General features: G+C 41.4%; 2 protein-coding genes and 2 long non-coding RNA genes across 8 annotated transcripts; 2 read left to right on the top strand and 2 right to left on the bottom strand.

Annotated features, from left to right (window-relative positions):
• Positions 1–11,671: 11,671 nt before the first annotated feature.
• On the top strand, positions 11,672–58,641 carry mpl (MPL proto-oncogene, thrombopoietin receptor). Of its 2 annotated transcripts, XM_034179519.1 has the most exons (13): positions 11,673–11,924; positions 12,722–12,842; positions 13,018–13,199; positions 29,287–29,444; positions 29,785–29,935; positions 30,761–30,872; positions 32,648–32,802; positions 33,729–33,871; positions 36,392–36,551; positions 44,510–44,591; positions 44,775–44,862; positions 47,442–48,357; positions 58,630–58,641. In XM_034179519.1, the coding sequence occupies exons 1-12, from the start codon at positions 11,831–11,833 to the stop codon at positions 47,895–47,897; spliced, it is 1,902 nt and encodes a 633-aa protein (XP_034035410.1). In that variant the 5' UTR covers positions 11,673–11,830; the 3' UTR covers positions 47,898–48,357; positions 58,630–58,641. The 2 variants fall into 2 exon arrangements, with proteins under 2 accessions (XP_034035409.1, XP_034035410.1); XM_034179518.1 differs by lacking the exon at positions 58,630–58,641 and having other exon boundaries at positions 11,672–11,924; positions 12,719–12,842; positions 47,442–48,509.
• A 7,542-nt stretch (positions 58,642–66,183) lies between these two features.
• Positions 66,184–251,424, bottom strand: ddah1 (dimethylarginine dimethylaminohydrolase 1). Of its 4 annotated transcripts, none has more exons than XM_034179520.1 (6): positions 251,008–251,424; positions 129,332–129,431; positions 121,160–121,233; positions 93,985–94,104; positions 74,809–74,952; positions 66,184–67,766 (listed from the first exon to the last, which is right to left on the bottom strand). In XM_034179520.1, exons 1-6 carry the CDS (start codon positions 251,299–251,301, stop codon positions 67,650–67,652), a joined length of 849 nt encoding a protein of 282 aa, XP_034035411.1. In that variant the 5' UTR covers positions 251,302–251,424; the 3' UTR covers positions 66,184–67,649. The 4 variants fall into 4 exon arrangements, with proteins under 4 accessions (XP_034035411.1, XP_034035413.1, XP_034035415.1 ...); XM_034179522.1 differs by lacking the exon at positions 251,008–251,424 and adding an exon at positions 209,385–209,496; XM_034179524.1 differs by lacking the exon at positions 251,008–251,424 and adding an exon at positions 133,003–133,008.
• Positions 174,697–183,786, bottom strand: LOC117518408. The gene is made up of 3 exons (XR_004562976.1): positions 183,601–183,786; positions 178,423–178,428; positions 174,697–174,707 (listed from the first exon to the last, which is right to left on the bottom strand). It is a non-coding gene; the product is annotated as an uncharacterized LOC117518408 (long non-coding RNA).
• On the top strand, positions 237,380–254,440 carry LOC117518407. The gene is made up of 3 exons (XR_004562975.1): positions 237,380–237,552; positions 239,907–239,910; positions 254,428–254,440. It is a non-coding gene; the product is annotated as an uncharacterized LOC117518407 (long non-coding RNA).
• Positions 254,441–255,420: the final 980 nt, after the last annotated feature.

Here is a 255,420-nt window from a genome sequence, read left to right as displayed (position 1 = left end):
ACATACCACTGTCCCAGCTTTTTTGAAACGTGTTGCAGGCATCCATTTCAAAATGAGCAAATATTTGAACAAAAACAATAAAGTCTATCCGTTTGAACATTAACCATCTTGTCTTTGTGGTGTATTTAATTGAATAAAAGTTGAAGAGGATTTGCAAATCATTGTATTCTGTTCTTATTTACATTTTACACAATGTCCCAACTTCATTGGAAATGGGGTTGTAGCTCGTAGCAATATCTCATGTTTCTCATTTTGGTTGTTGTTCCTTGAACTGGTTTAGAGCCTTGATTGTACGTAATCATAAAACAACTACAGCCCCCACAATGCAACTTCACAGTTGGGAATAACTTTTGTTGTTTTAGAGCTCTCGTTCGGGTGCTCTATCGATATCATGTGGTTTCTCTTTATTTCTCGCAGTAGTAATATAACTCTGATTGTTAAGCTGATGGTTTCTTTTCATTGTGAACATGGCAGGAAAGACAGCAGTAAGAAAACAGACCAAGAACATTGAACTCTCAGCTGCACCGAGCTGATCTGTCACTGGGTTTCCTCCACAAATCAACAGCAGGCACAGAACTGTCCGTCAAACCCGACCTCATCTGGCTTCCTGATGAACAACACACAAGAACACAACGTTCTTGTGCATGTACACACAACTGCACGTGTGTGTACACACACACGTGCAGTCATAACCATAACCAGAGCTGCAATGACACGCCACCGGATAATGAAGCTAAAGGAGTCATGTCAGACTAAATTATTTTTGTATCTATTGTGGGGGTAAGACGTTAAACACTTATAAATTCCCAAAATTTTATGATGGTGCACGTACAAAGTCTGCTGCCATAAGTATACCTTTGGCCTTAAGTGGCTTGTTTTAGAATTCTGTGAAACAGTGTGGGAGTCAGGACCTGAATTGAATAGAATAGAGCCTTTATTGTCATTTTGCAGGTACCTACATACAACAAAATTTATCCTCTTCATGTCTTCTTTGTCTTTCTGCTGTTCCCGTTAGGGGTTACCACAGCAGATCAATCGTTTCCATCTCACCCTGTCCTCTGTATCTTCCTCTGTCACACCAACCACCTGCATGTCCTCCTTCAACACATCCATAAACCTCCTCTTTGGTCTCCCTCTTCTCCTCCTGCCTGGTGGCTCCATCCTCAGCATCCTTCTCCCTATATACCCTGGGTCCCTCCTCTGCACATGTCCAAACCATCTCAATCTCGCCTCTCTGACTTTGTCTCCAAACCGTCCCACCTGAGCTGTCCCTCTGATATGTTCATTCCTAATCTTGTCCATTCTTGTTACTCCCAAAGAGAATCTCAACATCTTCAGCTCTGCCTTCTGTCTTTTTGTTAGTGCCACCATCTCTAAGCCGTACAACATACAGTGAGGAAAATAAGTATTTGAACACCCTGCGATTTTGCAAGTTCTCCCATTAGAAATCATGGAGGGGTCTGAAATTTTCAACTTAGGTGCATGTCCACTGTGAGAGACAATCTAAAAAAAAAAAAAAAAAAATCCGGAAATCACAATGTATGATTTTTTTAATAATTTATTTGTATGTTACTGCTGCAAATAAGTATTTGAACACCTGTGAAACTCAATGTTAATAGTTGGTACAGTAGCCTTTGTTTGCAATTACAGAGGTCCAACGTTTCCTGTAGTTTTTCACCAGGTTTGCACACACTGCAGCAGGGATTTTGCTCCACTCTTCCATACAGATCTACTCTAGATCTTTCAGGTTTGGAGTTTCAGCTCCCTCCAAAGATTTTCTATTGAGTTCAGGTCTGGAGACTGGCCAGGCCACTCCAGGACCTTGAAATGCTTCTTGCGGAGCCCCTCTTTAGTTGCCCTGGCTGTGTGTTTGGTGTCATTGTCATGCTGGAAGACCCAGCCATGACCCATCTTCAATGCTCTTCTTGAGGGAAGGAGGTTGTTTGCCAAAATCTCACAATACATGACCCCATCCATCCTCCCTTCAATACGGTGCAGTCGTCCTGTCCCCTTTGCAGAAGAGCACCCCCAGAGTATGATGTTTCCACTCCCATACTTCACGGTTGGGATGGTTTTCTTGGGGTTGTTCTCATCCTCTAAACATGGTAATTGGAGTTGATTCCAAAAAGCTCTCTATTCTGGTCTCATCTGACCACATGACCTTCTCCCATGCATTCTCTGGATCATCCAGATGGTCACTAGATAACTTCAAACGGGCCTGGATATGTGCTGGCTTGAGCAGGGGACCTTGCTGCCCTGCAGGATTTTAAACCATGACAGCATCATGTGTTACTAATGTAATCTTTGTGACTGTGGTCCCAGCTCTCTTCAGGTCATTGACCAGGTCCTCCTGTGTAGTTCTGAGCTTTGTCAGAATCATCCTTACCCCACAAAGTGAGATCTTGCATGGAATCCCAGACCGAGGGAGCTTGACAGTCATCTTGTGTTTCTTCCACTTTCTAATAAATAATCATAACAGTTGTTGTCTTCTACCAAGCTACTTGCCTGTTGTCCTGTAGTCCATCCCAGCCTTGTGCAGGTCTACAGTTTTGTCCCTGGTGTCCTTAGACAGCTCTTTGGTCTTGGCTATGGTGGACAGGTTGGAGTGTGATTGATTGGGTGTGTGAACAGGTGTCTTTTATACAGGTAACAAGTTCAAACAGGTGCAATTAATACAGGTAAAAAGTGCAGAATAAGAGGGCTTCTTAAAGAAAAATTAACAGGTCTGTGTGAGCCAGAATTCTTGCTGGTTGGTAGGGGTTCAAATACTTAATTTGCAGCAGTAACATACAAATAAATTATTAAAAAAATCATACATTGTGATTTCCAGATTTTTTTTTTTAGATTATGTCTCTCACAATGGACATGCACCTAAGATGAAAATTTCAGACCCCTCCATGATTTCTAAGTGGGAGAACTTGCAAAATCGCAGCGTGTTCAAATACTTATTTTCCTCACTGTAGCTGGTTTCATTACTGTCTTGTAAACTTTCCCCTTCACTCTTGCTGATATTCTTCGGTCGCAAATCACTCCTGCCACCTTTCTCCACCCACTCCACCCCGCCTGCACTCTCTTCTTCAACTCTTTACCACACTCTCCATTACTTTGAACAGTTGACCCCAAATATTTAAACTCATCTACTTTCACCACTTCTACTACTTGTAACCGCACTATTCCACTGGGCTCACTCTCATTCACACACATGTACTCTGTCTTGCTTCTACTGACTTTCATTCCCCTTCTCTCCAAAGCATATCTCCACCTCTCCAGACTAGACTCAGCTTGCTCTCTACTCTCACTACAGATCACAATGTCATCTGCAAACATCATAGTCCATGGGGACTCCTGTCTGATCTCATCCGTCAACCTGTCCATCACCACTGCAAACAAGAAAGGACTCAGAGCTGATCCTTGGTGTAATCCCACCTCCACCTTGAATGAGTCTGTCATTCCGACTGCGCATCTCACCGCTGTCACACTATTCTTGTACATGTCCTGCACTACCCTAACATACTTCTCTGCCACTCCAGACTTCCTCATACAATGCCACAACTCTTCTCTTGGCACCCTATCATAAGCTTTTTCTAAGTCCACAAACACACAATGTAACTCTTTCTGGCTTTCTCTGTACTTCCCCAACAGTATTCTCAGAGCAAACATTGCATCTATAGTGCTCTTTCTCGGCATGAAACCATATTGCTGCTCACAAATCTTCACCCGTTTTCTAAGCCTAGCTTCTACTACTCTTTCCCATAACTTCATGCTGTGGCTGATCAACTTTATGCCTCTGTAGTTACTGCAGCTCTGCACATCACCCTTGTTCTTGAAAATAGGAACCAGCACACACTTTCTTTATTCATCAGCTCTTCAAAATATTCCCTCCACCTTCTCAGCACACACTCCTTACTTGCCAACAATGGAGAAACACCTCTGTTGGAAGCCTTAAGGACAAGTTGGAACATGCCCAGCTGTTAAACAATTTCTCAGATACTCACTCCACTGAAAGCCATCAAAAGCCGCCTGGATTTTACAAATGGTTATCAACACGGAGGTGTTTTTCCTGTGGCGGAGCTGCAATCCGTCCGCACATCTTTCATTAAAAAAATCTCCTTTAACAGTGGAATATCCGGATAAAATACTGAAACCAACTTCTTCTGAAACTTCTCTGTTCTCTCACGACGTCCTGGATCAATAGAGCCTGAAATGTGGAGGTTTTCAGCTTGAAACAGGCTGACGATGGTGCCTGGGAGCGCTGCGCGACATCCCGCTCCGTGGGAAGTCCTTAAAGCGACAGTATCACCGAAAACCAGCTGAATTTTTCGAACCGTGTCCACTTTGATGTGCCTCACAGGTTTTGAAAAAATTTTGATCAAACAAAGCGCCAGTCTCTCAGCAACTTCTCAGACAAAGGAATTCCGACGAGGGGCTGGATGACTCCTCCCACAAGGAGTGCTCACAGGCGAATGACGTCACCGACAGGCGTGGAAAAACTCACGCATGCGCACGAGGGTTCAAGCATGTCTGATGTAAAAACATATGAATGAAATCCATATAGTTTTTGAAAAAAATAAAAAGGACCTATACTTTATTGACAGACCTCGTAGTTCGTTAAGATTTTATATGTTCTAGACTTTCTGCATATGAACTGAAGAAAAAAAAGAAAACAACATATCTCAAAATATTAGAACTGTTGTGGGCTGCCTGCTCTGTTCCTGCTGCTGCTCTTTTTTCCCCCTCTGCACAGTTGGCATGCTGCAAGCTGATCGACACACCTGATCTTCATCCAATCAGCACCTGCATAAGAACCCCGGCTCTTCATTCCATCTTCGCCAGAATCTTCGCTAACCATCCACGGTAAGCTTGGCCTCTCTATTTTTCCAGAAATAGAATTTCTCTGACTTTTTGGGTGTTTCCACACACCACCTGTCTGAGCCTCAGCTTAGAGCTGACTTCGTCCTCGTTGCTGCCACACCGAGACCAGCTTGACCTACAGCCTGTGCGCGGAGCACATCCACTCTGCATCTACCAGCTAAGTGTTTGTTCACCTCTGCTCACACGAACCGCTTCACACTGAACTCTACTTGGAATATCATACAAACTGAACTGTGATCCATTCCTGATAACAAACACTAAGAAGCAACTGAACTGATTCCTGGCCGTCTGCTTATTTGGACCAGCTGCAAACAGTTATCTCTAATTCAAACTGAACTGTGAAGTTTTATGATAAAACATAACTTGAAGAATCTGAACTGTATCACTCTGTCTAACAACTGCACTCCTGGACCAGCTGTGATAGTTTGTCACTGATTGACTGTGAGAATCACTTCTGGAAGTGACTGGTTCAGCATTCACGCCTCTATCTCTCCTCCCCAGTCACGTCGACAGCTTGCAGGCAGCCACCTGGCTCCGGGTCCCTTCCACCTGAACCGAAGACATCTGGGCTGCGGTTCCCCTGGTTCCACCGCTGAGCGGGCCGGTCTCCACGCGGCTAGATTGCCGCACACTGTATTCATTAACCTCAGTATCTGAACTCATTGTAAATAAATCTCTTTTCTAATGTACCTTATCTGCTCCCTGCTTTTGGGTTCGTCCTTCATCCACGCCGAACCGTAACAGAAGATTCTGGCCACGTCATGGACCCAGCGGGGGAAGATAGTTTTCAGCAAGCACTTAGCATCTAGGGAGAGTACCTCGGAAAGCTCCAGCAAGCCATAGATTCCATTGTGGATCACGTGAGCACACTCACAGACCATGTCAAACACTCCAACACCCGCCTCTCAGATCTCTCATCACAGCTGTCTCAGCTTTCAGTCAGTCACACTCCGACGCCGTCTCCTGCTGTCCCAGCTCAGTTAATCACCTCTTCGTTCTCCGGCGCTGACTCCGCGGTTCCGCCCGAACCATACATATGCCACCCAGAACCGTTCACGGGTTGTGTAGATACATGTGCCAGTTTTCTGATGCAATGCTCTCTTGTTTTTGATCACGTCCTTCTCATTATAGCTCCGATAAAAGTAAAGTTGCTTTCATCATTAATCTGCTCAGAGGAGACGTGAGCTCCTGGGTGACCGCGCTCTGGAGCAACGACTCTCCGCTCCTCCATTCTTTCACTAAAGAATTCTGTTTAGTTTTTGACCATCCAACCCGGAGAGATTCCGTTTCTCAACGGCTGCTCACTCTGAAGCAGGGTTCATGCAGTGCTGCAGAATTCGAAGTGGACTTCCGCATATTAGCAGCGGAGGCCAACTGGAATAATGCGGCACTGCGGAGCGTGTTTATAAACGGCCTCAGCAACACATTAAAAGATGAGTTGGTGGTCCGGGATGAACCTAGTAATCTGGACTCACTTATTTCATTGATAATTAGGCTGGATAACCGCATGAACGAGCGTCGCCGGGATAAGGGCTGTCGGGCTGACTGGGACTCATCCACTCACCCCTCCCCTCGGCATACACCAGGACCGCCTCTATCATGCTCCATCAAGTCCTCCCCTGACACGACAGCTCCCCCTGCTGGCAAGCCGATGCAACTTGGCAGGGCTAAATTGCCCCCTGAAGAACGACAACGGCGACTGGCTGCTGGGGAGTGTCTCTATTGCAGTGCTAAGGGACACAGCCTTAGCACATGCCCTGTTCGGCCAAAAGCCAAAGCTCACCTGTAGGATCCGGGCTGCAAGTGAGCCAAGCTAAATTCATGGGTGTGGGTTCTGGCCGCACTCAAATCCCAGCCACTCTTTGTTTTGGAGGTGCAACACTTTCAGTTCCTGCGCCCATTGACACGGGAGCCGAAGGTGGTTTCATTGACACTAGTTTTGTTTCCAAGGCTAGGTTGCCACTTGAAGCACTTCCTTCCTCACTGTCTGTGCATGCTTTAGATGGCACGCCCCTTCCTACCATCACTCACCGCACCGTTCCAGTCACTTTGTCACTTTAGTGGTGTCAAGTAATCACAGAGAGATTATACAGTTTTATGTTATCCCATCTTCATCCCCCTTGGTTCTAGGCCACCCTTGGATCATCAAACACAATCCTGGAATTGATTGGCAGTCCGGGGTTATCACTCGATGGAGCAAAGCCTGCCATAGGGGGTGTCTTAGTTCCTCGGTTTCCCCCAGCGTTGTGGTCAAGGACCAGGTCCATCCACCTCACGATTTGTTGTTAGTTCCTCCTGAGTACCACGACCTTGGTGAAGTGTTCAGTAAGGATCATGCTCTCTCACTTCCTCCTCACCATCCATATGACTGCGCCATTGACTTGCCTCCTGGCGCCCTGCTTCCTTCGGGTAGGCTGTATAACCTCTCCCGCTCAGAACGCGAGTCAGTGGAGACCTACATCCGGGACTCCTTGGCCGCTGGGCTGATCCGACCCTCTTCGTCCCCCCTAGGGGCAGGCTTCTTCTTTGTTGGTAAGAAGGACGGCTCCCTTTGCCCCTGCATTGACTTCCGGGGGCTAAACGCCATCATGGTCCGCAATCGGTACCCACTTCCACTTCTTGATTCAGCGTTTAGCTCCTTATATGGGGTGACCATATTCACCAAATTGGACTTCCGCAATGCTTACCACCTGGTGCGTGTCAAGGAGGAGGACGAGTGGAAAACTGCCTTTAATACACCTTTGGGACATTTTGAGTACCTGGTCATGCCCTTCGGTCTCACCAACGCACCTGCCACCTTCCAAGCACTTGTTAACGATGTGCTGCGTGATTTTCTAAATCATTTTGTTTTCGTTTACCTGGACGGCATCCTGATCTTTTCACCGAACCTTCAAGCCCACACTAAACATGTGCGCTTGGTACTCCAGCGACTGTTAGAGAACAGGTTATTTGTCAAGGCAGAAAAGTGCGAGTTTAACCTCGGCACTGTCTTTTTTGGGCTTCATCATTTCTCACAACCAGGTCAAACCTGACCCGGCCAAGGTCAAAGCAGTCGTGGACTGGCCAGTTCCATCCAGTGTTAAACAAGTACAGCAATTCCTGGGCTTCGTGAATTTCTGCCGACGCTTTATTCGTGGTTTTAGTCAGATCACAGCCCCCCTCTCTGCACTCATGCCCTCAAAAACCGTTTTTCAGTGGACACCTCAGGCTGACACTGGCTTCTCTTTGATAAAAGAGCGATTCGCTACCGCATCATTCCTCACACAGCCAGACCCGGATCGCCAGCTCATCGTTGAAGTTGATGCCTCGGACACAGGATTAGGAGCCGTGTTATCTCAGAGGTCGGAGATAGACAATCAGGTACATCCGTGCGCATATTTCTCGCGACGTCTGACCCCCACTGAGAGAAATTATGACGTGGGTAATCGGGAACTCTTGGCCGTTAAGGAGGCGCTAGCTGAGTGGAGACATTGGCTGGAGGGGGCCGCAGTTCCGTTCATCGTTTGGACAGACCACTGCAATCTTGAGTACATCCAGTCTGCCAAACATTTGAACTCCTGGCGAGCCAGGTGGTTATTGTTCTTTGGACGATTTAACTTTTCCATTTCCTACCTTCCTGGCAGCAAGAACACCAAGATGCACTCTCTCAGCAATTCTCTCCCACCAAGGAACCACTTCAGACTCCAGAGACCATTCTTCCTTGATCCATGATTGTGGGGGCACTGACCTGGGATGTCGAGTGAGCTGTCCAGGAAGCCCTCACCCACCATCCAGACCCAGGGGGAGGGCCGCCTAGTCGTCTTTTTGTTCCACCTGAGGTCCGGTCTCAAGTCATCCAATTCTGTCATTCCTCGAAGCTGTCTTGTCATCCCGGGGTCCACTGTACCCTGGACCTCCTCCACCACCGCTTCTGGTGGCCCTCTGTACAGGCTGATGTGAGAGAATTTGTCCAAGCCCGCTCGGTCTGTGATCGTGGAAAGACTTCACACCAACCTCCCGCTGGTCTCCTGTAACCTCTCCCGATTCCTGGACGTACCTTGGTCACACCTCGGGATGGACTTTGTCACCGGACTACCTTCATCCCAGGGTAACACAGTCGTCCTCAGAATCGTGGATTGGTTCTCCGTTTCTGTGCCGCTCTCGGGGCCTCGGTCAGCCTGTTGTCCGGGTTCCATCCTCAGACCAACGGGCAGGCAGAGTGGGCGAACCAAGACCTGGAGTCCACCCTACGGTGCGTCTCCGCCGCCCACCCAACTGACTGGAGTCAACACCTGCCCTGGGTGGAGTATGCACACAACTCCCAGGTATCCTCAGCCACTGGACTCTCACCTTTTGAGGCCTCTTTGGGTTATCAGCCCCCACTGATTCCTTCCCAGGAATCTAAGGTCTCCATTCCCTCGGTGCAGCTCCACCTCAGGAGATGCCGCCGGGTGTGGGAGACGGCCCGCTCTGCCCTGCTGAAGACCCGGACCTGGACACAGGGCCATGCGGACCGGCATCGGGCTCCCGGCCCCGCTTATCAACCCAGGCAGGAGGTGTGGCTCTCATCGCGGGACATTCCCCTGGCTACGGACTCTCCAAAGTTGGCTCCTCGCTTCACCGGACCTTTAGTTGTGGACCGGGTGGTCAATCCAGTGGCCGTCCGGCTCCGTCTTCCTAGGTCCATGCGGATTCACCCGGTCTTCCATGTTTCCAGGTTGAAGCCTGTCCACCCCATCCTCTGTGTCCTCCTGCTCCTTTGCCACCCCCTGCCCGGATGGTGGACGGTCATCCAGCATGGACCGTCTGAAAGATCTTGGATGTACGCCATCGGGGGCGGGGCTTACAGTACTTGGTGGACTGTATGGCTCTGAAGAACGCTCCTGGGTCCGGCGGGGGCTCGTCTTGGACCCCTAACTCATCAATGATTTCTACCGGGACCATCTCGATCGCCCTGGTCATCCTGGTAGGTCGCCTGGGGGCTCCCATGGGGGGGGGGGGGGGTACTGTTGTGGGCTGCCTGCTCTGTTCCTGCTGCTGCTGCTCTTTTTTCCCCCTCTGCACAGTTGGCATGCTGCAAGCTGATCGACACACCTGATCTTCATCCACTCAGCACCTGCATAAGAACCCCGGCTCCTCATTCCATCTTCGCCAGAATCTCCACTAACCATCCAAGGTAAGCTTGGCCTCTCTATTTTTCCAGAAATAGAATTTCTCTGACTTTTTGGGTGTTTTCACACACCACCTGTCTGAGCTTCAGCTTAGAGCTGACTTCGTCCTCGTTGCTGCCACACCGAGACCAGCTTGACCTGCAGCCTGTGCGCGGAGCACATCCACTCCGCATCTACCAGCTAAGTGTTTGTTCACCTCTGCTCACACGAGCCACTTCACACTGAACTCTACTTGGAATATCATACAAACTGAACTGTGAACTTTTCCTGATAACAAACACTAAGAAGCAACTGAACTGATTCCTGGCCGTCTGCTTATTTGGACCAGCTGCAAACAGTTATCGCTGATTCAAACTGAACTGTGAACTTTTATGATAAAACATAACTTGAAGAATCTGAACTGTATCACTCTGTCTAACAACTGCACTCCTGGACCAGCTGTGATAGTTTGTCACTGATTGACTGTGAGAATCACTTCTGGAAGTGACCGGCTCAGCATTCACTCTATCTCTCCTCCCCAGTCACGTCGACAGCTTGCAGGCAGCCACCTGGCTCCGGGTCCCTTCCACCTGAACCGAAGACATCTGGGCTGCGGTTCCCCTGGTTCCACCGCTGAGCGGGCCGGTCTCCACGCAGCTAGATTGCCGCACACTTTACTCATTAACCTCAGTATTTGAACTCATTGTACATAAATCTCTTTTCTAATGTACCTGATCTGCTCCCTGCTTTTGGGTTCGTCCTTCATCCACGCTGAACCATAACAAGAACATTTCATAAGATGTTTGCCAGCAAGAATGCAGGACTGGATGTGATGATGCCTGATACTTCTGCATTATGACTGCAGAAGTAGTAATAATAATATTGTATTAGTATTACTTTTGTAGAAGCAATAGTATTACTGCAGTAGTAGTTTTAATAGTATTGCAGAAGAAGTAGTATCACTGCAGTAGTAGTTGTATTGCAGTTGTAGTGTTGCAGTAATAATACGAACACTATCGTATAGTATCACTTTCTTAATAGTACAAATAGTAGTAGCATTGCAGTAGTACAACTATCATAGTAGTTGTTGGAAAATTGCACTAGTAGTATTATAATTTTCATAGTAGTATTACAGTAGTAGTATTGTACTAGTATTACTGCAGTCATAGTAGGATTGCAACAGTAGTAGCAGTAGTAATAATATTACAGTCGTAGCAGTAGTCGTATCATGAGCATAGAAGCAGTAGTAGTAATTTTGTAGTAGATGTAGTATCACTATCATAGCAGCAGTATTAGTAGTAGCAATATGGAAGTGGTAGTATCGTTGTCATACTAACAGTATTGCAGTAGCAGTAGTACTGCACAAGGAGTACTAGTATTACTGTAGAAGTATTGTAATAGTAGTGGTATTGCAGGAGTAGTATCACAATCATAGTAGTAGTAATATTGCAGATTCACCCCTGACATCAGGGTGAATGTGAGGCATTACTGTAAAGCGCTTTGAGCATGTGATGCAGATGGAAAAGCACTATATAAATGCAGTCCTTTTACCATTTAGTAGTAGTATTACTATAGTAGTAGGAGTAGTATCTGTTCTTAGTCACAGTACTAGTGATTATTTGTTTATTGTACGATGTTTCAAACATTAATATCAGTCTTGATGTTCTCTCTCACTGCCTGTTTTTTTTTTTTTTTGTAGTAGTAGTAGTAGTACTTTTTCCTGATTCAGTGGTCCGGCCTCCTCAGCGGGTTCAAACCACACGTGACCTTAATACTACACAGAGCAGACACACGCTGCACAGGCACAGAACCTGTCTCCTCCTGCTGAGATGGATCAACCGTGCAGCTGGCAGATGTTATCTGTGTTCGTATGGCTGCTCGCGGGTTCGGTGTCTCTAACAGACTGTTGTCCATCACCTGAAGGTATGACTTCAACATTTAGACACTTTATTTTGTACGGCACAGAAAAAGTGGACCTGACTTTCATTTTAGGCCAGTAAACAGCTGGACTTTTACCAACTGTTGGTTTATTCTTTATTTACACGGGAACAAAAATACCACATACACTTGGCTGTAAATTGTTATTTGTGAATATGCACATTTATGTGCAAAAGTCTTAGGCACAATTAGAATTTAGTTTAAAACAATTTTTTTTTTCCTTCATCGGTGGATCAACAAAAGAAATTTGAAATAACAAAACTTTCCTGTTCAAATAAAAAAAGAAACTGTTTTTCTATAGAAACACCTTTGGTTACAAGCCTCTTTTTCAAATAAAAAAATGGATTTTATTTTAAGTATTTGGCTTTTTTTTTTTTTTTTTTTTGGCATTTTTGGCATTTTCAAGAAAACATCTCAAATGTGCCTAAAACATTTGCACAGTACAGATTAGCGTTACTACACATTCTGCAAACAACCGCATGAAATAAACAATTTTTTGCTGCGTTTTTTCCCCACAGCAAATTAAATACTATATTAACGCAAATCTACTTGAGTCAACTAGTTCTGCAAAACGTAACTGTTTAAATGGCAAAAATAATATTGTAACAACAATTTCATCTTCCCATTTAAATAATTGTTTTGTGGCACCAGTTAACATAATTACATGATACAGCATTTATTTTTTTAAATGTGGATAATAATAATAATAATAATGATGATATCTTCTTACAATAATTTCTTCCAACAAATTAACGCCATCTTATGTGTCATTTCTGGAGCAGATGTTTTACTTTTAAAGGACGAAGACAACCCAAAATGTTTCACACGGACAGAAAAAGATTTTACCTGTTTTTTTGAAACGGTGGACAACAGGATGTATGATTTCTTCTACAGCATCACTGAGTACGTTGTTGAAATATACTCTTTGAACTGATTTTGGCTCCTTTAACATGCTGCAGTTTAGAGACATATTCTATCATCTGTTGGGATTAAAACAGTTTACGTATTCTATGAGAATATCATTCAAGGGGAAGCTGTTAAAAAATCGATCAAACTCTGTTTGTCTTATGCTGATAAGAACAAACACCAGAGAGAAATGGTGCAACATGTCCATCCAGAGAACAGAAGAACGAGCGTTCCTCCATGTCTGCTCTTTTCCTGAAGAAGACATCTACTTATACACAGATACACACCTCAAAGTGGTGCAACGTGACAACAGCACCATCCTCTACACTCGCACCGTGTCTGTGGAGGATCAGAGTGAGATTTTTGCAATGTGCACACTAAGAAAATGAAATGTTATATTAATTTACGCTACGTTCAGAAAGTATTCACAGCGCTTCACTTTTTCCACATTTTATGCTACATTATTCCAAAATGGATGAAATGCATTTTTCCTCAAAATTCTACCCCATAATGACAATGTGACAAAGGTTTTTTTTTGAGAATTATGCAAATTTATTAAAAATAATAATAATAATAATAAAAAACCCTAAGGAAACACACACACACATAAGTAGCAGCCAGACGGAAGCCACTCCTTAGTAAAAGGCACATGGCAGCTCACCTGGAGTTTGCCAAAAGGCACCTGAAGGACTCTCAGACCATGAGAAACAAATTTCTCTGGTATGATGAGACAAAGATTGAACTCTTTGGTGTGAATGGGCCTCATGTATCAAAGTTGCGCACTTGTGGTGTAAATTTACGGTGTAAATTTGAAGTACACCAAAATTGCCGTGACATGTATCAAGCAGTGCGCACCTGCCCATTTCCAGCGTACGCCTGACGTGACCTTGATAAATGCGGCGGGTGACAACAATCGTAATTAGAATAAACACGCCCATAAATATTCAGACTCCGCTTCAGACACACCCTCATTTTACGACATGGAAGCCAGGAAGACGGCAAAGAAAAATAACTCCACCAATCACGATGCATGCCAATAGAGCGTCAAAAGCAGCCGTCGTATCAATTGTTTTGTAGTATAATCAAAAAAGTGTTACAGTGGTCCCTCGTTTATCGCAGGAGTTACATTCTAAAAAATAGCCTGTAATACGTGAAACTGCGACATAGTCAGCATTATTTTTTACAATTATTATAGACGTTTCAAAGCTGTAAAACCACTTTATACACTTTCTCAATCAGGCATGAACATTTTCTCACTTTTCTCTCGTATGTAAACACTCTCAAAGTTCAAACCTTATTAGAAAAATAAGACCAACCTGTTTTCAGGCCCAAACATTTGTTTGAGAAATAAAAATAGAACGTTTTCCTATAAATGATTATGATGGCTTTTAGAACTAACAAATTTAATTTTAACGATCAACCTACGAGGTTGGACACATAAGAAATTATTAATAGTGACTGACCAGTATTTCACAGATCGCGCCTCTTCATCCTGACGCCGCACCTTTTTCCACTCACACCTGGCTGCAGGTGTCTGTTTCCGAGTGACAAACACAGTTATGAGTAGTTGTTGGCGCTCTGATTATAAACAGACACGCAGACCACAATGCACTGTAAAAAAAGCATGCAAAATTGGACAAAACAAATCCGCGAAACGACGAGGCCGCGAAAGGTGAACCGCGTTATAGCGAGGGACCACTGTATTATCTTTTCACAGGTCAATAATTCTTGATGTGGATATTTGCTCACTCAATTAATAAGACACGCCTAATTTTTCAGATTTCTTTATTCTTAAAATGTATTTCTTTATTTATTTTATTGTGACAAACAAATGGAGACGACACAACCTGATTGCAGCACAGGCGAAGGGAATGACAACACTACAGTTGTAATTATCAATTTCATTGTCTAAAACGATCACACCACATAAAGTTAAGCTCAGCGTTGCTCTGGTTCCAGGCTGTGGAGAAAAAGGCGAGCAGCGCTTTCTTTGCGGTCAGCGCTGTGGCCATGGATCGTGCTCGATAGACCAGCAATCCTGCAAAAGCGGGATTTGTATTGATTATTATGTAATATAATCAGGAAAGTGTTATTTATGTAACATATGCATTGATTTGTATAATGGCACTGTTTATCATGTTGATCAGTTTCATTTTTATGTGGATTCCAGCACTGGTTCATTTTGGTGTATAATTAACACCACCTCTCGACCTGGTGTATATTTTCAGCGCAGCGTACGCCAATGACCACACTGATAAATGCCAAGTAGCGCAACCATTTTGGCGTACACCCCATATATGCTCAAATATCGCCGTACGCACGTTAATACATGAGACCCAATGGGCCTCATGTATCAATGTTGCACACTTGTGGCGTAAATTTATGGCGTAACTTGAAATACACCAAAGTTGCCATGACATGTATCAAGCAGTGCACACCTGCCCATTTCTGGCGTACGCCTGACGTGATCTTGATAAATGCGGCGGGTGGAAACGATCATAATTATAATAAACACGCCCATAAATATTCAGACTCCGCTTCAGGCACACCCTCATTTTACGACATGGAAGCCGGGAAGACGGCAATGAAAAAGAACTCCACCAATCACGACGCGTGCCAATAGAGCATCAAAAGCGGCCGTCGTATCAATTGTTTTGTAGTATATAATCAATAAAGTGTTACAGTGGTCCCTCATTAATCGCTGGAGTTACGTTCTAAAAAATAGCCCGTAATACGCGAAAACGCAACGTAGTCAGCGTTATTTTTTACAATTATTATAGACGTTTCAAAGCTGTAAAACCCCTCACTACACACTTTATAGACTTTCTCAATCAGGCATGAACATTTTCTCACTTTTCTCTCGTGTGTAAACACTCTCAAAGTTCAAACCTTAGTAGGAAAATAAGACCAAACTGTTTTCAGGCCCAAACATTTGTTTGAGAAATAAAAACAGAACGTTTTCCTATAAATAATTATGATGGCATTTAGAACTAACAAATTAATTTTAACGATCAACGAACGAGGTTGGACACATAAGAAATTATTAATAGTGACTCACCAGTATTTCACAGATCGGGCCTCTGCGTCCTGGCGCTGCACCTTTTCCCACTCACATCTGGCTGCAGCAGGTGTTTGTTTCCGTGTGACAAACACAGTTATGAGTAATTGTTGGCGTTCTTTTCTCTTCTGGGCAACAAGATTCTTATAAATAGATACACAGAACACAGAACACTGTAAAAAAAAAGGCATGCAAAATTGGACTAAATACTCCGCGAGACTCCGAGGCCACGACAGGTGAACGGCGTTATAACGAGGGACCACTGTATTCTCTTTTCACATGTCAATAATTCTTGATGTGGATATTTGCTCGCTCAATTAATAAGACACACCTAATCTGTCAGATTTCTTTATTTTTTAAATGTATTTCTGTATTTATTTTATTGTGACAACCGAATGGAGACGACAAAACCTGGTTGCAGCACGGGCGAATTAAGGGAATGACAAAACTACAGTTGTTATTATCAATTTCATAGTCTAAAACGATCATACCACATGAAGTTAAGCTCAGTGCTGCTCTGGCTCCAGGCTCGAAGTCTGGAGAAAAAGGCGAGCAGCACTTTCTTTGCGGTCAGCGCCACGGATCGTGCTCCATAACAATCCCGCAACAGCGGGATTTGTATTGATTATTATGTAGTATAATCAGGAAAGTGTTATTTATGTAACATATGCATTGATTTGTATAATGGCACTGCTTATCATGTTGATCATCTTCATTTTTATGTGGATTCCAGTGCTGGTTCATTTTGGTGTATAATTTACGCCACCTCTCGACCTGGTGTATATTTTCAGCGCAGTGTACGCCAATGACCACATTGATAAATGCCAAGTAGTGCAGCCGTTTTGGCGTACACCCCATATACGCTCAAATATTGCCGTACGCACCGTTGATACATGAGGCCCAATGTGAGGTGTAATGTTTGGAGGAAACGAGGCACCATCCCCAGCATCATGCTGTGGGGATGTTTTTTGAGCAGCAGGAACTGGGAAAGTAGTCAGGATTGAGGGAAAGATGAATGCAGCAATGTACAGAGACATCCTGGATGAAAACCTGCTCCAGAGTGCTCTTGACCTCAGACTGGAGCGACAGTTCATCTTTCAGCAGGACATTGGGCCTCATGTATCAACGTTGCGCACTTGTGGCGTAAATTTACGGTGTAAATTTGAAGTACACCAAAGTTGTCGTGACATGTATCAAGCAGTGCGCACCTGCCCATTTCCAGCGTACGCCTGACGTGACCTTGATAAATGCGGCGGGTGACAACAATCATAATTATAATAAACACGCCCATAAATATTCAGACTCCGCTTCAGACACACCCTCATTTTACGACATGGAAGCTGGGAAGACGGCAAAGAAAAAGAACTCCACCAATCACGACGTGTGCCAATAGAGCGTCAAAAGCGGCTGTCGTATAAGTTGTTTTGTAGTATATAATCAATAAAGTGTTACAGTGGTCCCTCGTTTATCGCAGGAGTTACGCGAAATTGCGACGTAGTCAGCATCATTTTTTTACAATTATTATAGACGTTTCAAAGCTGTAAAAACCCTGTAAAAACACTTTATACACTTTCTCAATCAGGCATTAACATTTTCTCACTTTTCTCTCGTGTGTAAACACTCTCAAAGTTCAAACCTTATTAGAAAAATAAGACCAAACTGTTTTCAAGCCCAAACATTTGTTTGAGAAATAAAAATAGAACGTTTTCCTATAAATAATTATGATGGCTTTTAGAACTAACGAATGTAATTTGAACGATCAACGAACGAGGTCGGACATAAGAAATTATTAATAGTGACTGACCAGTATGTCACAGATCGGGCCTCTGCGTCCTGACGCTGCGCCTTTTCTCGCTCACACCTCGCTGCAGGTGTCTGTTTCCGAGTGACAAACACAGTTATGAGTAGTTGTTGGCCTCTTTTTTTCTTCTGGGCGAGAAGATTCTTATAAACAGACAGGCAGAACACAGAACACTGTAAAAAAAAAAAAAAGAAAAAAAAAAGCATGCAAAATTGACTTAGGTAGTTAGAAAGATATTCACAGCTTCAAAGTTCATGGCTCAATAGATTTTAAGAGAAACGTTGTAGAAAGACAAACACCACTAGTTTCTAACCTCAGGAAGGTAGACAACGAGCTACAACCTTATTTTTATCCATATGAGCCGTCCTCTGAGCTGAAAAAAATAACACTGATTTGAACGGGCAGGCAGCAGAGAAACGGAAGCTTAGGGACCGTCTGCAAACTGCATACATGGAAAAAAAAGACACCAGAAAATTATTGAATAAATCATTGTAATAAGGAGTGATATAACCAGATTCACTGCACACATCAGGGGTGTCCCGCTGATTATACTACTCAGTTTGGAAAAATGCCATTATGAAAAACCTTGCAGAATTTTTTATTTTTTAAATTTTTAATAGCATCAAAGTCACAAGATGTGGTGTCACCAAATTCACTGCACACAACAGCTGTGTCCTGTTGGGAAAATGTCATTTTAAAAAGTTTTGGAGAATTTTTGATTGTTTAAATTTTCAATAGCATCAAAGTCATAAGGTGCGGTGTCGCCAAATTCACTGCACACAACAGTGGTGTCCTGCCGATTATACTACAACACTCACTTTGGGAAAAAGTCATTTTAAAAAAATTTTGGAGAATTTTTGATTGTTTAAATTTTCAATAGCATCAAAGTCATTTGGTGTAGTGTCACAAAATTCATTGCACACAACAGTGGTGTCCTGCTGATTATACTACACTCAGTTTGGGAAAAAGCCATTTTAAAAAATTTAGGAGATTTTTTGATTGTTTTAATTTTTAATAGCATCAAATTCATTTGGTGTAGTGTCACAAAATTCACTGCACACAACAGTGGTGACCTGCTGATTATAGTACAACACTCACTTTTGGAAAAAAGTCATTTTAAAAAAAATTATGGAGAATTTTTTATTGTTTAAATTTTCAATAGCATCAAAGTCATAAGGTGCAATGACACAAACTTTACTGCACACAACAGTGGTGTCCTGCTGATTATACTACAACTCTCACTTTGGGAAAAAGTCATTTAAAAAAAAAATTATGGAGAATTTTTTATTGTTTAAATTTTCAATAGCATCAGTCATAAGGTGTAGTGACACAAAATTTACTGCACACAACAGTGGTGTCCTGCTGATTATACTACAAGACTCACTTTTGGAAAAAGTCATTTTTAAAAAATTTTGGAGAATTTTTCATTGTTTAAATTTTCAATAGCAACAATGTCATAAGGTGTAGTGACACAAAATTTACTGCACACAACAGTGGTGTCCTGCTGATTATACTACAACACTCACTTTTGGAAAAGTCATTTTTAAAAAAATTGGGAATTTTTCATTGTTTAAATTTTCAATAGCATCAATGTCATGAGGTGTCATTTTTGAAAATGACTTTTGCAAAAGTGAGTGTTGTAGTATAATCAGCAGGACACCACTGTTGTGTGCAGTAAATTTTGTGTCACTACACCTTATGACTTTGATGCTATTGAAAATAAAAACAATCAAAAATTCTCCAAAATTTTTAAAAATTACTTTTTCCCAAACTGAGTGCTGTAGTATAATCAACAGGACACAGCTGTTGTGTGCAGTGAATTTGGCGACACCACATCTTGTGACTTTGATGCTATTGAAAATTTAAACAATAAAAAATTCTCCCAAATTTTTTTTAAATGACTTTTTCCAAAAGTGAGTGTTGTAGTATAATCAGCAGGACACCACTGTTGTGTGCAGTAACTTTTGTGTCACTACACCTTATGACTTTGATGCTATTGAAAATAAAAACAATCAAAAATTCTCCAAAATTTTTAAAATTACTTTTTCCCAAAGTGAGTGTTGTAGTATAATCAGCAGGACACCACTGTTGTGTGCAGTAACTTTTGTGTCACTACACCTTATGACTTTGATGCTATTGAAAATAAAAACAATCAAAAATTCTCCAAAATTTTAAAAAATGACTTTTTCCCAAAGTGAGTGCTGTAGTATAACCAACAGGACATGGCTGTTGTGTGCAGTGAATTTGGTGACACCACATCTTGTGACTTTGATGCTATTGAAAATAAAAACAATCAGAAATTTTCCAAAGTTTTTAAAAATTACTTTTTCCCAAACTGAGTGCTGTAGTATAATCAACAGGACATGGCTGTTGTGTGCAGTGAATTTGGCAACACCACATCTTGTGACTTTGATGCTATTGAAAATTTAAACAATAAAAAATTCTCCAAAATTTTTTTAAATGACTTTTTCCAAAAGTGAGTGCTGTCGTATAATCATCAGGACACCACGGTTGTGTGCAGTACATTTTGTGTCACTACACCTTATGACTTTGATGCTATTGAAAATTAAACAATAAAAAATTCTCCAAAATTTTTTAAATTACTTTTTCCAAAAGTGAGTGCTGTCGTATAATCAGCAGGACACTACTGTTGTGTGCAGTAAATTTTGTATCACTACACCTTATGACTTTGATGCTATTGAAAATAAAAACAATCAAAAATTCTCCAAAACTTTTAAAATTACTTTTTCCCAAACTGAGTGCTGTAGTATATCAGCAGGACATGGCCTGTTGTGTGCAGTGAATTTGGCAACACCACATCTTGTGACTTTGATGCTATTGAAAATTTAAACAATAAAAAATTCTCCAAAATTTTTTTAAATGACTTTTTCCAAAAGTGAGTGCTGTCGTATAATCAGCAGGACACCACTGTTGTGTGCAGTAAATTTTGTGTCACTACACCTTATGACTTTGATGCTATTGAAAATTTAAACAATAAAAAATTCTCCAAAACTTTTTAAAATGACTTTTTCCCAAAGTGAGTGTTGTAGTATAATCAGCAGGACACCACTGTTGTGTGCAGTGAATTTGGCGACACTACATCTTGTGACTTTGATGCTATTGAAAATTTAAACAATAAAAAATTCTCCAAAATTTTTTAAATGACCTTTTCCCAAAGTGAGTTTTGTAGTATAATCAGCAGGACACCACTGTTGTGTGCAGTAAATATTGTGTCACTACACCTTATGACTTTGATGCTATTGAAAATAAAAACAATTAAAATTCTCCAAAACTTTTTAAAATGACTTTTTCTCAAAGTGAGTGTTGTAGTATAATCAGCAGGACACCACTGTTGTGTGCAGTGAATTTGGCGACACTACATCTTGTGACTTTGATGCTATTGAAAATTTAAACAATAAAAAATTCTCCAAAACTTTTAAAATTACTTTTTCCCAAAGTGAGTGTTGTAGTATAATCAGCAGGACATCACTGTTGTGTGCAGTGAATTTGGCGACACTACATCTTGTGACTTTGATGCTATTGAAAATTTAAACAATAAAAAATTCTCCAAAACTTTTAAAATTACTTTTTCCCAAAGTGAGTGTTGTAGTATAATCAGCAGGACATCACTGTTGTGTGCAGTAAATATTGTGTCACTACACCTTATGACTTTGATGCTATTGAAAATAAAAACAATTAAAATTCTCCAAAATTTTTAAAAATTACTTTTTCTCAAAGTGAGTGCTGTAGTATAACCAACAGGACATGGCTGTTGTGTGCAGTGAATTTGGTGACACCACATCTTGTGACTTTGATGGTATTGAAAATTTAAACAATAAAAAATTCTCCAAAATTTTTAAAATTACTTTTTCCCAAAGTGAGTGTTGTAGTATAATAAGCAGGACACCACTGATGTGTGCAGTAACTTTTCTGTCACTACACCTTATGACTTTGATGCTATTGAAAATTTAAACAATAAAAAATTCTCCAAAATTTTTTTAAATGACTTTTTCCAAAAGTGAGTGCTGTCGTATAATCAGCAGGACACCACTGTTGTGTGCAGTAAATTTTGTGTCACTACACCTTATGACTTTGATGCTATTGAAAATTTAAACAATTAAAATTCTCCAAAACTTTTTAAAATGACTTTTTCCCAAAGTGAGTGTTGTAGTATAATCAGCAGGACACCACTGTTGTGTGCAGTGAATTTGGCGACACTACATCTTGTGACTTTGATGCTATTGAAAATTTAAACAATAAAAAATTCTCCCAAAATTTTTTTAAATGACCTTTTCCCAAAGTGAGTTTTGTAGTATAATCAGCAGGACACCACTGTTGTGTGCAGTAAATATTGTGTCACTACACCTTATGACTTTGATGCTATTGAAAATAAAAACAATTAAAATTCTCCAAAACTTTTTAAAATGACTTTTTCTCAAAGTGAGTGTTGTAGTATAATCAGCAGGACACCACTGTTGTGTGCAGTGAATTTGGCGACACTACATCTTGTGACTTTGATGCTATTGAAAATTTAAACAATAAAAAATTCTCCAAAACTTTTAAAATTACTTTTTCCCAAAGTGAGTGTTGTAGTATAATCAGCAGGACATCACTGTTGTGTGCAGTAAATATTGTGTCATTACACCTTATGACTTTGATGCTATTGAAAATAAAAACAATTAAAATTCTCCAAAATTTTTAAAAATTACTTTTTCCCAAACTGAGTGCTGTAGTATAATCAACAGGACATGGCTGTTGTGTGCAGTGAATTTGGCAACACCACATCTTGTGACTTTGATGCTATTGAAAATTTAAACAATAAAAATTCTCCAAATTTTTTTTAAATGACTTTTTCCAAAAGTGAGTGCTGTCGTATAATCAGCAGGACACTACTGTTGTGTGCAGTAAACTTTGTGTCACTACACCTTATGAGTTTGATGCTATTGAAAATTTAAACAATAAAAAATTCTCCAAAACTTTTTAAAATGACTTTTTCCCAAAGTGAGTGTTGTAGTATAATCAGCAGGACACCACTGTTGTGTGCAGTGAATTTGGCGACACTACACCTTATGACATTGATGCTATTGAAAATTAAACAATAAAAACATTCTCCAAAATTTTTGAAAATGACTTTTTACAAAAGTGAGTGTTGTAGTATAATCAGCAGAACACTACTGTTGTGTGCAGTAAATTTTGTATCACTACACCTTATGACTTTGATGCAATTGAAAATAAAAACAATCAAAAATTCTCCAAAATTTTTAAATTACTTTTTCCCAAACTGAGTGCTGTAGTATAATCAACAGGACATGGCTGTTGTGTGCAGTGAATTTGGCAACACCACATCTTGTGACTTTGATGCTATTGAAAATTTAAACAATAAAAAATTCTCCAAAATTTTTTTTAAATGACTTTTTCCAAAAGTGAGTGCTGTCGTATAATCAGCAGGACACTACTGTTGTGTGCAGTAAAATTTGTGTCACTACACCTTATGACTTTGATGCTATTGAAAATTTAAACAATAAAAATTCTCCAAAACTTTTTAAAATGACTTTTTCCCAAAGTGAGTGTTGTAGTATAATCAGCAGGACACCGCTGTTGTGTGCAGTGAATTTGGCGACACTACATCTTGTGACTTTGATGCTATTGAAAATTTAAACAATAAAAAATTCTCCAAAATTTTTTCAAATGACTTTTTCCAAAGTGAGTGTTGTAGTATAATCAGCAGGACACCACTGTTGTGTGCAGTAACTTTTCTGTCACTACACCTTATGACATTGATGCTATTGAAAATTAAACAATAAAACATTCTCCAAAATTTTTTTTAAATGACTTTTTCCAAAAGTGAGTGCTGTCGTATAATCAGCAGGACACTACTGTTGTGTGCAGTAAAATTTGTGTCACTACACCTTATGACTTTGATGCTATTGAAAATTTAAACAATAAAAAATTCTCCAAAACTTTTTAAAATGACTTTTTCCCAAAGTGAGTGTTGTAGTATAATCAGCAGGACACCACTGTTGTGTGCAGTGAATTTGGCGACACTACATCTTGTGACTTTGATGCTATTGAAAATTTAAACAATAAAAAATTCTCCCAAAATTTTTTTAAATGACCTTTTCCCAAAGTGAGTTTTGTAGTATAATCAGCAGGACACCACTGTTGTGTGCAGTAAATATTGTGTCACTACACCTTATGACTTTGATGCTATTGAAAATAAAAACAATTAAAATTCTCCAAAACTTTTTAAAATGACTTTTTCTCAAAGTGAGTGTTGTAGTATAATCAGCAGGACACCACTGTTGTGTGCAGTGAATTTGGCGACACTACATCTTGTGACTTTGATGCTATTGAAAATTTAAACAATAAAAAATTCTCCAAAACTTTTAAAATTACTTTTTCCCAAAGTGAGTGTTGTAGTATAATCAGCAGGACATCACTGTTGTGTGCAGTAAATATTGTGTCATTACACCTTATGACTTTGATGCTATTGAAAATAAAAACAATTAAAATTCTCCAAAATTTTTAAAAATTACTTTTTCCCAAACTGAGTGCTGTAGTATAATCAACAGGACATGGCTGTTGTGTGCAGTGAATTTGGCAACACCACATCTTGTGACTTTGATGCTATTGAAAATTTAAACAATAAAAAATTCTCCCAAATTTTTTTTAAATGACTTTTTCCAAAAGTGAGTGCTGTCATATAATCAGCAGGACACTACTGTTGTGTGCAGTAAAATTTGTGTCACTACACCTTATGAGTTTGATGCTATTGAAAATTTAAACAATAAAAAATTCTCCAAAACTTTTTAAAATGACTTTTTCCCAAAGTGAGTGTTGTAGTATAATCAGCAGGACACCACTGTTGTGTGCAGTGAATTTGGCGACACTACACCTTATGACATTGATGCTATTGAAAATTAAACAATAAAAACATTCTCCAAAATTTTTGAAAATGACTTTTTACAAAAGTGAGTGTTGTAGTATAATCAGCAGAACACTACTGTTGTGTGCAGTAAATTTTGTATCACTACACCTTATGACTTTGATGCAATTGAAAATAAAAACAATCAAAAATTCTCCAAAATTTTTAAAAATTACTTTTTCCCAAACTGAGTGCTGTAGTATAATCAACAGGACATGGCTGTTGTGTGCAGTGAATTTGGCAACACCACATCTTGTGACTTTGATGCTATTGAAAATTTAAACAATAAAAAATTCTCCAAAATTTTTTTTAAATGACTTTTTCCAAAAGTGAGTGCTGTCGTATAATAAGCAGGACACTACTGTTGTGTGCAGTAAAATTTGTGTCACTACACCTTATGACTTTGATGCTATTGAAAATTTAAACAATAAAAAATTCTCCAAAACTTTTTAAAATGACTTTTTCCCAAAGTGAGTGTTGTAGTATAATCAGCAGGACACCGCTGTTATGTGCAGTGAATTTGGCGACACTACATCTTGTGACTTTGATGCTATTGAAAATTTAAACAATAAAAAATTCTCCCAAATTTTTTTTAAATGACTTTTTCCAAAAGTGAGTGTTGTAGTATAATCAGCAGGACACCACTGTTGTGTGCAGTAACTTTTGTGTCACTACACCTTATGACATTGATGCTATTGAAAATTAAACAATAAAACATTCTCCAAAATTTTTTTTAAATGACTTTTTCCAAAAGTGAGTGCTGTCGTATAATCAGCAGGACACTACTGTTGTGTGCAGTAAAATTTGTGTCACTACACCTTATGACTTTGATGCTATTGAAAATTTAAACAATAAAAAATTCTCCAAAACTTTTTAAAATGACTTTTTCCCAAAGTGAGTGTTGTAGTATAATCAGCAGGACACCACTGTTGTGTGCAGTGAATTTGGCGACACTACATCTTGTGACTTTGATGCTATTGAAAATTTAAACAATAAAAAATTCTCCCAAATTTTTTTTAAATGACTTTTTCCAAAAGTGAGTGTTGTAGTATAATCAGCAGGACACCACTGTTGTGTGCAGTAACTTTTGTGTCACTACACCTTATGACTTTGATGCTATTGAAAATAAAAACAATCAAAAATTCTCCAAAATTTTTAAAATTACTTTTTCCCAAAGTGAGTGTTGTAGTATAATCAGCAGGACACCACTGTTGTGTGCAGTAACTTTTGTGTCACTACACCTTATGACTTTGATGCTATTGAAAATAAAAACAATCAAAAATTCTCCAAAATTTTAAAAAATGACTTTTTCCCAAAGTGAGTGCTGTAGTATAACCAACAGGACATGGCTGTTGTGTGCAGTGAATTTGGTGACACCACATCTTGTGACTTTGATGCTATTGAAAATAAAAACAATCAGAAATTTTCCAAAGTTTTTAAAATGACTTTTTCCCAAAGTGAGTGTTGTAGTATAATCAGCAGGACATGGCTGTTGTGTGCAGTGAATTTGGTGACACCACATCTTGTGACTTTGATGCTATTGAAAATTTAAACAATAAAAAATTCTCCAAAATTTTTTAAAATGACTTTTTCCCAAAGTGAGTGTTGTAGTATAATCAGCAGGACACCACTGTTGTGTGCAGTGAATTTGGTGACACCACATCTTGTGACTTTGATGCTATTGAAAATTTAAACAATAAAAAATTCTCCAAAATTTTTTCAAATTACTTTTTCCCAATGTGAGTGTTGTAGTATAATCAGCAGGACACCACTGATGTGTGCAGTAACTTTTCTGTCACTACACCTTATGACATTGATGCTATTGAAAATTAAACAATAAAACATTCTCCAAAATTTTTGAAAATGACTTTTTACAAAAGTGAGTGTTGTAGTATAATCAGCAGGACACTACTGTTGTGTGCAGTAAATTTTGTATCACTACACCTTATGACTTTGATGCAATTGAAAATAAATCAATCAAAAATTCTCCAAAATGTTTAAAAATTACTTTTTCCCAAACTGAGTGCTGTAGTATAATCAACAGGACATGGCTGTTGTGTGCAGTAAATTTGGCAACACCACATCTTGTGACTTTGATGCTATTGAAAATTTAAACAATAAAAAATTCTCCAAAATTTTTTTTAAATGACTTTTTCCAAAAGTGAGTGCTGTTGTATAATCAGCAGGACACTACTGTTGTGTGCAGTGAATTTGGTGACACCACATCTTGTGACTTTGATGCTATTGAAAATTTAAATAATAAAAAATTCTCCAAAATTTTTTCAAATTACCTTTTCCCAAAGTGAGTGTTGTAGTATAATCAGCAGGACACCACTGATGTGTGCAGTAACTTTTCTGTCACTACACCTTATGACATTGATGCTATTCGAAAATTAAACAATAAATCATTCTCCAAAATTTTTGAAAATGACTTTTTACAAAAGTGAGTGTTGTAGTATAATCAGCAGGACACTACTGTTGTGTGCAGTAAATTTTGTATCACTACCCCTTATGACGTTGATGCAATTGAAAATAAAAACAATCAAAAATTCTCCAAAATTTTTTTTAAATTACTTTTTCCAAAAGTGAGTGCTGTCGTATAATCAGCAGGACACTACTGTTGTGTGCAGTAAAATTTGTGTCACTACACCTTATGAGTTTGAAGCTATTGAAAATTTAAACAATAAAAAATTCTCCAAAACTTTTTAAAATGACTTTTTCCCAAAGTGAGTGTTGTAGTATAATCAGCAGGACACCACTGTTGTGTGCAGTGAATTTGGCGACACTACATCTTGTGACTTTGATGCTATTGAAAATTTAAACAATAAAAAATTCTCCCAAATTTTTTTTAAATGACCTTTTCCCAAAGTGAGTTTTGTATTATAATCAGCAGGACACCACTGTTGTGTGCAGTAAATTTTGTGTCACTACACCTTATGAGTTTGATGCTATTGAATTTAAACAATAAAAAATTCTCCAAAACTTTTTAAAATGACTTTTTCCCAAAGTGAGTGTTGTAGTATAATCAGCAGGACACCACTGTTGTGTGCAGTGAATTTGGCGACACTACATCTTGTGACTTTGATGCTATTGAAAATTTAAACAATAAAAAATTCTCCCAAAATTTTTTTAAATGACCTTTTCCCAAAGTGAGTTTTGTAGTATAATCAGCAGGACACCACTGTTGTGTGCAGTAAATATTGTGTCACTACACCTTATGACTTTGATGCTATTGAAAATAAAAACAATTAAAATTCTCCAAAATTTTTAAAAATGACTTTTTCCCAAAGTGAGTGCTGTAATATAACCAAAAGGACATGGCTGTTGTGTGCAGTGAATTTGGTGACACCACATCTTGTGACTTTGATGCTATTGAAAATTTAAACAATAAAAAATTCTCCCAAATTGTTTAAAATTACTTTTTCCCAAAGTGAGTTTTGTAGTATAATCAGCAGGACACCCCGATCTGTGAATATCTTTCTAACTTTACCGAAGTCTAAAAACTCCATGAAACGACGAGGCCACGACAGGTGAACGGCGTTATAGCGAGGGACCACTGTATTCTCTTTTCACATGTCAATAATTCTTGACATGTGGATATTTGCTCGCTCAATTAATAAGACGCCTTCTTTATTCTTAATATGTATTTCTTTATTTATTTTATTGTGACAAACGAATGGAGAAGACAAAACCTGATTGCAGCACGGGTGAAGGGAATGACAACACTACAGTTGTAATTATCAATTTCATTGTCTAAAACGATCACACCACATAAAGTTAAGCTCAGCGCTGCTCTGGCTCCAGGCTGTAGAGAAAAAGGCCACGGATTGTGCTCGATAGACCAGCAATCCGATTTGTATTGACTATTATGTAGTATAATCAGGAAATTGTTATTTATGTAACATATGCATTGATTTGTATAATGGCACTGTTTATCATGTTACATTTTTATGTGGATTCCAGCACTGGTTCATTTTGGTGTATAATTTACACCACCTCTCGACCTGGTGTATATTTTCAGCGCAGCGTACGCCAACGACCACATTGATAAATGCCAAGTAGCGTAGCCGTTTTGGCGTACACCCCATATACGCTCAAATATCACCGTACACACGTTGATCCATGAGGCCCAATGACCCTAAGCACACAGCCAATATGTCAAAGGAGTGGTTTCAGGACAACTCTGTGAATGTCCTTGAGTGACCCAGCCAGAGCCCAGACCTGGAACCGATTGAACATCTCTGGAGAGATCTGAAAATGGCTGTGCACCGACGCTCCCCATCCAGCCTGATGGAGCTTGAGAAGTGCTGCAAAGAGGAATGGACAAAACTGCGCAAAGATAGGTGCACCAAGCTTGTAGCATCATATTCAATAAGACTTGAGGCAGTAATTGCTGCCAAATGTGCATCAACAAATTACTGAGCAAAGGGTGTGAATACTTGGGTACACGTGATTTCTTAGTTGTTTATTTTTAATAAAGTTGCAAAAAAAAAATTCATGTTGTCATTATGGGGTGTTGTGAGTAGAATTTTGAGGGGGAAAAATTAATTTAGTCCATTTTGGAATAAGGCTGTAACATAAAATGTGGAAAAAGTGAAGCACTGTGAATACTTTCTGGATGCACTGTACGTACTAATTTGGCTTCATCTTCTTGTAGTTCTCCTGGATGCACCTGTCAATGTGTCCTTATGCAACACTGGCCAAGTTGGGCAGCTGCAGGTATCGTGGCACACACAAGTGCCCAAATACTGGGAACCCTTGCTGCATCATAGAATACGCTACTCATCCAAACAGCTGGTGGAGAAGATCATAAAGGTGAAGTGAAAGCACACTTTTAAAAAAAGATAAATTAATCAAATGTTTGCAGAACTGAAGTAGCTCAGGTAAGAATTTCTGTTCATTGAAACTCATCACAGAAAGCCAGTTCTGTAGCACATAGATAAAAGATGTTTCTTGCCATAACAGCAAAATATATGAACAACAAACTCTTTCGAAGACATTTTTCTTAATCACATACCAGAGTTGTGTTGTTGGATGAATTTTGCAAATACTTCAACAGATTAATTAAAATAGATTGTTTCGTACTCACCAACATGTATTGTTTACTGAAAATCTTCGACTGATAATGTTACAAAGACAGTCATAATTTGTACAGGTACAGGAGGAGCAGGTCCACAGATTTACATCTTTAGTACCAGGAGAGGAGGTACAGGTCCAGATCGCAGTCAAACGAGCTCTAACTGAAAGCACAGGACACTGGAGTCACTGGTCACAATCTGTGGTTGCCATAGTTCCCCAAAGTGCAGGTATGGAGAAATGAGAATGACATCAAGTCTTGGGTTGCCACCTTTCAGAAATGAAAATGAAGGATGCCCACCACAGCTCTTCAGGGCCACTACCACCACCCAAGGAGTGGTATACTTAATTTTGGAGAAAAAAAAAAAAAAAAAAGCATTTAGTCATACTTAAAGAAATAGTTTGTTAACACAAAACTGTTTGATAAACTGTGCAGTCACTGAAGTGTGCAATAATAAACAGAAATAATAAGGAAAACAGACCAATAATTTTAATCTTTAAAATGAGGACATTTTTACTTTAAGAGGAAATAAAAATATTTTTTTGCCTACAGTTTGCCTTGTACTCATTGACACTAACACTGTCGAGCCAGGGGTTCGACTCTTCCCACTCACGTCTGTACATTTGCAAACATTTTTGCTTCTTTGGATGTGGTGGAGTTTTGGGTGTGTACATGCCAGGCAACCAGGTAACCCGTGACAGGACCAGAAAGGTGGGCACACGGAGATGCAGACGTGAAAGTCTGAGGTCTATCCGCTGTACCGCGCATCGGGTCCTCGGTACAGGACCTGAGGTACAGAGATGACATTGGCAGCCCTTAATATTTCCTGTGTTTTATTTGGTTCATTATTCAGTTTTCATGAGTGTGTGTGGGACATTTATGAAAATACAGAACAATTTACATCCCATTCTGATTCAGTACGGGATGCAACAATTAATTGTCAAATAAAAGACAATTCTGTATTTTAAGGGATGGTGGCAACCCTGATCAAGTCACAATAACTCACCTTAAGATTTCTACATATACATTAAATTCATAGTACTTTTCTTTGCAGATGATATTTCACTATTGTGCTTCACCTCCGACCTGCAAAATGTCACCTGTCAGTGGAACAGGACCAAATACGGTGAACATTTCTACAAACTTTTCTACAAGATGACTCTGAGGTATTGTATGTAATGCACACTCCACACCATGATATACACTCAACAAAAATATAAACACAACACTTTTGGTTTTGCTCCCATTTTGTATGAGATGAACTCAAAGATCTAAAACTTTTTCCACATACACAATATCACCATTTCCCTCAAATATTGTTCACAAACCAGTCTAAATCTGTGATAGTGAGCACTTCTCCTTTGCTGAGATAATCCATCCCACCTCACAGGTGTGCCATATCAAGATGCTGATTAGACACCATGATTAGTGCACAGGTGTGCCTTAGACTGCCCACAATAAAAGGCCACTCTGAAAGGTGCAGTTTTATCACACAGCACAATGCCACAGATGTTGCAAGATTTGAGGGAGCGTGCAATTGGCATGCTGACAGCAGGAATGTCAACCAGAGCTCTTGCTCGTGTATTGAATGTTCATTTCTCTACCATAAGCCGTCTCCAAAGGCGTTTCAGAGAATTTGGCAGTACATCCAACCAGCCTCACAACTGCAGACCACGTGTAACCACACCAGCCCAGGACCTCCACATCCAGTATGTTCACCTCCAAGATCGTCTGAGACCAGCCACTCGGACAGCTGCTGAAACAATCGGTTTGCATAACCAAAGAATTTCTGCACAAACTGTCAGAAACCGTCTCAGGGAAGCTCATCTGCATGCTCGTCGTCCTCATCGGGGTCTCGACCTGACTCCAGTTCGTCGTCGTAACCGGCTTGAGTGGGCAAATGCTCACATTCGCTGGCGTTTGGCACGTTGGAGAGGTGTTCTCTTCACAGATGAATCCCGGTTCACACTGTCCAGGGCAGATGGCAGACAGCGTGTGTGGCATCGTGTGGGTGAGCGGTTTTCTGATGTCAATGTTGTGGATCGAGTGGCCCATGGTGGCGGTGGGGTTATGGTATGGGCAGGCGTCTGTTATGGATGAAGAACACAGGTGCATTTTATTGATGGCATTTTGAATGCACAGAGATACCATGACGAGATCCTGAGGCCCATTGTTGTGCCATACATCCAAGAACATCACCTCATGTTGCAGCAGGATAATGCACGGCCCCATGTTGCAAGGATCTGTGCACAATTCTTGGAGGCTGAAAATGTCCCAGTTCTTGCATGGCCGGCATACTCACCGGACATGTCACCCATTGAGCATGTTTGGGATGCTCTGGACCGGCGTATACGACAGCGTGTACCAGTTCCTGCCAATATCCAGCAACTTCGCACAGCCATTGAAGAGGAGTGGACCAACATTCCACAGGCCACAATTGACAACCTGATCAACTCTATGCGAAGGAGATGTGTTGCACTGCATGAGGCAAATGGTGGTCACACCAGATACTGACTGGTATCCCCCCCCCAATAAAACAAAACTGCACCTTTCAGAGTGGCCTTTTATTGTGGACAGTCTAAGGCACACCTGTGCACTAAAATGGTGTCTAATCAGCATCTTGATATGGCACACCTGTGAGGTGGGATGGATTATCTCAAAAAGGAGAAGTGCTCACTATCACAGATTTCGACTGGTTTGTGAACAATATTTGAGGGAAATGGTGATATTGTGTATGTGGAAAAAGTTTTAGATCTTTGAGTTCATCTCATACAAAATGGGAGCAAAACCAAAAGTGTTGCATTTATATTTTTGTTGAGTGTATAAAGTCTGACAGTATGTTGGACAATACATTGTACTGAACCTTTTCTTTCCTGCTGATGGTTTCACTTACTGTTTGTGATGTAAGTGAGTTGACATGGTGTCGTGATGACCCTCACAGTGATGCTTTGGACTGGACAGAGTGCTCAGCTGACGCGACTGACGTGTGTTTTTTCCACGGGGAGAAATCCACCATAATCAGGGTGAAACTCAGCAGTGATGCTCTCGGGCTTGGCAGAACCTTCTACACCGAGCCATTCACACTCAACGGCAGCAGTGAGTCATCTTTAATTCTTATTTGATGCATTATGTTTAGTTCACAAGACAAAGAGACGTCTAAGTTCATTAGTAAGTAAACTCCTGCACACTAACAGGATAATCAAGAACTTCTGTGATCTGATGAAAGCATAGATCCTGGTACCCATTTTACAGCGAAGTGGACAGAAACGATGCAGTCCAAGGACACAAAAAGGAAGTACAAAGGGGATTCAAACCCACATGTGCTTATTGGCAGGCCAGCTCCTTATTCACTGAGCTTCCTGCTCTGTCCACCGGGACTACTAGCAATGCAACTAATGACAGTTCGAAAACAAGTTCTTGGTTCAGACATACTTCCATGGACATGTGCAGCGGGGTCAAATCTGATCGGTCTTTCTAGTGGACATGGTGCTGTGGAGTGTTCTGGTTCATGTTTGCTTCAGAGAAGTGTGTCTGCTGCTCTGCTGGTGCAGACCATCACACATCATCCCAGAGTTGGCAAAGCCCTAATCAAGTGGAGAAAAGCTACACCACAAATTTTGCAGAGTTAAACTAACTCTGCAGTTAGTGCAAATGGGACCATTCAAAACCATGTTCAATTAACTCCATCACTGCATAAATTAACGCTGTCAACTCTGTTACAGAATTGATTTAACACTAATTGGAATGTGACCATATGCACTGCAGAGTCTATTTAACTTTTCAAAAACATACTGTGTATAGACAACCAGTTTGGCTTTTTAACCCAATTAGATTGCATTATTCACAGGTTTCTGATCACCTCTGTCCCAAATAAATGACAGTTTCACTTTTTTTTAAAACAACTATTGAAAAAAAAACAAACAAACAAACAAACAAACAAACCATGAAATCAGAAACACATTTGCAACTATTACCATGCAGCTGCAGCAAAACATGATCAAAAATTGTGTGCTCGTTTCCAGTTAAAACATCCCCACCAGCTCAGCTGAGAGGGAAGCTTCAAACAGGGAAACTGTGTGTGACGTGGGACAATCCGCTTCCGTCTCTGTCACCTCAGCTGGAGTATGAAGTCGGCTACCAGGTCACAGGAGACGCAGCGTGGAAGGTATTGATTAATGGACCAAGGAACATGTTTAGTCTCTCCATTAAGGCCTTTATGAAACTTAGTAGAAATATAACTGTATTTTCCTGAGTATGATCCCCCACCTCTTTTTTTTACTACTTTGATTGGTTGTGCGACTTATAGTCCATCCACAAAGTTTTCACAGTGCTTCAGTTATTCCAGTTATTTGGAATGTTACAGCCTTATTCCAAAATGGGGTGAATTTGTTTTCTTCCCTCAAAATTGTACTTACAACACCCCATAATGGCAACATGAAAAGGTTTTTGCTAATTTATTAAAAATAAAAAATCATGTGTACATAAGTATTCACACCCTTTGCTCAATACTTGATGCACCTTTGGCAACAATTACAGCCTCACGTCTTCTTGAATATGGTGCCACAAGCTTGGTGCACCTATCTTTGGGCAGTTTTGTCCATTCCTCTTTACAGCACCTCTCATACTCCATCAGGTTGGATGGGGAGCGTTAGTGCACAGCCATTTTCGGATCTCTCCAAAGATGTTCAACCGGTTCCAGGTCTGGGCTCTGGCTGGGCCACTCAAGGACATTCACAGAGTTGACCTGAAGCTACTCCTTTAATATCTTGGCTGTGTGCTCATGGACACTGTCCTGCTGAAAGATGAACCGTCACCCCAGTATGAGGCCAAGAGCGCTCTGGAGCAGGTTGTCCAGGATGGCTCTGTACATTGCTGCATTAATCTTTCCCTCAGTCCTGACTAGTCTCCCAGTTCTGGTTGCTGAAAAACAGCCCCACAGCATGATGTTGTCACCACCATGCTTCACTGTAGGGATTGTGCCTGGTTTCCTCCAAACACGACGCCTGGCATTCATGCCAAAGAGTTCAATCTTTGTCACATCAGAACAGAGAATTTTGTTTCTCATGGTCTGACAGTCCTTCAGGTGCATTTGGCAAACTCCAGGTGGGCTGCCATGTGCCTTTTACTAAGGAGTGGCTTCTGTCTGGCCACTCTACCATACAGCCCTGATTGGTGGAATGCTGTAGAGATGGTTCTCCTTCTAGAAGTTCTCCTCTCGCCACATGCTCCAAATACTGGAGCACTAACAGAGTGACCATCAGGTTCTTGGTCACCTCCCTAAGGCCCTTGTCCCCGATCGCTCGGTTTAGATGGGTGGCCAGCTCTAGAAAGAGTCATGATGGATATGAACTCTTCCATTTACAGATGATGGAGGCCACTGTGCTCATTGGGACCTTCAAAGCAGCAGAAATGTTTCTGTACCCTTCCCCAGATTTGGGCCTCGAGATGATCCTGTCTCTGAGGTCTACAGACAATTACTTTGACTTCATGCTTGGTTTGTGATCTGACATGCACTGTCAACTGTGTGACCTTATATTTAGACAGGTGTGTACCTTTCTAAATCATGTCCAGTCAACTGAATTTACCCCAGGTGGACACCAGTTAAGTTGTAGAAACATCTCAAGAGTGATCAGTGGAAACAGGATGCACCTGAGCTCAATTCTGAGCTTCATGGCAAAAGCTGTGAGTACTTATGCACGTGTGATTTCTTAGTTTTTTTTTATTATTATTATTATTTTTAATAATTTTTCAAATATCTCAAAAAGTAACTTATTTCACATTGTCATTGTGGGGTATTGTGTGTGGAATTTTGGGAGACTTTTTTAAATCCATTTTTAAATAAGGCTATAACATTATAAAATGTGGAAAAAATACAGCGCTGTGAATACTTTCCGGATGCACTGTATATCCTTAAAAAGTACGCATTTGTTATTAATAATATTCTGACTATTCATATAAGACTTGCCCAGGAATCAAAGCACTCAAAAAATATATATACTAATAATTAAAGAACACATGCCATTAAAATACACTATGACAATGAACAAAAATCCCTAACTAAATAGCTAGTAATACAGAAAAATAAAAAATGGGAGATTATACTCTGGCATGACTTGTATATGGACTTTTCTTCTTCAAGAGGCATTCCTGAATGACATACTCTGGAAAACACGGTACTTATTATAAGTGTACCCATCCACTATTAGATTTTGTTGATATGGCTACTGGTTTCGCAGTTAATTTCTTTTTGAATTTTACTTTTTATTTGTTAATAATATCAGCAGATGTTATGATTGAATCACTGGACATTACATGCTGCCTGAAGCTGAACAATGCCAATTTGAGATTTTACAGTAGAATTTCGTAGTGGTGTCATGTTGAAGTATCACTGGACTGTTTGAAAGAGAAAAACAAAAAAGGAAGACTTCATGATTATGTTTTTGTTGAAGCATGTTTTGGATTCTTATGCCATTCTGTTTGCATAAGTTAAATTAATTAAGTTTAACTAGTAGAATAGTGGAACACATGAAAGTGAATGTTCCAAATCTGACATTTATTGGGAGTGAGACAACAAAAAGCAAAATGGCTTATAAAATACTGCATGAGAGACACAAAACATTCAGTGTCAAACCATTTTTATCCTCAGTGATGAAGACTCAATTCCCATCATGCATTCCGTCCTCAGATATTATCCTTAAAGGGTCCAGAAGCCGACACCTGTTTGGAAGTTTCACCCGGGAAGCAGTACCTGTTTAAGGTCAGATCTAAACCTAACGGATTATTTTACTCGGGCCACTGGAGCGACTGGTCACATGTGATTACTGGAGACATTCCCACTGATATGAGTAAGTTCCTACTTGGCTGATTAAACTGACATTTTTAATTTCTGAGATCAAACAAGCGGTAAGCCGACCGCAATCCTGGAAGAGGCGTGTTCAGTGTATTATGTAATAACACAATGTAATACATTTTGGAGGTGATGGTCTAGTGGTTAAGGTGTTGGGCTTGAGACCAGAAGATCCTGGGTTCAAATCCCCGCCTGACTGGAAAATCACTAAGGGCCATTGGGCAAGATCTTTAATCCCCTAGTTGCTCCCGGTGTGTAGTGTCAGATCCCGTTATTTTTCTTTAGATACACGCGGCACACGCTCACCCTCCGATGAGTGTGTTTGTGTACTAAAACCAGCTCTCCGTCTCTGGGGTCCGACCTTCGTGTCTCCACGGGTATTACCCGGCAGGGCTGCACAGAGGCTGTTCAAGCTGGTGGCGAGGAGATTCGTCTAGCCGCTCACTGCCTCCATCCGGACGTCCACCCCGCTGACGCTGATCTCGCACCCCGGTCAAATAGCCTCCTCTGGAACCAGGATACGAGCCGGCCACGCCTGTTAACGGCAGCTCTCCTCTTATGGATCAGGGCTCTTGGAATGTTGCTAGATTTTGAATTTAGTGACTCGTACAGCGAGTCCCCAGGATGCGTTAATTTCATTAAAAACCAGACTAACCTTTTAGAGCACTTTTTGATGTTGTACACCCAATAAACTTTAACTTTTACACCTTAAGAAGCATCAATAAATCCAATGTCCGAGCCTTAACACTTTAACTGCATGCTTGGAAATTTATTGCAGGTTTTGCAAGTGCCGACAACATAATCAAAATAGGTTATATGATGATAATTTCACAACAGTAATTCAAGTATAATCAGAATAATGATTGGCAGAGATTTTTGTTTTTGATTCAATAATGCTGTCTGATCTTACTTTGACTGGACTGGATTGATTTCTTAACAATTTTTCTAGGAGTGAGGGAAGGAGGTTTTTGATGTTAAAGTCCCCAGCTCGATGAACTTGATTTCCTCTTCATCAGCTATTAGTTGTTAGCTGGCCACTATCCTTGTGTGATGTTGTAATCCTTCAGGAAATTAATCCACATAAGAGTTTATTCCTTCTTCAATCAACCAAAAGTTGATCTAATCCATTCTGGTATGCTGTGATGTTCCTTGAGAGAGAAAACGTTGAAACTTCCCCACTCAGACTTAAGGCCAGTGATTATTCTCCAATGCTCTGCTACTCCGTGACTGGACGGCCTGAGTGGGAGTTGAAAACTCTCTCAAATGATCTCTTATGGCTCCAATCCTCTCACTCCATGATTCCAATTGCTGCTCACAAGATGGTCAAGTCTTGTGATCTCCTCGTAGCAGGGGAGAAGTGACAACAGCACCTCTCCCTGGAAGAATAACCCCGTTTCCTGGTGTTTTACAGTTTATATATGTGCTTGATTATTTGTATTTAGATGAGCTTGGTTACCATGGGGACGCTGGTGACTCAAAACCTCCTCCCTTCTCCTTCCCTTACTGGAAGCCATCTGCGGCCCTTTGCCAGTAACTTATTTCTCAAGTTCCTCTTTTCTGTTAACACTTCAGCTTTTCCGAGAATTCCTTTTTTCTAAATCATGTCTTTAGAATCACATCAATCATATTCAATCATTTCATTACAACTCTCTTTCACATAAAAACAATTCATATGATCATATACAAACATTTTCATTCCTTATTATTCATTTTCATCTTAATCATTTGATCAGTTGTTTATCATCAGCTTCTCTCGCTCTGCTTGCGACATCACTTAACTTCCTCTTTTCTCTGCACTCTTTATGAAGAACAACTGCTTCACTTCCTCTTTTCTTCTGACTCTGCACTCTTTATGAAAAACAACTCATATAATCATTCATTTCACTTATTTGTAACATACTTTTTCTAATCAACTCTTAATTTTTAACACAATAATACTTCATTTGATCATACTTGTCATTTTAGAATCATTCTTAGACATATTCCATCGTCTTCACCACTGAGTTCATTCCGTGGGCCTCCCCATCTGCAATGGAAAAGTCCAGTATGACCTCACTTACTCCAGGAAAGTACCAAACACTGTCCAGTTTAATCCAACAGCATGTATATTAATCCAATGGCACTTATTATATTCCAAGATGAAAACAAGCTGAAAGCAAGCTTAAAGTCATCTTTCTTGACAGTAGTGAGCGCCTTGAATGGCAGCACCCTGACATCGGGGTGAATGTGAGGCATAATTGTAAAGCACTTTGAGCGTCTGATGCAGATGGAAGAGTGCTATATAAATGCAGTCCATTTACCATTTTCACTTCGTTAAGTAAAAATACCTGTATTCTGTGATGATCTGGCACATTTTTAATAAACGTTCCTAAATGCACTTTAGAATAATTTTGCCCATATTTTGTAATAAATTATGACATATTGCAGTGGTTATTACAAAACGACTAAGTTGCACCTTTTTTTTCCCCCGTAGTGAAAATGTAATAATGTAGTGCATTATGTAACAAGTCAAGATAGATGTTTTTCTCTGTACTTTAACAATACATAAACTGACGCATAGACCACGCAGTTAAGTATAATGGACTGTGAGGCCTTCAGCAATGTGCAACAACCAGTGAGGCAAAAAAGTAACGTCTTTAAATATAACCACTGAGGCTGCAAAATAATCGTATGAAAATGATCATCTTGAGTCATGCAGATGTACAATCTCATGTCCTTCCTACAACATATTAATAAACTATTTGTGTTCAGGTGGTGTATTACATTTTGTTGAGTTATTACCATTGATTTCTACTGACTCACTAGATGGAGGACCAGGCCGATCCGCTCATTCGCTGGCTGTTGCCAGAGCGCCGCCATCTTGGGGTAGAGTTTGACAACCAGTCATAAAGCAAAATTGATGTGCATGATCAATGCTTTCAAGGGAGTTTCAGCATCAATCTGCATTTTCCGTGCTATGTCTGTGCTGTTACATTTATTCAAACTTACTCCCGCATTTGTACAGCCACTATTTGTCAAAACAAATCAGACTGTATTTATATATTAGACTTGAATTAATTTGTTAATCCCAGTCTAGATGTTGTAAAGCAAGATAGAAAATAATACCATCAGTTTGTCAAATCAACTTTATTTATAAAGCACTTTAAAAAACAGCCACAGCTGAAACAAAGTGCTGTACACGAGGGGACATAAAAAGCAACAAACCACAAAGTACAAATAACAAAAAACAAGCCCAAAAAATTAAAACTGAAACAAAATCAATTAAAACAACCAAAACAAATGGAGATCTCATTCCGGGTTAAAAGCCAGTGCATAAAAGTGGGTTTTAAGATTGGTTTTAAAAACAGAAAGTGAGGAGGCCTGCCTGATGTGGAGCGGTAGATCGTTCCACATCTTTGGAGCCACAAGAGAAAAAACTCAGTCCCGTCTGATCATATGCTTGCACCTCGGCACCTCCAAGAGGAGCTGATCAGCTGACTGGAGGTGGTGAGCAGGGGCGTAAAGATGAAGCAGCTCAGAGAGGTAGGGCGGGGCAAGGCCATTTAAAGATTTAAAAACAAATAAAAGAATGTTAAAATTAATTCTAAAATGTACAGGCAGCCAGTGGAGGGAGGCCACGACAGGTGTAATGTGCTCCCTCTTACATGCACCAGTTAGCAGACGAGCAGCAGCATTCTGAACAAGCTGGAGACGTGCAAGGGAGGACTGGCTAATTCCGTAATAAAGTGCATTACAGTAATCCACCCGGGAGGTAATAAAAGCATGGATTGCTGTTTCAAAGGGCTGCTGTGCAAGAAATGGCTTAACCTTAGCAAGCTGCCTTAAGTGGAAGAAACTTGATCTGACTACTGCACTGATTTGGTGGTCCAGTTTAAAATCGTTGTCCATCTTAAAACCCAAGTTTGTGACAGTAGATTTTGAAAAGGCTGACAAAGGCCCCAGATCGACAGGTGTGGAGGAACAGGAGCTGCTAGGGCCAAAAACAATCACCTCCGTTTTCTTTTCATTAAAATTAAGAAAATTCAATGCCATCCAGGCTTTAACATCCTCAACACAGGACAAAAGGGGCTGAAGAGAAGAGGCATCATTTTTCTTTAGGGGGACATATAGCTGGCTGTCATCAGCATGGCAGTGGAAATTGATGCCATGCTTTCTGAGAATGGACCCCAGGGGAAGCAAATACAGGGAGAAAAGTAGGGGTCCAAGAATTGAACCCTGTGGGACCCCGTATGAAAGTGGAGCAGAGGACTCACAAACCCCAAGGCCAACGCACACAGTCCTACCAGTTAATTAGGACCTGAACCAATCCAAGGCACTACCACCAATGCCCACAAGCTGTTGCAAACGATTTATCAGTGTGTTGTGGTCAATTATATCAAATGCAGCAGTCAGGTCAAGCAGGACAAGAATGACATGGTTACTGCTATCATTTGCCAATGTCATTAAAAACCTTTAAAAGGGCAGTTTCTGTGCTATGCAACATTTTAAAACCAGACTGAAAAACCTCTGAAATGTTATGTTCATCAAGTTAAAAGTTGTGCTTAGACAATTTTCTCCAGGATTTTGGAGGCAAATGGCAACTTGGAGATAGGCCTAAAGTTTGATAGCTCAGTGTTGTCGAGGCCAGGTTTCTTCAGCAAAGGCTGAACCGCTGCATGTTTAAAACTAACAGGGACAACACCGGAGGATAGGCTGCTGTTTATAATGGTCAGAACAAACTGCCCTAAGGTAGGAAAAAGTTCTTTGAAAAAGCAGGGGGGGGGGACCACATCACAAGTGGTTTCAAATGAGCCACCACATCCTCTAACTGTGACATAGTCACAGGTTCAAATCTGTTAAAAACCGCTGGGCAGGGAGCAGAGACAGAGGGGTCAAAGGTGGGTGGAGAAATGAGAGCTCTTGCAGAAGCAACCTTGTCAATGAAAAAATGTACAAAACTGTTACATAAGTCAGTGGATGTTTCCAGACATACAGACTGTGATACATTCATTACAGAGTCAATTGTTCTGAACAATACATGAGGGTTCTTGTAGGTTTCCGTTATAATGTGTGAAAAAAGAGAGTACTCTTTTAGACTCTTTGACAGTGCTTTGATAGTAGCCCCAACGGTTTTTTAAAATTAGAAATGAAACCTGCAGCTTGTCCTTCTTCCACCTGCGTTCAGCTCTGCAACATTCCCGTCTGGCAGCACACTATGTCTGCCACGACACCACATACTAGTCTGATCCTTAATTAATTTCATTATGAAGTTAAGTTAAAGATGGGAAATAATCAGGGATGAAAGTAAGAGCTTCGTGCACTCACATCATATTAAAGATACTAATATTAAAGACTGCTCTTAACCTACCCGTGGCACCGCTTTTACGGAGCACTTCTCCACGAAAATTTCAAATAAATAAATAAAATGAAACAGCCACACCAGCCAGGGTGAAAGTAAGATTATTCAATCATTTCTGGACCAAGTTGAAAGAAATCTGAAAACACTACACTGGAATATGGAGTATATCAGAGAAATTAATCTCATTTGTGTATATTCTTATGGTAGTAGAATATACTATGTCAAAGTGACTGTCATGTGACCCACCAAATTGAGAGAAAAAAAGCATTTCCATTCTTTGAATTTGCTCTGACAGAATATCTCTGGATGAAAAACCTGATGTGAAGAAAAATCCAGAGGCTAATTAAAAATGGATAAATTGAGACTTATGAAAGTGAGACTTCTAATTGAGTCACTAAACAAATGGTGAGATATTTATCACAACAAAGAATTCAGGCAGTAAAACTAAAGTCACTACTTTACAGACTACAGATCAATACAGAAAGTAAATAATTTTCTAACCTTTATTGAACAATTTTAGTCATACACACTTATGAAAGCTCCCTCCACAATCCTTTGTCAGCTTGTTGCTGCATCCGAACGCTGCACAAAACAGCATTTTCAGATCACGTTAACCCAAGTTTAAGTCAGCGCATCATCGATTTCTATTTAATCTAATGCCCGAAGACGCATAATAATTAGGGCTGGGTATCGATTCAAATTTCAAGAATCGATTTGATTCCAATTCTTAAGATTCAGAATCAATTATCTCGATTTGATTCAATTTGATCCAATCCAATATTGTTTTGGGTTAGTGTTATTAAAACCGTTTCTGAGCTGTTACCTAATTGTCTAGTTAAGCAAAATAATACTAGCATTATATTGACATTTGACAGCAAATTAATGAAGTATTGGTCATTAATAATGATGGCTTTAAGACTGATGGCATGGACCAATCCCCCTCCCTGAATGATAGAATAGTGTTTTTATTTAACAAACATGCTGAAGGGCAGAATTACTGAACAGATCCAGGGTAGGCAAAAGAGGGCACCAGAGGTACCTGGTTCATTTCCCTTGGCACAGGTACATTTCTACAGGCTTCCATGTTTTGGCCTGATGCCTTGTTTATTTTGGCTTTAAAGTAAGGATGTAACAAAGATTTTTGAAAAAGAAACTATGGCTTTACTTCACAAAACTGTCCCTCAAAATGCAGGCAATAATGTTTCAGAGAGTTCTAAATTTCAAAATTATCCAGTGTAGAGCCCGAACTATATATCGGCCAGCCGATATTATCGGCCGATATAAACCCTTTTCAAAGTACTCACTATCGGCCAAAATGTTGCCGATAGAACGCCGATAATTTCTCATAAACAGAACAGTTACTGAAATAATGTTTGTGTCGGCAATGTAAAATGTCCTTGCACCGTTTGTCCAGTAAATGGAGCTCTGACTCCATTCAACTAAGAGCAGCTTACACCCCTGCTTAAATGTGTTCATCACAGGCCCCCGTAGTTCGCCGTCACACTGCACTGATCGGCTGACAAAAGCATACAAGTAAGTTTATAAGGATCTATATCCTTATCCTGAACCTATATCAAAGTTGCAGCAACCAGAGATACAAGATCAGATGTATTTCACAACTCTTTTTAAGGATATGTATTTGCTAATTTAACAAAGGTTTAATTCTTGATTGCATTTTGTGAACTTGAAAATTCTTCTCTGTTATAAAGTTAACCAATATGAGGACAATGCTTCAGCTTTTAGCTCATACCTTTTTTTGTTAAGGGTTCAAAAAAGAACATTTTATTCATTAAAAAAATAATAATAATATCGGCCGATTTATCAATTATCTGCATTTTTTTTTTCCATCCAAATATCGTTATCAGCATCGGCCTCAAAAAAATCCATACTGGTTGGGCTCTAATCCAGTGGCTAATGGTCCTGGTGTCCTCTACAGACACACTGACTTTTCAGTCAATCTTCTCCCACAGCCACACAGCGAGTGCTGGTGGAAAAGACTGACTGAAAAGTCAGTCCACCTCAGAGAACCTTTGTGCGCGGTCCCACGGAAAAGGCACGTTATGACAAAAAAAAAAAACACTATTATGTGAATTAAATAGCGGACAATTCTCTTTTCTTGCCCTAAACAGACAAGAGTCCCGGCCGTCATGATTGACATCTTTAAATATCTTTGACAGAGGTTAATTAATAAATTGTGGACCTGCTTCTAAATCAGAACCAGTGGGTCCACAATCAATGTCGAGAAATGACCATTTTCACAGTCTCGGAAACAGCGCAATGGCCAAACTACAGCGTCAATTCTTCAGAGACACTGTTCCAACGCTGGCGCGAAGTGTATGTGTAAATATATTCTTTTTTTTCTTTAATTGATCTTTGGATGTACAAATCAAATTGTGGGAATTAAAATGAGAATCGATTTAAAATCGGCGAACCGATCTTTTCAACCCAACACTAGTAAAAGTGTTAGTGGATTAAATAAAAATCGGTGGTTATTACAGTTTGTACTTTCAGAATAAAATCCCTATAAAACCAGGATGCACCCTGTTCTACCTAATTATAAGCATATGAAATGTGTTTTATTGTAGACCAATTTGCTGCAGTGTGAATATCGTCCACAGGCACACTGCTCCTGCTGTGTATTCCTGTTGTCCTCCTGGTTGTAGTTGTCAGCTTCATTGCCATGTTTTCCACACACCTCAGGTGGGATGATTTAGTTTAATTTTTACATGCTATTAAACAAACAATTTTCTGGTACTGCATATTATAGCGTACAGTCAAAGTTTTCTTTACCCTATCGTCTAAGTGTGATCCAGTGCATGAATCCTGTTTTGGAACTAAAAAGTGTTCCATTCAGGACATTGTTTCTCTTCTTTATTTCCACAGAAAACTCAAGCAGTATATTTGGCCACCTGTGCCAAATCTGGACAAAGTCCTAGAAGGCTTTCTGACTGAGATCAATGGAGAGAAATGGGTAAGATGATAAAACACCAGATTTAGGTCATGGGATACACGCCACTTTAAGATTCTTTACATGAATTTTACATTGTATCCGGCAGGGGTGGTGGCCAAGTGGTTAATGCGCTTGGTTTTAGTTCAGAAGGCTCCGGGTTGAAATCCCACCCCTGCCACATTTCTCCATCTAATGTGGAGTTGCATCAGGAAGGGCATCCGGCGTAAAACCTGTGCCAATTAAACATGCAGATCCACCTTGGATTTGCTGTGGCGACCCTGAGTGCAAACAAGGGAGCAGCCGAAGGGACTTGCTTACATGAATTTTACATTGTAGTAAAACTGGGGTTTTACCTTGTAAAAATGCAGTGAGTGAACGAATCAGCTCATCTCCTCCAGTTTAACTCGATAACTCAAAAACTAGAAGCACCTCATCTTGTAACTCACCATATTAAAAGGGGAAAAATGAATTCAGACAAACAGGTTCACTCTGATGCACCACATCAATGCAAACAGCTGATTTGCTTTGCTTATGCAAGGTCCACTTGTCTGCCACCTGCTGGACATGTGTGGGCTTGTTGCAGGGAATAATTTTACCGCATGATGAACATTAGGAGCAGGTGTGGAATAAGCTACATTCAAGTTGAAATGAGCTTGTTTGTCAAGTTTCTTACATTTCCAGATTCTACAACCCCTGGCAAAAATTATGGAATCACCGGCCTCGGAGGATGTTCATTCAGTTGTTTAATTTTGTAGAAAAAAGCAGTTCACAGACATGACACAAAACTAAAGTAATTTCAAATGGCAACTTTCTGGCTTTAAGAAACACTATAAGAAATCAGGAAAAAAAATTGTGGCAGTCAGTAACAGTTACTTTTTTAGACCAAGCAGAGGGAAAAAATATGGAATCACTCAATTCTGAGGAAAAAATAATGGAATCATAAAAAACAAAAGAACGCTCCAACACATCACTAGTATTTTGTTGCACCACCTCTGGCTTTTATAACAGCTTGCAGTCTCTGAGGCATGGACTTAATGAGTGACAAACAGTACTCTTCATCAATCTGGCTCCAACTTTCTCTGATTGCTGTTGCCAGATCAGCTTTGCAGGTTGGAGCCTTGTCATGGACCATTTTCTTCAACTTCCACCAAAGATTTTCAATTGGATTAAGATCCGGACTATTTGCAGGCCATGACATCGACCCTATGTGTCTTTTTGCAAGGAATGTTTTCACAGTTTTTGCTCTATGGCAAGATGCATTATCATCTTGAAAAATGATTTCATCATCCCCAAACATCCTTTCAATTGATGGGATAAGAAAAGTGTCCAAAATATCAACGTAAACTTGTGCATTTATTGATGATGTAATGACAGCCATCTCCCCAGTGCCTTTACCTGACATGTAGCCCCATATCATCAATGACTGTGGAAATTTACATTTTCTCTTCAGGCAGTCATCTTTATAAATCTCATTGGAACGGCACCAAACAAAAGTTCCAGCATCATCACCTTGCCCAATGCAGATTCGAGATTCATCACTGAATATGACTTTCATCCAGTCATCCACAGTCCACGACTGCTTTTCCTTAGCCCATTGTAACCTTGTTTTTTTCTGTTTAGGTGTTAATGATGGCGTTCATTTAGCTTTTCTGTATGTAAATCCCATTTCCTTTAGGCGGTTTCTTACAGTTTGGTCACAGACGTTGACTCCAGTTTCCTCCCATTCGTTCCTCATTTCTTTTGTTGTGCATTTTCGATTTTTGAGACATATTGCTTTTAGTTTTCTGTCTTGACGCTTTGATGTCTTCCTTGGTCTACCAGTATGTTTGCCTTTAATTACCTTCCCATGTTGTTTGTATTTGGTCCAGAGTTTAGACACAGCTGTGAACAACCAACATCTTTTGCAACATTGCGTGATGATTTACCCTTTTAAGAGTTTGATAATCCTCTCCTTTGTTTCAATTGACATCTCTCGTGTTGGAGCCATGATTCATGTCAGTCCACTTGGTGCAACAGCTCTCCAAGGTGTGATCACTCCTTTTTACATGCAGACTAATGAGCAGATCTGATTTGATGCAGGTGTTAGTTTTGGGGATGAAAATTTACAGGGTGATTCCATAATTTATTCCTCAGAATTGAATGAGTCCATATTTTTTTCCCTCTGCTTGGTCTAAAAAAGTAACCGTTACTGACTGCCACAATAATTTTTCCTGACTTCTTATAGTGTTTCTTAAAGCCAGAAAGTTGCCATTTGAAACGACTTTAGTTTTGTGTCATGTCTGTGATCTGCTTTTTTTCTACAAAATTAAACAACTGAATGAACATCCTCTGAGGCTGGTGATTCTATAATTATTGCCAGGGGTTGTAGGTCTTATGTCCACCAAGGTCACTGCTGCTCGTCTTTAGGTAGACAAATGAAAAATAACATCTTTATACACACACAGGTCACTTTACTAGGCACACCTGTTCAGTTGCTTGGTAACACAAATAGCTAATCCGCCAATCTTTAACTTTTTGGTGAGCGTACAGCAGCCTCGCAGTAAAAGCAGTTTTATTTCATGAGTGGTAAAATGTAGTTGTGCTTTGTGCTCACGCTGTAGGATTGTCCACTCACTGAGAAGCAGTGCTCTGAGGAAACCGCCTCGTATGTGGTGGAAGTCATGCCTGCAGAGGACGCTTCAGCATTGGGAAAGTCATCGCTGGGATCCACCCACTTCCTATCACTACAAAGAAGCTACTCTTTAGACGGGAAAGCGGAGTTTGAAAAGGTCGAGCAGCCAGAGTACGTGACTTTGGACTCTGACAACACTGTTGTTTATTCAGCGGAAAACCAATACACACTGGTTGGAGAGAAAGAACTGGAGATGGTGGATGAGCTGTGCCTAAAACCATGTGACTGCACCTGCACAGACGGATCGGACAGGATCCCACCGTGCTCACACAGTGACTTTCTAAACTGTTCCTACTCTCCCATGGCTGAGCCTCTGGGTGGGTTTGACTGCAAAGACACTGCTGGGAGGGGCCCAGGCAACCTCTACACCAACATTCCCCTTTAGCTAAACACATGTTAGAGTTGCACGTTTTCTGTTGATGCAGATTTCCTCCGATAACTGGAAGTCGTAGTGTAAACATATGTACAAACTAAGGGTGTGTTCACACAGGAAAGTCCGGAACAAGGTCTGAACCAAGGTTCGTGTTTGTATACGGTTAGCTTGATTTTACACTGCAGTGCTGCATCCAGACTGAAGAACCTTTGTTGACGTAATCATGACCTAACATGATCTACGTAGGCTGATTAGCTTGTAGAAGTGCATGCATCGGACGTAGGCTTGTTGTCAATGTGATGTATAGTTCCATTTAAGCAAACAAATAAACAGACACACCTTCCATTTGAAGGGAGAAAAACTAAGCTGATTCTTTCGCTCACTTGGATAAATAATCACGAGTGGCATCTGTCTAATATGAGCCTCTATAGCTTTGGTTGAGTCTTGTCCAAGAGCTCAGCAGTCAATGTCAGTCAACTGAAATATTAAAAAAAAATTCCCACTTGCCACAGCAACGTGCAAACCAGATGCTTTATTCACAACTGCAAGTTCTGCTTGTCAGGAGAAATTACTTCCTGCTGGCAAATGTTCGTATCTTAAAACTCAAGGACCTTAAAACACTCAAAATTTTTATGTATTAATACTAGGCAGTCAAAGCTTTGCGTGCCAAAATATCATGCATTTCTGATATTTATCAATGCATTTTTACTGAATTTTGAGCTTCAAGTAGGAAATATACCAGAAGCCCCGAAATGCTCAAGTTGCCCGCTAGATGGCGACAGAAGTTGCTCAAATAAATAGCCACTGGTTATTCATTTGAGAAGGTTGGCAAAAACAAGATGGGCTAACAATCAAAAATTGTCTTACAGTTGTGTCCCTGCTCTTATAGGCAACTTGTGTGTCATGAGGCAAAAAGATGGAACACAGCCCAGACTCAACCTGATTTAATTTAGGTAACCTAATTGATTTTTTTTGTCCATTTCTTTTTCTTCTTCTACTGTTTAATGGGTGACAATAACCCGCCCCACTTCCTGTAATTTGTCCTAAAGTCTGAACACTCAAGAAAATAGACTGAGACCACCTCTTGTTTGGACAAAATTTTGGTTTTGTAAATTCTTTTATGTGGTTAGTGATGTCAAAAAGAAATGGACAGGAAACAGACTTCAAAGTTTCAATGTTGTATTGAAAAAGTTCAAACACTGACACAGAGAAGCATCTGCAGCACTGGGGTCTCTGAACCAGATCACATGCAAACATCTGGGACAAAGAGCCCAGATTTGTTTATTCAGCCGGCCCCATGTGGGCGGTCCTTAGCCATTGTAAATCAGCGGCTGTGTGATGTGCTGCAAAGTGAAGTAGGTGGGTATTAGCTGCTGTCCAAATAGATGCGAATAATTTGGTTTTATTAGACAGCTATAAAAATATCAGGTGGTTTTATCAATTATGCAGCTATAAAAGGATCAGACAGTCGTGCCAAATACAAGATATTTTGTATGTTAGCCATTTTGAAAAGCAGTTAGGTAGAGATCAGATAGTTACAAGGACATTTTGGATGTCCGTCTCCAGTCACCCAGGTGTCTATTTTTTCTCATAAGTTGTATGATCTCAAGACAACAGAGCTTATTTGGTCATAACTTGTGAATTTAGAAACATTTTTAAACTTGTCTTCATGTTAAAATTTTGATTATCACAAGAAAATGAGATGCCCTTCTCCAGTGATTAATTTTGTTATATCAAGAAATCAGACTTTATCTCATGATTACTATAAAAGGGCTCCTTTTTCCTTTTTATGAGATAAATTAATCCACATGGTCGGTGTACAACCTGCTCAGTCACAGCTGCCTAGTAATAGGTATTTCTTAATCACTGTGCCTAACATATGTCTTTAGTGAAATATATCAGTGCACTTTATATTCAATTTGAAATGTATGACCGTTTTTGAGGTCCTACATGAAGGTTGACAATGCTCCACACTGCTGTAATGTTTTTGTCCATCGGGGGAGCACAACAGAGTACAGATTGATCAATGCAGAGAAACACCAGTGGAAACCAGAGGGGGTCCTATCGGTTCTAACTGGTGACAAGTTGACTGCATCTGTACAGTACTGTGTTTTTCCATCTTTCCATCTTTTCCCACCTGCATGGGAGTGATACACCCCTTGTTTGAATAGTTTGTGTTCCAGTGTTTTACTCAAAGATACAATATCATCATACGAGTGCTCTTGGCAGAATTCTATTGTACCTGCATTAATGGTAAATATCCACCAGGTAGAGATGATGTTCCATTTCATGAACCTTGGGATGCAACAACCAACCTGTTGCTTATAGCTGTAGATACTCTGAAACAGAGGACTGAATTTGAATAGTAAAGGCCATAAAACACCAAGTATTCATTATGTAAAGTTACTCACAAATTTAACACAGATGTTGTATATGTATATATATATATATATATATATATATATAAATATATATATATATATATATATACAGTGAGGAAAATAAATATGTTAACACCCTGCGATTTTGCAAGTTCTCCCACTTAGAAATCATGGAGGGGTCTGAAATTTTCATCTTAGGTGCATGTCCACTGTGAGAGACATAATCTTAAAAAAAAAAAAAAAAAAAAAAAAAAATCTGGAAATCACGATGTATGATTTTTAAATAATTTATTTGTATGTTACTGCTGCAAACAAGTATTTGAACACCTGTGAAAATCAACGTTAATATTTGGTACAGTAGCCTTTGTTTGCAATTGCAGAGGTCAAACATTTCCTGTAGTTTTTCACCAGGTTTTCACACACTGCAGCAAGGATTTTGGTCCACTCCTCCACATAGATCTTCTCCAAATCTTTCAGGTTTGGAGTTTCAGCTCCCTCCAAAGATTTTCTATTGAGTTCAGGTCTTGAGACTGGCCAGGCCACTCTAGGACCTTGAAATGCTTCTTACAGAGCCCCTCCTTAGTTGCCCTGGCTGTGTGTTTTGGGTCATTGTCATGCTGGAAGACCCAGCCATGACCCATCTTCAATGCTCTTACTGAGGGAAGGAGGTTGTTTGCCAAAATCTCACAATACATGGCCCCATCCATCCTCCCTTCAATACGGTGCAGTCGTCCAGTCCCCTTTGCAGAAGAGCACCCCCAGAGTATGATGTTTCCACCCCCATGCTTCACGGTTGGGATGGTTTTCTTGGGGTTGTTCTCATCCTCTAAACATGGTAAGTGGAGTTGATTCCAAAAAGCTCTATTCTGGTCTCATCTGACCACATGACCTTCTTCCAGGCCTCCTCTGGATCATCCAGATTGTCCCTGGTGAACTTCAAACTGGCCTGGACATGTGCTGGCTTGAGCAGGGGGACCTTGCTGCCCTGCAGGATTTTAAACCATGACAGCATCATGTGTTACTAATGTAATCTTTGTGACTGTGGTCCCAGCTCTCTTCAGGTCATTGACCAGGTCCTCCTGTGTAGTTGTGAGCGTTCTCATAATCACCCTTACCCCGCAAAGTGAGATCTTGCATGGAATCCCAGACCGAGGGAGATTGACAGTCATCTTGTGTTTCTTCCACTTTCTAATAAATAATCATAACAGTTGCTGTCTTCTACCAAGCTGCTTGCCTGTTGTCCTGTAGTCCATCCCAGCCTTGTGCAGGTCTACAGTTTTGTCCCTGGTGTCCTTAGACAGCTCTTTGGTCTTGGCTATGGTGGACAGGTTGGAGTGTGATTGATTGAGTGTGTTAACAGGTGTCTTAAGAAGTTCAAACAGGTGCAATTAATACAGGTAAAGACTGCAGAATAAGAGGGCTTCTTAAAGAAAAATGAACAGATCTGTGTGAGCCAGAATTCTTGCTGGTTGGTAGGTCATCAAATACGTTGCAGCAGTAACATACAAATAAATTATTAAAAAAATCATACATTGTGATTTCCAGATTTTTTTTTTTTTAGATTATGTGTCTCACAGTGGACATGCACCTAAGATGAAAATTTCAGACCCCTGCATGATTTCTAAGTGGGAGAACTTGCAAAACTGCAGGGTGTTCAAATACTTATTTTCCTCACTGTGTGTGTGTATATATATATATATATATATATATATATATATATATATATATATATATATATATATATATATATATATATATATGTACACACACACACACAGCAAATTTAGCAGACAAAACAACAGTTAACACTTTCAAAGTGTCTGTATGGGACCACATCTTGCAGTAATTTAAGTATTTTAACACTATAATGGAGTGCTAACAGTGCAGAGTTCAAATTTAACCCTATTCAACACCACTGGGTGTTTAAAAACAATCAAAACTAGTGTGAGGAGTTAAAATCTAACTTTTTTAAATGTTAAACATTTTCCACACCGGTGTAAGGTGTTAAAAACATAAATATATTTTGCATTTCTTCTTTTGCAAGTGTCCTCATCAGCATCAACAGCAACTTGGGTATTAAGGACCTTGGATAAGGGTGTCTTAATGGTAGCAATAAGAATTAAATAAGTGGTGTTGTTTTGTCTTCCCCAGCCACATTTTCACTATCTGGCAGTGGGAGTTGAACCAGTGACCTCTGGTCAAAAACTTGCCTGTCTAACCCTTAGGTTACTACTTCGGTGATGTACCATGAGCACAATAATACCCATGTGATGAAAATGCAATGGTTACATAAAATTATGGCAATATAATCAAAAAATACATGCAACTGATCTTTATTTAGGAAGTTCATGGCTGCCAAGGGCAAACTGAGGCTGAGCCAGATGAAATCAGTTAACACTCTGAGTCGAACGCCGAAGTCATAAAGTCCCAGACGGTTTTAACACCCAAGTTTGACGACAACTATTCAGTTGATTGGGTGTCAAAACAGGCCAATTACAATGAATCCATATAATCAGATTAACTCCAGATGTAACTCAAATAACACTGTTGTCACGTTCATCAACACCAGAAGATTCAACTCTCCTGAATTTACACCGTACTGCCAAAAGAACAGTCTTTCTGCAATTCCAGTTGTAGTATCCTGTGCACGCACACCAATCCACACGTGTATTTAGACTTGATGTAAGCCTACAGGTCTTACTGAACTACTGAACTTGACACAAGTTTTTATTCCACTGTTTGGGTCACTAGATGGCAGTAGAGTACCTGCAGTTATAGTGGAGTCACTCACTGTAAACAGCACGAACCAGTTCACACCATTTGTTTATTCAGCTGCACATTTCATCCAAGATGTACGCCTGTAAACTGTTCGTCGTCACGCGCGCTGATTTACGCCTGTACAAAATTAAACACAAAGTGTGACGTAAGACGGAGATCCCAAAAGATGTTGACAGTTTGCATGAAAACCAAGACAACAGCGGTGATTACAGCACGACTCCCGGGACGAGCGAAGGAGATTAGTAAGAGTTGTTTACTACGAGCCTGACCCATGAAGAACCAAAAGGTAAAACCCAAATCAGAGTTGAGTTGTGTAGCCAACGGCTAAGGAGGGGATGACTATTTTAGAAAACCTCTCCTTCCCCGTGCTCACTTTGGACAAATCATAATTCTGCCTCGATTGGCCTTCTGCAGTAACCAGAGAATACGAACTGGAAACTCTGCAACCATGTTATCGGCCTGCATTCACCTCCAGGAAAATATACTACGAATGTAACGCTTTTACAGCAGCCCATTACAGCTACAGTATTCATCAGACTGGATGATATCATGATTATAAATTAGCCCAAATTGTCTATGAAGCAACAGCAGGAGGAGGAGGAGGAGAAAGTGAGCGAGCAAAATAGTGGAGAAAGAAAGCTGAACCGAGCGTGTGTTTACTGGCCTGTGAGCCTCTCCTCCCAAAAAGAATTCTTTCCGTGTTTCATCACTGCCCACTTGCCCATAAGCAAACATCTATGGAGGGAGGCTGAATCACCTCCTGATGTCATTTCTCAGCGTTCACTAACAATCACACTGAGACACAGCATGGTTTGAGGTGTGATGAGCTTTAACATGTACAATACACCAAAGATGCACTTCATGGTGATGAAAATTCGGTGATAAATCAGCACCGCCCCTCTGCGAACTTAAGTGACCGCTGTCAAATTAAGCAATTACTTGACCTGCATCCATCATCCACCCAGATCCTTGTGCCCTTTGACATGGCATCAATGCACCATGGGAATTCAGGGTTTTGAGGTTTTAAATGTTGTTTTTGTGGTTTATGTTAGTTTAACAGTGTTGTTAGTGTTATTGATCTATTGTGTTTTTGTAGTTCAATTGTTTTTTATTGGTTTAGGTAAGTGAGTAGTAAGTAGGTAAGTGACTTCAGCCACTGTCTTTGTCAAATTAAAACCACCTGCTTACAGCAGCTGTGCCTATGTGCATGCAACTTCAATCAGGGACAAACAGAGCACAGCTGACATTTGCTGTTTGGTATGCTTATGTATTTTGGGTGAAGGATGAATGGCGCCAAAACAGAACGCTGATCGGACTAATAGTTTTGGAGACGCTACGAATATTGGCTAACGTTGCTAATTACATTTTGGACTCACACGCCTTACCAGCAGGGAGCAGTAAATCATCATTATACATATTAAAAGCATAAGAGTAAGTGCATATAATTGTAAATATGTTAAAAATACATGGTTGACACAAGAAAGTGAAAAGACCTATTTCCATTGTGGTCCATTTAAAAATCAAATGATAAAATAGAAGTAATAATAAAATAATAATAATGATAATAATAACACTGGGCAACAATTTTTTACTTTTTGAATGTTGTCTAGATTTCTACAACTGATTTAGGGTATTTTTGCACTGCTGAATCAGGAAATGGCATCCGTTTTTCTCCATCAGGTCAGGTTTTTGTGCAAAGTTGATTTGAAAAAATAATCAGATCTTGTGACAAAATTGATTACATTTTTGTGGCATTATCAGCTGATTTTGTCAACACATACCATCCTAAATATGTTTTTAAGAGAAAAAAAATGTTTTTCCAACAACATATATTTATTACCTGATAGAAACATCGATTACTGTAAACTGAATGGTGGGCAATGGTTGAACTTCCGTTTATTCGATCTCCTGGAATACTCAGCGGCAGGGAAGTCTCTCTTCAGAGTCCAACAGTAGTCAGCCATCATGACTGCATCCCAGCGACCCTGATACCTGGTCTCCATCTCTTTCATGTCCTGATGGAATCTCTCCCCCTGCTCGTCACTCATTGAACCAGGTTCTCAGGAAACCGGTCCATATGTGAAAATAGGTAGTGCATCTTGACGCTCATGTTGCAGTCCGGGTTTCTGAAAGCAGTCAGCATGTTGTTGACAAGTTCTGGGTAGTTTCTGGCCTTATTGTTGCCAAGAAAGTTCTTTACTACCAGAACAAATGCCTTCCACGCTTCCAGTTACACTTCGTTCATTGAGTTTTTTGAGTTAAAAAATTTTATTACAGAGATTAAAGCATGCCATAGGTATTAAAGGCACTGCGCTGCGGTGGTTTGAATCATATTTATCTAATAGATTACAATTTGTTCATGTAAATGGGGAATCTTCTTCACAGATTAAGGTTAATTATGGAGTTCTACAAGGTTCTGTGCTAGGACCAATTTTATTCACTTTATACATGCTTCCCTTAGGCAGTATTATTAGACGGCATTGCTTAAATTTTCATTGTTACGCAGATGATACCCAGCTTTATCTATCCATGAAGCCAGAGGACACACACCAATTAGCTAAACTGCAGGATTGTCTTACAGACATAAAGACATGGATGACCTCTAATTTCCTGCTTTTAAACTCAGATAAAACTGAAGTTATTGTACTTGGCCCCACAAATCTTAGAAACATGGTGTCTAACCAGATCCTTACTCTGGATGGCATTACCCTGACCTCTAGCAATACTGTGAGAAATCTTGGAGTCATTTTTGATCAGGATATGTCATTCAAAGCGCATATTAAACAAATATGTAGGACTCCTTTTTTGCATTTACGCAATATCTCTAAAATTAGAAAGGTCTTGTCTCAGAGTGATGCTGAAAAACTAATTCATGCATTTATTTCCTCTAGGCTGGACTATTGTAATTCATTATTATCAGGTTGTCCTAAAAGTTCCCTGAAAAGCCTTCAGTTAATTCAAAATGCTGCAGCTAGAGTACTAACGGGGACTAGAAGGAGAGAGCATATATCACCCATATTGGCCTCTCTTCATTGGCTTCCTGTTAATTCTAGAATAGAATTTAAAATTATTTTTCTTACTTATAAGGTTTTGAATAATCAGGTCCCATCTTATCTTAGGGACCTCATAGTACCATATCACCCCAATAGAGCGCTTCGCACTCACACTGCAGGCTTACTTGTAGTTCCTAGGGTTTGTAAGAGTAGAATGGGAGGCAGAGCCTTCAGCTTTCAGGCTCCTCTCCTGTGGAACCAGCTCCCAATTCGGATCAGGGAGACAGACACCCTCTCTACTTTTAAGATTAGGCTTAAAACTTTCCTTTTTGCTAAAGCTTATAGTTAGGGCTGGATCAGGTGACCCTGAACCATCCCTTAGTTATGCTGCTATAGACTTAGACTGCTGGGGGGTTCCCATGATGCACTGAGTGTTTCTTTCTCTGTTTGCTCTGTATGCACCACTCTGCATTTAATCATTAGTGATTGATATCTGCTCCCCTCCACAGCATGTATTTTTCCTGGTTCTCTCCCTCAGCCCCAACCAGTCCCAGCAGAAGACTGCCCCTCCCTGAGCCTGGTTCTGCTGGAGGTTTCTTCCTGTTAAAAGGGAGATTTTCCTTCTCACTGTCGCCAAGTGCTTGCTCACAGGGGGTCGTTTTGACCGTTGGGGTTTTTCTGTAATTATTGTATGGCCTTGCCTTACAATATAAAGTGCCTTGGGGCAACTGTTTGTTGTGATTTGGCGCTATATAAATAAAATTGATTGATTGATTGAGTTTTCGAACTCTGGATCTCTCATGAGCTTACGGATCTGAGGACCATTAAAGATGCCAGCTTTCAACTTCTCCATGGTCAATCCTGGAAAAGCCTGGCACAAGTAAGTGAAACAGTCACCATCCTTGTCCAGAACCTTGGTGAACTGCTTGATTAAGCCGAGTTTGATGTGCAGCGGTGCGAAGAGTATTCTGTCTCTGTCCACCAGAGGGTCGTTGATGACGTTCCTTTCTTTGCAAGGCACTAATTCCTCCCGCACAGGCCAGTCCTTCTTTGTGTAATGCTGAGCACGGTCCCTACTATCCCACATGCACAGAAACACATGCGTACATGTGAACAAAAACGTAAAAAACGACATGTGGCCATAACTCAAAAACTTGACCTGATTGAGCAAAACCAATGTGATTTTTGGATTCAGCGCATCAGATTCGTCCTAAATCAGCTGAAAAAACGCAGACAACAAATTTGTTGTTGACCAGTAGAATAATTGTGTGTAAATGATATCAACAACCTAAACAATTTATAAATCATTAAAAATTACATAACTAACAGAAATAAAAGGGTGAGTTCCTCTTCTAAAAATTGTTGAGGATTAAGGTTCTAAAAACAGTCTGAACTCACATGCCATTCCAACTCATTGCTTAATTTATTACCGCCCTTTAAAAATATCAGCTACCTATCCCAATCGAGAGCCCGTGGATCCCCATGGGTGATATTTAAGTCATAAGGGAGGTCAGACGGGCCCTTTATACACCCTTCCCCACCAGAACAAAAGCAAACAAACATTTTTTAATGTATCTGTGAAGGCTCTCAGTTGTCCAGGTTGTTTCCATAGTAGAGAAGCTTGAATCTTCGACTGGATTAGGTTGCTTGACGCGAGGACGTTTCGCTTCAAATCGCAGAAGCTTCCTCAGCTAAAATTCTTGCTCTGGTAGTCTGACTTCTGTCTTGACTCTTGTAGAGAACAATAACAGAAGCCACAAAAGCTGGAGTTTTTAACCTAACCAGACCCCTCCTACCGAGAGTCAGACTGCTATAGGCTAGTGACTAAACAATAGCTCTGATTAGCACCTATTGTGCTCTAGTTAGCACCCTCCTAATGACAGGGCAGCTGTCCCTCCTAATGATGGGACGGACGCCTCTCCTGACGGCTCCCCTGACGACTCTCCTGATGATGTGAATGATTCATTACCATGAACAAAAGACTGAAACTGCTTTGAAATGAGTACCCCATTGTAAACAAGGGACAAAGCGTGTCTCAGACCCCCTCCCCGGTTAAGGCTGGGTTTCAACTGTTTCACATAAAATGCCTCCTTCACTCCTCTCTCAAACCATTTCCTTTCTCTGGCTAAGATTTTAACTTCCTTGTCCTCAAACATGTGGTTAGTGTCTTTAAGGTGGAGATGAACTGCAGACTGAGGTCCACCGGCGCCCTCTCTGCGGTGCTGGTATAGTCTTTTGTGTAACAGCTGCTTAGTCTCACCTATGTAGTGTTTGTTACAGTTTTCCTGACATCTGATATAATACACTACATTGCTCTGTTTTTGTAACTAGGAATCCTGTCCTTAGGGTGAACTAATTTCTGTCTCACGGTGATAACAGGTTTAAAGTAAACTGGGATTTTGTGCTGTCTGAAGATCCTCTGTAGTTTTTCCCCTACTCCTGCTAAATAAGGGAGAGACACTCCTCTTCTTCTTGGCTCCGTCTCCTGTCTGTCTGGTCTCTTTGTTCTTTGAAACTTTTGCACTTTATACAGGGACCATCGTAGGTAACCACATAGTATGAGGGCTTTCCGAACATGTTGTTGTTCTTTAGCCCTTCTCTCTGTAGTTGTGGGCACCTTTAGGGCTCTGTGTTGAAGAGTCCTGATCACCCTGAGCTTGTGTTCAAGGGGGTGGTTTCAGCCAAAGAGCAGATATTTGGCTCAAACCACCCCCTTTATCCTGCCAGCGGATAAAGGCAGATGCACGGTGGTCCTGAACACATCGGACTACGAGGCCAAGATCAACAACTTGCTCAGTGACTGCAATACATACGAGCGGCTGAATAGAGACCCCACAAGCGGCTATAAGAAGAAAATCATTAACTACCTCCAAAACGGAGAGAAAGAGGGACTCATTGACAGGCAGGCGTATGACAGACTGTACCCTGGGGAGGCCACTCCATCCATCTATGGACTGCCCAAAATCCACAAACAGGACGTGCCACTCAGGCCTATTGTATGTAGCACTGATTTCATCACTTACAATTTGGCCAAGCACCTCAAGTGGATTTTGGCTCCTCTAGTGGGTAACTCAGACCACCATGTGGAGAACACACAAGATTTTGTGAACAAGATCAAGGACCTTCAGCTGGAAGCAGATGAAACTATGGTGTCATTTGATGTGACATCATTGTTCACCTGCATCCCCACTGTGGAGGCTGTCACAGCTGTGAGGCAGAGGCTGCTGGAGGATGCATCTCTATTTCAAAGGACCAAACTTACACCAGACCACATCTGCCAACTCTTGGAGATCTGTCTCAACACCACGTATTTCATGTTTAAGGGGAATTACTACAGGCAGATCCATGGTTGAGCAATGGGGTCTCCAGTATTCCCCCATTGTGGCCAATCTGTACATGGAGCTAGTGGAGAAGAGAGCCTTGGAGTCATCCACGGGCATCGCTCCCAGTCACTGGTTCAGATATGTCGATGACACATGGGTTAAAATCAAGCAACAGGAAGTGGAGGCCTTTACAGAGCACATCAACTCAGTCACTCAAATATCAAGTTCACACGTGAGGATGCCAGAAACAACCATTTAGCCTTCTTGGACTGTGATGTTACGATTGGAGAGAACAGGCAGCTCCAGACAGGGGTGTACAGAAAACCCACTCACACTGACCAATATCTGCTCTTTGGCTCAAACCACCCCCTTGAACACAAGCTCGGGGTGATCAGGACTCTTCAACACAGAGCCCTACAGGTGCCCACAACTGCAGAGGGAAGGGCTAAAGAACAACAACTTGTCCGGAAAGCCCTCACAGTATGTGGGTACCCACATTGGTCCCTGGACAAAGTGCAGAAGTCCCAGAAAACAAAGAGACCAACCAGATAGACAGCAGACGGAGACAAGAAGAAGAGGAGTGTCTCTCCCTTATTTAGCAGGAGTAGGGGAAAAACTACAGAGGATCTTCAGACAGTACAAAATCCCTGTTTACTTTAAACCTGTTAACACCTTGACACAGAAATTAGTTCACCCTAAGGACAGGATCCCTAGTTACAAACAGACAGTGTTGTATAAAGTACCGGAAAATCACACTTAAGTAAAAGTACAGATACCCACTAAAAAATGACTCTGGTAGAAGTTCAAGTCACTGACTGAAATGCTACTCAAGTAAAAGTCTTAAAGTACCTAGTATTTATTGTACTTAAGTATGACAAGTAGGCTACTCACTAGATGTTCATAGGAAACGTTATTTATTTCTATATGTATTTATTTATTTTCATTGTTACATGGTTTTATCTTTTCTGTTGTGTTTTATTTCATTAGGTTCTTTTTGCCTCTTTCTCTAAAAATGTATTGTAATGTTATTAGTCTATTATTATTGACTATTATTGTCTATTATGTAGACTATTATTGTTGTTGCTATAATATATGAATAAAAATAAATGAAAAAAATTACAATTTGACTCTTTTACAACGAACGCTGAGCCATTAATTATACAGAAAACAACACAAACATGCTGATGCGAACAGCTTAATGCTAACTTTAATATTGAAAATTCCATAGACATGCTAACGCATTAGCATCTGTCTCGTTTTTAAGTTATAAAATACATCTATCAACTGTTTCAGAAGACCATAACAGGTTGGTTTACATAAAAATATTAAATATTACTCAGACATATGCTCTTCAGGGTTTTAGCGGGGAAAAATTAGGATAAAGCGAAATAAAGCAATCAATCCACGAATCGTAGATCGAAGCACTGCTTCGACCTGCGAATCACTGCTTCGATTGGTTCAAGGTTCAAAGCCAAGCAGCACTGCAGAAAAGTTGATTACAGACCCACTGCAGGTCTGTAATCAATGTAGAGAAATTATCATTTTCCTGACAAACACCCCCCAAGTGCGCAACTGCAAAAAAGCCTACCGGACATGCCTCATGACAAATCGGCCTGCATACATGTCAACCCCTTTGAGGGTCCACCTGTATAACCAAGTGAGAAAATCCATAAAATCAGCACAAAATCTTTATAACCTCCAAATCGCACCAAAATCAGTTTTATTGCAGTACACACAACTGCACAGCGGTATCACGTAACTGGGTTTTTGTCCACATATTATGAATTGCCACAATGACATTAAAGTCAGGATCATTAGTATTTCCTCCACAGTTGAATTTCAAACAATAGAGATCTAGTATTCATGTGTCAAGCTGAATTTGATAGAACTGAATGTGTCAAATTTACTTATTTTTTACAGAAACAAGAACTGTGTGTCACTAGTGGAAATAAAATCATGAAAAATAAATCGAATATAATGAACAAAATAAAACATACCTCAGAACTTCATCAAGTGTATCGAAAAATTGCCTCGCCAGTGCCTATGTTGCAGACGAGCATGTCATTGATCCTCGACTTCACCCCGTGTGTTTATTAGGGATGGGTATCGATAAGATTTTATCGATACCATTATCGATTCCGTTTATCGAGCCGATTCCTTATCGCTCCCTCTTGTGAATTTTTTTGTGTACTAAAAGTAAGCTTTACAGCTTTTCTATGTCAGCGGGTCAAACAGCTTTTTCTTATCATGCACCCGCTCTGTGGAACTGTCTTCCTGCGACCGTGAGGCAGTTTGTGGACATTTTTAAGTCAAGCATTAAAGCCTGTTTTTATTCTCTTTGTTATGAATAGTTTTTATTTTTATCTGTTTTATTCTTTTACTTCTGTTTTTAATTATGTATTTTAATTTTTAGTTGTTTATTTTATGTTGAACTGTTCTATGTGAGGTGCCTTGAGATGGCTTTTGTTGTGATTTGGCGCTTTATAAGCCCATTAAATTGAAACTGAATTGAACAACATTTTATTGAGTCTTAAAGTAAATAAATATGAAATTGGACACTGGATCCTTAAACTCTGGACATAATAAAATCTACATGGTGGATCCTTGATCTCTGGACATAAATAAACAAAATCTGTAGTTTTTGTCAAAAGCATTTCCTTTCAGACATTTTGGCATGAATGTCTTTCCATACTTCTGAGCTGAGCTCTTACAGATGGCTGTGCTGTATGTCAGCATCAGTTTAATTCATAAAGAACACAGGACGTCTCATTTTGGGAAGAAAAAAAAAACATTTTAGTCGATTGTAGTTTATTTTCTGTATTACAGCATTTGGAAAGAGGTGTCATTTTATATAAAGCGGCAATTTTGTGTCAACGGAATGGAGGACGATTCTCGTTTCTTGACTACAACATGACAAGAGTCCCAGTTATTGACTTTAATCCACACAAAAGTGACTCACGATATTTAAATGGCTTTGAGAGGAGTTAAGAAGTGGACTTACCGCTTCTGAAGAGCAGCGAATCAAAGAACCACAAGCCAGTGGTTCGAAGCATTGCTTCAATGGCTCATGCATCAAAGTGGAGTCGCGCTGCAGATGATTACAGAGCTGCTGCAGACCAAACCCTGAATATCCGTAAGACTTTAATTGTACGTCCGTATGACTCTGAAACTCGGAAGATCCGTATAGGTTGACATGCATGGGCCTGACTTCATTGCAGTCACTAGCAATCAGTGGTGTCTCTGGGTGAAAACAACTTTTTTGTTTGTGTGTGTGTGTGTGTGTTGTTTTTTTTGTAACGAGTAACGACAGGGCGAATAGAAAATGTATCGGAGTAGAAGTATGCAATTAAGGTCGGAAATGTAGTGAAGTAAAAGTGAAAGTAAGCTGAATTAAAAAACTCAAATAAAGTACAAAGTCTCCCAAAACATACTGAAGTACCGTAGTGAAGTATTTTTACTTTGTTACTATACAACACTGCAAACAGAGCAATGTAGTGTATTCTACCAGATGTCAGGAAAACTGTAACAAACATTACATAGGTGAGACTAAGCAGCCGTTACACAAAAGACTATACCAGCACCGCAGAGAGGGCGCCGGTGGACCTCAGTCTGCAGTTCATCTCCACCTTAAAGACACTAACCACATGTTTGAGGACAAGGAAGTTAAAATCTTAGCCAGAGAAAGGAAATGGTTTGAGAGAGGAGTGAAGGAGGCATTTTATGTGAAACAGTTGAAACCCAGCCTTAACCGGGGAGGGGGTCTGAGACACGCTTTGTCCCTTGTTTACAATGGGGTACTCATTTCAAAGCAGTTTCAGTCTTTTGTTCATGGTAATGAGTCATTCACATCATCAGGAGAGTTGTCAGGGGAGCCCTCAGGTGAGGCATCCGTCCAATCATTAGGAGGGACAGCTGCCCTGTCATTAGGAGGGTGCTAACTAGAGCACAATAGGTGCTAATCAGAGCTATTGTGTAGTCACTAGCCTATAGCAGTCTGCTTCTTGGTAGGAGAGGTCTGGTTAGGTTTAAAATTCCAGCTTTTGTGGGTTCTGTTATTCTTCTCTACAAGAGTCAAGACAGAAGTCAGACTACCAGAGCAAGAATTTTAGCTGAGGAAGCTTCTGCGATTTGAAGCGAAACGTCCTCGCGTCAAGCAACCCAGTCCAGTCGAAGATTCAAGCTTCTCTACTATTTTTTAATGTACCTTATAGACAACACCAAAACACAATCAGAATGTTCCCAAATATAAAACCTGGCCTCTACCCAGCTATTCAAGATATGTCAGAAATATGCCATGCTGTTATTAATTCTCTTTGTTGCTGTGGTGCATTTTACAGGTATTTTAAATGAAAATGGTAGTTAATTTGGAAATTGCTACTAATTATTAATTCTTTTAGTTAACTGTTAAAGTTATCAATGAAAAACTCAAGGATGGAATTATCTAGGTGAAAATTTGGGAATTTCTGTAAATATACAAAAACATTTATGGGCAAGGGTGGTGGCCAAGTGGTTAGTGCACAGTAGAATGTTCCTGGTTCAAGGCCACCCCTACAAACTCTCCACCAACATGAAATTTATACATGCAGATCCATCTCAGAACTGATGTGGAAACCCTGAGCAGAAAAAAAGGAGAAGCTGATAGGAGTTTTTAAAGTTGTTGAATGCGCTTCAACAAGGGGTTGATGAGATCTGTACAGAAACACTGAAGGCTCTGGGTGTAGAGGAACTGTCTTGGATGACACGTCTCTTCAACACTGCATTGAGGTCTGAGACAGTGCCTAAGGAGTGGCAAACCAGGGTGGCGTTGCCCATCTTTAAAAAGGGAGACCAGAGAGTGTGTGCCAATTACAGAGACATCACACTACTCAGCCTCCATGGTAAAGTCTACTCCAGGGTGCTGGAAAGGAGGGTTCAGCTGATAGGCAAACTTAAGATTGAAGAGGAACAATACGGGTTCCGTCCTGGTCATGGAACAACCGATCAGCTCTTTACTCTCACAAGGATCCTGGAGGGTGCCTGGGAGTATGTCCATCCAGTCTACATGTGTTTTGTGGACTTGGAGAAGGCATATGATCGGGTACTCCGGGAGATAATGTGGGAGGTGCTGCAGGAGTATGGAGTGAGGGGGTCCCATTTCAGGGCCATCCAACCTGTACTCATAAAACGAGAGCTGTGTTTGGGTTCTCAGCAGTAAGTTGGACTTGTTTCCGGTAGGGGTTGGCCTCCACCAGGGCTGCACCTTGTCACCAATCCTGTTTGTGATATTCATGGACAGGATATCAAGGTGTTGTCGGGAAGAGGAGGGTTTCCAGTTTGGTGGGCTCAGGGTCTCATCACTGCTCTTTGCAGATGATGTGGTCCTGTTCGCTTCATCGACCTGTGACCTCCAACACTCACTGGATTGGTTCACAGCTGAGTGTGAAGCAGCTGGGATGAGGATCACCACCTCTAAGTCTGAGGCCCTGATTCTCAGCAGGAAACTGATGGATTGCCTACTCCGGGTAGGGAATGAGGTCTTGCCCCAAGTGAAGGAGTTCAAGTAGCTTGCGGTCTTGTTCATGAGTGAGGGGACAATGGAGCGTGAGATTGGCTGGAGAAGCTGCGCAGCAAGGGCGGTATTGCATTCGCTCTACTGTACTGTTGTGACAAAAAGGGAGCTGAGCCAAAAGGCGAAGCTCTCGATCTACTGGTCAATCTTCGTTCCTACTCTCATCTATGGTCATGAGGGTTGGGTCATGACCGACAGAACTAGATCATGGATACAAGCAGCCGAAACGGGCATCCTTCAGAGTGGCTGGTGTCTCCCTTAGAGATAGGGCGAGAAGCTCGGTCATCATGGGGAGCTCAGAGTAGAGCCACTGCTCCTTTGTGTTGGAAGGAGGTAAGGATGTGCCCTGGGCACCTCCCTAGGGAGGTGTTCCAGGCACTTCTGTCTGGGAGGAGACCCTGGGGAAAACCCAGGACTCAGTGGAAAGATTATATCTCCACACTGGCCTAAGAACACCTCAGGATCCCCCAGTCGGAGGTGGTCAATGTGGCCCAAGAAAGGGAAGTTTGGGGTCCCCTCCTGGAGCTGTTGGCCCCACAACCTGATCCTGCATAAGCAGTTGAACATGAGTGAATATGATAAGTGAGTGAATGCGCTTTAATTTGGAGGTGGCATCCATTGTGGAGGCCAGCTTGAAAATCTGTCTTGAAGCAAATTTTTATTTATGGGAGCATCCTGACTGTGCTTTGGAATCTAAAAAAGTTGAGTTTGGAAAAGTGGAGGGCATATGAACGGAGTGGTGGCTTCACATTTAAAATGTCAACAGTGAATTTAAGACTCTCACCCACCCCCCACCCGCCCCCATGTTTCTCAAAAATACAAATTTTTACTTTACTACAGATCATGTTAATTCTTCGTGGTAATATTTCCAGTACTTCTTCAGCAGCACTAAAAGCAACCTAATGATTTAATCAGGACTATCCAGTGACTTGTTCAGTGTGGTTCAGTTAAGGAGTGTTAAAATGTAACTAAACACGACTGGCCATCATGAAGGGATGCAACAAAGCTTTCTTCAAACTGATCTCAGATCAGATCTGTCCTCATCACCAAGACGTTTGAACTGTTTTTAAAGTCACTGTATTTGTTCTGTCCCTATAACTAGAGAAGTGAAATGCATTATGTATAGTGTTTTGTATGCAATAAGTGCTTTGCACAAATGGAGTTTTATATTGTGTACTCACCAGCAACATAATTATTGGAAAAATTGAGAAACTGTACATCTCAAATAAACTTGTCAATCAGAATGAAATAGTTAAAACAGATCAGAGCTTCAGCTGGGATGACAACAGTGCTGCAATCCTTTAATAATTTGTAAGACAGGAATTTATTAGCACCTATGAGTTAAGAGAATTTGAAAGAACTTTCAAAAATCTCCAGGAATTTAAGGTGTTTAAATGTCTGTAAACATTTTCCCGCTGTTACTGAAGATAATAAAATAATTAATAACTGTTGACTGTTGTGATGATTGTTAAACAATGAAACAAGGAGATGTTCAGTCACACATATTAACACATTACAGACCTTCATCCAGAAATCTGGTCCAAGGTGGAGGAAGTGCTGGAAGTAAAGCACAGTGAAAATGCGCTGCGCTCTTGTTCGGATTGTCTGTTGCAGTTTGAGCAGCAAAAATACAGCAGAAAGAATAACGAGCAAGATGATGATGATACACGGGTATACTGTTGTCAAAATGTCCATCCAATTGTTTTAAGCAACACATATGAACATGTATCTCTGAGTAGTTTTATTATGTTTATGTAAACAAAATGTGGATTCAGTTACTGGAATGATTCAATGATGGCCACTGTCAATTAAAACTACGGATCCTCCCGAGTATTTTTTTTTATTATTATATTACAGAAAATTGAAAATAATCTAAGACACCTTTGTACAAACGTAAAAAAATTGATCTTTAATTTCTAAATTATAAATATCTATAAGTATTATTAAACAAAACTATAAATCCCCCAAATCATGGATTATTTCGGGATGCAAGATATGAATATCTTGTACTAATTAAATGGGATAAAAAGCTAAAAACAAAAACAAATGAAAAAAACATTGGAATAATTTCTGGAGTATTTAATATTAATTGAATAACTTCATACAAAGGGACACTGTAGTAATCTGATAGAGTCCTCTGAAAATGTACTGCGACATACAGTACTGCAGTAGGGGAAAGCAAGGCTAAGTACATATTAAGCATTTAAAGAAATCTTGCAACTTCATTTGACCTTAAAACTCTTTTAGGTGATAAAGCTACATAATTTCTATTCATGACTTCAGCTCTATGAAAATAAGATTTTTGCAATCATATTATTGTTGACCTGCCTTTGTGATGTTTTTATCAGGCAGTACACCTACAAACAAATCAAGTTGTTTTCTTTTGTTTGAAAATGTAACTTGATGATTAGTTACTCCAATGAAACAGAAAAACTACATTTGATTTTTGTTGGAACAGGACTGCATAATGCTACAGTTATAGATTGTATATAATGAAATAATGGATTGCATGCTTTTACTTAACTTGTAAAATTTGTTTCACTTTGTGATTAATAAGCATGCATTTTAAATTACTCTATACAGTAACCTGATTTTATTTAAATTTGTTGTTATAAATCAATAAACGTGTATAACAACAATGGGCTGAGACCTTTTTATGGATGTTGTATCTACCCAGATAACTTTGCTAAATATTGGGATCCTTGGTGGTGACACACAGGCTCTGATTGGTTCCTGTGCACTCAGATGTTGTCCCTCTTGTTGATGAGTACAGAGCAGCATGTGAGGGCTCCATCCAATTTGACCTTCTCTGCATTAGACAAGGGGATCAGCATGTAGTCCTTCAACTTCTCAAACACCTGCAGGACAAAGGCAAAAACAGCCATCAGATTAACTAAAACTAACAATATTTACATTGAGAATTCATCACATAGATTTGTATTACAGCATCATTTACTGAGGATGGTTATTATAAAACTGCATAGTCACGATAATATTACAATGATTAGGTATGTGTTATTCAAAAAATTTGTTGTCAAACTTGCGGTGGTCACAACCTCAAGATATCTGAAGGCAAACATCTAGGATTTATTCTCCAAACTGAGGTGTACACTGTAGCTTTGGAGCTTCATAGAAACCTCTGTCAATCTATCAACCATCCATATGATCCTCAGAGATGCTTCCAGGGCTGGGGCATGCAAGATTGACAGTGATCTGTGGATATCCAGAGCAAGAAGAGGACTTCTGGAAGCATCTAATGGATGAATTCGAGAGAATGTTCCTCCTATGACTGATCTAGCTTTGATCATTGCAACCACAGGACTTGATATGTGTATACTGGCTTAGCTGCAACAATTATCTCTTTGCACAATTCTTGGTTGTGTTTTTTAATCTTATTTTGTTGTTGTACAGTCAAAAAAGATGGTCAGCTCAGTGAGTCTGGTCTGCTTGAAGTTTCTTCCTGTAATCAAAACCACAAGAGGGAGTTTTTTCCTTGCCATTGTTGCCAATGTGCTTATTCAGGGGGTGAGTACAGTCAGACCTTAACTAATGTGAAGCACCCTGGGGTGATTTGTATTGTGATTTGATGCTGTATTTTTTAAAAAAAATGTTTGCTACCTAAACTTTCTTCTCTATGCCCCATTTTGACTTTCATGAATATGATTCCCAGAAATTCACAGACTACATAGAAATTCCCTTTGCCTTCTCCTTGTTTCCCTTGGGGTAGTCATAGGTTTGGTAATCTGGCACAGGTTTTATGCTGGATGACCTTCCTGATGCAACTCTACATTTAGAATGGGCAGGGGATGCCTAGAACCCAGAACCTAACACACTGGAAACAAGTGCACTTAACCACTTGGCCACCACCCATCTAGAAGGTCATGGACTATAACCCTGACAAACCTGCATGTGAAGATCACGGTTGCCCAGAGACGTGTATCTGAACATCCATAGTACTCAAGAACTGTAGTACAACTTTAGCACAAGCTTGGCACTTCCAGAAAGACCTTCCAATAATGTCATGACATGTAGAACATTACAACCTCAATGGAAATACAAGAAGTACATAAAAAGTATCAATATAAAATTCAAACAAAAATTAAAATAAAAAAATTTGAAGATCAATAAAATCCTGCCATGGTTAAAAAAAAAATTTTTTTTTTTTTGATGTAACAAATTCAACTAAGCTACTTTCAAAAACCAAAATAGTAAGCTTAACCTTGAACTTTCAAAAGGGCCAACAAAATTAATGTTTTAAAATTGCCAAAATTCAACCAGAAACCTCTGCATGCATATCACCTGTGTCCATCCAACAGCACAGCACTGTGCGCCTTGCATTACAGTTTAAGAGGTGACACTGATTGACCGATTTCACACGCATGAATAATGAATCCTACAAATCAGACCCCACTGCATACTGCACCTACATCTGCACTCAGTTTACACTTCTGCACGAATTGGACATGGTCCAAATGGATTTGCATTCTGTGTATTAGCCCATGTACCAAAGAACCTCAAGATATATATAAAATGAGAGTCAGTGCTTTTACAATATTCTCAAAAGACTCTCATAAAGTTAGTGTGTGTCACCCGGTGGACATTTTCCAGACCAAAACTCGTGTTTTCCGACCAGACTTCCAAATCTGGATATTTCTCACTCTGGACTCTCACATCAACCCCACTGTGATACTGAGCGAGACCTCATTGCATTGCCAGAGGGACCAACAAAACTCATTTTTATCCTATGATGCAATATGCCTGATGAAGGTTCAAGTGATCCAAACGCCATGTTTCCCGCCGACGCTCGTGCCCACGCTTAATCCTTTCCCACCTCATAATTTTTGTTAAATGTGGGAAGTTACACGTGCCAAGTGTTTATTTCTGTATAAATGTAATGGGCTATAAAGAGCAGTACTGAGTCAGTATGTTAAAAAAAAAAGCACAAGTCAGGAGATGGCTACAAGAAAACTCTGAAGTCTGTGCACGTCTCTTGCAGTTAAATAAGTCACTGGAGAAACGGATGACAGCTGTAAATCTGCACAGAGACATTCATCCTGAAAAACAGACAAATTGAGACCTGACGAGACCTTTGACAATTATGAAGGAGTTGCATACTCCAAGAGCTGTGATTGGAGAAACAACCGACAATTAGTGTTGCCAGGTTGACCAAATATCTCAGTGTTGCCCGTAGCAACATGAGACTTTGAAGTCATCCAGAAAATGATTTTATGGTTTAATGAGGCCAAAGATGAGCATGCTGCTCCATGATCTGTGTGCATCTGCACTTCCTTCAGGAAGGGCACCCAGTGAAAAGAAGACGTGTGCCAAAAGAACACGTCGGCCCATCCTGAGTCTGCTGCCGTGACCTCAAGCAAAACAGGAGAAGCCAAACTAAATTAGCATTATTCCTCAAATCTATACTGGAATGTCTTAAAAATGTCCGTGGCTTGGATTGGCTGATTCACAATCCACATTTCAATGCAGTTGTGAAAATGTGGCTGAACTTGAAAAGAACTGTAAAGTCCTGCTCATCAAGAAATCAGACCTTGAATAGGTTTACAAAGAAAAATGGGGACAAACCGCTGTAACCAGATGTGCAGCTCTCACGGAGTCAGCTCCACGTAGAAGGGAATCTCTGCAGAAGTTACATACAAAATAACTAACTTAAAAATATGAATAAATGAAAAGAATTTGACTTCTTACTTTTTGCTCAAGGTTGCCACAGCAGATCCAATATGGATCTACATGTTGAATGTGCAAGTTTACGTCTGATACCCCCTTCCTGGCACAACTCCACATTACATAGAGAATGAGCACAGTTGGTCATGAACCCATCACGAAATGAGTCACATTTTCGTGACGCAGATTTTTTTTGCTATTTCAAAGCCTAACCTATTCCCTAACCATACCCCCCCCCCCCCCCACACACACACACCTCCCCCACATCACCCCAGAATTTGTGCTCCCGTCACAAAATTAATTTGTGCTCCCATCATGAAAATGTGGTGGTTTTCGTGACTGTATCACAAACCATAGATTAATTTACATTTCATGATGCCATCGCAAATGGTGTGAGACTGGGTTGGTGCTAGCACCTGGCATGGCAAAGGACAGTCCACCTTAAACAAACTTCAGAAAGTTCAAGCAGACTCTCTTCAACACATCATTTTCTGACAAGTCTATCTCCAATCATCAGATGTGAGAAATGTGGACGATTATTCCAGGCCAACACTGGATCACTTCCCACAGCAAAAAGTGCCACATGGACAGCTAAAGAAGAAACAAATGTTCTGCAATGAGGGAATGCTGACAACAATTTTATATTTGCAATTAGTGTTTTTTTCCGGATAATATGCCACAAGGCTTTTTTTTTTCTTTTTGCTACTTTGGCCGGTATTGCAACTAACATTTCAGAATGACTTTTATACACCAAAAAAACATACGTTCATTCAAAATAACAGTAATAATAATCATTATAATAATAACAACAACAGCAATCAGAGATTTCTGACATCTGCAGATCCAGATCACCTCCAAAATTCAGTGGAGTCTTCCATCCTAATATTTATTTGTGGTGCAAATTTGGTGAAAATCCTTGAAGTGGTTTTGACGTAATCCTTAAAAGCCTATGAAGTGAAACTTCCGGATTCGGATCCAGATCACCTCCAAAATTTAATGGAGTCTTGAATGGCTTAATATCTATTTGTGGTGAAAATTTAGTGAGAATCCATGCTGTAGTTTTGATGTAAACCTGCTAACAGTAACCTTTCAAAGCCTATATAAAGTGAAACTTGATCCAGAATCTGGATCCAGATCACCTCCAAAATTTAATGGAGTCTTGAATGGCTTAATATCTATTTGTGGTGAAAATTTAGTGAGAATCCGTGCTGTAGTTCTGACATAACCTTCTAACAGTAACCCTTCAAAGTCTATACAAAGTGAAACGATCCAGAATCTGGATCCAGATCACCTCCAAAATTTAATGGAGTCTTCCTTGGCTTAATATCTGTGGTGAAAATTTCATCAAAATCTGTGCAGTAGTTTGATGTAATCTTGCTAAAAGTCAGACAGACAAACAGACCGATTGATTCCTGTTGTCCAAACTGCGTAAAACAACATCCAGTGTGTTGTCCATCACACATTTATTTGTCCAACTTGCTTGTTTTTGGAATTTAATAATCCTTATGTTCAGTAACAGTACAAGCTGTGGTGTGCACATGTGCTACACCAAGTTCCTGTTTGTTGATAAACTCACCTCCAGAGAAATGCTGTGTTAAAAACAGAGTTCCACATACACAAAAATAATGCGACTTATACTCCAGTATGACCTGTATATTGTCATTTTTTAACCTCTTCTAGAGACATGTTTCGACAGGTATGAAAAATACGGGAATTCAAATAACATTGTCGGTATCCATTTTTGTTTAGAACCAAACAAATTGTTCACTTGAGCAATTTTTTTAAATCCACTAACCAAGCAGCGTGTGGCTAAAATACAGCTGTTTTGATGTAATGATCACAGAGGGTTAAGTTGGCAAACACTTTCACCTCAGCATAACTCGCCTGAAACAACAGTAACTCTTCCACTATTTATAGCATGTGTGCCTCCATAGTGTCTCTTTTTCAGCATTTCCAGCTGAGTTCTCATTACTGTGGTTGAAATTTATACGTTTGGTAGGGGGTGGCGGCAAGGCCCCACAAAGCGCGGGTTGTTATACTTCACCGGGACTTTTGTCCGCATGCTTTCTGCAAACTGAGGCATCTGGAGGAGTTGCTACTTTCAGCCATTAGCGACGGCAGAGTCCAACCCCCCCAAACCCTACCAATCCTCTCTCATGACCCCCTGCCTTTGTTATTGAGGAACGGTTATGTAACTGCACAGGCAAACTAAAAATAGAGCAGAGATGAGGAAGGTTGAAGCAGCAGAAGTCTTGATTGTGCAGATAAATCTCAACCTCCACATGTCAGAGGAGTAATGAGTTCTCCTGGGAAACATACTGGAGAAAAGGACTTGATCATCAAGTCTGATTAAACTTTGCTTCTTGTATTATGTCTTGTACCAGTAACACATTTCCTTTTTTTCACTTCAAGATGGCAACCGTTCTCACAGAGGTCTGACAAAAGGTGCAGCTGAAGCACGAGACACACAAGCAGATCCTCTGAAACGCAGGTTAATTTCCTTCAGTTAATCTTCTTGGAAAATATTTTGCCTTCAACGTGGATGTAAGTCCAAAGACGCATAATTTAGTGAATTCTTCCATCTAAAAATAACTGGTGGAGGTTGGGGTTTCAACCACAGAGTACATTTTGAGGTCTGAGCACCGTGTGTGCAGATTGTAGGGTGCTGCTGCTTTGATGCTGTGAGAAGGTTTCTGAGTGCGTGTGATGTGGAGTGACCCCAAAGCATCTCAATAACACGGCTGCTGCTCAGCCGCTCCAAAACCCCAGCAGACGGGAACATGTCACTCACAGGAAGATGCTGTGAGAAACAACCTGTCATATGTAAAAATACACACGCATGCAAGTATTCCAGCATGAATACACTTTTTTTTAAGGTTTTATGAGAATCAGCTGGGACCCACCTCTGCATTTTAAGGAGGAAAAAAGTTACGTCCTGGTTTCTGCTAATTCCTGTGGATCCAAAACAGAAATTTGTTTTTTCCCCAAGTACGATTTATGTTACAGTAACTGTGTGATTGTGGATCCTGGTCTGCGGTCTGGGTCACGATCCAGAATAGGTCCGTTCAAATGAAGCTGTGGTCAACGGGGTAACCTGCAGAGATCTGTGAGACATCTAGCTGGAATCTGCATTTGCCTCTCCAACCATCAGAGTTTTTTTCCATATGCAAGCACACTGTACTCTGAAAGCTATATATAAGCAAATTGTATTTTATGTGTACTATCTGTGGCTACAGTGAGTGCATATATGCACACACTGTACTGTAGGTGCACTATACGCACGCACACGGTATGTGCAGTATATGCACACACACACTGTACTGTACAACCCCAATTCCAATGAAGTTGGGACGCTGTGTAAAATGAAACACGTTTCAAAAAAGCTGGGACAGTGGTATGTTTACCACTGTGTTACATCACCTTTCCTTCTGACAACACTCAATAAGTGTTTGGGAACTGAGGACACTTATTGTTGAAGCTTTGTAGGTGGAATTCTTTCCCATTCTTGTTTGATGTACGACTTCAGTTGTTCAACAGTCTGGGGTCTCCATTGTCCTATTTTACACTTCATATTTTCAATGGGCGACAGGTCTGGACTGCAGGCAGGCCAGTCTAGTACCTGCACTCTTTCACTACAAAGCCACGCTGTTGTAACACATGCAGAATGTGGCTTGGCATTGTCTTGCTGAAATAAGCAGGGACGTCCCTGAAAAAGATGTTGCTTGGATGGCAGCATATGTTGCTCCAAAACCTGGATGTACCTTTCAGCATTGATGGTGCCATCACAGATGTGTAAGCTGCCCATGGCATGGGCACTAACACACCCCCATACCATCACAGATGCTGGCTTTTGAACTTTGCGATGGTAACAATCTGGATGGTCTTTGTACTCTTTTGTCCGGAGGACACGATGTCCATGATTGTACTGTATATGTACTATATGCACACACACTGTACCGTATGAGTAGTATATGCACACACACGGTACTGTATGGGTAGTATATGCACGCCCACTGTACCGTATGAGTAGTATATGCACGCCCACTGTACAATATATGTACTATATGCACACACACTGTACCGTATATGTACAATATGCATGCACACTGTACCGTATGGGTCGTATATGCACATCCAATTCATTTCATAGAACCTACTTAAAAGAATATAGGTCTACTTTCACTGGAGCTTTCAGTTGAGTGTTCAACGTCTGAACATTACCTTTACACTCTCTGGGAACTCCTCTGGTGTGCAGTGCAGAAGCACCTCTCCTTTACTCGGCAGGTTCATGTAGATGCAGTTGGCAGCGAGGTCATTGGGCACCGTCAGTTTGTCATAGTGATGGTCACTCATCTGCTGCATGATCTAGAGACAAACAAAACGGTGGGAAACAAAAGCCTAAGACAGAGAAAGAGGACACTTATTCGGGCTGTCAGACAGAAGCTAAATATCAAATGGAATACCAGATCTTTTTGCTGGCTAGACAAAGTCAGGGTCTGGGAGGCCTTAATGGAGAACACAGCAACAGATGGACATTCTTGGAAGCAGATTTCATGTTTGTTATATAATGTGAAGGATCTGAAGGTTGGATGGTGGAGGAGCAAAGGATGAGAAGTGAAAGTCTGTGAGGATGTTATGACCACAATGAAGAGCAGGGAGTTCTTAATGTTTAGAGACTGAACACAGACGGATGCCTCAGAGAGGAAAAACAAAGAGGAAAATGGGGGGACCTAAGCAACGTTTATTTCCATCAGATACATAATACAGACTGCTCCTCTCCTCCAATTCCTATTTTTTTCATGACTTGTTATTGTGCCACATTCTCTGTCTTCTGGAGAAAATGATTTAAAATCAAATCAGGTCAATATTGTTAAAAGCTTGAAGAACTCTCCAGCATGAAATCTGGAGCATTTTTGCATCTGCACATGCATCATGAGCCGCGGTTCACGGTTTAAAACCTCATTTCTACTTCAAATTGCACTTCAGTCATCATCTATTTCAGGAGAGATATCTGAAGCTTTTGTACAACAATCATTTCCACATAAATTCAGCATTATTTCATCATTAAAGGTGGCGGAAGCGATCAGAGCGTCGCGGCTAAACAAGCTGCTAGCTGATACGTTCACTGCACGTCGTCCATTTCATGGAATTTCGCAGAGTTTCTGCTTAAAACAGCCTAGTTTCGGCTTAAAACTGACTTTAGAATGATTTAAGAGATTTTACCTTGTCATCAGATGGTTAATTAATCCATTTGATCCCTTTTGTGAAGAGACTGTCTTAGATGAGCGGCAGAGCTCCAAAATGATGCATGCACAGATGTAAAAGGCGGACCGATTTTTAGGGGCGGACCGTTCGGTGTGACACCAGATACAGTATCACTCATCACTAGAGAAACTACAGGAGCATGGATTCCCGTCAACAAAAAACACAAAAAACACAAAAAGGTGACAGGAAACAAAACTGTGACCGCTGACAGCCCAAGGCAGTCTACAACCTCACCACGAGATGACAATACATCTTACACATTGTATCTGTGTAGGCTCTCAGTTGTCCAGGTGGTTTCCATAGTAGAGAAGCTTGAATCTTCGACTGGACTGGGTTGCTTGACGCGAGGACGTTTCGCTTCAAATCGCAGAAGCTTTCTTCAGCTAAAATTCTTGCTCTGGTAGTCTGACTTCTGTCTTGACTCTTGTAGAGAAGAATAAACAGAAGCCACAAAAGCTGGAGTTTTAAACCTAACCAGACCCCTCCTACCGAGAGGCAGACTGCTATAGGCTAGTGACTAAATAATAGCGCTAATTAGCACCTATTGTGCTCTAGTTAGCACCCTCCTAATGACAGGGCAGCTGTCCCTCCTAATGATGGGACAGACGCCTCTCCTGATGGCTCCCTTGACGACTCTCCTGATGACGTGAATGACTCATTACCATGAACAAAAGACTGAAACTGCTTTGACCTAAGTACCCCATTGTAAACAGGGGACAAAATACAAATTACAGATAAAATAACATACTTCTGGTAAGTATGGATGAAATTATCTTCAAACGAAGTTGCAGAAATGCCACCTTTTGGACACGATAAAATGAATGTGATGTGTTTGTGACATGCACAAAGGTTTGGAGGCATGGCTGTGAGGAAATGAGATGACACGAGAGGAAAACATGTTTTATGTACACAATGAGATTTGTGACTGAGAATTAATTTCACTCCTTATTAACACTGGAAAAGTGGCCATAAGAAAGATGAGGAGATTTACTGAAGCTCCAAAAGAATGACTGCTCTATGAGAAAAAACAAACAAACAAAACCATGTGAGGGCCCCTTCACACATAGTGCAAATTTGGCTGAATTGCGCATCAAGTGCGCATGAAGCAGGAGTTGTATGCAAAACATGTAAAATCGTAGCTGTCTCTAACGCCTCATATACCTGTTGCTACAAATATTTGCACACACCAGCGGCTGAAAGACAAAGTGTGCGCTGTGAAAGCCCATCGAGTCCGCTCGCGGCAGGTGTCGGCCAAATTCCAGCTGACACACACGAACATCTAACATCGCTCACTTGGCACTTAAAAATGTGTAGTCATTCACACTATTAACAGGACAGCAGTCAGCAGACGATCACTGTTGAGCTGAATGTGAAATTTGTCGAAGTGCCCCATGAGTCTGGCTTTGCAAACAGACACAGTGACACATTGGTGTGTGCGCTGAACTGACGGGGTATGTCCGCCGACAGGAGCGGCTGTGAAGATGTGTGGATCTGAAAATCATGGCTGGGGAACACGTATCATGTTTGGACGAATATGAACTAACAACTGCCCAATGTGACACGCATGTGTCTGCTTGCTGTCCTCACGTGTACATAAATAAAAACATATCACTATGGCGACAGGCTGCAGCTAGTGAGCACGTGCTCGGTGTGCACACTGACAGGCTGCCCCCAGGTTGAAACAGACCGTCAGATCATAACAAGCAGTGGGCGATCTGTCACGTCACCCACGTGAGATCTGTCCCACATGACAGTGTCAGTCCTGCAGCGCGCCGTCCACAAGACACGCGTGTTGGGCAGGACATGCGCAAAGGGCCAGCTGGACACGCCGTCAGCAGATGTGGACATGATGAGAGCGCCCTGTTTCTCATTCATGTCATTTCATGACTGTATGTCTGTGACCATGGGTCATCCACAGAGGAACAGAGGAATCATATTTGTACAGACTGCTTGATAAGAGGGATTCAATAAAATGTAGTGTTTTTATATGTTGTGTGATTTTATGTTTTTAATACATCCATGTCCTTCCTCATATCAGGCAGTTTCCTGCATGTTTCACAGGACAGTGATGGTAGCTCAGTGGTAACGTTTTAGGAAAATGCGGGTTCGATTTCCGAGCGTGGCATGTATTTTTTATTTTTTATTTTCACAGTGCTGTGAAAAGCTGCTGTGTTCCCGTGTGCATGAACCATCGCAGCGGCATCGTGCACGCCTGCCCATCGGCGCGATGTTTGCATGGTTCGCTCATACGAGCTGTTCCAACGGGAGTTGCCTTGAGTTGCACATATTCGCACTATGTGTGAAGGGGCCGCAACACATGTCCTCAGCATTTGATTGCTCTTTCTTTACACTGCTAAATGAGATTGCAGTTACGAAAATCTAAAATAACTTCTTTTATGCTCAAGCACAAAATGATTAATCACTAAAAATGCAAAGAGAAAGACCAATATGGATTGATGCATGTCATAATCATCACTCTTTTCAATTAGCAAGCAGTTAACTAACGTGATAAATGGCTGCAAATCAGCTGGATCTCCTCTAATGCTGCTGCACCGGTGCAGAGCTGCAGGGTGGAGCACCGGCTCTCTGCGTGCACACACGAGGCCAGACACATTCCCAGGTCTCTTTTGGATGTGTGATGTAATTGCAGCAGCCCTAAATGAAAACGTTGTCCATGTGCATAACTGCCAACTCAGCTTCTCACACAAGGGGCGGACAGAGGCGAGAGCGAGACAGGACGCCGCCAAAGATCGCACGTACTGCTGCTGTCCCACATTCCCAACAGTCACAACAACAGAGACTGAAGACCCACATTTTTGCTGATCATTTCCCCTCTTCTTACTGAACATTTGTGTGTTCACCGCATTCGCAATAGCAATCGCAATCGCAACTTGAAAACAGAGCACACACGTCTGCTGAAGCTGAACAGTCCTGGAACGATGCATCAGGATGAACAACATTATTGTGTATTAACCCCTAACAAATGTACACAACATGCACCATCATCAGCCTGTTCATCTGTTTGTGTCTGGTCTCAATTGCAGTGTCACATTATTTTAATGATGCAACTTTCTATGTGCTCTAATGCAGCACTGACACAAAATGAACTGTTATCATGGTAACAGCCTCAGCAACAGATCTCAGTGAGGCCACAGTGCAGATCCTGAGACCCACCAAGTTACTATTTGGTCTAATGAAACATTTTTCCAGAGAATGACCAGAATTGCCAAATTTAACCTCAGTGAAATAACCCATCGTTGTATCTCAGTAACTACAGTAGTGTTCAGAATAACAGTAGTGCTATGTGACTAAAAAGATTAATCCAGGTTTTGAGTATATTTCTTATTGTTACATGGGAAACAAGGTACCAGTAGATTCTCACAAATCCAACAAGACCAAGCATTCATGATATGCACACTCTTAAGGCTATGAAACTGGGCTATTACGTAGTAAAAAAAAAAAGTAGAAAAGGGGGTGTTCACAATAATAGTAGCATCTGCTGTTGACGCTACAAACTCAAAACTATTATGTTCAAACTGCTTTTTTAGCAATCCTGTGAATCACTAAACTAGTATTTAGTTGTATAACCACAGTTTTCATGATTTCTTCATATCTGCGAGGCATTAATTTTGTTGGTTTAGAACCAAGATTTTGCTTGTTTACTAGTGTGCTTGGGGTCATTGTCTTGTTGAAACACCCATTTCAAGGGCATGTCCTCTTCAGCATAAGGCAACATGACCTCTTCAAGTATTTTGACATATTCAAACTGATTCAATGATACATGGTATGCGATATATAGGCCCAACACTATAGTAGGAGAAACATGCCCATATCATGATGCTTGCACCACCATGCTTCACTGTCTTCACTGTGAACTGTGGCTTGAATTCAGGGTTTGGGGGTCATCTCACAAACTGTCTGCAGCCCTTTGACACAAAAAGTACAATTTTACTCTCATCGGCCCACAAAATATTCTTCCATTTTTCTTTAGGCCAGTTGATGTGTTCTTTGGTAAATTGTAACCTCTTCTGCACGTCTTTTATTTAACAGGGGGACTTTGCGGGGGATTCTTGCAAATAAATTAGCTTCACACAGGCATCTTCTAACTGTTACAGCACTTACAGGTAACTCCAGACTGTCTTTGATCATCCTGGAGCTAATCAATGGGTGAACCTTTGCCATTCTGGTTATTCTTCTATCCATTTTGATGGTTGTTTTCCATTTTCTTCCACGCGTCTCTTTTTTTTTTTTTTGTCCATTTTAAAGCATTGGAGATCATTGTAGATGAACAGCCTGTAACTTTTTGCACCTGCGTATAGGTTTTCCCCTCTCCAATCAACTTTTTAATCAAACTACACTGTTCTTCTGAACAATGTCTTGAACGTCCCATTTTCCTCAGGCTTTCAAAGACACAACCATGTTCAACAGGTGCCGGCTTCATCCTTAAATAGGGGACACCTGATTCACACCTGTTTGTTCCACAAAATTGATGAACTCACTGACTGAATGCCACACTACTATTATTGTGAACACCCCCTTTTCTACTTTTTTTTTTACTAATAGCCCAATTTCATAGCCTTAAGAGTGTGCATATCATGAATGCTTGGTCTTGTTGGATTTGTGAGAATCTACTGAATCTACTGGTACCTTGTTTCCCATGTAACAATAAGAAATATACTCAAAACCTCAATCAATCAATTTTATTTATATAGCGCCAAATCACAACAAACAGCCGCCCCAAGGCGCCTCACATTGCAAGGCAAGGCCATACAATAATTACGTAAAAACCCCAATGGTCAAAACGACCCCCTGTGAGCAAGCACTTGGCGACAGTGGGAAGGAAAAACTCCCTTTTAACAGGAAGAAACCTCCAGCAGAACCAGGCTCAGGAAGGGGCAGTCTTCTGCTGGGACTGGTTGGGGCTGAGGGAGAGAACCAGGAAAAAGACATGCTGTGGAGGGGAGCAGAGATCAATCACTAATGATTAAATGCAGAGTGGTGCATACAGAGCAAAAAGAGAAAGAAACACTCAGTGCATCATGGGAACCCTCCAGCAGTCTGGGTCTATAGCAGCATAACTAAGGGATGGTTCAGGGTCACCTGATCCAGCCCTAACTACAACCCCTGGCAAAAATTATGGAATCACCGGCCTCGGAGGATGTTAATTCAGTTGTTTAATTTTGTAGAAAAAAAGCAGATCACAAACATGACACAAAACTAAAGTCATTTCAAATGGCAACTTTCTGGCTTTAAGAAACACTATAAGAAATCAAGAAAAAAAGATTGTGGCAGTCAGTAACGGTTACCTTTTTAGACCAAGCAGAGGAAAAAAATATGGAATCACTCAATTCTGAGGAAAAAATTATGGAATCACCCTGTAAATTTTCATCCCCAAAACTAACACCTGCATCATATCAGATCTGTTCATTAGTCTGCATCTAAAAAGGAGTGAACACACCTTGGAGAGCTGTTGCACCAAGTGGACTGACATGAATCATGGCTCCAACACGAGAGATGTCAATTGAAACAAAGGAGAGGATTATCAAACTCTTAAAAGAGAGTAAATCATCACGCAATGTTGCAAAAGATGTTGGTTGTTCACAGTCAGCTGTGTCTAAACTCTGGACCAAATACAAACAACATGGGAAGGTAATTAAAGGCAAACATACTGGTAGACCAAGGAAGACATCAAAGCGTCAAGACAGAAAACTTAAAGCAATATGTCTCAAAAATCGAAAAATGTACAACAAAACAAATGAGGAACAAATGGGAGGAAACTGGAGTCAACGTCTGTGACCGAACTGTAAGAAACTGCCTAAAGGAAATGGGATTTACATACAGAAAAGCTAAACGAAAGGCATCATTAACACCTAAACAGCAAAAAAACAAGGTTACAATGGGCTAAAGAAAAGCAATTGTGGACTGTGGATGACTGGATGAAAGTCATATTCAGTGATGAATCTCGAATCTGCATTGGGCAAGGTGATGATGCTAGAACTTTTGTTTGGTGCCTTTCCAATGAGATTTATAAAGATGACTGCCTGAAGAGAACATGTAAATTTCCACAGTCATTGATGATATGGGGCTACATGTCAGGTAAAGGCACTGGGGAGATGGCTGTCATTACATCATCAATAAATGCACAAGTTTATGTTGATATTTTGGACAATTGAAAGGATGTTTGGGGATGATGAAATCATTTTTCAAGATGATAATGCATCTTGCCATAGAGCAAAAACTGCAAAAACATTCCTTGCAAAAAGACACATAGGGTCAGTGTCATGGCATAGGGTCAATGTCAATGAGCAGATCTGATTTGATGCAGGTGTTAAATTGGGGGATGAAAATTTACAGGGTGATTCCATAATTTTTTCCTCAGAATTGAGTGATTCCATATTTTTTTCCTCTGCTTGGTCTAAAAAAGTAACCGTTACTGACTGCCACAATCTTTTTTTCTTGATTTCTTATAGTGTTTCTTAAAGCCAGAAAGTTGCCATTTGAAATGACTTTAGTTTTGTGTCATGTCTGTGATCTGCTTTTTTTCTACAAAATTAAACAACTGAATGAACATCCTCTGAGGCCGGTGATTCCATAATTTTTGCCAGGGGTTGTATAAGCTTTAGCAAAAAGGAAAGTTTTAAGCCTAATCTTAAAAGTAGAGAGGGTGTCTGTCTCCCTGATCCGAATTGGGAGCTGGTTCCACAGGAGAGGAGCCTGAAAGCTGAAGGCTCTGCCTCCCATTCTACTCTTACAAACCCTAGGAACTACAAGTAAGCCTGCAGTCTGAGAGCGAAGCACTCTATTGGGGTGATATGGTACTATGAGGTCCCTAAGATAAGATGGGACCTGATTATTCAAAACCTTATAAGTAAGAAGAAGAATTTTAAATTCTATTCTAGAATTAACAGGAAGCCAATGAAGGGAGGCCAATATGGGTGAGATATGCTCTCTCCTTCTAGTCCCCGTTAGTACTCTAGCTGCAGCATTTTGAATTAACTGAAGGCTTTTCAGGGAACTTTTAGGACAACCTGATAATAATGAATTACAATAGTCCAGCCTAGAGGAAATAAATGCATGAATTAGTTTTTCAGCATCACTCTGAGACAAGACCTGTCTAATTTTAGAGATATTGCGTAATGCAACAAAGCAGTCCTACATATTTGTTTAATATGCGCTTTGAATGACATATCCTGATCAAAAATGACTCCAAGATTTCTCACAGTATTACTAGAGGTCAGGGTAATGCCATCCAGAGTAAGGATCTGGTTAGACACCATGTTTCTAAGATTTGTGGGGCCAAGTACAATAACTTCAGTTTTATCTGAGTTTAAAAGCAGGAAATTAGAGGTCATCCATGTCTTTATGTCTGTAAGACAATCCTGCAGTTTAGCTAATTGGTGTGTGTCCTCTGGCTTCATGGATAGATAAAGCTGGGTATCATCTGCGTAACAATGAAAATTTAAGCAATGCCGTCTAATAATACTGCCTAAGGGAAGCATGTATAAAGTGAATAAAATTGGTCCTAGCACAGAACCTTGTGGAACTCCATAATTAACCTTAGTCTGTGAAGAAGATTCCCCATTTACATGAACAAATTGTAATCTATTAGATAAATATGATTCAAACCACCGCAGCGCAGTGCCTTTAATACCTATGGCATGCTCTAACCTCTGTAATAAAATTTTATGGTCAACAGTATCAAAAGCAGCACTGAGGTCGAACAGAACAAGCACAGAGATGAGTCCACTGTCTGAGGCCATAAAAAGATCATTTGTAACCTTCACTAATGCTGTTTCTGTACTATGATGAATTCTAAAACCTGACTGAAACTCTTCAAATAGACCATTCCTCTGCAGATAATCAGTTAGCTGTTTTACAACTACCCTTTCAAGAATTTTTGAGAGAAAAGGAAGGTTGGAGATTGGCCTATAATTAGCTAAGATAGCTGGGTCAAGTGATGGCTTTTTAAGTAATGGTTTAATTACTGCCACCTTAAAAGCCTGTGGTACATAGCCAACTAATAAAGATAGATTGATCATATTTAAGATCGAAGCATTAAATAATGGCAGGGCTTCCTTGAACAGCCTGGTAGGAATGGGGTCTAATAGACATGTTGATGGTTTGGATGAAGTAAACTAATGAAAATAACTCAGACAGAACAATCTGAGAGAAAGAGTCTAACCAAATACCGGCATCACTGAAAGCAGCCAAAGATAACAATACGTCTTGGGATGGTTATGAGTAATTTTTTCTCAGTTAAATTTTATTAGCAAAGAAAGTCATGAAGTCATTACTAGTTAAAGTTAAAAGGAATACTTGGCTCAATAGAGCTCTGACTCTTTGTCAGCCTGGCTACAGTGCTGAAAAGAAACCTGGGGTTGTTCTTATTTTCTTCAATTAGTGATGAGTAGTAAGATGTCCTAGCTTTACGGAGGGCTTTTTTATAGAGCAACAGACTCTTTTCCAGGCTAAGTGAAGATCTTCTAAATTAGTGAGACGCCATTTCCTCTCCAACTTACGGGTTATCTGCTTTAAGCTGCAAGATTGTGAGTTATACCACGGAGTCAGGCACTTCTGATTTAAAGCTCTCTTTTTCAGAGGAGCTACAGCATCCAAAGTTGTCTTCAATGAGGATGTAAAACTATTGATGAGATACTCTATCTCACTTACAGAGTTTAGGTAGCTACTCTGCACTGTGTTGGTATATGGCATTAGAGAACATAAAGAAGGAATCATATCCTTAAACCTAGTTATAGCGCTTTCTGAAAGACTTCTAGTGTAATGAAACTTATTCCCCACTGCTGGGTAGTCCATCAGAGTAAATGTAAATGTTATTAAGAAATGATCAGACAGAAGGGAGTTTTCAGGGAATACTGTTAAGTCTTCAATTTCCATACCATAAGTCAGAACAAGATCTAAGATATGATTAAAGTGGTGGGTGGACTCATTTACATTTTGAGCAAAGCCAATTGAGTCTAATAATAGATTAAATGCAGTGTTGAGGCTGTCATTCTCAGCATCTGTGTGGATGTTAAAATCGCCAACTATAATTATCTTATCTGAGCTAAGCACTAAGTCAGACAAAAGTTCTGAAAATTCACAGAGAAACTCACAGTAACGACCAGGAGGACGATAGATAACAACAAATAAAACTGGTTTTTGGGACTTCCAATTTGGATGGACAAGACTAAGAGTCAAGCTTTCAAATGAATTAAAGCTCTCTCTGGGTTTTTGATTAATTAATAAGCTGGAATGGAAGATTGCTGCTAATCCTCCGCCTCGGCCCGTGCTACGAGCGTTCTGGCAGTTAGTGTGACTCGGGGGTGTTGACTCATTTAAACTAACATATTCATCCTGTTGTAACCAGGTTTCTGTAAGGCAGAATAAATCAATATGTTGATCAATTATTATATCATTTACTAACAGGGACTTAGAAGAGAGAGACCTAATGTTTAATAGACCACATTTAACTGTTTTAGTCTGTGGTGTAGTTGAAGGTGCTATATTATTTTTCTTTTTGAATTTTTATGCTTAAATAGATTTTTGCTGGTTATTGGTGGTCTGGGAGCAGGCACCGTCTCTACGGGGATGGGGTAATGAGGGGATGGCAGGGGGAGAGAAGCTGCAGAGAGGTGTGTAAGACTACAACTCTGCTTCCTGGTCCCAACCCTGGATAGTCACGGTTTGGAGGATTTAAGAAAATTGGCCAGATTTCTAGAAATGAGAGCTGCTCCATCCAAAGTGGGATGGATGCCGTCTCTCCTAACAAGACCAGGTTTTCCCCAGAAGCTTTGCCAATTATCTATGAAGCCCACCTCATTAATCTTTTTAGTCACATAGCACTACTGTTATTCTGAACACTACTGTATGTCTCATTTCATCCAGGTGGTCTTTTGGAGTTCTTCTCTGGGAAATTGTAAGCTTAGGTAAGTCAGCACAAAGGTGATCTCAGATATATATATATATATATATATATATATATATATATATATATATATATATATATATATATATATATATATATATAAACACTGTACCGAGCCACATCTGGGGTTTAAAGTATGCCGGGACAACAGTAAGTTTGTATTTACTCCAACTGAACACATTTTTCTGATACTGACGAGACATTTAAGTTTTGAGCTTTGACTTAAATTCGATACCCCACTTGTTGTATTTCTGAAATAGGTCAGAAATGAGTTATTTTCAGACTAGGGTATTGCCACCTATCACTATGTAGTGAAAAATTTAACCTGGATTTAAATTAACTACTTTTATTTTAATAAAATTAAAAAACAAACAAACAAACAGTATTTCTGTAGATCACAGTCCACACCTGATATCGCTGCTTTTGGTGATCAAACTTGTGTGGCTAGAAGGCTGACACATGCCCATTTTATGTCACAAAACACAATATAGCAGGGTTACAGAGGCAAAATGTTACTTTTCTTGACATTTTTGTCTTTGAATTCTGATATAATGGTGGGATTCTTGTGGCTTTCTCTCACTGGTCTTTAGCCAACCTCTGTGCCATAAAGCTCAACTGCATCAAGGTCAAGATCAGTGTTAGAAATTTAGAAATTAAGGGAAATATTACATTACAAATATACAGCTATGGTAACCATGAAGGACCAACAGGAACCCTGAACACGAGATGGCTAACAGGGGTTTGGTCAAACAAGAAGTCAACAGCGGGCCAAGCGGAGGAGGTGATGGCTTGTCACCCAATGGTTGTGAAAGCGAATGAAGGCTGCAGCAGGTCTGCACTGCCGATTGCCTGGGATTTCCTAGCCATCAATTTCAATTTATTTAATTTATATAGTGCCAAATCACAACAAAGTTGTCTGAAGGCGCTTGCCACAAGTAAGGTCTAATCTTACCAACCCCAAGAGCAAGCACACAGGCGACAGTGGTAATGAAAAACTCCCTCTGATGATTTGAGGAAGAAACCTCAAGCAGACCAGACTCAAATGGGTGACCCTCTGCCTGGGCCATGCAAGCAACACAATTGACAAAACAATTTACAAAACAAATACACAGGAAATTTTGCCGGTGCACAGGACGGGAGGGTTGCAGAAGTAGACACCACACCCATCTCTGGATGGAGCTGCACCTCAAACAGAAAGAAAAAACAGAATCAGGCATCGTAAAGACAACAAATACAGTATAGTTTGTCAGCATTAAGGAACAAGAAAAACAGAAGAAATACTAAGGTGATTGCTAGCCACTAGCCCGAAGCTTCACTAAAAGACCCAGAATTTAGATAAAGTTGAGGCCATGGCATGCTCCATTTCCTAATAAAATGAATTTAAAAGAATAAAAAGCATAGAAACATAATATGCCAGTATGCTAGCCATACGAAAAGGAAAATAAGTGCATCTGAAGTCTGGACTTGAAAGTATCTACAGAATCTGACTGTTTTACTGATGCAGGGAGATCATTCCACAGAACAGGGGCATGAAAAGAGAAAGCTCTGTGACCCGCAGACTTAGTCCTGCACCCTCAGAACACAGAGCCTGGGCCGGTAGGCAAGGTTTAAGTAGGTCAACTAAGTAGAGAGGTGCCAGTCCATGAACAATTTGATAGATTAGTAGCAGAACCTTAAAATCTGATCTCAGCCAGTGAAGAGATGCCAAAAGGTGTAATGTGATCAAACTTTCTACCTCATGTCAAAAGTCTGGCAGCAGCATTTTGAACCAATTGGAGACCCATAATTCTGGACTGTTGTAAACCAGAAAGTAGAACATTGCAGTAGTCCAATCTAGAAGAGATAAATGCATGAATCAGGGTCTCAGCATCAGCCATAGACAGGATGGGATGAATCTTCACAATATTGTGCAGGTGGAAGAAAGCAGTCCTCGTAAAATCTTTAAAGTGGAGGTCAAAGGATCATGCAGGATCAAAAATTACCCCAAGGTTCCTCACTTTCTCAGTGTGATGTATGACACACGAGCCTAGGCTAAGGATTGGCTGGTCAAATTGATGCCGGTGTCTCACTGGACCAAGAACCATTATTTTAGTCTTATCAGAGTTTAAAAGCAGGAAATTGCAAGACATCCAGCTTTTCAATGATGCAAGGCAATCTTCTAAGGATTTTAGGGGAGGTGATGGTCTAGTGATTAAAGTCTTGGGCTTGATTTGGACTCCATTTATGTGGATGACATTACCAGCAGTTCATCATGATTATCATCATCATCACTGCCACTTGACATGAGCATGGTGGGCCAGAAGAAATTCATCCAGGCATTTAACTAGGAGGCTGCCAACTGTTTCAGAGCTTCAGCAGCTTTCCGCCTTGCGCATCTTTCCTCTTCAGCTTTCCGTCTGTTGGTCTCAAAGGTCTTGATGCCATCACAAACCACTCTCCTCCAAACCCAATCTATCTGCTGGGGCTGTAGCCCAGTCAACAATCTTGCAGTCTTTAAAGCTTCTTTTAAGGACACCCTTGTACCTGTTCTGAGAACCGCTAACACAATGTGATCAAGTAGAAAGTTGACTGAAGATAAGTTGTTGTGGGAGACATTGCACGTCCATTCTCACCACATGTCCATACAATCTCAGTCTGTTTTGGTGTAACATAGCCTCGATATTTGTCAGGCAAGCTTGGTCAAGAACTGCAGCATTGGTGACATTATCATACTATTTCACATTCATGACTGCCTGAAGATATCTTTGGTGGAATTTGTCAAGATGTTTCACTTGATAACAATAGGTAGTCCAGGTTTCAGACCCATACAAAAGTGTTGGTATAATGATGGCTTGACAGACTCGTATTTTGGTCTCCAACTCAAGATCGGTGTTTCAAAGACACGCTTGCATAACTTGCCCAAAGCTGCTGCGGCAGAGCTGATCCTGTTGTTTATCTCACAATCAAGGGAAACATCACTTGCCACATAGGTACCAAGACACTTAAAGTGTGAAACTACCTTGAGAATGGGCAGGTAGTCTAGTTTCTTGCAGTGCTGCAACATCAATATCCAGTCTCTTCAATTCGTCTCCAACCAAAGCTGCATGTCATTCAGGGCGAAGGTACTCACATTCCAGGAGGTGAGCTTCATGAGATGAGTACAGTTAGCATGAGGTGGATGAGTTTCTCCTGGTCTCTGTAGATTTTTCGCTGCTGCCAAGGGGGCGCGGCACATCTGTTTTAACCCCATACACAGTAGCATGATCCAAGAAAGAATGTCGGAACATTTCATAGGACAGTGTGTGCATGGTTTTACTGACTTGGGCACACAAACCAAGGCCACTTGGCAACTCCAGAACCTTGATTCCATGGCAGAACATAAGTTGAGACGACAGAGATGCTGGAGAGTTGCAGAGTGGTAGATGGCTGTTTGCTCAATAAGAGCTCATCCGCCCTTTCCAAATATTGTTTTTAGTTCTGCCGGGTGTCTACCCACCCTAAACCATACTGTTTGGAAGACAAACATGTGAGTTAAGTCAGTTTAGTCGCCGGCCACTTGACCATGAACAGGTAGTACCGGATTACATGTTTACCGATAACTGTCAAAATTGACTGACCTAACGATACCATGGTAACATGTATAATTGGGTATCATCAGCATAGCAATGAAAGGTAATCCCAAAGTGTCGCAAAATGCTCCCAAGTGGAAACTATAAAAGGGAGAAAAGCAGGGGGCCTAAGACGGACTCCTGTGGAACCCCAAATTTCATGTCACCAAGGTTAGAGGTAGTGTTATTATACAAAACATAGTGAAAAAGTCAGGTATGATGTCAACCATGCAAGGGCATTCCCAATAATCCCAAAATGATTCTCCAGCCTATCGAGTAGAATATGATGATCCACGGTATCAAACACAGCACTAAGATCTAACAGCACCAGAACCGCAGTGGTGTCCGAATCCATTGCAAGCAGAAGATCATTCACCACTTTAGTGAGAGCTGTCTCTGTGGAATGATATTTTCTAAAAGCAGACTGCAGTGGCTCAAAAAGATTATTCTCAGTAAGGTGGTCCATGAGCTGCCGTGAAACCACCTTTTCCAGAATTTTAGAGCAAAATGACAGATTTGATATCGGTCTACAGTTTTTCAGTAGACTAGGGTTAAGATTAGATTTCTTAAGTAATGGGTTTAATCACTGCAGATCTGAACATTTAGGAACAGATCCAGAGGGTTAAAGAGAGATAATAATTTCCAGCAAGAGTGGGCCACAGACCCTTAAACACTTTTGTTGGAATAGGATTAAATAAGAGGTAGTGCTTTTTGTACAGGTTACAAGATATGTCAGCACACCTACTGAGATACTATCAAATTCTATAATGGCACCCACCTCGATAGCAGGTGTAGTGGCCTGGGTTAAGGCATGCTGGGTATGCTTAACCTAATGTCGTCTATTTTCTTCTCGAAGCAATCCAAGAAATCTTGTGCTGTAAAAGGAGAGTGGTGGCTGTCCATGAATAAGTGTTGCCACCGTGTCAAACAAGAACTTTGAGTTATGCTTATTTTTGTTGATCAAATCAGAGTAATAGGTCCGCTTTGTAGCCAATAATGCATGCTTACAGTCTAAGATAGTATCATGCCCACACAAGGTGGAATACTTCTAATTTTGAATGATGCCATTGCCGTTCTAGACCTCTCGCCTTATGCTTGAGGTCACACAGGTAATCACTGAACCAAGGTGACTGTGATTTTGGGGAGTGCGGTTTTAACACAGGTGGAGCAATCATGTCAAGTGCAGTTTTGAGCACTGAGTTTAAACTATCCACAAGTCTGTCTACTGATTGGGTATTAGCTTACGGACATGGCTCTCTGAGAGAGCCACCCTCTCTGCCAGCATCACGCAGGACTAATGTAAAGTTTACAGCAGTGTACTTTGTGCACCAGAAAGTTCAAGAGTGCAGCAAAGCTAGCATGAGCTAACTGCTCACGAAAATGCTAATCTAACCACTCCTACGACTCAGACAGGAATAGAATAATGAGGTACAATTCACAGCAGTTACACTGAAAAACTAACAGAAGTATTAGACTGGTAGTAACAGTAATAAAAGAAATGATTTATAAAAAGATCAGACCAGACTAAGGATCTGTCAAGGACCGTGTCTCTGTCGTGTGCAACAACATTCCCACTTTAAACAAACCATGCACAGGCATCTCTAGATCGACCTTGAATGTAGATATTCTATCTATTCGATCAAGAGACCTTACTTACAGCAGGATTGCCACGACTAAACTGTATTTGACTTTTCTGATTTATAAAACTGAGCTTAATTTTTCATTGAGATCTGCTGAAAACCCTTTGTACCAATCCTGCAAACAAACAAGCAAACAGATTAGGGGAAAAAAAGGCAGGGAATATAATTAAAATAGATTAATTAGTGCAACACACAGAAAACTGTATTTCTGGAGGAAAGTTGCCGATCAAAGAGTAATAACATCGAAGCTGTTTATCACTAGAACAAAAGGAATTTCTGTTTATGATGCATGGCTACATCATGAAGAACAGGATGTGGTCTCCTTGTCCGTAAAATGTGCAATATTGCTTTTTAAGGTTAAGTTTTACAGCTAAAGTGCAATTTACAAGGGAAAAATTCAAAGCATTTAAGAGCTATGGTTCAAAGCAGCATCACAGACCAGAGGGGAAAATTATATTTATTAGCACTTAAACACTCGCGAATGAAGCCACTGCAAATTATTACAGCTGTATTTATGAAAATAAGTTAATTTAATTATTCTTCACATCATAGCCATGTGACTTGCTTCTACCATAATTTGTTTCTGTTCAGGCATTGGGAGTGGGTGATTGGCTGAGTGGAGGGAGATAGGCTTGTTGCTTCTATTTCAGCTACAAGGGTTCAGCCGCTCCCCCATTCAAGTCAGGACTCTTCACAAATCACTACTAATTTTACTTTTGCGTTTTAGTTAAATGATTACTTAAACACTCCATTCTTTCTTTAATTTCTTATCTCTTCAAGCCCAATGTAACAAAACCGGGGGCTTGTCCGGGAGTTGAACCGGGGCCTTGTCACACACGAAGGGAGAATCATACCACATATTCCAAAGACATAACACTTCAAATTTTCTTATCTTTCTTGAGAAGGGGAAAAAATAGAAAATCAAGGCTGCTCTTCTCACTGTGGCACTTGTCCAAGCAAAATGGTCCAAAACATCTACAGGATTTATTCCACAACAGTGGCTGAGGTCAGTTAATATTCAGAGTGGGAAGTGGGCAGCAGCCTGCCATCAGTCACAGCTGCTGAAACTAAATATTTACTGGAAGGTAATAAAACCCCTCTGTGCAGCAATATCCTCAACTAATTCACAAAATCCCTCAAACCTGACCACAGCCAATGCTTTGCAGCATGATGACCACCACCAGCAACAATCTGTGTTTCAGCCCCTCTTTTGAATATTTATTAGTCATTGCACAAATGTTTGACTGGAAGCCCTTAAAACTTTGCCAGACCGCTTTTCACTGATTAACAACAGAAGCAGGTCAAAAAAGAAAAATTGACTTTAAAGTATTTGTTCTTGAAGTGCAGTTATTGACTGTCCCTGCTCCCTGACACACATCATGTTAAAATAATGCTTTGACACATGGAGGACAGGTTGTAAAGTGTCCACTGGGAGAAGATGAGTTGGAATGGGAAGTAGGATGATCACACACACAATATAGAATGCACCCAAAAACAGATTCACATTTCTTTTTCATCCCCCCCGGCCCCAACCAGTATTATCTGGAGAATATATATTGGCTTGCCACATATATATTTACAAGTTGGTCTCCAGTGCTTTTACATCGTCGATTACATGCAGCTCACAGCCTGCCTTGGCATCACGTTTCTGCTCGGAGCGCAGGGAAAAATATCATGTGCATACGGGGGGGGGAAAAAGGTCAGGCAGCAGTGTCCGATATGATGAGATTGCACTGTTTTGCTCAAGAGTCATTTGGTATTGGTAATTCACACAGTGTGTGAGTGTCCAACAGTCAAACAGTCACTGCCATAAGGCCTGCATCCATATCCAAAACAAACACTTTGCATTCATTAAAACAACAGTCATAAGATCTCAGTGCACCCACAAAGGGAACATTAACTCAATAGAAACCCACAGTTGTTAAAAGTCCCTTAAAACGGGAGCTAATTGCTGGAAGGAAGGCTGACGTAAGGCATCATTAGAAAGCAAGCAGTCTGTCATTAAGTCTCACTCTCAGCCGCTCCCTGCTACAGCAACTAATTACCAAAGCGATCAATTGGGCAGGAATGATGCAGAAGCTGAGCTGCTGCTATATAAAATTAATTCTATAACCACACACACACACACACACACACACGTTCAACTTCTTCAGTTCTCGTATACACTCCAGCCATATAAACAACACTACCTCATTAGGACAGACTGCTTGACCGTCTGGTTTTAATTGGCTCTGAGACACACTGGAAGACTTTCACTTGTAACCCCCTGTCAGCCAGCAGGTGGCGATATCACACTAGAAGGCAATTAGTGGAGAAGCCCTACCAGAAAAGACCTGTCAAGACCAAAAATTGTACAGTATGTGCTTGCACCAGCAATTTATGCAATTAAAAACTCAGTGAGCACACGAGGGTACATACGCTGTCAAAACACAGTCAAGATCGCTGCAATCCGTCAAAAACTCTCCCCTGCTGACTGCTGGGAATTTTAGCTATGATTCCACCAGGGTGGGCTGAGATTTATGACTCTCATTGTGAAAACGACCAGCCTGTCTCTGATGTGACATAAAAAGCCTCTACGTGTGAATTTGTTTTGCAGTCTTTTATGCAGTCATGTGATCAGGCTACTTCATCGGACAGACAACAGACTTGGAACCAAAGCTGTTGCGTGCACGAGGAGCGATCTCCACTGATCATTTGAGAATATGAAGTGGGATTAAGGTGACAGTAATAGGAGTCTGCTCTGAATCAACATGTGTGATGTCCTGTCGTGTGGCATCACGCTCGCCGAATATTTTGCAGAGAAGAGAAAAAAAAGGGCGGTATTGTTCTTTCAACAGGTTCAAGCCAAGACCCAGCCGAGGAATGAAAAAGAATCTGCTGCGTCAATGCACTAATTCAGTGGTTTATGTGAGTGCAGCTGGAGAAGGCGTAGCGGCGGGATGATGTTTTTCTACACAACACATGAACCCGAGCAGCTTACTTTGAGAGCTTTCTGAGCGATCTCGCTGGAGCCGATGACAATAAGGCCGGGTCCCCCCATGCTGCAGAAGCTTTTCAGGTGAAGCCCTTCTGTAACAGGAACAGTCGACACTGCATAGTCCTGCAAGAAGTAATCCACCATAAGTAGAAGCAAAAACACTCATGGGTTTTTAATTTTCATGGACAGATGGGACACAACTACAAAAGTGTGATCGCCTGCATTCTATGTATCTGACATTTGTTTCACTATTCCATGTGTGCATCATCCAACTATGCCGCCTGCATCTGCATAACCGACATCCCTTTCTGCTTTCCATGTAGCATGTGACAGATGTAACAATGGGAGCAATCGACAATAATGAGGTAAACAATAACGAAAACAAAACTAGCAGAAAATTTTGAAGAGAACTTGTGTTTGACCACAATCATATCATTATGTGGTTCTACAGTGGTGTGATATATGTCAGAAGAGTTAGTGAGACTATATATATGCGTGTGTGTGTGTGTGTGTGTGTGTGTGAGATCAAAAATACAAACTATGCTCAAGTGCAAATAAATCCACACATTTTTAATCTGGTTGAGACATGATGGAGATATGTTCTGGAGAGAAGGGGGAATGAAAGTAGTAGGAGCAAAATTGAGTACATGTGTGTGAATGAGAAAGAGCATGGTGGAATAGCATGGGTACAAGGAGCAGAGGTGGTGAAGGTCGATGAGTTTAAATACTTGAGGTCATCTTCCCAAAATAATGAGAGAGTGGTAGAAAGGTGAGGAAGAGAGTGCAGGCAGGGTGGAGTGGGTGGAGAAAGGCGGCAGAGATGACTTGTGACAGAAGGATATCAGCAAAACTGAAAGGGAAAGTGTACAAGACAGTAGTGAGACCAGGTATGTTTTCTACAGCTTAGAGATGGTGGCACTAACAAAAAGACAGGAGAGAGCTGGAGGTGGCAGGGCTGAAGATGGTGCATTTTTCTTTGTGAGTGACAAGGATGGACAGGTTTAGAAATGAACATATCAAAGGGACAGCTCAGGTTGGACGGTTTGGAGATAAAATCAGAGAAGAGACATGTGCAGAGGAGGGACCCAGGGTATATAGGCAGAAGGACACTGAGGATGGAGCCAGCAGGCAGGTGGAAAAGAGGGAGGCCAAAGAGGAGGTTTATGGATGTGATTGGTGTGACAGAGGAAGATACAGAGGACAGGGTGAGATTGAAACGGTTGATCTGCTGTGGCAAACCCTAATGGGAGCAGCTGAAAGAAGATGAAGCAAATCATAACACGATTTAAACACTGTCATAATTGGCCAATTCTTTTTACTGTAAATTACTGTTTGAGCAATTTCCCATTTTTACTGCACATTTGTGCAAAGGCTAAGAGGGTGCTGGAGAAATGTTGTTGGGGTGGATATGACATGAAGACCAATTTTCATTCATTCTGAAGTAGCTGAAATTATTAAAAACAGGACAAAATGTAGAACAACTGTGTTAACTGACAATGGTTTTCTGAAGTGTTCCTGAGCCAACGCAGTAACATCCTTTACACAATGATGTTCGGTTTTAATGCAGTGCCGCCTGAGGGATCGAAGGTCACAGGCATTCAATGTTTTTGGCCTTGCCGCTTATGTGTAAAACGTTCACCAGATTCTCAGAATCTTCTGATTATATTGTGGACTGTAGATGATGGAATCCTTAAATTCCTTGCAATTTAAATGTTGAGAAACATTGTTCTTAAACTGCTGGACTATTTTTTCACGCAGTTGTTCACAAAGTGGTGATGCTCACCCCAACTTTGCTTGTGAATGGCTGAGCCTTTTGGGGATGCTGTTTCCAATTAGGTGTTCTTTGAGAATTCATCAACTTTCCCCAGTCTTTTGTTGCCCCGTCCCAACTTTTTTGAAACGTGTTGCAGGCATCCATTTCAAAATGAGCAAATATTTGCACAAAAACAACAAAGTTTATCAGTTTAACATTAATATCTTGTCTTTGTGGTGTATTTAACTGAATATAGATTGAATAGGATTTGCAAATCATTGTATTCTGTTTTTATTTACATTTTACATAACGTCCCAACTTCATTGGAATTGGGGTTGTATGAGGTCCCAAAGTTCTTTCAAGCCAAGTTTAAAACAACCTCTGTATGCAATTGCCCATTGTTAATCCTGACTGATTGCTTTACACTGTACATCCATCACATGCAAACCTGCACGCTGTAAAGTCTGCGCTGCGATTTGGGACACAACACCTCACTAAAACATCACTTCACACCTGGATGTTTATGATCTAATTAACTGGACAATAATAAAAAAAAGAATTATTCACTTTAATATTTTCACAGGCTCGGTTTTGTACAAATAAATATATCCTATGTGTTTTGAAAATGACAAAAAGCAGACTTGGATCACACTGAGATTTCTAAACCTGGAAATGATACTGAACTGTATTTTGATATGAGACATAAATCTATTTTTCCAAGTCTTTTCCATCCTGAAATATGTTAATACGTACATTCATAAAATTCTGGGTTGTGCCCAAGGAACTAACTTTTCCAGCTGATGTCCATGTGTTTTCTTAATAACCAAATATGTTTTGCATGAGTTTTACAGCTATTAGCTTAATAATAATAATAAAAAAGAATTCCACATGAATCGTGTATTTATATGCGTTTTTGATTATTTTCCCTAATTTCAAATGAATATTTGTCCTGCATCATAACTTCAATAAAAGTGTCTCATTTCACTGTGGTGTCTCATATTACTGAATTCCAGAATGTCTTTGGTAGTTCATTGCTTAAAAAAACAAAAAACAAAACAAATGTATCCGATCCTTTTGTTTTTCTCCAGCCTTTATTTGGCACTAGTTTAGAAAATACTGAAGCACAACAGGGAATTATGTAATCTTAACATTATTCATTCCTGCTCCTTGAACAGGAAGGTTTGTTGAGGTGCACATACATTTAGAAGTAAAATCCACATTTTTCTGCTTACTGAGTTAAATCTATAAGAGGATCAGGAGAAAAGGTGCTGCTTTTCAATCAGCTGATTTACTGCCATAGTGACCTCAAAAGACCCTTTTGACATGACTCGAACTATTCAGGTCCTTTTGTGATGTCCAAGTGATGTCATGCGTTCCATTGGTACAAATTAGAATTCAACACTTCTTAGAAGAGAACAAAGTACTATTGACAGCACAACCTGCTGTGACCTCTGCAAGGAACACAGAGTAATGACTTTCCCATCTGTCTGCAACTGTGCGATGCCAAACAAACCTGGCAACAAAATGACTTAATTTGGCAATGAGAGGAAAAAACAAGTGATAGCGGACTCAATCTGACAAAAGGTGGAAACAACAACAGTAGATGCTGGAGAGATTTTCTCTCATGTTGTTTGGCAGTGATGGATCATTAAAGCCCATCTTATCAAAGATTAAAAAGAAAATACAGACGGAAACCCATCAACTTCATTAAAACTCTAGAGGCACTGACCAACCTGTGAACCTGTGGTTCTCTCTTTTGTCAAGTTCTTACACAGCAAATCCAGAACTGATACAAATACATCCACAGCATTAGTTTTTTCCCCTGTACTGTTATGTCATAATGGTAAATATCCATTCATTTGGAAATCAATTTCAGCACATTTGTGGCAGTTTTTTCAACACTACAGTGCTAAGCAGTCAGAGCTTTCAACACAAAGCGTCAGAATCTGACATACGGTGGGTAAAATAAGTTTTGTGTTATATGGCTGGGGGGGGGGCCTGGCTGCCGGTTTGTTTGTCTGTTTGTTTTCCTCCCAGGTGGCGTGCATTTGGGACTGAGTGGCTGTGTTGCTGAGGCTGTCAGGACCTCACCCTGATCACCTGCGACTCGTCAGGACTCACAGCTGAGGTGCATCTGGATGGATTGGAGCATGTTGGCATTTAAGACTGGAGTGCACAGTGTGTATTTGCCAGAGACTCGACCTTGTGACCAGACGGGTGAGATCGTCGTCTTGGGAGCCATCTCATCAGCAGCGGATGCTGAGAAACGTCCAGGTTTGATGCACAGTCTGTGAAAGAGGAGGGGGTGAGGTCTCACGCTCATCAGCACACTTCCTGAGGTACGTTAGATTTTGTGACTAACAGTTATACAGTCAGTAAATGTGGTGTCCCTCACACCTTATTGTATTGAGCTGTTTGTTAGTCATGTATCAGCTTCCACTGCGGTGGAGTTTTGTGAACGGGATGTTCCATGCCTGCAGGTTGGAAGCTGATCAGTAATCAAGCCAGGAAGTGTTTGCTGTTTGTACACCTTTAAGTGTTCTGTGTGTAGAGTGTGGACTCACATAATGGTTCCTTCTTTCACAGACTCGGTTGTTGCGGCCACCTGGGGGGTGTCGGCGGGGTCCTTGGGTCCGAAACAGCTTCTGGCTCCGGACCGTTAGCGCTGCTGGGAGCGCACCACGCCAGACCGCATCTTTCTGTATTATCACTGTTATGTATTAAATTCAGTTAGCCTTTGTACCGTGCTCTGCTTATTTCATACTGGGTCCTTCAAACGCTGGTCGGTTCTCCGAGCTGCGTCCGACACATAACAGTAGTCTCTGGCCAAACATCACGGACCCAGCGGTAGCAGAGACGGTAACGCGCCGGGAAGGCGGCAGCAGACGTTCAGTGGTTATCCGGATCAGTTGCGGGGCTCTCCGCCCGGAAGGTGCGTGTTTGAGACCCATTACTGGATATTAATTTGTGCTCTCTTGCAGCTGTGTTCCTGTGTTGTGCCTCATCCGTGGATCGTGGTGGAGTGTGACTGGCGACGGCTTCGCGTCACACTCCGACCGGATGGGAGGTGTAAACGGGAGCTGCAAGAGTGCATTTGTAATGGGTTCACGCGCACGGCGGAGCTCTGTTAGCACGGGTCGCTGGGCTTCCTGTGTTACAGTCGTAGCCCCGTTTCCCCGGATAAAGGTAACTACTGCGTCTGTTGTATCAGCTCCGGCGTTATTTAGTTGAGCACATTTTGGTTGTGTGTTGCACTCAGCTGCGCACACAAAAGCAGCTCGTTTGTTTTTTTTCTGTCGCCCAAGGGGTTTTTTCATTTTTAGCACTCTGGTTCCCCCTTGTGGTGACTGAATCACGGTACCGTCAAGCTCTGGAGTAGGAACAGGTGTGTTCCATTTGGTTGAGCTTGACGGTATAACTCACTGATTTGTTTTGTGTTAGTTCATTTTGTGTGGGTGTTTTTTGAGTTGGTTTTTGTGTGGGTTTTTCTTTTTTGTTGTCCACTATTTGTCTGGGGGTGTGACCCTGTAGCCTTTGCTAACCAAGAACAAAAAAAAAAAAAAAAAAACGGGGACCCAAACAACTGTGTGTTGGTCTGTTTTTTTTTTTTGTTTTGTTTCACATCCCCAGGGTTAGATGGAGCGGTCCCCTGGGGGGTGATGGGGTGGTATTTGGGTTGTTTTTTCTCTTTGTTTTTTTTGTTGTGCCCTCTCTTCTCCTCTGACTCCAGCCGGGTGTGCCGTAGTGTCGGCATTGCTGGAGGGGTGCAGTTAGGTTGTGCTGGGCGTTTCCCAGGTGGCCTCTGCACCCGGGAGGGGAGGGGGGGGGGGTTTGGGGTTTTTTTTGTTTTCCCTCCCCCAGTTTCCGCCCTCAGGGTTTGACTGTGGTGTCCTCTGGGGGGGAAAAGGCGTTGGGTCCATCTAGCCGTGGACGGCCGGGGCTGGGTCCATTGGTCGTGAGGGGAGGCGTCTCCTGGGGTTGACGAGTGGTCCTCTGGGGGGCGCTGGTAGTCCCCGTGGGTGACGGTGGATCCCAGAGGGACCTCGGCCGTGGTTATACTCCTGGAGCTGGCGGGTGGCCCTCTGGGGGGTGTTGGTCCCTGCGTGTCGTTTGGGGGGGAGGAGGGGGGTATTTTGGCATTTTTGTTTGTGAGTTTACATGTGGGTTGTTTTTCTTTTCTCCCCTTCCCTGGGGTTTGATGGGACGGTCCCCTGGGGCGGGGGGGGGGGGTGTTTTGGTTGTTTTGTGTTATGACTAATCACACGTGTTTGGTTAAAGGCTGACCGCACAGGTGTAGGAACTCCTGGCCACACCTGTGCTGAGACTGTCAAACAAGGGCAAAGATGCAGCCAGTTCAACCAGTCTGTTGGAGGACGAACGCAGACGCGGTTTCCAGCCATGGTCCCTGGAGGGGGGTGTTTCTCCTGGGCCAGGTGTGTGTGGTCGCCGGGAGGCTTCCCGTGAGGGTGGGGTACTGTTATATGGCTGGGGGGGGGCCTGGCTGCCGGTTTGTTTGTCTGTTTGTTTTCCTCCCAGGTGGCGTGCATTTGGGACTGAGTGGCTGTGTTGCTGAGGCTGTCAGGACCTCACCCTGATCACCTGCGACTCGTCAGGACTCACAGCTGAGGTGCATCTGGATGGATTGGAGCATGTTGGCATTTAAGACTGGAGTGCACAGTGTGTATTTGCCAGAGACTCGACCTTGTGACCAGACGGGTGAGATCGTCGTCTTGGGAGCCATCTCATCAGCAGCGGATGCTGAGAAACGTCCAGGTTTGATGCACAGTCTGTGAAAGAGGAGGGGGTGAGGTCTCACGCTCGTCAGCACACTTCCTGAGGTACGTTAGATTTTGTGACTAACAGTTATACAGTCAGTAAATGTGGTGTCCCTCACACCTTATTGTATTGAGCTGTTTGTTAGTCATGTATCAGCTTCCACTGCGGTGGAGTTTTGTGAACGGGATGTTCCATGCCTGCAGGTTGGAAGCTGATCAGTAATCAAGCCAGGAAGTGTTTGCTGTTTGTACACCTTTAAGTGTTCTGTGTGTAGAGTGTGGACTCACATAATGGTTCCTTCTTTCACAGACTCGGTTGTTGCGGCCACCTGGGGGGTGTCGGCGGGGTCCTTGGGTCCGAAACAGCTTCTGGCTCCGGACCGTTAGCGCTGCTGGGAGCGCACCACGCCAGACCGCATCTTTCTGTATTATCACTGTTATGTATTAAATTCAGTTAGCCTTTGTACCGTGCTCTGCTTATTTCATACTGGGTCCTTCAAACGCTGGTCGGTTCTCCGAGCTGCGTCCGACACATAACATTTTGAACATGTCACATAATAATATAATAATAATAATAATTTATTAATTTATATAGCGCCAAATCACGGGTAATCGCCTCAAGGCGCTTCACAAGCATTTAAAAGCAGAATAAAATGAAATAAGATTAAAATGTTGTATGGCTGGGGGGCCTGGCTGCCTTTTTGTTTCTGTCTTTTGTTTTTCCTTCCAGGTGGCTTGCATTTGGGACTGAGTGGCTGTGTTGCTGAGGTTATCAGGACCTCACCCTGATCACCTGCGGCTTGTCAGGACTCACAGCTGAGGTGCATCTATATGGATTGGAACATGGTGGCATTTAAGACTGGAGTATACAGTGTGTATTTGCCAGAGACTCGACCTTGTGACCAGACGGGTGAGATCGTCGTCTCGGGAGCCATCTCATCATCAGTGGATGCAGAGAACGTCCAGGGTTTGATGCACGGTCTGTGAAAGAGGAGGGGGTGAGGTCTCACGCTCGTCAGCACACTTCCTGAGGTACGTTAGAGTTTGTGACTAACATTTATACAGTCAGTAAATGTGGTGTCCCTCACACCTTTTTATATTGAGCTGTATGTTAGTCATGTATCGGCTTCCACTGCAGTGGAGTTTTGTGAACTGGATGTTCCATGCCTGCAGGTTGGGAAGCTGATTAGTAATCAAGCCAGGAAGTGTTTGCTGTTTGTACACCTTTAAGTGTTCTCTCTGTGTGTAGAGTGTGGACTCACATAATGGTTCCTTCTTTCACAGACTCGGTTTGTTGCGGCCACCTGGGGGGTGTCGGCGGGGTCCTTGGGTCCGAACAGCTTCTGGCTCCGGACCGTTAGCGCTGCTGGGAGCGCACCACGCCAGACCGCACTTTCTTTTGTTATTTTTTTATATCACTGTTATGTATTAAATTCAGTTAGCCTTTGTACCGTGCTCTGCTTATTTCATACTGGGTCCTTCAAACGCTGGTCGGTTCTCCGAGCTGCGTCCGACACATAACAGTAGTCTCTGGCCAAACATCACGGACCCAGCGGTAGCAGAGACGGTAACGCGCCGGGAAGGCGGCAGCAGACGTTCAGAAGTTATCCGGATCAGTTGCGGGTGCTCTCCGCCCGGATGGTGCGTGTTTGAGAACCCATTACTGAATACTGATTCGTGCTCTCTTGCAGCCGTGTTCCTGTGTGTGCCTTATCCGTGGGTCGTGGTGGAGTGTGACTGGCGACAGCTTCGCGTTGCACTTCGACCGGATAAGAGGTTTGAACAGGAGCTGCTGGAGTGAGTCTGTAATGGGTGAACGCGCACGGCGGAGCTCTGTGGCACGGGTCGCGGTGCTTCCTGTGTTACAGTCGTAGGCCCGTTTCCCCGGGTAATGATAGCTACTGCGTCTGTTGTGTCAGCTCCGGTGTTATTTAGTTGAATCACATTTTTGGTTGTGTGCTGCTCACAGAAAGGCAGCATGAGTTTGTTTTCTCAGTTACCAAAGGGGGTTTTTCATTTTTAGCACTTTGGCTCCCTCTTTTGGTGACTGAGTCACATTACCGTCAAGCTCTTAAGTTGGAACAGGTGTGTTCCATTTGTTGGAGCTTGACGGTATAAATCACTTATTTGTTTTGTGTTAGTTCATTTTGTGTGGGTGTTTTTTGAGTTGGTTTTTGTGTGGGATTTTATTTTTTGTTTTTCACTATTTAGTGTCTGGGGTCGTGACCCTGCAGTTCTGCCAAAAAAAAAAAAAAAAAAAGGACCCGAGCAACCTTATGTCAGTCTGTTAGTCTTTCTTTTTATTTTTTTTTTTTCAGTTTCACCTCCCAGGGTTTGATGGGACGGTCCCCTGGGGGGTCATGGGGGGGGGTATTTGGGTTGTTGTTGTTTTGTTTTTTGATATGCCCTCTCTTCTCCTCTGACTCCAGCCGTGTGAGCCATAGTGTCGGCGTTGCTGGAGTGGTGCAGTTAGGTTGTGCTGGGCGTTTCCCAGGTAACCTCTGCACCTGGGAGGGGAGGGGGGGGTTTGGGGTATTTTCTTTTTGTTCCCTCTCTTCTCCTCTGGCTCCAGCCGTGTGAGCCGTAGTGTCGGCGTTGCTGGCGTGGTGCAGTGTGGTTATGCTGGGCGTTTCCCAGGTAACCTCTGCACCTGGGGGGGGGGGGTGTTTTCCCCCCAGTTTCCGCCCTCAGGGTTTGACTGTGGTGTCCTCTGGGGGGGAAAGGGCTGTGGGTCTATCTAGCCATAGACAGCCGGGGCTGGGTCCGTTGGTCGTGAGGGGAGGCGTCTCCTGGGGTTGACGAGTGGTCCTCTGGGAGGCGCTGGGAGTCCCCGTGGGTGACGTTGGATCCCAGAGGGACCTCGGCTGTGGTTATTACTCCTGGAGCTGGTGGGAAGTCCTCTGGGGGGTGTTGGTCCCTACATGTCGTTGGGGGGGGTGTGTTAGCGCTTTTATTTGTAAGCTTAAGTTTGGGGTTTTCTTTTCTCCTCATCCGGGGTTTGATAGGACGGTCCCCTGGGGAGGGGGGGGGGGGGTGGTTTGGTTGTTTGTGTTTCTTTTTTGTTTTATGACTAATGACCGCACATGGTTGGATAAAGGCTGACCGCACAGGTTTAAGAACTCCTGGCCACACCTGTGCTAAGTGACTGACTGAAACAAAGGCAAGGATGCAGCCAGAGGAGAGGACATCAACCATTCTGTTGGAAGACGAATGCAGATGCGGTTTCCAGCCATGGTCCCTGGAGGGGGGTGTTTCTCCTGGGCAGGTTTGTGTGGTCGCCGGGAGGCTTCCCGTGAGGGGTGGGGTACTGTTGTATGGCTGGGGGGCCTGGCTGCCTTTTTGTTTCTGTCTTTTGTTTTTCCTTCCAGGTGGCTTGCATTTGGGACTGAGTGGCTGTGTTGCTGAGGTTATCAGGACCTCACCCTGATCACCTGCGGCTCGTCAGGACTCACAGCTGAGGTGCATCTATATGGATTGGAACATGGTGGCATTTAAGACTGGAGTATACAGTGTGTATTTGCCAGAGACTCGACCTTGTGACCAGACGGGTGAGATCGTCGTCTCGGGAGCCATCTCATCATCAGTGGATGCAGAGAACGTCCAGGGTTTGATGCACGGTCTGTGAAAGAGGAGGGGGTGAGGTCTCACGCTCGTCAGCACACTTCCTGAGGTACGTTAGATTTTGTGACTAACATTTATACAGTCAGTAAATGTGGTGTCCCTCACACCTTTTTATATTGAGCTGTATGTTAGTCATGTATCGGCTTCCGCTGCAGTGGAGTTTTGTGAACTGGATGTTCCATGCCTGCAGGTTGGGAAGCTGATTAGTAATCAAGCCAGGAAGTGTTTGCTGTTTGTACACCTTTAAGTGTTCTCTCTGTGTGTAGAGTGTGGACTCACATAATGGTTCCTTCTTTCACAGACTTGGTTTGTTGCGGCCACCTGGGGGGTGTCGGCGGGGTCCTTGGGTCCGAACAGCTTCTGGCTCCGGACCGTTAGCGCTGCTGGGAGCGCACCACGCCAGACCACACTTTCTTTTGTTATTTTTTGTATCACTGTTATGTATTAAATTCAGTTAGCCTTTGTACCGTGCTCTGCTTATTTCATATTGGGTCCTTCAAACGCTGGTCGGTTCTCCGAGCTGCGTCCGACACATAACATAAAATACAATAAAAAATTTAACCATAAAAAATTAAAAGAAGTAAAATAAATAAAATGTATAAAAAAACGACACACAATAAAATACTAATGATAAAACAGGGAGAAGAGATGTGTCTTCAACCTGGCTTTAAAAGTCTCCACAGAGTCCGACTGTCGTATTTGTGCAGGCAGATCATTCCACAGAGCTGGAGTGCAGTGATAAAAAGCTCTGTAACCCGCTGACCTTTTCTTCACCCTCGGGACACACAATAGTCCTGCACCCTGTGAATGCAGAGCCCTTGCCGGCACATAGGACTCAACCAGGCCGGCCAGGTAGGGGGGCGCCAGTCCGAGAACAATTTTATAGGCCAATAGTAATACCTTAAAATCCGATCTCAAGGAGACCGGAAGCCAGTGAAGGGATTCCAGAACCGGCGTAATATGATCAAACCTTCTGCTTCGCGTCAGATGTCTGGCAGCAGCATTTTGAACCAGCTGAAGACCCCTGATGCTGGACTGTGGTAAACCAGAAAACAAAGCATTACAATAGTCCAATCTAGAAGAGACAAACACATGAATCAGAGTCTCAGCATCAGCCATAGACAGGATGGGACAAATCTTTGCTATATTTCAAATGAAAGAAAGCAGTCCTCGCAATGTCCCTAATGTGGAGGTCAAAGGACAACGTAGGATCAAAAATTACCCCAAGGTTCCTCACTTTGTCAGTATGATGTATAACACATGAACCTAGGCATAGCGCCAGCTGATCAAATTGATGCCGATGTCTTGCTGGACCAAGAACCATCATTTCAGTCTTATCAGAGTTCAAAAGTAGAAAGTTGCTAAACATCCAACTTCTCACTGCTGCGAGACAGTCCTGTAAAGATTTTATGTGGACAGGATTTCCAGCAGCTATCGGCATATACAACTGAGTATCATCAGCATAGCAATGAAAAGCAACCCCAAAATGCCGCAAAATGTTCCCAAGGGGTGCCATATACAGGGAAAAAAGCAGGGGACCCAGAACAGATCCATGCAGAACCCCGAACTTCATGCCCTTAAAGTCAGAGGTAGTGTCGTTGCACAAAACACAGTGGGAACGATCAGACAAATAAGACGTCAGCCACGCAAGAGCAGTTCCAGTAATCCCGAAACAGTTTTCTAGCCTATCAAGTAGAATATGATGATCAACTGTGTCAAACGCAGCACTGAGATCCAACAACACCAATACTGTAGTAGTATCCGAGTCCATTGCTCGCAGAAGATCATTAACTACTTTAATAAGTGCTGTTTCTGTGGAGTGATGTCTTCTAAAAGCAGATTGCAGTGGCTCAAAAAGGTCATTCTCAGTAAGATAGTCCACAAGCTGCCGTGAAACCACCTTTTCCAGAATTTTAGAGCAGAATGATAGATTTGATATCAGCCTATAATTTTTCAATACACCAGGATCAAGATTAGATTTCTTGAGTAGTGGTTTAACCACGGCAGATTTAAAACAATTTGGAACAGATCCAGAGTTTAAAGAAAGGTTAACCATTTCCAGCACAGTCGGCCCAAGAATGGGCCAAAGATACTTAAACAATTTTGTTGGTATAGGATCAAATAAACAGGCTGTGCTTCTAGTAGACATCACGAGTTTCGTCAGCACACCTTGTGAGATACTGTTAAATTCCGTGAATCTAGGTAGCACCTCAGTAGTAGTCCCCAGCTCAGTAGCTGGATACAATGACTGGACCAAAGTATGCTGAGATGTGCTCAACCTAATATCTTCTATTTTCTTTTCGAAATAGTCCAGAAAGTCCTGTGCTGAAAAAGAATGGCCAACAGGTGGTTGTCCATGAATAAGAAATGCCACCGTATCAAACAAAAACTTTGAGTTATGCTTGTTTTTGTTTATCAATTCAGAGTAATAAGCCTGCTTCGTAGCCAATAAAGCATGCTTATAATCTAAAATAGCTTCACGCCACGCAAGGTGGAACACCTCTAGTTTGGAACTACACCATTTCCGTTCCAACCCTCTAGCCTTCTGCCTAAGGTCACGCAAATAACTGTTAAACCAAGGTGTCTGTGCCTTGGGAAGGCATGGCCTTAATAGAGGAGGCGCAATCTTATCAAGTGTGGTTTTTAGCACTAAATTCAGGCTATCCGCAAGACTGTCTACCGACTGAAAATTCATCAAGCTTGAAGTTAAGATTTCTGGTAGTCTTGCTTCGAGTTCAGTCAAAGTTGAAGGTTTAATTCGTCGCCGCAACGATAGGCAAGGTTGTTGCTCCACTAAACGCGGCAGCATAATTGTAAACCTAATAAGCTAATGGTCAGAGACCGCTGATGCAAGAGGCAGGATGTCGATATTTGTGACAGCAAGGCCACGTGCAAGAACCAAATCCAGAGTATTACCACTGATATGCGTTGAACCATGAATGAACTGCCGAAATCCTAGTGCATCCATGATTTCCATAAATGATTTACCAAGGGGATCAGAGGGCTTATTTATATGAATGTTAAAGTCACCAATAATCAAAATGTTGTCTACACTAGTTGAAAGACTAGAAATGAACGCGCCAAATTCATCTAAAAAAATCAGAATATGGGCCAGGAGGCCTATAGACAGTGACAATATAACATAGCTGATTTCCAGTTTTATGACCTTGACAGTACTTAGCATCATGGGCATAACGGAGAAACAGATGCTCAAATGAATTATATTTATGTCCCCCAACAGTTAATAAAGTAAACCTGGATTTATAAATAAAAGCAACACCCCCGCCTTTCCTCACATCACGTGAAACTTGACTAAAAGTGTACACTGGTGGGCAGGCCTCATTCAGAGGAAGGACAGCTGTGGATTTAAGCCAGGTTTCACATAATCCAAGCATATCCAGACGATGATCCACAATTAAGTCATTAACCAGCAATGACTTCAGAGACAATGATCTGATGTTAATGAGACCCAAACTAAGGATCTCGGTGGGATCAGCAGATTTTAATGAAGTCATGCGAAAGTTCAGCTCCTCAGCAGCCAGTGACGCAGCGGGTGTCAGCGGCCAGAGGAGCTCAGGTGAAACACCGCGTCTGCGAGCCCGCAGACGACAGCACCGGCGTAAAAACTCCGCAGCCCGGCGAGAGGCAGCAGGAAGCTGCGGCAAAAACGGGCATAGCTTTAACGGAGCCAATCCGGTCATCGGAGGGGACAGTCCAGGAACAACAGGACGAATCCAGCAGCCTCTCCCACGCCCAAAAATATTGTCCATCCCACAGGAGGCAAGGATCAGACCCTCTAGTGAAGGCTGCCAGGTAGAACTTAAATTTCACCAACGCACCGCTCCGCTTTCCGCGCCTTCTCAAGTGCCTCCTTCGGAGAGGAGCGCAAGGAAAATGGAGGAGGTGCAGCGGGACCTCCGCGAGCACAGGTGGCAGAGAAGGGCAGGGCCCTCCCAGCCCGGACCCAGACGACAGCAGCGGCTCATAAAGAGCATTAATGTCCAAGAGAGACTGACGATTATAGACAAGCAAGGCAGAGATGTCCCGACAGAACACACAGAGCAAAAACACAGCAACAAATAAAAAACTTGACGAGCGGTAAAGACAGGGCTGACGGCATGCCAAACACACAGGCCCCATCTTGCCACCCCCTTTCCACCTCAGTAGGATGGTCACCATTTTATCTATGAAAAAGTTTGGGCACCCCGATCATTTTCGTGATTTTCCTTAATAAATCATTGATGTCTGGATCAGAAATTTCAGTTAAATATATCATATAGCAGACAAACACACTGATATTTGAGAAGTGAAATGAAGTTTCTACTAATTACAGAATGTGTGCAACAATTATTTAAACAAAATTAGGCAGGTGCATATTTGAGCACCCTTGTCATGTTATTAATTTGAATACATTTAGCACTAATTATTGGAACGCAAAACCGGTTTGGTAAGCTCACTGACCCTTGACTTCCTTACACAGGTGAATCCAATAATGAGAAAGGGTATTTAAGGTGGCCACTTACAAATGTTTCTCCTCTTTGCATCTCTTGTAATGAGTGGCAACATGGGAGCCTCTAAACAACTTTCAAATGACCTGAAAACAAAGACTGTTCAACATCATGGTTTAGGGGAAGGATACAAAAAGCTATCTCAGATTTCAAGTGTCAGTTTTCACTGTGAGGAACATAGTGAGGAAATAGAAGACTGCAGGCACAGTACTAGTTAAGGCCCAAAGTGGCGGACCAAGAAAAATCTCAGATAAGCTGAAGCGAAGGATGGTGAGCACAGTCATAGTCAACCCAGAGACCTGCTCCAAAGACCTACAATATGAGCTTGCTGCAGATAGTGTCTCTGTGCATCGTTCAACTATACAGCGCACTTTGCACAAGGAAATGCTGGATGAGAGTAATGCAGAGGAAGCCTTTTCTGCATACACACCACAAACACAGTCACTTGACATATGCTAAAGCACATTTGGACAAGCCAGCTTAATTTTGGAATAAGGTGCTGTGGACTGATGAAACTAAAATTGAGTTATTTGGACAAAACAAGGGGCGGTATGCATGGCTGAAAAAGAACACAGCATTCCATGAAAAAACGCTTGCTACCTAGAGTAAAATTTGGAAAAAAAACCTAAACACTGCTCAAAATCTACTAAGGCATTCATGCAGAAAAAGAAGTACAACATTCTGGAATGGCCATCTCAGTCCCCAGACCTGAATATTATTGAAAATCTGTGGTGTGATTTTAATCGGGCTGTCCACGCTTCAAAACCAACATACCTGAGATGTTTTGTAAAGAAGAATGGTTCAAAATACCTGCAACCAAAATCCAGACTCTCATTAGAAGCTATAGGAAGCGTTTAGAGCAGGGGTGGGCAACTTGTTCCAGAAAGGGCCAAGAGGGTGCAGGTTTTCTTTGCAGCCACTGATTAATATCACTTTGAGCAGGTGGAATCAGTTAATCAGTGAAATCACCTGGTGGCGTCAGTGGCTGAAAAGAAAACCTGCACCCTCTTGGACCTTTGTGGAACAAGTTGTCCACCCCTGGTTTAGAGGCTGTTATTTCTGCAAAAGGAGGATCTACTATACACCGATGTATTTTTTCTGTTGGGGTGCCCAAATTTATGCACCTGCTTAATTTTGTTTAAAGAATTATTGCACACTTTCTGTAAATCCTTTAAACTTCATTTCACTTCTCAAATATCAATCAATCAATCAATCAATTTTTTTTATATAGCGCCAAATCACAACAAACAGTTGCCCCAAGGCGCTTTATATTGTAAGGCAAGGCCATACAATAATTATGTAAAACCCCAACGGTCAAAACGACCCCCTGTGAGCAAGCACTTGGCTACAGTGGGAAGGAAAAACTCCCTTTTAACAGGAAGAAACCTCCAGCAGAACCAGGCTCAGGGAGGGGCAGTCTTCTGCTGGGACTGGTTGGGGCTGAGGGAGAGAACCAGGAAAAAGACATGCTGTGGAGGGGAGCAGAGATCGATCACTAATGATTAAATGCAGAGTGGTGCATACAGAGCAAAAAGAGAAGAAACAGTGCATCATGGGAACCCCCCAGCAGTCTACGTCTATAGCAGCATAACTAAGGGATGGTTTAGGGTCACCTGATCCAGCCCTAACTATAAGCTTTAGCAAAAAGGAAAGTTTTAAGCCTAATCTTAAAAGTAGAGAGGGTGTCTGTCTCCCTGATCTGAATTGGGAGCTGGTTCCACAGGAGAGGAGCCTGAAAGCCGAAGGCTCTGCCTCCCATTCTACTCTTACAAACCCTAGGAACTACAAGTAAGCCTGCAGTCTGAGAGCGAAGCGCTCTATTGGGGTGATATGGTACTACGAGGTCCCTAAGATAAGATGGGATCTGATTATTCAAAACCTTATAAGTAAGAAGAAGAATTTTAAATTCTATTCTAGAATTAACAGGAAGCCAATGAAGAGAGGCCAATATGGGTGAGATATGCTCTCTCCTTCTAGTCCCCGTCAGTACTCTAGCTGCAGCATTTTGAATTAACTGAAGGCTTTTTAGGGAACTTTTAGGACAACCTGATAATAATGAATTACAATAGTCCAGCCTAGAGGAAATAAATGCATGAATTAGTTTTTCAGCATCACTCTGAGACAAGACCTTTCTGATTTTAGAGATATTGCGTAAATGCAAAAAAGCAGTCCTACATATTTGTTTAATATGCGCTTTGAATGACATATCCTGATCAAAAATGACTCCAAGATTTCTCACAGTATTACTAGAGGTCAGGGTAATGCCATCCAGAGTAAGGATCTGGTTAGACACCATGTTTCTAAGATTTGTGGGGCCAAGTACAATAACTTCAGTTTTATCTGAGTTTAAAAGCAGGAAATTAGAGGTCATCCATGTCTTTATGTCTGTAAGACAATCCTGCAGTTTAGCTAATTGGTGTGTGTCCTCTGGCTTCATGATAGATAAAGCTGGGTATCATCTGCGTAACAATGAAAATTTAAGCAATACCGTCTAATAATACTGCCTAAGGGAAGCATGTATAAAGTGAATAAAATTGGTCCTAGCACAGAACCTTGTGGAACTCCATAATGAACTTTAGTCTGTGAAGAAGATTCCCCATTTACATGAACAAATTGTAATCTATTAGACAAATATGATTCAAACCACCGCAGCGCAGTGCCTTTAATACCTATGGCATGCTCTAATCTCTGTAATAAAATTTTATGGTCAACAGTATCAAAAGCAGCACTGAGGTCTAACAGAACAAGCACAGAGATGAGTCCACTGTCCGAGGCCATAAGAAGATCATTTGTAACCTTCACTAATGCTGTTCTGTACTATGATGAATTCTAAAACCTGACTGAAACTCTTCAAATAGACCATTCCTCTGCAGATGATCAGTTAGCTGTTTTACAACTACCCTTTCAAGAATTTTTGAGAGAAAAGGAAGGTTGGAGATTGGCCTATAATTAGCTAAGATAGCTGGGTCAAGTGATGGCTTTTTAAGTAATGGTTTAATTACTGCCACCTTAAAAGCCTGTGGTACATAGCCAACTAACAAAGATAGATTGATCATATTTAAGATCGAAGCATTAAATAATGGTAGGGCTTCCTTGAGCAGCCTGGTAGGAATGGGGTCTAATAAACATGTTGATGGTTTGGATGAAGTAACTAATGAAAATAACTCAGACAGAACAATCGGAGAGAAAGAGTCTAACCAAATACCGGCATCACTGAAAGCAGCCAAAGATAACGATACGTCCTTGGGATGGTTATGAGTAATTTTTTCTCTAATAGTTAAAATTTTGTTAGCAAAGAAAGTCATGAAGTCATTACTAGTTAAAGTTAATGGAATACTCAGCTCAATAGAGCTCTGACTCTTTGTCAGCCTGGCTACTGTGCTGAAAAGAAACCTGGAGTTGTTCTTATTTTCTTCAATTAGTGATGAGTAGAAAGATGTCCTAGCTTTACGGAGGGCTTTTTTATAGAGCAACAGACTCTTTTTCCAGGCTAAGTGAAGATCTTCTAAATTAGTGAGACGCCATTTCCTCTCCAACTTACGGGTTATCTGCTTTAAGCTACGAGTTTGTGAGTTATACCACGGAGTCAGACACTTCTGATTTAAAGCTCTCTTTTTCAGAGGAGCTACAGCATCCAAAGTTGTCTTCAATGAGGATGTAAAACTATTGACGAGATACTCTATCTCCCTTACAGAGTTTAGGTAGCTACTCTGCACTGTGTTGGTATATGACATTAGAGAACATAAAGAAGGAATCATATCCTTAAACCTAGTTACAGCGCTTTCTGAAAGACTTCTAGTGTAATGAAACTTATTCCCCACTGCTGGGTAGTCCATCAGAGTAAATGTAAATGTTATTAAGAAATGATCAGACAGAAGGGAGTTTTCAGGGAATACTGTTAAGTCTTCTATTTCCATACCATAAGTCAGAACAAGATCTAAGATATGATTAAAGTGGTGGGTGGACTCATTTACTTTTTGAGCAAAGCCAATAGAGTCTAATAATAGATTAAATGCAGTGTTGAGGCTGTCATTCTCAGCATCTGTGTGGATGTTAAAATCGCCCACTATAATTATCTTATCTGAGCTAAGCACTAAGTCAGACAAAAGGTCTGAAAATTCACAGAGAAACTCACAGTAACGACCAGGTGGACGATAGATAATAAATAAAACTGGTTTTTGGGACTTCCAATTTGGATGGACAAGACTAAGAGACAAGCTTTCAAATGAATTAAAGCTCTGTCTGGGTTTTTGATTAATTAATAAGCTGGAATGGAAGATTGCTGCTAATCCTCCGCCCCGGCCCGTGCTACGAGCATTCTGACAGTTAGTGTGACTCGGGGGTGTTGACTCATTTAAACTAACATATTCATCCTGCTGTAACCAGGTTTCTGTTAGGCAGAATAAATCAATATGTTGATCAATTATTATATCATTTACCAACAGGGACTTAGAAGAGAGAGACCTAATGTTTAATAGACCACATTTAACTGTTTTAGTCTGTGGTGCAGTTGAAGGTGCTATATTATTTTTTCTTTTTGAATTTTTATGCTTAAATAGATTTTTGCTGGTTATTGGTGGTCTGGGAGCAGGCACCGTCTCTACGGGGATGGGGTAATGAGGGGATGGCAGGGGGAGAGAAGCTGCAGAGAGGTGTGTAAGACTACAACTCTGCTTCCTGGTCCCAACCCTGGATAGTCACAGTTTGGAGGATTTAAGAAAATTGGCCAGATTTCTAGAAATGAGAGCTGCTCCATCCAAAGTGGGATGGATGCCGTCTCTCCTAACAAGACCAGGTTTTCCCCAGAAGCTTTGCCAATTATCTATGAAGCCCACCTCATTTTTTGGACACCACTCAGACAGCCAGCAATTCAAGGAGAACATGCGGCTAAACATGTCACTCCCGGTCCGATTGGGGAGGGGCCCAGAGAAAACTACAGAGTCCGACATTGTTTTTGCAAAGTTACACACCGATTTAATGTTAATTTTAGTGACCTCCGATTGGCGTAACCGGGTGTCATTACTGCCGACGTGAATTACAATCTTACCAAATTTACGCTTAGCCTTAGCCAGCAGTTTCAAATTTCCTTCAATGTCGCCTGCTCTGGCCCCCGGAAGACAATTGACTATGGTTGCTGGTGTCGCTAACTTCACATTTCTCAAAACAGAGTTGCCAATAACCAGAGTTTGATCCTCGGCGGGTGTGTCGTCGAGTGGGGAAAAACGGTTAGAGATGTGAACGGGTTGGCGGTGTACACAGGGCTTCTGTTTAGAGCTACGCTTCCTCCTCACAGTCACCCAGTCGGCCTGCTTTCCCGACTGCTCGGGATCTGCTCGGCGGCTAAGCTACCTTGGTCCGCACCGACTACAGGGGCCTGGCTAGCTGTAGAATTTTCCACGGTGCGGAGCCGAGTCTCCAATTCGCCCAGCCTGGCCTCCAAAGCTACGAATAAGCTACACTTATTACAAGTACCGTTACTGCTAAAGGAGGCCGAGGAATAACTAAACATTTCACACCCAGAGCAGAAAAGTGTGGGAGAGACAGGAGAAGCCGCCATGCTAAATCGGCTAAGAGCTAGTAGCTACGCTAACCTAGCGGATTCCTAAAAACACGCAAAGTGAATAATGTGTAAATAATTTAGAGGTGATTCAGCAGAAGGAGTGCTTTAGTTAAGGCACGTAAAGATTACACTGGGAAACAAATCGTAATCTAGATAACTAGATCAATCTAAGTGCGCAGATTAAACAGCTAACAGATACAGAAAAACACCGCTGTGCTCCGGAACAGGAAGTGATACAATACCGCAGTGAGAGCCAACCACCAGTAGAGTGGTATTCACAGCATTTGCCAAGAAGCTTCATATCACTGTGTTAGTCTGCTATATGTTATATTCAACTGAAATTGCTGAACCAAACAACCAATGATTTATAAAGGACAATCATGGAAATCATCAGGGGTGCCCAAACTTTTACATACCACTGTATATATCTAAAGGTGCTACTGACACAAAATTTTCACCAGATGTCGGTGATTTCTGACAGAGGAGTGAAAGACCTGGAATTAGCAGGTACACCTGCTTCAAACAAAATGATATGTAATGCACTCAACCGCCACAGTCCGTATGCACACTCACCAAGCAAGACCCTACTGCTGAAGAAAAAGCATGCTGATGCTTTTTTAAAGTTTGCTGCACAACATTTAGACAAGCCTGTGAAATACTCGGAGAATATAGTCTGGTCAAATGAGACCAAAATTGAACTCTTTAGATGCCATAATAATACGATGTTTGGAGGACAAATGACACTGCACATCACACCAAAAACACCATATCAACAGTGACGTTTGGAGGTGGGGAACAGCATAGTGTGGGGTTGTTTTTTCAGCATTCGGCACTGGCAAACTTGATAAAATTGAAGGAAGGATGAATGGAAAAATGTACCGAGGCATTCTTGATAATAATCTGCCATGATGATGAAGATGAAATGAGGGTGGATATTTCAGAAAGACAATGAGCTAAAACACACAGTCAAAAAAACTCTGAACTGGTTTCAGATAATGAAATTAAAGCTGCTAGAATGGCCCAGCCTTTCGCCTGACAATTCCAATAAAATGTATGGAAAGAACTTAAGATCAGATTCATACAAGAAGTCCAGAGAACCTTCAACATTTGAAGACTGTTTTTGTGGAAGAATGGGCCAAACTCAGACCTGAGCAATGCATGCAACTTGTTTCTCCATACAGGAGGCGTCTTGAAACCGTCATTACCAACAAAGGCTGTTGCACAAAGTATTAAATAAATTTCAGTAAGCGTGTTCAATATTTTTTCCCTGTGTCATTCCATTTTATTACACATAACTTAATGTATGTATGTATTTGTTTTGGTTTCTTTGCATCTATGGATTACTTTGGTTGTTACAAATATCTGGTGAAAATTTAATTTCAATAGCACATTTAGAAATATATTAACTGAGAAAAATGGTGACATGTTCAATACTTATTTTACCCGCTGCCGCTGTACACCTGACAGATATTGACACTGTCCCCCCCACCCCCACCAAAAAAAAAACCTGGAATATATTTTTACTCTGCAGACAACTTTTTTCTGAAATGCTGATTGTGCAATATTATGTGTCCTTGAAGCTCCTTCTCACACCTATTTCAGTTTCACACCAGACAGCTGCACCATTGAGGCTTTTCAGGTTTCAAATCCTGCAAAACCTCGGAGAGGTCGCCGCACTGCGAGATCACAGTAACATTGAGAACTGCACTGATACGCTCTGATCACGCTTCACTTTAACCGCTGCACACGGACAACACAATTAACATCGCAACATAAAAGTATTTTTATATTGTGCCTAAAACTCTTGTGAATATATTCTCTGGGTTTATAGATGTTGTTACTGCATTTGTTTTATGTAAACATGCGAGAATCACAGGCTGTCTCTCCGTTATTTTCAGTGGGAGCTGCTGTGAGCTATGCTCGCTTCCTGTTCATATCGTTCTGGGGGAAAGTGAAGTTTGCTCTTTAACGTCTTGATTATTGTTCTTTACAACACTGTTTGTCCTCTTTGTTCCAGAGTAATATATATAATATGTCTGAAATTCGGTTTGCGCTTATGGATATGATATTCCAAAAAGAAACAATGTTACACAAGTAGTTTACACACTGGTCTGAAACAACAAAAATATTTGATTCCATAAACCAGCTTCCTGCAGACTGATTCAGTCACTGAAGTCCCCTGGTTATACATTCTTCCCATGTGCCAGGAAGTACATCTATGATGCAAGCCTAGATTTAATGTTTGGGTGAAAGAATTAAGAACTTTTATTTATTTTTTGGTGGTTTCTTGTGGCATTTTGGAAATGTGCTCCTTCCTACAATGGTACATGTACTTGGATGTAATTTTTGGGGCACCCCTGTGAAAAAAATCAAATCGATCAAATCTTGAACACTGACATTGAAAGGCGTCATCAAAAAACAGAGCAGACTTCTTGATTTCTTGATTGTTTTTGTGCAAATATTTGCGAATTCTGAAATGGATGCCTGCAACACCTTTCAAAAAAGCTGGGACAGTGGTATGTTTACCACCGTGTTAAATCACCTTTCCTTCTAACAACACTCAATAAGCATTTGGGAACTGAGGACACTAATTGTTGAAGCTTTGTCGGTCGAATTCTTTCCCATTCTTGCTTGATGTACGACTTCAGTTGTTCAACAGTCTCTGTTGTCGTATTTTGCACTTCATAATGCGCCACACATTTTCAATGGGCGACAGGTCTGGACTGCAGGCAGGCCAGTCTAGTACCCGCAAAAAGACTTTGCTTGGATGGCAGCATGTGTTGCTCCAAAACCTGGATGTACCTTTCAGCATTGATGGTGCCATCACAGATGTGTAAGTTGCCCATGCCATGGGCACTAACATACCCCCATACCATCACAGATGCTGGCTTTTGAACTTTGTGCTGGTAACAATCTGGATGGTCTTTTACCTCTTTTGTCCGGAGGACACAATGCCCATGATTTCCAAAAACAATTTGAAATGTGCACTCATCAGACCACAGTACACTTTTCCACTTTGCATCTGTCCATTTCAAATGAGCTTGGGCCCAGAGAAGGCGGCAGCATTTCTGGATGTTGTTGATGTATGGCTTTCGCTTTGCATGGTCGAGTTTTAACTTGCACTTGTTGATGTAGCGACGAACTGTGTTAACTGACAATGGTTTTCTGAAGTGTTCCTGAGCCCACACGGTAAGATGCTTTTCACAATGATGTCGTTTTTAATGCAGTGCCGCCTGAGGGATTGAAGGTCACAGGCATTCAGTGTTGGTTTTCGGCCTTGCTGCTTATGTGTAGAAAGTTCTCCAGATTCTCTGAATCTTCTGATTATATTATGGACTGTAGATGATGTGAATCCCTAAATTCCTTGCAAATGAATGTTGAGAAACATTGCTTTTAAACTGCTGGACTATTTGTCACACAGTTGTTCACAAAGTTTGATCCTTCCCCCATCTTTGCTTGTGAACAGCTGAGCCTTTTGGGGATGCTCCTTTTATACCCAATCATGACACTGACCTGTTTCCAGTTAGGTGTTCTTTGAGCATTCAACAGCTTTCCCAGTCTTTTGCTGCCCCGTCCCAACTTTTTTGAAATGTGTTGCAGGCATCCATTTCAAAATGAGCAAATATTTGCACAAAAACAAAAAAGTTTATTCGTTTGAACATTAAATATCTTGTCTTTGTGGTGTATTCAATTGAATATAGGTTGAAGAGGATTTGAAAATCATTGTACAACCCCTGGCAAAAATTATGGAATCACCGGCCTCGGAGGATGTTCATTCAGTTGTTTAATTTTGTAGAAAAAAAAGCAGATCACAGACATGACACAAAACTAAAGTCATTTCAAATGGCAACTTTCTGGCTTTAAGAAACACTATAAGAAATCAAGAAAAAAAATTGTGGAAGTCAGTAACGGTTACTTTTTTAGACCAAGCAGAGGGAAAAAATTATGGACTCACTCAATTCTGAGGAAAAAATTATGGAATCACACTGTAAATTTTCATCCCCAAAACTAACACCTGCATCAAATCAGATCTGCTCGTTAGTCTGCATCTAAAAAGGAGTGAGGATTATCAAACTCTTAAAAGAGGGTAAATCATCACGCAATGTTGCAAGAGATGTTGGTTGTTCACAGTCAGCTGTGTCTAAACTCTGGACCAAATACAAACAACATGGGAAAGATGTTAAAGGCAAACATACTGGTAGACCAAGGAAGACATCAAAGTGTCAAGACAGAAAACTTAAAGCAATATGTCTCAAAAATCGAAAATGCACAACAAAACAAATGAGGAACGAATGGGAGGAAACTGGAGTCAACGTCTGTGACCAAACTGTAAGAAACCGCCTAAAGGAAATGGGATTTACATACAGAAAAGCTAAACGAAAGCCATCATTAACACCTAAACAGAAAAAAACAAGGTTACAATGGGCTAAGGAAAAGCAATCGTGGACTGTGGATGACTGGATGAAAGTCATATTCAGTGATGAATCTTGAATCTGCATTGGGCAAGGTGATGATGCTGGAACTTTTGTTTGGTGCCGTTCCAATGAGATTTATAAAGATGACTGCCTGAAGAGAACAAGTAAATTTCCACAGTCATTGATGATATGGGGCTGCATGTCAGGTAAAGGCACTGGGGAGATGGCTGTCATTACATCATCAATAAATGCACAAGTTTACGTTGATATTTTTGACACTTTTCTTATCTCATCAATTGAAAGGATGTTTGGGGATGATGAAATCATTTTTCAAGATGATAATGCATCTTGCCATAGAGCAAAAACTGTGAAAACATTCCTTGCAAAAAGACACATAGAGTCAATGTCATGGCCTGCAAATAGTCCGGATCTTAATCCAATTGAAAATCTTTGGTGGAAGTTGAAGAAAATGGTCCATGACAAGGCTCCAACCTGCAAAGTTGATCTGGCAACAGCAATCAGAGAAAGTTGGAGTCAGATTGATGAAGAGTACTGTTTGTCATTCATTAAGTCCATGCCTCAGAGACTGCAAGCTGTTATAAAAGCCAGAGGTGGTGCAACAAAATACTAGTGATGTGTTGGAGCGTTCTTTTGTTTTTCATGATTCTATAATTTTTTCCTCAGAATTGAGTGAGTCCATATTTTTTTCCCTCTGCTTGGCGTAAAAAAGTAACCGTTACTGACTGCCACAATTTTTTTTCCTTATTTCGTATAGTGTTTCTTAAAGCCAGAAAGTTGCCATTTGAAATGACTTTAGTTTTGTGTCATGTCTGTGATCTGCTTTTTTTCTACAAACTTAAACAACTGAATGAACATCCTCCGAGGCCGGTGATTCCATAATTTTTGCCAGGGGTTGTATTTTGTTTTTATTTACATTTTATACAATGTGCCAACTTCATTGGAATTGGGATTGTACCATTTTAAAGACGGAGCACATTTCTGCATTTCCAAAATGCCACAAAAACCACCAAAAAATAAATAAAAGTACTTAATTTACTCATATTTGCAGTCTGGGTCAGACTGGGTAAATCGTTGCACCCTTCCTCCCAGTTGTGATCAAAAGTTGGTCAGCGAACGTCAGTGCTTCTTAATGCTCACCTGCTCGCTGGCTGCAAAGTGCAGAAAGGATTTCCTGAACGGAGGTGTGTTTCATTACTCCACATCTCACTGAGACACGCCTCCATTCAGGAAATTCCCCATTGCAGCCAGTAGAGCAGCCAGCAAGACGTTTCAGCAGACACACAGACGGCTGCTGGATTGGACAACTCTGCAGGTTGTATCGGAAATTTCCAATCTGTGGAAATTACATTGGTATAGGAACCAAATACTGATATTTGAATCAGATCGGCCCCATCCCTAACTACAACCAGATTAAGATGAATGTTTGCAGCTATAAGAGACTGTCTCCAGAAAAAATAGATCAGATTAAACTGGTCTGTTGGCTATAAAATAAAACTAGAAAACATCAAAGCCCATAAAGGCAAAGGAAATCAGTTGTTACTCACTACTCAGTAGTTACTCAGTTGGCTTTGAGTTGAGGTGTAATTAGTCACATATGGGATAGGCTCCAGCCCCCTGTGACCCTTAACTGGACTAAGCGGTAGAAGATGAATGAATGAATGAATGTTTGAAGAGATGCAAGTACAAAACAAATATGAGAAGTATTTGCACTTTTTCAATCTCGTCGAGCATGGCCATGAGTAAAAGGAACTGATTTACTTTGTTTTAACAGCATAAAGAAGAAGACTATCACTGATTTACTGAGATGTTGTTTCTGCCCAAAAATCTACTTTTCATATTAGCTTTTGTGTGCTTATCACTGCATACAAAAGTTACCACAGTCAAACTGATCAAAAATGGCTGCAAACCAGTTGAAGACTGGATTTATGCTTTATAAGAGGGCTTACCACTGAGACTTTACAGGTGCTTCGATCATTATCTCAGGACAAAACACTTTAGCGGCGCCAAATGAAGGAGAAACACTTATTAACCCTTGGAATTAATAAGGGTTAATAAGGGTTGTGCTGCTTTCTGCTGACTAATGTTTTTACTTCAATGTAACACAGACAAACATTGCAGCTCGTCAAAGAAATACACTGAAAAACAAAAGTTTCAGGCTGGCGGCCTTCAGAAACTACAAAAACTATTCGAGGAATGTTTTTTTTTCCAGGTGGAGGACTCCATTCAGTCAAGCATTGGTTTTCATGCAGCTCATTGTGTACAGCTAGTAGACAGTGAATTTGGGGATTTTATATTATATATTATTTCCAAATTTCTGCAAACACAGTCTTAACTACAGTCATGGGAACAGCATTTGTTCATAATCTGAGGGATTTACAGACTACCAGCAATTTTGTAACATAAATAAACTTAATTCCAGATACTTTAGGACTTTAAAATCTAGCTTTAAGGAGAATTACTTTCACTTTTTCTGGCAGTGTAGGTTCTATTTCAGTATTAGTTCTAATTCGCACATTACATCTCACCTTAAAGGCATCTGCAAGGATTTCTGCTCCTCGCTGATTGGTCCGTTTTGAAAGGCCCACAAAGAATTCTCGACCTGAAGAAAGAATCAAAACACTTCAATGGCTTCAGTCCTGTTGGCAAGTACGTATGAACATACAGAGGTGTCAAGTCAGTAATGTCTACAGTGGCAAAGCCTTAAAAACCTTAACAGGAAGCATGTGGAGCAGCAGTAATCTGGATACTTCATGCACACCTTTGAGAAAGACCAAGTGTTGTCAGCATGTTGAGGTACAGTAGTGTTCAGAATAATAGTAGTGCTATGTGACTAAAAAGATTAATCCAGGTTTTGAGTATATTTCTTATTGTTACATGGGAAACAAGGTACCAGTAGATTCAGTAGATTCTCACAAATCCAACAAGACCAAGCATTCATGATATGCACACTCCTAAGGCTATGAAATTGGGCTATTAGTAAAAAAAAAGTAGAAAAGGGGGTGTTCACAATAATAGTAGCGTGGCATTCAGTCAGTGAGTTCGTCAATTTTGTGGAACAAACGGGTGTGAATCAGGTGTCCCCTATTTAGGATGAACCCAGCACCTGTTGAACATGCTTTTCTCTTTGAAAGCCTGAGGAAAATAGGACATTCAAGACATTGTTCAGAAGAACAGCGTAGTTTGATTAAAAAGTTGAATGGAGAGGGGAAAACTTATATGCAGGTGCAAAAAATTATAGGCTGCTCATCTACAATGATCTCCAATGCTTTAAAATGGACAAAAAAAAAAAAAAAAAAAAAAACAGACGCGTGGAAGAAAATGGAAAACAACCATCAAAATGGATAGAAGAATAACCAGAATGGCAAAGGCTCACCCATTGATCAGCTCCAGGATGATCAAAGACAGTCTAGAGTTACCTGTAAGTCAATCAATCAATCAATCAATTTTTTTATATAGCGCCAAATCACAACAAACAGTTGCCCCAAGGCGCTTTATATTGTAAGGCAAGGCCATACAATAATTATGTAAAACCCCAACGGTCAAAACGACCCCCTGTGAGCAAGCACTTGGCTACAGTGGGAAGGAAAAACTCCCTTTTAACAGGAAGAAACCTCCAGCAGAACCAGGCTCAGGGAGGGGCAGTCTTCTGCTGGGACTGGTTGGGGCTGAGGGAGAGAACCAGGAAAAAGACATGCTGTGGAGGGGAGCAGAGATCGATCACTAATGATTAAATGCAGAGTGGTGCATACAGAGCAAAAAGAGAAAGAAACAGTGCATCATGGGAACCCCCCAGCAGTCTACGTCTATAGCAGCATAACTAAGGGATGGTTCAGGGTCACCTGATCCAGCCCTAACTATAAGCTTTAGTAAAAGGAAAGTTTTAAGCCTAATCTTAAAAGTAGAGAGGGTGTCTGTCTCCCTGATCTGAATTGGGAGCTGGTTCCACAGGAGAGGAGCCTGAAAGCTGAAGGCTCTGCCTCCCATTCTACTCTTACAAACCCTAGGAACTACAAGTAAGCCTGCAGTCTGAGAGCGAAGCGCTCTATTGGGGTGATATGGTACTACGAGGTCCCTAAGATAAGATGGGACCTGATTATTCAAAACCTTATAAGTAAGAAGAAGAATTTTAAATTCTATTCTAGAATTAACAGGAAGCCAATGAAGAGAGGCCAATATGGGTGAGATATGCTCTCTCCTTCTAGTCCCCGTCAGTACTCTAGCTGCAGCATTTTGAATTAACTGAAGGCTTTTTAGGGAACTTTTAGGACAACCTGATAATAATGAATTACAATAGTCCAGCCTAGAGGAAATAAATGCATGAATTAGTTTTTCAGCATCACTCTGAGACAAGACCTTTCTGATTTTAGAGATATTGCGTAAATGCAAAAAAGCAGTCCTACATATTTGTTTAATATGCGCTTTGAATGACATATCCTGATCAAAAATGACTCCAAGATTTCTCACAGTATTACTAGAGGTCAGGGTAATGCCATCCAGAGTAAGGATCTGGTTAGACACCATGTTTCTAAGATTTGTGGGGCCAAGTACAATAACTTCAGTTTTATCTGAGTTTAAAAGCAGGAAATTAGAGGTCATCCATGTCTTTATGTCTGTAAGACAATCCTGCAGTTTAGCTAATTGGTGTGTGTCCTCTGGCTTCATGGATAGATAAAGCTGGGTATCATCTGCGTAACAATGAAATTTAAGCAATACCGTCTAATAATACTGCCTAAGGGAAGCATGTATAAAGTGAATAAAATTGGTCCTAGCACAGAACCTTGTGGAACTCCATAATGAACTTTAGTCTGTGAAGAAGATTCCCCATTTACATGAACAAATTGTAATCTATTAGACAAATATGATTCAAACCACCGCAGCGCAGTGCCTTTAATACCTATGGCATGCTCTAATCTCTGTAATAAAATTTTATGGTCAACAGTATCAAAAGCAGCACTGAGGTCTAACAGAACAAGCACAGAGATGAGTCCACTGTCCGAGGCCATAAGAAGATCATTTGTAACCTTCACTAATGCTGTTTCTGTACTATGATGAATTCTAAAACCTGACTGAAACTCTTCAAATAGACCATTCCTCTGCAGATGATCAGTTAGCTGTTTTACAACTACCCTTTCAAGAATTTTTGAGAGAAAAGGAAGGTTGGAGATTGGCCTATAATTAGCTAAGATAGCTGGGTCAAGTGATGGCTTTTTAAGTAATGGTTTAATTACTGCCACCTTAAAAGCCTGTGGTACATAGCCAACTAACAAAGATAGATTGATCATATTTAAGATCGAAGCATTAAATAATGGTAGGGCTTCCTTGAGCAGCCTGGTAGGAATGGGGTCTAATAAACATGTTGATGGTTTGGATGAAGTAACTAATGAGAATAACTCAGACAGAACAATCGGAGAGAAAGAGTCTAACCAAATACCGGCATCACTGAAAGCAGCCAAAGATAACGATACGTCTTTGGGATGGTTATGAGTAATTTTTTCTCTAATAGTTAAAATTTTGTTAGCAAAGAAAGTCATGAAGTCATTACTAGTTAAAGTTAATGGAATACTCAGCTCAACAGAGCTCTGACTCTTTGTCAGCCTGGCTACAGTGCTGAAAAGAAACCTGGGATTGTTCTTATTTTCTTCAATTAGTGATGAGTAGAAAGATGTCCTAGCTTTACGGAGGGCTTTTTTATAGAGCAACAGACTCTTTTTCCAGGCTAAGTGAAGATCTTCTAAATTAGTGAGACGCCATTTCCTCTCCAACTTACGGGTTATCTGCTTTAAGCTACGAGTTTGTGAGTTATACCACGGAGTCAGACACTTCTGATTTAAAGCTCTCTTTTTCAGAGGAGCTACAGCATCCAAAGTTGTCTTCAATGAGGATGTAAAACTATTGACGAGATACTCTATCTCACTTACAGAGTTTAGGTAGCTACTCTGCACTGTGTTGGTATATGGCATTAGAGAACATAAAGAAGGAATCATATCCTTAAACCTAGTTACAGCGCTTTCTGAAAGACTTCTAGTGTAATGAAACTTATTCCCCACTGCTGGGTAGTCCATCAGAGTAAATGTAAATGTTATTAAGAAATGATCAGACAGAAGGGAGTTTTCAGGGAATACTGTTAAGTCTTCTATTTCCATACCATAAGTCAGAACAAGATCTAAGATATGATTAAAGTGGTGGGTGGACTCATTTACTTTTTGAGCAAAGCCAATAGAGTCTAATAATAGATTAAATGCAGTGTTGAGGCTGTCATTCTCAGCATCTGTGTGGATGTTAAAATCGCCCACTATAATTATCTTATCTGAGCTAAGCACTAAGTCAGACAAAAGGTCTGAAAATTCACAGAGAAACTCACAGTAACGACCAGGTGGACGATAGATAATAACAAATAAAACTGGTTTTTGGGACTTCCAATTTGGATGGACAAGACTAAGAGACAAGCTTTCAAATGAATTAAAGCTCTGTCTGGGTTTTGGATTAATTAATAAGCTGGAATGGAAGATTGCTGCTAATCCTCCACCCCGGCCCGTGCTACGAGCATTCTGACAGTTAGTGTGACTCGGGGGTGTATTCATCCTGCTGTAACCAGGTTTCTGTTAGGCAGAATAAATCAATATGTTGATCAATTATTATATCATTTACCAACAGGGACTTAGAAGAGAGAGACCTAATGTTTAATAGACCACATTTAACTGTTTTAGTCTGTGGTGCAGTTGAAGGTGCTATATTATTTTTTCTTTTTGAATTTTTATGCTTAAATAGATTTTTGCTGGTTATTGGTAGTCTGGGAGCAGGCACCGTCTCTACGGGGATGGGGTAATGAGGGGATGGCAGGGGGAGAGAAGCTGCAGAGAGGTGTGTAAGACTACAACTCTGCTTCCTGGTCCCAACCCTGGATAGTCACGGTTTGGAGGATTTAAGAAAATTGGCCAGATTTCTAGAAATGAGAGCTGCTCCATCCAAAGTGGGATGGATGCCGTCTCTCCTAACAAGACCAGGTTTTCCCCAGAAGCTTTGCCAATTATCTATGAAGCCCACCTCATTTTTTGGACACCACTCAGACAGCCAGCAATTCAAGGAGAACATGCGGCTAAACATGTCACTCCCGGTCCGATTGGGGAGGGGTCCAGAGAAAACTACAGAGTCCGACATTGTTTTTGCAAAGTTACACACCGATTTAATGTTAATTTTAGTGACCTCCGATTGGCGTAACCGGGTGTCATTACTGCTGACGTGAATTACAATCTTACCAAATTTACGCTTAGCCTTAGCCAGCAGTTTCAAATTTCCTTCAATGTCGCCTGCTCTGGCCCCCGGAAGACAATTGACTATGGTTGCTGGTGTCGCTAACTTCACATTTCTCAAAACAGAGTCGCCAATAACCAGAGTTTGATCCTCGGCGGGTGTGTCGTCGAGTGGGGAAAAACGGTTAGAGATGTGAACGGGTTGGCGGTGTACACGGGGCTTCTGTTTAGGGCTACGCTTCCTCCTCACAGTCACCCAGTCAGCCTGCTTTCCCGGCTGCTCGGGATCTGCCAGGGGGGAACTAACGGCGGCTAAGCTACCTTGGTCCGCACCGACTACAGGGGCCTTGCTAGCTGTAGAATTTTCCACGGTGCGGAGCCGAGTCTCCAATTCGCCCAGCCTGGCCTCCAAAGCTACGAATAAGCTACACTTATTACAAGTACCATTACTGCTAAAGGAGGCCGAGGAATAACTAAACATTTCACACCCAGAGCAGAAAAGTGTGGGAGAGACAGGAGAAGCCGCCATGCTAAATCAGCTAAGAGCTAGTAGCTACGCTAAGCTAGCGGATTCCTAAAAACACGCAAAGTGAATAATGTGTAAATAATTTAGAGGTGATTCAGCAGAAGGAGTGCTTTAGTTAAGGCACGTAAAGATTACACTGGGAAACAAATCGTAATCTAGATAACTAGACCAATCTAACTGCGCAGATTAAACAGCTAACAGATACAGAAAAACACCGCTGTGCTCCGGAACAGGAAGTGATACAATACCGCAGTGAGAGCCAACCACCAGTAGAGGCAAAGTGCTGTGACAGTTAGAAGATGCCTGTGTGAAGCTAATTTATTTGCAAGAATCCCCCGCAAAGTCCCTCTGTTAAATAAAAGACATGTGCAGAAGAGGTTACAATTTGCCAAAGAACACATCAACTGGCCTAAAGAGAAATGGAGGAATATTTTGTGGACTGATGAGAGTAAAATTCTTCTTTTTGGGTCCAAGGGCCGCAGACAGTTTATGAGACGACCCCCAAACTCTGAATTCAAGCCACAGTTCACAGTGAAGACAGTGAAGCATGGTGGTGCAAGCATCATGATATGGGCATGTTTCTCCTACTATGGTGTTGGGCCTATATATCGCATACCAGGTATCATGGATCAGTATGGATATGTCAAAATACTTGAAGAGGTCATGTTACCTTATGCTGAAGAGGACATGCCCTTGAAATGGGTGTTTCAACAAGACAATGACCCCAAGCACACTAGTAAACGAGCAAAATCTTGGTTCAAAACCAACAAAATTAATGCCTCGCAGATGTGAAGAAATCATGAAAAACTGTGGTTATACTAGTTTAGTGATTCATAGGATTGCTAAAAAAGCAGTTTGAACATAATACTTTTGAGTTTGTAGCGTCAACAGCAGATGCTACTATTATTATGAACACCCCCTTTTCTACTTTTTTTACTAATAGCCCAATTTCATAGCCTTAAGAGTGTGCATATCATGAATGGTTGGTCTTGTTGGATTTGTGAGAATCTACTGAATCTACTGGTACCTTGTTTCCCATGTAACAATAAGAAATATACTCAAAACCTGGATTAATCTTTTTAATCACATAGCACTACTATTATTCTGAACACTACTGTACAATCGGACCGTCCTGAATGATCATCAATGCTGCTGCAGCACTTCAAGCCCTCGGTCAGACTCCTAACGTAGCTGCTGAGCTTTTACAAAATGAGTTGTTAGCCAGGGCCCAGCCAACAGGAAATGTTTCTTAACCTGCCATGTGAAAGCGATTTCAGCTGGATGGAATGACAGCACAAAGCCAGTGTCTAGAAACTCAATTAAGTGTACTATGCTTTTTTTCCTCCATGTGCAGGTTGGAAGACACCAACCCACATTTTAAACCGCCACATGACTGCAACAGAATGTACAAGAAAACTGTAGAGAAAATCTAATTACTACGATGTTCCTGAATTGTCACTTTTGTGAACATGACCGAGTAAAAGAGGAGATCCTTGAATTGGCCTCATCTTGAAAGAACACAGTGGTGCACGCTCTTTATTGTAGATTATAAGTGAATTATTACTACAGCTCGGACGTCACTGAGGGTGCAGAACAGAATGCAGAATCCTAAAACAGACAGACTTCCAGGAGTAGCTTGGGCACACAGTGCTGCCTATTGGGCAGCACGGTCTCCTCTGAGGGTGGGTGCTAAAGGGTTAAAATATGATGCATATGACGTAATAATCCTACATCCGGGACAGCCCTTGTATGTTCCCATCAGAAACATGGCACTTTCTCTGAGTTTTTGGGCAAATTACACAGCAAACAAAGTGAAAATGCAAAGAAAAAGTGACTATGCGGTGGAAAGCAGACGTGTTGCAGTTTGTTTATGACCCGGAGCTGAAATTTATCGAGGTGGTTGCGCAGGTGAGAGACCACAGCTCTGTCAAAGTGTGTACGCTAAAACTGACCGACACAATCGTTCCCATTTGCCTGGTCTCGTCTTCCCTTCTCCACTGGGAACCGGAAAAAAACTGCACTTTCCGCGACTACTTCGGTGATTGCAGCCAAAAACAAAACAGTCCACCATTTTTCCGTTAGAAGTGATGCTGTGTTTATGTTGCACAACAACAGGCTGTCCTCAGAAGTGGTCAAATCCCACGATATCATGCAGGGGTTCAAACGAGACTGCGCTGCCCTATTCTCACTTACCCAAATAGCTAAAAATTTAGCAATTACTATCATGTAAGATAACGGGTGCACCAGTCAGTACTCAGTTTTCATTTGCCTTGCACTGTCACAAATGTAATCTCCTTTGGGCATGAAATGTTTCAGCATGACTTCCCAAAAAAGCGTGCCCAGAATAGGCCTCATTCACTAATATGTGCACATCAACGTTCTTAACCTCGACACGAAATAAGTGCGTGCGCAAAATCACCACCAGATTCATGACATGTGTGTGCCAACCAATTTTATGTGAATGTTTGTGAATCAGACTCATTCTAAAATGTCAAGTGCATGCCTGTGGGCTGCAATCTGCACACTGTCAAGCCTCCATTTCTCTACACAAGGCCATCCTTTTGGTGTTTATTGACAACCATCCAACCTGAAAAAATATGCATTAATCACCCCAACTCCGGCTACCTAGCCTAGTCACCTGAGCCAGCTTGGTGACTTTGAGAGAGATGGGCATGTTTGGGCATCATTTGATCCACACTGGTCTTGGCCATGCTCCACCCCTTTACCCATTTATGGCCAGGACGTCCACTCATCAGAAAACGTGTGGTGTCACAGAGGTCTTGTCCAATATGTATGGGTAAGGTGTGAATGAATAATGCCACTATAGCAGTATGCTACATGATTCATAGGTCACAACTGTATCACAGGAATCGACCCTTAGATAACTCGAAACCTTTCAGAGGTGTCAAAGTGCCGCATACCTGTAAACAGAACATCTCCTCCATCCAGTGTGGCATTCTCATCAGTCATCTCCACAATGTTCAAATCCAGTTCTTTAAGAGCACTTTTCATTACCTCCGTCTGGAACAAACACATGGGCACAAACAGAAACATACTTTAAGCATCTGCAGATATTAAACAAATGATTGGATCATGATGATATGCAGTGAAATTATATTATCGGCAGCACTAATTTGTCAACATTTCCTATCTTCGGGAATATTATTATTGACCACTTGTAATCATAAACCTGTAAACATGGTATTGAATGGATTTCTACAAAAACAACTGGAGGGCACAGTGTCAAAGAGAGTCCAATGAAAGCAAGACATTTACCTATTAGGACTTTTTTGTTTATGACAATGCCTATTTTCCTTGTATTTGGGATGACACTCTATTTATATATTTATAAAAAGGAAGTAATTGGATTGGTATGAATTGGACAATAGTTACATATTTTATGAAATGCAACACATGATAGAAATTAAGAAAATCATCATTCACCTGTAGGCCATCTCTGCTAAATGTTAAAACTGACAAACGTCTAGATTTTATTTATTCTTTTGCAGAGCCACTGCTGTCTGACCACCCAGAGAGAATTTACTGTACTATTTTTGGGTTTCTATTCGACTACTTTCCAATGCCAGTCATGTTAGTGAGAGCATCATTGTTTCCACAGGCGATATCTCACCATGACCTCAGATCGCACACTGTGCTTTTTGGCTAACACAATGTTTCTGCCTTTCCTCATCTATGGAAGGCCAAACCATGAGGTCATCCAGGTAGACTTCCATGCACTTTCCCAATAACAATGGAAGCCCACAGTCCCGCATGTGTGAGCATGCATTCCCATTTTCTCACACAGATTTGTGTACATGCAAGGGCACACCCAAAAACATGTCCTCACACAGTGCATGGCCAGTGGATTCTACATTAAAACCATTGTTGTTCTTGGAAACCTGTAACTCAAACTGGGCATTTGTAACAATATCTTTTAAAATCACTTCTGTTCCTGTCAACAAGCAAGACACCAAAACTCAACGGAATAATCTGAATTCCTCATCATTTTATCTTTCCTGGCAGCCTGCTGTTGCTATTTCAGCTACAGTAAAGCAAGACTAATGTAACATTCTTCCAAATAAAGACTCAAATTGATTTTATATATTTTTTAAAATAAATGTTAACAGTTCCAGCGGTTCGTTTTCATCTGCTGTGCAAAGTGTTCAAGTGCCAAGAACGTATCTGCATTTTATTCAGACAAGTTCATAAATACTGAAAGACAATGAGTCCAAATTTGAAGAAGTTCAACTAGAGGACAAACAGAAATGGTGTACTTGAAATCTGTTAATTTTACTCCCAGCTCAGTAATGATTCATGATATTTAACATCATTAAAACTAAGGTTGACACTTTATACACGTTTTGTCATGCTCAGCTGTCTATAAACATTAAGAACAACACCAAAGCGCAGTGACATCATATTTAATTCCATGTGTGGATTATCCACACACGGCAAACAGATGGAGAAGGGCAAGGTTTATGTAATTACTCTTTTCTGTCTCCTTGTTAGTGTACAAGGTATCTCAAAAACTGTTGGATAGACTTCAATGACATTCATCTGAAAGATGCTCCTCAGAGCAGGAAGAGCTGATTACATTTTGTCAGCGATCTGAAGCTGCCTCAAAATGTTTTTTTGTTTTTTTCCTTTGTCTCTTGCTTTGTCATTGTTGAAAACCTGATTTATTAAATCACAGTCTTGACCTATACTGCATGACTGGTGACATGTAATGTCAATCTTTATCTTTATGAACAAAGCAAAAAGATGAAAGGGAAGGCTAATATTTACAGCTCAGGACATCACAAAGTTATATTGAGCTCTTGGCTTATGACATCATAATGAGCAATAGATTCAAAGTGATTTCTTATTAGCATGGATGCAATGCAGAAATCAGTATGAGGGGAACATGGCACATGCTATGTGGAGCCCAACTGGCATAAAGGTTCCACACATTATGACACAGGCGTTGCAGTAAATTTACATAAATGTGCATACAGGCTAGTTAAAATTTATTTTTACCACTATCATCTATTGGTTGGCAGAGATGAAAATAATAGTGTTGGCCATTATTACATCACTCACAAGGAGTTGAGTTCTTTCAGTGCTTTTCTATTTAAATTACCTTAAATATTAATCATGAGATTACTTTAAATTGTGTATCATTTGATGCATATTGATAATATAACAACACATGGTCAAGTCTGGGATCCACATCCACCACATCGACATCTTATCCACCACACTACTGAACCTCCTTGAATCATGGATGGCAACCACCCAGGCAGAAAAACATTCCATCCATACCTCTTGAAAACGCAACCACCTATCTGCCATAGCCACAAGTGGGCATCCTGTTTCTTTGCATTCTCCACCCACTGCGATCCTCCAAACTGAAGCACCTGCATGCTGGATCATGCCCAGAGAAACATACCACATGGCCAAAATGGTGCAACCCGCATTCCGTCAAAATGAAAGTGATACTTGAGTTACCCTAAGCATCTGCTTGTTTGACACAGTCATTCCAGCAGTACCCAAGAATCACCCTAAGAGACTCAATACTAAAGACATCCAGTTGTCACCTTAGCACCCAAGTCTCATATCCAAACAGCAAAACAGGAAGCACCAGGACCCAAAGGACTTGGACCATCATTGTTCTATAAAAGGTCACCAAATACCTCCAAAAGGTCTTGCCAGGTATCTCTCGATCTCAGAGACCAAGAACCCAGAGACATAAATGGCACTGCTGAGATAAGGTAATAACTCTACAAGTTCAGCACACTTTGACCACATACAGATACACTTCTACAGGCCAAGACAGTAAATAATTGATAGCCTGTATGCTACTCTTGATCCAGGACAATAGACCTTATTGGAGTTCCGCGCGCGCAGGGGTTGATGGGATGCCAGTGTTACAAACAAACCCCCGTGCTTCACTCGCTTCGGCAAAACAGTTCAGTATCACTCATTAGCGCACGCTTTTCAAGGACGTTTTGCATCTAAATCACACCAATTTGACAACAAAACAATATTCAGAAGTTTTTCTGGTAGGAAATGAAAAAGTGTGCAAGTGAAAAACTTCTTCAGGGAAGTAAAACTGGTCACCAGCCTGCACGAAAACAGGCGCATGAAAAAGCTTAATGTCACTGTAGTGGAGGAGGGATCAACAAGCACTAAAACAGGTAGAAATAAGAAAGAAATAAGCTTTATTATCACATACCTGCTTTAGCTCAGTATCGCCTGCAAAAAAACAAAACAAAACAAAACAAAAAAAAATCAAGGTCAGTAAAGCTTTCCTCGTCAAGGGCATCAAAGCTGCTGGTTTTCTCAACCTTACAAAGCACCCAGCTGGTGTTTCTGTATTCACAACTGTACTGTGGATTTGCTGTGACTGTAAACACACAAAGATATGATTGGTTGCACCTTCACCTCCAGGGTCGGACACATGAGCTACTGTTTAACACTATGCAATGTTTCCAGAACCATTATCATCCTCTGTTTACTCCATTCTTCTTATATCTGGGGCACACCGGAGCGTCCACTATCACAGTTATTGCGTCCCCAGGAATCTAGAAGAGCACATGAAGTAGACTTTTACCTCAGCCCTCAGGCATTTCCTCTGACATCACTGGAGGTGACACGACCCAAAGGCCTCCCCCATGTGAAATGGCTACTATACATAGACAGCAGTAAGACGTTATCTCGCCTGTACGCTATGTGCACGTGCAGCGAACTGCGGCAGTTTGACTATCTTTCAAAAAACTATCACAGCCTGTGTGTTTTGATAAGAAATACAATAGTTAGAAGCCACAGCCTTAATTAAATAATTTGTTGGCTAACAGCTTGTGCATGAAAAACAGATGTGACACAATATCTGAAAAATATTGCACCAATTTTCTGAGCAATAGTACAAAAAATTCCATTAAAAACAATGTCAGCATTTCTACCAATAATACAGTGATAAGCCATCCAACGATACAGCCTTTTTTCTTCGTATGTGGATATGCTCACGTTAACAGAAAACTCAGCTTGTCAGGGGGAGAATATACATAACAATTTAATGTTTTACCACATATGCTGTCAATTTTGGGACACACAATAATCACAAATTTTTACATTTATTTGTAAGGTCAGACTTTGGAGCTGTATAACAAAAGCTGTTACCAATAATCTTGTAATAATTAAAAGGAGACTCAGAAGGTGCATCGAGTTTAACCATCTACACACAGAAAAGCCAGACATGACAGATTTCTTGGTAACCTCAGTCTGCCCGTGTGCTTTGCTGTTTGTGGCGAATTCCGACTAAATGTTTTGTCTGCGAGGCTGAAGCTCAATCTGGATATCTGAAAATCATAAAAGTCTCCATTGTTTATTCATTCCTCTTTGGAAAAAGGCATCTCTGACGTGCTAAAGCTCGCTTCTCATATATTACAGTATCACATTCAAAGTCACTTAGCACATCGTGCTGGCTGTAACGTGACTGCACGCCGTGCCCGTAACTGAACCTCTCAAAAGGTTTTGCTATGTGAACAGGAGTCACAGCTGGGGGAAGGGGGGGGATTTGTGGTGACTCTGTGTTATAGTTAGTAATGTAGCGTCATTGCAGGACCTCCCACGGCTGGAATCTGACTGGATTCTTTTTAAATTCCATTTGTGTGTTCTCACCGTTCCAATTTCCTTCAGGTGTTCTTTCGTTTACAGACAAGCAAACTTATCTGACCACCAGCACGACAAAGCAAACCCAACCTAAGCCAGCTACTCCTTACACAGTGATGAGATGCAATCGTGCCTTATCAACATGAGGCTGTACTGTATCACCGTAATGCAGAAATGTATTTAGGGAGAAATGCAGAAAAGTGCAAGCCACTGCTCGAAGGTGCAGCTGTGGCAGTGCTGCAGTCTGCAAAGGAAGGAGTCAAAGCAGAGCTGGACTGAGAGAGAAATAAATATGCAACAAGGCCACATCTCATAAAGCACTAAAAAAAATGATAAGAAAGAAAGAAATCCACATTACTACCTGTGCATATGATAAGTGTCTGTGCGGTGCCAAGCGTGCACAGAGAATTGAGATACAAAGTAACACCCTGTGTGATAGAAGATATTATTGGCTGTTTATGTGGAATACCTGCATTTATTTTAGCACATACAACCCCTGGCAAAAATTATGGAATCACCGGCCTCGGAGAATGTTCATTCAGTTGTTTAATTTTGTAGAAAAAAAGCAGATCACAGACATGACACAAAACTAAAGTCATTTCAAATGGCAACTTTCTGGCTTTAAGAAACACTATAAGAAATCAGGAAAAATAATTGTGGCAGTCAGAACAGATACTTTCTAGACAAAGCAGAGGGAAAAAAATATGGACTCACTCAATTCTGAGGAATAAATTATGGAATCACCCTGTAAATTTTCATCCCCAAAACTAACACCTGCATCAAATCAGATCTGCTCGTTAGTCTGCATCTAAAAAGGAGTGATCACACCTTGGAGAGCTGTTGCACCAAGTGGACTGACATGAATGGCTCCAACATAAGAGATGTCAGTTGAAACAAAGGAGAGGATTTTAAACTCTTAAAAGAGGGTAAATCATCATGCAATGTTGCAAAAGATGTTGGTTGTTCACAGTCAGCTGTGTCTAAACTCTGGACCAAATACAAACATGGGAAGGTTGTTAAAGGCAAACATACTGGTAGACCAAGGAAGACATCAAAGCGTCAAGACAGAAAACTTAAAGCAATGTCTCAAAAATCAAAAATGCACAACAAAACAAATGAGGAACGAATGGAGGAAACTGGAGTCAACGTCTGTGACCGAACTGTAAGAAACCGCCTAAAGGAAATGGGATTTACATACAGAAAAGCTAAACGAAAGCCATCATTAACACCTAAACAGAAAAAAACAAGGTTACAATGGGCTAAGGAAAAGCAATCGTGGACTGTGGATACTGGACCAATCAATCAATCAATCAATCAATCAATCAATTGATATTGCATAACTAAGGGATGGTTCAGGGTCACCTGATCCAGCCCTAACTATAAGCTTTAGCAAAAAGGAAAGTTTTAAGCCTAATCTTAAAAGTAGAGAGGGTGTCTGTCTCCCTGATCCGAATTGGGAGCTGGTTCCACAGGAGAGGAGCCTGAAAGCTGAAGGCTCTGCCTCCCATTCTGCTCTTACAAACCCTAGGAACTACAAGTAAGCCTGCAGTCTGAGAGCAAAGCGCTCTATTGGGGTGATATGGTACTATGAGGTCCCTAAGATAAGATGGGACCTGATTATTCAAAACCTTATAAGTAAGAAGAAGAATTTTAAATTCTATTCTAGAATTAACAGGAAGCCAATGAAGAGAGGCCAATATGGGTGAGATATGCTCTCTCCTTCTAGTCCCCATTAGTACTCTAGCTGCAGCATTTTGAATTAACTGAAGGCTTTTCAGGGAACTTTTAGGACAACCTGATAATAATGAATTACAATAGTCCAGCCTAGAGGAAATAAATGCATGAATTAGTTTTTCAGCATCAACAGTATCAAAAGCAGCACTGAGGTCTAACAGAACAAGCACAGAGATGAGTCCACTGTCTGAGGCCATAAGAAGATCATTTGTAACCTTCACTAATGCTGTTTCTGTACTATGATGAATTCTAAAACCTGACTGAAACTCTTCAAATAGACCATTCCTCTGCAGATGATCAGTTAGCTGTTTTACAACTACCCTTTCAAGAATTTCTGAGAGAAAAGGAAGGTTGGAGATTGGCCTATAATTAGCTAAGATAGCTGGGTCAAGTGATGGCTTTTTAAGTAATGGTTTAATTACTGCCACCTTAAAAGCCTGTGGTACATAGCCAACTAATAAAGATAGATTGATCAAATTTAAGATCGAAGCATTAAATAATGGTAGGGCTTCCTTGAGCAGCCTGGTAGGAATGGGGTCTAATAGACATGTTGATGGTTTGGATGAAGTAACTAATGAAAATAACTCAGACAGAACAATCTGAGAGAAAGAGTCTAACCAAATACCGGCATCACTGAAAGCAGCCAAAGATAACGATACGTCTTTGGGATGGTTATGAGTAATTTTTTCTCTAATAGTTAAAATTTTATTAGCAAAGAAAGTCATGAAGTCATTACTAGTTAAAGTTAAAGGAATACTCAGCTCAATAGAGCTCTGACTCTTTGTCAGCCTGGCTACAGTGCTGAAAAGAAACCTGGGGTTGTTCTTATTTTCTTCAATTAGTGATGAGTAGTAAGATGTCCTAGCTTTACGGAGGGCTTTTTTATAGAGCAACAGACTCTTTTTCCAGGCTAAGTGAAGATCTTCTAAATTAGTGAGACGCCATTTCCTCTCCAACCTACGGGTTATCTGCTTTAAGCTGCGAGTTTGTGAGTTACACCATGGAGTCAGGCACTTCTGATTTAAAGCTCTCTTTTTCAGAGGAGCTACAGCATCCAAAGTTGTCTTCAATGAGGATGTAAAACTATTGACGAGATACTCTATCTCACTTACAGAGTTTAGGTAGCTACTCTGCACTGTGTTGGTATATGGCATTAGAGAACATAAAGAAGGAATAATATCCTTAAACCTAGTTACAGCGCTTTCTGAAAGACTTCTAGTGTAATGAAACTTATTCCCCACTGCTGGGTAGTCCATCAGAGTAAATGTAAATGTTATTAAGAAATGATCAGACAGAAGGGAGTTTTCAGGGAATACTGTTAAGTCTTCAATTTCCATACCATAAGTCAGAACAAGATCTAAGATATGATTAAAGTGGTGGGTGGACTCATTTACATTTTGAGCAAAGCCAATTGAGTCTAATAATAGATTAAATGCAGTGTTGAGGCTGTCATTCTCAGCATCTGTGTGGATGTTAAAATCGCCAACTATAATTATCTTATCTGAGCTAAGCACTAAGTCAGACAAAAGGTCTGAAAATTCACAGAGAAACTCACAGTAACGACCAGGAGGACGATAGATAACAACAAATAAAACTGGTTTTTGGGACTTCCAATTTGGATGGACAAGACTAAGAGTCAAGCTTTCCCCAGAAGCTTTGCCAATTATCTATGAAGCCCACCTCATTTTTTGGACACCACTCAGACAGCCAGCAATTCAAGGAGATCATGCGGCTAAACATGTCACTCCCGGTCCGATTGGGGAGGGGCCCAGAGAAAACTACAGAGTCCGACATTTTCAGCAGCCAGCAGTTTCAAATTTCCTTCAATGTCGCCTGCTCTGGCCCCCGGAAGACAATTGACTATGGTTGCTGGTGTCGCTAACTTCACATTTCTCAAAACAGAGTCGCCAATAACCAGAGTTTGATCCTCGGCGGGTGTGTCGTCGAGTGGGGAAAAACGGTTAGAAATGTGAACGGGTTGGCGGTGTACACGGGGCTTCTGTTTAGGGCTACGCTTCCTCCTCACAGTCACCCAGTCGGCCTGCTTTCCCGGCTGCTCGGGATCTGCCAGAGGGAAACTAACGGCGGCTAAGCTACCTTGGTCCGCACCGACCTACAGGGGCCTGGCTAGCTGTAGAATTTTCCAAGGTGCGGAGCCGAGTCTCCAATTCGCCCAGCCTGGCCTCCAAAGCTACGAATAAGCTACACTTATTACAAGTACCATTACTGCTAAAGGAGGCCGAGGAATAACTAAACATTTCACACCCAGAGAAGAAAAGTGCGGGAGAGACAGGAGAAGCCGCCATGCTAAACCGGCTAAGAGCTAGTAGCTGCGCTAAGCTAGCGGATTCCTAAAAACACACAAAGTGAATAATGTGTAAATAATTTAGAGGTGATTCAGCAGAGGGAGTGCTTTAGTTAAGGCACGTGAAGATTACACTGTGAAGCAAATCGTTATCTAGGTAACTAGATCAATCTAACTGCGCAGATGTGCTGCCAAAATGATTTCAGTAGCTATCTCATGTGCACAAATTAATCAAATCACATCAATTTTATTTATATAGCGCCAAATCACAACAAACAGTTGCCCCAAGGCGCTAAATTAATCAAAATCAAAATTTCATATTGTGTGCATGCAATGATAATTTGGGTGGAACCCCCCCGCGTACAGCCACTTCATTATCCCATGAACAGTAGTCATATGTGCACCTTGGAAGGTGCGTCGTTCAAAGGTGTGCAGCATTTATTTATTTTATTTTAGCAGATTTTATTTGGGAAGCATACGTCTCCACCTCACACAAAGTCTGTATGGAAGCCAATGGACTTTTCACACAGGTGAGCCTGCTTGCTTCTGTTAGATTGCTTGTTTTGCACAGGTGCGTGTGTGTGTGTGTTTGTAATTACACTGATGTAACATCACGCAATACTAATGAGCAGAGGTGTGGTCAAAATGGAAATCTGTGCTGTTTTCAAGTCTACACTTTGTCCTGATTATGGTCCTGTCATGTTCTCACAGTCTCTGACACGTTCCCACTAATTACTTATCACGTGCACAATCACACGCATTCGATGTGCAATTAATTCTTACAACACACTTTCTACAAGCAATCACATTGCACATGCAACCGTGCACGCCTACATGATTTGATGCAACATAGATTTGAAGGAAGAGGTGCGGGAAAATGTGAGGTAGATTTGGAGGTGGGGGGGGGGCAGGGGAACTGCATTCGGTACCATGAACAGAGAGTGCCGTATTTCTTTCATAAAGCAGACCACAGACTGCTGCATCAAATCAAATCAATTTTATTTATATAGAGCCAAATCACAACAAACAGTTGCCCCAAGGCGCTTTATATTGTAAGGCAAGGCCATACAATAATTACGGAAAAACTCCAACGGTCAAAACGACCCCCTGTGAGCAAGCACTTGGCAACAGTGGGAAGGAAAAACTCCCTTTTAACAGGAAGAAACCTCCAGCAGAACCAGGCTCAGGGAGGGGCAGTCTTCTGCTGGGACTGGTTGGGGCTGAGGGAGAGAACCAGGAAAAAGACATGCTGTGGAGGGGAGCAGAGATCAATCACTAATGATTAAATGCAGAGTGGTGCATACAGAGCAAAAAGAGAAAGAGACACTCAGTGCATCATGGGAACTCCCCAGCAGTCTAAGTCTATAGCAGCATAACTAAGGGATGGTTCAGGGTCACCTGATCCAGCCCTAACTATAAGCTTTAGCAAAAAGGAAAGTTTTAAGCCTAATCTTAAAAGTAGAGAGGGTGTCTGTCTCCAGTGACTACGTTTACAGGCAGCCAATAACCCTTTCATAACTGGAATATTAGCAATAACCCGGTTGCGCACGGGCATGTAAACACCCACAAAAACCCGAATATGCTCATATTCCGGTTTTTAAAAACCCGAATAAGACCCCTGGGTTACTCCTTTTCTAACCCGAATATCAGGTCATATAAATGCACATCGGAATATCCCCATAGAAAGGAACATTATTTTGTGTTCTGCGCATGTCCTATCCGCAAGGAATCTTGGTCTTTTGAGTACGGCAACTACTTGTATGCGGCGCGCGCAACCCATCAGACACCACAGAAGCGGAGATAAACAGCGCATTGTGTTCTGCATCCTTATCAGGCATGCCGGTCGTGGCACCTGCATCACCGCGATTGCTCTACCTCCGATGCGCTTACTGAGTCTGCGGGCTCGGTAACTGCCGTAGCGGGCCACTCACACCGCCCCCCTCCTCTCTGCTGTGCGGAGCTGCACCAAATCTGGCAACAGGTCCAGAGACTACGCTCGCTGTTTTGATGCGGAGGCAGCCCGCAGGAGAGAAATGTGAGAAAATGTTCATGCCTGTTTGAGAAAAGTGTGTAGTGAGGGGTTTTACACAACGCAGGATTACATGAAGCAGGATTTGCACGAACGCCAGACCAAATCAAGCAGCGGTGGAAGACGTGCGTCGCTGTTTAGATGGGGATATTCCAAATGATACCACTGACCATGTCATGACATGGTCATGACATGACCAGCAGGACCAGCAGGAGTAACTCTGTCTGCTTAAGCATGTAAACGGGTTATTCCTAATGATTCAGAAACCGGAATATTGACCTTAACCCGAATACTATTAACAGCATGTAAACGTAGTCAGTGCTTCATGTGCTGCATCAGTGAAGCCTCAATTAAGTCCGTAATATGTCAGTGCAGTCATTACATTTCATTCTTACTGCGTCCTGTTTCGCCCAGGACTTCACCGAGCATATTTTAAACAAAGTTCAAACACGTCCTCCACATCCCTGGAGAACACACCACGCCCTTTAATGTACCGACTGGGTTCCTAATAAGCTGTACAGGTTCTGGCTGGATCCTCTCGGTTTTTTGCAGCCACTGGGGAAACGAGGCTGAGTGTGACGGGGTATTAAGGAAAGCTGGAGCTTGATGTGATTAAGTCCCCTGGTTGCAGTGTGAATGTTTTCTTTTTACTGAAATGAATGCATATTACATTTATGTAAAAATCACACATTTGCCTTTAAAAAAGCATGAACCAGTGAACGAGGAAGTAAGTCACTTCCATTTTTTCCCCTCGTTTCACTCGGGGTCGCTACAGCGGATCCATTATGGACCTACGTGTTGATTTGGCACAGGTTTTACGCTGGATGCCCTTTCAGACGCAACTCCATATTACATGGAGAATGGACAGGTGTGACCTGGAACCGAGAAACTTCCACACGGCAAAGAAGCGCACTAACTGCTTGGCCACCACCCCCTGAACCAGTACTGCCCTAAAAATAAACCCCACATGGGTTCCAAAATGTTTCTGACAGATTTGTTATCTATCAGCAACTGAATCTTCTCTTTTCAGGCTTTCTTTCTCTTTCTCCATTATCTCTTACTTTCCTGTAATTGTGTCCCGACCCTCGTGGCGGGGGTCAAGAATGCTCCTACAATGGCTTCCCATGCAGAATGGCCAATTATCTCTCGGTCTGAGAGACATCCAATACTGCGCCCTGCTTAGGTGCCAACTTACATTGCCAACACCACCTCCTCTCTCTCCCTCTTCATTCAAACCTCCCTCTGCTCTTCTGCACTCCTCTCTTCTTTCCTCCTTTTCCCCTGAGTGCTTTTCCAGGCAACGTGTTGTTCGCCAGCACCCTGCTTTGAATGAAAAAGGCCTTTTAAAATTCATTAGGGGCTCAAGGCTCCGAGGGTCGGTCGGTCTGCCTGCCACATTCCTGCCGTTCCAGCACAGGACAGGGGAGAAAGAGCAGATAGAACAGCCTTTTATTTGGGCCTTTTTATGGACCCCTTCTACCTTTTCTGGCCCCTGGTACCCGTGGATATCACATTCTGCTAAAAAGGACCGTCAGTGTGATAGACCAAGGTACATTTGGAAAGGGAACTGAGTACACAACAATAGAATTCCTGAAGGTCATCCTAGCCTGCCTACACCAGGTGACAGAGTCCCACGCTCTGGCATAATGGGGATAGAGCATTCCTCTGAACCTCACACACCAGGAGCTTAACCTCCTTACATGGGTAATTGACAGTTATGAGCTAGTTGCTCAAACTGTTTCTAAAAGGTATGCATATTAATGATTGTGCATGAAACAACAAAGAGGATTTCTCATTCTGTCACAGAGAATAGCTGGCATCAAAGTTGTTAGATAAGGATGTTCGTAAAGCAGCAGCACTATAACTGATTATTAAACCAAATAATTGATTGCAAACTAATGAGAGTTCAGGTCCAAGAGCGTGTGCTGGTGGTTCCAAACACCAAAACAAGGAACCAATTTGGGTTCCTCTTGGCAACTTTTTAGGATGACCTGTGAGCCATCAGTTATCTTCCAAAGTTCACAGTCTGTCTGCTGTGTCCAGGTGTTCAGGTGAGCATCCCGTTAACCTGGCCCATTTTCTCCAAGCACCAAATCACAACAAAGCTGCCTCAAGGCGCTTCACACAAAGGTCTAACCTTACCAACCCCAAGAGCAAGCACACAGGCGACAGCGGTAAGGAAAAACTCCCTCTGATGATATTGAGGAAGAAACCTCAAGCAGAACAGACTCAAAGGGGTGACCCACTGCTTAGGCCATTCTAACAGTTACAAGTTTTATGAAGTTTGGAAAAAACTTCTGCTGCAACAATTTCAGACATGGGATTCTGCTGTCCACAGACGCCACTCTCACGTATTTCCCTCCGCACCTCGGACAGAGAGAAAAAGAGCAGAATCAGTCAGCCGGAAAACCACACCTATGGTATAATTCATCAGCATTAAATCAACAGGAAAGCAGAGAAAATACTAAGGTGATTGCTGGCCGCAAGGCCTAAGCTTCACTAACAGACCCAGAATTTTGACAAAATTGAGACAGAGACCTGTTCCATTACTAAAAAACTGAATTTAAAAGGACAGAAAGCATAGTTCCATGCTTCCTGTCCTTGAAGTGCACCAAAAGGCTTCAAGACCACGGGTAGAGATCCTGGTGACGGAGGAAGTAATTCTTGTCATCCATGATAATTGTTCTCTGTATTTTCATTGCAGTTAATGTTTCTGAGCAAACTTGTGTGCTTTCACTTTTTAGAAATGTATTAAACAGGTGATTCAGACATGACAAACATTCCTGTATTCTAGTAATCAGGAAAATATTCAGAGGATCAGATGTGGTTAGTCATGTCTGTATGTTCTAGGACTGCAACTCAATTATTTTCATAATTATCTGATAGGTGTAAAATGTTGTCTCACAGATGTGTGTTTGAAATATAGCCAAGGAAGCAGACAACCCTGCACAGGAACATGATGAACTTTAGGTCTCCTCTCACTGCCACCCTACTTCTGTGCCTGGCTATGCATAGTCACAGCCTTGTATACTGGTGCTTAGCACCCCTGCAGGTAAGCTCTGGTTACTGCACCTACGGAACTTTCCAGATACCACACATAAAATGTCAAACAATTGTGAAAATAGAGCCCAAGATGATGCCTTCAAATGTCTTTTGTTCACAAACCAAAGAAATTTAGTTAATGTCAGATAGGAGTAAAGCAGCTCAAACACACACACACACACACACACACACACACACACACACACACACACACACACACACACACACACACACACACACACACACACACACACACACACACACACACACACATTTAAGAAGATGAAGTCAAAGAATTTGAATATAAAACAACAAACAAGACAACAATTAATCAATTGTCAGCAATTTTCTTAGTCAACAACAGATTAACTGTTGCAGCTGTAGTTTGTTGATGTGTGCTTGAGGAACCTATATTGGCACTGAGGCTTCTTGGTGCCGGTGCTTATCTCCAGGTTCTGTAGCATCAAGCGGATGAGAGTCTATGACTCCGGCCCGAACTGGACACCAGTCTGACACAGGTGACTTCCCCAGCCAAGGCTGGCACCACCTTGCACTTGGGTGGACTGAGACAATGTACATCAAGTATCTTGCCCAGTGACACAGACAAGTAGTGTTAGCTGGATTTGAACCCAGGTATATATACTAGCAGGCCAGCTTTGCAGAAATCTCACCATGTATTTATTGTTGAAGGGTGTTGACTAATGCTCAAGTGTCATCCCGTAGGGACGTAGCAACGCCTGAAAAATGACCTGACCTGAAAAATGCAATTATTCAAAGAGTTTAAACCTCTGGGACAAAACATATCGGCACATAGCTTCATAAAATGTCTTATATGTGATCTGGTTTTTGGACTCAAATGATCCTATAGTAACTTGTACCTTGGGTTTTCTTCTTTATGCAATGTAAATTTGGTAAGTGCAACCGTCAACTGAGAGCACACACACACAGAAACTGATAGTAAAACCAAACAAAGAAATAAATAAAATTCTTGCTTGCATGGATGTTAAGGACATGTCTGAACAGTGAGACCTGTGCGTCATAGCTGAAGCTTTGGACGGACATTCAGAACACAGACAGAGATCCTAACAGATGGCAGCGGTCTAAGGAAGATTAAAAGTCCAAAGACGAACGAAACACTGAATAAGAATAATGACTGACTTTCAGGGCAATTGAACAAGTGGAATTTAGAATAAATGCAGAAGCAGCAAACATCATTAGGAATTCAACAAAGGGGGTGAATAAGGTGATGAAAAACATTCAGCGATTAAATCTCTGCCCTCACGAAGTAAGTTGAGCGATTATTTCCTTTATTTGCTGCACGCAGGCAGTACGTGAGATTAAATGGCTCAAGTATGGATTTGTCAAATGTTTTCCACAGGCAGTGGTTGATTGTTTGCCAGCAGCATTCAATAAATGAAAGTTATGTGGGCTATTCCCAAACTTCATACACTTCTTATTTTCAACTGTGCTCACATACTGCTCATGCAGAAGTGTCTGCTGTTATGCGTCTGCACTTATCAGAGGGCTGCAGAAGAAAATGGAGATCATCAAATGGAGATAGCATGAAACCCTAATACAGTGATGGAGATGATAAATGTACTGTATTTCTATAGTGCTTTTCCATCTGATGTCGATGCTCAATGTGCTTTACACTGATGCTTCACACTGACCTATATGCACATGGGTCTATGTCACTGCAAGCAAGCTGAGGCTTAAAGACATTGTCCAAGGGATGTTAATGATTTTTACAGTCTGATGGGAAATCACACAGTCATAAGCCCATCTCTCTAACCTCTAGACACCTCCAAGTCTGGCACCACTGAACTGCTAACAAAAAAAAATTCTTGATGGCCTAGTGCCCTCATATTTGGTTGGTCACGCTGTCCATTCTCAGGGATCTAGGTTTGTTGTGTGTCCCGAGGTTGAAGAAGAAGTCAAATGGTTATAGGGCCTTTTCTTTTCTGGCACCTTTTTGTATGGAACAGTTTGCCATTTGTGATTAGACAGTCTGATTCTGTAATCATGTAAATCTAGATTGAAGAATGATCTGTTTTCTGTTTTTTACAACTGACACAGAGTGGCATTGATTTGTTCTTTTACCTCCTGCTTTAATTGTCTGAACTGTATTTTATCAAATTGCTGTTTGTTGTAATCAAATCTCTTGTATTGCTGTCTGTTGATGTTTTATATTGTTGTGGCTGCCAGAATGCATGGTCGCCCAACTGAGTTGGGCCCACACTTTTTAACCCTGCTTTAGTGCAGCACCTTGAGACGATCAGTTTTGTGATTTGGTGATATACAAATAACCTGAAATGAACTACAATTCAACGACCCGCGGCTGATTTTTCCAAGCTTGGGTATGACTGGCAGAGTCCTCCTGGGCAGGTGCACCCTTCAGTAAACGTCATTTTTTTCCCCAGAGCTTGGTGGACACTCTGTCATCTCTGCCCCATCTGGATTCGGCTCAGGCCAGTCTCGGGCAGGCCCGAGACAACTCCAAGGTGAACTTGGTGTAAGTTCTGTAGCCAATTTATTATCCCGGGGTCATTAGTTCCATTGTCAGTGTGAAAATTGGACAGAGTTGAGCCTGCCAAGAGTCTAGCTGATGTCTGAAAATTCTGAAACTGTTCATAAGCAGCAAGAGTTTAACTGAACTTTCGAGATTTGTGCTGATCTATACCAAGCACAATGCCAACCTGGCAACCAGGGCACATACAAGCTGTGCCTCAGCAGGGCTTGGGAATACTCTGTGCTGAATTTGGCCAGGTCTAAGAGCTGTTTAATTAGAAGAATGCAGAGTGCATGGCTCCACCAAGGCCCAAAATGGTCCACTTTGTAACATTTTACCAATTCATTTAAAATTGCTTTGCCTCTTTCTGCGCATCGGCCCTGCAAAAATGTTTTAATGGTGTCTAATCTTGGTTCCAACTGCACTTTATGAAATGTTGATCATTGGTTTTTGAGTCATATAAAAAAAAAAAAAACCTCAACCAGCTGTGCATACAAGCTCACAAATAATCAAAAATAGTTACATAGGTACAGTGATGGTGTCATGCAGGTGCATGCATACACACAGACAAAAAAGGTCCAGGCCTGATGCTGTTGTGATCATGAAACTGTACATTCCTGACTGCAAAGGTTAGCACAACCACAGCCGGTAATGATAGCCTGAAATGACAACAGCTCATCTTGAAGCAGGAAAGAGAAAACAAACCTTCCGTGGGATTTATTATCCAAACAAATCCTTCGTCCATGTTGAAACATACCTGTGGTTAACCAAGCCATTCCCTGTGTCTTCCAAAGTGCTCATCAGCTTTAAGATTACATAAATGTTGACAAGTAGGTTGATGAAGGCATGGCGGTGAACAGGAGCAGATCAGGACCCTCGCATCACCCTGACCACGACCATCTGGCCGTTTTCCTTTGTAAATAAATGTGCTGCTTCAGCCATACTAAATGCACTTTGAGCTTCCTTTCACTTACAACTAACTCCAAGGAAATCAGGGCTCTGAGGACAAAAACCCTGGTCTTACTCAAACAATTTAGAGCAGCATGAACAGACAGGAGCAAGACTGGGATTAGAGAAAGAAATCATTTGGAGACGGACTCTGTGGCATCGTGCCGCTCATTGTTAAATGTGGTGTAGTCAGCATAACATATGGTCCAAGAAAAAAGCTGCGGAGAAACAAACAAAAAACAAAAACCTGGTTTGTTTACTAGCTGTACAGTCCGTGCATCTTTTGCCTCCTAGTAACTCAGGGTGGTTAAGTGATATGGCATAGCAACTGGCAGCTGATCTGGTTTGATTGGTATTGACTAGTCTTATCATTGGCCAAGTCTGAGTATCATATGTCATTTTGTACTGATACACTAACCTGTTGCACAAACCATAAAATTTACCAGTATTACATAATTATTACAATATTTTAACAAACTACCCAATACCTGTGTTGATCAAAAAGTTAATCACATCATCGCTCACATACCAACATGTGACTAATAAACATGAAAGGAACTTGTGCCAAGTTGGAGAAGGATTTGCTGAAGCTCCACATTTTTCCCCACGGTGGAGATTTCAGCCCATTTCAGCGTTTGTCCTCCAGCGGTTCCTCAGCTGCTGCTCTGTTGTATTTTTGGAGCTGTCACAGTGACAGTCAAGGAGCAAAAGTGCTCTTTGTAGCTCTGCTGACTGGACTGAGCACTCTGTTTGCCCTGGGACACACTTTGGACGTGCAAGACCGACTCGTGTTTGTTTATTATTGCAGTGTATCAACGTGCGCCACGACCAGCACACCATTACTGTATAACGTGTTACTGATGTCACTCATTCCTTCTACATGTAAGAATATTCTTTTTCTATTGTTTCACTTCAGATGACTAGACTGACACTACAACAGTTCAAAAATTCAGCATGAGGGAGAACACAGAAATTGGTGGCATCTAGCAAATTCCTAATACTTGGAGTGTCCTTAAATGACAGTTCTGGTGAGAACTAAAGCAGTACTGTAAATTATATTTCCAAAGGGGACCTTGCGGAAGGACGTGGTTGAATGTGAAACAAAGGGACTGGAAGTTCACCGAAAAGTGGAATGTGTGACAACTACCATGACCGGAAGCCATTTCCCATGACCTGTCAGGGATTCCAAACACTGTGGTTTACCAGTGCTTATTACACTTGCAAAAATGAAAACTGGACCAGTCTTACATCTATCAAAGATGGTTCAATTGCACTTGAATAGGAATCCCCACTGTTATTTTAATCCTGAGGTCTGAGGCCTCTAGAAATCCAGAGTAAAAATACTCAAGATCTACCACATGCTTCAGCCTTTTCAACCTTTCAAACTGTGAGGCCGAATGTGTGCCACAGAACAAAATATCCAACCAAAAACACACTGCCCTTAGCATGACCCACCACTGCCTATTGCCCAGACAAAAACAAACAAACAAACAAAAAAAGACCAGAAACTGTTGTATTTCTGCATGAATAAAAGGCAGAGCAGAGGGTACCCAGCTCCATGGAGAGGAGGTGGAGTGTTTACTCAGCAGTCGGCATGTCACCTTAAAATGAGCCGGAAATGTCTTGAAGCTTTTCTCTTCTCACACCACTCCCACATAATTGCAACAGTTCCCAATCACAGCCTTGACTCCACTTCTACAGCACATTTTCAATCTTCACTCTTCAACTCCTACAGAGTTGGTGTCTCTCAAGAGGTGGGAGACACCTGCTCAAGCAAATTAAATGTGGGTCGAGCACAAACAGATGGAAAATATGCAGCACATTGGGGCCCATAGAACAGGATGGTGAACAACTAACTGTATGGTGCCAGATGATTAGAAAGCCTCAAACTCCTGTGCTGAACAATGAAGCCCACATGGAAGTGCCAAACCTTGCAGTTCCTTGAGGTTTAGCTCTAAATGCAAGTGTCTCCTCATGTTAAATTCCCAATATTAAGAAATAATAATTCATACTTTGTTCATCCCCTGACCATATGGCCACATTAGCTCCCAATGACTGCAAAAAGTGCTTTGCTGTGTCCCTTGGTGGGTGTTTCTAGGGCAGGCACACTAACATCTCCATTAAATGTCTTGTGAATCACTTCAGAGGTGTTAGCTGGTTACAAAAACAGCATTTGTCTCGACTCCTGGAGTTCCTGGCGTGTGGCATGCTTGGCACCTTTCTCCGTTGAGGACATAGAGGATTTATTCATTTTTGGTCTTATGGTAGCAGGGCTGGTACTTTTTGGCTTATGTGCTGCCCTGATCTACTGGAAAATTGGCAAGACAGCAGCATCAAGAACCACGGCCCCTTGCTTGTCCGTCATAATTAACAAGGTTGGCAAGGCAGTGCATTCTCAGACTGCGATGACTCTTGAACTCAGACGCAAACTGGATGACATCTTGGAGCAGATGCATGCCTTGCAGTTGAAGTTGAAGATTTCAGAGGCCGGTGAACATTCTTAATTCATAATTGAGAATATTCTTAATTCATATTTGGGATTTGGTTGTGCAAGTGGAACTGCTAAAAAGTGTTTTTCACTGCTCAAACCATAACATTACAGGCTTATCAAGCCTGAAGGTCAAATCGCCTGTTTTCCTCCAGAGGAATTTTTTTCGGCCTGGGGAACATTGGCTGTTTCTTATCTCAACTCACAAAGACAATAAACTCCTTTTCGCAGGACTGAAGCATGCTCCATTCCCTCCCCCCACCCGCCTCCTATCTCCCAGCAACACTCCCCTTTCCGGCGCCTGTTAACATCACTCCTTCCCCCTTTGACGGGGGCGGTGCAGTTTTAGCTGCAGCCCACGTTCTTCCCCCCAAGCTGACGACGGCACATCTCAGGGTTGCTGCGTGGCCTTCACCCACTTGCCTCAATTCGGATAATGGACTTCTTCAAACTTAGTGCACATAAACAATGTCAAATGTCCACTGTGAGATCAATAAAGTATATCTCATCTTTTTATATTCGGAAGCATTTATTTCTCACTGACTTTCACAAAATATATGACAAATATTTTAGATTTATACAGAAATAAAGCTTTCACAGTGTATTCTACCATCTTGCATTATTTTGTTAGAGCAAACAATCAGCTAATGTCACGCTACCTATTCACTCGTATTGGAAATCACAGTGCCGTGTCACTCAGAATTTGCATAAAATAGTTATTGGTCTATTTTGGCCCCAGTTAGCTGGTGGCAGAATGTCAGTTATCTCTTCTTGTTACAAAATGCTGACTGTGATTGAAAATGAATGGCAAGTCATCCCTTTGCCTCTGTCCCTTGGAGATAATGTGACTGCAGGGTTAACGATTTTCAGGTCGTGCGGATAGTGCACTGAAGTTGCCACATCCTCAGGCACAGGGTCTTTCAAATCACATGCAAGCCATGGTGTGAATGCAGCAAGTGGATGTGGAAAATGGGTGGATTTCTGTTTGTGTTCTGGAGGTTGAACAAGTCTTGCAGTCGCCATATTATAAATAAAAAGGAAAACACGCAATCTTCAAGTCATAAACACAAGATTAGTAGCAAAAAGCAGAAGAACAAGTGACAGACATCACCCTGCTGGGTGGAGCTGTTTTCAGCGACTGTTCGAAATAAAACTGGGCAGGAACTGAAGCAGCTGGCCTGGCCAGAGACCCATCACAACCGGTGAGATTGAGTGGAGACAGTCTGAAATTCTTCACTTTTGGACATATACCCACATCCAGGTTGAGCAACGGCGCTTCAGCAAATGTGCGTGAGTAATCTGAAAATAAAACGTGACGTTAGTGCACCATTGAACTTTGAAGGTTTATCAGCTAATGTTAGCTTAGCCTTTAGGTAAAGCATGCTGAATCAATCAATCACTCAGTTGAGCTGGGTGAACAGTTTATACACTCAACAAAAATATAAACACAACACTTTTGGTTTTGCTCCCATTTTGTATGAGATGAACTCAAAGATCTAAAACTTTTTCCACATACACAATATCACCATTTCCCTCAAATATTGTTCACAAACCAGTCTAAATCTGTGATAGTGAGCACTTCTCCTTTGCTGAGATAATCCATCCCACCTCACAGGTGTGCCATATCAAGATGCTGATTAGACACCATGATTAGTGCACAGGTGTGCCTTAGACTGCCCACAATAAAAGGCCACTCTGAAAGGTGCAGTTTTATCACACAGCACAATGCCACAGATGTCGCAAGATTTGAGGGAGCATGCAATTGGTATGCTGACAGCAGGAATGTCAACCAGAGCTGTTGCTCATGTATTGAATGTTCATTTCTCTACTATAAGCCGTCTCCAAAGGCGTTTCAGATAATTTGGCAGTACATCCAACCAGCCTCACAACCACTGACCACGTGTAACCACAATAGCCCAGGACCTCCACATCCAGCATGTTCACCTCCAAGATCGTCTGAGACCAGCCACTCGGACAGCTGCTGAAACAATCGGTTTGCATAACCAAAGAATTTCTGCAAAACTGTCAGAAACCGTCTCAGGGAAGCTCATCTGCATGCTCGTCGTCCTCATCGGGGTCTCGACCTGATTCCAGTTCATCGTCGTAATCGACTTGAGTGGGCAAATGCTCACATTCACTGGTGTTTGGCACGTTGGAGAGGTGTTCTCTTCACAGATGAATCCCGGTTCACACTGTTCAGGGCAGATGGCAGACAGCGTGTGTGGCGTCGTGTGGGTGAGCGGTTTTCTGATGTCAATGTTGTGGATCGAGTGGCCCATGGTGGCGGTGGGGTTATGGTATGGGCAGGCGTCTGTTATGGACGAAGAACACAGGTGCATTTTATTGATGGCATTTTGAATGCACAGAGATACCGTGACAAGATCCTGAGGCCCATTGTTGTGCCATACATCCAAGAACATCACCTCATGTTGCAGCAGGATAATGAACGGCCCCATGTTGCAAGGATCTGTACATAATTCTTGGAAGCTGAAACTGTCCCAGTTCTTGCATGGCCGGCATACTCACCGGACATGTCACCCATTGAGCATGTTTGGGATGCTCTGGACCGGCGTATACGACAGCGTGTACCAGTTCCTGCCAATATCCAGCAACTTCGCACAGCCATTGAAGAGGAGTGGACCAACATTCCACAGGCCACAACTGACAACCTGATCAACTCTATGCGAAGATGTGTTGCACTGCATGAGGCAAATGGTGGTCACACCAGATACTGACTGGTATCCCCCCCTAATAAAGCAAAACTGCACCTTTCAGAGTGGCCTTTTATTGTGGACAGTCTAAGGCACACCTGTGCACTAATCATGGTGTCTAATCAGCATCTTGATATGGCACACCTGTGAGGTGGGATGGATTATCTCAGCAAAGGAGAAGTGCTCACTATCACAGATTTAGACTGGTTTGTGAACAATATTTGAGGGAAATGGTGATATTGTGTATGTGGAAAAAGTTTTAGATCTTTGAGTTCATCTCATACAAAATGGGAGCAAAACCAAAAGTGTTGCGTTTATATTTTTGTTGAGTGTATTTGTAAATTGTTCAATCTATTTTTACCAAATATATCTACACAATAATTTTTAATTGTTACTGTTCTGAGTACAATAACAGTGTCAACTTTAAATAACTTCAGCGCAATGTGGTTCCACACGTACCAGCTGGTTTTTATTTATACCACATAAGCGGCGCCATGTGCTGCACCTGGCACTATTCCTGTTCGAACGACACTGGCGCATGCACGAACTCTCACACCAGGTTTGTGCATGCCTGCCCGTCAGTGCAATGTTTCGTGCGCTAATTTCGAACTGTTTCATGACGTTTCGCTGTTTTCTTCCAAACGCCATCCAAACTTCGCACTATGTGTGAAGAGGCCAGTAGGGACGTAGCAACACCTGAAAAATGACCTGACCTGAAAAATGCAATCATTCAACAAGTTTAAACCTCGTTATGAGAGATAATGGGTTTTAGAGCGATGCATGCCATATTCTTATACTCTGTGTGAAAGGCCCTTTAGGCAGCGTGATGGCCAAGCAGTTAGTGCGACAGAAGGTTCCCGGTTCAACACCACAGCTGCCCATTCTCCGTGTCATGTGGAGTTGCGTCAGGAAGGGCATCCAGTGTAAAACATGTGCCAAATAAACATGCTGATCAATACTGGACCTGCTGTGGTGACCCAGAGGAAAAAGGGAGAAACGTAAAGATGCTACTTTAACTTTATTAATCCCCTTACGGAAAATATTCTCTGTATTCAATGCATTTGAATCACAGACAGGTTTTAGAAACAACCCGATCACACGAGGTACAGTGGGCAGTCACAGATCTTCTTGCTTTGATGCAAGAGTGCTCTACACTAGGTCACTGTGCCACCCCTGCCAAAATAAACATGTTTAAAGCCTCATACAAGAAAATGGGTTTGGTCTCTAGAAGATTCTCCATGCTGGGCAGTTAATTGCAGTAATGGACCATTGTAGACAAGTCTGTGCTACAGTGCTTCCTTTAAGGGAAATCTTAGCTTTATTTAAATTATACGGTAGTACAGTTAACACTAATTAGCATGCTATCCATAGCTTTGCGACATTAGATCCAGAGTTACTGATTCAATATTTGGGTCATAATTTTTTAATACCCACAACCGAGCCACCTGTAAAACCACCGCCAAGTCCACGTTTTTCAGCTGTTTGCTTCAGCTTGTTTGGTAAGTACGAAATGGGGCCGCAATCAGACTTCATACTTCCCACTGGTCTTACCCACACTCCAACTCTTTGCTCATTTATGGTTTGGCCAACAGTTAGAGTCAGGTACTGGTAAGATGATGACGACACTTGGAACAGACCCATTTGAGTTTCAAACCTACTCTTCAGAAAACCCATGAGTGACGTGACATAGGATTTGCCCAGGATATATAGTAGATTATAAGCCAAGAACTGAGGAGCATGCACAGAAAAGAAAATTCTAATAAACCCCTGGTTTGATGTTACTCTTTAATCATTCCATTCAGTATTCTTTGATGTCAATTTAAATTAAGACCACATCTTCAGCAGTAAATTTATGATTCCTAAAACCACAACATTTCACCAAGACACACATACTTGTTGGGAAAGTGTAGGAACACGGACCCACAACAGGGGGCGCAAATGAACGGACAATGGAGGAAGTCAAATAACAATGCTTTACTGTTGTGAAACACGCACAACAAATACAACTGATTACAATGTCCAAGTATAAGCCGAATTCCAACGGTGTCGTGTGGGCAGGCTCGAAGATAGGAGACGTCTGTCCAAGTCGAACCGGAACCACCCGATTTCCTCCACCACCGAACCCCGGGAATACTGGAGCCGCCAAGTCCCGAACTCCCAGGTGGCCACTGCCTCCGCTCGTCGGATCCGGTACTGCTGGCGAGGAACAGAAACAGTCAGATGTGGGTGCGTCTGCACCCAGCAGCACGTAGGGTGGAAACACCACCTCCACCTCTCGTCAGAAAAATACTGTAGTGTAGGAATGTGAGTACTTATCCAATAAAGTCCAATACAGTCTCCAGCTGTCCTACACACAAGCAACAAAGTATTATTGTCAGACGATAACACAATTGGCTGAGTACGTTACCTCCTTGGTAGAGCGATATCTCGGCAAAGAGGTGGAGATGACGTCTTGCTGATATACTGATGCTGATCAGATGTGTGGTGACAGCTGTCATGGGTGATGAGCGTCAGCTGTCACCCCGGCTACTCCTGTTAGGCGGCAGCGCCCTCTGGTGCCTGGAGCCCGCACTCCAGGCAGGGTGCCCTCTGGTGGTGGTGGGCCAGCAGTACCTCCTCTTCTGGCGGCCCACACAACACATACTGATCAGAATGTGTTCACTCTTTTTCATATCTGCATTCTTCTCATTGTTGAGGTGTTCCAGTAGTTATTCCTCTTTGCCATGTCCAGAATACTAAAAAAGAACTTGGAAACACGCTGTGTTTAGCAGAAAGAAAACACCATCATACCACACAGCTACACCCATGCTTTCCAAAGAATGCGATGGACAGGCACCCAAAGGGGAAAGAAACAGCGTTTGCCAGGCAAAAGTACAGACTAACTGCCCATTAGGAGGGATTTCCCAAAACAGTCATGTGAAGTTGGATGTATGAGAGGGGCTGGTATGGAAAAATGAGGAAAAGAACAATTTTTTTTTTTTTTATCTCAAAGGGGAGGGATGCAAGAGGGGCCAAAAGGTTTCCCATAAATGTTAATGAAGGGCTTTCCCAGAAAATTGCCCCCCCCCAAAAAAAAAAAATCCTTTTCAGCATGAAGCAAGAGGTCAGGCGCTGATGTTCACAGCAGGCCTGGATCCTGAGATCTGCATTCAAAGTCTAACGGAAGAAAAACAAGTGGAATTAACCATTGTGCAGGCATGCATGATGAAGTGTTAGCCAAACTGACCAGACCCTGGGCATGGAGAAGTTGAAATGACACCATTGTTTTCATGTTATGATCATTTTTTGCATGGAAAAAACATTTTACATTACATGCATGAATGCATGCACCACTGCAGTCGCCAACAAGAGGAGGGTGAAGGACAGGTAATCATCTCAGCTTACTTGTTTGCATGCAAAATATCTCAAAAAGCTAAGAGTATATTTCAATGAAATTCAGTTGACACATGGCCCTTGAGGGATAGAAAGCATATCCCACTATGTTGCAGAATTTATCGGACGACTGAAAAGCCACCGATAGCCGTCTGAATCTTCCGAATGGTGGAAGAGGTGGGCATCATTTTTCGGAGTCCAGCATGTCCTGTGAGGCTTCAACACGGAGGTGCTTTTGCCGTCAGCAGCTTTGTGCCGAAGCCATCAGCATGAATTTTGCTGCAACTCTTTTCATGGCCAAATCTTCTGTCACAGTGGAATGTGCCGAAAAAGTGCTGATGTCCACCTCTTCCGCAATTTCTCGGATAGTCACACAACGTTCCCACATCACCACAGCGTTCACTTTGGAATTGATCTGGTCATTTCAGCATGTTGATGGCCGACCGGAGCAAGGCTCGCTCTCCACCGTTGTGCGGACGTCTTTAAACCGGTTGTACCGCTCCTTAATCTGTGTGATGCCCACAGGATCGTCACTGAAAGCCATCTGAATAATCCGAATGGTTCCCACTAGGCTGTCGCCCAGTTTCTGGCTAAATTTGATGCAGTGGCGCTGCTCCAGTTGTTCCGCCATTTTCCTTGCAAAGAAAATCCGACGACAGACTACACCCGTCCGCACACAAAGGCTGCTTACCAGCAAATGACGCAATCGACAGGCGTGAAAAAATTCACGCATGCGCATGAAGGTTCAAGGTTGGCTCATGCAAGCACACGTGATTCAAATCCATCAGGTTTTTGAAAAAAATAAAAAGGTCAGATACTTTTCTAACAGACCTCGTATGTGGCGCTGTGACAGACTGGTTTCCTGTCCAGGGTGCATCCCACTTCAAACCCTATGACTGCTGGGATAGGCTGCAGCACCCCATGACCTTTAATTGGAGTAAGCGGTTGAAGGTGAGTGAGTGAACTGTCAGATTTTTTTGTAAGAATGCCCTAAAAGCGACGTCTGAATCCCGAGTACTATGAATCCAGCTGAAATACTGTAAGGGGACACTGCCAGGCTTAACAATCAAAACACAAATTTTTTTTAGGTTTTTGTTTTCAAATAAAAACATTCAAAATGGGCTACTAACATGCTGAATGCAGGTATTCAATTTTTTTTCCTTTTTACTTTAGAAAAAGCTACATTCACTATTTATGCCTAAAACAAGATGTGCAAAGTGGGAGTCTACACCTCCCATATGTGCACGACAGTCAAAACAAGGGGGAAAAAATATGAATTCTGATAATCATCTTTCCACTGAGGGAGCCTCGTGGAATTTGCAGCCTCACCTGTGTACTTGGCAAATTTGAAGAGGTAGACATAGCTGCCAGGGGCACAGTGAGATCAGTAAGACTGTTTTAAACAGCCCTGATTCCAAAGATGGTCGTAAATTAAAAGCACAGTTGGAAATTGTGTGGTTTTGCAGGAATGTAACCCAAAAACACGATTATCAGAGTTGTTAGAGCTCCACTGTGAAGAAGCAGGCAAAAACTGATATTTCCATGTGGACTTTTACTGCCTCAACTAACATGTCACCTGCTCACTGAAGCGTTTTCAAATCAAATCAAATCAATTTTATTTATATAGCGCCAAATCACAACAAACAGTTGCCCCAAGGCGCTTTATATTGTAAGGGAAGGCCATACAATAATTACGGAAAAACCCCAACGGTCAAAACGACCCCCTGTGAGCAAGCACTTGGCAACAGTGGGAAGGAAAAACTCCCTTTTAACAGGAAGAAACCTCCAGCAGAACCAGGCTCAGGGAGGGGCAGTCTTCTGCTGGGACTGGTTGGGGCTGAGGGAGAGAACCAGGACAAAGACATGCTGTGGAGGGGAGCAGAGATCAATCACTAATGATTAAATGCAGAGCAAAAAGAGAAAGAAACCCCCCAGCAGTCTAAGTCTATAGCAGCATAACTAAGGGATGGTTCAGGGTCACCTGATCCAGGACTGTCTTACAGACATAAAGACATGGATGACCTCTAATTTCCTGCTTTTAAACTCAGATAAAACTGAAGTTATTGTACTTGGCCCCACAAATCTTAGAAACATGGTGTCTAACCAGATCCTTACTCTGGATGGCATTACCCTGACCTCTAGTAATACTGTGAGAAATCTTGGAGTCATTTTTGATCAGGATATGTCATTCAAAGCGCATATTAAACAAATATGTAGGACTGCTTTTTTGCATTTACGCAATATCTCTAAATGCTGAAAAACTAATTCATGCATTTATTTCCTCTAGGTTGGACTATTGTAATTCATTATTATCAGGTTGTCCTAAAAGTTCCCTGAAAAGCCTTCAGTTAATTCAAAATGCTGCAGCTAGAGTACTAACGGGGACTAGAGGGAGAGAGCATATCTCACCCAGATTGGCCTCTCTTCATTGGCTTCCTGTTAATTCTAGAATAGAATTTAAAATTCTTCTTCTTACTTATAAGGTTTTGAATAATCAGGTCCCATCTTATCTTAGGGACCTCGTAGTACCATATCACCCCAATAGAGCGCTTCGCTCTCAGACTGCAGGCTTACTTGTAGTTCCTAGGGTTTGTAAGAGTAGAATGGGAGGCAGAGCCTTCAGCTTTCAGGCTCCTCTCCTGTGGAACCAGCTCCCAATTCAGATCAGGGAGACAGACACCCTCTCTACTTTTAAGATTAGGCTTAAAACTTTCCTTTTTGCTAAAGCTTATAGTTAGGGCTGGATCAGGTGACCCTGAACCATCCCTTAGTTATGCTGCTATAGACTTAGACTGCTGGGGGGTTCCCATGATGCACTGTTTCTTTCTCTTTTTGCTCTGTATGCACCACTCTGCATTTAATCATTAGTGATTGATCTCTGCTCCCCTCCACAGCATGTCTTTTTCCTGGTTCTCTCCCTCAGCCCCAACCAGTCCCAGCAGAAGACTGCCCCTCCCTGAGCCTGATTCTGCTGGAGGTTTCTTCCTGTTAAAAGGGAGTTTTTCCTTCCCACTGTAGCCAAGTGCTTGCTCACAGGGGGTCGTTTTGACCGTTGGGGTTTTACATAATTATTGTATGGCCTTGCCTTACAATATAAAGCGCCTTGGGGCAACTGTTTGTTGTGATTAGGCGCTATAAAAAAAAAATTGAATTGAATTGATTTGGAGGAAGTAACTAATGAAAATAAGAGCTCTGACTCTTTGTCAGCCTGGCTACAGTGCTGAAAAGAAACCTGGGGTTGTTCTTATTTTCTTCAATTAGTGATGAGTAGTAAGATGTCCTAGCTTTACGGAGAGCTTTTTTATAGAGCAACAGACTCTTTTTCCAGGCTAAGTGAAGATCTTCTAAATTAATGAGACGCCATTTCCTCTCCAACTTATGGGTTATCTGCTTTAAGCTGCGAGTTTGTGAGTTATACCACGGAGTCAGGCACTTCTGATTTAAGGCTCTCTTGTTCAGAGGAGCTACAGCATCCAAAGTTGTCTTCAATGAGGATGTAAAACTATTGACGAGATACTCTATCTCACTTACAGAGTTTAGGTAGCTACTCTGCCCTATGTTGGTATATGGCATTAGAGAACATAAAGAAGGAATCATATCCTTAAACCTAGTTACATCGCTTTCTGAAAGACTTATAGTGTAATGAAACTTATTCCCCACTGCTGGGTAGTCCATCAGAGTAAATGTAAATGTTATTAAGAAATGATCAGACAGAAGGGAGTTTTCAGGGAATACTGTTAAGTCTTCAATTTCCATACCATAAGTCAGAACAAGATCTAAGATATGATTAAAGTGGTGGGTGGACTCATTTACATTTTGAGCAAAGCCAACTGAGTCTAATAATAGATTAAATGCAGTGTTGAGGCTGTCATTCTCAGCATCTGTGTGGATGTTAAAATCGCCAACTATAATTATCTTATCTGAGCCAAGCACTAAGTCAGACAAAAGGTCTGAAAATTCCCAAAGAAACTCACAGTAACAACCAGGTGGACGATAGATAATAACAAATAAAACTGGTTTTTGGGACTTCCAATTTGGATGGACAAGACTAAGAGTCAAGCTTTCAAATGAATTAAAGCTCTGTCTGGGTTTTTGATTAATAAGCTGGAATGGAAGATTGCTGCTAATCCTCCGCCTCGGCCCGTGCTACGAGCATTCTGGCAGTTAGTGTGACTCGGGGGTGTTGACTCATTTAAACTAACATATTCATCCTGCTGTAACCAGGTTTCTGTAAGGCAGAATAAATCAATATGTTGATCAATTATTATATAATTTACTAACAGGGACTTAGAAGAGAGAGATCTAATGTTTAATAGACCACATTTAACTGTTTTAGTCTGTGGTGCAGTTGAAGGTGCTATATTATTTTTTTCTTTTTGAATTTTTATGCTTAAATAGATTTTTACTGGTTATTGGTGGTCTGGGAGCAGGCACCGTCTCTACAGGGATGGGGTAATGAGGGGATGGCAGGGGGAGAGAAGCTGCAGAGAGGTGTGTAAGACTACAACTCTGCTTCCTGGTCCCAACCCTGGATAGTCACGGTTTGGAGGATTTAAGAAAATTGGCCAGATTTCTAGAAATGAGAGCTGCTCCATCCAAAGTGGGATTGACGCCGTCTCTCCTAACAAGACCAGGTTTTCCCCAGAAGCTTTGCCAATTATCTATGAAGCCCACCTCATTTTTTGGACACCACTCAGACAGCCAGCAATTCAAGGAGAACATGCGGCTAAACATGTCACTCCCGGTCCGATTGGGGAGGGGCCCAGAGAAAACTACAGAGTCCGACATTGTTTTTGCAAAGTTACACACCGATTCAATGTTAATTTTAGTGACCTCCGATTGGCGTAACCGGGTGTTATTACTGCCGATGTGAATTATAATCTTACCAAATTCACGCTTAGCCTTAGCCAGCAGTTTCAAATTTCCTTCAATGTCGCCTGCTCTGGCCCCCGGAAGACAATTGACTATGGTTGCTGGTGTCGCTAACTTCACATTTCTCAAAACAGAGTCGCCAATAACCAGAGTTTGATCCTCGGCGGGTGTGTCGCCGAGTGGGGAAAAATGGTTAGAAATGTGAACGGGTTGGCGGTGTACACGTGGCTTCTGTTTAGGACTACGCTTCCTCCTCACAGTCACCCAGTCGGCCTGCTTTCCCGGCTGCTCGGGATCTGCCGGAGGGGAACTAACGGCGGCTAAGCTACCTTGGTCTGCACCAACTACAGGGGCCTGGCTAGCTGTAGGATTTTCCAAGGTGCGGAGCCGAGTCTCCAATTCGCCCAGCCTGGCCTCCAAAGCTACGAATAAGCTACACTTATTACAAGTACCATTACTGCTAAAGGAGGCCGAGGAATAACTAAACATTTCACACCCAGAGCAGAAAAGTGCGGGAGAGACAGGAGAAGCCGCCGCGCTAAACCGGCTAAGAGCTAGTAGCTGCGCTAAGCTAGCGGATTCCTAAAAACACACAAAGTGAATAATGTGTAAATAATTTAGAGGTGATTCAGCAGAGGGAGTGCTTTACTTAAGGCACGTGAAGATTACACTGTGAAACAAGTTATCTAGTTATCTAGATCAATCTAACTGCGCAGATTAAACAGCTAACAGATACAGCAAAACACCGCTGTGCTCCGGAACAGGAAGTGATACAATACCGCAGTGAGAGCCAACCAAATAATCCGTGTCTGCTACGGATTTATGTTTTAAGTCCGAACTTTATGAACTGTTTTATGAGTTTCCTCACAGCAAATTGTCTTACACGTTGAGCTGTTTAATGGGTGACTTTGACATCTCCCGTCTTTCAGTGTGTTAAGAAGGCTACACAGTGAGCTGATGGTCGTAGGGCCATCTGGCCTCATCAGGAGTTGACAACACAAGTGGGCTCAGTGTGTTCTGCACATTCGATGCATTTGTACTCGTCAGCAGCGGCTTTTAAATTTGCAAATGTCTGTGGGCGAGAGAGCACACTTTGGTTGTTCAGCTTGAGCCAATCAGTGCATGAGAACAAAAACAGGTGACCAAACCAAGTCAATGACTGAGCGAAGAGGGCATATACACGCCATATACTCTATTAAGAGTTTGACATGGTCATTCTTGAGGAGGGTTTTACATACTCTATTAAGAGTTTGACATGGTCATTCTTGAGGAGGGTTTTACATTAATCTACAGAATTTATAAAATATATTACGCCAACTACAGAAATGCACATACGTAAAGACCTTGAGCTTTGAATGAAACGCTGCACTGTGCATGAGGAGGACAACACTGGGAGCTGCAAAATAAATGAGGTGATGAAATGTTAGGCTTGATGATAACAACACACTTTGCTAGAACTTCCACTACTACAATCCAATGAAGAAAATAACAAGTGACCACAGTTGGATTTATTTTATTCGCCCTATTGAGGTTTCAAATCCCACAAAATCTCGCAAAACTTCAGAGAGGTCGCGACGCTGCGAGATGTCATTACATTGAGAAATGCAATGAGACGCTCTGATCAGGCTGCACTTTAACCGCCGACAACGGCATTAATATTGCAACATAAAACTCTGTATATTGTGCCCAAAACTCTCGCAAATATATTATCTGGGTTTTTAGACGTTGTCATTGCGTTTGTTTTATGTAAACATGCGAGAAGCTCAGGTTGTTCCTCCAATCGCTTCCTGTTCATGTCGTTTGTTCTAGAGTGAAATATATATTAAATGTCTGAAATTCAGTTTGAGTTTATTAAATTCCACGCAGGTTAAACGTAGCAGACACGGATTATTTGGAATATTTGTTTTAGCAAGTTTTCAGGGTCTCATGCATGCAGTCTCTTATTAACGTGATGAAAAGCATAAAACATGCATTTCAGTAGTATGATGTTCATTTGCAGTTGTTGTCATGTGGATTCTCTATGTTGTTTTGACTACAGCGACTCTCTGGCACGCAAGGGATAGCTCACTAGGGCGAATACTGCTGATTCTGTCCGCCTAGCTGGCACCATTACCAAGCTAACATGCTAATGCTGCTAGGCATAACCAATAAACCAGGGGTCGGCAACCTATGGCACACGTGCCAGCAGTGGCACGCAGCAGCATAATCACTCGCATGCACAACACTGGACCAGCATCAGCAAAAAAAAAAAAAAAAAAAATCTGAGTGATAGCACGATCTTCCAACCACATTCATTCCACAGCGCTCTGCACACAGCTCCCGCCCACTTTCCCAGAGACCCATGTGTAAAATTAGCCTAGCGTGCATTAAAATCAAAGTTACCTGATAGCATTACAAGTGCAGAGATGACACAGCCTCCAACTAAAAAAACTAAAGCTAGGGCATTCCAGCCCTCCTGGACGGAAGAATATGGTTTTGTTTTCGTCAAAGATTGCGCTGTATGTACCTTGTGCTGTGACAACGTTGTGTGCCGAACTTCCAGCATTAAGCGGCATTTTGAGACAAAACATCAGAAGACATATAAAGACCCTGCCGATAGAGCCGAAACCATCAAACGTGCCGTGGCCAGGTATGGGAAACAATCCAGCTCTCTTAAAGTGTTTGCGAACACCCAAGGCCATGTCACAGAAGCCAGTTGTAATCTCGCTAATTGCATCGCTAAACATGGGAAGCCTTTTACTGATGGGGAGTACATAAAGGTACTGCTTATATAAAATGTGTGGCCGTTTCGTTTGTGATGCATTTTTATTCGTCATTGTCCTTTGTTAAAATGATTTATGAGATGTTTATTTAATTGTTGATTCATAAAATGTTAATAATAATAAAAATTTTCTATATATAAAAAAAGATTAATACAGTAAGATTATATGTATAATGGCGCGCACACACACACACACACACACAATCTGTTGAACGTATTCCTGTAGTTTGTGTAATTTTTACCATTATTGTTGATAGTGGCACACTCATTGACTAGAAAATTTGAAATTGGCACTCAATGTCTCAAAGGTTGCTGACCCCTGCAATAAACAAAACATGATGCCAGACTATTTTCACAGTATTTGTGTGTGATGTTGGTAGTTAGTGAAATTGGCTTTAAAATGGACTGTTGGTGTAGTCTATAATATTTAATTTTTAAGCAATTCTACATCGTAAATACAGTCCAGGAAGTGAGAGAAGGACAATTTTACAAATGTGCAAACAACAGGTCTAAAACCTCATTCGTGATAATGTATATAAATATGGTGCTATGTTATAAACGTGTCATATGTTTATCCTGAGTTGTGTATTTTACACTGTAATTACAGAAATTGCAGTTATGCTGAAAATGACAAAGTCAAAAGGTAAATTTGTTCATACTTATATAGGGACACTAACCTTTTTAAGATTTAAGGCATAAAAAGAATTTTCACTGGCACCAAAATAATTTTATTCATCAGCCTTTAAAAAGGGGATTCATAATATGACTTTACGAGTACGATCAAAATTCGTGTTGTCTAGAAAAAATATGTGTAAATCTAAGATGTTTCTCATGTATTATGCAAAAGCTAGCGAGAAATAAAAATTTCTAAAACGAAAAATGCTGTTTTTGTAACCTTTAACACCTTTGGAGTGATTTACAAGACATTTAAAGCTGGAGTACCAGGAAGCATATTGAAATTGAGACAACTGTTAGAATTTTGATGGGACCAAAGTAATTTTGTTCATTAGTGTGAATATAAAGGATTCCCAAAATATTATTCTGAATGTGATTAAAATTCGTCCGTATCGTAGCAAATTTTGAATTATTGGCATGTGCCAAAAATTCGAAAGCCAGGACGCCATCGGGGTGACATTACAGGTCACGTGGGAGGGTTTCACCGCTAGCTGTGATGCATGCTGGTATTAAAATTTAAAACTGAAGAAGGCAAGATGGAGGAGAGAGACAGTAGAAGTGGAAGAAAGCGAGGAAGACCGGCGATATACACAGAAAGTGCAAAGAAAAGATGTCATTTGGAGCAAGGGAAAAAGAGAAGATCAACGACGGTGAACATTGGGAACCAAAGAGATCGTTGGGAGCAACTGCGACAGAAGACTGGTGATCTAACTCACGAGGATTTTGCAGCGCTGCTTTTGGACAGGTGAGTTGCCTGGTGACTGGTGTCTGACGGTGTACAGTTATGTTATTATCTGAGTCTCTTATTATCTGATTATCTGAGTTGTTACTTCCAGCTTGAATTCGTCTGCAGGTTTTGACGTTCGCTGGGTCAAAATACGCTATGGATTTTGCTCAAATTATGTATGTTCCCACGAATTAAAAATTCCCAAAAATTTTTATTGGGTTCTAAACATGATGTAGTTTATATATATTAAACTTCAGATGATATTTTATCGATTGAAGATTGCAGATATTCCAGCTTTAATGGACGTCAGCATCACGCATTGCATCAAGGTAACTTCAAAAGCTCAGGCACACACACATACAGAAAAAAAAACTAAAGAAAATATTTGTTATGCAACCACCACACACCCCCCCCCCCACCCCACACGCTCAGATAAATGAACTAACTAAACTTATAAAACTTATAAAATGAACTGTAATTTTATAAGACATTTTGAAATAAACTGACATTATAATGCTTGGATTTCAGAAGAAATTAGATTTTGTCAGTTTAGTGAAATTTGGATGGTTCCTATAGCTTTAAAGGTGTAATGTACAACATTCAGTCCCTCTCAATATTTGCTTAAGTAAAGCCCCGTTTACACACAGATGGTAAGAGCTCCCAGAAGCGTCCCGGAAGAGTTTTTGGCCGTCTTAAGGATCACACGCCGTTGTTAACGCCGGCACTAGGGGGCATGGCTTAGTTCCGGCTTCACCGGGAATCGTCAAAAAAATTATTCATCATGTCGAATAATTCCGGGAGCGCTCCCAGAGACCTCCCGTGACGACAGCGACAATGCGAACAACGGCATTTGATACTTTTTAATCGCCATTTCATCCTGCAGTGCCGCCGTTCTCGTCGCACCGCGATGACCAATCAGGGACTGAATATGCAGTGACATGGAGATGTCTGGAGTTTGAAGATGTGAACATGTCCTGTATCTGGTAGCAGCCTGTGAGCAGGACTTATGTCTCTTTTGTCCTTTATTTTATAATCATGACAGAGTTTTTGGAGCGAGCAGCAGCACCACAGCAGCGTGGAGCGGAGGTTCTTTTTATTTTTATTTTACGTGCGCACGCGAATCATCCTGGAGATTATTTTGCTTATTAGCTACACAGCTGTATAATAAAGCAAATGGTGACTGGTTTCTAAACACAATTATGACAGAGTTTTTTGGGGGAAAGAGCGAGGAGGAGCCTCGCTGCGCGCGCTCCGCCCCTTTCCACCGCGAAAACAGCCAGAACTACCGCGAACTTCGGTCTACGTACTACTCCTAAAACCATCTATGTGTAACCTGGGCTTAACAGAGAAATAGTGTTTGGAGCACAGCATGAAGTCAGATTCCCTCCGACTGTCCGAGTCACACCAAGTAAACTATATGTTTGGACTTCATGATTTTTCTGCAGTATGTGCAGATTTAGCTTACCAAATCACACACACATCAGAAAAATCTGGAGAGTGGTGGAGCACTATTGCAAATTAGAAAATTAAAGACTGCTGATTAGCTGGAGGTTGCAGACTGAATAATGCAGAACAGAGGATGTCATTGATAAATAAAATAAAATAAATAAGTAAATAATTCAAAAGTATTAAGGAAAAAAATTGCCATTTATTTTGTTTTACTATAAGCTCTGCCATATACAAGACAATATGCATCATATTATAAAATCACCACCTGGTCTGAACTGTGCGGTGCACCAGGTGTGCAGAGGACTCCTCTGTTACGACAATATCAAACCACCTCCTTAGTTTCATCATGATGTATGTCTGTCTTTGCAACCACATATAATTCAACCTGAAATTACCGAAAAGAACCTCACAAAGTAAATTTATGCTGACTGTCAGCCCCTGAGGTGCTGACAGACCATGCTGTGATGAATACACAGAGGCAGTGTCCACTTAAATCTGACCAATAAGGCAAAAACAAAGACATCAAAAAACATTCATGTAGTGCAATTAAATTACACTAATAATGGCATATAAAGAAAGAAGTCTTTATTTACAAACCCCTACAGCTGTGAGCTGTTAGTGAAGATGATTACTGAGTCAACTTTAGCACAATGTGCCAGTTAACGTATGATTCAATTAAATATTTAATTGGTGGACATTTTGGCTATAACAGAATGCATGCAGAGATGCTACATTTATTTAATTTATGGGTTATTTTTGACCATTTGTGTGTGTGTGTAATTCCAAGGTAATTTACTCATCCCACATAGAATAATGCCCATGTGTTGCATATCAAAATGTTCAGAACAATCTCAGCTTTCTGTATGTGAGACATATAGTTAATCATCTTGTTTTACAGCAGACAGCATCCTGCTTAGTGGTGCACTACCGCCACATTCTGCTCTGGAGAGTGGATCAGAATATACCTCATTTAGATCAATATACTGGAGCATCTTGTAATGCGTGGAGACGGCTTATGGTAGAGACATGAACATTCAATACACGAGCAACAGCTCTGGTTGACATACCTGCTGTCAGCATGCCAATTGCACGCTCCCTCAAATCTTGCGACATCTGTGGCATTGTGCTGTGTGATAAAACTGCACCTTTCAGAGTGGCCTTTTATTGTGGGCAGTCTAATGCACACCTGTGCACTAATCATGGTGTCTAATCAGCATCTTGGTATGGCACACCTGTGAGGTGGGATGGATTATCTCAGCAAAGGAGAAGTGCTCACTATCACAGATTTAGACTGGTTTGTGAACAATATTTGAGGGAAATGGTGATATTGTGTATGTGGAAGAAGTTTTAGATCTTTGAGTTCATCTCATACAAAATGGGAGCAAAACCAAAAGTGTTGCGTTTAGATTTTTGTTGCGTGTATAATACATGTTCACATCGTGTGTGTAATCTGCTCTGCACTCCGTAATGTGCGATTAATTTTAAAGGCACCTTGACACTTGCACAAATTTGATCCCCGCATCGCGCAATTCGTTGTGCCAATGCATCTCGCATTGTCCCACTTGATGCCACAACATTACATAGCCGAGGACACATTTGCTCTCAGAACTTGGCTGATGAAACCATTGTCTCATCGTTCCCAGAATCACAGAGAAATTATCTACAGCTACAGGTTGTTTTGTGCACACCACGTGGTGGAGAATCCATTTGTAATCTTGTCTCAAAAGTAATTATTTATAATATATATTGTAATTGATAAAAGAGCTGCATTTTTATTGGTTCTTATCTTATGAGTTAGATAATGTATCTGCAAAGTTATGTTTATTATAGATGTAACATCTCTTCATCATACTCTAATTTGAGGTTCAGATGCCCTGCGTGCAATGACATGCATTGCCACACAGTGACACACTGTGTTTGCAAATAGGTTCCACAATGTTCACGACTAGTTCATACAAGTAACATGAAATTTTGAACATTTCAAAATTTTCTTTGTGCACTGGCACACAGTTCACACACATTTTGCGATGAGTTTACCTATTGTCATTGTCAAGACTGCGTGTCTGTGCAGGAATCAAATTCGTGTCAAGTGTCAAGGTGCCTTTTATACACTGCTCTATTGTAGTACTGCAATTTTACGCTCAAAGTATTATGACACTATTTACAATTGGGTAAATATCACAAGAAATTACATCTATATTTAGGTTATAGCAGGGGCAAGAGAACTAATGGGTGTGTTGAAGGGTGGAGGGAACTTCTGGTCTCTCCTACAGGTGGACAGCAAAGAAACTATAAGGTGAAGAAACATGTCACTGTCCCTCTCCTCGTTCAATTCTCTGGGAAAGAAGTGGATCATATTTCAGTGCCCCCCCCCAATCAGCCACGTTTCATCTGATAACATGCAGCACTGTTCAGAAGCTCTTAACCCTGGCCGTTCTTGACATTCTCGGGATTCTGGATGGTGTGACCTTATTGGGTGAAAGAAGCTGGTAGGAAAACAGCCCCGGGATGAGCCTTTGCTTCAACATGGAAAATTACGCTAACAAAGAATGCGTGACTATGTGCAAACTTGACTGTGGCTACACTTGTGAGAGTTAAATAAAAAAAAAAAAAAACATGCTTTCCTATGTGTGCATGTTTTAACTCCAATTTGCAGACAATCAAGTGGACAAAAATGAAACGTCTGGATATATGCAGGTCAAAACCTAAATCCAGGTAGACCCTGAAGTTACATCCACCACAATGTGACAAACAGCAGTGTTTGTCTTTTAACCTTGTTCCACATGACCCATTTGTATATAATGACTGTCTGACAGGGTTATTTAGGATGAATAATCTTGTACCTCCACCTTGCTGTCCATAAGCGTCAACACTTCTGGATGATTCATCCTGAAGTGTCCAGTGTTACTCACTGAGACGTGTACGTGCTGGAGGACTACCTCTTCAAAACTGCAGCTGCACATAAAACGCAAAAACAAAAAAACAGTTGTGATCGGAAGACTTGATAGTGACCTAACGTATTCCACCATTTCCCGTCTCAGACTGTTTTGTCCTGTCAATCATTTCCCGCGTTTGAGTGACATAAAGCTATTCCCACCTTCATCCTTACCTTTTACCACTGGAATGACTGTAGGAAACAACTAAGAAAGCGGTGCTTTTATGACTCAGCTGAAAAACGCATTGCATCTGAGATTGTAGGTTGTCCTCCAGCCTGCAGATGTCTGCTTTTTTTTTTTTTTTGTATTATACAAAGTCCACTGAAGTTGCCGCGGCTCATTCCCGTAGGCCCGTGCATAATTTCAAGCCACAGCCAAATGAGTCAGATGCAGCCTTAAATACTCTTTAAAGTACTTTCGTGATGCAATGTTTTGGGATCACAGACATTAATACATTATAGCCTGGCAAAAGAATATAATAATGCTTGGGTATTTCTGTGTAGGCTCTCAGTTGTCCAGGTGGTTTCCATAGTAGAGAAGCTTGAATCTTTGACTGGACTGGGTTGCTTGACGTGAGTCTCACGTCAAGCAACCCAGTCCAGTCGAAGATTCAAGCTTCTCTACAATGCTTGGGTAGTGACAAAGCTGTTTTGGTAGATTTTTTTACACATGACTATTTGTAAAACATAGTGTTGCATGTGCCTGTGTGTGAATGTAGTACTATGGTAATTAGAAAACAATGCATTCAAGCATTGCAGGCGTTCTTATGTCCAATAAGATGGACATAAGAACAGCAGAGATTAACGAGTCCATAACAGGACTGAAGGGCTTGCTTGACGTTCTCTCATCCCGCGTCACCAAGGCAGAGGACCACCTCGGAACAGTGGAGGACCAGTTAGCTGAAATGAGCGCGGAGGTGCAAAAGCTAACCAAAGATAATACGCTTTTGTTGGAGAAAGCAGAGCCGCTAGAGAATTTCAGTAGGCTCAACAACATTCGCATTGTGAATTACATGAGGGCTGTGAGGGAAACAAGCCAGTGTCATTCTTTACTAACTGGCTGCCAAATCTCCTGGGCCGTGAACACTTCACTGAGCCTCTGAAGATAGAGCGGGCACGCCGGACCCTCATGCCCAGACGATCTGGAGACAAGAAGCCAAGGGCTGTACTGGTATGCCTGCTGAACTACCAGGACTGAGAGAATACACTACGCATCGCCTCCAAGCTAGCCAAAGAAAACAAAGGTCCAATCTTATTTGAGGATGAGCCGGTGATGTTCTTCCCTGACCTCAGCACCAGCCTGGTGAAGCAACGAAAGGAATATGACCAGGTGAAGAAGAAATTACGGTCTATGGGCATAGAGCATTCTCTACTGCATCCTGCAACACCGAGGATAAAGCTCCCGGATGGAAAGTGGAAATACTTTGTGGACACTCTGGAATAAGACGGAGAGTCAAATTCTATTTTGTTACCGCCATCAAGTGAGCTGCTTTTAAGTATGTTAATAACTTTTTATTATACTCATTAGTTTTATGATCACTAAGGCATCAGGGCATATCAACATGTTACTAAGTTGAGAGTGTTTAAGTTTTGTCAACTGACATTACCTGCATGGAGAGCCCCCAGGGGGTAATTGGTAAAATAGAAGTTCACGAATAAGACCACTCCAGATGAAGGGAATTGTGCCATACGTTTGGGGATGGTGCTACAGGGTTTTGTGCCCACTGTTTTTTTGTTTCGGGGACATTATCTGTTTGTTTTTATGTACAATGCTCCACTAACTCATTGTATTTAGATCCTATGTTTATCTGCTATCAAAGCTTATATACCAGCAGATTTTAATGGACAGAATATTGAAGTTTGTTAGTTTTAATGTTAATGGTTTAAACAGGCCAATTAAAAGAAAAAGGATTTTGGCATATCTGAAAAAGCTAAAAATAGACATAGCTTCCAAGAAACTCACCTTACCCCCCAAGAACACAAAAAATTAAAACGAGAGTGGGTTGGACAGGTGATATCTTCATCATTTAATTCAAAAGCAAGAGGAGTGGCCATTTTGGTGAACAAGAACACACCTTTGGAAATTACTGACACTACTATTGATCCATCAGGGCGCTATGTCCTGATTAATCGTAAAATATTTTCAGAAAAATGGTCCCTCCTCAATTTATACGCGTCTAATTATGATGATGCAACATTTATGCAAGATATTTTTCTAAAGGTTGCAGGTGGACAATACAATGTACTAATAGGGGGCGATTTCAACTTTTGTTTAGACCCTACTTTGGACAAATCATCTAAAACTATTACCAGATCAAAAGCAGCTATTACCACTCAAACATTTATGAAAGATTTAAACCTAATGGATATTGGGAGACAGACGCACCCTCAAATGCGTGATTATATACTTTTATTCATCCCTCCATGTTTCCCATTCTAGAATTGATTTATTTTTGATGTTATTCCATAGAGTATTGGAATCCGAATATTTATCCAGAATTATGTCAGATCACTCACCATTAACTTTGTCCATTCTGTTTCCGGATGTACCAAGAAATACCTATAGTTGGTGTCTAAACCCCACCCTCCTTCAGAGAACTGACTTTTGTACATTTGTAAGAGATCAAATCAAGTTTTTCTGTGAAACAAACAGTGCCGACTCTCCAAATTGTTTTATTTTGTGGGATACACTAAAAGCTTACCTAAGTTGACAAATTATTTCCTGTACCAAAGGTCTAAAAAAGAAATATACAGAAGACATTGAAAATCTTGAAAAAGACATTTCACAGTTGGAAAAAGAATTTCAAAGAAATGGTTCAGACGACACCTACCAGTCCAGAAAAAAACTTCAGCATAACACATTAAATACCTACAAAATTGAATGAGCTATTTTAAAAACTAAACAAAGATATTATGAATAGGGAGAGAAGGCACATAACATTTTGTCACGGCAACTGAAGGCAGAGGAAAGCAGAAGGACAATTAATGCTATTGAAACTGAAATGAGAACAATCTCATATAACCCGATTGAGATAAACAATACATTTAAAACATTTTATTCCAAATTATACAAATCAGAATTCCCAGATGATTTGAGATACATTGACAACTTTTTATCCACAAATGAACTCTCGAAAATTGATGAAAAAGCTCCCCTTCACACAAGCAGAAATAAACAAAACCTTGTGTTCACTGCCGTCTAACAAAGCACCTGGAGAGGATGGATTCCCTCCTGAATTTTATAAAGAATTTAAAGCTCATTCCTTTGATTATGGACATAATTAATTTATCAGTGATAGGGTTTTCTATATATTGTCAATATTATTATCAAATATTAATGTCTTTGTCTTTATTTTGATGAACTGCCTTTGATTTTGTTTTTGATTCTGTTCTCTATTTTCCATATATACATATATGCATGTGTAAGAGTTCATGCACCATTATTCTTCTAAATAATCACTCATTGTCAAAGCAGAAATATACACTGAACTGTTGAAGTAATTATTACAACTGCTCCCATGAGAAAAGTAACATTTGTTGGTGAATGAATGTGTAGACTGTTTTGCTAGAGCTATGTTTTTGCTGAACACAGATTAATATTTTGGCCTTGAGCAGAGAATAACACAGCCTGTAGACTAGTTTGAGGCTGGCGCTGTAATGTTTCAATTTGAAGAACAATTACTATCTGTCTGAGCAAGACCACAAGGCGCCTTCCAGGTGCAAAGTGATACAAATATGAATTGACTGAAGAAACGCAGCTGTGCCTTGTATATTGTTTTGTAACACACTCAACAAAAATATAAATGCAACACTTTTGGTTTTGCTCCCATTTTGTATGAGATGAACTCAAAGATCTAAAACTTTTTCCACATACACAATATCACCATTTCCCTCAAATATTGTTCACAAACCAGTCTAAATCTGTGATAGTGAGCACTTCTCCTTTGCTGAGATAATCCATCCCACCTCACAGGTGTGCCATATCAAGATGCTGATTAGACACCATGATTAGTGCACAGGTGTGCCTTAGACTGCCCACAATAAAAGGCCACTCTGAAAGGTGCAGTTTAATCACACAGCACAATGCCACAGATGTCACAAGATTTGAGGGAGCGTGCAATTGGCATGCTGACAGCAGGAATGTCAACCAGAGCTGTTGCTCGTGCATTGAATGTTCATTTCTCTACTATAAGCCGTCTCCAAAGGCGTTTCAGATAATTTGGCAGTACATCCAACCAGCCTCACAACCACAGACCACGTGTAACCACACCAGCCCAGGACCTCCACATCCAGCATGTTCACCTCCAAGATCGTCTGAGACCAGCCACTCGGACAGCTGCTGAAACAATCGGTTTGCATAACCAAAGAATTCCTGCACAAACTGTCAGAAACCGTCTCAGGGAAGCTCATCTGCATGCTCGTCATCCTCATCGGGGTCTCGAACTGACTCCAGTTCGTCGTCGTAACTGACTTGAGTGGGCAAATGCTCACATTCGCTGGCGTTTGGTACGTTGGAGAGGTGTTCTCTTCACGGATGAATCCCGGTTCACACTGTTCAGGGCAGATGGCAGACAGCGTGTGTGGCGTCGTGTGGGTGAGCGGTTTTCTGATGTCAATGTTGTGGATCGAGTGGCCCATAGTGGCGGTGGGGTTATGGTATGGGCAGGCGTCTGTTATGGACGAAGAACACAGGTGCATTTTATTAATGGCATTTTGAATGCACAGAGATACCATGACGAGATCCTGAGGCCCATTGTTGTGCCATACATCCAAGAACATCACCTCATGTTGCAGCAGGATAATGCACGGCCCCATGTTGCAAGGATCTGTACACAATTCTTGGAAGCTGAAAATGTCCCAGTTCTTGCATGGCCGGCATACTCACCGGACATGTCACCCATTGAGCATGTTTGGGATGCTCTGGACCGGCGTATACGACAGCGTGTACCAGTTCCTGCCAATATCCAGCAACTTCGCACAGCCATTGAAGAGGAGTGGACCAGCATTCCACAGGCCACAATTGACAACCTGATCAACTCTATGCGAAGGAGATGTGTTGCACTGCATGAAGCAAATGGTGGTCACACCAGATACTGACTGGTATCCCCCCCAATAAAACAAAACTGCACCTTTCAGAGTGGCCTTTTATTGTGGACAGTCTAAGGCACACCTGTGCACTAATCATGGTGTCTAATCAGCATCTTGATATGGTACACCTGTGAGGTGGGATGGATTATCTCAGCAAAGGAGAAGTGCTCACTATCACAGATTTAGACTGGTTTGTGAACAATATTTGAGGGAAATGGTGATATTGTGTATGTGGAAAAAGTTTTAGATCTTTGAGTTCATCTCATACAAAATGGGAGCAAAACCAAAAGTGTTGCGTTTATATTTTCGTTGAGTGTATGTCTGTGTGCAAATAAATTCAGGAGCTGAGTGGGCGGGCCCTTCAGAGCTGACTGACGGACAGTGACGAGGGGTCATGCTGGCTCTCCCTGATCAGGAAAGAAATTCAGTGTTTATGTGTGGTTATTCTCTGCAATAATTTGAGTTGTTCTCTAGCACCAGGCTCAACTCTGACAATCAGCTAAAACACATACATTGCCCGAATCTTTTACAACTGCCATAATCACAGTTATACACAAGAAAAATAGACTCATTGAAATGTGCGTCTTACAGGCAGATTTCACTACTTAACACAGATTATAAATTGATTTCCAAATAGTTAGCAAACAGACTTAGTAATATTCTTCCAAAAATAATTAATCCAGATCAAAGTGGATTTATCAAGAAACGCACATCAGGCAATAACCTGTGCAGATTGTTCAACATAATTCACCATGCTAAATCTAAAGCTGACCCAACTGTGGCTGTGGCATTGGACGCGGAGAATGCCATCGATGGGCTGGAGTGGCCCTACCTGTTCAAGGTATTGGAAAAATTTGGATTTGGGGAAAATTTTATTGATTGGGTAAGAAAACTATTATAAATCAAAAGCACAAATTACAGCTAATGGGCAGATATCCTCAGCATTTCCCTTGAATAGATCGCCCCCCCCAGGGCTGCCCTTTATCTCCAAGTTTGTTCCTACTCGCAATCGAACCTCTGGCAGAGGCAATCAGACAGTATCTGGCCATAAAGGGCTTTGTGGTTGATCAGACAGTCCACAAAATTAACTTATTAGCTGATGATATGCTGTATATAACATCCCATCCCAACCATCCCAATCCCTTATTCAGCTACAACATTTACTTGATTCATATGGAATGATTTCAGGCTATAAAGTCAATTAAGATAAAAGTGAAATTATTCCACTTACATCTTATTCGGCATGTAAATTAATTTCTGCATTTAAATGGCTTCAAGCGTAAAATACTTGTGCATAACTTTGGCAACCTTAAAAATCTCTATAAATTGATTTATACCCGACTTATTAAAAAAAACTGAAGAAGACCTGCACAGATGGTCTAGCCTACCTTGATTGGAAGAATTAACTGCATTAAAATGAACATCCTACTGAGGATGCAGTATCTCTTTCAATCACTCCAAGCTTTCTTTAAATCTCTTAACAAAGCTGTGAGACAGTTCATATGGAATGGTAAAGGGGCTAGGAGGTCTTAAAAAATGTTATCTTGGGATTATAAGCCAGGAGGGCTTCAACTACCCAATTTTAAAAATTTTTTAAAAATGTTATCTTGGGATTATAAACCAGGAGGGCTTCAACTACCCAATTTTAAAAAAATTATACTTTGCCACTCAAATGCAATTTATTTCTTCCTTATTTGAAGGTACAACTGTTCCTTCTTGGGTTCAAATTGCGTTTCAGTCTTTGAAAGATGATTCTTATTGTGATTTTGTTTATAAGTACGATTCAAAAACTTTGTCTAAAGTAAGTGACAATCCAACTCTGTTACATCTCATTAAATTATGGTACGACATACATAAATGTTTTGGACAAAAAAATTGGACTGTCCCCAAAGTCACCCCTGAAACAAAATCATCTCACTCCATTGACTGTAAACAACAAGATCCTGGACACCTGGCATCAAAATGCAATACATATCCCGGAGGACTGCTTTGAGGAAGGAACTTTGATGCCTTTTCAACAACTGAAAGACAAATACAACCTCTCAGACAAAACTTTCTTCTGCTATCTTCAATTATGGTCATTCCTTGGCAGCACTTTGTGCAAAAATATGGCACTACCTAACTTACGGAGCTCAAAAAACTATTATATAATAATGTGTCTTGTAAACTCATCTCTAAAGTGTATTCTGTGTTGATAAAAGAATGTCCTAAACCAGCATTGTATAAATTTAAAATAAGGTGGGAATCAGACTTAAACATTACAATTGAAGAGGACCTGTGGTCTAATTTATGTCAGGACAGCACGTCAACCACAACAAATTCACGGTACAGACTTATCCATTATAATTTTCTTCACCAGTTGTACGTGACTCCAGGTCTAAGCCTGAACTTTCTAATGTATGTTTCGATGTGCAACAGAAATTGGCTCTTTTGTATATTGTACTTGGTCATGTGTTAAAATCAGACATTTCTGGCTCGACTTATGCAACACCCTGTCTTACATGACCAAGATTTCAATTCAGATGGATCCAGAACTTTGTTTAATTGGAAATTTTACAAAAATTAAAGAACCATTAGCATTCAGCAGTTTATGTTCTTTTTAAAGATATCAACATATAGTACCTTAGTTCTTAGGTTTCCATTTGATAGCATATAGATTATGCGTTGTATTTTCCTATAGTATGATAGCAGAGTTACTTTAGATAATTAACAATACACATTACATCATAGCTTCTGTTTCTATGATAAAATACAAATGGCCATGACCAAATCTCCTCCTGTATTAATACTTAGGATTTAATACCTACTCTTGTATATTATATAGTACCATATTTATTGTATATGTTGTTTATTACCCTTAATATTTAAATATAGTTATATATATGATGTCTTATCTTTCTTATGTCTTATTATTTATTATTATATATACTTTTTCTTGAGCCGCTTGGGTGGGTAGGGAGAGTTCCCATGCGATAAAAAAGCTTTTCAACCTACCATCCCTGTTTCTCAAGACCAGGCACCTAAGTGGCTCTACTCTACCCTTTTCTACTCTTCTATTTTACTCTTCCTTTTTAGATATATGAGGTCTGTCAATAAAGTAACGGTCCTTTTTATTTTTTTTTAAACTATATGGATTTGATTCATATGTTTTTACGTCAGACAAGCTTGAACCCTTGTGCGCATGCGTGAGTTTTTCCACACCTGTCGGTGACGTCATTCACCTGTGAGCACGCCTTGTGGAAGGAGTGGTCCCGCCCCCTCGTCAGATTTTCATTGTCTGGAAATGGCGGAATGAATTGGACTTTTTCCATCAGAATTTTTTCAGAAGCTGTTAGAGACTGGCACCTGGAAACCATTTGAAAAATTTATCTGGCTTTCGGTGAAAATTTTACAGGCTTCACAGAGAATAAGGACTGTTACTACAGCTTTAAGGACAGCTTTAAGGACTGCTTTAAGGATGCTCGGCGCGCCGCGCTCCGAGCTGCGACGATGAGGCAGAAAACGCCAGATCATGTTAATATGTTAAAAGTGAAATCTGCTGGAAAATGGCTGATGTCCAGCTCTTGTGATAACCAGAGAAAGTGCACACGACAGTCTCGTATCTACAGAGCCATCAGCTTAGAAATGATCTGGCGTTTTCTGCCTCGTCGTTGCAGCTGGGAGCGCGGCGCGCTGAGCATCCTTAAAGCCATCCTTAAAGCTGTAGTAACAGTCCTTATTCTCTGTGAAGCCTGTAAAATTTTCACCGAAAGCCAGATACATTTTTCAAATGGTTTCCAGGTGCCAGTCTCTAACAGCTTCTGAAAAAATTCTGATGGAAAAAAAGTCCAAATCATTCCACCATTTCCAGACAATGAAAATCCGACAAGGGGGCGGGACCACTCCTTCCACAAGGCATGCTCACAGGCGAATGACGTCACCGACAGGCATGGAAAAACTCACGCATGCGCACGAGGGTTCAAGCTTGTCTGACGTAAAAACATATGAATGAAATCCATATAGTTTTTGAAAAAAATAAAAAGGACCGTTACTTTATTGACAGACCTCGTACCTTAGTATACTAGCATAGTTCAACCTTAGAAGTGGAATATAATATATAAGATATAACTTACTGAATTTTCATTAAACAAGTTCCAAACTAAATTTCTAGAAATAACTTTGGCAGTGGCTAGAAAATGTATTACTGTTACACGGAAGTCTGATTCCCCCGTCCCCAACAAAATGGAATGCTGAATTGAATAATTGTGTGCCGTTAGAAAAAATAACAGAGTTTGAGAAAGTCATACAAAACCTTTCTTAAAATCTGGTGACCTTACTTAGATTATACAGGTACAACTCTGTAAATCATTTGGCCCTACTAAAGATATGTCATGTCTTTTTTGTTTCAAAATTAGAGCAGCTGTCTTTTCTTTGGAGCATAATAATAATTATTATTTATTACTTAGTGTCCTATTTTAAATTTTATTTTCTCAAGTGAGCAGGGGAAGGAGGGAAGGAGTGGGACTTGTGTGTATGTCAGTTTCTTTTGTTCTTTGTAAATTTCAAAACTGATAAAATATTGCAAAAAAAAGTGCCCAGTTGGTAAACAGACTTGTTATAGGATCCCTAAGGATTCAGTTAAAGTCACACAGACTGCTATCTGCTCAGTCACTCAACTTCAGGATCAGACTTTTGCACAGTGTAGGCAATCTGGAGGATGTGCAGTCATGGACACAACAAAAAACTGAAATGCAATTTGAGTTCTTCAATGATAACACCCTGATGGCTGCTAGGGAATGTACTGGTGTCACCAGTATTCACAGGCGGAGGAGATTCTTCTCAAAGCGTACTATGAATATTATTCAGAGTATTCATTGAGCACAGCCTCATGAAATTCGAGGCTTGATAAGGACCTGAGAAAGGGGACCGTGATGGCAGTGTGGGATATGTTAGAAGAATTTGTGACCAGATGAGTCATTATCTGAAGTAGGGCTGTGCAATTTGAAGAAAAAGGTCATAATGTGATTATTGTGAAGAAGACTGCAATGCAGATTTACAGTATGGTTTTTGTAATTTAAGAGTCATGTCTAAGTATGTAGACACTGACAGTTTTTGTAAAAGTACCTCTGTGCCACATTTCTGGTTGGGACTTGCACCGAATGCCCCCCTTCTCCCCACCCAGCAGTAAAAGGGGTACCTGACAAATAATTGGCAAAGGTATACAGGCAACGAGGAAAGGAACTAATCACCCTGCCTCATCATGCAGTGGGACCCACATGTGTGCAACTTTAACTAGCACATCCCTGAAGCTCAGTAATAAGAACTCACCCTTTATCTCTGTACACCACCACAATGGACTGAAGCAATCCCAGTGTTCTTGTTGCATCGATTTGCAGCCTTAATTCAACAGATTTAACAAAAATATCACAACCATTTTGGAATTACAGCCATTTTTTTATGCACAGTTCCTCCATGTTTAGAGCCCACAAATAATTGGACAAACATTAATGTAAAAACAAAAATCACTTTTACAACCAGTTTTCTTAAGTCAGGAGATAAGACATCCATAATTAAAAAATACAAGCACGATGGCACTGTATGGTAAATCTGTGGAGTCGGAAGCTCTCTAAAATTGAGTGACCGTGCAAGAGGCTGAGTAGTGAGGAAAGCCACCAACACCCAGCACTCAACTCTGAAGGTGCTGTAGGCTTCTGTGGCTGTGATTGGAGAGTGTCCACCATGCTGTCAATGGCTGTAATTTCTAAATGGTTAATGAAATATTTTTGTTCAACCCCTTGAAGGAAAATAGTCTACACTACAAATACATCTGGCATCTTGACTGTTTCATTTAAACGCCAATGTTGTATTATATAGAGAAAAAAATTGCAAAAGTGATGGTACTGTTCAAATACTTATGGACCCAACTGTATTTCCCCTGTTATCAAAGCTTAATGAGCAAAAACACTACAATGTGCATTTTAATATGCACACCCCTAGTTACAGCCATGTAATCATGTTAATCCCAAATAAAAAAAATTCTGAAACAGTTTGACAATTGCAAAGGAGTGCAATCTCTGACAGAATTGTACTTAATTATGGTCAATACTTGTGGTTAATGGACTTGGGTTGGAGCTCATCTGTAGCTAGCATATTGTTTCATGCAGGTCTACTTATGTGAGGATTTACAGTACAAGGACTTTAGAGGAAAAAAGAGAAGATTTTTAAAAAGAAGGGGGGCAGCACTTGTGAGATTACGCACGCTGTGGCACTAAGTGCAGAAAGCAATTATATGGCTCTTTGCTTTTTGGAATGTTCTTGGAATACAAACTGTTGGGAAGGTGTCGTAGCACGGACCCACAACAGGGGGCGCAAATGAACGGACAACGAGTAAGCCAAAAGGTAACAATTTAATGTTGTGATATTACACAACGAAACGTGTCTTAATGTTCACAGTCAATAAACACCAGGTGACGTGTGGGCAGGCTCGAAGATAGAAGACGCCCGACGAGAGAGAAGCCGCGTCCCACACGGCCTCCACCACCAACGGCCTGAAGAACACCGGAGCCGCCAAGTCCCGAGTCCCCAGGTGGCCTCTGTCTTCGGCTGTCGACCCTGGTACTGCTGGCAGAAAACAGAAAGATGATGTGTGAGTGTGAGTCCGCACACTCAGTAATTAACAGTCCAGACACCGTTAGGAGGGAGCACCTCCACCTCCAAATCACACACACTCGTGCAGCTCCTGATCAACCACTTATCTGGGACGGGGTGCGAGGTGAAGCCGTCACTGTCACACCAAACGCCAATCCTCCAGACAAGGAAAGCACCAGGAAAACGGCTGCAACAGAAGTTCAGATTACTATTCAACGTATAAGTCAGCAGAGAAAATTACCTTAGTACTGGTAGTCGATTTCTCGGCGGGGAGGTGGAGTTGCAGTCCGGCTTATATGGTGGTGTAGATGAGTGACAGCTGGAGTAATGAGTGACAGCTGTCACCTCCTCTGGGTCTGGCGCCCTCTCGTGCTTGGAGCCCGCACTCCAAGCAGGGCGCCCTCTGGTGGTAGTGGGCCAGCAGTACCTCCTCTTCAGCGGCCCACACAACACAAACAAGTGGATGCATTAGGTTAGCTAATCAAGCTGAGTGTGTGTTGCATGCTTCTCCCTCAGGCACATAAAGAGCAGAAGGGGGCATTGTGGGGCAACTGTGGTGTGAGTTGGGTTTATTGAATGACTACTGGTGGATGTGATTAACTACACAGCTGAGAGCTCAGGTGTGCACCGACACACACACACTAAAATGACTTGTATTAAAAATAATAATAACAATAATAATAATAATAATAATAAAATATTGATTAAAGAGTAACCAGACAATACAGTTAACGTTTGGAACAATCATGACATTACGCCTCCCTATTTAAGGGATGCACAGGTATGAGTGCAATTATTTTGATATCGTTTTGCATGTTGGATTTTGGTTTAAAGGCTTTTGACAGATTCTTGAGCAGCATTAATTTGCTGTGCTAAATCAAAGTTATATAATGCTACAGTTGCTCCTAATGCTTTTCCTGAATGTTCTCAACAATAGAAGTGTTTTAAACTTAACACAACAGCAGCAGGGCTTTGATGTGAGCATGCAGAACACCAAGGCACACTGCCAGAGCAGGCTTGAACTGGCTGCTTTAGCTCAGTCTGCATATGACTCACAATGGCCAAATAAATGTATATTGTGTGTGTGTGTGTGTGTGTGTGTGTGTGTGTGTGTGTGTGTGTGTGTGTGTGTGTGTGTGTGTGTGTGTGTGTGTGTGTGTGTGTGTGTGTGTGTGTGTGTGTGTGTGTGTGTGTGTGTTTTGGGGTGGGGGGAACTCATGGCATCAAAACGATAGCTTCACGTCATTATGGTAGGTCAGATCAGCCACAAATGAGGGTGAGAAGCAGTTTGCTCGGTTCCCAGAAGCTTGCACACTACATCTCCGTAAGATGTCTTGGAAATCATTTCAGAGGTGTTATGTGGTTACAAAAACAGCATTTTTAGATTTACAAGTGTTTATTTCTTGTTAACCTTTACAAATTATATGAGAAAGATCAGATTTATACAGAAACACAGCTGTTTCAGAGCATTTCCCGTCACTTTTGATGATTTTGTTCAAGCTAACAACCAGCCGACGTCATGCTGCCTGCTCACTCGGATTGGCGGTCACTCTGTTGTGTCACTCGGTATTTGCATAAAGTAGACTTTGGGTGTATTTTGGCCCTGCCTAGCTGGTGGCAGAGTGACCTTTGTCTCTTGCCATGATGCTGCAAAACGCCCACTCAGATTGAAAATGAACAACAAGTCGGTGCTTTGCCTCTGTTTTTTGTTGCTAATGTGACTGTACCTTCAGTCAGCCATCAGTGATGGGGAAGTGCAATCATCCGACTGCCCAACCCTAATAATACCTGGTATTCATTGAAGCCATGTTCTATAATTAATATATCAAAAGGTCTGTCTGCTCACCCAGCTCACGCTACTTCTCTGTCCACAATAACAGTAATCTGAATCACAGTACCTGATAACTGACACCAATGACCCGAGGTCAGGCACCGGTATGAGAAACAGTTCCATCATTACATCTCTGCTGCTATTTCCCAACATTAATAATGAAGAACACTGTACACTTACAACTTTGGTCTGACCACATTAATTTCATCAGGATCTGCTGAATTATTTACAAAAACTGAGGTGGAAAATATATATACATACATATAAGCATGGAATCTGGTTTTTACATAAGACCAGCAGCCAGTCAGTCAGAGCCACAGCATGCATGCAGGGAAGGAGAGAAAACAAAAACTCAAGGATGTCCTTTCTGCAGAGCTGATGTTTTTCCCAGTCACAAATACCAAAATCCATCTAGGACACTGCGAAACAGATTCATTCTTAAACCAACCTGCGATTTTCCCTTATAAGGACTTGAATAGTTCGGTTTTAGTTTGCATATACGCATGCCTGTGTGAGCAAAGGTGTCCTTGGCTGTTATGTTTAGAGAAGATATAGGTTAGAGCTGGGCAGTCTTTGTTATCATCGAGCAGTGGTGTGTCTCCGACAGCAACAGTGGTGGTTTTGGAATGATTCAGAGGGATGGAGAGAACATTCCAGGTTACTACTTGAAATAGCAGAGCTCTTCTCCAGCCAGAAACACAAACACACAAAGAACCTCCTGGTGGTCAGTCTAGACTGGAACATTGTTGGAATTCAACAAGCATGCACTCCAAAGCCTCCTTTCCTCTGACTGAAACGTGAAGCTCTCCTCTTTGAATTATAACCACACATCACAGACTAATCAGCCGCCTCGTTGAGTCAAACCACTTTTTTTTTTATGTTTTCATACTGGTGTATAGTTTTGTAGAATTAATATCAGCAGTTGACACCAGCCTCCTGTAGGTTCCTCCGATTTTGTTGTACCTCCTGTACAACGACAATAAAGACTATTCTATTCTGTTGAGCCCTATGACAACCATGAAAAATATATTTTCATTCACTGGATCACGTCATACAGGCTCAATAAAAACATGCACAAAAAAGTGCATGTTGATTTATGCACAACTGCATCTTTCAAATGTGCAAAATTTAGCTATGTTTGCCTTCATGAATTTGAAATTTGGGGTTTGACCACCTAAGTACACAAACTTTTAGGACGGAACATGCAAACAAGTGAAGTTTGCACAAGAAACAATTTCTAAATGACAAAAAGACATTTAGTGGATGCTGAAAGAGCCTATATTGAGTGCAAACCTTGGCATTCATTTATTGCACTTGACAGGCTGTAACAGCAGCAGAGAGGCAGCTGCCTCCTTGGACAGAATAAAAAAAACATTCACTATAAATGTCGACCATATTTAAAGAGTTAACTGTTTATTTTGTGCTTGTTTCTTTAACAAAAAATGTCTCCAAGTGTAACAGTTGGACCACAGTTCTGCACTATTCTGCACTGAGCACAAAGTACATTTTAGTGTGACACCTGATCTTTACTTTGATCGATTTGTCACGCTTTGTCCGCAAAACACAGATGCACATATCAGAGGCTGTGTGGGACATTACGGCTGTGTGTACAGGACATACAGAGCATGACTATGCTCATGCCTTGGCTATAACAAAAAGTAAAAAACAAAACAGTTTCAGACATTTAATTATTGTTCCATCCATGGTATTTAAACAAACTGGTCTAATTGTGTGTGATCTGGATGGATTGTTCTCAATAAAAGCTTTCTGAGACTTTGAGAGAACACTGTGTTACTTACTCATTTCTATTTTTAGACAATTTATTGCAACAGTTTCACATCTTTAAAGTCAGGCGATGACCAAAAATAAACATGTTACATCTGTGCAAACTGCACCTGCACTAGAGACACCCATTCCTTTGAATAAACATGGCTTTAAAGCACTTGTTATGATGAGCTGCACAGTTAAGTCGGCCTTACTCTGCAAAAGCTATGCTCAGCGTTTAGCCATACAGGCCTGAAAAAAAAGGAAAAAAAAAAAAAAAAAAGATCAGCCTCGAGGTCAATCGGACACGTGCAGCCATTCACAGAGATGGCACATGCACAAACAGAGTTGTGCACGTAGAGGATTATAGAAGTGTGTGCATGTATACCCCGAGTCTGAGTCAGAGCCTTAAGTGTCTAATCAACAGCTGCAGAGGAACACATACAAGTGTTCTGACTTCATGTCATTGATAAGGAGCAATAACTCACAGTTCAGGGTCGGACATGACGACAGATATCTGTGCGTGCTACAGGAGGGCTGTCCCTGTCGCTATGTTTAGGTTCCTGCTCACAGCATGGGAACGCACAGCCCCAGAGCACCCCGCCTGACAAACTTACAACTAACACAAAGTTATTCATTTTGAATTGCTGCTTAGTTTCCTGAAGATGATAACGAATGCATGAGATCCATAAATTATTATTATTATTATTGCTACATCATGGAGCATTTTTTACTACAAATATTGGAAATAATATGGTTTGTTGTGTGGTTAATTGCCCGAATGGATTACAAGTGTGTGCTGCAGTTTTTCCACAGAGTAAAATTTCGTTATTTTTTTATGTTAGTGCTATTAGCAGGTATGTCTTATAATGTAGCTGACATTCTCCACACTCCACAATAACCCTGATGCTTAATGGTTAGTGAGACAATAATCTGGGCAAAATTTTTAATACCAACATCCCACCTAAGCCATCCATCAAGAAAAGCACTGCCAAATCTACAAAACATACTTTAATAAGACACCAGAACCAAGGACAGCCTGTTAGCTTTGTTAATTAAATACACTGAAATGGGGTCATGTTGAGGCTTTGTTCACCTCGCCCAAGTCACACAGGGCCCGGCCTCCATCACTTTACCCATTTACGACTTGGTCATGATGTAGGCAGAGCACCACAGTATGACTACTCATGAATTAAACACACACACAAAGTCAATCTTTCACCTTTATATAAGACTTATCATTAGGGTTAATTTAAAAATTTGTAGTCCTGAAAGATCGCTAGAAAAGAACCAATAAAACTGTACTCTAGATCTAACACCTTAATGATTTTTTTAAAGATTAGATTAGATAGAACTTTGTTAATCCCTTGGGAAGACTCCCTCGGAGAAATTGAGGTTCCAGCAGTGTTGAATAGCAGCACACAGTGTAAGAAGCACACAGAGCAAGAAAAGTGAAAGTTTAAAAAAAAATTTGAGAAGGTCCTGCGTTCACTTCCCACTTGGTGGTTTCTTTGTGGCGTTTGCATGTTCTCCCCGTCTGCGTGGGTTCTCTCCAGGTGTACCGGATTCGTCCCTCTACCGAAGACATGCACGTTAGGTAAACTCGAGATTCTAAATTGACTAAGTGTGAATGTGTGGCCTTGCAATAAACTGGCGGCCTATCCAAAGCCTACCTTGCCTCTTGCCCAAAGACCACTGAGATAGGCTACAGCACCTCCAGAGCCCTTAATTGGAATAAACGGGTGTAGAAAATGAAAGAATGTGCATCCTTTACCCAGCAAGTCAGGAGCTCAAACCCCTCAAGCTTGCATCTGTGTGATGTAATGTCCTTAAGCAAAACTCAGAACCCAGAGTTGCACCATCCTCTGTATGACATCAACCTGCAAGTGTTCCTTAGCCTATAGAAATCTTACATTTGATAGATTTTTGAGTTGCATAAACATAAGAACATTAACTTAGAACAAAAACCACATGATGGTGAAGTCTTGTGTGGCGATATAATGTCAATAGTGAAGAATGCAGGAAGCATGTTCTCATCAATCAATCAGCAACACTGTGTTAGAGGGAAAATTTAAACAGCTTCTCGTGTTTCATTTTTCAGTTAATTTTGGAAATAATGGATGCCCTTATCCGCAGAAAGGTTGAAAAGACTGAACAATACCCTTTATCGTAATGTTGATTTAAAAAAAAAGTTCCTCAACTTTCCTGTTCACTAATTTAATGGGCTTTTCCTTGGCTCTCCACCAAGTTTACTGAAGCTCATTTTTGATACATCTGATGTGACATAAAAAATTCCTTCAGCTCCTGATTTGTGGTTAAAATAAAATGGGAAATGTTCTTGTGATATCAGCCATCTACGGATAAGCTGTGTGCGTTTCTCCAGTCCAGTCACAAAGGATCCTTGATGAACTTCTGTTCTGAGTTAATGGGCCAAGCATGATTAGCTGTCTTATTGCTATAAGATCTACAAACCACGACCAAATGTCTCGGCACACACAGCCACCACAGAGGAAAAAGGTCTGACAACAGCAATCTATTCGTACATCACTGTTAAACTTGGCCAAATCCCTTAAACTTTGTTATGATTTCTGGCACGGCTGATGAAGGAGTTTTCCAAATGAAACCAGTGGTTCCTATGTTGTTATCAACTGCTGATGTCATGGACCCAATCTGAGAGGATTATACAGATGGTGGGAGAAATGAACTGTGTTTTGCTTGAAGGAAAATGTGGAATCCTCCAACAAACTATGAGGAGGAATTTGGCTTCACATTAATCTCTTCCTCGTATGGATCAAGACCAAATTGTTCGGCTGTGAACACTCGGCCTTGTGGTCGTCATTTTTAAACAAAAGTAAATTCCTCCTCAAGGCTGCAGGAAATAAACAAGTCTGAGACAATGGAGAGGAGAACATGTGAAATGCCATTCTGAGTCAGGACAATTATCTTAAGACTTTCGGGGTCTCGTGTTCCATTCGTCACTGTCCTTCAGAGGGAATTACAGTTTGAAGTGGAAGAATGTAGCCATTTCATTACTCACAGTGATTCTACTTCCATCCGCACATCAGTTTGAGTAAACTACAAATTGAAAGCACAAGGTTCATTAAGAAAACATTACCAAAGGGTAAAAGTACAGCGAATGTCACAAGGTGCAGATGATGTGGAAATGGACCGCATTTCTGTATCACTTTTCTATCCGATGCGACAATCAAAGCAATTTTAAAGTGATGCCTCATGGTCATCCATTCACACACACAGTGATATCATCCTGTGGTCATGCAAGGCAGGCCTTAATGGGAAGAAAGACCATGCTCAAGGGCATTTTGGTGAGTTTCATATCTGATGGGGAACAGAACTGATCCTGTGGTCACAAGCCCACCTCTCCAACAGCCAGGCTACCACCTCCCCAAAAAGTACATTCATACGTCATTTTTTCCCCCCTTCAAATCTAAGTTGTGAATTTAAAAGACCCATACAGTCACAGTATGGGACTTCTTTTATTCCACTTCAGGCTATGGAATCCAGGGATAAGCACAGACACCACAGCCTGAAGTGGGCAACAGTCTACCACTGCCCTTGGACAGGACGACAGTTCGAAGCAGATTACTTTCCAAGCCAAGGCTGATATTCACTTACAGCTGGGTGGACAGAGTATGCAAGTGAAGTGTCTTGTACAAGGTCTCAGTCCGGGAATCAAACCCAGGTCTACATATTTGTAACCAAACATCTTATCCAACTGATTTATCTGCTCTACATTTTTAAGAGCAGTTTTCAAATTACAATGACATTATTTATTTATTAATATCAGCCATCATAACTATTATTATATCTAACAAGAGGAACTAGAGGGTATCTACTGGGAATCACAAGTGTCTCCTTTATTTCTAATTCAGAAAAATATTGACCTACTACACATTTCTGCTTATCCTTCTTCACGAGCAACCATTCATTCCATTTTCTGAACACACATACAAGTGAAAGCATTGTTATTCCACAGAACATGGGTGATGACCACTGGCGTATAGGTACACTCTATGTTAGACCTCCATAGTGGATGTACAAGAGAGGTTCTGACCTCACGAAGCCTTTTAGATTGTACTGTGAGTACCACATCAGTTAAATGATGTTGAACTGAAAGTTTCTCCAAAGTCTTTCTGCACAGGCAGAAATGAGGCACAATACCTCAGGACTATACAGATTGGGAATAACCACGTTACACCACATCTGCATGTGACCCACACGAGTGATGTGTGCAGTCGACATTAGAGGCTTTAAACCACAGAATGTTTTTTGTGTGATATGAAGCACTCTGGAGAAGGATTTTGGTTAGAACTGAGAATGTCTTAATTTCAATAACTGATCCAGCTTTGATGCAATCATTAACTCATCTTCGCCTCCAAGTTGTCCTTTCCAGCCATGAGCAGTGGACTATTTATGGTTACTGAGCAGCAACATTCCTAGCACTGCATGTTCTGACAGTTCTGGGTTGTTAGTACGGCTAAAGCAGATGGCCACCCCACAGAGTCTGGTCTGCTTGAAGTTTGTTCCTATAATCAAAACAAACAAAAAACCTAAGGGAGTACTTACCACCATTTCCACTTTACTTGCACATGAGGTGGGTGATGTTTAAAAGGTTTAAACCTTGCTCATGTGTATCACCTTGGGGCAGCTTCTGTTGTGATTTAGTGCCATATACGAGGTCTGTTAGAAAAGTATCCGACCTTATTATTTTTTTTCAAAAACCATATGGATTTGAATCACGTGTGATTGCGTCAGCCAAGCTTGAACCCTCGTGCGCATGCGTGAGTTTTTTCATGCCTGTCGGTTGCTTCATTCGCCTGTGAGCAGGCTTTGAGTGAGGTGTGGTCTACTCCTCTCGTCTATTTTTTATTGCGAATAAATGTCTGAACGATTTGGATCTTTGCTGCATCAATTTTTTTCCAGAAACTGTAAGAGACCTCCAGGTAGACACCATTCAAAAAAATTAATAAGGCTTTCAGGGACGATTTTATGGGGATTAAACAGATTACGGGGTGTTACTGCCCCTTTAAGGATGGCCCACATTTTTCGAACGGTGTCCACCTGGAGGTCTCTTACAGTTTCTGGGAAAAAATTGATGCAGCAAAGATCCAAATCGTTCAGACATTTATTCGCAATAAAAAATAGACGAGAGGAGTAGACCACACCTCACTCAAAGCCTGCTCACAGGCGAATGAAGCAACCGACAGGCATGAAAAAACTCACGCATGCGCACGAGGGTTCAAGCTTGGCTGACGCAATCACACGTGATTCAAATCCATATGGTTTTTGAAAAAAATAATAAGGTCGGATACTTTTCTAACAGACCTCGTACATAAACTAAATTCAAGGAGGCACGGGGCAGGGCTCATTCACTCAATATACTGAAAGGGCATTGCAGGCCTGCAATCTGTTTGTGGAGAGTCTTCAAAAACTAAGCTGTAAATGCTTAAAGAAAACTAATGACTGGAGCACATAAAAAACAAAGACAACTCTGATAAAGTTACACCTTTCAGTGGCTGTTATTGAAGTTACTCTGCATGAATTGACAGTTGCCAAATCACAGTTTCACGGTAGATTAGCACAGAGAAAAACACTGTTAAAAAGTAGACATAATTATAGGCCTAACTTTTTCAGAAGCCAAATTAATGATTGGAATTATCCCCAGGTGATATTCAATGACTCTGCATCATCCCCTGAATCATGCATTTGAAACATGTTTTTCAGAGTTGCCAGGAGTGTCCTTTTGTCTTTTTGGTTGAGTTTCAGTTGCAACAATACTGACTCATAGCAAGTTGGACCATCCAAACAGATGTCTTACTCAACTGAAACCGCTTATCTATAAATAGGTGCTCTGCATTTCTTGAACAATTTATGTTCTAAAGCCAACTGATAGTAAATATAATAACTTAAGCCTTGTCTACACAGAAACACAATTTTCCTTTTTCGATCTTTTTCTTTGTTGTTTTCAAATGTGTTCTGTAAACATGACACCGTCTCAAGAAATATCTGTGTACACATAAAACCACTGAAAATGCTGTTGTATATGTACCAGGCTGTAATGCTGTATGTAAATTGACTGCATTTATACAGCGCTTTTCCATCTGAATCATAAGCTTAAAGTGCCGGTGCCTCACACACACACACACACACACACACGTAAAGGTGCTGCCATGTAAGGTGCTGCCTACACACTGGGGGAGAAACTGCGGCATGAAAGACCTTGCCCAAGGCTCATTAGTGATCGTCTGGTCTGGCAGGGTTTTGAACTGAGGATCCTCTGGTCTCAAGCCCATTGCTTAACCACTAGACCATCACCTCCCCATGGTGCTAGTATGAGCTATGTGGCTTCTGTCACAAACAAAAATTTGTAGTCCACCATAGTTGTTGTTGCTGCTGTTTCGCGAAATGTTGTGGCCAGGGTTAAGGCTGAGGTCAGAGAGCTGGGGTATGGCATTATTGTTTCACAAAAGTTGTGTACTGGTTGTACAAATGAGTATGTAAATGAGCAGCTTCTCACAACAGGTGGAGGATCATCAGTCCGCACGCCACGGCCGTGAGAAGCGAGCTGCACAATTCTCATCAATATTCAAATATACTGCGTAACAAAATACCAAATTACTATTAACACTTATTCAGACAATCAATCACATCTGATGTGTGCTGACAGCATGTGTCCCTCACCCGTCCTCCTTCACAGGCACGATGTGTCAAACCCAGGCGCGGTCCTCAGCATCTCACAAACGAACGTCACAAGGTCGGGTTCCCGGCAATTCTGCTTGAATCACTCATGGCTTAAATGCAGAACGCCATCTCATTATCTGCTTCAGCTGAAAGTCTTTAAGTTTGCACATGAGCATCATCCACAGGTGCTGCAAATCATGCTGATGAGGGTGAAGGATTCTTCTGCCAGCACCATCTCCACAGACAAAAACCAGTTTGCATACCACCTGGAGAGCAAAGAAAAGAAAACAACACAAAAACATCCAGCCAAACCCTCCAACACACAACAGTACCCCCCATCAACGGGAAGCCTCCCGGCGACCGAACAGACCAGGCCCGAGAACAGCACCTCCCTCCGGGGTCCATGACAGCAAGCAGATGGCGTAACGCTCCCAAGGTCCACAGCAGACAGCAGGACAGGGCACCAGGGCTGGAAGGCCGGCTGGCATCAACAAAACCCCCAAAAAGTCCCATATACAACCCAACATACAAGAAAAACACAAAACCCACCCAAAACCTCCCCAGGGGACCGTCCCATCCAACCCCAGGAAGAAAAGAAAAACTCCCAAATGCAAAAACCCAACATAGCCCCGACAACACAATACAAACACAAATTCACAAAGAAAAATAACAAACAACCCCCCCCCCAGAACGACTTGCAGAGCCCAACACCCCCCAGAAGACCTTTACCGCCAGTTCCAGGAGTAACAGCCAAAGCCGGAATCCCACAGAGGTCCCCAGGTATTCATGGAGCAACAGCGCCCCCCAGAGGACTGTACCATCAACCCCAGGAGGCACCCTCCCCACAACCCAGGAACCCCAGACCCGGCCACACTTGGCTAGTCGGCCCCACAAGCCAATTCCCCCCCAGAGGACCGTCCCATCAACCCTGGAGGTGGAACCTGGAAGGAAACATAAAAAACACAAAAAGCCAACCCCCTGCGAACTTCATTAAAACACCCCGGGGGCAAATAAAACAACTGGAAAACCCTGTTACCTCCCCCAGCACCCCGAAAGACCCCAGATCACTCCCAGAGCCAGTCGTTAGCTCTATTTCGGCGAACGGCACAAAATTACTAAGCCGGGGAAGGAAACAGGAAAAACTAACCTGATCCCAACCCCAAAGCGCAGCGGAAAACCGGAAATACATCCGGTGCCCCTACCCGACCATACCACCAGCCTATCGGGAGGGGCGGAACCACCGAAAAGGCGAACGGCAACAGATCGGCCCACCCCTCCGACTGAGGTATGTTCCCGCTGCACCACACCCCGGTAACACCAATGACGAACGGTCAAAGGCCCACCGAGGCTGGAGTGGAACCGGGCCCTAACCAAACCCAAAAAAACGCCCCTGACAACCCCCCCCTAGGTGCAGAGGTCTTCTGAGAAACACTCAGTGTGACCAACCTGCACCACCCCACAACCCACAAGACGAACGGTCTTAGGGCAAGTGAGGTTGGGGTTAGGGAAGCAGGGAAATAAAAAACAACAAAACAAAACAACCCAATCCCAAACAGAAAATACCTAAGTTCAAATGATAAAAACCGACGATTGGCTGAGTCCAGCCGAGCTCCGACCCGCCAGTCGTTCACTCCACCAGAACCGCCTCTAAACACCCAAACAATTTATAACCCCTTACAAAAAAACAAAAACAGCCCAAATAACTAATTTTTTTTTTTTTTTTGTGTGTCCATTATTGTGCCTGTCCAAGAACACCTGGAGATATCCTTAAGGATCCGAACAATGGAGAGTCATTACTCCACAACGCAGTGACCCAAGCTAAGGCGTCACCTCGGAGCAAATTTGTCACATGAGACACGGCTACCATCAGAAGAGAAGGAAGCCGGTCGCTGAGCAAAAACCAGAGAACATTGCATCAAAAATGGAGCACAGGCTTCGACGTTTCCCGCATAAGGCTCCGAATGACCAATAATTGGTTCGGAAGCCGACTCTCTGGGAGACGGAATTATCTGCACCGGTATCGATGGTGCCGCAGCTGGAGCAGCAGGAAGCAGAACGGCTTGCGCTGCAAGCTCCGTAATGTGGGCACCCGTTTGTTTACTTAGGTTTGCGAGATACTGTAATTGCTCCCATATTTTCTCCAAGTATTCTTGAACTCTTTCGGCAAATGGAACCGCTTCTGCCGCTGGGTCCATTTTAGAATGGCCGGGAACTACTGTTATGTGTCGACGCGGGTTGAGAAGCGGACCTGCGTCTGACTGAACCCAGCGCTAAATAACCAGAAAGCGGTTCCAAATACAAAACAATTTTATTATCCCCTCTTGTGCAATAATTGTGTACAACATAAAAGTGCGTTTGTCTGGCGGAGTGAAGGACGGCGCGCTCTCCAGCACCCAAAGGGATCGAAGCCCGGCGCTTCTGGACTCAAGTTCACCGCCAAACACCCCCCAGGTGGACACAACAAACTGACTCTCTGTGAAGGATAGAAGAGGTGAGGTAAGTCAACAGCTACAACTAATATCCTTCAAAGGCACACACTATCAGCAACACAGTCAGGTCTGAATTTAAGCTTTATGTAAATGAGCAGCTTCTCACAACAGGTGGAGGATCATCAGTCCACACGCCACGGCCGTGAGAAGCGAGCTGCACAATTCTCATCAATATTCAAATATACTGCGTAACAAAATACCAAATTACTATTAACACTTATTCAGACAATCAATCACCTCTGATGTGTGCTGACAGCATGTGTCCCTCACCCATCCTCCTTCACAGGCACGATGTGTCAAACCCAGGCGCGGTCCTCAGCGTCTCACAAACGAACGTCACAAGGTCGGGTTCCCGGCAATTCTGCTTGAATCACTCATGGCTTAAATGCAGAACGCCATCTCATTATCTGCTTCAGCTGAAAGTCTTTAAGTTTGCACGTGAGCATCATCCACAGGTGCTGGAAATCATGCTGATGAGGGTGAAGGATTCTTCTGCCAGCACCATCTCCACAGACAAAAAACAGTTTGCATACCACCTGGAGAGCAAAGAAAAGAAAACAACACAAAAACATCCAGCCAAACCCCCCAACACACAACAAAAAAGCCAGTAAGATACAAAACTTTTGTGGATACACCCGAATATGTCTCAGTGTGAATGGGTCCTTAGATGTGTTATATTAAAAGGGACTCATACAATCCATTATTTTGTTTATCATTTCTATTTTTCTTTGATCATTTTGCAAATATATATATATATATATATATACATATATATAGTTTAAGTTTAACGTAATAATGGCACACATCAGAAACTGAACACCCATACATATACATTTGACTGTTTACAGTGCTGTGAAAAAGTGTTTGCCCCTTGACCCTTTACATATTAGGTTTTTGTTAGGACATCAAAAAAACAAAACAAAAATTCAGGCCTTGTATATTAGAATTTCCAAAATCATGCTCTTTATCTCACAGTGAAAGTAAAGCTCTACAGTTTGATATAAATTAATTAAAAATCTAAAGCCAAAATGATGGTGTGAATAAGTAAGTGCCCCCTTTAGTATAGCACATGTAAACCATCACTTTTATATACAGTTTTCTTCAGACAAGTCAGGAGATGGATACATGAACATTCCCAAGACACTGACTATGTCTTGGAAATTATTTACATGAATTATAAAGAAATACAAAGGGAAGGGTAGAAGATAAGAGGGCAGCCGAGAGGAGGCGATGTGACCGCCCTCGCAGAGTCCCAAGCTCTTTTAATGTTGTATAATGAAGCCACTTTTTTCAGATACTGTACTTTGCCTTCAAACCACCCGACCTGTGCTGTCCCACTGACATACTGATTACAGAAATGGTGCAAAGTGAGACAAACATCCTTAAAATGGTTTGGACATGTGCAGAGGACTGATGTAGGGGTATATCAGGAGAAGGATGCTGAGGATGAAGCTACCAGGTACAAGTAGAAGAGGTAGAAGAGGAAGGACAAAGAGGAGGTTTTTGTTCATACTGAGGGAGAATATGCAGGTGGCTGGTGTGATAGAGGAAGATGCAGAGGAGAGAAACACACAGACTACAAAATGCCAAAAAAAAAAGAAAAGAAAAAAGAATGCAACTGTATTAAAACACAAAACTCAAAAAAATAACTTGCTTGCAATCATGGTTTTTTTTGGCAGTCAAATAAGGTATCACATGTGACACTGTTGAGATACAACAGGGCCTGTCAAGACTATTCTAAATATATGACAGTGTATGATGACAAATCTTATGCTGAGTCATGATACATGATGGCACATGTGCCTGAGGCCAACTGTCCGTTTATGTGCGGCAGCCAGTGATTGCGACTCAAGCCAAGCAGGTGACAGCTGCAACACATTCTTCAAGATACTTTGATGCCGACCCACCGATGACCAGAATGGACCAGTGCCGGCACGCGTGACTCACCATCTGTTTGCAGGTTTATCAGTAATGGTGTTGGCATGCTGAGAGACATTATGTAAGTGGACACAGCAAAGGAAATAAAGTTTCATGTTTGGTTTGTGGACACATGATGACTCGACATTAAAGTGGAGATGTGAAGTTTATAGCTACAGTGTGTCAGATACTTTATTAGCAGATACTGAATATTGCATTCATCACCATTTGTTCATTGAAGAAAAGAAAAAGCAAGAGCGGACATCGTCATTCTTTAAAACGCCTCCAGTAACAAGCAGCTCAGGCTGAAAATTTGGGCCAGGTAATGAACGACTTTGCACAATTAAGTCAAAGCATCACGTTTGCTGTTTACATCAAAAAAGCAGCAGAAATGTTTGAGGAGGGGGATCCTGTTGAACGGCTGCTTCCATTTGCAAACCAAAATCAGAAAAAGTTGGGATAAAATAGAAAAACCATACAAACAAACAAATGAATACAAAAGCAGTGATTCTTCCATTTACTTTGACTTCTATTTCACTGCAGAAAGTATGAAATATAACCACTTCATTTGTTAATATACATGAATTTCTGGATTTCAGGGCTTGTAATGATGTAAAATAAATATATAAATAATTAATTATTTTATTTCAAACAGGTGGTATCAACAGGTGATTGTAAGCGTGACTTGTTGTAAAAGCAGTAATCATGAAACCTCTGCCAACATTAGTTTCCAATTCTACAAATTTTTACCTTGGAAAAAATTTTAAAGGTCAAAGTCCTGTTGGAAGTAGTTACTTAAAAGCTAAAATATAAAACAAAATACAGATGAAAATGGCTTTTCAATATCAAAAATAATCAAATATCCACTAAATCTTCAATACAAATCAGATGTGGATCAAGCTTGGTCTATTTTTTGAGTGTGCCAGTTTGCACCTCATTGTCACAAATGAGAGTGATTGAGGCACTTTTGATTTAGATATAGTGCAAAATGTACATCAAATGGGCTTTTCAATATTAAATTCAATTGTCCACAAAATCCACAATCTGGATCAGATATGGCTCAAACTTTAGCGATCTCTTTAGCCAGGCCCGGGAAGGGAGTTTTCTGGGTAACATGTGGTGTCTTGGCCATGGTGGCCATGGAGTGTGTTTGAGTTCAACCCAAAAATTATATATGGAGTCACCTCTGTGAGTGCCATCACCCACAAAGCACAGGATCAGATGCAAAGGAACGTTTGGTTTGTGTGTCCATTTACAGCTGCAGAAAATACCCCATTTTGCTATGCTGAATTAATTCAAAAAGTGATCCAGAATCCAGACACCAACATTTAAACCCCAAATTGTCCTACATCAAAATGCAAAATAAACAAATAAATAAATGAAATAAACTCTTAAAATGCACTGTAATACTAAAAATTTTTATATTCCAAGTCACACCCAACATTTATGCATGATTTGTGACAATCACTTTATTACTTTTTAACTGTTGCTACCAACAATCCAACAAACAAGCAGATGCAGGCAAAACCACGAAGCCACATCCTCAGTGGAGATAAAAGTATTTTTGCAGGCATCAAACAAAACTAAAACAAGGCCTTCAAACTGGAGGTGTCATTTGAGTTTTGCAAACCTTAACTATATCCTATAAAAGCAGACATGCTGTCAGTGGATTGGAATGTGAAATAGAGCACAGTGGGAATGTCTCATAGCCCAGAGTGTGTGCGCCGCAACTCTGGCACAGGACAGGTGAGCACGACTTGGGACAGAACAATCCCTGCTACTACCTGGTCGACCTTTTAGAACCACCAGACAATCACATCCAAACACCGGTAAACAGGTACAAGAGTACAGTCATCCATCACTTTCTGCTGTGACAGACACATCATGCCAATTTTGCACAAGCAACACAAAGAGCGGCATGTATTTTTGGAGAACAATCCTGTTTTTCCAGGAATGTTTCTACCATTATCATTCCTAGAGTAGCTCATGTTTGAAGTCAGCGGGCCGTAGAACAGCACAGCGCTCACTCTGCACAGAGTGGGATGGCTAAAACCAGATGATGGAGAAAGCAGGTGCTATGATTGAACAGCGAGATTGCCAGAAAAGGATGAAAGGAGATGGAGCAAGTGAGAATCTGATCTCATTTCTCTGACCAGACCCCAACTCTTTAGCCCTGTTTCCACCGAGTGGTCTGGGTCGGTATGGCACGCTATTTTCTGCGTTTCCACATCCAAATTTAGGAATGAGTACCAAAACATCTAACCCATACCATTTCTTTTTTTTCGGCACCCATCGGTTGGCATCTCAAAATTATGGACCAGTTACAAAAGGGAGGTGCTAACCTGCTGCTGCGCGCTGACTGGCTCAACAGTGAAAGCATAATCTGCAGCCCTCATGTTAATAGTTCAGACTGTTTCAAATATTAAAACCATTCGCACACTGAGTGAACATAAAGTCTTAATCTGACCTGTTACATCATTTCATTCAAATTCATTATCACAGCCTGATGAAAACCTATCCACAAAAAGCATCCTGATTTTGAAAAATGACATCTGAAAATAATTTAGTTCCTTGTCGTGGCTGAAGAAACGCAGTGTTTTTAAAGAAGTCCCTCCGTGTTTGTCTGCTTTCCGTGTGTTTCTCAGCCTGAACCAAAGGAAGCCGGCACACCTCATTCATTCATGCCAGCATTTACCACAGGCATCAGTCGCCTCTTCACGATGACAATAAATCCCATGATCCACCAAGACAAAAATAAACTAAAATTACATTTAAAAAACAAAAAAAGTTAAATTACTTTGTTTGGCCTCGGTGTGGAGGGAGCAAGGCCATGCGACAGAGTATGTGATCTCAATGGCGTGCAAGTCAACATCAACATGCTCCGCCTATTACACAAAAGCGTATTGCTGGTGGTGTTAACGCAAGCCAAGCCAGACCTACCGTTCTGGCCTATACCGAACCGATCTGGACCGCTTGGTGGAAAGGAGGCCTTTCTGATTGGTTTTCTTTTACACTTACGCATGCAGTCTGATCAGTCAGTTAAGTCTCATCACATCTTTGATCTATCCAGCCATCCATCCATCCATCTGATATGACCCCCTAACAACATGATTTTTTTTCCCCTTTTGATAACAGAGCTATTGTCAGACTGATTTTTTTAAAGTAATAGTTGCATAAACCTTAATGAACTTTTGCAGTGAAATCAAAGCATCTGTGCAGCCTGGTGCAGGATCAATGGAGGAGGATCAATGATCAATGGATCAAGGCTCCAAGCACGGAAAAAACTGCACTGAAATACCAGGCCTTGAGGACAGAGTGTGTGTAGCACCTTCCCCATTCCACGCTGAGCCCACTGAGGCAAGTGCAGGTGAGGGTGAAGTGGCTGGGAATCTACTGAGCTCCAGAAAGAAAAACAAGATGACTTTCCCTGAGCAGTGCACCACTCAGAAAGCAAAGTAATATTTCTTTACTTTCTCTTTCTTCTCTCTTTTTTGCTGATCTGATAAATTACTGATCTTGAATAAGGCAGTTTTGTGAGCAGCTGCAATCCTAGTTTACAAAATAAAATAAGTCCAATATAGGTCCCGAGGACTATCAGGCTTGTGCTTATTGCTGGATTACAAAGTGAGAAGTAGATGAGAATCTACAACTTCCACTGGATGCGATGGCAGTCCGTCACAGGTTACTTCCATTTACAGCTGGGTGAACCGGGACAATGCAGATTGTCTTGTCCAAGAACACAAGCAGGCAGCATGAGCAGGATTCAAACCCAGGTCTAAACATAGGCAAGCCAGCTCTTTATTCACTACGCTACCTGCTCTTGACCCTGAGTTAAGCAGTACATTTTGTGATTAAATCCAGACTGAGTCAACTCTGACATGTAAGACCTCCACAGATGAAAGAATGTTAACCATGGAGAAAGCATCTGTGACTATATTCAATAAATTAGTCAGTTTTAATGGCAAACATTTACTTGTTCATCGTCAGTATTAATTTCACAGTTTTAACAAGCAGCAGAGACATCCCAAAAACCCTTTGCCTTTAAATCACCCTTGGAAGACAGCAGCCTTGATAAAAAAAGGTTAAGGATGTAAAGTGGTGAGAGTCAATGACAAAGTCAGGGGGTAAACACTGACATGATCTGATAGCTTGAAGGATAAGTAGACCATGACAATGCACATGCCAGAAGAAGCACTTGTCTGTAGGGGGTGGTGGTGGTGATGTAATGCCAGGGTTACTCAAGTTCACAGCTCAGTTAACCATGTAAACAAAGTCTCCATTATTGAAGACACGGTACATGGGATGATATACCAATTCTGGAATTCTGTAACACTTTTTGATCTGACGCAGAACTTTAAAGCACATTACAATGATACCTCACATTAACCCAGTCAGATATGCTGATATGCATGCAAGGTGCACAACTGTACACCTGGAGAAATTTGGAGATTAAGGACCTTGCCCAAGTGCCTTAAGTGGTTCTCAAGCCCACCACTTTTACCTCCCTTCATCACGTCCCATCTGGCAGTAAACCAAATATCTTTGGGATTTAATCAAAACAAGACATTTGAAGGCATCATCTTGGGCTTTGAAAAACAACCAATCGATGTAACAACCAAATTTATTAAGAGAGAAAATAATTGATCTATTGTTTATGAAAGTAATCGTTAGTTGCAATCCAAGTACCAACATCAAACATCTCAGTCTTGATGCCCCATTAGTCTCGATCCAGAACAACTGTGAACCTCGACACTTTGACAGACTGAGGTTTGTGACCGTTTGCACATTCTATGTGCTCCCTCTCAGTCATCTCTGAACGCATTTAGCACAGTCTTCCAAATGGAAGTAAAGATTGTTTTCAATGTCAGAAGAACAGCATCTCCATTTGCCTGAAGAAGTTCAGCCTTGATTCCACAGATCACTACAGCTACTCAACTTCACAGCTCAGTTAACCATGTAAACAATGTATCTATTATTGAAGACACAGAAAATGGACAATATACCAAAGGAATTGTCCGTCAGTTGTTTCACCACCTCTGTAATTTCACTGGGATTTTGTGGGAAGATCAGCTTCCACAACCATGGTACAGGAGATGTTGAACATCCTGGCAGGTGGAACAATTTGACACAACTTCTTAAAGTACCCCGCCCAAGAGAACAGTATAGCACAGGCATCCATTAAGACCATTCCTTCACTTGCCACAAAGAAGGACGAAGTACTCGTATAGGTTTGGAGGAAAGCAGTGCTTGAATTCTTCTGCAAGCAAGTCTGGGGTCACTAGCTCACAGATGGTGTGTCGTCTGTTCAGATTTCTCCAACAAATGCCTTCATGTCTACTTTCAGTGCCGTTACAGCCTACTTTCGCACCTCCCAGTGTACAGTGCCTCTGGAAATTATTCACAGCGCTTCACTTTTTCTACATTTTGTTATGTTACAGCCTTACTCTAAAGTGGAGTAAATTCTTTTTTTTCCCACAAAATTCTACTCGTATCCCATAATGACATGATTTTTTTTTTTTTTTTTTTTTTTTGCAAATTTATTAAAAATAGTAGAGAAGCTTGAATCTTCGACTGGATTATTAAAAATAAAAAACTAAGAAATCACATGTACATAAGTATTCACACCCTTTGCTCAATACTTTGTTGATGCACCTTCGGCAGCAATTACAGCCTCAAATCTTCTTGAACATGATGCTACAAGCTTGGTGCACCTACCTTTGGCCAGTTTTGACCATTCCTCTTTGCAGCACCTCTCAAGCTCCATCAGGTTGGATGAGGAGCATCAGTGCACAGCCATTTTCAGATCTCACCAGAGATGTTCAATCAGATTCAAGTCTGGGCTCTGGCTGGGCCACTCAAGGACATTCACAGACTTGTCCTGAAGCCACTCCTTTGATGACTTGGTTGTGTGCTTAGGGTCACTGTCCTGCTGAAAGATGAACCCTCACCCCAGTCTGAGGTCAAGAGCACTCTGAAACAGGTTTTCATCCAGGATGTCTCTGTACATTGCTGCATTTATCTTTCCTTCAATCCTGAAAAGAGAAGTGTTGTGAATACCTTCCTGATGCACTGTATTTGCAAGTCTTCCACCCAGAACACATGCAGACGTCCCTACAACAGTTTGATTTTTACATGTACCCAGCTTAAGTCTGGAAAACTGTGCAGACAGCAGTCCGTGAGACAAAGTCCTTCAGGAAGCTACATCAGGTCTGTGATCATTGTTCACAAACTGCCGTTTTGCATGAGTCTCCATCTTCTTTCCACATGAACATGATCAGTCTCCAACACTACACAACTGGTATTGGAGTACCATGTCCAGTGGTACCACATTGGATACTGGACTGGACCGGATCTGGAAGATACCACTGCACATCTGTCCAATCGACACAACAGTACAGCTGCTAAGTGTCTGTATCAGAAAGTTACAAATTGTGTTAGTGGTCCCCCTCACTTTGTTGCTGAAATGAATGAGGCTTTGGGGCCTTTTTAACCATATGAAAAGGTGATCCAGCTTCAGGTCTTCAACACTCGCACTGGCTGTAAATGTTCCTTCTTTGGGGTGCCAATAAAATTCAGTAAGAAGAATCATTTAGCCTGCTTATTGACGTAATTGGTCACAATAGTCAATTGCTGCATCCTTTCCGAAAAAATGACGATGTCAGCACATGCCTTTTCCCCGTAACTATGAACAAAATCTTAAAATAAAATGGTAATGGCAAACAGATGAGCTGATTCGAGTTTATTGTGTTAAAGCATGCATTAATCTGTGTGAGTACAAGCAGACACTCTTAACAAAAGCTGACCTGGCACGCCTAGTTAAAAAGGTCAATCAATAACATCCCAGAACAGAGTGGTGACCAAAAACTCTTGTCTGTTATGTCTGGAGAACAAATGTGGCCTAAAGTCAACAGGAAAACCAACCATGAGCTCCACATCCTGGGACACACAGATCTGTTTGTGTTCCTCAAAAGGACATCTTTGTGTTTTTATACTCTGTGTGTGTCTGTCTATCTGCCTTTTTCAGTCTCTTTTCTTATCCAAATGTGTGTATTTATCTGTCTGGCTCTGAATACATTTGTGTATTTATCAATGTGTGTACTTGCTTGGACGGATCCGTGAGTCCAATGTGTGAAATAAGAATTGTGGACTCGACACGCCCTCAGTGATTCTTTCCAGACTGTTTATGTCAGGACTGTGTGTTGTCTATATTGTCTTTTGCGTGTCAGGCTAAACAGATTTCTGATTGTGAACCTTTAATTTTGTCATGTCTACGTATCTTGTGTTAGGGGAGGAGTTTGAGATAATGAGTTATTGTGCTCTATTTTTGGAGCCGCTACTGCACAGTGAACACATTTACTATGACTTGTCAATATGATCTCAAGCGCACCGGACCCAAAACATGACCTGCACACTCCATCACGCGTCACTTTGCCTGGGGCACATCTTACTCAGAATGCAATAGATGGACACAAGCCTTCATGAGCCAATTTCTCAATGTCCCCTCGATAATTAAATTCATTTTTAGAAAAGAGCTCGATGCCACCGATCAGAAAACATCACGTACCTTTTCACTGGCAGATGATATTTTGTATTTCATCAATGTGAAATATTTCCTTTAAAAAGTGGGTATATTTATTATTAATTGAGGTTTGGGAGCGTGTCACTGGATCCACCACACTGCAAAAACCACCTCCTTTCCTGGTTAGCAACTAGAGCACCACCAATTAATCGATGATTAATCAACTATTAAATTAACGGACAACTATTTTGATAATCCAGACAACATTTTGAGGATTGTTTTAAATATCCGAATTCTTTGATTTCAGCTTCTGAAATGTGAATATTTTCTGGTTTGAACTGTTTTACTTCTATTGGGCGGTAAACTGAGTATCTTTGGGCTGTGGACAAAAGACATTTGAAGGAGTCATCATGGATCCTAGATAACAATGACTGACAATTTACACAATTTTACAGACCTATCAACTAATGAAGAATATACTTGATCTAATGAATCGGTTGCAAAAAATAATCGTTAGTTGCAGACCGAGTGGCAAGTGCCCAGGTAGACAACAGGTATCACATAGAAAAGTGTTCATCATGGAAAAATGAACCATGGGTCACCTTTAGGTCCATTTGTCAAAAGCAACATTCTGTCTGCTGCAGTGTGGTGAAATATGGGTGTCGTCTTGGCCTCTTTAAGTCAATGGAGTTCTCAAAACTAAGGCACCTGTGTGCTGGAGCACACCAAAAGTAATGTGTCAAAAGTATAGTATTCATAGAAGAAAGTTAAGCTCAGAAGGGAAACAACTACCGACATATTGTAGAATGCACATACACATGCGTATATACGAGGGGTGATTGAAAAGTTTTGAGTCTGACCCAGAAAAAGTAGGGCATGGTTCTCAATCTGTTGCATTCTGAGAAACCAACATTTCTCAATGTTGCAGACACAATGTTTTAGCAAAGCCAGCATAAGTGTGCCAGATTGGGAAAATGGACAAAGCTGGTGGGCGTACTGTGATTTAATATGAAAAAGGGAGTGTCTCCAAAGGAGGTCCATGAAGACATGGTAATTACACTGGGGGAGGATGCCCCGTCTTATGGTACAGTTTAACGCTGGTCAGCCGTATTCAAGAGAGGCAGCACAAGCATCAAAGTCTGAGCAAGATTGGGAAGATCCAGAGCCGCCACATCAACCGATGTGATCCAGAAGATCCATGATATGGTCCTTGCTGACAGAAGAGTGAGTGAGTGTCATGTAGCCAGTACTATAGACATTTCCCAGGAGAAAGTTCATTCGGTTCTGATGGAAGAACTGGGAATGACAAAACTTTCAGCAAAATGGGTCCCAAGGCTTCTCACGGCCAATCGGAAATACACAAGGTTCCAGCTAGAATCTTTGGCTTTTTGAGGCAGATACAGATAATTTCATGCAATGATCCTTGACCATGAGACCTGGGTATATCACTTCAAACCAGAGCCCAAACAACAGTCAAAGCAATGGAAATGTAGGCATCTGTCTTCTGGGATGCTGAAGGCATCATAATGGTGGACTTCCGTTTTTATGCTTCCATTTTGTGACAACTGCATGAGAAAATGAAGCAGTGGCATGGAATGCTCCAACGAGGTGTTCCGTTTCACCAAGACAATGCTCCAGTCCACACATTGATCACTGCAATGGCTGCCATTCTTGAACCTGTGCCACACCGACCTTATTGCCCCGATTTGGCTCCTTCGGACTTCCACTTGCTTCCAAACATGAAAAGGCGTCTTGCTGGAACTCATTAAATACTGATAATGATGCAGTGGAGGACCTCTTTGAGCTCAACAATTCTAAAACAAAACAATTCTATGAGAACAGTATTAAGGCCAGCAACACTGGAAAAGTGTGTGGACCAATTTAGTTATGGTTTCTTCTTAATCGGGTCCAAAACTTTATGCGAGTGCATGTCATATATATATATATATATATATATATATATATATATATATATATATATATATATATATATATATATATATATATATACACGCAGTGGTGGGCACACTTCCAATAATCCGATAACAGATAATTAACGAAGATAATGTTTTCATTATCGGATTATCTTTTTAGATAAATTTAAAAACCATCATCGGAGTAATTATCTTCCAATGAATTACCGTCCGACGATAACTTACTAAACTAAGATGAACAGTGAAAAACATTTTTAAAACTGTAAAAGCTGTTGAGACCTACCTGTTAAAAGTTTCCTAATAGGCATGTTGTTCTATCCTCTGTAAGCAAAGGAGAACTGGTGACCAAAAAAAAGTCATTTCCTTTAACACCATACTAATATAATCGCAATGTCACCATGTCATCCAGAGGCATACATGTTTAACTTATGGTTCAAATTTTAACCACTCATTTTAGACAAGTTATTTAAAATTACTGTCATGTCTGAAGTTTATAAAGTGAAAATATCAGCTATATGTTTTCATTTTAAAGTAATGTGCTAATTGTTAAGGTTTTGTGAGCACATGCTGTGCCAGGCAGCAATGCATTATGGGTAGCATAAGGTAATCTCAGACGTTCACGACAGGACAAATGCATTTCAGACACTCTGTTCAGGGTCCACAGATAACAGCGTTAACCTCTAGTGCCTAAAACTCTCGTGAATATGTTCTCTGGGTTTATAGACGTTAGTGTATTTGCGTTTGTTAAATTCCAGGCATCTTAAATGTAGCAGACACGGATTATCTGGAATTTTGTTTGACATTTTTTCAAGGCCGCTACTGCCATCTACTGGCCAGGAGTGTTCATGGCAGTATTAAACGTCTGGGTACATGGCTGCTCTCAAAGTGTTGGTATTGTCCATTGTCCAGGCGCTTTTTGTGTGCATACATTTAACTTTGTATTCTAAAACTACGGTTAGAAGTAATTCCGACTCCTTATCGGTCCACACAAACGATGTTGGCGCCATGTTTTTAGTTTTTGTGGAAGTGACGACAAGAGAATAAGGCTCCTGATTGGATAGAATTTTGAATCAGTACCGCCACCCAAAGGTTTGGCAGACTAATTACAACACATTTATACGGTTCGATGTGGAAGGATTTATTTTTTTAAATGACGTAGTGTGGATGAAGTTTTTTACCCAAACTGAAAGGGTAAGATATTCGGTTTTACAAATACCCGATAACGTGTGTACATGGTCTTATGTCTGTGAAAGGCACTATATAAATACATTTACTTACTTACTAATATTGAGGGCACGTTTTACAACATCATAAAAGTTTTAAAACATGCAATTGCGATGACACTTCCAGGGCTCCGTAAAAATGCCTGTTTTTACAAGAGGATTAGGAATGAACATATCAGAGGGACAGCGCAGGTGGGAAGGTTTGGAGACAAAGTCAGAGAGGCGAGATTGAGATGGTTTGGACATGTGCAGAGGAGGGACCTAGGGTATACAGGGAGAAGGATGCTGAGGATGGAGCCACCAGGCAGGAGGAGAAGAGGGAGGCCAAAGAGGAGGTTCATGGATGTGCTGAGAGAGGACATGCAGGTGGTTGGTGTGACAGAGGAAGATACAGAGGACAGGGTGAGATGGAAACGATTGATCTGCTGTGGCGACCCCTAACGGGAGCAGCCAAAAGACAAAGAAGAAGAAGCCACATTTAGTTTTGTTGCTAAGCTATTTTGGCCAAAACATGCTTGTTGGCAACAATAATAATTGATGATTGGCCGTGTAAATGACTTCAGCAAGTACGTCAGCATGACGGGACCTTAATAAATTTGGTGCACTGTTTTCAGCAAAGCTGTTCAGTGAGTGTCAGGTTAAGGTGTGATTTTCCCCCTGTGGCCGTTTTCAATGTTAGCATGAACGCGCACGCACACACACACAGAAACTCGTTACTTCACTGGCTGCAGTTGTATTTAATGTCTGGCAACCTAAATGATTTCATTCAATAAAGGGAACTGATCGCAACTTTACAGATTTATTGTGTATAACATGTAGCACTACAGCGGCTTGGTGAAGCAATCAAGATCGACTTACAACCCCAATTCCAATGAAGTTGGGACATTGTGTAAAATGTAAATAAAAACAGAATACAATGATTTGCAAATCCTCTTCAACCTATATTCAACTGAATACACCACAAGGATAAGTTATGTTTAATGTTCAAACTGATAAACTTTATTGTTTTTGTGCAAATATTTGCTTATTTTGAAATGGATGCCTGCAACACATTTCAAAAAAGCTGGGACAGTGGTATGTTTACCATTGTGTTACATCACCTTTCCTTCTAACAACACTCTGGAAACTGTACTCAGAAATTTTACGGACATTGTACCAGACCATCATGGTGAAGAGGAGCTGTGGTGGAAGGAGAGGCTCTCAATTTACCAAATGATTTAAGCACGTATCCTCACCTATGGTCATGAGTTTTGGGTAGTGACTGAAAGAATAAGATCACAAATACAAGCGGCAGAAATGAGATTCCTCCATCGGGTATCTGGACTTACACTCTTGGACAGGGTGAGAAGCTCAAATATCTGGGAGGGACTCCAAGTAGAGCCACTACTTCTTCACATTGAAAGAAGCTGATTGATGTGGTTCGGGCATCTGGTGAGGATGCTCCCTGGTTGTCTCCCTAAGGAGGTCTATCAGGCACGTCCACCTGAGAGGAGGTCCTGGGAAAGACCCAGGACATGCTGGAGAGCTTATATTTCCCAGCTGGCTTGGGAACGCCTTGGGATCTCCCAGGAAGAGTTACAAGACTTGGCCGGGGATAGGGAAGTGTGGGGTGAGCTGCTTGGGCTGCTGCCACCGTGACCCGGACCTGGATAATGAATGGACGAAGTGTGCTCAGCCAATGAGGAGCTGGGGAACACCAGAGATAAATAACCAGATGTGAGTAAAGCAGGCAGACAAGAAAACATGGAGGGCAGGTGCCCTCCAGGAACAGATTTGGGCAGCTCTCCACTTTACCTCACCTACCACATGAGCAAGCACAATGGCAGCAGTGTGATCAGCTATTTTGTTTCCAGGAAAAAATGACAAGCAGACCAGACTCAGTTGGGTGGCCATCTGATTTGGCCATACTAACAAGACAAAGCAGAGGCCACAACACATTTAACAGAAAATGCAATGAAATAAAATGCAACTAAACAACCATACTCGAGCCATTATTTGCAATTGTAGGATGACAATACATGATTAAAGTCAAAGAGACAGCATCTATCGTAATAGTAGAACAATCACCCAGACAGTTCCCAAACCCCACTCCAAAACAGGAGACCCTCCAATGTGTCCACCAGATGCGCCATCATACAGCAACCATATTTCTTAGATCTAAGGCTCTGATGTGGACTCCACACCTATAAAAGTTGGGTCTCAGTCACTCAGATACAATACCTCAAAAAGTGGACATCCTATTGTTCTTCTGGGTATTCAGCCAATCATAAAGCTATGCAGGTGCAGGGGACAACAGCAGAAATAAAGACATCCCTCTCTCCAGTAACATCTTCTAGAACCGCCATCTGAAGATGTCCCCGGACTAATTTGGATAAATTATCTTTCCAGTTTGTTATGGGACTACCTCTGGGTTTTCTCTCAATTCATCACTTGCAGAAGAATTGCACAGAGAGAAGTTTCCACATGCACTGTAAGTTGTCTGAACAACCTCAACCGACTTTCACTTTCTCTTTAACAGAAAATGTGGAAATGCTTTCTGGAGCGGGCCTACGGAGACAAATTCATCTGCAAGTGGCTGTTGCCCAAGCCAATATCCATGGGGCCTGGTAAGCTTTAGCCCAAAGTAACAACATGGAGCTGCCAACATGTGTTTACCATAAAAAAAGAATAGATGCAGGACACATACACAAAAGCCAGACTGAAAAAAAAAAAACTGCAATATTTTCCATTTACCAAATTATGGGCTGTGTACTGTAAAAAATGGCAAAATAAATAAATGGAGATCTTCAACATTGATGAATTATGTTGCCAGTTCATGTTTCTTTCCAATGTGATTATGAAAAAAGCAATGTATAAACTGTTCAGGATGTGGAACTTAGATCCTCAAGCCAACTGTTGAAAATTTCAAGTGATATTCCATTGTCATAATTTTGTCTTTTTGTTCTATACCTACAAAAACAGGAATGCACTGTGATTTCAAGAATACTATGAATTTTAAACCATGATTCCTACAGAATGGTGACGGAGGTATACCCTTCAAACCCTAGTATAGGGGCTAGGTTTGGCATGATGTTGTGAGTGAACCAGAGGCCTAGGTTCTAGTGATATAGAATATCAACTTTGAACATGACAAAGAAAAGGTAATTTTCAAAAATGTAGACCCTGCCCAAAGACAAGAACTATTAGACCTGGACTACAGCGGACCATACCAAAAACACTATCCTGCTGCTCAGACACCAAGAGGAAGTGAACAACAACACCAGCAGCAACATTCACTTAGACTCTTTGATCCAACCACTTGGACCAGTTGGGCCTCTACCTCAATCCTTCCTCTCAAAGAAATCACCTTACTATTTACAATGTTGCAAATTAAAGAATAATACGCTTTACCTCCGTATGAATGGGTACACTTAAAACATGTCCACTAGTCACAACAAAAAATCCACAGCCTTGAAAGCTTCACCTTCAACAAGCTAAAACATTTGTCTAAAGACACACAGCAGCTGAAAGTGATGGCTCCAAAACAAATACGTGCTCAAACAATGGCATCTTCAGTGATATGTTAAAAGTAAAACCCAAAAATTCTTTCCACAAGGAGAGCAAAAACCCAATTATAAACAGTGACAGAACTAACATTTCTTATGTGAATAAAAAAAAAATGAAATGTACATTGCACCTCCCTTTGTAGTCCCAAGAGTGTTTCCCAACAGTGTTGATGTCTTTTTTCCAAGTGGAGTGCCAACAACATACTTCATCTGCTCCACCTCTGAAGCCTGCGTATCCTCCCGAGTCTCTACGAGATTCACCTCTTTACCAAAGTATTTGCTGGAAAACTAAATAAACACTGTTACACAATGGAAAGGGGTCTTATGCAACCATCACCAGCCATGCTGTGGCCCAAATGTTAGGGTTTTTACAGCCTTAAACTTGAATGAACCCACACATGCATGAGCACGTAGACATGAGGAACAATAAAATAAAATCAACAATCTATAAAACATGTAGCATTCATGATAGCAGTCAGGTTTTTTTTGTTTTTTTTTGATGTGGTGAAAATTTATTGTACATTTAAGTGTGACTGAACTCATTCGTTTGCACTTTTTTTCTTCAAACTTGTCATCCTACTGCCCAGGGACAATAGATGAAATTAAGATAAATGTAATTCTGGATCTGTAGTAACTTGTAGCATCATGATGTGCTTTTTAAAAAAAAAAAAAAAATTAAATCTATTCATATTTATCTCTGGAATTTCATCCAAGATAAATCACGTGCTTCTCAAAAGCATCTTAAAAGATGAGTTCACAACTGTGTGTGCACGCGCGCATGTATGATGAATTAAAAAAAACACAACAACCATATAGTCTGCACTAACCCACAGCACCCTGAGTAAATGTTGATAAGCTGAAGGAGACTTCAGGAGAACCAGGAGAGTCTCACAGACCCCACTATACATCAGCGGAGAAGAGGTGGAGAGGGTGGACTCAATCAGTTTAACTGGCACTCACATCACCAAGGATCATGACATGGACATTACACACCCACCAACTGGTGAAAAAAAGCCCAGCAGAGGATGTTCTTCTTGAGGAAGCTGAAGCAAGCTGGTCTGGCTCCACAATTGCTCAGGAACTTCTACAGATGCACCATCGAGAGCATTCTCTACCAGGGCTGCACAGTGTGGTACAGTGGCTGCATGGCAGAGGAAAGAAAAGATCTGTCCCAGGTGGTGAAAACAGTACAAAGGATTGTAGGAGCTGAGCTCCTGGACTTAGACTATGTGTATGTTGAACGCTTGCAGAGGAAGGCACGGGCCATCTGGAAGGATAATAGTCACCCGTGATATTCCCTGTTTGCTCCTCTGCTGTTGGGGAAGTGGTACTGCACTATAAGGACACAGACTAATAGGCTAAGGAACAGCTTTTCCCCCAGAAGAGCTGTAGCCTCCGTCACCCCACCCCCTACCCCTCCCACAAACACAGACATTCAGTAACGGATATCAACATGTGCAATAAATAATACAGTCTGTTTACATATCTAAAACTATTCTACCTCACTAAATATTTAAATTCTTGCCATCCTGTGATGCTGTTTATAGTTTTTAAAGTGCTGTTGTGTTGTTTTCTTGTGTATAGCTGTTTGGAAAGTCCCACCAGAATTTCATTGCAGAAATGCAATGACAATAAACATCTATTCTACTACCAATGACAAGTGATGCTATACTGCAGAAGGCTTGACCTTTGGCCTTTTGACCGAAAAACCAAAAGGCTTCTTTAAGTCACTATGTGTAGCACACATACCAAGCTTGATGGCAATAAGGCAATTAGTTAAGCTGTTATTGCCCTCACATGATTTTAACAATGACCTTTGACCTTTTGACTGTAAAGTCAATAGGTTTCTTGGGGTCAACATACTTAATACATAAAATCAACAATCTGTAAAAAATGTAGCATTCCTGGTAGCAGTTAGGAGCGATGAACGATCACATATCAAGCTGACCACTTGTCCATTTGTCGCTATAATATGAATGGCAGCTGGTTGCTTTGCCACAGTCACTTGTAAATAGTGTGACCAAGAAGTTAGTGATGGGGGTCCCAGCCATGCTTGACACCATTGCAAACACTGTAATTAGAGTGCCCTCTGCTGGACAAACTATGTAATGACCACATTTCCAGCTGCAACTGTTTGTTCTGCATGTTTATTCAGTAAGATAAAAGTTTCCATATTGGCAAAAATAGAGCAGATACAGACTCACATCAGTTGACATCATCAGCCAGCTAATCTATCAGTCCAGCTCCAACTGAAATCCATAAACTGGTTTAGGAGGAGTAATCAAAGGCAAGGTCATATGATGCATCAAATAAAAACAAGTCTGATTATCTCACCTTGAAGACATCAGATGAGAATTATTTCCCTGCATACACATCTTGATATGGTCTGCCCCTATTGTGTGACTTTCATTAAAAAAAAAAAAAAATCAAGTAGTTGAGGAGTTGCACTTCACAGACTCATGAACAAACAGACAAGGAAATTCTTACATACACCTCTACCCCAAATATTTTCACAAGTGATGTAACAATGAATCAAGTTTCTACAGAGTTAATGCTACACATTTGCTGTGTGTGACTGAAGTGGAGAAGCAGTGTGTATATTCAGCGTGATCCTTGGCGTGAGAACAGACTGACAGCGGACATCACACCACACTGCAACAGCTCACATTGGACACAAGAAACCACACATAGCTCCCTAACCACCGCATTGAATGTGGAATACGCTCAGACAGATGCACACACAAACTCTCTTCACTCATGTATGTGTGAACTCACACGTGGACACTTGGTGCTTTGGTTGATGCTGCAGAAGAACACTACATTAACCAGCTGTTCAAATTCTCAAAAAGGTTTCAAAGTCAGGATGGGTGATGCCTATTATATTGAAATTACTATTTTTTTTTTTTTAAATCATGATGTTTACAGTAAAACATTGCAATGGATGACAAAATGGGGTGTACTATATTTTATACAGTTTTAAATATTTAACATATTTTACAGAGTATAAATCACATTTATACTCAGAGGGTCACCCCTTTGAGTCTGGTCTGCTTGAGGTTTCTTCCTCAGAGGGAGTTTTTCCCTTACCACTGCTGCTCTGGGGGTTAGTAAGGTTAGACCTTACTTGTGTGAAGCACCTATGAGGCAACTCTGTTTGTGATGTGGTGCTATTGATTCCAGGGACATCAAAACACCCCTAAACAAAATAATCATAAAGGAATACATGGAAAAAAGTAATAAAAGTACAACTAAAATAATGTACACAAATCCCAAATGCCCCCAAAATACCAAGAGCTGATGGATACCGAAAAAAGGTCGCATCTCTTACACACCCATGTAACTTGTAACTATGACTAATATATGGGTTTTTCCTCTGAAGAGACTTTTTCTTTTTTTTTTAACAGGTGGCAACTTACACTCCGGAAAATACAGTAGTCATAAATTAATTACGATTTATTAATATGTTTTACTCATTTTACCAGGGTTAGGATTTAAAAGGCCAAGCAAACAATACACCTGAGCTGATTTTCCTTGAGCAGCTCTTGCTTGGCAGCATTTGTAGTCCTCCTCACCATTCGGCAAAAGTAAGGAACAAAAAGTTTTGTTTTTTTCCAGAGTGAGAGCCCACTTTGCATAGTTAGTCCAGGCAGAAGAATTCCTCTTGATATCTTGATTTTTTTTTTAATGTTTGTATAAATAACCTTCGATGGCTGAAGGAGAAAAAAAATAGTCCAAAAAATAAATAAATAAACTACTAAATAATGAGGCTGTTGTAACTATGATAGTGGTTGTAGGAAGACATTTGTTTTTAACAAAAGTAATTTAAAATACTTTGACCAGCAGAAACAAAAGTCCATCAAAATAAAACTAACTTCATCTCCCTGGATGGACAACAGGCAAGGAGGATATGTGTTCTCTCATTTGTCATTTGTGTGAACTGACCCTTTTCATATTATTTGAAACTGGCAACACAGACAACAAATATACAGTAGTGTTCAGAATAATAGTAGTGCTATGTGACTAAAAAGATTAATCCAGGTTTTGAGTATATTTCTTATTGTTACATGGGAAACAAGGTACCAGTAGATTCAGTAGATTCTCACAAATCCAACAAGACCAAGCATTCGTAAGGCTATGAAATTGGGCTATTAGTAAAAAACAAGTAGAAAAGAGGGTGTTCACAATAATAGTAGCATCTGCTGTTGACGCTACAAACTCAAAACTATTATGTTCAAACTGCTTTTTTAGCAATCCTGTGAATCACTAAACTAGTATTTAGTTGTATAACCACCGTTTTTCATGATTCTTCACATCTGCGAGGCATTAATTATGTTGGTTTGGAACCAAGACTTTGGCTCGTGTTACTAGTGTGCTTGGGGTCATTGTCTTGTTGAAACACCCATTTCAAGGGCATGTCCTCTTAAACATAAGGCAACTAGACCTCTTCAAGTATTTGACATATCCAAACTGATCCATGATACCTGGTATGCGATATATAGGCCCAACACTATAGTAGGAGAAATATGCCCATATCATGATGCTTGCACGACCATGCTTCACTGTGAAACAGAGTTTTGGGGGTCATCTCACAAACTGTCTGCGGCCCTTGGACCCAAAAAGAAGAATTTTACTCTCATCAGTCCACAAAATATTCTTCCATTTCTCTTTAGGCCAGCTGATGTGTTCTTTGGCAAATTGTAACCTCTTCTGCACATCTTTTATTAACAGAGGGACTTTGAGGGGGATTCTTGCAAATAAATTAGCTTCACAAGGTGTCTTCTAACTTTCACAGCACTTACAGGTAACTCCAGACTGTCTTTGATCATCCTGGAGCTGATCAATGGGTGAGAATTGCCATTCTGGTTATTCTTCTATCCATTTTGATGGTTTGTTTTTTTCGTTTTCTTCCACGCTCTCTGTTTTTTTTTGTCCATTTTAAAGCATTGGAGATCATTGTAGATGAACAGCCTATAATTTTTTGCACCTGCGTATAGGTTTTCCCCTCTCCAATCAACTTTTTAATCAAACTACGCTGGTTCTTCTGAACAATGTCTTGAACGTCCCATTTTCCTCAGGCTTTTCAAAAGGAGAAAAGCATGTTCAACAGGTGCTGGCAGGTGCTGGCCTTAAATAGGGGACACCTGATTCACACCTACTGAATCTCTGGTACCTGTTTCCCATGTAACAATAAGAAATATACTCTAAACCTGGATTAATCTTTTAGTCACATACACTACTATTATTCTGAACACTACTGTAAGTGAGATGCTAACTGTGCACAGCCACACATTACCACACAGGTGCAAGAGATGACTCAGATGAGCGCACTCCCACGGGTCTCCTGGCATAATTGTGACACCTGGTCAACACAGAGTCTCCTGACTCAGTCTCAACTGGAAACCAGACACCTGAGTCTCATCTCCTGCGTCAGAAGACTAAAAGATCCTCAACGGAACAACAGTAATCACATTTGTATGATGGCAAATAAACCAGAGCAGTCGCCAATTTTATTCTAAACCATCGTGAAGGAATATATATAAACTGTTTTAATCTGCACATTGTCAATTGGCTTGCACATGTAATCCAATTAAAAACATTCTTTATACTGGGAGACATAGCGGAAGGGCACTTCAAAGTGAAAAAACATCATAATCTGTGGATGAATATCAGTTCCTGTGAGGATTCTAAAATTGAAGAAAAAAAAGAACACAATATAACAAAGGCAGCAGCCAGCATGTGATTAATTCTGTCTGCCTGAGCTACATTTTTCTAAATTGTTCTAAATCCCTACATGATTAGGCAGGCCCCTGGCTGTTAATCACACCAACTCCACATTGCTCATTGAATCAGAGGTCTGACGTCAATGTCTCCAACGGGAATGAGAATCACAATGGCACAAAATGTCACTCGAGAGAAGGGAAAAAAAGGCAAGAAAAAAAAAAAGACAGCATAATACAATCTAATATTGGCCAATGTCTGAGATGCTCTAATTGCTTTGAAAGAATCATAAACTGCTGTGCCTCCTTCCCATCGCAAAGGCCCAACAGGCCACAGGGTGCAAGTTGGGGGGTATTTGAATGGCTTTGTCTTTACATTACTTTGCAAGACTTGGATGAGGAGTACGTCTTACATTGTGACGGAACACTGACTAATGACAATTTTTTTACCTGCATGCTTGTGTCTCAAAGCAGAGGATCTCAGTGGCTAAAGAAGACCAGGTGGCGGCAGCAGAATGGTGGTTACTTTAAAGAGGTGGGAATGGACCAGCTGTCTGTTTTTTTGATGCATGGTACCAGTGCATGCTCCCAGTCCTGACCTCTGGTGATGAAAGCACATCCGAACATGCATTTAAGAAAGAACTCGTATCAGCGATACATTATATCACTTTGACTGATGAATGTGTCAATGCAGAACTGTGCAATTCTATTCAGTTTTAGGTAAACACTCCATAAATCTGCAACACTCGAACAAATTTGTTGGGAGTGCAATGCCACATTTGCAGGCAAGAAATAATGGGAAAGGTATAAAAACGGTGAAGAAGCACTAATGGGAGCAGGTACTGAAACAAATCATTTCATTTTACTGCAAAAAAAAACAAACCATAATTCTCAAAAAAAAAAAAAAACAGCGGAATGGGGAATAAATGTGAAAACAGTGTTTTTGCCTGTCCAGAGTGATGTAAAAAATATGGGTGAGCCCAGGAATAGTTTGTCCTTCCAGGACAACATCCAAAAATGAGACATAACTGGTCTGCCTGTTTTTATGGGTGAACGTATGCATGCTGTGTTTTTAGGTTTCCACTTCATTTGCAGTCAGAATGTGAATGACGAGTTAGGTGTGAAAGGCCAGGCTATTTTAAGGTGTCTGCTGAAACGGATGTTAGCATCAGAGAGTAATGTTGTCGCTGTGCGTCAGAGAACTGGTTCATGCTGGCATAATCTTGACATGTAAACACAAAAACCAGCCCTCTGAGTAATGTGAGGGAAAGGGGTGAAGGGTTTATAATTTGCTCAGTGTCTACAAAGCACAGTGCTCAGGAACTGACAGGGAGGGCCTAAAAAGTACAGTATAGTTAGAGGCATTTCACAAGGTGGCAAGTACAGTGGAGAACCTCAAAATCAAAAGGACCGCTTGTGCCTTGTGGACGTAATTGATGACGCTCATGATTTCCGTGCAGACTCCACTTACATCAAACGCAGATTAATGTGACCTTGCGGAGTTGCTGTGGATATTATGAAATTTATATAGTGTGTGGTTGCCATTGTAACCCAGTGTTAAAAATGAGATAAATAAAATGAAAAAAAAAAAAAGATTTTTTTACCGGAGCATAAATAGTGATAAAATAACAGAGAGATATAAGTTCATAAGTATGTTGACATAAACATACTAAAAGAAAAAAAAAGAAGAGTTAAGAAGTTGTAAGCTTAAGTTCAAATGTGTTTTGATTGACACACTGAGCAACCAATAGCAGTAGCCTGGTGTGATATTAACCAATAAGGTCAACGTGTGGGAACCGCGGGGCATTGCACAACGCTGCGCCTTGCTCAGTTTTTCATCAGACGCTGACCAGAGACCCCCTGCTCGTGTGTTATAGGAGCTACCGCGTGGAAATTGGGTTTTTTTTATGGATACAATTGTTGCTGGATACTGAAGTGCCGAGTGCCCGTGGAAGCCTCAGGAAACCCCGTAGCCTTGTTAGCACATTGTGCCCTGTATCGGTCAGGTTTTATGTTGGGATCAAAGTCCAAATCGCAGACGTGCAGAGGACGAACAGATCAAGATTCCCAGTACTGGATGGTGAGCCCCAGCCCAAGAGTCAAATGAACTGGTAGATTGTAGCCCGACAGGTTATAAAATACACTGAACACTGAGCGAACCTAAAGAAGCAAGAAAAGACTAAAGGACTATACCGGAGTATATTTTATTTCATTTGGATATATTTTATTTTATTTTTATTTTTTCTTTTTGCAAAGAGCGCTCTCATTTAATTTTGTACTGCCATTTTAGTTCAATTGAGTTCATTGACATTAAATTTTGTATACATAGTTTTCCAGTTAAACAAAGTGTTGTTATGTCTTATGTTGATACACCCCTAGGCTCTTTCAAATCTATAATCTTCTGATCAGGCCATTTCCTTTTTTCTCTGCTGATACATACAGTGGAGATAAATATATTTCCATTTCCAAATACTGACACAAAGGTCAAGAAATACTAGAAGGGTTACATAAAGTGGCGAGCCCAGCCAGGAGCCTAGAGAGTTGTGTAACAACATAAGAATAACCCCCAGGAATCAAACTAAATGGTTTAAACACTGTTAGAATGGAGTTTGTCGAAAAACTTGGTGTCAAAGTTCCGAATGCACTTATTGTTAGTGGTTTTATTGGATCAGAAAAAGGTGAAGAGCTTTTGGAGTACCTAGAGCAGCATGGTGCAGTCACTAGGGTGTTAACTGTTCCTGAGGCATCCGTATTTAAAGGCAGCAGGATTATTGAGTTTGAATCTGGTAGAGCTCTACAAACTTTAGCTCCATCTTTGCCTTATACATTTGTACCCACCGACAATCCTGATCTTAAATACTGCATTCAGGTTTTGAAAGATGTGTACACCAGGACAGTAGGGAGTCGTGCTACTGACACGTACCTTAGTGAACTAAAGGATTTAGCCAAGTTAAGTGGGAAAGACTACGAAGATGTGTTGCGGGAGGTTATGTCTACCATTGAAAAGTCCATTGGTACTGCAGATGCTGAGCCAAACACTCCCATTGAGCCTGCACAGAGTTCAGTTTCACCTCCACATCAAGTTGAAGCCCCACACACTCCAAAACCCTTCCAATACCCATGTCAAAGCCCCTTCAGACAAAATGTGACATCTCAAATGTTGAGTCCAGACGATCTTAGCCCACCTGAAATTCAGAAAATCGTAGTTGAGCATATTGTTAAAAATGCGGAAAAGACGCCAAGTTCTCACCCCTCATTAAGACTGCGTGCTTTTTCTGGTAAAGTACCCAGACCTTACAGTGAAGCTGACTACGAAATGTGGCGTTTTCATGTTGACCACCTGATTGAAGATTCTTCTCTTTCTGACTTGGAAAAAACTCGGAGAATTCTGGAAAGTTTGCTTGCTCCTGCTTCTGACGTTATCCGTCCCCTTGGGCCTGAAGCGACCCCTAAAGACTACCTTAAGCTTTTGGACTCAGCCTTTGGTACAGTTGAAGATGGTGAAGAACTGCTTGTGCGATTTATGAACACTCTCCAAGACCCGGGTGAGAGACCTTCGGCTTACTTGCATCGCCTGCAGGTGGCACTAAATCTTGTAATGCGTAGAGGAGGTATTGAGCAAAATGACATGAGCAGACAACTTGTGAAACAGTTCAATAGAGGCTGTTGGGACAATGGCCTGTTGACAGAACTGCAGTCAGAGCTAAAACAAAGAGATCCACCTTCTTTCGCCGAGTTATTACTTTTCCTTCGCACTGCCGAAAACAGACAAGAAGTCAAAAACACACGAATGAAAAAACATTTTAGCACCACCAAACAAAAAGCAGTCTCTCACGAACAAACTGTCACAGAAACGAACAAAAACCCAACCGAAACAGAGTCAAGCAGTATAAAAGAGTTGAAAAAACAAGTCGCTGATCTGAAAAGCCAATTAGCTGCCGTCATGAAACAAAAGACACGTCACGCTCTAAAGAAAGACAACACAGCGATACCTGAAAGTAAAAAACCTGACCATACCACTCCTGAACCACCAAGCAGCCACCCCAGTACACGGCCCAAACCCTGGTATTGTTTCCGCTGTGGGGAGGATGGACACATAGTTGCTAACTGTGGGTCCGAACCAAACCCAGCCCTCGTGGCTGCAAAACGAAAAGAACTAAGAGTGAAAAGACAAATCTGGGACAGCCAAAATAGCCTTGCCCCTTTAAACTAAAGGCTGCCTCTGTTGAGGGACAAACAGAGGCTGCTCAAGATTGTATCCGTCCCCCTCAGACCAGCCGAAAAGTGTTTTTCAAAACACGTGCTAACCTAAAGTCACTCACCAAAACATACACCTTCAAGCTCCCATCTGGTTTAATTGGTACAAAAAGTACTGCAGAAGTGAAAGTGAATGGCCGCTCAGTGAACTGTTTGTTAGACACTGGCTCCCAAGTCACCACTGTTCCTGAGTCATACTACAAGCAACATTTGTCGACTTATGAGATAAAGCCACTCTTTGAACTGTTGGAAGTTGAGGGAGCAAATGGCCAATCTGTACCGTACTTAGGCTACGTTGAGATGCAGGTTACCTTTCCCAAAGATTTTCTGGGTGTCGAAGCTGAAGTGCCTACACTTGCCTTAGTTGTCCCTGATGTGCGTGCCGCTTCACAGTCCCTGGTGTTAATTGGGACGAACACATTGGATGTACTGTATGAGATGTACTATAATGCTTGTTCTGAACTGCAGCCTACAATGTCTCATGGCTATAAGGCAGTGTTAAAAGTACTTGAAGTACGGCACAATCAGTCCAAAGATGGTAATCTCAGCTTAGTGACCATGAACAACAAGGAGCCCCAGTTAGTCCAAGCTGGTCAACTGTAGTCCTGGAAGGCTGTGTTGTTGCATCAGCCTGCAACAATGAGAAGTCAGTCCTGTTAGAGCACCCGAAATTGTCTGCTTTACCTGGTGGCGTCCTGGTAAAGTCTTGCCTTCTCGACCTGCCTGAACGAGCACCTTACCTTGTCCCGGTTATACTTACCAACGAATCCCAACACGATGTGACAATCCCGCAAAAATGTGTAATCGGTGAAATCAGTGCATACCAAAGAGTCCTGTCAAAGGAGCACACAGTGAAATCTCCAAAAGGCCAAACCGAACAGGAAACAAACATCACCTTCAATTTTGAGTCTTCACCTATCAGCGCTGAATGGAAAGAACGCATAACCCAGAAACTAAGTCAAATGCCCGAGGTTTTTGCACAAAATAGCCTCGACTTTGGTAAAACGGATCAAGTGAAACACACGATCAAACTGTCAGACGAAACACCATTCAAACACAGAGCGCGCCCCATACATCCCAGCGACCTGGAAGCGGTTCGTAAGCATTTGCAAGACCTCCAACAAGCTGGCGTAATCAGGGAGTCCACCTCTCCTTTTTTCTTCGCCCATCGTAGTAGTGCGCAAGAAAAAATGGCGAGTCCGTCTCTGTATAGATTTCCGAAAGCTTAATATGCAAACTGTGAAGGATGCTTACGCCCTTCCGAACTTAGAGGAGACGTTCTCCACCCTGACAGTTTCGCAAGGTTCTCCGTCCTTGACTTAAGTCAGGGTACTACCAAATTGAGGTAGAGGAGTTGGACAAACCGAAAACGGCATTTGTGTGTCCCATTGGTTTCTGGGAATTCAATAGAATGCCCCAAGGCATCACAAACGTACCCAGCACTTTCCAGCGCCCTGATGGAAAGATGTATGGGTGACATGAACCTAAAGGAGGTGATTGTGTTTTCTCGATGACATCATAGTTTCTCAAGACAACCTGAGACATGAGGTCCGTTTGAATGAAGTTCTAATCGGCTCAAAGAGTACGGCCTCAAACTCTCGCCTGAGAAGTGTAGGTTTTTTCAAAGATCTGTTCAAATATCTTGGCCACAATTGTGTCCCACCAAGGGGTAGAAACAGATCCTGAGAAGGCTAAAGCCCTGAGTACTTGGCCTGCCCCTCGTGATCTCAAGCAGCTCCGCTCCTTCCTAGCTTTTCAGGTACTACAGGCGATTTATCCAGGGCTACTCTAGCATGTAAAGCCGCTTACTGACCTCCCTGCCGGCTACCCACCCGCTACGCAAAGTTCAAAGCCCAAAGCAAAATCTTGTGCAGTATCATGATCCCAAATTGGCATTCGGTGACAGGTGGACTCCTGCATGTGAACTTGCTTTCCGCACAATCATTGAGAAGCTCACTAGGGCGCCTGTCCTAGGTTTTTGCTGATCCTCAGGTGCCATACACGCTCCACACAGATGCTAGCACACAGGGCTTGGCACCGCCCTCTATCAGCAGCAAAATGGTCAAACTAGGGTTATAGCCTATGGCAAGCCGGGGGCTATCAAAGAGCGAGTCCCGTTACCCGCTCATAAGCTAGAATTTCTAGCCCTCAAGTGGGCAGTCACTGAAAAGTTTGCTGACTACTTGTATGGAAACCAGTTCACTGTCATGACTGACAGCAACCCCTTGACGTACGTGTTGACTACGGCTAAGATGGATGCAATGAGCTATCGGTGGCTAGCTGCTCTGTCCACGTTTAACTTTAAGCTTCAGTACAGAGCAGGAAAGCTTAACTCCGACGCAGATGGTCTCTCCAGGCGACCACACGGTGAGCTGGTAAATGATGCAGTGTCCCAAAAAGAGTTTGACCGCATACAGCAGTTCACACAGAATCACCTGTCCCAAACAGAGAACAGTTTAAGTCCAGAAGTAGTGTCTGCAGTTTGCGAGAAACACCTAGTCAGTTCTCCTAGCGACACCAGCCCACCTGTACACTTGCTAGCCGCTAATGTAACTGCCATTCCAGATGATTTTATCAATGAGATAGCTTGTGGTGGTCTCCCAATTGTGCCCCACCTGTCCCTTGAACAAATCAGAAATGAGCAAAGAACCGACCCTTGCTTGCGAGAAGTCATAACACAAATTGAAACAGGTGAAAAAGCACCTCCGACAGTACGAACCGAACTCCCTGACATCAATCTGTTACTGAGGGAGTTGAACAGACTTGAAATTCAAAATGATATCTTGTATTGAACACGTCAGGATGGAGGAAATGTTACTTACCAACTTGTCTTACCTGAACAGCTCCGTTACACAGTTTTCAAAAGCCTTCATTGTGATATGGGCCACCTAGGCACTGAACACACCCTAGATCTTGCGAGAACCCGATTTTATTGGCCCCACATGGCATCAGACATTGAAAACAGGATAAAATGTGCAATCGCTGTGTAAGACGTAAAACTCCTCCCGAAAAAGCTGCCCCCCTCGTGAATATAAAGTCCACCAGGCCTCTCCAGCTAGTGTGTATGGACTTTCTGTCTATTGAACCCGATCGCAGCAACACGAAAGATGTGCTCGTACTGACTGATCACTTCACAAAATACTCACTTGCTATTCCTACTGCAAATCAAAGAGCGCAAACTGTAGCAAAAGCCCTCTGGGACCACTTCCTTGTCCATTATGGGATTCCTAAGCAGTTGCTAAGCGATCAAGGGCAGGATTTTGAATCCCACCTGATACAGGAGCTTTGTAAAATCATGGGCATTCGCAAAATCCAAACAACGCCGTATCACCCCAGAGGTAACCCGGTAGAACGTTTTAACCGAACTCTCTTAAGCATGCTTGGTACCTTGGAAGAAAAAGATAAGTCGCAGTGGCACAGCTTTGTCAAACCACTTGTACATGCGTACAATTGTACGAAAAATGACACAACCGGTTTTACCCCGTATGAGCTAATGTTTGGACGTCAGCCAAGATTGCCAGTTGATTTAGCATTCGGATTGCCCTATAACATCAAAAGTTTCAAGTCACACTCTCAGTACATAGAAAATCTTAAAACAACTCTCCAAGAGAGCTACAAACTAGCAGCTGAAAATGCGCACAAAATGGCTGAAAGAAATACGACAAGATTTGACTTGCGTGTCAAACCCTCCAAGTTGGAACCTGGTGACCGAGTTTTGGTCCGTGCAGTTCGACTCAGGGGTAAACACAAACTAGCCGACAAGTGGGAAGCCGACATTCACACTGTGGTGGGTCAAGCAGGCGACTTACCAGTCTATACTATCAGGCCTGAAACAAACCAAGGCCCAGTCCGCACAGTCCACCGCGATCTCTTGCTTCCCTGCAGTTTTCTGGCAACTGTCAAGGAGACCCCTGCCAAGCCAAACCGTGCCCTCAAGCTAAAAACCCGACAAAGACCTGAACAAAATGAGGAACATGACCTTTCAGAGCCAGAACCTGCGGATGTCTATTGGTACAAAGAGCAACCAATGCAAACTCCCCTGACATTCACTCGAGTCTATGAAATTCCAAAACCAATGGCATGCCTAAAAGGTTCAAAATCCCCTGATTGTGACAACTTACCTGATTGTGACAACTTACCGGATTGTGACAACTTACCTGATGGTGACAACTTACTTGATTGTGGAATCCCGGAGGAAAATGCAATACATGGGGAACAATCAAACAATGACCAAGAAACTGAAAGCGGAACCAACGTACCTGACATACCAACCTGTGAAGGGGAAAGGAATGTGGAAGGAAGTGGGATAGAGGAAGACAAAACTCACTCAACTGACAGAGGAAGTGACACAAGCACTGGAACTGAACCCGAAACTGGAACATCGACCATATTGAGACGCTCAGAGAGAACTACAACTCAACCAGAGAGATTTCAGTACAGTCAATTGGGTCAGCCTCTGATAACCATTGCCCAGTCCCTGTTCCATGGACTAAGCCTAGCTTTTACCAGTGCCCTGTCAGAGACTGAAGAAATGATCCTCAAGACTCCCATCCCACCTGTTATTTCTATGCAACCAATCCCATGCAAAGGGACTTGCATGGAATTAAGGGGGGAAAGTGTAACCCAGTGTTAAAAATGAGATAAATAAAATGAAAAAAAAAAAGATTTTTTTACCGGAGCATAAATAGTGATAAAATAACAGAGAGATATAAGTTCATAAGTATGTTGACATAAACATACTAAAAGAAAAAAAAAAAAGAAGAGTTAAGAAGTTGTAAGCTTAAGTTAAAATGTTGTTTTGATTGACACACTGAGCAACCAATAGCAGTAAGCCTGGTGTGATATTAACCAATAAGGTCAACGGTGGAACCGCGGGGCATTGCACAACGCTGCGCCTTGCTCAGTTTTTCATCAGACGCTGACCAGAGAACCCCCCTGTTCGTGTGTTATAGGAGCTACCGCGTGGAAATTGTTTTTTTTTATGGATACAATTGTTGCTGGATACTGAAGTGCCGAGTGCCCGTGGAAACCTCAGGAAACCCCGTAGCCTTGTTAGCACATTGTGCCCTGTATCGGTCAGGTTTATGTTGGATCAAAAGTCCAAATCGCAGACGTGCAGAGGACGAACAGATCAAGATTCCCAGTACTGGATGGCGAGCCCCAGCCCAAGAGTCAAATGAACTGGTAGATTGTAGCCCGACAGGTTATAAAATACACTGAACACTGAGCGAACCTAAAGAAGCAAGAAAAGACTAAAGGACTATACCGGAGTATATTTTATTTCATTTGGATATATTTTATTTTATTTTTATTTTTTCTTTTTGCAAACAGCGCTCTCATTTAATTTTGTACTGCCATTTTAGTTCAATTGAGTTCATTGACATTAAATTTTGTATACATAGTTTTCCAGTTAAACAAAGTGTTGTTATGTCTTATGTTGATACACCCCTAGGCTCTTTCAAATCTATAATCTTCTGATCAGGCCATTTCCTTTTTTCTCTGCTGATACATACAGTGGAGATAAATATATTTCCATTTCCAAATACTGACACAAAGGTCAAGAAATACTAGAAGGGTTACACCATCATGGAGCCAGGGCAGTTCTATAATGTGGAAGAACACTTTTTTAGGAATAACTGCAGAATTTGCAGTGTCCTCAAACAAGTGGTGTGTTAACTGTCACATGTGGCTTTAACTTTACGAGGTCTGTGAGAAAAGTATCGTACCTTTTTATTTTTTCAAAAACTATATGGATTTGAATCACGTGTGATTGCATCAGACAAGCTTGAACCTTCGCGTGCATGCGTGCGTTTTTTCATGCCTGTCGGTTACGTCATTCGCCTGTGAGCACGCCTTGTGGGAGGAGTGCTCCACCCCCCTCGTCGGAGTTCTGTTTGTGCGGAAAATGGCGGAACGCTTGGAGCAGCGCTATTGCATTAAATTCTGCCAGAAACTTGGCGACAGCCATGTGGAAACGATTCGAAAAATCCAGACGGCTTTCCGAGATGAAGCCATGAGCACCACATGGATTAAGGAGTGGTACAACCGGTTTAAAGACGGACGTGTAACGGTGGAGAGCGAGCCGCGCTCGGTCGACCATCGACGTCCCGAAATGACGAGATCGTTTCCAAAGTGAACGCTGTGGTGATGCGGGACCGTCGAGTGACCATCCGAGAAACTGCGGAGGAAGTGGACATTAGTACTTTTTTGGCACATTCCATTGTTAGAGAAGATTTGGGCATGAAGCGAGTGGCTGCGAAGTTTGTGCCGAGGTTGCTGACGGCGGACCAAAAGCACCTCCATGTTGAAGTCTCACAGGACATGCTGGACTCCATTCACACTGATCCCAGCTTTATGGACACCATTATAACCGGTGATTAGTCCTGGGTGTATGGGTACGACCCGGAAACCAAATTCCAGTTGTCACAGTGGAAGCATTCCACGTCGCCACGACCGAAGAAGGCGCGCCAAGTGCGCAGCAATGTTAAGGTAATGCTGACTGGTTTTTTTTAACTCCCGTGGTGTGGTACACCACGAGTACGCACCACAGGGTCAAACAGTAACGAAGAAGTATTACAGAGATGTCCTCCGTCGCCTCCGTGATGCTGTACAGCGCAAGAGACGGGAGTTGTGGGCCACAGGAAATTGGCGCCTCCACCACGACAATGCTCCAGCTCATTCCTCCAACTTAATTCGGACTTTGTCTCAAAACCAAACTCCTGTGGTTCCACAGGCTCCATACTCTCCTGACATGGCCCCTTGCGACTTCTGGCTGTTCCCAAAAATCAAAACACCATTAAAAGGAAAGCGTTTTGAGACGAGGGAGGACATCATGGCTGCAACGACGGCGGCGCTGCGCTCCATCCCGAAAGAGGCTTTATTGGAATACTTCCAACAGTGGCGACACCGCTGGGAGAAGTGTGTGGAGTCCCAAGGAGACTACTTCGAGGGTGATTAGGTTTCCAATGCTCCAGGTAAGCCAGTTTAGTTTTCCCAAGCCAAAGGTCTGATACTTTTCTCACAGACCTTGTACACAAGCCTCCTGTTGCTTCTCATTTGTCTGTTCCATGACCATCCTTTTGATCTCCTTCTGGAGATGCCAATTCACAACTCACCCAGAAAGTTCTCAATATACTGTATTTTTCAATTTTCAAATTATTTTCATTTATATAGCACCAAATCACAACAGAGTTGCCTCAAGGCACTTCACACAAGTAAGGTCTAACCTTACTAACCCCCGGAGCAAGCACACAGGTGACAGTGGTAAGGAAAAACTCTGTCTGAGGAAGAAACCTCAAGCAGACCAGACTCAAAGGGGCAACACTCTGCTTTGGCCATGCAACTGACACAAATTACAAAACAATTCACAAAACAAATATACAGGAAATGTGTCTGGTGCAAAGGGCAGGAGGGTTTCTGGAACAGATACCACACCTCAAACAGACAAAAAAAAACAAAAAAAACAGAATCAGGCATCAGAAAGACAACAAATACAGTGTAATTTGTCAGCATTAAGCAACAAGAAAAACAGAAGAAATACTAAGGTGATCGCCGGCCACTAGCCCTAAGCTTCACTAAAAGACCCAGAATTTAGATAAAGTTGAGACCGCGGCATGCTTGGTTTCCTAATAAAATGAACTAAAAGAGGAAAAAAGCATAGTAACATACTATGCCAGTATATATGATCTTCGGTCATCCTCGCTGCTCCTCCAGAGTGATGATATAAGTCTTATAATGCACAGGAAGATATAAGTTTTGACTCTTGATATGACCAAGAAAGGCAAGTAGTTTGTGTTGAATACTGCAAAGAAGTTGGCCCCTATCTGCGCCAGGATGATTAAGTTTGACTCCCTGTCTTAACTCCTAAGATTTCAGAGCAGTTGGTAGTAAAGGAGCTCAATTTCTTGGCTGGGGCTAACATAATCCAGGCCTCACACCCATAAATCAGAACAGAGAGGCAGGGTGACATGAATATGGCCAACTGGTCCATCACATAGGTGGTACTTTTCCAAAGGTAGTGTAGTTTCTGCAAGACATCCCAGCCCACAGTGCATCCGGAAAGTATTCACAGTGGTTCAGTTTTTATAGGAACACAGAGCCATTTCCACAGCTTAATTGGAGTCCACTTAGGGTAAAGTCAGTTACCGTATTTTCCGGACTATAAGTCGCACCGGAGTATAAGTCGCACCAGCCACTTTATCCATTATAAAGAAAAATAAACCATAGATAAGTCGCACTGGAGTATAAGTCGCATGGACATACAGGTATGTTAACTTAACATGAAAGTTCAGATGATAATATTATGATATTATGATGATAATATCTGCACATTGTTCGAGCACCCATGTGCGGACTCGCTCCTCTAGGTTTTAGCCCGCGATTAGCTTTTTTTGTTTTTTTCATGGTGGTTAGAGTAACCTCCGCTTTCCTCCAGTCCTTCACAAGTTTCTCACTCACTCCAAACTCTCTCTCTGCTGCTCGATTACTGTTTTAGGATGCATATTTCACCAGTCGCAACTTGTAATCTGCAGAGTATGCTTTTCTTTTTGGTGGCATTTTTTTCTGGCCTTCTCCATTGTCTTGTTATCAGTAATGTTGAAATTTTAATTTTTCTATGGTAGTCAGAAGTCGCAGGAACAGTCACACAAGCCTTGAGCGCCCTCTCGTGAGCTGCATTTTACCTATGGATATGTTTGCATTTTGCGGACCACATTGCGAGCCGAACCATGCAGCACCTACCTGCGCAGCTCATGACCTCCCTGTGGTGTCGAAGCCAGCTCCTTCCAAGTGCAGATGCTAATCCTCTGCCGTCGCTCACCCAGTGATCCCACACAGCTCTGAGCATCAACTCTGCTCACACTGATATTCAAGGGTTGAAGCTGTTTTGTTAGCCCTCCCGGAATAAGCACCGTGTTCGTCTGCTTCACACGCTGTTTCACAATCATTGTCTGGGTGAAGTGAGGAATACGCGTCCAATGTTCTGTTCTCTGATTGGTTATCGCGACCAGCGTGACCTATAGGACGGCTGCCATACTACAGTGCCCATGATGCATTGCATTTCCGGCCATTTTAAAACATAGAGCGACTCTGTCACGGAAAATTGTTTTATTACGGTAAATTAACTGAGAATCTACCGGTATATTTTTCATTTATAAGTCGCTCTGGAGTATAGGTCGCACCCCCTGCCAAAACATGTAAAAAAGTGCGACTTATAGTCCGGAAAATACGGTAATTAGAATTGTCTGTAGACCTCTGAGACAGGATTGTCTCAAAGCACAAATCTGGGGAAGGGTACAGAAATAACTGTGCTGCTTTGAAGGTCCCAATGAGCACAATGGTCTCCATCATCTGTAAATTTAATAAATTCAGATCCATCAGGACTCTTCGTAGACCTGACTGCAAGTCTAATCTGAGCGATTGGGGTACAAGGGCCTTAGTAAGGGAGGTGATCAAGAACCTGATGGTCACTGTCACAGCTCCAGCAGTCCTCTGTGGAGAGAGAAGAAAGAACCTTCCAGAAGGACAACAGTCTCTGCAGCAATCCACCAATCAGGCCTGTATGGAAGAGTGGCCAGACAGAAGCCACTCCTTAGTAAAGGTACATGGCAGCCCACCTGGAGTTTGTTAAAAAGCACCTGAAGGACTCTCAGACCAAGAAAAACAAAATTCTCTGGTCTGATGAGACAAAGATTGAACTCTTTGGTGTGAATGCCAGGCATCATGTTTGGAGGAAATCAGGCACCATCGCTACAGTGAAGCATGGTGGTGACAGCATCATGCTGTGGGGATGTTTTTCAGTGGCAGGAAGTGGGAGACTAGTCAGGTTTGATGGAAAGATGAATGCAGCAATGTACAGAGACATCCTGGATGAAAACCAGAGCACTCTTGACCTCAGACTGAGGTAATGATTCATCTTTCAGCAGGACAATGACCCTAAGCACACAGCAAAGATATCAAAGGAGTGGCTTCAGGACAACTCTGTGAATGTCCTTGAGTGGCCCAGTCACAGCCTAGACCTGAATCTGATTTAACATCTCTGTGGAGAGATTTGAAAATGGCTGTGCGCCGACGCGTCCAACCTGAGGGAGCTTGAGAAGTACTTCAAAAAGGAATGGGCAAAACTGCCCAAAAAATAGGTGCACCAAGCTTATGGCATCATATTTAAGAAGACCTGAAGCTGTAATTGCTGCCAAAGGTGCATCAACAAAGTATTGAGCAAAAGCTGTGAATACTTACAGGGTGGGCCAATAAAATGTTACCACTTTTGATCGTACACAAGTTTTTGAAATGAGAACCTATTCGAAAATTTCATTTACAGACTTGTAACAGAAGCATCCAGTTAACATTTGATACCAAAGGTTTCCCACTTTGTCTCTTGTTTTCCACACAGTTCAATAATTGATGACATGTTCAATCCATGCTCCTCTTCTTTGGATTACACCTGCAACACACACATTGAAGTTTGTGATGACATTGCCACACATCTCAAGAGGGATTCTCCGAATTTCTTTTTCATTTTCGAGAACTGATATTCCTGAAAATGAAAAAGAAATCTTTGTTATTTTGGAAATTGTACAAATTAAAAAAGTGGTAACATTTTATTGGCCCACCCTGTATTGTACATGTAAATTCACAGTTGTTTTATTTTTAATAAATTTGCAAAACAGTATTAAAAAAACTTTTTTCACATGGTCATTATGGGGTGTTGTGTGTAGAATTTTTTGGGAAAAAATAGAAGTTCACCCATTTTGGAATAAGGTTGTAACATAACAAAATGTGGAAAAAGTGAAGCAATATAAAAACTTTCCGGATGCACTTTAGCATGAAGCTATGCAACTCCTCGCACATAACTTTGACAGCCACGTTCTTGAAATCCAAAAAGATGGCTGCAAGAGGCAGTTATTCACCCATAAAAACCCTCCATTATCCTTCAAAATGTGGAGTACAGCTACGGCACGACTTGAAGACAGTTTGGATCACCTACAAGACTGTCAAGTCTTGGGTGCATTAACACCATGGCCACAGTTGGCATCAAGAACATTCCTTCCAAACGGGTTGGGTGACACAGATTCTCCTTCTTTGGGAAGGATCACTTTCATATACCACAGCCACCTGTAATAAAAAGCCTGGTGGTAAATAAAGTCATTTTACTTGATCATTGTTGGAAAACAATGTTTTCAGTCAAACTGCCAAATGAACAAACAACCGAGGCTGATGGATATAGAGTGCAAGATATAAAATATTCTTCTTGTCCCCATATCGCCTGTAGTCAATGAAGCTGATGTTCAATATTTAGATCACTGCCAGAGAACAAAAGTGAATGTGGGAGGAAGAGAGATTATAAATGCCTTTACGCTTGGAGGGATTTATGTCAATTAGTGATAAATGATTTCTACTGTGTTTACAAAGCACAGCCAAATGTGGCAGAAGCAGTTATGGCATTAATATTGAAGTATTTGTTTAGTTAAGTGAGGGCAACAAATGCAAGCATCCATCCATCTCAGTACCAAAAGCATTTTAAGTAATTTATGAACATAAAAAAAAATCCTAAATTATATAATCTAATGTATCACTGTGAGTCACTCCAAAATTCACTGCATCTCAAGTTATTTAACCCTGTACTGTACAAAGATGACATTATTTGAAATAGTGAATTAAATCTTTATCAAAAAACTGTCAAGTTACAAAATAAGTTAAAGGGTATTATATCACCTTGTGCTGTGTATTCTTTGACCTCAACATGACTTTTCTCGACACCACCACGGCTGGTCAACTTCCTCCTACTGCCACTCTTCTGTCTGACAAACTAAGCCAGACATTCAAACATCCACGGAGTTGGCTGAGGCTGACCCAGTCATCCAGCGGGGCTGATATACTGTGAAGTGCCCCAGAGGGTAAAATGCCCAACTTACACTGTCTTTAACAAGCATCCATGCAGCTTCAGAGGTAAAACTAACCAGTAGTGCTGACAGCAATGAAAACAGAAGATAATAATCTGTATTACGTCAAAGTGTTGACCTTATCTTGGCAGTGGCATTCACATCTCGGGATCCTCTGCCTTTGAGATCAAGAGATGCCTGTGAGGAGCTTATAGAATCATGAGGTCTTTGGGCAGAGGTGTTTGGAGATGCAGATATCTTTGCAGGAGAACAAAGTCCTGAGGCTTCCTGTCTTAAAATTATCTTAGGCACTCTTTGTGTCAAATGAATGGTTACTTAGGAAGACCAAGAGGAGCAGTTTCACTTGCATTGTGAGGAAACGTCAGCTAACACATTCTCTCCATGTGGTGAGGACCCCAGTGGTTGCAGAGGGCCAAGTGATGCCTGTGTATCACCTGGATGCAAAAGAGTGGTGAATTCTTTTAAGAGGTGGGAATGGATCGGTCATTTGCCCAAGTGGTTGCCAACTAGGATCCAAGGCAATACGACAGATTTCTCTGTGCATGATCCAGCACACATGTGCCTCAGTGTTGAGGGTCTCAGCAGCTGCAGAAGGCCAAAGTGATGCATATGTATCATTTGCCTACAACAGAAAGATTTTAGTTTTCATGATGTGGATAAGTAAAATTTGTCTGCTTGGGTATTTCTCATTCAGGATCTAAGGTGGTTACATGGTGTGGTAGAGGCAGCCATGCATGGCATCAGTGCATGCTCCTAGACATGACAACACTGAAGAATTACATAATAATTTGGTATAAAAAATATAGACCTTACTTGTGTGAAGGGCTTTGAGCAGCTTTGTTGTGATTTGGCACTATATAATGTAATAAATTGAACTGAACTGTATGAAGACTGCTGCAAAGTGAAGGGGGACCCCTGACAAAAAATTCTACACTTTGCTATTTCAACAACCTAACTGCTAGTCTGAAGGAAAACAAATTCCTTTGGATAAGCCAATAAACTAAATATTTCACAAATATTTGCTTGTTTGTTGATAATTTAGGAAAAAAAGTGCATCACTGCAGGATTTCCCAACATTGTAATAATTAAAACACATATCACATTTGCATCGGATCACATTTGCAGCGGATCACTGCGCACTCGACACGCCATACCGGCTGATGTGTTCACAACACGAACCGGCCGGCTCTTCATGAGATGAGCGCATCAAGTAATTCATGTAAAACATGAAAGAGAGAACAGCAATCCACGTCATTTCATTACTTCCTGGTGCACGTCTAGGCGGAGGCTAAATCCGCTCTTTATAGCAGGAATTATGTATTATAAATTGTGGGGTTTTTTTGGGGTTTTTTTTTTAAAGTTTAACAAAATATTTTTACAGAGATACACACACAAAAAAAATTTTAGAACATAGAGCAAAGAACATGCAGGGGTGTACTTAAAAAAACAACATTCAAAACATTCAATTTAAAATGAGAATACAGAGTGTCATACAAATTCAGGATGCCTGGCAGAAATGTAACTCCTCCATTTGCTCCAAACCTCTTCGAATTTGTCCGATTGTAATCTCCTGGAAAATGTAATTCGTTCCATTGTGAATAGTCCGTAAACAATCCTGTGCCAGTCCTCTAAAGATGGAGCGTGGGAGCTCATCCACTTTTTGGTGATTGCTTTACGGGCTGCCGTACTTAACATGCTGTACAGACATCTGGTTTCTTTGTCTGTGTCCATAAATTGTGGTGTTTTATCCATTTTTTGCTCCAGTGGTGTGTGCACGCAACTTCTCATGTGCTCGCACTGTGTTCATGCACACAAACACGAGCGTGCACAAAACCATCACCGCGGTATCGTGCACACCTGTCCGACCGTGCGTCCCTCCTGACAGCAGGTGGAATGTCTCGTGGTTCTCCATTTCGTTTTTGGTTCAATGATTTTCTTCTGGTTTCTGCGACTTTTGCGTTATGTGTGAAGGGGCCTTAAGAGGCAAGCGTCCCAGGGACAGATGGCGAAAATGTGGCTCACCCAAGGCTGACCACATTCATATATTTTGGCCATATATTTGAATGAATGACCTCCAATTCATTCATATTGGCAAGAGCTGACCAGAGGAATAAGGACAATTTTTGGGATTGAATTTAGTTGTTGTTTTCTCACCATGTTCCTGGGCAAGATGCCAGATGGACTGAAATCTCAAGATAAATACCTTTATAAAATAATCTTGGCTGCAAGCAAGAAAGCCATCACGTGGAAGTAGCTGCAGGTAAACTCACCATCAAAGGATGGCGGGACTGCAATGGTGGACGAAATATATTGAACAGAACAATTTATTTACCCCTTGAGATTAAGAATTGAAAAAGGCTTAAAAGATTGGGAAAATGGAATTCATACCTTGCCAAATGTAACCTGTTTTTTGCATAGATACTTCTAATTTTGTACTGCTGTAGAACCCTGAGCAACCATTATTTTTACTTTTTTCCTCTCCTCTCCCCTTCTCCCTTTGTCCTGAAAATGCAATAAAAGTTAAACAAAAAAACAAAAAAAAAACAGTACCTTTCAAGTGAGTGAGAGAGACAGAAGACAAGCAGTGATGCTGTGAATGACCTTGCCAGATGAAGAGTCAGACAGACAAACAGTTAGAGGAAGGGCAGGTTAAATGTGGAAGGAATGTGACTTTTGGGTACAGCACGTTGGCTCAATCTCACATACAACTGGTGCGTTCCAGTTTGGTTCACCCTCCTCCCTTACTGACACAAAGATGTCAAATCCTGTTGAAGGAAACCAGGTTGTTTCCGTAAGGGAAGTCGTAAGAGCAAGGAGCATGACAAGGAAACTGCATCTGTAGCCTGTCTCGTCAAAACAAGGCTTCTGTGCTGTCTGGTGTTAGTTTTGGGGCAGTGACATGAAGCATGAGTGGAAAGGGGCCTGCAAGGACATATAAACTCCTGCAACTCAAGCTAAATATTACGAGCTGTTAAAAAAAATAATAAAATTACCTAAATATTGTGTCTGTGTAACAGAATTTCCATTCAGTTTCCAACCCTACACTGAAACACAGACCTTCTAGGGCTTTGCTTTCCAGAGACAGGGTGTTAAACATTTAGGCAATACTTACTGTGTAAGAGACTACATGGTAAGACAGAGAATTTATCTAATACCCTAAGCCCCATTTACACTACAGATAATTAAGAGTGTGAAAATGTACAGTGGAAAAGGGTTGAACAAGCTCAAAACCTTTGACAAATACAAACAGCCCGATGTGTTTTCTCCCTGATCAGAGTACAAACATGGTGAGATATTTTACAATGTAGACAAATCAACCCAAATATGACACACTGCCTGAGTGCACTGTGTATGTGCAAGCTGGGATCCTAGACTCTGAAATACAACCATTTATTTGCCCATTGAGATTTAGGCATACACAGTATTGCTGTCTTGCCGAAATGTGCAAATTCACTATGATGAATAATTGTGATGCAACATGTTCAGACAGGGGGACCTTTTCTCCGACTGCTACAACAGGTAGAGAAAGTGTGAAGGAACTGTGCCATCTTTGCCATTAAGCTAATGAGAGCTCTGCAATGTTAACTTGTGCACTCAGCTTGGTTTTTCTGCTAATGTGGAAATGCATCTATTATAACCCATTACAGATACAGAAGACCTGTATTGGCTTTCTTGCTCCCATGATATCTTGAACAAAACTTATCTGATTTTCACCAAATTTGAATTGGACATCCTGAATAAGTGCATCTCACAAGTGTTTAACTTTCAGCATGAACAGGTTCCACCATGACTCATTAAAGACCCTCCACTTTACCAAGTAGAGTATTGATTATTATCATTTATTCTGGCATTATACTGGAGGTGATGGCATCCTATGTATGAGTTTATTCACTCACTGTATTGTATACAGTTCATGCCTTGGCTTTTCCAAAGTCTAAAATTATGCACAGTTAAATGTGACATCTCACCATGCATGAAGGAAGTAGGAAAACTGGCTTTGTAGTGCAGTTGAGATGGATGTTAACAACCTCATCTAGTAAATGTGGAGAAGCAGCAGCTTGATGAGCTTTTCACTGTCACAGAATGAGCCCGAGGGCCTGCAGAGAAAACTCATCTGAGCCACTTATGTTGAAGCTCTCACTTGCAAGCAGAGTGAAGCCCCCCTGACGCTTGCATGACTTTGATGCGCACACTGTGTCATGCAGGACAGTAAACTCGTCGTTAATGGGTGTAGACTGAATGTGACAGGGGCACCGGTGCGTGCAACTGCGCAAAGAGAATTTTGAAATGTTAAAAACATCTTTCACACATAAATGTTGTGCAACAAACGTGAAGTGGTAGTGAACGTTGTGCGATCTACTCGCCAACACTACATGCAGTTCATCAAGCCGAGTATAGAAGTGAACAGTGCAAGTGATTGCATCAGCGTACCGCATCAGAGTGCAACTCGTCTGAACGATTATAACGAGATGTTAAATCTATCACAAACATACTTTTACAGCTACACACAAGAAGGAAACAACGTGCAACTGTTTTACCAAGCCATTACAATATTAACTTGACAATTACCTTTTTAGACTGCTCCAAATGCTTTCTCCACCTCATTCAGTGCGCAGCTGGAGCGTTCCTCTGTGATTCTGGAAGTGATTAGAGGTGTTTTCAACAGCTAACTCGGACAGAAAATGATTAATGTAGTAAAATATGTACAGTGCATCCAGAAAGTACTCACACTTTTTTCACGTTTTGTTATGTTACAGCCTTATTCCAAAATGGATGAAATTCATTTTCCCCTCTCAAAGTTCTACACACAATACCCTATAATGACAATGTGAAAAAAGCATTCTTGATTTTTGCAAATTTATTAAAACAAAACAAACAAACAAAAAAAATGTATATTTAAGTATTCACAGCCTTTGCCATGAAGCTCAAAATTGAGCTCAGGTGCATCCTGTTTCCACTGATCATCCTTGAGATGTTTTTACAGCTTAATTGGAGTGCACCTGGAGTAAATACAGTTGATTGGACATGATTTGTAAAGGCACACCTGTCTATGTATAAGGTCCCACAGTTGACAGTGCATATCAGAGAACAAACCAAGCATGAAGTCAAAGGAATTGTCTGTAGACCTCAGAGACAGGATTGTCTCGAGGCACAAATCTGGGGAAGGGTACAGAAACATTTCTGCTGCTTTGAAGGTCCCATTGAGCACAGTGGCCTCCATCATCTATAAATGAAGGAACTTTGGATTCACTAGGACTCTTCCTAGAGCTGGCCACCCATCTAAACTGAGTGATCGGGGGAGAAGGGCCTTAATCAGGGAAGTGGCCCAATGGTCACTCTGTTAGAGCTCCAGCATTCCTCTGTGGAGAGAGGAGAACCTTCCAGAAGGACAACCATCTCTGCAGCAATTCACCAATCAAGCCTGTATGGTAGAGTGGCCAGACGGAAGCCACTCCTTAGTAAAAGGCACATGGCAGCCCACCTGGAGTTTGCCAACAGGCACCTGTAGGACTCGCAGACCATGAGAAACAAAATTCTTTGGTCTGATGAGACAAAGATTGAACTCTTTGGTGTGAATGCCAGGCGTCATGTTTGGAGGAAACCAGGCACCATCCCTACAGTGAAGCATGGTGGTGGCAGCATCATGCTGTGGGGATGTTTTAACAGCAGCAGGAACTGGGAGACTAGTCAGGATTGAGGGAAAGATGAATGCAGCAATGTACAAAGACATCCTGGATGAAAACCTGCTCCACAGCGCTCTTGACCTAAGACTGTGGCGACGGTTCATCTTTCAGCAGGACAGTGACCCTAAGCACACACCCAAGATATCAAAGGAGTGGCTTCAGGACAACTCTGTGAATGTCCTTGAGTGATCCAGCCAGAGCCCAGACCTGAATCTGGTTGAACAACTCTGGAGAGATCATTAATTTAGTATGATTTTAAATCTATTGACAAATGAATATTTACATGAACCTCAGACCATGTTTCTGACAATGTAGGTCACAGTGACACAAAGGAATTGTAATCTCTCATATGAAGCTCTATGCAACGTAACTTGGAAAGAGGTGAGCAGATTTTTATCAAACCTCGACTTACGCTATTTTCCAGACTATAAGTTGCGTTTTGTTTTGTTCTTTTTAACTTGTTTGGTTAGTTTGTTTGGTTAGTGTGTCAAAAAACTGCATTATCATCTATGCCCACATGATGTAAACATATACTTGACAAGGTGCTCCTGGGCAATTCCAGCGTTACTCACATTACATTTAAAACAACAGATGCTTGAATAAAGGTATCTCCCTCTTGTATGACTGGACTGAACATTTGTATTTTTTCATGGTGAATACTAAACACCAGTCTCTACATCCACATAACACAACATGAGAAAGATCTTTCTTCATTGTCCTTGTTGGGCACATTTTGTCACCGTTACTCACATTATGCAAAAATCACATGGCTTTTTTAACTTAAGTTTGCTTTCACCTTCTTGTTAAACTACAGAGGACAGAGCAAAATGATCTATTATAGTTTAAACCTTTATTAATAACCTCTTCAAAAGAACAAACAAATTGGAACAGACTAACTAACATTTGTCTTTATAGACATTAAAAAGAATAAAAGTCGTGTTACTCACGTTACGTTACTCACGTTACATGTTCACCAAGAACACTGCAGTGCATTAAAACCTTAAGTTTTTGAAGTGAAGACTGCCAAGTAAGCAATTAGTAACTCTGTGAAAACTGTTGACTAGCCCTCCCCCCCCAACACCACCCCACGATCATTGATCAATCTTGTCCATCAACCATGGAAATACAACGTCAATAGTCCTGTACAAGAAAGTCCAGTCGAGTATCTTTCTGAGTTCCTGATACTCCCTTCGTATCTCTTTCACAACATCTTCATCAATCAAAAAGGGATTTTGGGATTTTCCCCTACTCCCTTATTTAGCAGGAGTAGGGGAAAAAACTACAGAGGATCTTCACACAGCACAAATCCCATTTTACTTTAAACCTGTTAACACCTTGAGACAGAAATTAGTTCACCCTATGGACAGGATCCCTAGTTACAAACAGAGTAATGTAGTGTATTCTATCAGATGTCAGAAAAACTGTAACGAACACTACATAGGTGAGACTAAGCAGCCGTTACACAAAAGGCTATACCAGCACGGTAGAGAGGGCGCCAGTGGACCTCAGTCTGCAGTTTCATCTCCACCTTAAAGACACTAACCACACATTTGAGGACAAGGAAGTTAAATCTTAGCCAGAGAGAAGAAATTATTTAAGAGAGGGGTGAAGGAGGCATTGTATGTGAAACAGTTGAAACCCAGCCTTAACTGGGGAGGGGGACTGAGACACGCTTTGTCCCCTGTTTACAATCCAGTTGTTAAGTGTGACGTAACGCATCATGTGATTTTCAACTTCCGGCTGCAAACAAAAAAGGTGCGCTGTCATTAACATTGAGAACTGCACTGAGACGATCTGATCAGGCTGCTCTTACACCGTTGCACACGGACAACAGCATTAACATCGCAACATAAAACTCTTTGTATATTGTGCCTAAAACTCTCCTGGATATATTAACTGGGATTTTATACGTTGTTACTGCATTTGTTTTATGTAAAAATGTCAGATGCTCAGGTCGTTTCTCCGTTATTTTCAATGGGAGTTGCTGCGAGCTGTGATCGCTTCCTGTTCATGTCGTTCGGGGAGAAAGTGAAGTTTGCACTTTAACGTCCTGTTTATTGTAATAAAGTATTTTTTATTAACAAACAGACATGTATATTTTACCTGTGCATAATAAAAAAGTTTTATTAAGTGTTCTGACCACAGAACCAGACGAATGCGGTTAACGGAGGTGGAGGCGGAGAAGGGAGGGACGGCGGTTTGCGCACAATGTAAACACATACTAAACTTAAACTGTAAATCCTTAAAATGATCAAACAGACATAACTTTAATTAGAAACTTGGAGGTCTTTGGACCCGGAAACAGATTTATCACGTGATGCGTTACGTCAGAGCTTAACAACCGGATGGGGTACTAAGGTCAAAGCAGTTTCAGTCTTTTGTTCATGGTAATGAGTCATTCATGTCATCCGGAGAGCCGTCAGGTGAGCCGTCAGGAGAGGTGTCAGTCCCATCATTAGGAGGGACAGCTACCCTGTCATTAGGAGGGTGCTAACTAGAGCACAATAGGTGCTAATTAAAGCAATTGTTTAGTCACTAGCCAATAGCAGTCTGCCTCTCAGTAGGAGGGGTCTGGTTAGGTTTAAAACTCCAGCTTTTGTGGCTTCTGTTTGTTCTTCTCTACAAGGGTCAAGACAGAAGTCAGACTACCACAGCAAGAATTTTAGCTGAGGAAACTTCTGAGATTTGAAGCAAAACGTCCTCGCATCAAACAACCCAGTCCAGTCAAAGATTCAAGCTTCTCTACTATGTTTGTTTGTTTGTCGCTGGATTAAAATTTGTTATGACATGACACAGATTCAATTTCTCCCACCATACAGGAATGACATGTATCACCTATTGCACTGTGGGAAAACAACCTGCCACCTATGTCTCAAAGTTAAAACAATAGCTAATTGGCTGCCACCTATATGTTAAAACAATAACGAGTTGGCTGAGTAACTTAGTGGTTCAGTGATGAAGTGAGTGTTACTCACATTACACTAGACGTTACTCACGTTACAGATTTTGAAGCACTTCTGCCCAAAGGCTATGAGGAATACAGTAATTCAGGGTGGAAGAGAAGAATGCAGGAATCTGGCTGTCATATCTACCAGCACTGTCAAACTAGGAAAAAGTTCATCATTTTTGTTACTCACGTTACCTAGAAGGACTACCTCATTTTCGTCGCCCAGGCTAAAAAACACAAGGCTTACTTTTGAAATTAATATGTTGTTCTCATTACTCTAATAAGAATACTAACAGAAAATAGTTAAAAATTCTGTATTAAGCTCAGGACTTTGTAATACAATGAGGAAGAAAAACTGTGTTTTGGGCTTGAAACTTGCTGTTTTGTTGGGGCAAAAATGAGATTTGCAGCCAAAAACCTAAGGTCGGCTGAACTGGTAGAAATCCTCGTGTTTCTCGTACTTGGGTACCCAAAGGACATAACCAAGTGGTATTTGATGTGATATTTACATTTTGAAATTTCACCTGCCATGTTACCTTTTTGCTGGAATTGCCCTCCTGTATAATAATCTAAATGAAGTAGTATCTGCTCCACACTTAAGAGCAGAATGTGGCACTGACACACCATTATGCTGGATGCCAACCCCCTTAAAAGAAGATGGAGATATGAATGAGGATGATGTGCTGGGTATTAGAGAACAAGTGAAATTAATAAATCATGCTCTCAAACAGGAAGCCCATGCTCTTCAATAAAGAGAGGGAATAAACTTCGTTTGACTTGGCACATCATCAGTTTGGAGTTTGTGGGACAGCTGGCACAGAAATGAGGAGGGGCCTTGGCTAAAGTAAGGCCAAATATAATGTTTTAAAAGTATATAATCAATTAAGAAGTGAGGCAAACATGCACAAACATGGAGGTGTTTTGCTCTGCTGCTCAGTGGCAAACAGAAACAGTCTACTCAAGTTCTTTGTGCCTCGTCAAATAACATTAGCCCATTAACTTCTGCTCACTACCGCTGTGCTTGCGTTATAAATAATGTGCCAATTAAATTAATTTTGCATCTGGTTGCATTCAACAGTAGCACCATATTTCAAAAACAAATGTGATTTATACACCAATGTGACATCCATGTTTTTCTCTTCATGACATTATTGGACAAATGCTGCTACTCCGGTGTGACATTTAGTCTCGAAAAATATGAGGTGTTTCCACATGAAACAGATCAGTCAAGATAAAAAATATATATATAGCCTGGAAAACACATTTTCCAGGATATTGCTGTGACCAATAAGGTTCGAAAAATCATGTGAAGTTCATATAATCAGTGCTATTCCTAAGCAAATTGTATTTTGTGATGTTATTATACAACCCCTGGCAAAAATTATGGAATCACCGGCCTCGGAGAATGTTCATTCAGTTGTTTAATTTTGTAGAAAAAAAGCAGATCACAGACATGACACAAAACTAAAGTCATTTCAAATGGCAACTTTCTGGCTTTAAGAAACACTATAAGAAATCAGGAAAAGAAATTGTGGCAGTCAGTAACGGTTACTTTTTTAGACCAAGCAGAGGGAAAAAATATGGAATCACTCAATTCTGAGGAAAAAAATTATGGAATCATGAAAAACAAAAGAACGCTCCAACACATCACTAGTATTTTGTTGCACCACCTCTGGCTTTTATAACAGCTTGCAGTCTCTGAGGCATGGACTTAATGAGTGACAAACAGTACTCTTCATCGATCTGGCTCCAACTTTCTCTGATTGCTGTTGCCAGATCAGCTTTGCAGGTTGGAGCCTTGTCATGGACCATTTTCTTCAACTTCCACCAAAGATTTTCAATTGGATTAAGATCCGGACTATTTGCAGGCCATGACATTGACCCTATGTGTCTTTTTGCAAGGAATGTTTTCACAGTTTTTGCTCTATGGCAAGATGCATTATCATCTTGAAAAATGATTTCATCATACCCAAACATCCTTTCAATTGATGGGACAAGAAAAGTGTCCAAAATACTTGTATCAAAGTAAACTTGTGCATTTATTGATGATGTAATGACAGCCATCTCCCCAGTGCCTTTACCTGACATGCAGCCCCATATCATCAATGACTGTGGAAATTTACATGTTCTCTTCAGGCAGTCATCTTTATAAATCTCATTGGAACGGCACCAAACAAAAGTTCCAGCATCATCACCTTGCCCAATGCACAGTCGAGATTCATCACTGAATATGACTTTCATCCAGTCATCCGCAGTCCACGATTGCTTTTCCTTAGCCCTTTGTAACCTTGTTTTTTCTGTTTAGGTGTTAATGATGGCTTTCGTTTAGCTTTTCTGTATGTAAATCCCATTTCCTTTAGGCGGTTTCTTACAGTTCGGTCACAGACGTTGACTCCAGTTTCCTCCCATTCATTCTTCATTTGTTTTGTTGTGCATTTTCGATTTTTGAGACATATTGCTTTAAGTTTTCTGTCTTGACGCTTTGATGTCTTCCTTGGTCTACCAGTATGTTTGCCTTTAACAACCTTCCCATGTTGTTTGTATTTGGTCCAGAGTTTAGACACAGCTGACTGTGAACAACCAACATCTTTTGCAACATTGCGTGATGATTTACCCTCTTTTAAGAGTTTGCTAATCCTCTCCTTTGTTTCAATTGACATCTCTTGTGTTGGAGCCATGATTCATGTCAGTCCACTTGGTGCACCTCTCCAAGGTGTGATCACTCCTTTTTAGATGCAGACTAACAAGCAGATCTGATCTGATGCAGGTGGTAGTTTTGGGGATGAAAATTTACAGGGTGATTCCATAATTTATTCCTCAGAATTGAGTGAGTCCATATTTTTTTCCCTCTGCTTGGTCTAAAAAAGTAACCGTTACTGACTGCCACAATTATTTTTCCTGATTTCTTATAGTGTTTCCTAAAGCCAGAAAGTTGCCATTTGAAATGACTTTAGTTTTGTGTCATGTCTGTGATCTGCTTTTTTTCTGCAAAATTAAACAACTGAATGAACATCCTCCGAGGCCGGTGATTCCATAATTATTTCCAGGGGTTGTAACATACCTTAAAATATTATTCAGTGTTGTATGATATGCATGCATCACACCTCGAACGCCCTCATTTTTTGATAAAATCCATATATTTTGATTAAAAATGTGACTGACAGACTTGGTCGTCACAATTTACAGCATAACTGGGTACAATTAGGAAATTTCTGACAAAACCAAACGTGGTTCATTATTCATGGCTTTATTATTCGGTGGGACCAGGGCTTTAGTCTTAAAAAAATAATAACATATTATAGAAACACTGTTAAATCTCTACTTTCTGAAACAACTGAGGCACAAAATAAAATAACCACAAAGATACTGAGGCACTTTTGCATTTACAATTACTCAACTGACTTCACATTCAGCAACAGTCTAAAGGTCAGCTGTATAACTGCAGCACTGGTTCATGAATACTGTCTCCCTGTTTTGGTTAAACTGAATATCAGATAAGTGATTTGTATTTTACAATAACTAAGATGGACTTGTTGTTGTTGGAGTGTTTTTATGCAACACTGCCGCCTGTAGTCCATTTAGGCCGTCATTTCCATAAAGACTAAGGCTTTTAAATCACAGTGGAATAGATTTGATCATTATTTATCCTCCAAGAAATATGGTATACCATTACACGAAATTCCATATGTGCACCTCAATATCGCCACATCAATTTCCTTGTTTTATGGTTGACTGGGTCAATACCCTATTTAAGACTAAATCTATTTTCTGAAAGCTCTAAAGACTTGAAGTAAATGGGTGATTTTGGAGGTCACGCATCTAATAAACAATAAATATGTAGTTACAAAGCCAATATCTGAATAGCACTCATTTGCCAACACATTATTGTCTGGGTGACTCACAAACCTTGACTCAACATTTACACAAACACAGTCAACTCCTTCCCTCTAATTATAAGATTAAATAAACAAATTCTAGCAGTAAATTGGCATCACCGAATGAGAAACGGAAAACGCAAATTAATGTTGAGAAAACATGGACCTGATGAGCCATGCATTACACAGAAAAATAATAGCTTTCCTGTTAGAAGTTCATTAATCTTTTAGATCAGAAAACAGGCTCCCACAATTTAAAGGCTTCCTGAACATTTGTTGACTCCTGAAAATCAACACTGACTGTCTTGACTTTGCATGAATTTGAGGTTGTGACACATAGAAACAGCATTAAGATTCAGTCTTGTGGTGCAGTTTTGATCCACACCTGTAGAAATGTCAGAGGTAATTACGTGTTAAAACTCAAACCTTGTCATTCACTGACCAAGGCATGGGAGATTTTAATTGCTGCAGCACATCTCTACATCTAGTATATGTATTTTAAACTAAACGCGCATGCACACATGCACACACACACAGGCAGGAAAAGCATTCATCAGGTCTCCAGGAAGCCACAGATGTAGCACACCCGCGTTGATAAACTCTGACACATATTCACACACTGAAAGCACAATGCACTATTTTTGCATCACAACTCTATAAGCATATAGGATTTAGATTATTGTGATGTACAATATTAAACACCATTAATTTTCAGTTAAGCAATACGACTGTCAGGGATCAGCTCCAACAATGACATCAATGCCTTATGGACAAATTACAAGTCTGAATAAAAAGCTTCAGAACCTATGACTAAATAAATATTACATACAACAAGAGTGCTCTGACAGCATATCCCCGCCGGCAAATGCTGCTCCAATGAAGTTGTGGCATTGTGTAAAATGTAAATAAAAACAGAATACAATGATATAAAAATCCTCTTCAACCTATATTCAATTGTATATACCACAAAGACAAGATATTTAATGTTAAAACTGATAAACTTCATTGTTGTGTAAATATTTACTCATTTTGAAATGGATGCCTGCAACACATTTCAAAAAAGCTGGGACAGTGGTATGCTTACCACTGTGTTACATCACCTTTCCTTCTAACAACACTCAATAAGTATTTTGGAACTGAGGACACTAATTGTGAGTGTCATGATTGGGTATAAAAGGAGCACCCCCAAAAGGCTCAGCTTTTCACAAGCAAAGATGGGGTGAGGATCACTACTTTGTGAACAACTGCGTGAAAAAAATAGTCCAACAGTTTAAGAACAATGCTTCTCAAGATTCAATTGCAAGGAATTTAGGGATTCCATCATCTACAGTCCATAATATAATCAGAAGATTCAGAGAATCTGGAGAACTTCTACATGTAAGCGGCAACGCCGAAAACCAACATTGAATGCCCGTGACCTTCGATTCCTGAGGCGGCACTGCATTAAAAACCGACATCATTGTGTAAAGGATCTTACCGCATGGGCTTAGGAACACTTCAGAAAACCATTGTCAGTTAACACAGTTGGTTGCTACATCTACAAGTGCAAGTTAAAACTCTACCATGCAAAGCGAAAGCCATACATCAACAACATCCAGAAATGCTGCCACCTTCTCTGGGCCGAGCTTATTTGAAATGGACAGATGCAAAGTGAAAAAGTGTGCTGTGGTCTGATGAGTCCACATTTCAAGTTGTTTTTGGAAATCATGGACGTCGTGTCCTCCGGACAAAAGAGAAAAAGATCATCCAGGCTGCTGCCAGCACAAAGTTCAAAAGCCAGCATCTGTGATGGTATGGGGGTGTGTTAGTGCCCATGGCATGGGTAACTTACACATCTGTGATGGTACCATCAATGTTGAAAGGTACATCCAGGTTTTGGAGCAACACATGCTGCCATCCAAGCAATGTCTTTTTCAGGGACGTCCCTGCTTATTTCAGCAAGACAATGCCAAGCCACATTCTGCACGTGTTACAAAAGCGTGGATTCGTAGTAAAAGAGTGCAGGTACTAGACTGGACTACCTGCAGTCCAGACCTGTTGCCCATTGAAAATGTGTGGCGCATTATGAAGTGCAAAATACGACAACAGAGACCCCGGGCTGTTGAACAAATGAAGTTGTACATCAAGCAAGAATGGGAAAGAATTCCACCTACAAAGCTTCAACAATTAGTGTCCTCAGTTCCCAAATGCTTATTGAGTGTTGTTAGAAGGAAAGGTGATGTAACACAGTGGTAAACATACCACTGTCCCAGCTTTTCTGAAACGTGTTGCAGGAATCCATTTCAAAATGAGCATATATGTGCACAAAAACAATTAAAGTTTATCAGTTTGAACATTAAATACCTTGTCTTTGTAGTGTATTCAATTGAATATAGGTTGAAGAGGATTTGCAAATCATATTATTCTGTTTTTATTTACATTTTACACAACATCCCAACTTCATTGGAATTGGGGTTGTGCAAGTGCTTGCTACATTCTGATAACATTTCAAGGAGTTGTACCAATTTTCACAAAATTCATCCTAAATACACTCAACAAAAATATAAACGCAACACTTTTGGTTTTGCTCCCATTTTGTATGAGATGAACTCAAAGATCTAAAACTTTTTCCACATACGCAATATCACCATTTCCCTCAAATATTGTTCACAAACCAGTCTAAATCTGTGATAGTGAGCACTTCTCCTTTGCTGAGATAATCCATCCCACCTCACAGGTGTGCCATATCAAGATGCTGATTAGACACCATGATTAGTGCACAGGTGTGCCTTAGACTGCCCACAATAAAAGGCCACTCTGAAAGGTGCAGTTTTATCACACAGCACAATGCCACAGATGTCGCAAGATTTGAGGGAGCGTGCAATTGGCATGCTGACAGCAGGAATGTCAACCAGAGCTGTTGCTCGTGTATTGAATGTTCATTTCTCTACCATTAGCCGTCTCTAAAGGCGTTTCAGAGAATTTGACAGTACATCCAACCAGCCTCACAACCGCAGACCACGTGTAACCACACCAGCCCAGGACCTCCACATCCAACATGTTCACCTCCAAGATCGTCTGAGACCAGCCACTCGGATAGCTGCTGAAACAATCGGTTTGCATAACCAAAGAATTTCTGCACAAACTGTCAGAAACCATCTCAGGGAAGCTCATCTGCATGCTCGTCGTCCTCATCGGGGTCTCGACCTGACTCCAGTTCGTCATCGTAACCGACTTGAGTGGGCAAATGCTCACATTCGCTGGCATTTGGCACGTTGGACAGGTGTTCTCTTCACGGATGAATCCCGGTTCACACTGTTCAGGGCAGATGGCAGACAGCGTGTGTGGTGTCGTGTGGGTGAGCGGTTTTCTGATGTCAATGTTGTGGATCGAGTGGCCCATGGTGGCGGTGGGGTTATGGTATGGGCAGGCGTCTGTTATGGACGAAGAACACAGGTGCATTTTATTGATGACATTTTGAATGCACAGAGATACCATGACGAGATCCTGAGGCCCATTGTTGTGCCATACATCCAAGAACATCACCTCATGTTGCAGCAGGATAATGCACGGCCCCATGTTGCAAGGATCTGTACACAATTCTTGGAAGCTGAAAATGTCCCAGTTCTTGCATGGCCGGCATACTCACCGGACATGTCACCCATTAAGCATGTTTGGGATGCTCTGGACTGGCGTATACGACAGCGTGTACCAGTTCCTGCCAATATCCAGCAACTTCGCACAGCCATTGAAGAGGAGTGGACCAACATTCCACAGGCCACAACTGACAACCTGATCAACTCTATGCGAAGAAGATGTGTTGCACTGCATGAGGCAAATGGTGGTCACACCAGATACTGACTGGTATCCCCCCCAATAAAACAAAACTGCACCTTTCAGAGTGGCCTTTTATTGTGGGCAGTCTAAGGCACACCTGTGCACTAATCATGGTGTCTAATCAGCATCTTGATATGGCACACCTGTGAGGTGGGATGGATTATCTCAGCAAAGAAGAAGTGCTCACTATCACAGATTTAGACTGGTTTGTGAACAATATTTGAGGGAAATGGTGATATTGTGTATGTGGAAAAAGTTTTAGATCTTTGAGTTCATCTCATACAAAATTGGAGCAAAACCAAAAGTGTTGTGTTTATATTTTTGTTGAGTGTATGTGAGGAGTTGATTTCAGAATGCAGACATCAACTCATGAAACTGGCAGTGTCTAGGTTTGTTAATCAAGGGCCATAACTCTGCCAAAATGTGCCAATTACAATATTACGATATACATACAAGGACTTGTACCAAGTTTCATGAGATTCCTCCTAAAAATGTGAGTAGTTTATTTCAGAATGCAGGCACCCACTCATGAAATTGACACAATCTTGATTTGTTAATCAAGGGCCATAAATCTAGTAAAATGAGCCCAACTGGAATGATATAAAAATGTGTGTATTGATGAAATTCCTCCTAAAAGTGTGAAAAAAGATGATTTCCTTTAAACTAGTTGTAACAAACTGTACACTGATTGGCTAAGAGATCTACGGAGTTCTAACCATGTGCTCATAACTCAGAGTCTAGTCCAGCATATGTAGGCTAAGTGTATCACAAAAAAACTAGAATATTGTGAAAAAGTTCAACATTTTTGTCACTATTGCAGAAAGTGAAATTTTATATATTCTAGACATATAAACTAAAATCCTTATAACTTTAATTTTTATCATTATGGCCTGTAGCACATTTATGCACTTAATACTTGGATGGAGCTCCTTTTGCATGGACTACTGCGCCAATGGCATGGAGGCGATATGGAGACCCTGGTCGCTTTGATAGCGGCCTTCACCTCGTCTGTGTTGGGTCTGGTGTCTCTCGTCTTCCTCTTGACAACACCTCATAAATTCTCTATGGGGTTGAGGTTAGCCGAGTTAGTTTGCCAATAAAGTGCAGTAATACCATGATCAGCACACCAGTTACTAGTCTAGATGTAGATCAATATGTGGTCTCAGCTGAGGCCATACCCCAGTCTAATTCTTACAAACGTGTATGCTCAAACTACGTGTTTTACAAATTCTTCATTCATCAAAGTGGATGGCTCCAATACAATGAGCAGAATACACGCAAACCCCCAAGTCAGACATACTGCTGTAGAAAACATGACAGATTCCATAATCTGCTTAAAAAAAAGAAAAAAATTGGAATACAGATTGTGTGCATGCAAATGCATCCTGCACCACATTCAGCGTTAATGAAATGTAGTGGCTGAAGGTATCGGTGCCAAGCTTTTCAATCAATATCCCTACTGCCAGTGAGGCTGCATGGGGACCACTGGCACCAGAGTGCAATGCAAAGTGACTGATGTGAAATGACAGCAGCTTTCATCAAAGCTGCCCAACCGTGCTCTCACTGTCATTCTACAACACGGCCACACTCTGACTGTGTGCTTACCAAACTCACTCATTTTGGCTGACAGTTTGGCTCATTACGACTCTCAGTTCTAAACCTACCAGTTATTCCACATACCAAACAAAGCTCTCACAAAATGTGCACAACTGGAGGGATCTGCTACAATATAACATCACAATTACTATGTTAAAGTGGAAAAATTGCTATTTTATTTGCAGGTAAATTTTATCCAGCTGTCAAAATGCACTATTGCACTATTACACAAAATGCACTGTTTAACTCGGCTTTGCCTCGTTGAATGGAACAGTCCATCTTTCACCTCATGAAATATTCGTACCATTGAACTCGTAAACATTCATTATTTATATATTATATCTCAATCAAAAGTGCCTCAATCACTCTCATTTTTCAGTTATGGATTTACCTACACCACCAACGGACGGAGGAGATTGGATGGAAGTCAATCAATCAATCAATCAACATTTATTTATAAAGCGCTTTACAGCACCGACTGGTGTCCAAAGTGCTTAACATTAAAAACACAAATTCACAAAATAAAACACATATAGAATTAAATTTTAAAACAGCACATAAAAAAACAGAACATGTCACCTCCCCACTAAGTGTTAAAAGCCAGTTTAAATAAATGAGTCTTTAACTTAGATTTAAAAAGTGCTAGGTCAGGAATAGTACATAACTCAAGAGGTAGCTCATTCCACAGTCTGGGGCCAGCTACCACGAAAGCATGATCACCACAGCATTTATATCTTGACCTCGGAACATCTAAGTAAAGCTGGCCAGACACCCTTAATGTCCTACTGTAGGTGCGCAAAGTTATAATTTCAGAGAAGTAGGGAGGTGCAAGGCCATAAATAGCTTTAAAAACAAACATTAAAATTTTAAATTTTAAAATCAATTCTAAAATTAACTGGAAGCCAGTGGAGTGAGTACAGGATGGGTGTAATATGCTCCCGTCTAAAAGTGTTTGTTAAAAGACGAGCAGCAGCATTCTGCACCAATTGGAGACGTGCAAGAGACGACTGATTAATGCCCGAATAAAGTGCATTACAATAATCAAGTCTGGAGCTGATGAAAGCATGAATGGCTGTCTCAAGATCACGTCGACTGAGAAAGTGCTTTATTTTAGCCAAAAGGCGAAGTTGGAAAAAACTAGCTTTGACAACAGAGTTTATCTGTTGATCAAACCTCAAACAGTTCCAATTTTATGCCTGTTTCCAATTATCAGTCAGAAACCAAGTGCCAAAAAGCAATGTCAAATTGTGCACAACAGAGATAATCAATGTTCTGTGAAAATTATCTGAAAAAGAATTCACAGAAACCGAAAAAGTAAAAAAAAAAAAAAAACTGACACGACAAAAAAAAAAAAAGAGTGCATGAACTAAATACATACTCCTGATATTGAAAATGACATTTGATCACATCTAATTTAGTTTATGAAAAGCCACTTCTAACTGGACTTTGACCTTGAAATTTTTTTCCAAGGTAAAAATTTGTGGAATTGGAAAGTAGCGTTGGTGGAGGTTTGCGCTCTGTGAGCACGGTGCTCTAGTTTGATCATGTTTCTTTCAGAACTGTATTTTTCCTTATGGTTTTGTGGATACTGTTTCTATGTGTGTAAGCCATTAAACCAAAGTTCACCGAGTTTGATTTTGGTTGGAAAACAACATTTCAAGTGAAACTGTCTGATGACCCACTGACAATAGATTTCAAGTTAAAAAAAAAAAAAAAAAAACTATGGGTGCATAAAACGTTTGAAATTCAGATTTAAAAAAAGACAATAACTATCAGCACTTATTTTTTAATAATTCACCTCTGCGTCACAACGAAAGGGGGAGGAGCCACGGCACGACTCCTTCCTTCCTTCCTTCCTTCCTTCCTTCCTTCCTTCCTTCCTTCCTTCCTTTCTCCCTCCTCTCCTCTCTGAGTCTGAACTTTGATGATTTTGGGTGGGTGTAATCAGGAAGCCGTTCTTACCTCCGCCCTCCTGCTCGCGGCTCCCGGTCTGGTGATGAGCGCCGTGTCCCCGCACACCACCGCCGCGTCCTCCACGAACACGCAGTCCGGCAGCGACTCGTCGGCGGCCAGCTCGACCACCTCCAGCCCCAGCCTGCTCCTCAGCACCTCCACGTACGCCTCGTGCTCCCTGCGCGCCTTCTCCAGGTCCACCTCCGCCTGGCTGCTCCTCAGCGCCTCCTTGGCCAGGGACGCGGGGATTCCCCGGACCACGGCGTGTGTGTACTTACCGAAAGCCGTCATTAAACCGGCCATGTTCAAAACCTAACGCGCGGCTCCGCTTAACGAACGCCACAAACTGTCGGCCTGTCCCCTTTATCTGTTTGTTGTCTTTGATTTTGTTATTTATTTACACCAGCGGCTGCACGCGCTGTCAGACTTGCTGCACTTCCGTGACGCGCGCGGATTATCGCGCGCAGCCGTCCGCGGCCAACAAGTGACTGAACCACGTGACCCACTCAGCGGACCCCTCTGCACTTTATTACGAGTAATAACAACCAGAATGTCCACGTGTTTGTGATATAAATATCGTTGTTATTACTGTAACATTCTGCATCACCTGTTCTTACTGCACGTGTTAATGTCCTCACTGTCATTGTCAATTTTGTTGACGCTTGTTCTTTTGTTTTGTAATGAAAAAAATCAATAAAAAATTGAATTTAACATTCTGCATCACTTCATTTTATAAACATAGTGTTGATTTTTTTTATTTATTTATTTTTTTTTTACATTTTTCGTTTTCAAAACCTCAATCTGGGCCCCTGCCACGCCCCCGCAAAAAATTTTATAAAAAACTGCACATTTCCCCGATTGTTTAAACGTTGCAATTTTAAAATGTAACTTAAAAAAAAAGCCTGGTCTGACTGTTTAAACCTGATCAAACTGAAAAGTGTGCTTAAAAAAAAAAAAAAAAAAACTGAAGCAGTAACACCAGTGAACAGTTGTAAATGTTTCAATTACATTTGTGACGTTTTCAGAATGTAGACAAAGTGCAATTGCTATTTAAAGGCATCAAAGGACCCACTCTGAACAAACATGACTTCCTTTTATGATACTTCATCATGACACCAATCAGTCACATATTTTACTCATCAATATAAACTTTAGGTCATGTCTCCGGCACTACTAGTTGTGGAGATATTGCAGAAAATGTGTTTATAGCTTGACCTTTGTCCCATCAATATATCTGCCCAAGTAATATAAAGTAGATAGACCAAATTTGGTACAAAAAAAAAAAATCCAGCCAGCAATTTATTTAACGATGTTCACAGACACACACAAGCACACACATAAAATCAATGGCGATTACTGGGTTTTCTTCTCTTAGGATAAAAGTCATGGCAGGGGACACACAAGTCCAACTGAATATTGCATTTTGTTGTTCTGTTTTTCAAATTTGTCAAATTACCTCAAAAACCACCACATGTGAGCATTAAAAACTGTTTTACTATATTTGAGGGTTTTTTGTTTGTTTTTCAAAATCCAAATGTGTCTATGAAGCATATTTTAAATTCAGAATTTCAAACTTTGCATTTTAAAGGGTAATGGAAGGCCTGCCTTCTGACACATTTACTGAACATTTCATTTACGATGATAGTATTGGGGTTGGACCCCCTTTTGCCTTGAAAACCGCTTTATTCTCCAAGACATGGATTCCACAAAGGACTGGAAACATTCCTGACATGACACCTTCATACAGTTGCTACACCATTACACCACCAACAATCTCAGTTGTTGACACAAGGCAAGATGGATGTTGGCAATTCGTGGAAATTATAGGGAAGATGAGAAAGTGGACTTTGGTCATGAGGGTAGAGAAGGTGGCATTACAGGAATCTGGGCAGGTGTTACACCATCGGTTACTGATCAGTGGCCTGTTTAGAAAGGAACTGAAACACTACCTTTGTCCAAACCTACATCCTATGTCAGTCACAGCAAGTGAAGTTACAGTCCGGAGAGATGACTTTGCTGTAATGTCCCTTTGGACCGGCTGGGAATATGTGTAAGGCTGATCATCTGAAAAGGATGTTGGACATTTTGTCTGCCAGTCACTACCAAATCTCCATGAGGTGGGTAAAGCTGTGGTGATCTCTGGTATTGGGGCTGAGTGTAGGGTCGTGCTGGGGGGCTTTTGTGTCCACTTGATGGGATGGATGAGATGAGGTAGAAGAACCTCAGAGAATTGCTGTTGCCATAAATTTTTGCAGATTTTAAGCAGATCTGTTTCCTTGCCAGAACACTTCCCACTTGAGTGCCCTGACTGAAATAGCAACATGTCAACCTCCTGGTGGTGCATGAAATTGGACCTGGTGCTGCAGCTGTGCATGTTGTCTCCAAATGGGGTGAAGGTGGTTTGGGGTGGGGTGGGGGTTTCCTCTGTGCCATATGGTGCTTGCCATGGCTGTGGGCTCACTTCTTGCCCATACCTGCAGTTTGGGGGCTACTTGGCACTGATGCAATTCCTTACTATCTTTCACATTATCACACATCTCATTGCATCTTTTACACTCTGCATATAGATTTTCAATTTTTCCCTCACATGGACACATGTAGAGTACGTCTGGAAAGTATTCACAGCGCTTCACTTTTTCCAACACTACAGCCTTATTCCAAAATGGATGAAATTACTTTTTTCCTCAAAATTCTACACACAATACCCCATAATGACAATGTGAAAAAGTTTTTTTTTTTTTGCCTATTTATTTAAAAAGCAACTAATAAATCACATGTATATACAGTGGGGTAAAAAAGTATTTAGTCAGTCCCTGATTGTGCAAGTTCTCCTACTTAGAAACATGAGAGAGGTCTGTAATGTTCATCTTAGGTGCACTTCAATTATGAGAGACAAAATGAGAAAAAAAATCCAGAAAATTACACTGTAGGATTTTTAAAGAATTTATTTGTAAATAATGGTGGAAAATAAGTATTTGGTCAACCACAAACAAGCAAAATTTCTGGCTCTCACAGACCTGTAACTTCTTCTTTAAGAAGCTCTTCTGTCCTCCATTAATACAGTGTACCTGTATTAATGGCACCTGTTGGAATGCGTTATCTGTATAAAAGACACCTGTCCACAGCCTCAAACAGTCAGACTCCAAACTCAACCGTGGCCAAGACCAAAGAGCTGTCGAAGGACACCAGGAAGAAAATTGTAGATGTGCACCAGGCTGGGAAGAGTGAGTCAACAATAGTCAATCAGGTTGGTGTGAATAAATAAATCAACTGTGGGAGACCATTGATAATCTCCCTCGATCTGGAGCTCCACACAAGATGTCATCCCGTGGGGTAAAAATGATCATGAGAACAGTGAACAAAAATCCCAGAACTACACAGAGGAACCTGATGAATGACATTCAGATAGCTGGGACCAAAGTAACAAAGACTACACACTACGCAGAGAGGAACTCAAATCCTGCAGTGCCAGGCGTGTCCCCGTGCTTAAGCCAGCACATGTCCAGGCCCGTCTGAAGTTTGCCAGAGAGCATGTGGATGGTCCAGAAGAGGATTCGGAGAATATCATGTGGTCCAATGAAACCAAAATGAAACTTTTTAGTAAAAACTCAACTAGTCATGTTTGGAGGAAGATGAATGCTGAGTTGCATTCCAAGAACACCATATCTACTGTGAAGCATGGAGGTGGAAACATCATGCTTTGGGGCTGTTTTTCTGCAAAGGGGACAGGACAACTGATCCATGTTAAGGGAAGAATGAATGTGGCTATGTATCGTGAGATTTTAAGGCAAAACCTCCTTCCTTCAGTGAGAGCACTGAAGATGCAATATGGCCGGGTCTTCCAGCATGACAATGATCCCAAACACACCGCTCAGGCAACGAAGGAGTGGCTCTGTAAAAAGCATTTCAAGGTCCTGAATTGGCCTAGCCAGTCTCCAGACGTCAACCCCATAGAAAATTTGTTGAGGGAGTTGAAAGTCCGTGTTGTCCAGCGACAGCCGCAAACATCACTGCTCTAGAGGAGATCTGCATGGAGGAATGGGCCAAAATACCAGCTACAGTGTGTGCAAACCTGGTGAAGACTTACAGGAAACGTTTGACCTCTGTCACTGCCAACAAAGATTATGTTACAAAGTATTGAGATGAACTTTTGTTATTGACCAAATACTCATTTTCCACCATAATTTACAAATAAATTCTTTAAAAATCCTACAATGTGATTTCCTGGATTTTTTTTTTCTCATTTTGTCTCTCATAGTTGAAGTGTACCTATGATGAAAATTACAGACCTCTCTCATCTTTCTAAGTAGGAGAACTTGCACAATCAGGGACTGACTAAATTCTTTTTTACCCCACTGTAAGTATTCACAGCCTTTGCCATGAAGCTCAAAATGCTTGTAGCATCGTATTCAAGAAAACTTG

Source organism: Thalassophryne amazonica, chromosome 10, assembly GCF_902500255.1.
Source record: "Thalassophryne amazonica chromosome 10, fThaAma1.1, whole genome shotgun sequence".
Taxonomy (NCBI): Eukaryota; Metazoa; Chordata; class Actinopteri; order Batrachoidiformes; family Batrachoididae; genus Thalassophryne; species Thalassophryne amazonica.
The sequence above is the reverse complement of the archived record's forward strand: the minus strand, read 5'-3'. Positions and strand labels throughout refer to the sequence as shown.

Excerpts from the sequence above, each read along its gene's own strand:
- mpl (XM_034179518.1), top strand. The coding sequence starts at position 11,831 with ATGGATCAACCGTGCAGCTGGCAGATGTTATCTGTGTTCGTATGGCTG. Across the intron at positions 29,936-30,760 it reads CATAGTTCCCCAAAGTGCAG|ATGATATTTCACTATTGTGC; the intron begins GTATGGAGAAAT and ends TTTTCTTTGCAG. Across the intron at positions 36,552-44,509 it reads AGACATTCCCACTGATATGA|GCACACTGCTCCTGCTGTGT; the intron begins GTAAGTTCCTAC and ends TATCGTCCACAG.
- ddah1 (XM_034179520.1), bottom strand. The coding sequence starts at position 251,301 with ATGGCCGGTTTAATGACGGCTTTCGGTAAGTACACACACGCCGTGGTC. Across the intron at positions 129,432-251,007 it reads CCGCGAGCAGGAGGGCGGAG|ACGGAGGTAATGAAAAGTGC; the intron begins GTAAGAACGGCT and ends TGTTTGTTCCAG. Across the intron at positions 74,953-93,984 it reads TCGCTCAGAAAGCTCTCAAA|ATCATGCAGCAGATGAGTGA; the intron begins GTAAGCTGCTCG and ends GTTTGTCTCTAG.